The sequence below is a fragment of the Aethalodelphis obliquidens genome, unplaced genomic scaffold (genome assembly GCF_003676395.1).
Source record: "Aethalodelphis obliquidens isolate GAN/ISIS:26980383/991018 unplaced genomic scaffold, ASM367639v1 scaffold13, whole genome shotgun sequence".
Taxonomy (NCBI): domain Eukaryota; kingdom Metazoa; phylum Chordata; class Mammalia; order Artiodactyla; family Delphinidae; genus Aethalodelphis; species Aethalodelphis obliquidens.
In genome coordinates, this window is record NW_020837957.1 from 19,876,791 (window position 1) to 20,165,148 (window position 288,358).

Below are 288,358 nucleotides of genomic sequence, written 5' to 3' on the forward strand. Positions count from 1 at the left end.
AAATAGTGTTATGGGAGTATTATGGTACCATAGGTGGGATGAGGGAGTATGGAAGTCTAAGGGAAGGGAATGACAATTTTGGTCGAAGGCAGGTACAGTAGTTAAGCATAGTATAAACTATTAGGTAAAAATAATAATAATATCAGTAACTAATTCCTGAGCGCTTACTATATACCAAACAATGTTCTATGTATATGCTATAACTCAATTATGATAGTAATTATTATAGAGCTCACTATTAAAATAGTAATAAAGCATAATGAACAGTATATATAGTATGCCAGTCACTGAGATAAGTTTCAAAATGTGTTAATTCATTTAATCTTCAAAAAGCCACATTAGGTAGATACTAACATTTTATCTTCATTTTACAGATGAGGAAACTCTGGTCCAGAGAAGTTAAGTAACTTGCACAATGTCACAGAATTAATAAGTAGCAGAATCCAGATATGAATCCAGTCTCCGCAGGTCTAGACTCTATGCTCTTAATAATGGTTCTATAAGATCGTGAACTTTGGGGTCACACAGACTGGGGTTCAAAAGAAAAAATTTTATTAAGATATAATTGACATATAATATTATATTAGTTTCAGGTATACAACATAATGACTCAATGTATGTATATATTGCAAAAAGATCACCGCAGTAAGTCTAGTTAACATCTATCACCACACGTAGTTAAAGTTTTCTTTCTTGTAATGAGAACTTTTGAGATATATTCTCTTAACAACTTTTAAATGTACAGTACAGTACCATTAACTGTAGTCACCATGCCATACATTACATCCCCAGGACTTATTTATTTTATAACTGGAAGTTTGTACCTTTTGATTACTTTCACACATTTCACCTACTCCCCAACCTCCCATCTTGCAACCTGTGGGATCTTGAGTAAGTTTTTTTTTTTTCCACTAAGCCTCAGTTTTTCCATAAGCAAAAACAGAGATAACACTCATAATTTCCATGTAATGAAAACTATGAGAATGAAGGTCCATTACCTTTCTCTGTGCTTAGCAAAGAACTTCAACATAGAAAGTACTCAGATTGCATTTTATGAATGAATGAATAAATGAATAAATCACTTATTATCCATGCTTCACAATTAACATTTTTTGTGTACTACTTTATATTATTTAACTTTTCTGCATATGTACTTTTCTCATCAATCAAGCTAGATCGTATACATCTTGAGAGTAAACCACATGCTTTTTTCCTTCTATATTTACCCCAGTGCTCTGAACAATGATGTACACATAATAAGTGCTCAGTCATAATAACCTCCATGAATGAAGCCATCACTATGGGCCAGGCATTGCATTAAGTATTTAATCTTCATAGCATTTCTATATAGGAAGTACTGATATAAATTCCAGTTTGCAAAATAGGACTATACCTTATAGAGACAAACTGGTTCTTCCATGGTCACATAATTAACCCATGAAGAATCAGGAATTAACTCCAGTTTTATTTGTCCCCAAAACCCTGGAGCTTAACCACCATACTATACTGCCTCCCTAAAGTTCTAATGAATGAGTGATTTGACAGTGTATTGGGACCCATCATCACCTGCCTTTGGAGAGGAACTTCCTGCATCTGTGGTTCTGATCTGTTGGACAGACTTGGCTCAGTCAACCTCCAAGTTCATAGCTTTTCTGTAGGTACCTCCTCTTAGCAGCTCAGGTTCAGCCCACAGAACCAAGAGACAGAGAGAACACAAAAAGAGAATGTCTCCAGCACATGGAGACAGCAACACTCACGAGTTTCCTCTCTCTTCTCAATATATTAAGTCTTTGTCATTCTCTGTGCTTAATAACCTCTAGTTGATTCATTGTGCAAATTTAGTGCTCGATAGTTCTCAAAATCTCTGCTGTTGTACCTGCAGTGAAGTGACCTTGTGGCCAATCAAAGAAAGCACCTTTAAAGCTCACAGTAAAGAAGTCAGTGCTCCTAACCTTCTGCAGAATTGTTTTTAATACTTCCTGCAAGCTGTTATTGGTGTCTTTATTTAGGCTGTATTTCTTCATTTCAGCGTCTATGTTTAGCAGATATAAAGGCACAAATGGGTTTAATAGCCTAAAGTGGCAAAGCAATGATAAGTGGGCCTCCTCGGAGCAACAAAAGATCAAATGACCATGAAGGTGACTTCCTGTTTCCTGGTGACTAGGAGTTAAATTTCTTTTACCTGTCTATGAGTCAAGGGGAAATTCATGGCCAACCTGTATGCTTTGAGTTCTTCCTTTGGAAAGTCTCTTCTTACAAGTAGAATATGACAGAGTGTGGAGGTGAGGGAGGAAATCCTTAAAGGGCCTCTCTGCTGATTTAGTTTGTCTCATTTTGGAAGGTACAGACCCACATTCCCTTTAGGGGCAATGGAGGATCTTAAGTTAATTAAATAGTTATCCACTGTGTCTGGTCATCTACAAAATCTAGGAACTGTGTACCCAGCATCCCAAGGAATACTGTGGGTGCCAATAGATCCATCTTGGAATAATTACCTTCTTCTTTTACCAGACTTGCCATTTCTTACCCCTGACTCAGCACTCCCACCAGACAGGGTATGAGCCCGAGTCAGGCAGCTCTGGCTCTGATCCCAGGTTCATTCTCTTATTGACTATGTAATCTCAAGTAAAATATTTGACTTTCCAGGTTCTCTGTCTTCATCTGAAAATGGAGACATTGATAGTACCAACCTCATGGTTGTATTATGAAGAATAGAAGAACTAAGAATATAAAATTCTTTGAACAATTACTGTGCACATCTTAAGACCCCAATGAATGGGTACTGTTAGTACAAGTAGCAGAAGTATTTTTCCCCAGACTGATCATCTCTGCATTTCTGTTTGAAAGCAGCTTGATTAGACTCTCAGAAGCAATTTTTAGCTTATTCAAAGTAGAATTAAAATAATTAGGGGAAAGGAAAAAAATATTCATAAATTATTTATTCTGAGCTTCCCGTGTCCACCCCTAATCAGTTATGAGCACCAAAACCACTTTTCCTCATGTTCCTCCTTTTACCATCTATTAAATGGGAACAAAAGCTCAGTATTTCTCCAACAGATGTGTCAGATGATTCATCTTTTAAATTTGATTCTCTCCTCCTCTCTGCTTTTCCTTTCATAAATAGCACACCTCTCTAAGCATGGAGCAAAGTAACTTTCTTTTCATTCTGCCCCATAACATCCTGTGTATACTTCATTTGTATAGAAACTCATCTAAAGCCAACCAACAGATGAGGGTCCCACCAACTCTCATGGCCTGTCACCAGCCTTGACTGTCCTAAACTGTCCTGAGCCATGCTATCTTTGAGTCCTCTTCACTAGCGTGGTACAGTGACCTATGACCATTTGCCATAGTTCTACATTACTGAACGTGTGTGTGTGTGTGTGTGTGTGTGTGTGTGTGTGTGTGTGTGTGTATCCTGTCAATGATTACAGTTATTTTTGAGTATTTATTTTAATTTATAAAATTTCCCATTCTCACCTCTTCCCTATTTCTAAGCAGATCCCTTGTCATTAAAGAGAGGGGTTCAGGAAGAACCTAGTGATAAGGCAGGAATAAAGACGCAGACCTCCTAGAGAACGGACTTGAGGTTATGGGGAGGGGGAAGGGTGAGCTGTGACAGGGCGAGAGAGAGTCATGGACATATACACACTAACAAACGTAGTAAGGTAGATAGCTAGTTGGAAGCAGCCGCATGGCACAGGGATATTGGCTTGGTGCTTTGTCACAGCCTGGAGGGGTGGGATAGGGAGGGTGGGAGGGAGGGAGACGCAAGAGGGAAGACATATGGGAACATATGTATATGTATAACTGATTCACTTTGTTATAAAGCAGAAACTAACACACCATTGTAAAGCAATTATACCCCAATAAAGATGCTAAAAAAAAAAAAAAAAAGAGAGGGGTTCAGGAATGTTGTATATTCATGCGCATATCTATAACATTTTTTAATGTCCAAATAATCCAAAGTCTTTTGGATTCACAAATGCTTTAAATTATCATCCAGATTTCATATCGACCCTCGAGAAGGTACTTAGAAACATGAAAGGCCATTCTTTTCATTTTTACCATGACCATGGCAGGGTGCTACTGACATTTTTGGATAAAGACAAGGGATGTTAAATACCTTGCAATGAAAACATTAAAACACAATGAAAATTGCCTTCCCAACTTTCTTCCCTGCCCCAAAATATCCATACTGAAATCAGGTTGACTGCTCATCTTTTCTTACATCTGCTAGAAACTAATGAAGATACAAATATTTGGAGTTTGGGCTTCAATATAAATTCCTGTATGGAGTTGCTTGATAGAATGACTTTGTAAGGAAGCAAGTAACCTAAGTATTTTTGCAATATCTTGTCAACACTTCCTTTGTTAAGAAAACTGTGATTATTTGTTCCTTAATCAGCATTCTTCATTCAAACTCAAATTCGTCTTGACTACTGAACATATATAACTGTTAACGCTTTCTCATTCAATATCTTGTTTAATCTCCTGAAAGAGCCCTTGCAAGCTTCTTATTATGTTCCTTACTGATGGAGAAAAAGCAGATGATACAGACCCATATTCTGATACTGAGTCCATTACATTTTCACCACGTTATGCTGCTTCTATGACATTAATTTTATAGCATTATCAGAATTATTTAAAATTTTCAGGGTTAAGTCTCCCAAAGGAAAGAGGACAATGTGAGGGAAAATAGAGTAAGAAAAAAGTAAGTGAAAGACAATTTTTAAAAAAGCTGGAGTACCTCAGTTATATAACAGAGACTGGAAAATGTCTGGGTAAATTTATGTCTATGTTGACAGCACAAAATAACAACTTCCAATTCAAAACCCTTTCTTTCCATGTATTCTACTCAAATCTATTTTAATTAAGAGGCTTAATTTGAATAATAAACTTTTATTTCATCCTTATCTATTTAACCCTCTGGAATACTGCTGAGTAATATGACATTCACAAAATTACCATTGTGTCCACTTACATGATTTAAAATGTATTCTCAATAGCCGGATTATCTTCCTGACTCTTTGAAGCTCAGCCATCCTGTGTTTCAGAGAGGCTTTTACTCAGGCTTTCAAACCACTTTACAGACATCTCTTTATTCTCCTTTATTTTATAAATTGGGAAATAGATCAAATAGAAGTTAAGCGGCATATAGAGGTCAATAGCAGATTACTGGAAGGACCAGGGAAAGACATCACCCTGGCTTCACCTATAGTTATCACTCAGCTAATTTGACATTTCTTCAGAAGGTTGAAGATAGCCTATGAATGTAGGAGGTAGATTAAAGAGATTATTTTTTCATGAGACTTTCTCAAGCAGATTTACAATTAACTCTGATTGAGCTGGTACCTTCTTTCTCCCTGCCCCAAAATATCCATACTGAAATCAGGTTGACTGCTCATCTTTTCTTCCATCTGCTAGAAACTAATGAAGATACAAATATTTGGAGTTTGGGCTTCAATATAAATTCCTGTATGGAGTTGCTTGATAGAATGACTTTGTAAGGAAGCAAGTAACCTAAGTATTTTTGCAGTGTTTTTGATAAAATACTGCTCTTTACTAGTGCCCATTTTTTCACTGACCAAAAAATCTTAAGGAAATTACTCAGATTTTGAAATTCTTCTTTTTTTTTTTTTTTCTGTACGTGGGCCTCTCACTGTGTGGCCTCTCCCATTGAGGAGCACAGGCTCCGGACGCACAGGCTTAGCATCCATAGCTCACGGGCCCAGCCGCTCCGCGGCATGTGGGATCTTCCCGGACTGGGCTACGAACCCGCGTCCCCTGCATCAGCAGGCAAACTCTCAACCACTGTGCCACTAGGAAAGCCCTGAAATTATTCTTAAAAGCCCTAATGGCATTAAATATTACTGTTGATAAAAATTCACATAACCATTTGGCTGTTACAGTCCCAGCTTTGTGATTGGAATTTTCTACATCAGAGGACTGCAAACTATGGCCCTAGGATCAAAGGCAACTGCTGTCTGTTTTTGTAAATAAAGTTTTGCAATACAGCCTCCTTGCTATTTATTTGCATATTGTCTATGGCTGCTTTCATGCTACTAGGCTGGCCAAAAAGTTCGTTCAGGTTTTTGCGTAAGATGCTACAAAAAACCAGAACGAACTTTTTGGCCAACCCAATACAACAGCAGAGTTGAGCAGTTGGGACAAAGATTATATGAACTGCGAAGTCTAAAATATTTCCAGTGCAATTATTTACAGAAAAAGTTGCCAACAACTGTTATAGATTAAACAATGTATCGATCCTGGCAGGTGTGAAAGGTAACCTTGACTATCTCACAGCACTCATAAAGTTTAATGTCCAAAGTCCCAAGCAAAAGCTTTCCAAAGGTCCTGCTTGACACCACACACTTTGGAGTCAGACCTATCAAGTTCTGAATTCTTCTCTGAACAGGGTTACTTTGCAAATGTCAAACCAGTAAAGCAGATGATGACAAATTTGCTGAAAGACCACTCCACTTGTGTCAGGGGAAATAAGTTTGTGGGAACATATTTAAGGACTTCGGTTTTCCATACTTTGCTCTGTTTACTACAGTACTAAGGATGCACGTCTTTGATTTATAGTCTGCCAAGTCAAAATTTCTGAATTTCTTGGCATTATTTTGGTAGTACAGTATTACTTTGATTATAGCTTCTTATATCTGGCATAAATATATTCCCTTTGTGCATATTCTTTTTAGATGCAGTACAAAAAAGCATGACTCTTCTACTTTTTCCCTCTCTCTCTCTCTCACCTTTTTCTTTAGGAGAAGCAGCTGTGAAGTCATAATTATGTTCACTTCTCACTGGCAACTGGTAAGCCCTTTATTTTTGTGTATTTGGAATTTATCAAGAATAAATGAAGTCCATTCCCTCCTTGAGGGGCTATTCTGCCATTCCATCTAGGATTTTACAGTTTATCAATTCCTAAAACAACTATTGTAATAAATAACTTTGTGCCCTTAAAAAAAGGAGCCTTATAAAATGAAGTAAGGGAAAAATCTCAAAAGAACATGAAAACAATCAACATCATCTCCAAGATATAGCAACAAATTTGTTAGCATTTAAAAACTTATAATTATCATTGTTGGTTAATTGGTGCCATAGATTACCCAGTACTGACGTGTAATTTTCTAAAACAAAAAGCTTTTTATCATGTTACATTATGCTGTGGATTTAGGGACTTTTATTTTATTTTTACACATTGAAGAACAAAGGGCAAAAATCTTGAGACATGCAAGGATTTAGATAATGAATTGCATCCTAAATTTAGAAAATATATCAGACAATACAAAATGATTCATGGTAGGAATTTGTGATCCTGCAAATGCAAGTTATTGGGACTTTTGTTTGTAAATAAGTCAACTTCTCTTGGCTCAGATCTGGATGCAGGCCAGAAACATTAACGAATATTTCTTCTGCTTCACACAGACCTTCAATAAAGGTCAGAACCAGGGTTCATTATTTATGTTTTATGGGAAGATGTATTTAATGTTTGTAAATCCATTTGGATAATGACATTGATTTTAACGGGCTGATAGATGTATTTGTCTTTTAATGTCCATTACAATAGTAATTGCCTAGAGCCTATGACAAATTCAACATTCACTTGTTGATTAGTCGTTTTTTTCATTCATAGGTGCTATTATTTCTTAACCAAAATTTTTAAGAGCCACTATCCTCTCCTCAAATGATAACCTTGTTTGTCTGAGAATGCGAACAGACTGTATATTCAAGACTCTGGCTTCACACTTTGTCTTGAAAAAGCAGTCATGAATTTGGTATTTAACATCTTTTGACTGTCTGGCCTGTGAAGAAACACTTCTGAGGGGAGACAGATATTTGTCCAGGACTCTATTGTTTAAAGAGCTAAGCTCTTTCTATAACAGCTTATGAAGGTCAGAAATAAAGATTGGGAGCCCAAATGAAGGCATTAGTACTTTATAAACACAGACCTCATGCCCCGGTCTGAATTGGATTGATGGTTCTGCTGCAAAAAAAAAGGTAGCAAAGGAAACTTAGGAATGAACCTAAAAGAGCCAGGGTCTGAGTAAACTAAAAAAGAATGCAAAGGGAGACCTTTAAAGCTCTCTGCATCTAAGATGAGCTTCTCTTTTGAATTTTATTCCTTAAAGAAGAATAACACATACAACGATGAACTCATGGAATTTGCATTGAATAATTGACAACTTTTTGACATTCATTTCTAGTTTTCTTTTAGGGAAATGGCCCAACTGGTACTTTGGAATTACTTCATAATTAAGCAGACCTTTGAGTGTACCATATGCAACCACCAAATCTAAGGTCGTGTATCCTATAGCCTTTCAGACATTTTAAAATCTCAGGTTTTAGTGTAATTTAATATCTCAGAGAAAAAGACAATGAAATATAGGAAGGGTCCATTTGAGCATAAAAAATAGACTCTGATCTAGATGATGAGTATTCTGAACCAGGTGATGACCTGGAGAATGCTATCCCAGTGGCAGCTGCAACCAGCAGCCTCATGACAGCACCACAATCAGCATAATTGGCCATGCCACATTAGGCTTCACTTGAAGTCAGTGGATACAGCCAAAAGGCAGATAAGAAACCATAAATAAAGACAACAGTGAATAAAGTAAACAAAAGAAATAAATGTAGTTGTGAATAAAATAATTAAAATAAATTAATAAAAGTAGTGAAAGCAAATGACAATAAAGCATCAATTCTTCATCCAAATTACATTACCTCATTTGTGCTTTTATACTGGTTTACACTAAAATAGTAGCTATAGGGGATTGAATTGGAGCCAGGATCACTGGTTAAGATTTATGAATAGGAATATTGCATGGTAATCTACTGGATCATCTTGTTTTCCTATCTCTGAAGTTTCCTTTCATTCTTCCTTTCATTCATTTGTTTATTCAACAAGCCTCCATTAAGAGTTTGCTGTGATTCAGATTTTGAGTCCCACCCCACCTTAAGAATTGCAAATTATAATGGAATTATATGAAATCATGTGTGTGAAACTTTTGAAAATTGTAGAGCACTATCGAATTTAAAGAATCTTTCATTCAACTAAAAAAAGTTAAAAAATAATTGCAAATTATACATGTAAGAAATTAATTTGAAAACAATTCATCATAAGTGCATTTAATTTTTAAAAAAGTATTTCATTTCTATTAAGAAAAAAGATGTTTTTATTTTTAGAGATATATTGTACAAATATTGTACATTTTTAACTTTGACAAGGACATTCTGGAAAATTCCGTGGGGGGACAGAATTTATATTTGTGTTAACTTCAAGAGGTCAGGTATGTACCTCAATCCTCATTTGTTTCCATTACAAACATGTTAGGAATTCATAGACTTATATAAACTTTCAAATATTCTGAGGTTTGGTGAGCAAATCCACCACTACCCCGTTCATAAGCTTTATGATGTGCCAAACACCAATTGTTCTATCTTTACTTAAATTCCAAAAATGTAAGGGCCACTGTTGCCCACTGAAAAGCAAGGTCACAAGAGTTTCACAACAATTTGGAATCAATCTTGCTTAAACCTGATAAACTCTCATATTTTCTCTTTTTTTTTTATGTTTGCCATTATTTGTTAAAGAAAATGATCCTATTGGATTGTGCCTTCACTTAATGAATTGTCTGTTAACCTTAATGTTTCCTGCTTGGAAGAATATTGCTAAAAATCAAATTGAATTTTTCCTGAAAGAGGGCTGGACCTGGTAACTGCATGAGTGGAAGTGTGTTACAGCTGAAAGGCCCACATTTCAGTGTATAACTGAGTCAAGTTACGTGGGTATATGTATTCCTTGGCCACAAAAACAGTGTCATGGAAACAATATCTTTCTTTATTCTACAATAAAGTTAGTTCAGCTGTCACTTAAAAACAAACAAACAAACAAACGGAAGATCAGGAAAAAAAATCTAACAAGGTAAGAAGTCAAACCTTGGTCTGTAAGGGTAAAATGCTGCTGTAAAATACTAAGACACCTGGTTTGATCTCTGCCCAGAATAGTCCTTGAAGGACATTCAGCTGGGACAAGAGAAAGAGGAAAATAAGAATTACTCATGAAGCAAATATTGTGTGTCAGCTATATATAGTGTCCCCCCAAAATTCAGTACTAGAATCTCCATGAAGAGATCAGACTCCATGAGGAAGCAGGTTCAAAAAAGTTAAGAACCTTGTTTATTATCATCCATGCAATAAGAATACACCTATGACTGTTACAGCTAAGATTTCTTATTAAATGTCAGCTATTTGTTAGTCAAACTCTTAGAACAAATAAGACAACTGAGGTTAGAGAGACCCTGTCTCCTGCCCAAAGTCACTCCAGATCAGGTCATTTAATCTCTTTGTTATGCCATTCACCTCCCGGAAAAAGATTAGCTTTTCTCTGGTCTAACCCCTAGCAAAAATGTAAAGTCATCTGAATATAGTGTACTTGCTGCCAGCTTCCTTTTCTGTGCTCCTATCTCTCCTGCACTCCCAACTGATTTTCCACTTATAGATGGATATGACTCGGTGAAAATCAAGAAACATTGCATTCCCTATACCCAGTATTGTGGAATAAATTTAAATTTGCAACAGTTGTTTATTTTGTACCTATAATGGGTCAGAGACCTGGGGACTAAGGATTCAAAGTTGACAAATATAGTTCATGCTCCTGAGCAAATCTGCAATCTCAGGCATGGGAGAGACATGATCCAATAAGCTCAATGTGATGTGCTATAAGTTAGTCACAGATAACATATTCGTAGTGCAGAGGAAGGAATAATTCCAACAAATGTAGTCTTTGAACTGATCTGGAAGGGTGATTATAAAGGAGTTCAACTGACATGGAAAACAAAGGTGGAGGAAACTGCATGAGCCAATGCAGAAACATTCTTACATTCTTGGTTTCTTATACTCTCATAGAACATTATCCTTAGCAATGTAAAAATGATTAGACAAGGAGATAAACAATGATCAAGACAAAGTGCTCTAGGAATAAAGGTTCTGCCTTCAGTCACTAATAGTGTTGTCTGCACTAAGGGGATTAATTCTCTGTTTTGTGATATCACCAACTATGCAATAGTTGACTCAATACAGGGGTCTAATTTTTTTTAGTCATTATTATTCTTTCCATCAATAATAATTATTTCTCTCCAAAATCAAGAAGAGGGAATTTAAATATAAAATGATGTATCAAGCTAAATATATTTACCTTTAATGGTAGAATTTTTAACTCAGCTCCCTGAGCATCTTTCAAATCTCATGATATAATTGGCTACATAGTCCAAAGGCTTATCCTTGTTCAGTGGTGTTCCTGTTGCCACAGAGAAGGTTTGCTGGATACAGGACATTATGCTGATGTCTAGGACTTTCCATCTACATAAGATTTAAGTCATTATTCCCAGTGATGACAATATGGTTTTTTGTGTTACTAACTAAAGCATAGAACAAGGAGAGCAACACACACACACTATCTTGTTCACTAAATAAATAATCAGTATCCTTTAAAAGCTATGAAACCAAACTCTACCAGGTATTTTTTAAAGATGTGTTAATTCTTTCCACTCAAGTGCTAAATAAGGAGAGGAATCTCAGATGTCTTCAAGCAAATGCTGAGACCCGAGACCCTGTGGGATGCTATCGAGCCCCTTATCTGTTCTGTAGCTCATAGAGTGTGTCCAGCTGGAGGAATTTGGAGAAGGCATGCTAAGCCTGGCCACTCTGGTGGTCCTATCCACTGTTGTACAAGCTTCAGCAGCTAAGACTGGCTTCGGCTCCCAAGCATCCTGTCACCTTCTCACTATAACGCTCTCCCATCCAAACGTGATTCAAAGAGAATTCTATCATTTGCCCTGATATAAGCATCAGGCACCCACAGTCAGCACGCACATTCTCCTGCCTATGCACAGAAATTCTGGAGGCACCAGCATCTCTTCAACACTAGTAAATTATTACTCAATAATCAGGTCAATCTGTATTTTAGTTTGCACATACAGACTCTACTTGGATCCAATAATATTTATTCAATTAACAAATTGAAAAAAATTTGTACATCTTCAAACTATACCCAGGGAAATTACCACACCATTTTAGAACATTTATTTACAGTATACTGGAAATACAATCATGTCCTTGAGTTAGCGATTTTTAATTAAGGTAAGAAGTCATAGTTTCTCAAAGTTTATTTTGTTACAACCATATTTGTCATTTTAAAGGATGCCTCTGCTCAGAAAATGTGGAAGAAATAATCTATCTGGAGACCTTGGTGTTCTTGACTATTCTGAAATTCTTTGAATAAAATATTACACGGAAGCTGTGTTCTGCATGTTTCACTGTGGAGCCTTCAGAGCCAGAAAACAAGCTCAAAATAATTAGACTTGAACAAAATCACTTTACTTATTTTGTTTCTGATAATAAGGAAGTGATTATTTTAAGAAGGGCCATGAGTGCCCAGACAGCAGGTACAGATTTTTGATAAAACTAATTCGAAAACAAGTAATAACTTCTTAATCTCTTGCACTTAAATCTTCTCTCTCTCTCTCTCTCTCTCTCTCTCTCTCTCTCTATATATATATATATATATATATATATATTATATAATATATATTTGCAAGAAATAGAGTGGATGAAGGAAAATGAATGTAATCAATAGCAGTTTAATAATACATTTATCTGAGTTATCAGATTATTCACAAGTAGCTCATTGGAGGCAATAAAAAAACTCTATGGAGAATGATCTGAGTATGGGGATGTGTGAAAACCTGTGATATTTCAGGGGGAATTTTCCTGTTAATTACACATGAAAGATGCAGTCACTCATAATGGACAACTGTCTGGTGCTCCTACGAAGCATAGGGACAACCCTGGAGCACCTCAGTAAGTTTGCATTGGACCAAGGATAACAAATTCTTGAACAAAAATCAGATTTTCACTCTGGGGGAGAAGATAAAAGCTCTGAATAGTAGTGGTCATCACCAAGGAAGCTGGTTAAGTAACATTTTTAAAATAATATACCAAAACAGAGAACATGGCAATAAGTCAATCTAACCGGGAAATATGTTTTGTATTGAACGGAATTTTTATATATGTCAGCAAACTATCTGTTGTAAGGCCCTACTAGGGATGAACTGATCCATTCCCCAACTCTTCCATTAATGCACAAAAGTACTGACCAATGTATTCATTACGGTTTTTGTTTGTTTGTTTGTCTGTTTGTTTTTTACAAATACAGATACTTAGTGGGTTATGAAAACTCAACTGCTTGACATCCCTCATCTGTGAAAAACGAATAATGGGTCATACCCCTTGGTCTCTATATCATCTTTAAAAAAATTAGATAAGGTTCAGAGCAAAGTTGAAGAGATGGTACAGAGATTACCCATATACCCCCTGCCCTCACACATTTATAGCCTCTCTTGTTATCAACATCACTCACCAGTGTGGTACACTTATTACAATTGATGACTCTAGATGAACACATCATAATTACCCAGAGTCCATAGTTCACATTATGTTTCACTCTTAGTGTTCATCACATCTGATGTCTTTGGACAAATGTGTAATGACATGTGTCCATCACTATGACAGCACACAGAGTATTTCACTGCCCTAAAAATCCTCTGTGCTCCACCTATTCATCCATCCCCCTCCCCCAACCCCTGGCAACCACTGATCTTTTTACGGTCTCTATCATTTTGCCTTTTCCAGAATGCTCTGTAGTTAGAATCATACAATTGGTAGCCTTTTCAGATTGACTTCTTTCACTTAGTAATATGTACTTAAGTTTCCCCCATGTCTTTTCATGCCTTAATACCTCATTTCTTTTTAGGGTTCAATAACTTTCCATTGTCTGGATGCACCAGTTTATCTATTCACCTACTGAAAGACATTTGGTTGTTTCCAAGTTTTGGCAACTAAGAATAAAGCTGCTATAAGCGCCTGTATTCAGGTTTTTGTGTGGACATATGTTTTCAGCTCCCTTGGGTAAACACCAAGGCGTGTGATTGCTGGATCATATGTTAAAATTATGTTTTAGTAAGAAACTGTCAAGCTATCTTCCAAAGTGGCTGTACCATCTCTACCAACTTTATCACTCACTGGAGACAGGTAGCAGCTCATCCTAGACCAATGATATCAACCATGACCGTACTATGAACTGTAATCCAAAATATCTTTCTCTCAACATCTCATCTCCTCCCAATTAAGGGTGTTATGCATATACGTTCTGCTTTTTTCTCTGACTTTTATCACTTACAACTTTGTTGATTTCACCTGACGCAAACTCACAAATACATTTAACCATCTTTCCTATTTCCTTCTCTCTTTCAACTCTTCCCACTTAACTGATTAAAATTTCTGTTCCATTCCGTGTGTTTTTTTTTTTCCTGTAGCTTCCAGAAGTGTCCCTAATTTGAGCAGAAAATACAAGAATAATGCAAATAAAATGTTTTCAAAGGTAATTATGTACAATTAAAAAATCTTCTTACTCAAACATTTCTAACAATATCCCAAATTCTGTTTTAGAAGCTCTTTAAAATATCTCAGGACTTCCCTGGCGGTCCAGTGGTTAAGACTCTGCACTTCCACTCTAGGGGCTTTGGGTTCGATCTCTGGTCAGGGAACTAAGATCCTGCATCTCACACTGCATGGCCAAAACAAAATTCTATAAAATATCTCAACTATACCTTCCTTCTCCTTTAATTGAACAAGGTTTTTATTAAGCTATACATATTCGAAATAAATGAAACATTATTTTATCCAATTGTATTCATATTGTCATACTATTGCTTTTTTCCTCATTACATATAAACTTTTAAGCTCTATTATGTGTTAATTAGGCTTTAGAAGTTAGTCTAAAAATCAAACTAAAATGGTTAAGCAACTGATTTAGTAGGAAACTTCTATAAAATAGCTAATTTCCAAATTGGAGACATCATATAATTGTACTAAATCTCAAATCCAGTTTGTAACTGATTTCAGTATCAAGATACTTCATATTTTTGCTAGGCTACTTTCCAGGGTCAAGTTGTCTCTAACTTAACTATGTCAAAATAGAACACATCTGAAGGCACAAAAAAAAAAAAAAAATCAAACCCCAAACATGAAACAGAGAGCAAACAGAAAATACCTTAGAAATAAGTGCCAGCTTATAATTCTAAAGTAAATGTAGAAATAAAATTTCACGGAAATACTGTTTATGAAATTAAATCAATTGTAAAAAATAAGGGAACAATTTGAAACAACCATTAATGAAATTAATGGAAAAATTTCACTCTCACTTTATCTCTAGATACCATGTCCAGCATAATAAATTAGACTGAAGCTCATTGTTGTTGTTGTTTTTATTTCATTCTTGTCAATAGGACTGAAGGGAAATCTAAAAAGCAGAAGACCAAATGAAGTCCAAGTAAATTAAGTATGGCTCCTGGCATAACTCATAGTTAGTATAAGTTGAATGCCCTCTCAATGTAACAAAATTTTTCACTATAGAAATAGGCTCCAACTCACATTCATCATATGGAGCGCTTCCAGAACCCATCCCATTAATGAGACAATTGACCTCTCGTACCCAATTCATAATATCTACAGCAGGTTTGGCAAGCAGGTTTCAACTGTGGAGCAAAACCTACTGATTGGCTTTGGATGCCCAGAGTGCTGTGTTAAGGATTCTGAGGTCACTTCTGTGATGAATGGCAAAGAATTCTGTCAACAGACATAGTTAGTGGCTGACCCTGTACTACTCTGATATTAAAATCCATAATAGAAAATTAATGGCACTCAGGTTGCACCATCTCCTTCTCTTGTTATGGCAGGTAGCAGGTGTTATCCCTGCCACGGGCAGGGAAGATGATGTAACATGAGTACCATTTATCTGCTATCATTGACCCAGAAAATATTTGAAAATTTTTTTCTGTTACTCAGTAGTACAGAGTTCTGTCCTTATGAGTTGCCATGTTTATACTGCCTGCACTCCTTTATCTACTGCCCTGTGGAGATTCTGTTCCAATTTTACTGGGGAATGTGCTGCCACTACTGGCATATGAAAACATATTTTGTGCCTACAGTTAGGCTGAAAATCATTTTTCCATAGAAATAAAACTATGCATGACAATTATATATAAGTATAATTGCTCAACAAACACTCAGACAATACACTATAGTCAGAACTAATGTATATATAATGTATTTATATATTATATATTAAATTTTAGTAATAAGCTTTGAAGTGATTTCAGGTTTAATACTAAACTTTGCATAAAATTCTCCCATGGGATAATGTAGAAACACCACGGACTTTGATATGAAAGGAGTTCTAGCTCCACCATTTCCCAAGCATGCTGATATCTCACTTTCCCCCCTGAATCTACATGTTTTCAAAATATCAAAGGGTCTCAAACTTCAGAAAGCTGTATTGACAAATCAAATAAGATATTAAGAATGTTTTATAGACTGTAAAAATGCTATCAAATACAAGGTATTCCAACCTATATGTTTCCTTTCTCCCTCCTACTCATATTGCTTTCATATCCTCGAATGTGTTTAAAGCTGTCTAAAGAGTCCAAAGTGACTCCCCAGATGCCTGGCTTCCTGTCTGAAAGTTTCACATGAGGTTTTTGGGTATGCATCTTTTCTTCTGAGGACAGGCTCAGGGTAAAAGAGAAGGTGATTTAAGTGGACTTGTTGCCTGGGTGACACTTAGCTGGGTATTGCTTTCAGAGAGTCATATGCAGAAATAAAAAAGACCAGTAGTAAAAATCATTTTAGCTTGGCTGCTGGATGCAGCTGAGGGGATTCTGTTAAAAGAACTGTTGAGGAATAAGTTGAGTCAGAACCACTTAGAAAATTAAAATTTTAATAAAAGGCCACTTTTTAAATGAAGGTATGAACTTATCCTAAGCCATGCTTTATTCAAAAGAATAACACACGAAGTAAATGATCTTAAAACTGCAATTCTTTGTAGTTTGTAATTTGTAATTTGTAATCATTGCCCATAATTTCAATTAACAGGCCATGAGAGGGACAGACACAAATACCAGAAAAGGTATATACAACGACAATTCAAATCAAAGTGAGCACTGCTTTCAGGGATACAGGAAGTAAGTGCTGCAAATCACATGGAAAATAAATATATTTTATTTATTATTAAGAAATTGGAATGATTTTCATATCTATGCTAGGGATCAATAAAATAGACTTGCAGGCTGGCCCTATTTTTATAAATAAAGTTGTATTGGAACTCAGCCTTGCCCATTCATTTACTATCATGTATGGCTGCCTTTGCACTACAAGGATAGGGTTGAGGAGTTACGATAGATCACATGGCTTGCAAAACCTAAAATATTTACTATCTAGTCCTTTTAAAAAAGTTTTCCAACCACAATTTAGACTGTAACTCTTAGAGTGATAATAATTAAGAATTGGAAGTTAGAAGGATAATTTAGTAATTCCATGCAGTTTTCATGTGTATTGTCATTATTTCATTCAATCAGCAAATAACTGCCGGGATTTCCTATGTGCTAGACATCATGGGAGATGCAAAAGCATATTAGAGCAGGTGTCCTGCTCTAGTGGAGAGAGCTTGGTATTATGAAGACTGAACTTGAAACCCAATTTCATGAATTATGTAACTTTGGGAGAGTTACTTAGATTCTCTTTAAAAATCAATTTTGTGATCCCTCAAATGGGGATAATCATGATCATTCTCTACAGATCTATATACCCAAAATCTCCTTTCTTTCCTCAGGCCAATATGGAGATTGTCATAGTCAGGAAGAGGGGTGGGTACTATTTAGGGTCTGGATTTAGAATATCTAAAGAATTTATCAACATAAACAATGCTTTGCATGGTGGAACTTGATGTATCGTAAGCATGCAAAATCTCTTGTATTATTATTGTCTATTTATATTATTTATATATGTGTATATTTATATGATTTTCCAATCAATTTCATCTTTTGTAGTTTTAATCTTTAAAATGTGTTAGCTTTTATGACCTCAAAACAATTTAATCATTTACACAATAGGAACTAAGTGATATTTTCGGAGTTTTGCCATGGGAGCTGTGATACAAAATATTTCAACTATTTTCTGGGGCAAGGGAGGAAGTCACCAAATTAATTGAATTAATCATTTGCTTCTGCACCATGTAGACTCACCCACAGATAAGACAAACTGACTTTTATAAAAATCCCTGTAAACCAATCATTACAAACATTAACTGGGTCAATTTTGCTTGGAGGCAGGATTATTCTTTTCCACATTGCTTTTGTATTTCTCAGATTAACACAATTTTTTTTGCAAGTGTCATATTAACAACATATTCAAATGTCTAAGTATGCTTGTAAGCTGCTTTGAAAAACATTCAAAAGTAGAAACAAGGTTTTAGGGCTACAAGAGTAAGAAGCACCAATGAGGTTCATTAAGTGTAACATAAGACACTTGCTCTTGAGGCAAAAGGATTAACTCAACAGTGGCATCATCAACTACATTTGGGGAAGAGGTGGAGAAAACAGGAAATGCTGGAACCTGCACAAATGAGTAATCCATTTTTGGTTTAGACTCCATGCAGGAAGATACAACTGTTGTTTCTTGTACTTTGTTCCTTTCTCTGAAGCTTAAAAATTCATATTACCCAGGAGTGGGTGAATCTGGTGTGCTGTTTCTGTGCCTCTTCATGCAATTTGATTGGCATATAAAGATACTGCTACAGGTACTTCAGTTTCTATTTCTAAAATATGCTCCCAAAATTAGAAGACATGAGCTTAACATTTATAGTGGCTGAAGAAGAGTTTACAACCTCCAGAAACATAGCTCTATAATTCTGAATTAACTCAAAAACTATTTTAAAATTTCCCCTTTCCCAACCTCCCTTCTTCCAACACATAACATTTTCCCAAGGGAAGACTTTGTAAGAGCTTTTCAACAGAGAAAACTCTTAGGGGAGAAATGGAAAATTATAGCCATACCAATGAAACCTAGAAATCAGGCAAAATATATAAAATGGAAAGGGACTTTCGTCCTCCAGATTTATACATTCACATCTTAGATGAAAGATGCCCTCACAGAGGTCTACTCTGACCCTCTGACCTGTTGTAATTTCTTATCATATTCACCTGCTTTCTTATCTTTAAAATACATCATCACTATGTTGTTTTTACATTGTTACTGACTATTCTGCATCACCCATTTGAAAGAAGACTCTATGACATCAGGGCCCCTTCTCTATTTAGCTCAGTGTCTGGCACACAGTAGACATTGAATAATACATATTAAATGAATGAATGAATAAGATGCTCAGTGGCAGTGCTTATCCCCCACCTCTGGTTGACATTCAGTCTCAGCATCTATCAAGAAGCAAACATATATTCTCTAATCCTAGAACTTGGAGACTTCTCTCCTTGACTATTGCAACAAGTTTCCTATTAATGCATCTAGAAATTAATTTGAAAACTCTAATACACTAGACAAATATGTCTTTTAATGAAAACTTTTGATTACTGAATATTTTTATTTAATAACCAGACTAGTCCTTAGATATAGTCTAAACCATAGCCCTTTATATTTCAATGGAAAAATTAATTTTTTCCAAGGTCACAATAGCTTGAGGTCAGTATGAAATGCCATGTCTACCAACTCCTAGCCCATGCTCATTTGACTCCACCCAAGTAGGCAAAATCATTATTGAGAAAAGTAATGAACACTGATTGAGTACCTATCACATTATCATCAACTTTGTTAGATGTTTGTGGTAATGTGTGTTGCTGAACCAACATGTCTTCTTTCTTATAGGACCCCCAGTTTTTCAGGTATGCAGCCCATTATTAGCTCCAGAGTGGATTCTGTTTAGTCCAAAACCATTCATGCTTAGCAGAACTCCTAACAACAGTTATTGGTCTAGGACTGACCTTGTGAACTAATTTGGTCCAATCAAACTGAAGGGACAGACTGTGCCATTCTTAGAGGTCACGGTCCTCTCTCTCTCTCTCTCTCTCTCTCTCTCTCTCTCTCTCTCTCTCACCAACCCCCACAGCTCCCTCTCTTTTTCTCTTTCTGATAGCTGCTGGCAGCCATTTTTTCAGGCATGAAGAAATCCCTCCTTAGGATGAAATTACTGCTGAGGTCAGTAGTGTCACTGTTTAATGAAGGGTACACAAATTTTCTACAAAAGGCCAGAGAGTGAATAGCTTTGCCAACTTGATGGTCCACAGTTTCTGTGGCAAATGTTCAGCTCAGCCACTGTAGTGCAAAAGTCACCATTCTGGCACATCTATGGTTCAGTAAAATTTTATTTTCAGAAACAGCCATTGGCCTGTTTACATCATTGAGTCATTTTGATCATTGAGCCAAAGATTACATAATTCCTGGAGCTCATCCCATATATTACCTCCAATTATTTGAGATAATAAATTTTCTTATTATTTAAATCAGGTTTAGTAAACATATTTTTAATATTATTATCAAAACCAAGTCAAACTAATTGATTCATTACTTTATATGCATTATTATTTATAAAATTCACAAAACTCCTGTAAAGTTGATATTCTGAGACTCATTTTTAAGATGAAAAAATAGAGCCAAAGTTTCAGAGTTACTATCAAAACCAGGATTTGAACCCAAATATGCCTGACCTTCCACATTTAGAGGACCTAACTCTCAGTTATCTATTCCTTGGCATTTAAAAGTGGGAGAATAGCTGTTGCTCAGTCAGGTTCCAAAACCTCTGAGACTACATCAAGCAGAAAGTAACTTCAATCAGGGACTTGTGTGTTTACAAAATCTTTGGAAGACCTGGAGGAATAGACTGCTCTTGAACTTTCAGTTTTAAGGTCATACTACTGACTATATGTGAAACCTAAACAACAGGCAGCAGCTGATTCTCGTCACTGCAGCAACCATAGCCTCCTCACACCCAGGATACTGACAACTGTCCTCCAAGATGTCATGTTGAGACCCTAGGATCCCTCACCACTGTCAGAACTTACCTGTCAGCTGCTACAACTGCAAGAGAATGGCCCCTGCCTCACTTCTGGTTTCTGGATCTCATCCAGGTGTGTCTAATTGACAGAACCTAGCTGCAAATGAGTCTAGGAAGTATACTTTTTAACTTGCCAATCACTCCACACAGGAGGGTTAAATGGCAATTAAGAAAGACATCTCCTCAAAAGATTAAATGAGGTTTCTCCTCAGAATGGCTTGTGAGTACATCTCCAATACCTGTAGAAGAATGAGGGCTTTAAGAGAGTTTTTTGTTTGTTTTAAAAGCTTGAAAGAACTATTTCCTCATCCCCAGTTCCATCAGCTGAGCCAGAGTAATGACTTCATAGTAATTTTTCACTGTACATTTCAGAGAAAGTAATGTATTCATTATTAGAATAAAAGTGGTCCATGTGTATAAATCTTGTCCTTGGCAAAATAAATTATCAAAGCCCATGCCAATGGGAAAGATGGCGGGGCCATGATGCTAACAGCCAAATTCCATAAATCCATAAGGGAACCATCTTTCTTTTAACCAAAAGAATTTATGTTTCCTGGCTGAGTATTGGTGAGGTATTGATCTCTCAAATGAGACACTGTGGCTACTGTAAATAAGTTAGGTAAGTGTTTACTTGGCTTAAATATATATCCTCAGTTATTTAAAGCCTGGGGTACTTTATGCAGGAACACATCCCAGTGATGCTATGGCGAAGAACAGAACTGCCAGTACAAAGAACACTCTGGGAATTCATTCCTAGGCTCTTTACTTAGCATAGTACAGCTTTGGGGGTAAGTAATTCTGCTACTCCCTACTTCAATTTCCACATCCCTGAAATTTGGTGATAATAGCGTAGGAAGATAATGAGGAAATGTGTGTGAAATGATTTGAACTTCTTGAAGAGCACTATACTATATATGCAGGTATATTGTTATTTATGATGAGATGGTGTCAGATGCATAAAATTGGGTTTTTTGAATTATTGGCATTCAGGAAAACAGCGAATCTAGGTCAATGGAGACCTTTTTCTTAGACTGCCTCTACTATGAATAAAACACAAAAGACACTTTTCTAACTTTCTTGGAAAAAATTGTCAACTTCTACACTTATTTCAATAAATAATTTTCTTTCAAGAGGATACAATTCTAAGGTAGGTGCAATATCCTTTTAAAAAGAGGTTTGTAGTTCTCACTTTCTTACATTTCTAAGCTACCCTCTGAGAAAAAGAACTGTATATATGTTGTATTAAACAAGCCCCAGAACTGTGCACAGAATTCATTCCTGTGTATCTTATTTTAATCTGATTGCACCAAACTTCCCATAAACAGAAAGAAAGAAAGAAAAAAAAAAACTCATCCATAAATTTTAAATCCAATGTGATTTCCACTTTCCCTGGGAATTAGAGAACTGAACTGTTTTGTATGATATCCAACAGCAAAATAAAAGTCTTACTTCAGAATCATATTGAAAGCACTACGTCTCTGCAACCTGGATGATGGCCAAAACATAATTTTATTTAAATTTTAGTAGAAACACTTGAGTGCTATTACAAAGTAGCTATTAGTTTACTACACATGACCTGTTGATCTATACAATGAAACCATAATTTTAAAATATATTTTCAAAAAATGCTATTTCTGTATATTTGCTTATACCAAACATAGCTCTATAAAACTGTTTCAAGACACAGACCCCATTTGATAAAATATGGCTAATTTGAATTTTGGAAATCGCCCTGTTTGATATGTCAAGAGAGAATGATTTACTAGCAGGTTGATTTATAAAAGTGATGTGGGTTCTGGATCAATGGGTTTTGAGACACCATAAAATCAGCTTTAAAGTGTTACCTTCATTTCCAGGGTAGCTTAAGTAAAATAACGATTTTGCTCCATTTTGTAAGGGATCTGAGCACAGAAGGGTGAAGAATCTGGGCTGCCTCCTGGTATATTTTATTTTCAGAAATGCTTGTGTTCATAGTAGAAGAGATACAGTCACCATAAGCTGACCAGCCACCAGCTATGACATTTGCCAACATCACTTTAACAACCTAAGTGTAACAAGGTAAGGAATCAGAAGGGAGCAGAAACTCATGTGTTACCTGCTGTAGAACACTTGATCCATCCTGCCTACCCTTCCCTGAAAGTGTGGACTAAACATCATCCCCTTGACAATGGACACCAATGGTGGAGCGAGCACTCTGTAGAAGGATCTGTAAGTTTGGGTGGTGTGGGTAGGGGGATTCAAAGACATGTTAGTTACATGAAAATGCTTAGAATCTAGTTAGAGAGTCACCACTCTCTGAATAGCAATCCCCCAAAACATAACCAGAAAATGGTATTTCAGAAGGTGTCACTGGAAATGTGATCTGGGTATTGGTGATAAAAATGAAAGTCACAGGAGACCGAAAGAGGAACTGTGTCTGGCAGCAAAACCACAGAGGGAAGACATCTGAGAAAGGAGAGAAAAAGGAGAAAATGGTAACACTAAGAGCAAAACAGAGGATCTCTCCCATGCCTTATAACCTGGAAGGTTTGTGAACATGCATTTCAGATTTTGAAAGTGAGTGAATGAGGCCAATTAGCTGCTGAAGGCAACAGTCAAAGAGGAAGGAAGAGACCACATAACCCAGGACAGTAATGGAGCCTACTTCATTCTGGGAATCAGGAATGCCTGCCTTAATGGCAAGGAAGCCCAAGTGAGATTCCCCCCTATTTCAATCCATCTTGAGCAACTTGATAAACTCTCACAAAGCCAGTAATTTCCCAATGTGGGCATGATGGGCAGTGTAGTTTCTTATTAGCAAGCACTGAGTCATGTTAATTACCTATTTTTAAAAAGAATTAAGCATGTTAATATAATTTTGTGCCAGGAGTGCTTACAAAACATTTTTTTGTGTGGAAGAGACATTAAAGATTTCATTTGGTCCAATGAAAAAAATATTTCTAAATACAACACACTGTAACCAAAGAAGCATATTCATAAAATGTTAACCCAGAAACCTCATAACTGCCACAGTAGAAACAGACAGCTCACATGCTACTTTTTGGTAGAATATCACATTTTAGATCCATTCAATAAAGATTACAAGAGCTCAGAGCAGAGAGATTCCTGGGTTTGGAGAGGTAATGAAGACTTTGTGGAGAAGGCAAGAAATTAGCTGGTCTTTGGCAAAAACAGACTTCTAGATAGTGGAAGAGGAAATCTGAGAGAATGTGGTGGGAACAGAACCAATAAATCTTAAACTGAGGAAAGAGTTCAGGAAAAATCCCCAATGTTCTTCATATTGTTCAAGAGAATGCTTATCCATGATTTGCACATAAAATATTGAATTTGAAAAAGTCTTATATTGAATTCCCTTGCCATTTGTTGAATAGAGTATGGCACACTAACGTGACAGAGGGGACACAAAACAAACAAATAAGCAAACTCTACACAAATACCCAAGGGAGAAGATTAACAACCACACAGAATTTTAAAAAGAAAAAAAATATCTCTCTTGCAATGTATGCCAACATGTATTTTCTGAGCAAGGCCAGATTACAAGTAGGCAGAGTATAAGATTTGGGAAACAATGGAAACGGTTACATTCCCACCACCTACCTCACACCAACCAGCTCAACACCAGGCAAGCTGACAGAGCAACTCTACAACTATGTATTTAGTCTTCAGGCTTAAATGTTGTCTTCTCTTAAACAGCAAATAACCCCCCCAAAATATATGCAGCAAACCTTATGCTTTAAAGAGAATAAAATCATCATAGTCTTTCTTAAGATAGTTTTGATGGGTTGGAGAGAAGAGAGAATACAATGGTAGTTAGAAGAAGGCAGCATGGGTTAGGAAAGGCATTGAAGATAACGTGAAGAGAGATGCTTATAGTACTTTCATTCCTAATGATCAAGAAAACCTTTATAGGAGTCTGACTGTATCGTTAAGAGCCAGAAAGCCCTTTCCTTGATCAAAAATTTTGCCATCTGCCTTTTACAGTAGAAATTTACTTACCTTGTTTAAAGCATTTTTAGTTGTGTAATAATTTATTTAAATAGTATTCTTCTGATGGTTATTTAGTTTGCCTCTAATCATTTTCTATAACCAAAATACTACATGAAAATTATTGCACTCATATCCTTGTATACAATTATTTCTGATGGAAAAATACCAAGAAGTGTAATTGCTGAGTCAAAGAGTACTTGAAGGTATAATTTTAACAGATCTTGTCATATTGCTGGCTATAGAAGTTATTCCAGAGGAAACCTTCAAGATGGCGGAGGAGTAAGATGTGGAGATCACCTTCCTCCCCACAAATACATCAAAAATACATCTACATATGGAACGACTCCTACAGAACACATACTGAATGCTGGCAGAAGACCTCAGACTTCCCAAAGAGCAAGAAAATCCCCACATACCTGTTAGGCAAAAAAGAAAAAACAGACAAAAGAATAAGGATGGGACCTGTGCCTCTGAGAGGGACCTGTGAAGGAGGAAAAGTTTCCACACACTAGGAAGCCCCTTCACTGGTGGGGATGGGAAGCTTCAGAGCCACAGAGGAGAGCACAGCAACAGAGGTGCAGAGGACAAAGTGGAGAGATTCTTGCACAGAGGATCACTGCCAACCAGCACTCACCAGCCTGAGATGCTTGTCTGCTCACATACCAGGGCGGGTGGGGGCTGGAAGCTGAGGCTTGGACTTTGGAGGTCAGATCCCAGGGAGAGGACTGGGATTGGCTCTGTGATCACAGCCTGAAAGGGGCTAGTGCACCACAGCTAGCTAAGAGGTGTCCAGGAAAAAGTATGGAACTGCTGGAGAGGCAAGAGACCATTGTTTTGGGGTGCATGAGGAGAGGGGCTTCCTACTCCATGTACCCACAGATGGCAGAGCTCCGCCTAAGCAAGCTCCAGAGACAGGCACGAGCTGCAAGTATCATCTCAAACCCAAGAGTCAGGCATGGACCACTACCACTGCCACCGCTGCCAGCAAGAATCCTGTGTGCAAGCACAGGTCACTACCCACACCTCCCTGTGAGCATGTACAGCACACCACTGCCAGGGTCCCATGATCCAGGGTCAACTGCCCTGGGAGAACACACAGTGTGCTTCAGGCTGTTGCAAAGTCACACCAGCCTCTGCCTTCACAAGCATGACCTGCAGTCCAATTATGACTTCCGTACCTTACCCTCTCCCCAGCCTGAGTGATCAAGAGGGCCCTAACCAGCCACTGCTTTAACCCCTTCCTGTCTGGGTGGGGAACAGATGCCTGAGGGCACCCTACATGCAGATACAGGGCCAAAACCAAGGTAAACCCCAGGAGCTGTGTGAACAAAGGAGAGAAAGGGAAATTTTTCTATGCAACTCAGGAGTAGTGGATTAAATTGCGGCAACCAGCTTGATAAATCCTGCATCTGTGCAATACCTGAAAAGACAAAGAATGTTCCCAAAATTGAAGCAGTGGACTTTGGGAACAACTCTAGACTTGGGGTTTGCTTTCTGCATTTGAATTGTTTTTGGTTTTATGTTTATCTTAGTTTAGCTTATAGTGCTTCTTTTCTTTGTTGGGTTTGTTTATTGGTTTGGTTGCTCTCTTCTTTTTCCCTCTTTTTGTGACTGTGTGTGTATATGTTTCTTTGTGTGACATTTTCTCTTTATTTTTGTTTTTACCATTTGTATTGGGGTTCTGTCTGTTTTTGTTTTTTTCTTCCTTTTCTTCCATGCTGTGCAGCTGTCAGGGTATTTGTGCTCCAGCCAGGTGTTGGGCCTGAGCCTCTGAGGTGGGAGGGCAAAGTCTAAGACATTGGACCACCAGAGACCTCCTGGCCCCACGTAATATTAATCAGCCAGAGCTCACCCAGAAATCTCCATTTCAACCTGAAGACCCAGCTTCACCCAGCAGCCAGCAAGCTCCAGTGCTGGATGCCCCATGGCAAAAAACTAGCAAGACAGGAACACAACACCACCCATTAGCAGAGAGGCTGCCTAAAATCATAATAAGTTCACAGACACACTAAAACACACCACCAGATGCGGCCCTACTCAACAGAGGGACAAGATCCAGCCCACCCACCAGAACACAGGCACCAATCCCCCTCACCAGGAAACCTGCAAAACCCACTGAACCAACCTCACCTACTGGGGGCAGACACCAAAAATAAGACGAACTACAAACCTGCAGCCTTGAAAAGGAGAAACAAAACACAGTAAGTTAAGCAAAATGAGAAGAAAGAGAAATATGCAGAAGTTGAAGGAGCAAGGTAAAAACCCACCAGAAGAAACAACTGAAGAGGAAATAGGCAGTCTATCTGAAAAAGAATTCAAAGTAATTATAGTAAAGATGATCCAAGATCTTGGAAATAGAATGGAGAAAATAAAAGAAACATTTAACAAGGACCTAGAAGAACTAAAGAACAAACAAACACAGATGAACAACACAATAAATGAAATTAAAAATACTCTAGAAGGAGTCAATAGCAGAAAAACTGAGGCAGAAGAATGAATAAAGGACCTGAAAGATAGAATAGTGGAAATAACTGCTGCAGAGCAGAAAAAAGAAAAAAGAATGAAAATAATTGAGAACAGTCTCAAAGACCTCTGGGACAACATTAAACACACAAACATTCGAATTAGAGATGTTCCAGAGGAAGAGAAGAAGAAAGGGTCTGAGAAAATATTTGAGGAGATTATCATTGAAAACTTCCCTAACAAGGGAAAGGAAATAGTCAGTCAATTACAGGAAGTGCAGAGAGTCACATACAGGATAGATTCAAGGAGAAACACACACAAGACACATATTGATCAACAAATCAAAAATTAAATACAAAGAAAAAATATTAAAAGCAGCAAGGGAAAAGAAACAAATAAAATAAAAGGGAATCCACATAAGGTTAACAGCTGATTTTTCAGCAGAAACTCTGCAAGCCAGAAGGGAGAGGCAGGACATATTTAAAGTGATGAAAGGAAAAAATTTACAACCAAGATTACTCTACCCAGCAAGAATCTCATTCAGATTTGATGGAAAAATTAAAACCTTTACAGACAAGCAAAAGCTAAGAGAATTCAGCACCACCAAACCAGCTTTACAACAAATGCTAAAGGAACTTCTCTAGGCAGGAAACACAAGAGAAGGAAAAGACAATAACAAACCCAAAACAATTGAGAAAATGGTAATACGAACGAACATATCGATGATTACACTAAATGTAAATGGATTAAATGTTCCAACCAAAAGTCATAGACTGGCTGAATGGATATAAAAACAAGACCCATGTATATGCTGTCTATAAGAGACCCACTTCAGACCTAGGAACACATACAGACTGAAACTGAAGTGATGGAAAAATATATACCATGCAAATGGAAATCAAAAGAAAGCTGGAGTAGCAATTCTCATATCAGACAAAATAGACTTTAAAACAAAGACTATTGCAAGAGGCAAAGAAGGACACTACAAAATGATCAAAGGATCAATCCAAGAAAAAGATATAACAATTGTAAATATTTATGCACCCAAAATAAGAGCACCTCAATACATAAGGCAAATGCTAACAGCCATAAAAGGGGAAATCGACAGTAACACAATCATAGAAGGGCACTTTAACACCCCACTTTCACCAATGGAGAGATCATCCAAAAAGAAAATAAATAAAGAAACACAAGATTTAAATGACACATTAAACAAAATTGACTAATTGATATTTATCACGCATTCTATCCAAAAACAACAGAATACACTTTCTTCTCAAGTGCATGTGGAACATTCTCCAGGATAGATCATATCCTGGGTCTCAAATCAAGCCTCGGGAAATTTAAGAAAATTGAAATTGTATCAAATATCTTTTCCGACCACAATGCTATGAGGCTAGATATCAATTACAGGGGGAAAAAACTGTAAAAAGTACAAACACACGGAAGCTAAACCATATGTTACTAAATAGCCAACAGATCACTGAAGCAATCAAAGAAGAAATCAAAAAATACCTAGAAACAAATGACAATGAAATCACAATGACCCAAAATCTATGGGATGCAGCAACAGCAGTTCTAAGAGGGAAGTTTATAGCAATACAATCCTACCTCAAGAAACAAGAACCATCTTAAATAAACAACCTAAGCTTACATATAAAGCAATTAGAGAAAGAAAAACAAAATAACTCAAAGTTAGCAGAAGGAAAGAATACATAAAGATCAGATCAGAAATAAATGAAATAGAAATGAAGGAAACAAAGCAAAGATCAATAAAACTAAAAGCTGGTTCTTTGAGAAGATAAACAAAATTGATAAACCCCTAGCCAGACTCATCAAGAAAAAGAGGAGAAGACTCAAATCAGCAGAATTAGAAATGAAAAAGGGGAAGAAATAACTGACACTTCAGAGATACAGAGGATCATGAGAGGTTACCATAAGTAACTATATGTCAATAAAATGGAAAATCTGGGGCTTCCCTGGTGGCACAGTGGTTGAGAGTCCGTCTGCCGATGCAGGTGACATGGGTTCATGCCCCGGTCTGGGAAGATCCCACATGCTGTGGAGCAGCTATGCCCGTGAGCCATAGCCACTGAGCCTGCACGTCCGGAGCCTGTGCTCCACAACGGGAGAGGACACAACAGTGAGAGGCCTGTGTACTGCAAAAAAAAAAAAAAAAAAAAAAAAAGGAAAACCTGGAAGAAATGCACAAATTCTTAGAAAAGCACAACCTTCCACAACTGAACCAGGAAGAAATAAAAAATATAAACCGACCTATCACAAACACTGAAATTGAGACTGTGATTAAAAATTTCTCAATGAACTAAAGCCCAGGACCATCTAGATGCCTTCACAGGCACATTCTATCAAATATTTAGAAAAGAGCTAACACCTAACCTTCTCAAACTCTTCAAAAATATAGCAGAGGGAGGAATATTCCCAAACTCATTCTATGAGGCCACCATCACCCTGATACCAAAACTAGACAAAGATGTTACAAAAAAAGAAAACTACAGGCCAATATCACTGATGAATATAGATGCAAAAATCCTGAACAAAATACTAGCAGACAGAATCCAACAGCACATTAAAAGGATCATACACCATAATCAAGTGGAATTTATCCCAGGAATGCAAGGATTCTTCAATATACACAAATCAAACAATGTGATACACCATATTAACAAAATGAAGGATAAAAACCATATGATCATCTCAATAGATTCAGAAAAAGCTTTGGACAAAATTCAGTGCCAATTTTTGAAAACAACCCTCCAGAAAGTGGGCACAGAGGAAACCTACCTCAACATAATAAAGCCATATAAGACAAACCCACAGGAAATATCATTCTCAATGGTGAAAAACTGAAAACATTTCCTTTAATATCAGGAACAAGATATGGGTGCCCACTCTCACCACTATTATTCAACATAGTTTTGGAAGTTTTAGCCACAGCAATCAGAGAGGAAAAATAAAATAAAGGAATCTAAATTGGAAAAGAAGAAGTAAAACTGTCACTGTTTTCATATGACATGATACTACACATAGAGAATCCTAAAGATGCTACCAGAAAACTACTAGAGCTAATCAATGAATTTTGTAAAGTTGCAAGATACAAAGTCAATGCACAGAAATGTCTTGCATTCCTCTATATTTACAACAAAAAATCTGAAAGAGAAATTAAGAAAACACTCCCATTTACCATTGCAACATAAAGAAAAAAATACCTAGGAATAAACCTACCTAAGGAGGTAAAAGACCTGTACTTAGAAAACTATAAGACAGTGATGAAAGAAATCAAAGATGATACAAACAGATGGAAAGATATACCATGTTCTTGGATTGGAAGAATCAACATTGTGAAAATGATTATACCACCCAAAGCAATCTACAGATTCAATGCCATCCCTATCAAACTACCAAGGGCATTTTTCACAAAACTAGAACTAAAAATTTTAAAATTTGTATGGAAACACAAAAGACCCTGAATAGCCAAAGCAATCTTGAGAAAGAAACACGGAGCTGGAGGGATCACGCTCCCTAACTTCAGACTATACTACAAAACTACAATAATCAAGGCAGTATGGTACTGGCACAAAAACAGAAATATAGATCAATGGAACAGGATAGAAAGCCCAGAGATCAACCCATGCCCATATGGTCACCTTATCTTTGACAAAAGAGACAAGAATATACAATGGAGAAAGGGCAGCCTCTTCAATAAGTGGTGCTGGGAAAACTGGATAGCTACATATAAAAGAATGAAATTCAAGCACTCCCTAAACCATACACAAAAATAAAATCAAAATGGATTAAAGACCTAAATGTAAGACTGGACACTATGAAACTCTTAGAGGGAAACATAGGTAGAACACTCTATGACATAAATCACAGCAACATCTTTTTTGACCCACCTACTAGAGAAATGGAAATAAAGCCAAAAATAAACAAATGGGACCTAATGAAACTTAAAAGATTTTGTACATCAAAGGAAACCATAAACAAGACAAAAAGACAACCCTCAGGATGGGAGAAAATATTTACAAATGAAGCAACTGACAAAGGATTAATCTCCAAAATATACAAGCAGCTCTTGGAGCTCAATATCAAGAAAACAAACAACCCAATCCAAAAATGGACAGAAGACCTAAATAGACATTTCTCCAAAGAAGATATACAGATTGGCAACAAACACATGAAAGGATGCTCAACATCACTAAACATTAGATAAATGCAAATCAAAACTACAATGAGGTATCACCTCACACCAGTCAAAATGGCTATCACAAAAAATTTACAAACAATAAATGCTGGAGAGGGTGTGGAGGAAAGGGAACCCTCTTGCACTGTTGGTGGGAGTGTAAATTGATGCAGCCACTATGGAGAACAGTATGGAGGCTCCTTAAAAAACTAAAAATAGTACTACCATATGACCCCGCAATCCCACTACTGGACAAATACCCTGAAAAAACAGTAAATCAAAAATAGTCATGTACCACAATGTTCATGTAGCACTACTTACAATAGCCAGGTCATGGAAGCAACCTAAGTGTCCACTGACAGATGAATAGATAAAGAAGATGTGGCACATATATACAATGTAATATTACTCAGCCATAAAAAGAAATGAATTTGAGTTATTTGTAGTGAGGTGGATGGACCTAGAGACTGTCATACAGAGTGAAGTAAGTCAGAAAGAGAAAAACAAATACCGTATGCTAACACATATATATGGAATCTAAAAAAAAAAAAAAAAATGGTTGTGATGAACCTAGGGGCAGGCCAGAAATAAAGACTCAGCCATAGAGAATGGACTTGTGAACATGGGGATGGGGGAAGCGTAAGATGGGACGAAATGGGAGAGTAACATTGACATATATACACTACCAAATGTAAAATAGATAGCTAGTGGGAAGCAGCTGCATAGCAAAGGTAGTTCAGCTAAGTGCTTTGTGACCACCTAGAGGGATGGGATAGGGATGGTGGAAGGGAGGCACAAGAGGGAGGGGATATGGAGGTATATGTATACATATAGCTGATTCACTTTGTTATACAGCAGAAACTGACACAGCTTTGTAAAGCAATTATACTATAATAGAGATGTAAAAAAATAATAATAATACAATTTTAAAAAGTTATTCCTTTTGATCATCCCACCTGCTATGTATAAGAACCCCAGTGTTCTCACACTCTTGCTAACATCTAATATGTTTTTATACTTATTGAATTATGCCAATCTAGTAAGCAAGAGTGGTATAAGATTGTAATTTCCATTGCCTTTTATACTTGACTGTCAGTGTTACTTGACAGGGTGGAAACTTTATGGATCACATTCCCTTTTCATCTTTAGAGGTTATGGTCATGGCTTCAACCAACTTCACAGGGAATACAGCCATGGTTTTGTAATAACTTTAAATGGAGTATAATGTATAAAAATGTTGAATCACTGTTGTATACCTGAAACTAATACAATATTGTAAATTAACTATACTTTAATATAAATAAATAATGAAATCATGAACATTCTTTTCCCATGTCCCTCTCTACCTCTGTTTCATGTTTACTGATTTGGGCAGCCCTCTCTTATTTTGTTGCTCAGGAATTTAAGTGGTCTGCATGCTCCAACAAAATATTAAATTTACTTTTTTTTTTTTGCTGTACGCAGGCCTCTCACTGTTGTGTCCTTTCCCACTGCAGAGCACAGGCTCTGGACGCGCGGGCTCAGCGGCCATGGCTCACGGGCCCATCCCCTCTGCGGCGTGTGGGATCTTCCCTGACCGGGGCACAAACCCGTGTCCCCTGCATCGGCAGGCAGATTCGACCACTGCGTCACCAGGGAAGACCTAAATTTACATTTTTATTTCTTATTTTTCCGGTTACTTTTTCATATTTGATAGAATAAGTAGGAAATGAAGGCTTTAATCAGCCATGTGAAAACTGGAAACATTTTAGTGTCCTTTTAAGGAAATATTTTATACCATATTTTCTTTATTGTAATTGGTCTATCAAGACTACCTATTCTTCTTGGCTCAATTTTAATACTTTACATTTTTCTGGAAACTATTTCATCTAGATTCTAGATTTTTTTAATGTATGTGCTATTATACATCTATCTTTTTTTCAATGAAAAAAGTTTTCTCTTTATTTGTCATATTTACTTATCCTTTTTCCTTCAACTAACTTGCAAAGTAGGTTGGTATGGATCTTTTCAAGCTACCATATATATTTTTATATTTTAAATATTATTTAAGAATTTTTTTCTTTAAAAATTCTATTTTACTTGCATTTTGCTTATTCTGCTTCTAGATTTTGAATATAATACTTTATTTTAAACCACTTTTTTTTTTCAAATAATGCTTTGGAGCTTCTAAAATTAACTCTGATTATTGCTTTTGTTGTCTCTCATAGGAATTTCTGAATAGTATTCTCATCGATTTTAAAAGAATCATTTTTATTGAATATAGTTGATTTACAATATTATATTATTTTCAGGTGTACAACATAGTTATAGGAAAAGAGTTTCTAATATCAATTTTGATTCTCAAAATTTGTTTTAAAGGCTGATAAAGAATTGTAACAGTTATCTATTTTTTAAAATTTCTATGTAAATAGATTAAGTTGGCTATTATTTCATTATTCATTTCTTAATTTATTGCATTGTGATTTAAGGATATAGCCAGAATAAAATCCATTTTTTAATTTTTTGTTTGTTTATTTTTGTTTGTCAATTTATTGAGACACTGATTGATGCTTAATATATAGTAAACTCTCTGTAGGTATTTCAATAATTTTAGAAAATAATGAATATTTTTAATTTGTGTTATATACTTCTATGTTTAGTGAATAAATGTTGCTCATGTGTCTTTTAAATCTTCTATACTTTGTTAGTTAGTGTCCAAGAAAGAAGTATTAAAATGATATAGAATATTGAAGAGCGGTTCAAAGAATGAAGGAATCGTTAAGTGCCGACAAGAAAAATCCTCAAGATATAAGTGCTAAAACCAAGTTTTGGAACACCTCCTACAGGTCTTTGCTCATATCTGACTCTCTTAGGGGAGCTGCTTGAGCATCCTATTTAAAATTGCAACACTCTCCACTACACATACAAGAACTTCTCACACTCTTTGCTTTTCCACAGCATTTAAACATATTCTACAATATTAAATGATTTAATTGTATGTTATGTATATTGTTAATTGTCTGATTTTCTCCACTAGGATGTAAGCCCCACCAGTCCAGTGATTTCTGTCTTTCTTGGTCACTGATGTATCCCAGTGCCAGGTACATGATGGGTAAGTGTTTAATAGATATATATTGAAAAATGTGTATGTATGTTTTTGTAATTCATGTAAATACAAAATCCCAAACTATTTTGAAAACACATAATATGCAAATGCCTAGAAAAAGATCCATAAGTACACTCATGGAATTGTTAATTGTTTGATTCTAGGGTGGGATTGAAAAATCAAGGAAGCTTTTTACTTTTTACATGATATCCTTCCACATCTGATAATTTTTATAATAAAAAATGTGTAAGTTTTATGTATGTAATCACAAGGTTAAAAATTATATTAGGAGTAATAAACAGATCAGGATAAATAAAATGTTTTGATAAAGAGTTATAGATGAGGATTCTCCTTACCATATATGAAAATATAAGATGTCTTTGTAGAATGGAGCTGATAAAAGAATAGACCTACACATCATGGAACCAGGAGGATATCTGATATAAATTACTTAGCATAAATGAGAAAATACTATATAATAAAGGCATTTCAAATCAGGCAGGAATTGGAAAATGTGGGAATAATTATTGAGATCTTGGGGGTAGGGGTAAAACAATGTGAATTTTGATCTCACATCAAAAAGGAAAATATAAATAGGTTTGTGAATATAGAAACAACACAGAAAACATCGTAAGTAAAGTTAAAAGTCCAATACTACCTTGGAAAAACATTTTGAGCAAATATAGAAGATATTGGATAGAGATTTTTATTAAACCAAGCTCATGTACAACCAAAAGAAAAGCACTAACACTCTGGTAACTGAACAAAGCTCTTAGACATGCAGTACTGATTCATCCATAAACCACCAGTTTGGTTCTCTGCCTTAATGGACAAATAAGACATTTGCAGATGATTACTTTACACTGAGTGACCCTGAGTAGTCTGAAATCTACAAACAGTATACTTGCAAAATTTTTAAACCGCTTTAAGATCATAGGAGTACTGGTCTTTGTATAAGCCAAGACTTCCTACATTTATTTTTATTGTAGTTTAAACACAAATCAAGGATGCTGGTTCAATGACAGGCCTGTGCAAAGTAAACTGGGACAAGAAGTTTTTTTAATTGCTCAGAACAGGGAGAATCTCTCTCTCTCTATCATCCCTATCAGTAATAATTAGCCCTCTCTGAAAAGGCTGTTGCAGATACACAGTCAAAATGATTCTTAAAGAGAGGATATAATTTGGCTTACAGAAATCCATTACCAACAAATAACTGCTTGTGGAGGAAAAATACAACAAAGTACCACATTTGGAAGTGATAATCACAGTAAATAGCACCCCAAGCCTAGACTCGGTCTTATATAAGAAACTATCATATTGTCAATTAAGTAATATTTTCTCAGTGATAACACTTTGAAATGGAGAAATACAAAACTGGGAGGAGAAAAGGAGTCACTCTGTCACCTCTCTGTCCCCCTTCCCTGCCTCCACAACTCCCCAAACAAAACTACACAAGAGAAAATCCAACCTTACTGTAAAAATGATTTTTCTGGCTCACTTTCATAAGAGACCTGGAAATAATATAGCATCAGTTTATAAACCAGTCAGGGCCTGGCCCAGTGTGTCAACATAAAAAATCAATCCAGGAGTCCCAACCCTGCTTTGTGGCCTTTAGGGCTGCTTCAGAAATCAATCCTGGAGAAGAAGAAAAGGGCAGTGCCACAAGGCTCGGGAACACACACCTCAAATCAACAGCTGATACCTCCAGAGACTTTGCAATTTGAGTTCTAACTGTGGATTCAAGAGCAAGAATTGTCCTGGCCAAACATGCATGCTTTTTTGAAGTGATGCCATTTTTTTTTTCCAGACTGACATTTTTGAGGACTTCATGGGTTAGGTACTGAGTGAAAGCTTTACATGAATTACCTCATTTCATCTCCACAATAGCCCTTTGAGGTAGATGTTATTATAATTCCCCTTTATAGAAAGGAATAAAGATAATTAAAGTCAGTTGGCTAAGGTACTGATCTGGTAAGTGAAGTTAGCCCTTTTTATCTTAAGTGTTTAGAAAATAAAACCTTTTACTGGCATCTTTGTATTCATTTGTTTGGATAGCCAGAGCAAAGTACCACAGACTGGGTGGCTTAAACAACAACGGTTTACTGTCTCAAAGTTCTGGAAGCTGGAAATCCACGATCAAGGTGTTGGCAGGGTTGGTGTCTTCTGAGGCCTCTGTCCTTCGTTTATAAACAGCCATATAATCCCTGTGTTTTCATATGATCTTCCCTTCATGTGTCTCTGTCTCTTAATTTTCTCTTCTTCTAAGAACACCAGTCATATTGGATTATGACCCATCCTAATGACCTCATACAACCTAATTACCTCTTTCAAGGCCCTATATCTAAATATACTCACATTCTGAGGTATTAAGTTAGGACTTTTAACATGAATGTTAGTTGGGGGTGGGGGGACACATCTCAGCCCATAACAATCTTTATTGTTGTAATTTTTATAGACTTTCCATTTAATGTTTTAGAAGACAATGACCATAACCTGTAAGTCCAACTCTTTGCCTATCCCATAAAAAAAATTATCTGATTTTGGCTGGAGAAAAACCTACAACACACTAGCTGACTGGTCTCACTTTGCATTGTTCTTGACATTCAAGGTAGTTAGGGTGACTCAAAAATCGTACGGTACATACTCATCCAGTGGCTCTGAAATGTCAGTGTGCATCAGAATACCTGGAAGATTTTCGGGGTTCACCCTCAGAAGTAAGGTTTGAAGTGGGTCTGAAGCAAGTCCTTGAGAATTTGCATTTATAACAAGTTTTCAGGTCATGGGGATACTGCTGGTCTGAGGATCACCCTTTGAGAACCACAGTCCTAGTTCATTCCCAGTCCACTCTCTTAGGTGACTCTTCCACACCTACTGTTTTTAAAACCACCAACCTGCCCATCTTCACTCTCAGCTCATGATCTCTCTCTTTCACTGAGAAGTGAAGCAATCAGAAGAGAACTTGCTTAGACTCCCTCTACTGCCTTTCCTCACCCACCATTGACATACGTACTCACTCAGCCTTCCTGGCTGTTTTGAAAGATGAATTTTCTGTGTTCTTTTTAGAGCCAATCCCTTCACCTGTGTACTAGGTCCCAAGCCCTGTTGCACACTCTAAAGCATTAATCCATGTATTTTCCCTGTCTCTTACATTGTCAACCTTTTTCTCTTCTCTAACTCATCCCCATCAGAACATAAGCATTCTATTAATCTTCTCATCTTGAAAAGCAAAATCTAAACCAGAAAACACACCTTTTACTGGACTCGCTCGTCCCATCAGCTATCACACTATTTCTTCTAGTCTTTGTAACAAAGCACCTGGAAGAGGTGGTCTATACTCAGTCTATCCAGTTTCTCTCCTTCTAATCTCTCGTAAACCCATTGTAGCTAGACCTTCACTCCAAGGTCACAGAAAACCTCCACATTGCTAAATCTCATGACCCAACTTTAGGTCTCTGATATTTTACACCATTTGACAGATACGACATTCCTTATTAATACACTTCTTTTGGCTTCTAGAACATCACACTTAACTTGTAATGGGTTAATTATTTTCATTTAAAATATATTAGTGATGAAAATGTCAAAAAGTCCTCAGCTGTTTTGATAATATGGTAAATAAAATAGCTATCTATGATCCATATTAAAAAAAAAAAGTCTTTGGGGTCTTCCATGACTTTTTTTTTTTTTTTTTTTTTTTTTTGCCTCTCACTGCTGTGGCCTCTCCCGTTGCGGAGCAGCCACTCCGCGGCATGTGGGATCCTCCCAGACCGGGGCACGAACCCATGTCCCCTGCAACAGCAGGCGGACTCTCAACCACTGCGCCACGAGGGAAGCCCTCTTCCATAACTTTTTAAAACTAGAGATCCTGACACCAAAGGTTTGAGAAACACTGCAATCTCGAATGCCCCTGGTTTTTGAGATGTCCGTACTTCAGTGCCTTCCATATCACTCTACCTCTAGTGTTTATATTGAGTTTTATAAAAGGAGGGTTATGCATTGTGTAATGTGGATGATGAGGATGTGATTCTTAGAAAGGCACCACCATACCCAGAAAATACAAATATCCTTCATGTGGCTGAGGTTTAGATTTTTATCTTCATGAAGGAAGGAACAACATAGAGAAGGGACAAATCTTGCAGGGTCTCAAATCTTACAAGTTTCCCAGCTGCCAAGTCCCCATCAGGTTCTTTGAAAAGTGTTCCTTTGCCAGTGTAAACTGTTTGGGGACTTCATTATAGCCGTGCCTTCTCACCAAAGGCAAACAACCAGCAACATGTTGGAGGATTTGTTGAAAGTGTGGGTAAATTAGAGTTTTTGTTGCCATGTGAATGATTCCCCTGGCAGGCCTGAGCTTTAAGCCTAAAGATCTGTTATTCCAAATAGAAACTCTATAAATATTTATTGATTAATTTGGTTGGTTGATTGAAGAAATAAAAAATATAAATCAAGGAGAAATGATATATGTCAAATTGTCACAGCTGTGTAAATATCCTGAAAGAGATCATTTGGTTTCGAGTGAAGTTTAAGCAATATTAGTAATGTAATATTAGGAATGAATAATTTAAGACAAATTATAGTCACAGTAATTTTTTAAAAACCTATTCCCACAATGGTAAAAGCTATGAGATTATGTTATTCACATTGGCAAATATCTTATATCTCTTGAATTATTATAAACAGGGACACAAAAAGCTCAGGTTTTCAAAGATGAATGATTCAAAATAGTATTATTTTAATGACACAAATAAAGGTTCCCAAGAACTATACAGCAAATTGATAAAAATTGGTACTCTAACCTGGCAAGAACATATACTGCCTTCCTTTAGCAAGGAAATAAAGGGAAAAAAAATTACTGATAGTTAAATTATACTGAAATATTGCAAGAAAGAAACAAAGAAAGAAAGAGAGAGAGAGGGAGAGAGAGAGGGAGGGAGGGAGGGAGGGAGGGAGGAAGGAAGGAAGGAAGGAAGGAGGAAGGAAGGAAGGAAGGAAGGAAGAAAGAAAGAAGGAAGGAAGGAATAAAGAATTAGGTGATGCATAAAACATAGTTTTTAGTGTTTCTCCTTGAGTTTCAAAACACAATTCAGCCATTGTTTCTTTTCCAGGAAGCCAAAAAATATTACTATTTGCAAACTAGGCAAGTAACATCAAGAGAAGAAAATATATTTCTCTTTATTTTCTCTGCCATTGAAATTCAACTAACATTAGCAGAGAAGAATCCATTAATACATAACAAGTCACAGTGCTCTATGAGCTTTATTCTATATCAACCTAAACAGGGAAATTATAATTCTGACTCTTCACTCTTCTTTACCCCTTTTTAAAACTATGTTAATGTGAAGCTTTCAGAGATAAAATGTTGAAATCCATTCTTTCCAAATCCAAAGAACTATTTGCCTATGAAAAGAAATCCCACCAAATTAAAGACATTATCTTAGAGAAATAGAAAAATACTCTTTCTGCTGGATAAAGAAATCAACTCCCACAGTTTATTCTAGCACCTACATATAAATGGTCTTCTCAACCTGTATCACATTTACAACCTTTCCACCACACAGTGTAGCTGTGTAGGAACAGAGGCTGTGACTTCTTACTCCTAGGACCCAGAGACTGCCTGGTTCAAAGTAAGTTCAACAAATATTTGTTAAATCGAAAAATTAAAGGCTGCCATCTGAATCTTCAACAAGCACCACAAATTCACCATTTTTGTCTCCCATTGTTACCTATCTTCATTGATTGCTTTATCACCTATCATTTTCAAGGGCAAAAATGTTGGCTTCCATGACTGCACAACCTCCCACTCTGAACTTTATGTCCAATTAATTAACAAGCCCAACAGACTGCAAATTCTCTATTGGTACAGAAATTCAGGTTTCATTACTACTTACCAAAATATTACTTTAGACTCACTCACTTTTCCTAGTGTAATGCTTTCTCCAACTCATTTTATTATAAAGTTGGCAGTATTTGCTTTCTAAAAGGTGGAAAAATGAAATATAATTGATATGCTAAGAAAGGAGAAAAATAGAATCATAAAATGTTCAATTAAAACCACAAAAGGGAGAAGAAGAGTGGAAGACAAAAATAGAAACAAGGGCAATAAAGATAAAACAATAACAAATACAAATATGATAGATATTAATCCAACTATATCAATAATCACTTTGAACACCAATGGTCTAAATGCACCAGTTAAAAGACAGAGATTATCAGTGTAGATCACAAAACAAGACCCAACTATATTTTGCGTACAAGAAATCTACTTTAAATATAAAAACATGCATTGATTAAAAGCAAATGGACAAAGAAAAATATACCATTCTAATACTAATCAAAAGAAAGCAGTAGCTAGATTAATTTCAGACAGAGTAAAAAGTAAAAAAAGTTATCAGGGATAAAGAAGGATATTACATAATGGTAAAGAAGACAATTTCCCCCAAAAAATAACAATTCTTAACAACAGATCACACTTTCTTCTCAAGTGCACATGGAACATTCTCCAGGATAGATCATATCTTGGGTCACAAATCAAGCCTCCATATATTTAAGAAAATTGAAATCATATCAAGCATATTTTCCAACCACAATGTTATGAGATTAGAAATAAATGACAGGGAAAAGTAAAAAACAAAAACACATGGAGGCTAAACAATACATTACTAAATAACCAAGACATCACTAAAGCAATCAAAGAGGAAATCAAAAATTACCTAGAGACAAGTGACAACAAAAACATGACATTCCTAAACTTATGGGATGCAGCAAAAGCAGTTCTAAGAGGGACGTTTATAGCAATACAATCCTATTTCAAGAAACAAGAAAAATCTCAAATAAACAGTCTAACCTTACACCTAAAAGAACTAGATAAAGAAGAATAAACAAAACCTAAAGTAGAAGAAAAGAAATCATAAAGATCAAGTGGAAAAAAATGAAATAGAAGCAAAGAAAACAATAGCAAACATCAATAAAACTAAAAGCTCGTTCTTTGAGAAGATAAAAAGATTAATAAAACTTTAGCCAGACTCATCAAGAAAAGAAGGGAGAGGACTCAAATTAATAAAATTAGAAATGAAAAAGAAGTTACAATGGACACTGCAGAAATACAAAGCATTGTAAGAGACTACCACAAGAAACACTATGCAAATAAAATGGACAACCTGGGAGAAATGGACAAATTCTTAGAAAGGTATAACCTTCTAAGACTGAACCAGGAAGAAATAGAAAATATGAACAGACCAATCACAAGCACTGAAATTAAAACGGTGATTAAAAATCTTCCAAGAAACAAAAGTCCAGGACCAGATGGCTTCACAGGTGAATTCTACCAAACATTTAGAGAAGAGCTAACCCCCAGACTTCTCAAACACTTCCAAAAATCTGCAGAGGAAGGAACACTCCCAAACTCATTCTGTGAGTCCACCATCACCCTGATACCAAAACCAGACAAAGATACTAAAAAAAAAGAATATTACAGACCAGTACGACTGATGAATATAGATGCAAAAATCCTCAACAAAATACTAGCAAACAGAATCCAACAACACATTAAAAGGATCATGCACCATGATCAAGTGGGCTTTATCACAGGGATGTAAAGATTCTTCAATATATGCAAATAATTCAATGTGATACACCATATTAACAAATTGAAGGATAAAAAAATATGATAATCTCAATAGATGCAGAAAAAAGTTTTTGACAAAATTCAACACCCATTTATGATAAAAACCCTCTAGAAAGTGGGCACAGAGGGCACCTACCTCAACATAATAAAGGCCATATACGACAAACACAGAGCAAACATCATTCTCAATGGTGAAAAACTGAAAGCATTTCCTCTAAGATCAGGAAAAGACAAGAGTGCCCACTCTTGCCACTATTATTCAACATAGTTTCGGAAGTCCTAGACACAGCAATCGGAGAAGAAGAAGAAATAAAAGAATCCAAATTGGAAAAGAAGAAGTAAAACTGTCACTGTTGGCAGATGGCATGATGCTATACACAAAGAATCCTAAAGATGTCACCAGAAAAAATACTAGAGTTAATCAATGAATTTTGTAAAGTTGCAGGATACAAAATTAATGCATAGAAATCTCTTGCATTCCTATACACTAACAATGAAAAATCTGAAAGAGAAATTAAAGAAACAATCCCATACACCTTTGCAAGAAAAAGAATAAAATACCCAGGAATAAACCTACTTAAGGAGGTAAAAGACCTGTACTCAGAAAACTATAAGACACTTATGAAAGAAATCAAAGATGACACAAACAGATGGAGAGATATGCCATGTTCTTGGCTTGAAAGAATCAACATTGTGAAAATGACTATAATACCCAAAGCAATCTACAGATTCGGTGCAATCCCTATTAGACTACCAATGGCATCTATCTCAGAACTAGAACAAAAAATTTCACAGTTTGTATGGAATAGCCAAAGCAACCCTGAATAGCCAAAGCAATCTTGAGAAAGAAAAATGGAGAGCTGGAAGAATCAGGCTCCAGTACTTCAAACTATACTACAAAGCTACAGTAATCAAGAAAGCATGGTACTGGCACAATAACAGAAATATAGATCAATGGAACAGGATACAAAACCCAGAGATAAACCCATGCACATATGTTCACCTTATTTTTGATACAGGAGGAAAGAATATATAGTGGAGAAAAGACAGCCTCTTCAATAAGTGGTGCTGGGAAAACTGGACAGCTACACGTAAAAGAATGAAATTAGAACACTCCCTAACACCATATACAAAAATAAACTCAAAATGGATTAAAGACCTAAATGTAAGGCCAGAAACTATCAAACTCTTAGAGGAAAACATAGGCAGAACACTCTATGACATAAATCACAGCAAGATCCGTTTTGACCCACCTCCTAGAGAAATGGAAATAAAAACAAAACTAAACAAATGGGACATAATGAAACTTAAAAGCTTTTGCACAGCAAAGGGAACCATAAACAAGATGAAAAGACAACCCTCAGAATGGGAGAAAATATTTGCAAATGAATCAACGGACAAAGGATTAATCTCCAAAGTATATAAACAGCTCATGCAGCTCAAAATTAAAAAAAAAACAAACAACCCAATCAAAAAATGGGCAAAAGATGTAAATAGACATTTCACCAAAGAAGACATACAGATGGCCAAGAGGAACGTGAAAACTGCTCAACATCACCTAATTATTAGAGAAATTGCAAATCAAAACTACAATAAGATTTTACCTCACACTAGTTAGAATGGGCATCCTCAGAATATCTACAAACAACAAATGCTGGAAAGAGTGTGTGGAAAAGTGAACCCTCTTGTACTGTTTGTAGAAATGTAAATTGATACAGCCACTATGGAGAACAGTATGGAGGTTCCTTAAAACACTAAAAGTAGGACTACCATATGACTCAGCAATCCCACTACTGCACATATAACCAGAGAAAAACATAATTCAAAAAGACACATGAGCCCCAGTGTTCATTGCAGCACTATTTACAATAGCCAGATCATGGAAGCAACCTAAATGCCCATCAACAGACAAATGGATAAAGAAGATGTGGTACATATATACAATGAAATATTGCTCAGCCATAAAAAGGAACAAAATTGGGTCATTTGTAGAGACGTGGATGGATCTAGACTGTCATACAGAGTGAAGTAAGTCAGAAAGGAAAAACAAATATCATATATTAATGTATATATGTGGAATCTAGAAAAATAGTACAGATGAATTCTTTTGCAAGGCAGAAATAGAGACACACAGGTAGAGAACAAACATATGGACACCAATGGGGGAAAGTGGGGTGGGAGAGGGAGGTGGGTTGAATTGGGAGTTTGTGATTGACATATATACACTAATATGTATAAAATAAATAACTAATAAGAACCTGCTCTATAAAAAAAATAAATAATTAAAATAAAATAAACATTTTTTAAAGTTAAAAAAAAAATCAATAAGCCTCTTGCCAGGCTAACTAAGAAAAAGACAGAGGACACATATTACTAGTATCAGAAATGAGAGGGGACATCACTACAGATGCTACTGACATTAAAAGCATTATAAAGAAATACTGTGAACAACAAAATGCACACAAATTTGGTAACTTTTGGGTTACACACTGCAAGCCTGCATGTCTCAAGATCAAAGAAGGAGCCTGGAGTCAACGACAGAGACATCAATGGTTTAATAGATGGAAGATCTTACACTTCCAAAGCAAGAGGGTCCTGGAGTAATACTCCAACGTGGACAGCAGATGGCAGGCAGGACATGGCAGCAGTCTTCTTTACCCTGGAAAGAGTTAGGTTATCAGTTACAGGGAGAACTGACATCAGGTTGGTTCATTGGCTACCAGGGAAATCAGCAGAGGGGCAGACCCTTCACTGCTCCTTTGATAAACTATCGTAGTGGATACATTCTGATCTAAAGATTAGAAGAATCACTAGCTGAGGCAGGAAGCAAGTACATAGGCTTTTATTAATTAGGCTCTATGATTAAGATGGAAGGTCAGTTACATAAGTAGGGTGTAGGTGAACCAGGGGCTGGTTGAGCAGGGGATGTACAGAGAACAGCCATCTTGGGGGGCCTGATCATACAGTAATTTAGGTGAAATGGACTAATTCTTTGAAAGACACAATTTGCCAAAACTCACACAAGAAGAAATAGGAAACCTGATGAACCTGTATCTAGTAAAGAAATTGAATCAATGATGAATAGCTTTCCAAAACAGAAAACACCAGTCCCAGATAGATTCCCTGGTAACTTCTACCAAAAATTTAAGGAAGAAGTTATACTAACTGTTTACAATCTCTTTCAGAAGATTGAAACAGAGGAAATGTTTCCTAACTCATGCTATGAGGCCAACAGTGCCCTAATACCAAAACCACAGACATTATAAGAAAAGGAAACTACAGACCAATATTTCTCATGGACATAGATGGAAAAAATTCTCAATGATAGCAAATAAAATTCAAAAAAATATATATATATATAAAGAATTATACACCACAACCAAGTGGTATTTATCCCAGGTATGCAAAGCTGATTCAACATTTGAAAAGTAATAATGTAATCCATTCCAACAACAGATTAAAAAAGAAAAATTACATGATCATATCAATAAATGCAGAAAAACATTTAACAAAATCCAACACTCATTTATTATAATAACTCTCATTAAATTGGGGTTAGAGGGGAACTTTCTCAACTTGATAAAGACTACCTACAAAACTACAGCTAACATATATAATGGTGAGAAACTTAAATCTTTCTCACTAATATCATATAAAAGTCAAGGATATCCCTTCTTACCACTCCTTTTTAACATAATATTAAAAATCCTTGCTAATGCAACAAGACAAGAAAAGAAAAGAAAAGGTACACAGATTGGGAAGAAAGACCTAAAAATGTCTTTGTTCACAATTAACATGATCTTCTTTGTTGAACATATGAAACAATAATAATAATAAAAAACATTCCTGGAACTCATAAGCAATTGTAATAAGGTTGCATAATACAAAATTAATATAGGTCAATTTTCTTTAATTTTTGAATTTTATTTTATTTATTGGTTTATACAGCAGGTTCTTATTAGTTATCCATTTTATACATATTAGTGTATATATGTCAATCCCAACCTCCCAATTCATCACACCACCCACCCCCGCCACTTTCCCCCCTTGGTGTCCATATGTTTTTTCTCTACATCTGTGTCTCTATTTCTGCTCTGAAAACTAGTTCATCTGTAACATTTTTCTAGGTTCCACTATATGCATTAATATATGATATTTGTTTTTTCTCTTTCTGACTTACTTCATTCTGTATGACAGTCTCTAAGTCCATCCACATCTCTACAAATGACCCAATTTCATTCCATTTTGTGGCTGAGTAATATTCCATTGTGTATATGTACCACATATTCTTTATCCATTCATCTGTCAATGGGCATTTAGGTTGCTTCCATGACATGGTTATTGTAAATAGGGCTGCAATGAACATTGAGGTGCATGTGTCTGTTTGAATTATGGTTTTCTCTGGGTATATGCCTAGTAGTGGGATTGCTAGGTCATATGGTAATTCTATTTTTAGTGTTTTAAGGAACCTCCATACTGTTCTCCACAGTGGCTGTATCAATTCACATTCCCACCAACAGTGCAAGAGGGTTCCCTTTTCTCCACACCCCCTCCAGCATTTGTTGTTTGTAGATTTTCTGATGATGCCCATTCTAACTGGTGTGAGGTGATACCTCATTGTAGTTTTGATTTGCATTTCTATAATAATTAGTGATGTTGACCAGCTTCTCATGTGCTTCTTGGCTATCTGTATGTCTTCTTTGGAGAAATGTCTGTTTAGGTTTTCTGTCCAATTTTTGATTGGGTTGTTTGTTTTTTTTAATATTGAGCTGCTTACTTTTCTATATACCATTTGAAATTAAAAACACTATACCAATAGAAAAGAAAAACACAATACCATTTACATTAGCACCCAAAATGAATGAAATACATAGATATAAATCTAACAAAATATGTACATGATTAATATGAATAAAACCACAAAATTCTGATAACTGAACTCATAGAGGCACTAAGTAAAAGGAGAGATATTCCATGTTCATGGACAGGATGATTCAATATTGTTAAGATAAGAGTTCTTCCCAACTTGATCTATAGATTCAATGTAATCCCAACCAAAATCCCAGTAAGTTACCTTGAGGATATCAACAAAATGATTCTAATATTTATATGAAGAGGAAAAAAACACAGAATACCCAATATAGTATTGAAGGAAAAGAACAAATTTGGAGGACTAATCCTACTGTATTTTAAGGCTTACTATAAAGCTACAGTAATCAGGACAGTGGATATTGGAAAAAAAATGCTCAAATAAATCAGTGGAACACAATAAAGAGCCCAGAAATATGCTCCCACAAATATAGTCAACTGATCTTTGACAAAGGAGCAGAGGCAATACAATGGAGAAAAGATAGTCTCTTCAGCAAGTGGTACTGGAACAGCTGGATATCCACAACCAGTAATAGTAATAATAATAATATTAGTGATAAATCTAGATGTAGACTTTATGTCCTTCACAAAAATTAAATTAAATGGGTCACAGACATAAATTTAAAATGAAAACCTATTAAATTCCTAGAATATAATATAAGAGAAAATCAAGAATAGCCTTGGGTATGATATTTTTCAATACAACACCAAAGACGCAACTCATGAAAAAAATAACTGGTAAGCTGGAATTCATTAGGATTGAAAATATCTGCTCTGTGAAAGACAATGTCAAGAGAATGAGAAACCAGCCACAGAGTGGAAGAAAATATTTTCAAAAGACACATCTGGTAAAAAAAACTATTTTCCAAAGTATACAAAGAACTATTAAAACACAACAATAAGAAAAAAAACAAAACAAAAAACCTGACCAAAAAATAGTCCAAAGATGCTAACAGACATCTAACCAAAGAAGATATACATATGTCAAATAAGCATTAGAAAAGATGATCCATATTACATGTCAGCAGGGAAATGCAAATTAAAACAATAAGATACCACTAGATATCTATCAAAATAGCCAAAATCTAAAACAATGATGATACCAAATGTTAGTGAGGATGTGCAATAATAGAAACACTCAAAAATTGCTGATGAGGAATGGTACAGCCATTCTGGAACACAGTTTGACAACCTCTGATAAAACCAAACATACTCTTACAATCACACTTTTTGGTATTTACGCAAAGGAGTTGAAAACTTATGTCCACACAAAAACCTGCACACAGATGTTTATAGCAGCTCTGTTTATAATTGCCAAAACTTGGAAACAGCCAAGATGTCCTTCAGTAGGTGAAGGATAAATAAACTGGGGTGTATCCAGACAATGGAGTATTATTAAGCCCTAAGAAGAAATGAGTTATCAAGTCATGAAAAAACATAGGGGAACCTTATATGCATATTACTAAGTAAAAGAAGCCAGTCTGAAAAGGCTACATGCTGTGTATTCTAACTATAGAACATTCTGGAAAAGGCAAAACTATGGAGACAATTAAAAACTCAGTGGTTGCCAGTGGTTGACGTGGAGGGGTAAATAGGCAGAGCACAGAGGATTTTAGGGCATTTTTAGCACTCTGTATGATATGTAATGATGGATATATGTCATTTTACATTTGTCCAAACTCATAGAATATACAAGATCAAGAATGAACTCACATGTAATTTATGGATTTGGGGCGATTATGATGTGTCAATGTAGTTTCATTCTTGGTAATAAATATATCATTCTGATGAGTGACACTGACAACGGCAGAGGCTTTGCATGTGTGGTGGCAGAGGGTATATGGAAAATCTCTGTACATTCCTCTCAATTTTGTTGTGAATTAAAACTGCTCTAAAAATGTCTTTTAAAAAGTGGATATGAAATGTTGCTTCTGCTTTCTTCTCAGCTTCCCCTCTGCTTAGGCTTTCAAAGGCTTCTTATTTTCCATATTAGCCAAATACTTACCATGTTCTACTGGATTTCACTATATGTCTCCAAACAACAGTTTCCTCATTAGCTCCTTCCTACCCTTTCCATATGCCCTATATTTCAAATTAGTGTCTCTGTCTTAAGTTGATTTCCCAAGAAGCAGATCCAGAAACATGATTTGTGTGCAATTGCTTTATTATTTGGGAGATGTCCCCAGAAAGGACCATAAACATTCAGGAAAGGGAGACAGGGAAAAAAAGAGAACCAATAAGTTATGCATTATCAACCAGGTTTTGGAATAGGACAACTAAGCTTCAATCTCACTGGAGAATCCTGGGATACAGTGAGAAACACCCCTCCCTGTTATCCAATGCCCAACCCCACTTGCTTCCAAGGGGTATCTGCTCCTGGATGCATTCACTCTAGCATTTTTAGCCTGTCACATGCATGAATAGATAGAATGCCTTTGGCAGTTATAAGTGCTTCCAGTAGAATGCATGTTACTAGATTGGTGAATGCCAAGGACATATGGTTGAGCACTGGTCAGGACTATTTTAGTGGACATAGAATACAGTCTCACTTATATCTTTATTGCTGTGCTTAAACTGTTATTTGTGTTGGGACTGCCTCTTTTTGTTGTTGTTGTTGTGGTTGTGGTTGTGGTTGCCAGCGAAATTCTACTCAACCTTTAATCCCAAGGTCAATTGTCACTTACTCTAATTCCATCCCTGGGGAAGAATTAATGATCCCTCCTCTGTACTTCCATTATACTTCCTTGGATATCAAAATGTCAACCTGTACTCATTGCTCCCCTCTACATGACCATGCAGTGCTATCATCTCTATTTTACAAATAAGGAAACAGTCAGAAACGTCATGCCCAAGATTAACTGACTTCTAAAATTTGAAGCCCAGACTCTAACCTAGTAATCTTAACGCAGAATCTTCTTTCTACTTGGCACAAGAAACCAAACAACACCGAAATGAACTCAATTTATATCTGTTATATGAAATACTTGAAGACCAACTGACCCAAATAAATCCTCTGACATTCAGAGAATAAGTACTGCAGTGCGAAACATTTATCTGAAGACACTTTATATGGATTATTTCTATATGAATTGCTTCACAAAATCAGAGTGCAGATGAGAACATGTCTATATTTCCAATCAATAGCTCAAGCATTACCTGTCTTAAAAAAAGAAGCCCAGGTTCTTCCTCTTGGTGCTTCTCATCCCCCTGGTTTGTTCATAATCATGGCAGTTTAAACAAACTGAAAAGAAGATTTTACAGACTTTCACACCCAAGGGTACAATTCGGTGTCTCAAGTAACTATTTCCTTTGAATCCTACTGCAGCACAGTGGACGATTAAACCTGGCCCCACACAGTCCACTAGTCAATGCTGGTCTTATGCTGTGATTGTCTCGCTGGTCTAAACGCCATCCAGCTGACTTTCAAGGAATTGCACTGCTCTTGTATCCACAGGGCTACACTTAGCCTTCCAATACTGATTGAAGCAATGAGTGCACTATCCTTTCAGTCTCCTACACAACCAACTCATGGTGTTTGCTGGCCCCAGAGCACCAGGAGAGGATGGTTCAGGTACCTGCCACATAATATGGGTACCAATATTTTTTCCTTTCCTGTTTTCCCTTCTCAACCCTACTTCCTGTATCATCACTGCAATATTAAAGTTCTTGTTTTTTTTGATCCTATTAACAAGTGTGAAGCTCAGCCACAAGTTCAATTTGAGCAAGAAATAGACAGTCCCATGCATTATAAAACTCAACTTAATTTTTATTTCGAGACTCACCTTTACCATGGAGGTGGTGGGAAACTGAAGCTTAGTGCTCCTCATAATTTGCTGTCTCCTTTTGGGGTCTTGGAGAGTACCCTGGGATTCAGGAGTGGGACCTTTCTGATCTTCAGGCTTCATTCATATAGAAAGCCACTGAGACACCCTCAGCTCTAATGCACATGACCACTTCTAGACTGCTGGCTCACTCATGATTTCAGGTACATTGGGACATGGAACTCTCGTCTGAGCTTATGTGTGAATCCCACTTTCCCAAATACCCCACATAGCCATTCCTCTCAGAGATTTTGTCCCTGCTCACCATTCCTGTTGATGACTGAGGCCCCAATCCCTACTTCATATGGGCTTGTACATGCTATCTTGTTTTCTCCTTCCAGGCTAAGACACTTCTCTATAGTTTTAAGGGACTGAGTCCAGGTCTACCTGCTGCTTCTGGTTAAGACAGTTTTTCCAAGCTTCCATTTCTGTCTCTTCCATGGGGTGTTTGAAAATCAAACAGATAAACTAACAAGTAAAAAGTCCCAAAGATTAGCACACTATTTCTACTTTCTACATTTTCATACCTCTTCCCTGGGCTGGATGGAAGGAAGAGACAATAATTTAGGGAAAAAAATATTCCAGATTACTATTGTGAATTATTAACCTACATACATCTGGAAACATAAAGATATAATCACAACCCTTTCTACTGATTCTGTCCTTACTCTCCATAAAGCTAATATCCTAAGCTCTATTCACAAATATCCCCTTTCTATTCCATTTCTCTCCAAATAGGTCCTCTTTCTTTCCTACTCTTGTATAGATAAAAAAATTTCAATTCCAGAAGGTCCCGTCCAACCTTCCTTTTTTAAAGAATTGCTTCCTAAAAGTCCAGGGTGGTTTTCTCACTAAAAATTTATCCTCTAATAGGATATCCTAGAAAAAAAAATAAACATAATAAGAAAAAAGGTTAAATGTGTCAATTGATATAACTTGATAAACCTTAATATCAACATATTCACTCCCAAAGGATATGGGTGGAGGGGAGGGTGAGGATAATCAGTGACTGGGGAACTTAATTCTGGGTTAGAACCTGGTCTTCTGTTTCTAAAAATATCTCTTTGCTATAAAAGACTTAAATATTTCTAGATAAAGCAAACTTTTACTGTTGTCCAAACAGGGGAAAATAATTTTGTGAGTGTCTGTTCTTATCTTCTAAAAAGCGTCATCTTAGAGAACAAAAGGGAGGATCAGAAAATTGCTGAAAATCAAATCTGCTATTCAGATGTAAAGATCATAGTCATCCTTTTTATGAGATACTCTGAAGATGCCGTTTAGAGGCTGCTTAGGAGAAAACAAGAAAAATGCAACTGTTAGATCTCAATTAAATAACTGTGTTTATTGCAATTCAAGCTAATAGTTATTCATTATTCAGTCAACTATTTGGTACAAACAAATAAATATTCTCCCACTTGTTCATCCCTGGGGGCTTTCTTAATCCTATCTGGATTTACTTTCTGTGAATTTCGGAGTAATCAGAAGTTATAGGTTGGATACATCTTGTGCTAGGGACACCCTAGCACAAGCAGGTGTAACTGCTTCATTTTTTTCTTTCCATTTCAAAGGAAATGGTCCATCCAGAGTGAAAATTGTTGTGTTTTTTTGGTGGTAGAGTATATTTTCCTCTTCGTCGGTGTTGTTATTGTTGCTGTTGTTTTAATCAGATAGTTAGTTCAAACAGAAGCAATCAAGTTTCTTTTTTCGTTGTCACCTCCCTCCACCCTTCCCACTCAATCCATACTGATAAGAAAATACCCTTGTTAGTAGAGTGATTCATCTATTTTTTGTGCAGCTGAAGCAGCTGGAAAGATCATTGTAAAGGAATCTTTTTAGATGGTCTGTATAAGTTAAAATGTCATTGGAAATATGGCAATGCCGCAGGGTCACAGGTATTTTCTGAGGTCTAATGTGTCTTCCAGAGAAAGAAAAATTTCCACTCATCAGGATACAGAAGAGGACACTTAATTCCAAGGTCTACAATCTGAAAGTGGTCCATGTATCTCCATCTGTCCCTAAAACTGGAAGCCATAGTCAGCCTCTTTTCTTTTCATCCATGCATCAGCTGGAAACAAGGACTTTCTCTACAGACAAACAGAAAATGTACTTCTCTCTGTTTAAGTAGAACTTAAAATTCCTACTGTGAATGCCGTGACTCTGGGTTTTCAGATGGACAGCTTACATGTTTACATGCTTCCACCCGGTAACATGATTTGGTTTACAGATTGAATTTCATCACTCCACTGAGAGCAAAACTCTGAGGGAATGAGATATAAAACAGTAAAATATGACTGCAGGAAGGCTGAACCTAAAGAAAAAAACCTAAAGAAAGGCTTGCTACAGGAGAAGTCAGATTAAAAAAAAAAAACACAAAGGTAGAGTGAAGGGAGAACACAACCATCAAACTTATTCAAATCTGCACACAAAATGTTTTATCAAATGTTATTCAGAGTGTCTCCTTTCTATACAAAAAATGTATAGATTTTAAATATTGGTTGTTCCTTATGGTAGCTAAAACAACTTACTGAAAAACCAGCTGGTTTTTCCAATTTAGTATTGGATTAAATGAATCACAACCAGAAAAATTACAAAGAAAGATATTATTTCATGTTTTCTTAAATACAGTAAAAAGTTCTCTGTTTTTAATCAAAGTCAATGCAGTCAAAGGGACAATTATTAGATCTGATTTGTAGATATTTCTTCTTTGTCTTTCTTTGACCAAGTGGAAAAATAGCTCTAAGAAAAGGACTCCAAAAAGGAGATATTATGCTTCTTCCTCAGCATTTCTACTTTAGTTGAGGCAAATCAGAAAAGATATGATTATTGAAATATAGTCAAAATTATTATGGGTGATTTTAACCTGTTAAAAGTTGTAACTAGCATGTTCTATTCAAATTTTCTCCAGCCCACACATCCACAGTTTTTTATGAGAGTGTCAGCTAACTGGGCTCAAATTTCCTGAATGTAGTTACACTTGAGAAGTATAAACAATTTGATACTCAGAATGGACACTGTTGGGTAACCAGTGTGTGTGTGTGTGTGTGTGTGTGTGTGTGTGTGTGTGTTTGTAAGAGAGAGCATGAAAGAGAGTAGAAAAGAGACAACACAATAAGAGAGAAAAATAGAATGGATCTGTCCACAGTGCCCTTAAGTAGAAAAAGAAACTTCAGGGAAGTTCAGAAGCAGTATAGTATTCATCCACTCAGGTTTTTACCCTTCCATATCAGTATTTGAGTGCCTTTGATATGCCAGACACTAAGGACCAAGGGGCATAGTGACAAATGAGCCAGTTAGGAAGCAGTCCAGTGGCAGAAGAGGAAAGAGTTGAACCCAGTGTCAAGAGATCTGGTTCAACGGCAACGTCTTAGGCTTTGTAACCTTATAGCCTGTTCCACAGCCACCCTGTCCTACCAAACACCTAAACTACTTGAAAATTTTCATCTGTATGCCGTTTCACATGGTTGCCCCCCAACCCCATTCCCCCTTTACCTTGATTAAATAATGATCCTTTTCACTAACTCTATCTGCCTGACAAATGCCCACTCATCTTTCAGGACATAACACCAAAATGTCAGACTTCAGAAATTTTCTCCTGACTCTCTAGCAGGCGGGCGCTTCCTTCTCTGTGGTCTGTTTCACCACGCATGGAACATTCCTCTATTTGATGGTCTTTTCCCCAACTGAGCTAGAGACATCTCTAAGGCAGGGATTTTTATCTCCTTGTATTAGCATCCTCAGCACATAGTACAGCTTCTGGAACAAAGTAGACAGTATAAGGACTTTAGAGAATAAGTCAATGATAGTAAGAACAAACTCCAAGAAAAATAAGGAATGCCACCTTCCTTAACTCTGAGAGTTTTAAAACATGTGAAAATGCCTCAAATACATAAAATCCCACCCAATTATTAATAAACAAGTGCATATTGTGTGCCAACATAGACTAAGCATAAAATGTGTGGTGTTAGATACAGCCAAGGTTATGTGGTGCATGCTTCTTGTGACTTTATTAAAAGGCTTTCCATAGAATAAAATAATTCTGTCTCTTCATTTTAAATATATTTCCCAGTAGATTTCAAGTTCCCTGAAATTTCTATTAATAATTCCATTTATCCTAGTAATGTAATATGTGTCAAACATCACAACGTCTATGAGAGATTAATAAGTTTGTCAACACTCGAAGTGAAAAGACTGATGAAACAAAACTCTGGAAAGAGATTTTGAGGTCAAATGAAGATTTCAAGGTAAATTGATACAGAGCAACTTCAGAATAAGCATGTTGCCCTATGAAGTGCTTTTCAGGTGCTGCCTCCTACATACAGTGTGGTCTAGATTCACTTCATGTCCTGACCCCTCAGCACCTCAATTCTGACTTGGGCTCCTGTACTATCTCCTCACATGACAAGGTCTGTCTTGCTTCCAACTCTCTAGGCTTTTAAATATACTCTTCTTTTCCATTTCTGCTTATACTTCTAACAGTTGGGTTTTGAGTCATATCTTCTTTACAGCAGTTCTAATTTTGTTCAAACTAGTTTTCCTCAGGCTAGTTTAGGTAAATCCCCTGACTGGGACCCTCTACTCTCAGGATTTATCTTTTGCTCAGTTGGAACCTGGAAACTTATGAAATGTGATGTATGGTGTCATCATAGTGCCCACAGCTCCTAGCCCATTGCTGGCATGTTGAGGGCACTCAACAAATACATGCTAAATACATTAATTGTATATTCATTTCTTACATAACTACTGTCACACTAAGCCATAAACAATGAGAAAATCAATGGAGTGAGGTTTTAAGCCAGGATAAAAACACCAAAAAAAGAAAAAGCTAGAATGAAGTATAGGTGCAAATCACTGGTGAAGTGTGGAACAAGAAAGGAAAAAGGAACAACAGTAAATATAAGAAGCAGATTTGGGGGAAAGCTAATGAAAATTAAATCTCAGGGCTCTTCATGTGCATAGGCTCTCCCAAGGCCTGTACCTAATTTTACATTTATAACTTTATATTCTATTTCTTAAAGAGGGCACTAAACATTATATAACCTTAAAGTCCCACAAAAGTGAGACCTGCTCCAGTGAAGGAAAATTATAGTGATAATTATTGATGCTGTCACTCAGCAAACTGTTATTGAGAGTTAGGTCCTTTGCTAGTCACTGGAGACTCACTGTCAAATATGACCCAATGTCCAGCAAGTATGTTATTAACAATTTTATTTGTATCTCAAATTTGCATATTACTTTCAAGTATACAGATTATATATACCTCATCAGTTGATCCTCACTACAAGTCAGTAAGTGGACCTTCCCAACAATATAAGTGAGAGACATTAGTTCCATTGTACAGATGAAAAATTTGAAGCAGAGAGAGGCAAAAATCATTGTAATAGGCAGAACGATTTCCTCCCTTGACATTGGGCTGTAAGCCCCAAAACCTGTGAATTTACCTTATATGGCAAAAGGGATTCTGCAGATGTGATAAAGGTTACAGATTTTGAACTGGGAAAATTTTTCTGGATTTTCCAGGTGAGTCCAATCTAGTCATTTGAGCCCTTTAAAAGTGGAGAATCTTAAAAGTAGAGGGTTAGAGAGATGAAACAGAAAAGGAAACAGGAGAAATTAAAAGCATGGGAGGAATTAAACCCACAGTTGTTGGTATTAAAGATGGGTAAAAGGGGACCACAACTCAAGGAATGCAAGTAGCCTCTAAATGTGTGGGGTCATTCTCAGCTAACAGTCAGCAACAGAATGGGGTCTCCGTCCTACAACCATAAGGAACTGAATTCTGCCAACAACTTAAAAGAGTGTGGAGTTGGATCCTCCCCAAGAGCCTCCTGAAAGGAATGCAGCCCTGTTAACACCTTGATATTAGCTCAGTAAGAAGCCAGACTTCTGACATACAGAACTATAAAACAATAAATTTGTGTTGTTTTAAGCTGCTAAGTTTGTGGAAATTTATTACACCAGTAGTAGAAAACTAATACAATCATATCTAGACCTAAGACCATTATACTGAGCAGAGGTAAGACTAGAACTCTGAGCTCTTGACTATTAGTCCACCTTGGATGAAGGGGTAACTCAAAAGGGATAAGAAATCTAAAGCAAAGGAAGCCCTCAAACATGGAGGTTTTGATAAATCAAAGCTAGACAAGCAATTCAGAATAAAAGTTGAAGAAAAATCAGTGACTAAAGCAACAGAGAACCAGCAGCTAGAGTCAAAGCCTGTGCCAGACAAGTACACCCTTCTACCTGTGTTTCCTCCTGTAGCAAAAAACACAGGCAGACAGCCTAGAACATAACCAGCAGATAGCAAACATTAAAAGCAATGTTCAGTGGAGATTTATAGCATTGTTGTATTAAAAAATGAATAAAAATTAATGATTTAATGGTCTAATTTTAGAAGGAAGTTAGAGGAAAAAAGAATAAAATAAACCCTAAGAAAGTAGAATTAAAGATATAATAAACAGAGGAAAAAAAACTATTAAACTAAAACAGAAAATAAATATAGAGACAATCAACAAAAACCAAAACTGGTTGTTTGGAAAAAAAAAGTAATGAACTACAAAAGAAGATATACAGGTTGCAAATAAATTTATGAAAAGATAATCTACATCATATGTCATCAGGGAAATGTAAATTAAAACAACAATGAGACGCCTCTACATACCTGTTAGGATGGCCCAAATCTAGAACGCTGACAATATCAAATACTGAAGAGTATGTGGAGCAATAGGAACTCTCATACATTGCTGGTAGGAATGTAAATTGGTACAGCCATTTTGGAAGACAGTTTGGTGGTTCTTATAAAAATCAACATAGTCTTCCCATATAATCCAGCAGTAGTGCTCCTTGGTATTTACCCAAAGGAGTTAAAAACTTATGACCACAAAAACCTGCACAAAAATGTTTAAAGCAGTTCTATTCATAATTGCCAAAATTTGGAGGCAATCAAAATGTCTTTCAGTAGGTGAATGGATAAACTGTGGTACATCCAAACAATGGAATATTATTCAGTGCTAAAAAGAAATGAGCTATCAAGCCATGAAAAGACATAGAGGAAACTTATTTGCTAAGGGAAAGAAGCCAATCTGAATAGGCTACATACCGTATAACTCCAACTCTAGGACACTTTAGAAAAGTCAAAACGTTAGAGGCAATAAAAGGTCTGTTGCCAGGTGTCAGAGTCGGGAGACAGATGAACAGATGGAGTACAGAGGATTTTTAGGGAAGTGAAAACACTCTGTGTGATATTATAGTGATGGATACATGTCACTATAAATTTGCCCAAACCCATAGAATTTACACCACCAAGTGTGAACCCTAATGTAAACTACAGAGTTTGGGCAATTATGATTTGTCAATGAAGGTTCAATAATTGTAACAAATGTACTACTCTGGTGAGTGATGTTGATCATCGGGGAGGCTATGCATGTGTAGAGGCAGAGGGTATATGGAGAACCTCTGTATGTTTCTCTCAATTTTGCTGTGAACATAAATCAGGAAAACCTGGCATTCAATATTTAAGTAAAAGAGAAAGATAAAGAAGACACATATCAATTATATTATGAATAAGGAAGGAGCAACTGCAGTTTAGGAGATGTTGTTGGTGCTTTGCCCAAATACCCTACTGGCCACTGTTGTGAGCCTCACAATGGCAGTCTCCTCTGTGTTACATGAGCCATTGTTCTCAAGGTAAAGTTATGGGCAATTCAATAAACTAAGTGCCCTATCTTAGGACTGAGGGAGAGAAGGAGCGGGTTTGAGAATGAATATTTTGAGAATGAACTAGTATGGTAAATGGCAAGTTGGATTCACGAGGCCATAAAAAGTTCTTTTGCATAAGGTATAACAGATGTAGGCTGTGTCCAGGCTCTAGCCTATTATTTAGACATAAAGGTCATGCCACTTTCTCTAGGAAGATTCCCTTACTTACACCCAAGACTAATGCCCCCATTCCTGACGAGGTGTCTGCTTTCTCTGCTGGCAAAAAAACAAATTGTTTCTTCTCATGTCACTTATGACACTGTATTATAATTGCCTGTGTAGTTACCTGTAACCCCCACCAGACAATCATTTCCATTAAGTAGAGACTATGTCTTGTTCATCATTGTATCCTCAGCATTTATTACCTAGCATATAATAGGAACTACATAAATATTTGTTACATTATCGAAGTACCAGACCAAAAACCAGAGATAAGAATGAGCAAGACTTAGTTCCTACAGTAAAAGAGTATTGCAGAGTGTGGCCAAGGGAAGACATGAGAGTAGCAAAAATGTGTCAACAAATCCTTGCAGAGGCAAATCTGAATCTAAAGTTCCTTGCTGAGTGAAAGCCAACAAAAGGAAGACAAAAATGACAAAGCCAAGTGCAAGATGGGAACTTGGCAGTCTGAATCCATCCCTATAGGCCCAGTCACTTGGACTAAGGGTTGTTTTAGAGAAATAGACACCCTTCTGCCCAGCTGAAAAGTACAGTTCTATGAGCCTGCCACCTACAAGAGGCTGCATGATGGTTTTGATCTAAGACTATTTGGTAGAGGATGCCCTTTCACTAGCTGGCATACACACTTTGAAATATGTATTTTTTTCTTAACCCTAATGTTCTGGGCACAAAGACATTTCATGATGAAATAGACCAATGGGTATAATAAATCTCGAGAAAGCAAGCAATAGCTTCTTTTCACCGCTTTTCCTGCCACCTATCTGAGACAAGCATTGTATATAATTAGAGTATTTCTTTGTGTAAAAAGCTCCCCTATGTACATCATGTGTAAATCCAAATATTTTGAGCTATGCCCCAACATGAATACATAAATAGCATAATTTAAAAGGAATTTAATGTTCATGTAGCCAAGAATCATGGTATACACACTTATGTCATTAAAAAAAGGAGTATGTTCCAATCTTGGCAATAAGTAAAATAAACTAATTTCTCCTCATTTTCCCTGGGTGCCTCCCACAGTCTGTAAAAAATAGGCTTCATAGCCACAGACAGTGCCATATGCAAGGTTAATTTGCTTGGGGCTGTGGTGATATTTATGCAATGAAAAATGCTATTTGTATATCTGGGCAAGGTGGACTTGAATGAAGCAGTGCACAATAGGGTGTCTCTGAGTGACGTGGAGCAGTGCTTGGCTGACCTGTAAGAATGTTACATGAGCCCCTTATCCTTAGAGTGGCAGATTCCATGTCAAAGTTGAAAACTCCATGGACCTGTTTACATAGGATTACTGGATACTGAGGTTTGACTCTTCTGGTTGTTGAAAATAACAGCTTGAATGATAATTTTTTTGTTGTTTTTGCTTTCTATCCCTCTACTCTATTGATCTGTTTGACCCAAATATATAGGTTATATGGATGTCTTATAAACCCGCTTATACCATTTTCAAAACAGCAAAGGACTTGAGCCTGTTTAGCCTAGGTTCAGATGTAAAATAAGAGGGAGTAAATTTACCAGTTTACCAACTAATGCGAGACTTACCCCTCTCTCCTTGTGCAGACATATGTGATGCTGATAGAAAAAGTGGTTTCAGGAGGAATTATTTGGCTCAAATGGAAGGGACATCTAAGCAGTCAGAAGACCTACAGCCTCTCCTGGCTCTGATGCAGTAATGCCTCCTGCTGCTGGCCATAAAGTATAGTGTGTCTCTAAGAAAAGCAAGCCCCAGACACTTTTAAACTTTAAGTATCTGGATTAGAAAAGCTGTGATTTTGCATTTCTATTGGTGCCTTATGCTACTATATGTTTGCACTACAAAGATAAAAATAACATGTCACAGAGCCTCTGTAAATTGAACTGCAAGGTGGCAGAGAGGTGGCTACTGGAACACAGGAAGAATAAATTATCTTAGTTTATTTATTAAAAATATGTACAGCCATGTGGAAAACTTACTTTTCTCTCCACCCCAGTGTGCCTTTTCATCTCAGGTTCACTTGCTACATGAGAGAGGCACTTTCAACTTCATTTTTTACAAAATTTAGCTACTTCCCTCACATATTACCATTTTGAACATTGTTTTGAAACAATAGATGGTGTTGACTCCTAACAAGACAACAGCTTTTGGCTCCAAACTTGACATTTTTTCCCCCAATTTAAAGTTCTTCTTGTTACTGGTGACCTCCATTTCAAACATGCTCATTACCTTGACTATACTGAGGCATGTAGTACATCACAATACTGAGATTACCTTTCTTTGCTGTTAAAAACAAGGCCTTCAGAAACCAAAATGAGTCAATGATTTCATATTTTAGAGACTTGGAGTACACAAAGTGGTCCTGTCCCTGTGCCAGAATAAAAGCCTTGTAAAGCATTTAAGAAGTTTATTCTTCCCAAGACATAAAAACATAACCCAACTTAGCTTTCATTTGAGTTATGCACACACAGTGAATGGAAGGTAAACCTCTCCCAAGTGAATAAATCTCTTTGAAAGGGGGATATTGGCTTGCCTAAATGCATATACTGTACATAAAAATATAAAACATATATTTGTGGAGTTTAAGGCAGGTGAGAGGAGTTGAGTGGTGGCCAAGATTCTGAATAAGAGATGTACAACGTGTGAAGAACATGTGCTAATGTGTGAAAAATGTAAGCCTGTATATGGAAGCCCTGATCTATGTGTTTATGATGTGCTCAAAAGGTCATTTATTTCTATTTCAATAGTTTTTTAATCCATATCAAGGGGTCCCTTGTGACAAGGTTTTGCAAAAGGGAAACTCATTCTCATGAGTGAGTTCTATACTGAGTAAAACCAATCGAAGTTCTTCCTACTAGGTGGATATATTGAGGGCCACTAATGAATGTTGCTAATTTAGTATTAGTATTACAAAACAATTATCAATATGTAAGATCAAGAAGTTCATCTTTCAAGATTCAGACCCAGTTTATGTATTTGTGCCTATAGGTTAAGTTACAACTCATTTCAAACTATTAACCCACTGTCCACACACCCCATCCCATCTCTTCTGACCACATGAGGTTCTCATGTATATTATGTCAAACCTGAGTATGATCTCCTTAAAGAGAACCTCAGTTCATGCTTCTGAAAATCCATCAAGACAAGTTGTCTGCCATGTTGTATGGCTGGAAACCTACTTGTTGCTGTAATCTACACAGAGAGTGCAAGAGTGTTGTAAAGTGCTGAATCATTCATGCTAAACCTGTCCCAAGGAAAGAGGAGATGTGAAGCTGAAGTAAGGCCTAAAGAGAAGTGATTTGGACAAATCTAAAAGAGTCCTCCAAACCAGAACTCATCCAAGAAAATGCTACTTTTGTTCTCATAATCATAAAGGGATATTAATTCTACCTACTACAAATAAGGCTTCCAGAAACATTCACAAAATGTACAGGAGAGTCAGCCTCCCTGAACATAATTTTTTATGGTAACAAAAGGCAAAATATTTATAACAATATTATAAATTCATTTACTGAAGTGAGATTTCCAGGGAATACACACAGTGAAAAGAGAAGCTCTGGGCAAGAACCCCAAGAAATTTTAATGCAGCATTAAAGCAGACAGAGAAAAAGTGTCCCACAAGGGAGAATGAGAAAAGATGTCCACAGGAAAATCAGGAGAATGTATAGTTACAAAACTCTAGGCAAGAGAACTCTTTAAGAAGACAGGTCAAACGACACTGAGAAGTCAAGGAACCTAGGGACAGGGAAGAGTCCACTGGATTTAGCAATTAGGAGGTCAAAGGAGGGAGACCTTGGGGAAAGCAAAGTCATGGCCACAAGGAAGGAAGTGAAGACATGGAGACTGTGAGTAGAAAGTTTGGCTCTGGATGGAAGTAAAAAGATGTAGACGAGAGATCGGAGGTTTTGATTATCTACCTGTTCATTTGTTGTTTTAAGGTGAAAGATTCCTTGAGCATGTTTTAATGTTGATGTTTTCCAATCAAGTAGCAATTGGAGAGTATTAATGTTTGAAAAGAATAAAAATAGGAAAAGGAGAGTTGAGTGAGCTCAAGTTAGTTAGTTTGGTGGAAGAAAACTGAGACAGTTCCCTTTTATGACTTCTGTTTTCTGGGTACTGTTGAAGGCAAAGTCATTTCCCAAGAGTAGGGAAAGATGACAGGGTCAGAAGTCTGAACAGAGTAGAAAAGTTCTGAAGTCACTGCTGAGAATGGGAAAGAGATGAATGGGAGAAACTTAGAAGGAGTGTCACCAGGTGTGAACATCCACTGAGCCTGGACAGAAAGAGTTAATGTTTTCAAGTCTTCTAGTCTCATATTTGGCAGAGTGTGTGCCTGGTAAAGACGAGTTTTGTTGTCTCCTTTATCATTTGAGATCCTTGGACAAAAGGTGTTATCATCAATAGCATTATACACATTTTCAGACACAATAGCCCAGCACAGTTTTTTTTAAATCTCTGTTGAATTACTCCCAATGTAAGTTTAGAGTATGCCAGATTGAAGAAGAAAATGGTTTGTACAAAATTATTTCGGGGAGATAAATGGAAGAGAGGGTCTTCTATATTTACAGAAAACAATCACAATCATTTCCCAGCATTCTTATGGAATGTTAACAAATAGTCTGTTTCTGTTTCAAACTTGTGTGCCCTCAGCAGCCCTACTTCAGATTGTGTTTTCAGCCATCTGCCTCCTGTCTTTCTTCCATCACTACAGAAAAGGGCTTGAAAATTCCTGGGTGAGAAAATACTTACAAATCAAATTTGTTGGGGTAAACTTAATACAATTTGAGTATACCTAAAAACAATAATTGCATCTAACAGATGCTCTTTTTAAGGGCCAGTGTGTTAACTACCAAAACTGTGTAAGAGAACATGAAAGAAACATGCCTAAGTGGCCTTTAGGCAGCAATCAGCTTGTTTTAGATTATGTCTTGAAAGCGTAAGCACAAGAATGTTTTCTCATTAACCGTTAATTATGTTATCCTATTGCCTAGACTTATTGCAGTCTCTCTTGTTTACCTTTTTCTTTTAATCTCACCCCATCAGCATTGCCAAAGGCTGAGATGTTGTAGCAGAGGAGTTTGTAACAGCTATGAAGTATCTCTCTTAAGTTTAAGTGAAGTGACATGGCATTAAAACTGAAGAGGGGAAAAAGTTATGTTATTGGATCTTTTGCTTTGCCATTTAAGTGCCATGCAATGTTTTGAGCCTGAACTAAGTACTTGATGAGGATTTTGATTTTTACTTAGAGTAATGTAACAGCACTACTTCTGATAGAGTATAGCACAGTAGGCAAGTATGTTATCCAGAAAAGCAGTCAAAATGCATTGCAATAATCCAGGGAGGGAATAATGGCTGGACTGGGATGGTGGTGGTGGAGGTGATGATAAATGGGAAGTGATGATAAAATTCTGTATTTTGAAGGTAGAAACAATGGAATTTTTTGATAGATTAAATGAAGGTATGAGAAAAAATTGAGATTCAAGGATGAATGTTAAGTGATGAGCCTGAGAACCCAGAAGTGGGAGTTACAATTAACTTAATAGAAAACACAGTGAGAGAACCACTTTTGCAAGGAAGATCAGGAGTTCAGTTTAGGGTTTGTTTAGTTGTGATCACTATTAGACAATCAAATGGAAAAAGTTGAGTTGGCAGCTAGAGAGATAAGTCTGAAGTTCAAGGGAGAAGTCCAGGTCCAGAATATAAATGTGAGAATTGTGAGGGTATAAACAGTACTTAAAGTCATGAGGCCAGATGAGTTTACAATGAAATAAGTGCAACTAGAGAAGAGAAGAGTTCTGGCAGCTGTACCCTAGGGCATCCTAATCTTTAAATATTGGAATGATGAGAAGTAATTAACAAAGGGGATTGAAAACAAGTTAAAGGAATAGAAGGAAAACTAGAAGGCTGTGAGGAAATGGAAGCTGAGGGGAGAATGTTGATGTAGGAGTAGGGGAATAAGCTGCTGTTAATGCTCCTGCTGCCAATAGGTCAAGTTAGGGGAAGGCAAAATTCACTAGTGGGTTAAGCCACAGGGAGGTCCTAGGTATTCTTGAAAAGAGCAGTTCCAGTGGACAGTAGGGGTGAAAGTCTTATTGGATCAAATTCAAGAAAGGACAAAGGGAAATGAATTCAAGACAGTGAGTATAGATAATTCTTTTAAGGAATTTCTGTAAATAAAATAGAGAAATTGGGTGATAGCTAGAGTAGAATGTGGTATAAAAAGATGATATTTTAAGGATAGGATTTTTTTTTAACTTTTTATTTTATATTGGAGTATAGCCAATTAACAATGTTGGGATAGTTTCAGGTGCACAGAAGGATAGGAGATTTTAAAGCATTTTTATATAATCATAGGAATAATTTTAGTAATGAGAAAAAAAAAACCTATGATAAAAGCTGAATTACCCATCTTAGGGAGACTAGAGCCTTTGGCAAAGAGGAAATTCATGTGCCAATTGTTGAAGTGCAGGAATTATTTGAGTGTATCATGAACCCCATTTAACAAATTATTACTTTAGAATAGTAGACTGGACTGTACCAGAATTTTGCTGAAAACCACATTCTCTGGAATATAAAGGCCACAGGATGTTGGCAAATCATTTGAATACACCTACTGATGATATGATTGTTGGAAAGACACCAATGACGCAGTTAGAGGGTGTAAAGTTTCAAAAATAATAATAAGCACTTACTATGTGCCAGGAACTTTCCTAAGTGTTTTATGTATATTAATGCATTTAATCATCATCACAGCAACCTATGAAGATTGTTACTAATATCTCCATTTTACATGTAGTATACCCAAGGAATAGAGAATTTCAGTAACTTGCTAGTTAGTGTAGTATCTGGAAACCAAGCCTCACAGTCTGGATACAGTACAGAATAACCAGTAACCTATACACAAAGCAAGGGACAAATAGTTGGACTTCTGATGGAAGTAAGGACTTTGCAGATCCCCATCCCCATGGGGTGTCTACCTACTGATGGTGCCACACTCACAGGAGAGCATCCTCCAGTAGTGGGAAACATTTGGATTCATTTCAGCCTACTTTCTCCCAAAATTAGATTTACCCATTTAATCTCACAACATATATATCACTATTACCATCCCCACCAACAGCATCTTTCAGATATTTTTCTCCACTGTTTTTATTTCCTCCTCTTTGATTGAACACATATTAAGTCTTCTTCATTTAGTGGGAAGCAAAATTCTTTTTCTTGACCTTGTCATATTCTATTGCCAAACGCTCTTCTTACTTTTGTGGAAAAAAGTCTCAGAAAGAAAAAGAAAAAGAAAAAAGTTTCAAAGTTGTATGACCATACCTCAAATTCAGCTTTATTTTAACTCATTCTCTATTTAACCTCCTTCAATCTGTCCCCTCACCACTGTATTGAAAAAAACATGCTTTCAAAACGTACTGGTGGCTTTTGAATCACCATCACCTTCTTGACTCTCATTCATTTCTTTGCAGCCTTTGGCATAATCAAGAAAGAGAGGAGGCAAAAGCTACATGAGTTTCATGTATAACGGTTCAAAAAGAGAAAATCATAATCCAAACTTATTTTCTCTCCTCTAATATCTAGCACAGCACCTTGTATATAAAAAGCAAATATTTGATGAATGAGTGAATGAAGGAATGATATTACATACATGGCATGTGGCCCATTTTAGCTCCACTGAAGAGCTTTTGGGTTTATTTTGGTATTCCCAGAGTCTATCACAGAATGACTGCTTTCTAAAGCATCATATTTGGTATAATGACCTCTTATAATGTTGTATAAATTGGTGAGAAATTTCAGGTGAATAGTATGCTTAATTTTCATAGCATAGACCTAACAGGTTTAAGATCAGCTATAAATCATTAGTCTGAAATGATTAGTAGTTTTTTTTGTTTGTTTGTTTTTTTATGCTGAGCCATCATTGGAGACTACCCACTTTGCATTTGCAAAAGAAAAATTATTTTGTCTTTCACGTTTAGAAACTAACAACAGTTAGTGTATACACACCACAGACACACACTAGTTTAAGGTAACAGCTAAATTTATTTTTTTCTTATTTCTTTTTTCAAAACGAACTTTTAGAGCTAAGAATATGCCCAAGAGTTGAAAATGATTTGAAATAGCAAAGAGTATCTGAATATTCCTCTAAAAGTTTAATAATCTTACCTTATATTTCTGTTAATTCATTTCCTGGTAAAGAACATAGATGTGGGTGTATAATGGAGTTATTGGGTATTGGCATTGACTTTGCCATAAACTTTGTAAAACAAATCCTAAAGATGATACAGCACTACTCCTAAAGGAATAATGGATTATTTACCTTTCCAGATTGAGTAAAGAAAAATCCCTTGTAACAGCCACTGAAGAGCCTTTGACTTTTTTTTGTTTGTTTGTTTTTATTTTTAGTTTTGTGCTTTTAACCAAGACCTCAAGAGCTGGATTTCTTTCTAAAACATCCTATGGAACCCTTGCCTTGCCTCATGTTGTCTGGGAGAGAGGGGTGGGAACTTCCAACCTCTTGTTTTTCATTATTGTTCCACTGACTCATCCAAAGAGTCTCCTTTAAAGGCAAAACAACAACAACAAAAACCAACTGAAGTCATGCAAGGAGAAGAAAGGGGAAAAAAAAAAGTCTTCTATATTAATTTAAAAAAAACAAACATATTCTGTCCAAGTGCTAAGCACTGGAATAATAAAATAAGCATAATTCTATTTCTGGTTTGTTGCTTTTCCTCTTCTTAACTTGAACAAATCGTAAAGTTATTAAGGGGGTTAATATTTTAAGGGGGATAAATTTGCTTCTTAAGATATAACCTAGAGATCATTTTACATGAGAATGTTTACTGGACTCCATCAAGAGATTTGTTGAAATTCCTTTCAAAGTGGAGAAAAATAATCTAGATTTATAACAGTAAATGGAAATAAACTTTTAAATGCAAGGAAAAGGGGACAGCTTAATGTCTCCCAAGCCGTCACCCAATCAGCTAAGCATAAAGAAACTGGGAATTCAAACATTATGCTTTCAGAAAATAATGTTTAAATAAGCCGTATGAATATCCTCAAGGCACAAAAAAAAATGTTATCTTTTTAACAGCATGCCCCTGGAGATTTACATCTTGACTTTCTGTAGAAATAGAAATGTATATTCCATCTTTTAAAAGTCTATGAAATTATTTCATCATCATTACTACAAATGCCTGAAATGTTTATTCACTTATTCAGATAACAGTCATTTTTCTAGGGTGACTCTAAAAAGAATTCAGTTGGCTATTGTTTGATTAACATGTTGAATAACTCAGCAACACTTCATTCCTTTTGGTGTGTAAAAATTTTCTTATCAAATAAAATCGTCCATTCACCTATTTTCTATATGCTAGAATCCCCAATGCCCTTTCAATGAACATCCTTGAAGAAATCTTACAACAATTATATAATAAATTCTTTATCAGGTGATTCAACAGGAGATAATTTACAAGCCAGTGTGCAGAATACACTCAATAACCAGTGAGGTAGCACAGCTCATAGACCATGGATTTCTTGCTTACTAGAAGAACATTTACCACAGGAGTAACGTGGCTGAAGTTCTCTCATAGAGATCACCACATGGGGCTTATCCAGTCAAGGATTAATACTATTCAACCAACATGGGCTTGATGTTGGGCAACATTTCAAAATGGAGATCTATCAGTGAATGGAATAGTCTCCCAAGGGAACTAATGGGAGTATAATTGGCTTTCTCATTTAGAACTGAGCCAGACAATGCCTTTCTGGAAAGAGCCATGACATTATGCCAGGGTGATGGACTGCACAACTCATGAGGTCTCTTCCATCTCTAATTTTATGACATGAAAAATAAAGAAACACATTAAAATTCAGGCATTTTAGCACATATCCATCTATCACTCTAAAATAATTCATAGCTGAAAGGAACAAATAACAATTTCTAAAATCCATCACTAATCATAGGATAGCACTAGTCATTGGAAATACCCTTTTAAGAACAGCCACCACCTGTAGTGACTATAGTTAACAATACTGTACTATATACTTGAAATTTGGTAAGATAATGGATCTTAAGTATTCTTACCACACATACAAAAAAGGTAACTATGTGAGATGATGGAATATTAACTAGTTTGATTGTGGTGATCATTTTGTGATGTATAGGTATACCAAAACATCAAGTTGTGTTGTGTACCTTAAATATATATAATCTCTATTTGTCAATTATACCCTAATAAAGCTGAAAAAAAATAAAAACAACCACCACCCAACTTTTGGCACCTGTGGTTAGCAGTTGGGGAAACTGTCAGACAACAAATCCACAGCTGGTATGTCCTGCAAGATTCTATATCATAATGTAGTTAATGTTCTTTTAGAAGAAAAGAAATTTCAGCTTTTCACAAGGTCTCTGCTATTGTTGTTACTTCACTTTTTGTTATCCTACAATATTTCATACAAAACATGACTCAGATATTGTTGGATATAAAGTATGTTCAGTGGTTTTCTAAGTGTAGTCCAGCAACTCCTGAGAGTCCCAAGACCATTTCAGGGTGTCCCTGAGGTCAAAATTATTTTCATAAAGATACAAAGATATTATTTGCATTTTTTTACTCTCAGTCTCTAAGGATAGGGTACATCATATCCTCACAATAATCAGAAAAGCCTATTAAAATGTATATCTGTATGACATCTGACTTTCTTCATATGCTTAATCGAAACAACAAATCATGATAGATTGAATACAGAGGCAGATATGAAAATCCATCTTTTTTCTATTAAGCCAAACATTAAAGAGATTTGCAAAATTGCATAAAAACTTGACTTATTTCTTTTTGCTTTGAAAAATATAGTTATTTTTCATTAAAAATATGTTATTATGTTAACATGTGATAGCTTATTATTTGAGTAAATTAATAAATATGTTAAATAATTTCTACATTTTAATTTTTAACACAGTAAATATCAATCACTGTAATGTATTATATATTATATTTAAAAGCATTCTAGTATAGCACAGGGAACTCCACTTTTCTGTACAGTGGAAACTAATACAACATTATAAAACTACTATACCCCAATAAATAAATAAATTAGCATATCTATCAAAAAAATAAAAAACAGCATTCTAAAACCAGAAAGTTTAAGAACTACTGACCTAGAAGCTTCAAAAACTCTAGATTGATTCCATGTCCCTCAGTAGGTACTATACTATTTCTCCACTTTGCTTTTTTTAAGCAAAGTTTCTAGAATTCTGTCTATAATTGGTGGCTCCACCTCCTTACCTCCAAATCTTTCTTTAATTTACTCCAGTCAGGGATTTTTCCCTCAAAATTTCCCAAACCACTCTTACAAGCCTGCCAATGACCTTCATTTTACCCGTTTAGAGGTCAATTCTCACTACTAATTATAATCAGCCTGTCAGTACCATTTAAGAGTTGACCTCTCTTTTTTTTTTTACTTAGCTTCCAATTCACCACACTCCCTTGGTTTTCCTTCTGCCCCAGAGGCCATTTTACTGATCCCAGACCTTTGCACGGATTCTTAAAAATCATTCATATTCCAACTCATGTAACTTTAAAGAGGTCTTCTCTGACCACCCTACCAAAAATATCACCTATTACTTTATCCCCTTATCCTGCTTTATTTTCTTCATAATTCTTAACACTATCTGAAAGTGCACATTTATCTATTTCCTTATTTATTGTCTTTCTAAATCAAAAAAGGACAGACTTTGGTTTCTTCATCACTTTTTCCTTAGACCGGAACCTGAGCCTAATTCATAGAGTAAAGGGCATGCCATAAATCACAAAGATAATGATGATGATGATGGAACACATTTCCTTCAAAAAAATGTAAGCTTCTTCATGGCAAAACTGTGTCTTGCTCATATTTTTATAGGCAGCATTGAACACTATGCCTGGAATATAATATATATTAAATAAGAGATGAATAAAAGAAATAATAAATGTTAACATTGCAATGCTTAATGTTTACAAAATACTTTTAAATCCACTATCCTAGCTGATAATCACAATAACTCCAAACAATAGATAAAGTTACAGATAAATGCTCTAAAAATTAAAAAAATGAATAAATAATAAGCAAATTGAGCTGAAAATGTGTTTTTCTGTTAATTATCTAATCTTCTACATTCTGGAAAGATAAGAATTTTTTATACCAATTGACTATACCTCTAGGATTACTGAACAGTAAAAAAGAAATGGAGAAAAGTGCCAAAATTGAGAAACAAATAATTTTAAACTTTGCTAAGTTTATATTCATCACTCAGAGGGCTCACATGGTCTAGTTGAGAAAATTAATATTATTAAAATTATTAATTATCTTCCATGAGATGTGGATTGCTTAAAATCTAATTGAGTCATGAAGGGCTTCATAGAATCTGTGCAAAAGCAACCAGGCATTTTTCAAGTCTATGGAGAATCTGAAATATCTGAAAAGGCAGAATCTTAAAAGTCAATTTAGTTTCTCTTACAGACTACCTCTCTTACCGATAGTTTTGCCAATGATGGAATCAAGGCATCACCCCTTGGAGGGTGATGGCATTTGGTTTTGCTTGTATCAAAGGAGGCATATGTGGATGATCTAGCAGATATAGGAGGCTTCCTGCCAACTAAGCATCCAGGAAATCATGACCTGGGATTTAGCCTGAGACACAGCGTTACTATGCTAAGTGTATTGCTATGATTTTTGCATCTCTCTCTCTCTCTCTCTCTCTCTCTTTGTGACAACTTCCCAAAACCCAGATTTAGTTCCAGCATGTTCACTGTTTTGGAAATGGAGTTAAGATTAAATCTCTTGGGCCTGGCTTCATGCAACATGGAGAAACTTCTGGTTTGAGTTTTACTGTAGCATTTGTACTTTGAGCTAAGGAATCCTAAAGCATTTGGTGCACTTAAATCAAACAACAGTAAGTAATTGGGGTTCATCTTCCTGTTACTTAGATTCTTTAATAGGAAGCCTATGGTTTTTAAAGCAAAAGCATTAGTGTTCAAATTTAAGAGATGGTATGCATCTCCATAGTCTCAGAAATAGGATTTGGAAAGATTATGGAGATATTCATATGCTTTCCTTTATGTCTCAGGAGTGCCCAAGAAGAGAAACAGAAACAGGATATTCCCTTCCAAAGTGTAGAATAGATTACATTTTTATGTAATATTTTTATAAATTTTAATTTGAAAATGACCCACAAACACAGCTTACTTCTTATAACAAGTTTTCATAAGATACTTACAATTAGTAAGACACTGCTGCAAAACACCAAGCAGAATTGGAAAGACAGGAATCTCTGACTTCAAAGCTCTCCACTTCCCTTCCCCTAACCCTCAACTCCACACAAAAGCATGTCTCTTTTTAACCTCTGAAATTTCATGCAAGCCTGCACTCTGGCTCTGACTACAAGGCAGGAAACAGCCCATATGCAGCATCCAGAGAAGAAAGGCAAAAAGCAACAACAACAAAAAAATCACAAAAGTTTTTCTTTTTTTTTTTCAATCTGATACTTTTCAAAGTTTATTTAGAGGAAGGGTTGGATAGTGTTTTTGTTTGTTTTGTTTTAAAACTGTCTGTTCCCAAGTGAACAATGAGCCTTGAGTTGAGGTGAGGACACGTTGGCTTTCAGCCTGCAGGCTCTTCCTTGTTACACCCAAAGGGAGTTTTAGAAGGATTTGGAATTCTTCAGATCTTTAGTTTAGAGACCATGGGTGGAGCCCAGACACACAGCATTCAGCTGGTGGTTGATAAATAAATGCTTGCCGAGTGACCTCAACTGGCCAGACTATTTCACAGGGGAGGAAACAACACCTCATGAGATAAATGGGGGGAAAGAGGGATGTCTGGAAAAGCTTGCTGGAAACCAGAGATGCTAGCATGGAGCATATAACTCTGAAGGAGAGGAGGTTAGCCAACCTGGAAATCTGGGTCAAAGAAAGCATCCTTTAAGTCCACCCATAGTAAAGGGACAGAATTGAGAAGAATACTAAAATAGTTCTACTAAATTAATGAAGCACAGTCAAGCAAATAAAGTCAAACTATTGAGATTTTTACTTGGTAGTTAACAAAAATTTTCAGACTGATGAGTTTGATTTTATTTTCATTTAGATTGTAAATGTTAGTTCTAATCTCTCCATAGTTAGGGGAAACATAATCCCTGTTTAGCTGCCTCAGTTCCTATTTAAACTGGAGTAATTATTAATAATAGCACCCCCTTATGATCTCAAAACACTCACAATTTGGAAGATAAATTTTATATATATATAGTCACTCTGTGACGAGACTTGCAAGGCTTCAGATGATTGCTAGTAATATATTATAGTGTGATAATTAGGGAGTAGTCACTAGACAAGCTTAGTAAACTTAATTTTATCACAAACTTCTTAAAAGGACAACCAGAGTGAAAAGTCCAACAGTGCTTTGGCAATTAACCTTAGTTAAGTACAAATTCAAAACAAATTAACTCTGTCATGAGGCTGCCAAAACAAGTTAATAAGTTATTTTAAATTGCATAAATTGGAGCCTCATGTCCAGAACCAGGGAAGGTATTAGTATTTCTTTCTGTGCTTTCAGATTGCATCTCAAGAGTAGTATTTGTTCCTAAGCACACTTCTTGAGAAGGATTAATAAACTGAAGCACCTTCAGAAAACAGCAACCAGGATAGATACATTTTGAAATCTTTGACATAAGTGGTATGGTTAAAAGAACTAACAAAATGTACCTGAAGGGAAAGAAGGCTGTCAGTTCCTGCTAGACATCCTCAAATATGTTAACATATATCATATGGAGGAAAGAGTTGTCTTGTTCTGTAAATCTTTAGGTTGTATTGTAGGTTAAATTCAGCAGCAATAAAAATCTGTTCAGTGTGAGGGAAAACCTTCTAACTAACAAGATCTTCCCCAAACAGAATGAGATATCTTTGGAAATAATGAAAGTTGATTGAGGTATTCAAGGAAAAGCTAAATTATATATTCATAGGGATATAAGAGGGTAAATTAATGTACCACATGGAAGTTAGGACTAAAACATCCTAAACTCATTTAAACGTTATATACTATCATTCTAATGAAATAGTGGGTAGACAATTCAGGAAAATCCTCTACCACAGCATTAAACACTGTCACCCTGCCCATGTTTTGAAGGGTCTTTGAATCGGTCATACTGTCCTTTTTTATAGTCAGTATGACAGTTTGGTGCATTTATTCTTTCCCCGTGTACCAGGTATCAGTACCGTGGTCTAGATCTGGGGACATCATTAGAAATGAGCTGATCTGGCCAGCCTCCAAGTATACTTCACCAAAATCTCTTGGAAAATGCCTAGGAAGCTACAGGAAATATGTATTCTGGAATGATCTACCACCTGAATTTGTCACCCTACTAGCATTTACTACTCACTGAAAACCTTGGAAACATTCTTAAGTCATTTTTATCTTTGAAAGCTAGAAACAAATAACCCTGTCTCAAACACTATTATTATATTACTTGTTGGAAAATTGTATTAGGATACTTTAGAATGCATATGACAAAAAAATGTAACCAAAAAAGGAAAATTATTGGCTCAAAAAACTAGAAAGTTGAGAAGATGGTGCTGGATTCAAACATGATTCAGAAAGTTGGTCATCATCAGAGCCCTGTTTCTTATTCCTCTCCTCTAGTTGTTTCATTCTGCTTGACTCCTTTCCCCAAATGGCTCTATTTATGTAACAGCAAGATGGCTACCATATTCTTACAGCTCAAGTTCACTGAAAAAAAGCAAGCATTTTTTTTTTTTTACCAAAAGCTCAGAGAAGTCCCAGGGAGGATTCTGATTGACTGGCCCTGGGTCATGCACCCATACTTGGAGACACAGGGATGAGGGTGCCAGTCCCATTCTGAAGAAATATTATGGCAGGCTGACTGGGCAACCATGTATCCACTACAGAGGGTAATAAACTAAACTAAAGAATAGAAGGAATCCATAATAATATTCTATTTTATTCTCCAACAAGATGGCTATTTCATGATAATACTTGATAGCAAACATCCCCAACTATGGTGACATGCTATAAGTTTATAGTCTCTGCCAGAAACTATCACAATACATTAGGAAAATCCACACTTTGTGAATATAATCCACTAGGTTTCTATGGATTTGTATTATAGGAATGTGACTATACAGTATGTATGACTCATCACTGGATCATACTACCTATTACCTGAGCATGGAAAGTTCCTAGTAGGAGGGTCTCTTCATCCTGCACAATTCTGGGCTCTCCTCCAAGTGGCCTGTTAATGTGGTTGAATTGCTGATCTAGATTAAAATGTTTGTTCTATAAAAGACAACAAAAGGAGTCTATAGACAGTACAAATATTAACGTATGAATCACACATAATTGAGGTGAAAAGGACTTTTCTAACCCTTAAGGTTTGGGATTTAATTCCCTGGTAGAAAGCCAACAGAAGCTGAGTACAAAATTCTTTATTATAAAATCCTTAAAAACTAAGGTCAGATTCAATTCAAATGAAATTATCACTTCTTAGAAGTTCAGTAGATTTGATTTCATTCACTTTCTTGATTTTCACATAACTGATTAATTTCCTTTCAGTTGCCTTTCTGGTTTCCCATGCCTGCCACCTTTTTATAAACTCCTTTGATTGGTTCATTAAGTTAACAGCTAGTTCTTGCCCCGAACATCAGACTCTTAGGAGAACCCTGGTTACCTTTTCCCTCAACAACTTAATTGGAGACAAGGGAATTCTGAGCTACTCTGGTTTCAGGGACCTTTAAAAACCCCAATGGAAAGAGATTTTAATGGGCTTAACTACCTACTATCAAAGAGAAGTTAGATACCTCTGCCCCTCATAAGAGGAATATCACAAATATGTTTAAACTTCCACACATCCACTCCAAAGCAGAGTAGTTTGTCATTAACAAACTAGAGAACAAAAGGATGTCTTTATTCTGCAGAGGAATAAGGAAATGGAGAGAAAAAGAGGGAAGGAAGGAAATTGTCAAAGTGAAGTAATGAATATTTTCAAGATAAATGCTCAAAAATTGAATATTTGGCAATATGATGATAGTCAGCAAAAATAATTAGCAGGAGAATTTATACTGTTATATGTTGTATAATCAGAAAGTCTTCCATCAGGTTTTCATGGAATACCTTATCATAATCACCTAAATAGAAAGTAATAAATTATCTCACCATACAACTTAATAAAAGCTATGTAACCTTTTGATATCACTAATGGATTTGCCAAATAATTACTCTTCCTAGATAATTGATCTTGTTGGAAAATTTTGGAGCTGCCTGGGGAAACAGTTTCCCATGTATGTGGAATGTAATACTAATATCTTTTCCCTGCTTCCACCTGCAGTTCCCAAGGGATCAGGCTTCCAAAGAGAATTCTTTTATGCAGGTTGTGAATATTTTTTTTCTTTAATTTTTTTGGAAAGGGTCAAAGTCAAAGAGGGGTCTTTTTTCCCATTGATCCATTTCCTGTATTTAATTATTTGATACAGTTGACTCATGACTGTGTAATTATCTCTTGGAGTATTTAACATTAATGTAGAATGGTACTGTATTTCCAAGCCAAAGGGGATTTTTAGGAGGCCATGCAACCCTTCTTGGCTTTACTTTTTGTTTAATGGTCATGCTGTAGCAAACAGCAATGTGCAATATGAACAGTTAAACTATTCTCTTAATTATTGCATCTGGTTTACCATACCCTGCCCATCTAGTATGTTTTAACTGAAAGGCAGAAAAAATCTCTGGTTGATCATTGATGGTTTTAACTTGGCACATAATGATAATACTGAGTTCTGGAGGGAGTTCTTCCTGAATCTCAGCATATGTCTTTATGTTAAACAATTAAACCACATCTGGAAAGAGAAAGCAGATCAGTACATTCCTCAGTGGACTCTATGAGAAAACTGATTCAGTGGGCTGAATACTTGTTACCAAAAAAAAAAGAGAGACAGATAGAAAGATAACCTTGAATTAGAGAGAATTTGCTGATTTTTTTAAAAAAAGGAACAGGTGTTTGAAGGAAAATTCCCACAATTAAATAAACAGTTTTATATCGGCAAGGGCATTTAAGCAATAATGAGGAGATTTCATGCATTATATGCAAGGGCAACGGGGGAATTAGTAACAGAAGAATATAAAGATCTTATTTCAAGAAAATATATTATTATTAGGATTTGCGAAGTCTCTTGTACAAGGTAGCTGAACAAGGAGTTACTTAGCATTTAAAAGATAATTCAGAAGATGTTTAGAAAGGGTTAATATGCTGTTCACATTGCCTGAGGCAAATAAAACTAAAAGTTACACTTGGGCACACATTTCCAGGTGAGAGTTAAGAGGAATTTTCATGGACCCCTATCTCCTCCTTGGTAAACCAGGACTGATGGTGCCAATCGCCCAGTCTACCGTCTCTCACCTTGAATTCCTTCTCACACACTCCTCTGGGAGGCCAAAACAGAAGTCTTCCTCAAACAGGCTTTTATCACATTAATTTTCTGCTGAAAAGCCATCAATGCCTTCTCATCTTTTGCCTTTGAGAAGAAATCCAAATTAACGTACCTGACAGTCAAATTCTTCATACTCTGTCTCTACACTATTTTCCTCAGCTTATTTTTTGACAGCTCTCCGTAGGAATCCTCTATTCTAGCCTACCTGTTTACTCTTATTCCCCAAACATCTTTTGTACTTTTTGATTTTGGTGACAAAATTTCCCTTGCCTAGCACATCTTCTCTTAGCTCTTATCTAAAATCTCTTCTGATTTTGAGACCCAACTAAAGTAGACATCTCTCTAGCAAAAAAGTTCCAACCTTTCCAGTTTAAAGTAACATTCCCCACTTCCTGGCCATCCCCAGAATACCCACATTGGTGCTATTTATTCACCACTTCTTGATTTTGGGGTCTATTTTTTATGTGCAGATGGCTTAAGTACACAAATTGAGTGTAAACATCATGCATTCCAGAATCTTTTCTCGTATTTGGGAATACCCACTTTCCCAGAACTACTCCATATTCTTTCACATAATAGATGCATGTTTTAAGTAATTAACAATTCCAAAAACACCTGAAATTAAAGTCCAGTTCTGAGGTGAGCAATCAATGCAAGTTGTAGCCTATGTTAGTTAACTTGAGCGGCCATAACAAAATACCACATACTAGGTGACTTAAACAACAGAAATTAATTTTCTCACAGTTCTGGAAGCTGGAAGTCCAAGTGTTGATTTCTTCTGAGGTCTCTCTCCTTGGCTTGCTGATGACTGCCTCTTCCTTGTGTCCTCATATAATCTTTTCTTTATTCATGCACATCCTTGAAGTCTCTTTGTGTGTCACAATTTCCTCTTCTTATAAGGACACTAGCCCTTAGGGCCTAAGGGCCTCATTTTAACTTAACTACCTCTTTAAAGACTCTACCTCCAGGGACTTCCCTAGTGGCGCAGTGGTTAAGAATCCATCTGCTGATTCAGGAGACACGAGGTTCGAGCCCTGGTCCAGGAAGATCCCACATGTTGTGGAGAAACTAAGCCCATGCGCCACAACTACTGAGCCCATGCACCACAACTACTGAAGCCCGCCTGCCTAGAACCTGTGCTCCACAACAAGAGAAGCCACCGCAATGAGAAGGCCATGGACCGCAATGAAGAGTAGCCCCCGCATGCAGCAACGAAAACCCAAAGCAGCCAAAAATAAATAAATAATTAAGACTCTACCTCCAAATACAGTCATTCTCTGAGACAGGAAGGTTTAGAGCTTCAACCCATGAATTTGGGAGGACACAATTCAGCCTAAAATATACTTATATATTTTATACATATATATTTTATACATATATATATGCTATACAACACTCTTTATTTTTTATTGTCTCCTGCTACATTTCCAAATAGTTGCACTTGTCAGAAATTACAAGTAGAAAGATTAAATTTAATGAGTTCCAGCACAAAATTAAAAACCTTAGACTTTGAATTTTAAATCTAAATTTCTAGGGTTTTCATTCTCTCCTGCTTTCTCTTCACTGGATTTATTTCCATGTTTTCTCACACATTCATTGCCATGATGCTTTTTCCTTCAATTCCAGAGCATCAAATCTCACTTTCAGAAAAGACCCAATGAAAATTAGAATGTAAATAATCAATGTCAACTGAGAGTCCTTCAGATGCAATCAACAGTAATCCAAACTAAACTTTCTTCGATATCAGGAGAATTTTTGGATTCACATAATTTAAAAATAAAAGAGATAGTGGAACATTAGGTTTGGATCAATCCAGGAGTTCATATAGCACTAGGACCTGGTTTCTCTCTTTCCTCCTGCAACTTGCTTCCTCTGAGTTCATTCCATTCTCTGATATATCTCATCTTGTACTAAAACAACGTACTCCACAGGATTTGCGGGGAGATTCCAATGGATACGAAATGAAAGTGCTTGGCTCAGGGTCCGGCCCATAATGAATGCTCAGTGCAACAAGCTACCTAATGGTAGGCTGATTTATTGTGACTTGTTGCTTGTGTTGTTTGTCCTGGCATGAAAGAGGTTGGATGGCTGGGCCATCTCGCCACCAGAAGAAAAATGGTTCTAGTACCTTAGCATATGTCTTTTCAAGTTCAATTTTCTTTCCTCATAGCAGTTTCCAAGACTCAAGACTTTTTCTTACTGGGAGAGCTCAGGATGTGTCCAAAACCAGGACTTGCATCACATGTGCCACCCCTGGAGATGAGTATCGAGCATCTCTCCACTCCCACTGATGCACACAAATTAAGAGTGGGAAAAGGAGTAATTCTCCAAAAGGAAATTAGAGTTTTGTTTAAAAAAGGAAGGGGGATAGAAACAGGCAATCAAATTTAGCAAAATCTCACAGCAACATATAACTTCAATCTACCACCTCTTTTGATAGTGGGGGTAAGATAGTAGCAGAGAAATAAGGACTCATTAAACCATGAAGGCAATGAACATTTTAAAATTAAGTTCCTCCCTTATAGCCCTAAAGTTATACCACATATTACTCAGCCCTGTTTGACTGCCCCTGATTTGGCCCACTTATAGGAACAAATTTACTCTCTGGTGCCCCAGTTTTCTCAATATGTCTCTAAAAGCCAGAGTCAGGATTAGGTCTGGAATTTAAGTTATTGAGGATTGCCTAATAAAAGGACAAGGCAATTTGGAAATGGAAAGCCACATTCAAACTCTTATTAATAATTGTGTGTCTGCTGAGCACATGTAGAGACAGATAATTAGATTCACATAGAGTGCTCTGTAATTGGATCCAGATGTGAAGAAGTCTACAGACATCCACTAAAGGGAAACTGTACAAAATAACCAAGAAACAAATGGAATTGCAATGTGGAAGTTTATGAAGAACGTTCGGCTAAATGACTACAAAGGCTTTCAGGTGGCTTTTAGTCACACACTTGAAGAAATTTATTGTTGCACTGAGCATTATTATACAACAGCATTGTCAAAAACCAATGGTGCTCCCTGCAGAAAGAATACAATATGGGATGCAGAGTCCTCAGGAAGGACATTATAAAGATTTTAACTGTTCTAAAGATGCCACTCTTTTTATTCATCAGCTGTATTTAATATTAATTCCACATATTAGAAACTAAATGCCATCACTTTTGGATCTCCAGTTTATGCCTGTGCTAAGTGGGGAGACTCTGTAAACACTGCTAAAAAAGCTAACTTGTTTCCACTCAATAGAGGAAATCTAACTAGATGTTTGTCCCACTTGGGTCCAAATGGGTGTATTCAACCCACAAGTAACCATAACCAGGTGTTAGAAGGAGACAACAGTCGGCATCAAAACCACCCACATATGATATCAGGATCAATAAATGCAAATACATACACTCCTTCCTTTTGAGGTAAAAAGGAATTATGTAGGTCTTGTGGAACACTTAAAATCTGAAATCTATCTTCTCCATAGGCAGTTAATAGCCATTTTGTGAGTAGGAGAAAGAACACTCCAAACAGAGAGAACAGTATACTCAAAGTTCCTGAGCCAGGAAAGATTTTGTATGAGGAAGTGGGAATAAGCAAGGATGGTTGGATTATAAAGAGAAATGGGAGAGTGATGGACTGGGGACCAGACAGAGCCATAATTATAAAATTATGGATATGATTTTCTGGCTTGCCTAAGTGAAATATAGTATAATTTTCTAAGATAGAAATGACTGGGAAAGAGAGAAAGCATATATTTTATAGTTAAAGGGATTTAGAACATGTCAGGTTTGAGATGTCTGTGAACCACCCAACTAAAATGTTGAGTAGGATATGAAAGTCTGGAGATCAGAAGAAAAGTCCAGGCTAAAAACATATATTTAACAATCACTGTTATAAAGATGGCATTTAAATGCAGAGAAATTGATGCCATCTTTTGAGAGAGTGAATAAATAGAGAAGATCATTCAAGGTGAGGTAGAAATCACAAAAGCTGTGAAATGGAGTGGCCTGTGGGATGGAAGAAAGGGCTGAAGACTGTGACAACAGAAGCCAAAAGAAGAAGCAAAAAAAAAAAGTTGGGGGAGATGGAAAAATGCTATCTTTATGATGACAAAGATGAAACCAAAGAATTGTACCCTGGATTTAGCAACATGGGAGTCACTGACCAGAGTCATTATGATAGAGCAATAAGTCCACCACAGGGAGTCAAAGAGGAAAGTGGATATGAAGGACAGAGAAGAGTGATGCTGTGACGCACAAGCTCTGTGATGGCAGGGACTTTATATTTGGTGATTTGGGGTCTCCAATGTCTAAAATATTACCTGGCATAGATAAAATAGGGGCTGAATAAATAATTGTTCACTATTGAAAGAAAAGTTATAAATTTAAATGCAAAATGTTCCATTCAGTTGTGAAATTTTTCTAGAAAAGCTAAACTTCTCATATATTGGCTTTGAGGCAGCTGATGGATGAGTTCATCCAGTGTTGGAGTTTTTAGGAGAAGAATGAGAGGAAGAAGATGGGAAGTGCATAGAGAGTATTTTCTGTGAGCAATCATAGTGAAGGTATATGGAAACTGTGCAGAGCAAGAAGGAGACTGATGAGTAGAAAAAAATGTTGGGTGACTACAGATTGGACATCTCAATTTTGCTAAAGAATAGTGTCATTAGGAGAAGTTGAAATGTCATGGGGAAAATAAAACGTTTATCAGAGGCTGGGGTGTTTGAAATCATTTCAAAAGTGAAATACTTTCGATGTGGCCCTGGGTAGCTGGGGTGAGACGAGGTGTGAGCAGATCAAAGGACAGAGGTTATTAGGTAGATTATCTATATGGATGCTCAAGTCACCAAGAATAATCACAGAATCTGGAGAAGAGAAAAATATTTTGAGCCAGCAGCTAAGACTTTTGATAACTGAAGTGAATGGGGGTCAATAGATAAAAGCAATGAGTCTGGGAAGAATATGGTATAACTAAATGATATGCACCTCAGTGGAGCAATGTGTCTGTGTGTGTGTGTGTGTGTGTGTGTGTGAGAGAGAGAGAGAGAGAGAGAGAGAGAGAGAGAAAGACAGAGAGACAGAGAGAGACAGAGATATAGAGAGACAGAGACAGGCCATAGTGGTCTGAAAACGATGATGGGGAGTAAGTTAAACACTATTCTCACTTCCTGTCCCAGAGATATATGAGCATGAGCAATAATGCCTTGCCACCAGGAGGCTACAGGAAAGTAGGGGCCTCAAGAGCAAGAAAACTTCAGTTATAGCAAAGTGACAAAGCAAAGTTGTTCAAAGAAAAGTTGGAGGATAGAGAAGAATTGAACAAAAAAGCAAGGGTCCAAGAAAGCAGAGTAGTAGGGTTTGGAAAGGAAGAGAGAGCAAGGTGGTTGGATCAAAGCAGGACAGGGGTGTGATTCTACTAATGATGGGTGACCAGGGAAGACAGACACACAGCAGTGACTGAGAAATAAGGATGAACGGCAAAATCCCAATCATCTCTGAAAGGAAGTGTGAGTTGTGGTTCCATTTCTTTTTTTCTGCCTTTAATACAGGCCAAATGCCCCATGAGGGTTGCCAGGGGCTTCCGAGGCAGCTGGGTACAAGATGTGGCATTGCAGGGCAACAGTTTTCCTTTGGAGTAAAGTTTTGGTAACACTTCATGAAGTTGTGCTTTATGATTTCTGTAAGTAAGGAATCCAGGAGGGGTTCCATTGGGTGGTTCTGGTTCAGAGCATCTTCTGAGACTGAAAACAAGCTTCCAGTCAGGGCTGCTGTCATGTGACATCTAGACTGGAGGATGACCCGCTTCCAAGTTCATGTGTGGTTAATGGGAGGTATCAGTTCCTTGGTGTTTATTGGTCAGATGCTCAGTTCCTAATCATGTGGGCCTCTCTATAGCCTGCCTGAATGTCCTCCTGAACATCTCAGTGGAAGATTGTATCCCCCAGAGAGTCGTCCAAGAGACAAAATATAGACAGAAATCATAGTCTTTTATTACCTAATGTCGGAAGTGACACACCATCACTTATGCCATATTCTATTGGTCACACAGACCAACCCTGGTACTATGTGGGAGGGAACTATCCAAAAGCATGTGTACCTGGATGCAGGGAGTATTAGGGGTTTGGGGGGAAGCTGGCTACCCCTAGAATCATAGTCCACCCTCTGTTCCTCACTCATTCACATCCTTTCCACATGCAAAATATACTCGGTTACTCCCAAAGCCCCCAAAAGTCTTATCCCATTACAACATCAGGTCAAAGTCCAGAATTTCTCTATCTAAATCAGATACAGGGAATGATGAGGCTTGATAGCTTTGGTTCCTTAGTACAGCTCCTCAAGTATATTCCCCCTTATCTATATATATATTTTTTAATTTTAAAACAAAATTTTTTGTTTAAACAATAAAAAAGCTATCATACTATCATATAATAGTGGTACTGGAATAAGGTAACCACTATATTCAAAATGGGGAAAATAAGAAACACACAGGAGTCACTGATCCATAACAGTCCTGAATCAGAGGCAAGTCTTAGACATTTCTCCACCAGGACTCTGTACTACATCTTCCCAGGAATGATTCTCCATGGTCCTTGGTTCAGCAAGATGACTTCCTTCTGTTTCCTAGGTACAGTGGAGCTCACAGCCTAGTACATCACAAAAAGAAAAAAAAAAAAAAAAAAAAAAAAAAAAAAAAAAAACCTCCTGATGAGATTCCCTCTACTCCTTAGTCACCTCTCCTCAGTTTCTGTCCCTTCTTCCCCACTGACATGTTACTGGAGGTGGTTACCTTGTTGCACAGGAAGAAAAATGAAATGGATGGAGAGAGATTTAGAACTTTGTTTTAATTTCTGAGCTCATTAAATATTTGTAAAAATCTTGTCTTTGGGTGAGATTTATCCTGGGACATGGCCTGACTTCTATGATATGGAGAATGCCATAAAGACAAGAAAATCTCCTAAGAGTCACAACCAGTATTCCCTGTCCTAACTTAGCATAACCCAAGAGCTACAACTACAAGGTAGGAGAATGAGTTCATTTGTTAGCTATAAGAAAGAAAAAACAAATCCCAAATCGGACAGCCTGAGATGAAGCAGTTAGATGACAATTATATAGATTCACTTCCACTGACTCACATGGGCATTCTTTAGATACTGCTTACTCAACAGCCCATTTTCACACTTCCAGACCTTCCAAACAAGGTCTGGCTTTGGTTCTCCAACACTTCAGAGACCTTTCATACTCAAATCACTGTGATCCTCTTCCTAACTCTTAGCTCTTCTTTATACCTCAGGAAAATGTTTTCCATTTATATCCCCAGGTCCAAACTCTCCTCCAAGTTTTCATTATTTCATCCCACCCACTGATCTTTCTCAGTTTTCGCTGTTTGTCCCTTTCAATGGATTTTTTGTTTGTGTTTCTTTAATGCTAAATTTAATAAACTCATTTATCTAATTAATATAATTTTGAAGCTCATCCCTCTTTGGCATTTAAACAACAGTTACAAATTTATTAATAATTTATCTTGATTTTAACTGCTATTATATATGTGGTTAATTCTTTCGAATATTGCAAATGCTTGAAATAACAAATAAAATATATACAAATATAACAATTACAAAGCCAATTAATTATTTTAAGTGTCAACATCATGGGTCTATTTCATTATTATTTCTTTACTTTTATTTTTATACCTATCTAGAATAACCACTATATTTATTTTGATTTACTTCCAGGGTTGTAGACCCCAAAATTGAAAGAATACCATCTTTGACCAGTTGATTAAGGTACTTTGGTTACTGATGAATTGATTGTTGGGCAGGGCTGGATTTAGATTGCTATTTCTAAAGCAAATTAAACTCAGGCTACTGGTAATCAAATTAAATTGTTTTGATAAGTAAATTTTATTTGTTACGTCAATAAGACTTTTAAAGTCCTTACCCTTCACGTAGACTTTAGTTACTGCACGTAAAATATTACATTTTCAAGTCTTGTTTGGTGAACATTCATAGCCTATTTATTTTGTTTAAATGAAATACCTCTTCAGACCTATCATTATGAAATATTGACTTAATCTGTTAGAACTATTTTTAAAAATATGTTTGCCCTATTAGTATTTAATTGAAATGATCAGAGCCACATAGAAGTTTTATCTACAAGAAATGAGAGGTTGAATACACAAAGTTACATCTTCTCTTGAAGATATTTGATTAATGTATTTTCTGTCAACATATTATTGAGCCTCCTTCCCCTCCTTTATATGTTTTTCTTTTCAAATTAATTTTTAAAATTTATTTACAGTAAATTTTACTCCTTTTGGTTCTTAAAGTTATATTTCTCCAAAACTACCACAAATTGCCCCTTTGTAACTAACCCCTCCTCCCACTCCCAAGTCTCTGAAAATCACTGATCTATTTTCTGATCCAGAATGTCACATAAATGGATTCATGCAGTACATAGCTTTTGAGTTCTGACTCTTTTTAATGAAATGTAATACATTAAAGATCCATGTATTAGTAATGTGTTCCTTTTTATTGATCACATTAAAGATCCATGTATTAGTAATGTGTTCCTTTTTATTGATCACAGAATTCCAACCTATGGATGTACACAGCTTGCGTGTCCATTCACCAGTTGAAAAACATTTGGGTGGTTTCCATTTTTTGACAATTATGAATAAAGCCTTTATAATTTTATATAGGTTTTTGTGGGAATTTAAATTTCTGTTTCACTTGGGTAAATACCTAGGGTTGGGCTATGGGCCATATATCAAGTATATGTTTAACTTAAAAAAAAAATTGCTATGTCCTTTGTCAAAGTGACTGTACTCTCCTGCATTCTCACCAGCAATGTTTGAGAGTTCTAGTTGCTCCAGCACTTTTCATTTTCAGTGTTTTATTAGTAGTAGTAGCAGTCGTAGTATTTTAACCATTCTAGTAGGTATGTAGTGCTAGGTCATTATCATTTAATTTGCAATTCCTTAATGACTAAGGATATTTAGTAACTTTTCACGTGAGCCCATTGATTTTATGCTCCACTAGCACAGAGTTTGCATGTTAATGCTAACCATCAAATCCTCAGCCCTTAATGTTCAGCATATATTGATTTTCAGTAAGTGCTTGTTAAACAAAAGAATATGTTCAAAAGTTAGAGAACACAGTCTTTATTTCAGGTCTTGCTAGTTAAGCCTCCGTAAAAGTTGGAGAAAATAAAAAGACAAGAAATAAAAAGAATGCCTAAAGTATGTGCATGGTTTCCTTGCTTCAAGGTAGAGTCAGGACAAGAATGGAAGCTTGGAGGCAGTCCATGGTCACTGCTGCCACACCAGAATACACCAGTCTGAGCTGGAGATAAGCAGCAAGACTCAGCATCCCAAGCAAGAAGGTACACGTGACAACAAATCTCACTTTAGCAACAGCAATATAACTCTCTCAAAGACCAATCAAGTACAAAGCCCTCCTCCTCCTCCATTTCCTCCTTCTCTTTCTCATCATCATCACATTTATTGAGCAATTACAGTGTGCCAGCACTGTTCCCTAAGTACTTTGCATAGAGTATGTCATGAAGTCCTCACAGCTCTGAGAACACGTGCTATTATTATTCTAATTGTGCAAATAATGAATTAATTCTTACAGCCTGCCCAAGGTCAGAACTGACCTCCACAACTTGTTTCACAACTAAGCCTCAAAGTCTGCTCTGTCAAACACCAAACCACTGCTACTTAACTCTACACAGCCACCTGCTCAGTGAGATTTCTTTGATGGTCTCGTCTAACACATTGCATTCTACTGTAATCTATTTCTGGTTTGCCTGTTTCCTTGGACATGAAGACCTAAGGCCAGCCTACTGCATAGATCAATCAGGTAAGACAATTTCAGGGACCCTGGGAAGGCCCAGATGTCCTAAGTTCTCTCTGACACAAAGATTGATACATATTTCATTCTTTAACTTAAGATTTGGGATTGCATTGTTGCCAAAGAAAGGTAACATTTTAGTTGCTTTTAAAGTTAGTATGGGTGAAAAAAATACCAGAGAGAAAGTTTTGATGGTAGTAGGGAAAAAAGAAACATGAGAACAGTGGGTATAGAGAAGATAAAGGTATAGGAGAAAAGATACAAAATAGAAAGATGAGAGTCTCCAAAGATATAGTGTTTGATATGTATTTAGTGAATAAATGAATAAATAAAAGATAACCTTGAGCCACTTCTCAAGTTCAGCCCACTGGGAGCTCTGGCTTTTTTTTGCTCAACATTCTTCCTTGCAGAGTGACAGGCTAAGGAGCCTCCCTGACATCAGCACTGTCCTTCAACTTAATCAACTGGGAAACACTGATGAATGATGACTCTTAACCAGTATGAAAGCTAAGGAAATAATTGCCAGGTGATCCCCTACTTGCATCATCTCTGATTTCACTAAGTTGAACATCACACTGCTCAAAGAGATCATCAAATGATTTCTGAGTAGCTTGAGGTACAATAAAGTGCAACACATTTTTCCTCCAGCACTTTCCGCTTAGTTTTTGTGATCAACCATGACAAAGTAAAACTCATTTGTGGAACTTATTAAAACTGAGAGATGAAGACACAGAGCAGCTGGCTGGATCCAATTCCTCACCCACCACAGTTCTAAGGGTTTGAGGCTCTTCAGGGTCAAGCCCAGATACCAGCAGGCATGGACATAAAGTCTATAACGTGGAGACTGTGATAAGAGTGGGTCATGGATGTGATCAGGAATAAAAGCGGGGAAGCTTGGGAATGGATTAGAGACAAACTAGGAGCACCCACATCTCCTACTCCTAATTCCTTCTACACTAAAATTTAAAACCTACTCATCTAGACTCTTTTTCATGCAGGTTATTATGTCCACTTCTTGTATTTATAGGAACAGATAGTATAACCAGGAAGTGGTAATGCAATTAACCAAGAGTAGGAACTGAAGGGTGAAGGTTGGAGAAGAAAATGAGTTTTGCATATGTATGATATGAATTTCTGGTAGAGTAGTCACATGAAGATATCCACTGGAGACATAGTCTAGAAATTTTTAAAACGTACTTGGGGCTGGACATAGAGATTTGAGAGTTATCAGCATATAGCTTGTAATCAAAATCACTCTAGTATAGCTCTGACTCAGGGACCAGTCATCCTTGCTGAATTTGCCAGACATTGGACTTGATTATGCTTGAATTTCTGCATCTGGATCCCTACCCTATTCATGGTTCCTCAGTATTTCTTTGGGTCCCTTACCTCATTATTCTAAGACTATGATAGCCTCCCGTGCTCCTTCTACCCCTTCCCAAATGCCCCCTAACACAGCCCTATGTAAGATCAAAATTTATCCTCAAGACTGTGCCTGGTATCTCTGTCCATCACTACAGTCTGGGCCTTGCCTGCTGTTCCAGAGGAGAGTTTCACTGGTTGCCACACCTCATGCATAGTTCACATTGCCCATCTGGACATCATTGTTATAGACACTTGTGAGACCATCTTGAAGACCCATCCCTATAGCCGTCTGACCTCTAATTCTACGTTTGCCAAGCTGCCATATAAGGAACACATTGATTATCTTATAAAGACTTATCCCACAGTATCTCACACATCTATGATGATCATATAACCAAATAATGTGGTAATACAGTCTCAGCCCCTCTGATCCATCTCCTCCAGTTTTTAAAAAACTTTTTCTGCCTCTCTAAATGACACACCTTAGCATCCACACAAATGCATCGATTCTCATTGCCTTTTCTGCAAATCTGCCTCTCACGTCCTCTACAACCTTAAAGCTGCTTCTTTTCCTTGGGGCTTCTGATAAACCTCCTTAGGTCTTTTGTGTATGGCTACAACTTTAGGTTGGAATTCCCAGGAAACAGACTCTCAGCTGGAGATAGGCAGGCCTAGGAGGTTTATTGGGAGAACACTATAGAACAGCACTTGTAAGCAAATGAGGGGCATAGGATTGGCTGAGCAGAGGGAGAAAATGAACTGTGTTGCTTTTGCACCAGGGGCATCAGCTAATCCTACAGGAACCCTGAAGATGGATGGCACATCCAAGTTATCTTGAACTGGAGGAAAAGGACCAAGCCTTTAAGACCTTTCCATTAACAAGTCATTGGACAGAGACTACTTCCAGGAATGGGGAAACGCCTTGGGCAAAGCAGTTCCTTTCAGCTAAGAGCCATTGCAGGGAGAGGAACTCTCTATCGCCAGAAAGAGGTACTGGTACCTGGGGAATGGGTGGTCAGTCCCAGAGATGGATCTGGATGCGTGACTCCATCCACCACATCTGTCATTCATCTGATGAACCCATCCCCATTCCTCCTTTGTTTGAAACAAGTCCAGACTAACTTCATACTAAAAGTAAAAACCTTCCCTGCCTCTCCTTCCTCCTCAAGTACTGCCCTACTCAAATGTGCAGATGTTACCAGCTGTATGCGGTGGCCCTCATGACCATTGTGTGCAAAACAAGACCTACAGTACCAAGTGAATTCCATGTATATAAAATCAACAAACTATTAAACTGTTATGGCAACTTTATTCTAAACCATTTTAGTCCATTGGGAACTCCTTATGCTATTAACATAACAGGCTATCACAGATACATTGAATGCATTACATACATTTTTCTTACATGGTTAATGTACATTATTAAAAAGAAAAAAACTTTAGAGACCTTGAAGCTCTACTCGCTAAATACATTGATACCTGTGCATTAAATTTTTTAACTAACTTTTAAGATGTGGCATGCATATATATATATATATATATATATACACACATATATATAAATGGAATATCACTCAGCTATTAAAAAGAATGAAATAACACCATTTGCAGCAACATGGATAGACCTAGATATTATCAAACTAAGTGAAGTAAGGCAGACAGAGAAAGGCAAATACCATATTATATCACTTATATGTGGAATCTAAAATATGACACAAATGAACAGATGTACGAAACAAAACAGACTCACAGATATAGAGAACAGACTTGTAGTTGCCAAGGGGGAAGGGGGTTAGAGGAGAGATGAATTGGGAGTTTGGGATTAGCAGATGCAAATTATTATATATAGGATGGATAAACAACAAGGTCCTTCTGTATAGCACAGGTAACTATATTCAATATCTTGTGATAAACCATAATAGAAAAGAATATGAAAAATAATATATATACGTATAACTCAGTCACTTTACTGTACAGTAGAAGTTAACAGAACATTGTAAATCAACCATACTTCAATAAATTTTTTAAAAATTTAACTAACTTTTCAATATGAAAAAATGGTTATGTTCTCTATGAAACAGCTACTTTTCCACTTTTTTTTTTTTTTTTTTTCGTTACGCGGGCCTCTCAATGTTATGGCCTCTCCTGCTGCAGAGCACAGGCTCCGGATGCGCAGGCTCAGCGGCCATGGCTCACGGGCCCAGCCGCTCCACGGCATGTGGGATCTTCCCGGAACCGGGGCACGAACCCGTGTCCCCTGCATCGGCAGGCGGACTCTCAACCACTGCGCCATCAGGGAAGCCCTTATCCAACATTTTGAATAAGAAACAGTGTTCCTTAAATATGCACTATGGTTACCAGGAAAAAATGTACTAGATTTATCATCAGGAAACCTAGATTTGAGATCAAACTAAGCATACTTAGTAGTTGTGTGATCTTGTATAAGGTAAAACCCATTTTGAACCTAAATTTTTCTCATCTGTAAAATGGTAGACATAATAATAATGCAATCTACCTCATAAAGTTAACCAAATAATTGAATAGCATTAACAATAACAAAAACTAATATTGATTCATTACTTCTTGCTAATCATTCTGTTAATTACATTACATGTATTTTCATATTTTAAGCCTCAGTATAACTCTAAAAAATATGTACTGCTATTTTTTCTACTTTAAGGAATAATTGAATTGAAAACGGAAAAGATTAAATAGTTTCCCCAAGGCCACACAACTAGTAACCATCAGGGCTGTCCAACTCCAGAGACAATGATTTAATTCTCTTCTACATTTCCTCAGTAAAATATACCTGAAAGTATTTTAAAGCTGGTAAAGCCTCATTTTAAATGCTCCTTTGTGTTGTCCTTTGTCTTTGTTGAGCTTCTTTTGTCCCGGGGCGTGTCTCTGTGGTGAGAAGGTAGTTAGTCTAAGTTCCATGTGGTCCATCACCTTGTCTGGACAGTTCATCCGGAACTTTAGCCTGGTAACAGGCAAGAGGCGGTGACAGCATTCGCCGGCACCAAAAGGACATGAAAGTTGAATTCACACTTCCTGGCAATATCTGATGGCAAAGTCATTCCCAAAGCCCAATGAATCAACTGCAAACATAGCAATTCTTGCAAGACTGAGGACACATTGCATATTTTAAGTGATACTTCCCACAGATTTATTCCTACATTGGTGAACATCCAATGATATTAACATCTTACACTTTTTTATAAATTAGGCAAGCACCACTCTCTAAATATACTTTATTATTCCAGTGATGTAATGGGTAAGCTCAGCCTAGTTCCTTTTTTAATTACTCTATTTCACCATGCCAAAAAAAAAAAATCTGTTTCAAAATATATCAGAACTCAGTCCAAAATATAAGCTATTCACCTGTAAAAATAGGGTTGGGGGACTTTAGAAAAATGTAATTACATTTTTTTAAGACACAAAAATACTTTAATTGCTCACTTTATTTTTCCAAGGTCTCTGAAAACTCAAAAGAGGGTCTAAACAGATTCTAGACTTTATAAAAGAAATTAACTTCCCAGATTAATATACTGTTTGCCAAGTTTCAGTTTAGAGTGAATTTTTACAACCAAGTTATAAAACTCCTGAAAAGACCGTGGGGACTAAGAATGGAAAAGCTCAGAGAACTCCAATATATCTGATGATAATTTAAGAGCCAAAAACACATGGTGAGATTGCTATCCCAAATGGTAAAAAAGGGGCAGAGTCAGTTCATATGGTAAAATAAATGATATATTTTATGGCCTTCATATATTTTGAAAGGCATGCCATAGTGTATTCTGTGAAACTTTTATTTGGATCTGTGGGAGACTGAATGACTCATTGGCTGGTAATGGGATACTGAGCTCTCTGCTTCGGGGCCACTGATACAAATCTTCCCTGGGAAGAGAGCGATATAAAATTGTTACAATAGATCAACTTACGTTTAATCCCCACTCACCACCCACCCCTGCACTCCGCACTCTCCATGCCTTGCCCAGGCCTCCAATCTTGAAGCTGAAAGATCTCATTTATAATTGAAAGATACATACATGTTTAATAAAGTAAAAATTGATGATTCTCATTCATTTTATCTCTAAGTCAGTCAATAAATAATTTGTGGAAACTTTAACAAAGACATCAAGAAACTAATGTCACATAGCACAGCTTATTAGCAAATGTTCAATGGACCTCCTTGGTGCTTAAAAAAATCAGCACAAAATATAAGAAAGTATCTATCTAATGAAAATGTATGCAAAGAACTGAGAATTTAAAGAAGTAGAGGAACAGGAAACACATTCATTGGGCACTTCCTATGGCTTGAGCATCACTTATACTTCCACTTTTACAACATTTAATTCTCATGATCCTCTGAGATAGATATGTTTTATTTACATGTTGACAGATGAGGAAACTGAAGCTTAAAGAAAGTAATTTGCTCAAAATGACACAGCTTGGAAGAGATAGGACTTAGACTCAAACACAGATCACTATTATGCCAAAGCCTGTCTCTCGTTTTAGCCTTCAGCCTCTGGGAGTATGTTCAAGACATAAAACTCATTGTCCTCTGTCCCCAGCAAATTAAAACAACTGTGCTGCCAATGAAACTCCACTATTTAGTTTTCCAAACACAAGTAATCTATTCTTCTGGGGCATCTCTCCACCAAAAATCTTTAGCAACCTGATTCTAAATCTTCCATCGGAGCACACTTCATAATGACAAAAATGTATATCTCCATTCCATTAACAGAAATGCTTCACCTAGTGGCAACTCTAGCCTGTGACACTCAGAGCAAATCATTTTTAACACACTCTCCTCTCTATGACAAAATTATTATCAGAAATAATTAAGAAATGAAACAAATAATAATGAACAGAAAAGAATTGCAGGCAAAATTTTCTTTTATTGAAAATCATATATATATATATAAATTATGTAGGTAACTGCTCCTAATTACTACGTAGATTTTAATAAAACTGAAACATCTACAAAAAGTACAATTTAGCACCAATGTAACATTGTATTTTTTATTTGTTCTTTAGTTTTAAAATGATATAAAAAGACATTAAGTTGAATTTTAAAGCTATTATTCAATTGCAGTAAAATATTTCACATATGAACAATTTGCACTTCCAGTGAAGAAATTTGTAGTTCACATTTTATATTTCAAACACTGATTTAAAATCCAAATGGTCACATAGGATGATAGAATTGAAGTAACTCAAGTTCTAGTTCTCCTTTTTTACAAACGCTTTATGACCATTTATCTCAAATCTACTGGTTAAAACACAGGAACATGTAGTGCCCTAGGAATTTAAGACACAAATAGTCCCTGAACAGTCGAATCCTTAACTAACTTCTCAAAACAAACGCTTATAGCTGAGTCCATATGTGTTGGGGAACCAGCTGTATCACTGGGAGTTCTCCAAATTAACTTCACATAGAAAACTGTTTATTACAGGCCACACAACAGAGATGTGTTAATTTGAAGCTTACATATATATTATTCAAATTCATCATTGTAATTGTTTAGAACTTAAGCCAACAAACATTTTTTTTGAGAGAGAAGTATTTTGTTAATGACTATCTAGAATTTCCAGCATGTGGTTATAATAAAAACCAACCTACTTTCAGTGAGTCTTATTACTGTTAAATTCCCTCCTGTTCTGCACCCAGGGCAGATCAATCACTGCCACTCGCTGAGGTTCAACACTGACTTACCAAAGATGTCTGCAATGGGATGATATCTCCTGTAAGGTATGGGTTATTTAACTCTTCCACCATGAAGTACAATTAAACTCTTTGTGGGAATCTTTCTTCATGGGGGAAATATCATTCTTTCTGACACTATGTGGCACTTCCCTCAAGTGCCCACTTGAAACTGCATGCCCTTAATCACCACCCCCAATAACAAAAGATGGAAACACTTGGCTGCTTTGGGGTTTTGGGTCATCTTAGTGCTATGTCCAAATTGCAACCAAGAGAATATGGCTACTTAACAGCATGAATAGGGTAATAAATATCAGATGACGGGCTTAATTATGTGACATAAGAACAGCTCAGGCAATTGTCCATCAAGAAAAGGCTGATAGAAGTCCAAGTCCTTGTATTAACATTTCACCTTAAATAAAGCTTATACTTTAATGTGGACGTGTTTGTCAGCTATTCTGCAGGAAATCATGTCCAGCATAATTAAAAATAGATTGGGGGGATATACAAAGTCTGTCATTTAAATCAACAAATAAACAAAGATGAATTCCATCATCTGTAAAACATAGTTGATCACCAAGATCAACCCTGAAGATGGATAGAAGGTGGAAAGACACGACAGAGATGGTATAGAAAATTATAATATAAAGTGGAAACCAACGATTAGGAAACAGGAGATGGAAAATTAGCAAAAGTCAGTGAAAAACAAAATCCAACTAAATTTGTCCAAAAATGCATTTTTTACAAAGAGCTTTAAAACTCTACACATGAATTGACTTTTGCTCTAGTACATAAGAAAAGCACAACTTTGTGCCTAAACTTCTATATGAAATAATCCTATATAATACACTACATGCAAAACACACACACACAAAAGCAGCAACAGTAAAAATCACAACATGAGTTTAAAAAGTACTTGAGTCTGTCAAAACTTCTCTGCAATATAATCCTGTGATATTTGTGACAATAATTTGATTGTAAATTAAACTAAGTATTAGGAGGTTTTTTTTTTTTTAAGGATCTTTTTTTTTCTTTAGATGTTGGGGGTAGGAGTTTATTAATTAATTTATTTAGTTTTGCTGTGTTGGGTCTTCATTTCTGTGCGAGGGCTTTCTCTAGTTGTGGCAAGCGGGGGCCACTCTTCATCGCGGTGTGCGGGCCTCTCACTGTCACGGCCTCTCTTGTTGTGGAGCACAGGCTCCAGATGCGCAGGTTCAGTAGTTGTGGCTCATGGGCCCAGTCGCTCTGTGGCATGTGAGATCTTCCCAGACCAGGGCTCGAACCCGTGTCCCCTGCATTAGCAGGCAGACTCTCAACCACTGCGCCACCAGGGAAGCCCTGTTTGGGGTTTTTTTAAACATCTTTATTGGAGTATAATTGCTTTACAATGGTGTTTTAGTTGCTGCTGTATAACAAAGCGAATCAGCTATACATATACATATATCCCCATATCTCCTCCCTCTTGCATCTCCCTCCCATTCTCCCTATCTCACCCCTCTAGGTGGTCACAAAGCACCAAGCTGATCTCCCTGTGCTATGTAACTCCTTCCCACTAGCTATCTATTTTACATTTGGTAGTGTATATATGTCCTTGCCACTGTCTCACTTCATCCCAGCTTAACCTTCCCCTTCCCCGTGTCTTCAAGTCCATTCTCTATGTCTGCATCTTTATACCTGTCCTGCCCCTAGGTTCTTCAGAACCATTTTTTATTATTTTTTTTTTAGATTCCATATATATATGTTAGCATACGGTGTTTGTTTTTCTCTTTCTGACTTACTTCACTCTGTATGACAGTCTCTAGGTCCATCCACCTCACTACAAGTAACTCAATTTCGTTTCTTTTTATGGCTGAGTAATATTCCATTGTATATATGTGCCACATCTTCTTTATCCATTCATCTGTTGATGGACACTTAGGTTCCTTCCATGTCCTGGCTATTGTAAATAGAGCTGCAATGAACATTGTGGTACATGCCCCTTTTTGAATTATGGTTTTCTCAGGGTATATGCCCAGTAATGGGATTGCTGGGTCATATGGTAGTTCTATTTTTAGTTTTCTAAGTAACCTCCACACTGTTCTCCATAGTGGCTGTATCAATGTACATTCCCACCAGCAGTGCAAGAGGGTTCCCTTTTCTCCACACCCTCTCCAGCATTTATAGTTTGCAGATCTTTTGTTGATGGCCATTCTGACTGGTGTGAGGTGATTCCTCATTGTACTTTTGATTTGCAGTTCTCTAATGATTAGTGATGTTGAGCATCCTTTCATGTGTTTGTTGGCAATCTGTATATCTTCTTTGGAGAAATGTCTATTTAGGTCTTCTGCCCATTTTTGGATTGGGTTTTTTGTTTTTTTGATATTGAGCTGCATGACCTGCTTGTAAATTTTAGAGATTAATCCTTTGTCAGTTGCTTCATTTGCAAATATTTTCTCCCATTCTGAAGGTTGTCTTTTCTTCTTGTTTATTGTTTCCTTTGCTGTGCAAAAGCTTTTAAGTTTCATTAGGTCCCATTTATTCATTTTTGGTTTTATTTCCATTTCTCTAGGAGGTGGGTCAAAAAGGATCTTGCTGTGATTTATGTCATAGAGTGTTCTGCCTACATTTTCCTCTGAAAGTTGTATAGTGTCTGGCCTTACATTTAGGTCTTTAATTCATTTCGAGTTTATTTTTGTGTATGGTGTTAGAGAGTGTTCTAATTTCATTCTTTTACATGTAGCTGTCCAGTTTTCCCAGCACCACTTATTGAAGAGGCTGTCTTTTCTCCATTGTATATTCTTGCCTCCTTTATGAAAAATAAGGTGACCATATGTGCATGGGTTTATCTCTGGGCTTTCTATCCTGTTTCATTGATCTATATTTCTGTTTTGGTGCCAGTACCACACTGTCTTGATTACTGTAGCTTTGTAGTATAGTCTGAAGTCTGAGAGCCTGATTCCTCCAGCTCCATTTTTCTTTCTCAAGATTGCTTTGGCTATTCAGGGTCTTTTGTGTTTCCATACAAATTGGGAACTTTTTTGTTCCAGTTGTCAGGACTTTTTGAACCATTCTTAGCTAAATCCTTAATGATTCTTTATTCTGGACCTGGATTTTTTATTTAGTTTTCATACACTGCTATGTTATAAGAATAAATGCCTCTCCATAAACGCTTCTCTGAATGTTGCCTTCATCTTCACCTTCTTGCACTAACTGAAATCTGAAGCCCTGGAGGACATTGCTACCTTTGTGGTGCTTTTAAGGGTGACCCTTTTTCCTCCTCCACCCCACTTCCCACTAGGCCAGAAAATGGCATATATACTTAGTGCTCTTCATTTCTTTTCCCAGTCATTACTTCCTCCACATCCCTACAAGTGCCCTGCTCCTTTGAAGCACTTGGACTCTATTCCCCTGCCATGTTGCAGTCATCTACCATCCTTCTGGACCCAGTCTTATGGTCACTCTTTCTCCTTCAGTGAATATTTGATTACCAGTTTACTGCCCATCTCTCTACCACTGCTTTGTCATCTTTCTCTGAAAACCACTAACTCAATGGAAACTCACTTCCTAGAAATTCACTTCCTTGATGTCCTTATCTCCAATCATCTTGTCTTTTACTTATATCAGGTCCCTCACCCCATTTTCACAACACCAATAACTACGTCACCTCAAAAACATCAACTATATGGTCATGAAATTATTTTAACCCCCTCCCAAGGAGCTTAAAAAATTGACCAAATCACTTTTCATTGTATTATCCTGTCATATTCTTACTTCCTTCTTTATACAACTTGCATCCCATTCTATGGACCATCCTTATAACTACTCCTGTGTATATACCTGGGCTCCCCTACCTGTCTTTTATTCTGCTATAATTACTTAGCAAAACCATATTCCTGGTTAAAAAGGACTCTCCATCCACTCTCTGCTTTTATCCAGGCATCTGAATATGCAGACTGATATCACTAAATTTATGTCCACACACCTCAAAACGTCAGCACTGATTAACACTCCAACTGCAGTACCCTAATCATTTTACTTTCCTACTCTCTGAGACAACTATTTTACACCTTGTCTTTTATCATCAAAACACTGACATCCACTATCCTCCTTACTGCTCTCAGCTGTTGATCTTTTTTCCAGTTCAAGAAGCAACCAGAAAATCTCCTCCCACAACTGAATCTTTTGACTTACCTGCATCTACACTCATACACTCTTTTTTCCTTCATGTCCCATGGCTCAGTTATTGTCCCTACTCCTTTCAAACCCCATGTTTATACTGGATTTTATCCCCACCTGCCAACTCAAGGACTTTGTTCCTATAGTTTTTACTTCTTTCCCCTGTATCAGTTTCCCCCTATTTTCCAAATCATTTTTATCAGCATAAAATTATGCATATCTTCCAATTAAAAAATAAACAAGAACTGCTGTCTTAATCAGACGTCTCTTGTAGCTACTGTTCCATTTCTCTGATTCACTTTAAAGAAAATCCCTTAAAATGTGACTGTACTAGATGTTTCACAGTCTCCTATTTTCTCTTGAGAAAACATCAGTTGGGATTTTTATCCCCATTCTTCTATTGTCTTATATTGGTCACTAAAGACCCCATGCTGTTAATTCAATGGTCTGCACACCACTGTAAACTTACTTGACCTCTCAGGAGAATTTTGCACAGGTGAACACTCTTTTTTTTTCATGAAAACCTTTTTTTATTAGACCTCTTTACACCCCACTTTTGGATTTTCTCTTGCCTCACTGGACTCTCCTTTCAGTCTCCATTGCTGAACCCTCCTCCTCTTCATGATTTCCAAATGTTAGAGTGCTCCAGGAATCAGACTTCCATCCTTTTTTCTTCTCTATCTACACTTATTTTCTAAATAATCCTCTCTAGTCATATGTTTTTCAGTTTCACCTAATAGTATCTACCTTATATCTGTAGCTCAAACTCTCCACTGAGCATTCAACTTGCGCACATAACTGTGTATGTGACATTTTCACTTGAATATCAAATAATCATCTCAAACACAATATCTATATATGCTCTGCTCCCCCAATAGATTTCTCATCTCAGTAACTGGTATATTGTTCAGCCAATTAGTTGTTCACTTGTTCTTGGAGCCTCATTGATAAACCATCAGCAAAGTCAGTCTGTTGAACATCAGATGTACCTCAAGTCCAACCACTTCTCAACATCTTCATGACAATCACCTTATTTTGAACAATCATTATTCCTGCAGTGAATGCCACTGCAGTGACATTCTACCAGGTCTGGACTTCTGATACCTATAGCTCATTCTCCATAGAGAAGTCAGAGTTGTCCTTTAAAAATATGTCAGATGACATAACTTCCCCATTTAAAACTCTTCAATGACTTTTCACCACACTGAGAAGAAAATCCAATGTTCTTACCATGATCTGCAGTGTCCTACATGGCCTACCTCTGGTTACCATTTTAGTATCATGTCCTATCACTGACCTCCTACTCATTTAACTTCAACTCCATGGCATCCTTACACTTTCTCAAATAGGCTGACACTATTGTCTGCCTTAGGCCTTTGCCTTTGCTATCCCATCTACTTGGAATGTTCCTTCACTTGATCTTTGCATGGCTTGCCTCTGTGTCCAATTTAAGTCTCTGCCCAAATGTCACCTCATCAGTCAGACTTTTACTAATTATTCCATTTGAAATAGCATACCTTTATCCTGTTTTTCTCTTCTTACTGCACTTATCACCAATGCTATTTTAGTGTGCATTAAGTAGTGTGATACTGGGATAATCCTATGAAGATGGACATTTGAATCTAGAGCTCATGTGAGAGCTTATCCAATTACCCTTATCCAATTAGCTACAACCTAACAAAACAGACTGTAAGAGATGAAGAACTAGCATTAAACCCAAAACTCTAAAACTGGAAGAGGGAAATGTGGGGTATAGACCCAGTTGCTAATGCTGAAGTGTCCAATGCTGCAGTGACAATGGGGCATTGTGGTAGACAGGCAGCATTTGGGTAGCAAAGAGGTTATCAAGCAAGCATTCCAAAATGTCTAAACACCAAGGAATAACCAAAGTTGTTATGTATCTCCAATTATTAGATTGCTGTCCTAACTCTCATTAACTGCTTTGGATCTACTTATCTGTTTTATTTCCTATTTACTTCCTATTTGCAATACTACTCCTACTTTTTGGCTAGGATTTGATGTTTGTCTTTGGGCTTAACCCACCCAAAGCCAGAAGAGGACCTACATTAATAGATACAGTTTCTATGAATCACCACGTAAAGCCAAGTTAAGGAGTTATGAATTTTCCACTATCTTTCCAATTGTCTCTACCATCAGACTGGCATGGCCTTAAAAATATCTTTCATACCCTCATTTCATGAGTCATTTTATTGTCAATTTTTTGTGTTTCCATCTTCTCCATTAATTTATAAACTCAACATTAATAATCTCCAAAAACTTGCCACAGTGGCTGGCTTATTCATCTGACTTTTTTTTTTTTAATTGAATACTATTCTGGATATCCTGACTATGTGATTGCCAACTCTTACATGACATCCAGGTAGTTCTTTAGGGGAAAAAAAATATACATGTGATTAATGTCAGGTTTCGCCAACTGCATTAGAGAGATTTCAGTCAGATTTCACCATACCAATTATTTTAATAGAGAGATTTTGATGCAAATATTGTTCATCAGATATCAGAGAACTGAAAAGGCAAACTGGAACACCAAGGTATCACAGACATGTGAATTACAGGCAGCAACTAGCACTCCCAGGACTGGAAAACAAAGGGAAGAGATTGAAATTATTAAAACTTAGAAGCTTAGATGAAAGGGCAAACAGAGCTGGGACTCAGTACTCTGAGGAAAGACGTTGGTGCTAGGAGATGAGGCTTGTTCTGTGAATATTGGAAACGCCGCAAATCAGAGTCATGAGGCTACTGACTGCTGCCAACCTCAAGAAACCGGGCTCACCTTGACAAGAACAGGAACCAACAGAAAGGAACAAGTCCCTTCTCTTTACTCCAGCCTTCCAGTCTCCATCTAGGAATTCATTATATTTATGTAATTATTTGTTTATTATTTGTGTTCCTTTTAAGACTTTGAGTTGTATTACTCTTTGACCCACCATTAAATCTTTAAGTCTGGCAAACAATAAGAATGAATTTACAAATAAACGAATAAGACCCATTCATTTAACCAACCTTCCTGGGAATTGGAGAATTGGTTGGACAGTAAGAAAAGACTTCGCTGGAGAAGGTAAAAGTTTTAGGATAAACATCTCCGTGATTTTTCCAATGAAGCATTCATAGTTATGGGCAGTAAATATTGCAATAATTTTATCATGGTAGATGGATAGACTTCTTTTTAACCTAAAAGCAAGTTGTTTCCATATTTTCTCAATTTTGTTTGAAGTCCTCTGGTGAGCACAAAACTAAACTTTTTAAAAACTAAAATTCCATGAGACCAAAGCATATTTTTGTGTGCACAACATACTTTGAGTACTCTCCTTCTAAGATTTATAAATTCCGTGAGTGAGTTTGTTTTAGGGTAATCTTCCCCCATTGTTGATATCAGGCAGTCCAGGAGAACACAGGTTAGACCTCCTGGCTTATTTATAACACCCCCATGTTAAAATGTCATCAGAGACTTCTAATTCTGCCTCTCAAAGGAACTCTTTACTTTTTAACTCCTTATGGCACCTTCACATCTATATCTTACTAACATTCTGAAATCAGATGGGATCCAAAGAGAACAGCATTTCCTCCCTTCTTTCACTGAACATGATTTCATAGGAAAGGACATGTTGGTCCCAAAGACAGGACAAGGACAGAATCAAAGGATGCCAGTTAGTGAATCATTTCCACGGGAAGAAGTAGCCTAACATATGTGCACATTGTGTCTTATTATCTATCACCTTCTCCCTTTAAGCCTAATTATACAAAAGAAAAAGGAAATGTTTGAGGGCAAGTAACACAATGCAACTGGAAAAAGTCTTATTCAGAGATCATCTAAATATATAATCCAGGAGGATATTGATAAAATTAAAAATAATGGAAGGAAAAGATGATTTAAAACTACATGACGCACTTTTAAAAAACATAGTTGGTCAGATTTCCAAATGACCCACACTACTTCTACTTCTCTGTTTTTCCCAAAAGCCAGTTTCCTTGAAAAAATGAATTCCACGTGATAAGCTTTTAAAAAAGAGACCTGTGATATGTACAGAAGCATTAAACATAATTTGAAATTTAAATTGTGTTCCAAAGAAATTGCAGCACATTAGATTGTGTTCAATATTTACTGTTATTTAGTCCATTTACATATAGCAATAAAAGACAGTTAAACCATTAAATTACATGACTTTCTCAAAATTGCTCTTCAATTATGATAAAATTAAGCTTTTGTGTCCTATTTATAGACATGGATAAGTGGCCAGTACACTGCAGATACCATTGTACTATAACCAAGTTTAATGTTCAATAGTTTCCTCAGGGCTTTAGTCATTTACTGATATTGGCCAATAAATTTGTGTGTTGGTGTGCATGTCTGTAAGATTTGAGATTATCTTTAAAAAAGAGAGCAACCATAAAACTCCTTGAAAAATGCAAGGCATAGAATAGCACTAAACAGCTGTGCAAAATACAAATCAGTTTTGAGAAAAATCAAAATTTGAAATTAACCACAAGGAAAATGTAGAAGGGAATTCTCAGAAAACAGTACTGGTTTCCCCTAGATAAGGGTGGGTTTTTGTTTTGTTTTGTTTTGTTTTCTATTACAGAATTTATAACTTGTGAAAGATCTTAATTCTCAGTGATTTTTAAAGAATTTTTAGACCATCTTTAAACCTCAGAAAACCTGGAATCCTTGTTCCAGGATGATGTTGTATGATGAGAAGACAGTATTTTATGCAGTTGCTCCAAGAAGACTTCTTGGCTGGTACCTCTGCCTGGTTATGCTGTATGGATCCACTAGGATAAACAGTAACATCTCCACTCCATTCAGGCTATAATCTCATTGGAAGTAAGAAACTTCTCTTAACTCCAAATGTCTTTCTTGATCAATTTAAAAACCCAGAAAGAAAATAAGGATCAATAAAAATAAAATCAAATTGTAACTTGTAAAAGTTACTAAGATGGGTAAATACAAGAGAAAAACCTGCAACGCGAATCATGCAAAATGTGTAAAGTTACTTCTCTCACCCTTTTGATTTAGCTAGTTTACTTCCACATCTACACAGCACACAGTAGAGTGCTGGCAACATTCCGGTGAAATTGCAAAGAGCATATAGCCAATTGGGAGAACTCAGGCCAAAAAGAGTGCCTTGTGTTCAGTTAGGAATCCTGAGGTAATCCTGTCTAAAGCAAGTTTGTGGCTTAGAGTCAACAAAAAGATGATGGACTGGGGTCTGTGATTATTACCAGTGAGACAAAAGTGCATTTTAATTTATGGCTCTCATCTGTGGAATTTGAACCAAGAGCCCTGGCCCACGAGGAGACGTGCATCTGGTCCGTCCAACAAAGCCCCGTTCATTCCTCGCATGGAGAGGCTGTCAAAGGGGAGAGAAGCCCCTCCACCGAGGATTTGGACACTGCCATCAACACCTGTTTCCAGTTGAAACGTGCTGAACCAATTTCTGTTGGCAGAACTAATTGAGAAAGTAAAGAAGTTCTCCAGCAGATTAAGAAACAGAGCCTGCCTGTCCTGCCTGAGGGGAAGTCGGGTACTTTACCTTATGAAAGTGCCATTTAAAGGGAGGAACAGTCATCTGCCACGGTGGCAGCCAGACACTTGCAGCCAAAATTCCACCGTGCCCCAACTTGCAGTCTGTCCCCTGACCAGAAGGGGGATGAGATCTTGCTGATGGGATGGTCACCCTAGAGGTACTGTCCAGTATGGCACAAGGAAGCCAAGCTATGGCAAAATAAAGGAAACAGCAGCAATCTTAATGGGAGAGTAGAGCTGCTTCTAACTGATGGTGAAATAAAGGCACAGACTTTTAACAAAAGTGGTGACAAAAATGTCCAGACGGGCAGTTTGATCTCTGATCTCATCAGGCAGATCTCCATTCTCTTCTGGCTTTAGATACCAGATAAAGATCTTTGTTTCTCCCTCCTCCTTGTCTGATTTGGGGAAAGATTTCCCCACTGTTGGCCCTCCATTATTTTGACCGGCAATCCAAATTGTGTCTACATGCAAAATCAATTCTACTATAGTCTTTGGATGAACAAACGACGGCCCTTTTATCCAGCTAATGACAGTTGCTGTACTAACCATGATAAAAACCATCAGAGTAAGAGGTAATCTAGATTGTAGTTTTGAACCAACTAAGTTTTAATGCTTTCTAATAGATGGAATAACTAAATTTATCTTGTAGTTTGAGAGAGAGTACACCAAATGCAGTGGTTCCCAACTTCACTGCAGATTGGATTTACAGGAGATCTTTGAAAAATAACTGATGCCTGGCTCCATACTTGAACATTCAGATTTAATTGACATGGGCTGTGATCAGGACATTGGGATTTGTAAAAACTCCCTAAGCAATTTTAATATGCTGCTAAGTGTGGGAAGAACCATCGTAGTGACTAAGCGATGAACTCTACAGTTTCCCAGTTTCAAAACTCAGCTTCTCCATTTGTTAAGTGTGTGACTTTGGAAAGATTACATCACTAACTAATAGGAATGACCTCAGTTATTACGAGGTTTTAATACAAAAACAAAGAAAAGTGCCTAGTACATAGTAAGTGCTTGGGGCGAAGTGAGAGTATCAGTGGCATATATACACTACCAAATGTAAAATAGCTAGCTAGTGGGAAGCAGCAGCATAGCACAGGGAGATCAGCTCGGTGCTTTGTGACCACCTAGAGGGGTGGGATAAAGAGGGTGGGAGAGAGGCTTAAGAGGGAGGAGATGGGGATATATGTATGCATATGGCTGATTTACTTTGTTGTACAACAAAAACTAACACAGTACTGTGAAGCAATGATACTCCAATAACGAGCTATTAAAAAAAAAGAATCACTTATGAAAAGCATATTTAAGTCCCAGCCCCAGTAAAAGAAGCCTGTTTATGTGATTTCCTTATGAATTTCTTAGACTAATTTCATTCATTCAAAATGTATTTACTAAACAATTTGCATTTATTTTCTATGGCTGCCATAACAAATTACCACAAGCTTAGTGATTTTGGACAACACAATTTTATTATCTTAGAGTTTTATAGGTCAGAAGTCCAAAGCAGATCTCACTGGGCTAAAACCAAGGTGTTGGCAGGGCTATGTTTCTTTCTGGAGGCTCTAGGGGAGAATCTGTTTCCTTGCTTTTTTCAGTTTGTAGCGAGGCCTCTCACACTCCTTGGCTCCTGAACCCCCTCCTCAATCTTCAGAGCCAGCAATGTTGCGTCTCTCTGACACTTTTTCTATGGTCACATCTCCTGCCAACTAACCCCATCTGGAAATGGTTTTCTGATTTTAAAGACTGTTGTGATTAGATTGGGTCCACCTGGATAATATAGGCTAACCTCCCTGTCAAGGTCTGTAGCCTCAGTCACATCTCTTAAGTTCTTTTTGCCATGTGAGCTAACAGATTCCTAGGTTCCAGGAATTAGGGTGTGTACATCTTTGGGGAACTATCATTTTTACTACCACAGAATTACTGTGGCCTTGTATCATGTTCTTTTTAAGTGTTCTCTTCGATGAATAAAATTCCTTCTTCACTCCTTAAAATCTAGAGTAAAATTCTTGCTTTTCAAAGTACACTTCCTTTCAAGTCTTATAGGAATTATTATAGAATTTTAACCAATTATGTCCACCCATATCATCCAATAATTGATGACTATAGTAAACAGTTAACTAAATCAATCCCAGGAAAAGATAATAGTGATTCTGTACTAACTTTTAAAAATTTTCTATTGTTTTGTTTTAGGATTTAGATACAAATCTTTTACCCAATTTCCCTCAGAACTTTAGTAGGTTTTAAAAAAGTTGTTAGAGCCCCTTCCCTTCCTAATAGCACTTTACCTCTGCAGATTCCAAACACCACAACCAAGCCCCACGAAAACTTACTTGAGCAAAAATAAGTAATGAGATCCCACCAGAGCTGATCATGTTTCCTGACACTATTCACACTTCTCTGGATAATCTATCATTTCTCTGCAGTACCAATTGACCCTGAAAATCCTGGGCAAGTTCCCAGAAACCTGTGAGCTGGCCTCACACATTTTGTATCAGGGAGTGAGTGTTATGACCTAGAAAGGTTTGCCTAAGTGAATGTTCTCCTTCCAGCCAAAGCCTCACCTTGAAAATACACACACTGAGATTTCAACTTGGCACTGATGCCTGCCCATGTGACTCAGAAAGACTACCTTGACCACACCATCAAGTTCAAGGGAGCCACGTACTTACATCCATGGCCTTTCTTTATCTAATGCAGCTGTGACTCATCAGAACGGCTCACACTGTTCTTTCTCTCCCCCCAAGCCCCGTGCTTCTCTCCTTTTCCATCTGCAAAGTGATTGATAACCGTCCATCTTTCCCCCCACTCCTGGAGGTGAAGACTGGGGAGTCTTCAGGGCCCATATAGTCTTATCATGGTGGAGGGATTACTGGTAGATAAGGTGAGGTAGGTACAGCAGGGCCAGATGACAGAAGGTTCTGGATGCTGGGCTGAGGGATTTGGGCTTGATTCATTAAATGATAGGGAGGCATCATGGACTCCTGGTTAGACAAGTGATATAGAGATAGTGGTATTTTCGAAAGAACAATCTGACAGTGCCATGTGTGATGACTTAGAAGCAGGGAGAAAATAGAAAAGAAGCCAGTTAGGAGACTATCACACAAACCAAGTCCAAGTTGATAAGAGCCTGCAATAGAATGATGCATGAAGCAGAAGCCAGGATAAATCCAAGAGACTTCAAGAAGGGAGAATCTATTGGGCTTAGTGATTAATTTTATATGAGTGATCAATTTGAGAGAGACTTCCAAGATGGCTCTAAAATGTCAAGCTAAGGTTGTAGAAAAATGGTGGTGCTGCTGACACAGGTAAGGGGACTGGGAAGGAAATTTGGTTTGGAAGTATGGATTAAATTAATAGTCATAATGTGCTTATGTTACTCCTTGATTAAAATCCATCAATAGCTTCTCATTGCAGTTGGTTTAAATTTGGAAAGCTTAACGTCACCCACAAGACTCTACTTAAGTCTCTATAATTTTCTCTCACACTTCTTCTGATAGTAAATATCTTTCAGTACTTTGCAGGGATCAAATTAGAGTGGGACATATGTCTGGCCAAATTTAGAACTCCAATATTGTGATTATTCCAAGGAATGTGGAGTATCATATATGGATGCCAGGTTAAAAAAAAAAAAAAAAAGTGGGAGAAGCCTCTCCCATTTTCTTCGGTATAAGAGCAATAACAAAGATATAGCCTTATGATTCTAGTAACCAACTTGCCACCAAATGGAGGAAGTCTCTCTGAGAAGGAGGCCAAGCAGTGACAAGCAGAACTATAAATGGAGAGAGAGACAGGAACCTAAGGCCTCATATAAACCCCGGATCCAGCCAAGATACACTGCATCACATCTTAGACTTCCCAGTTATAGGTAGTAATCAATTTCCTTTTTTAGCTTAGGCTTAGGCTTCTGTCACTTTAAGTCCAGAGTGCTGACTATTCTATCACCCCAAGGCTGCTCATCTGCATGAAATGCTTTTCTCTATACTCTTTGTGGGACTAACTCCACTGGTCTTCAGAACTTGGTTTAAATATGTTCTCAGAGAGCCATGTCCTGAAGCACCAATCCAAATTTAGTCCCTCTTTACTGTTCTCTCAAATTATCTTATTTTTCTTTATAGTTTTTGTTATCATTTGTAGTGACATATTTACATGTGTTAATTTGTTGAAGATCTGTCTTCTTAATGTTACCCAACACATTACCCTCTGCACCCTCTGTAAGTCCAACTAGATGAAAATAATAGAGCTTTTTAAGACATAAATTCAATTTAAAGAAAATGCAAAAAACATTGACAGCTAGAAAGCAGATGAGTAGCAATTGACCTAGTGAACCCAAGAAAACTGAATCTGAAGGCTGGGAAAGGCTGAGATGCAGCCTTATCTACACCAGGGAAATACTAAAAGATTCAGAAATTCTTGGCATCAGCTTCCTGTGAATGTAGGAAGTAGACCTAAAACCAAATCCATTTAAGAATCAGATCATCAGAAATCCTCCCCCACCCAGTGCATGGTGTTTCTCCCTCACCCAACATTAGACTGGGAGTTCTCTGAGTAGAAATGAAAGTTCTCTGGGCTAGAAGATACCAGGCACAGTGGAGACCCGGGTGCAGGACTAAAGCCAGGTGATTAACTCCAAGTTTTCAAATTAAATGTTCAAATAGGCTTCCATCTGGAAAGAGAGATTATACTCTAAGGGCAAAAACTTCAGTCCTTCTTTGTGGAATCTGATCAGCCCAGAATAAAGACTTACAGATATTTTCCTCAGGACTTGTCTAACTTAATGGCCCAGCTAAAATGGGCCATTGGTGGCACCTTGGAAAAGTGCCACCTTCAGGCATAGACTTTCCAATCTGATTCTCAGTATCTCCATCTTAAATAAAAGTCAACATCTAAGGATCACCAGACCTTTAAAGAAAGCCTCCAAAATAAAAGATAGATGTCAAACGATACAGAAATTTTAAAAACTTGAAGAGAGCAGACAATACAGAGATAGGAAAACTTTTTAAATAATAATTATTAAAATCCTCAAAAAGAGACAGTGCATTCATGAAAGAAAAGCAAGGACTTCAGTGGGAAAAAAAAAAAATTAGGAAACCAAAAAAAAAAAAAAAAAAAATTAAAGAGTAAAATAAAAAAACTCAGTAGATAGATTGGGATAAAATGTGACCAGTTTTAGAGAGTTGGGCAAAAGGACAAAAAGATGAAAAGTAGGAGAGGAAAGGTATAAAACTTAGAGGACCATTCCACATGCACAGAATAGGAATTCCAATAAGAAACAGAGAAAATGGAGAAGAAATCATCAGAGAAATAATTCAAAAGAATTTCCTCAACTGAAAAATCTATCAAGTGCTCAGAATGATAGTTGGACACAGATTCAGGTGAAAGCACATCGTGATGAAATTCCTTAACACCCGGAATTATAGGAATGTTCTAAAAATTTCCAGAGAAGAAGAACTGGATATATACAAAATATCAAAATTATAACAGCATAGAACTCTTCAACAGCAGCAAGGGAGCTAAAGACAATAAACTCATGTCTTCGAAATTCTGAGAGCACATGATTCCAACCTAGAACTCCATAGCTAGTCATAAGTGTGAAGATAGAATAGAGACATTTTTAGAGATGCAGAATCTCAAAAAAAAAAAAAAATTACTTTCATCTTTTCTCAAGAAGATATATTCTTCTAAAATGAGATGAACCAAGTAAAAGGGGAACACAGAAGATCTAGAAAGCAGGTGATAAAACAAAAAAATAACAGGACTCCTCAGGACAATAGTGAAGAGAGAGATGAATACTGTCTTGGTCTGAAGACCACCCAGCATGAACTAGAGCAGATGCAAAGACTCTGGGAAAGACTTCATAAAAATGGGGTTAGTATCTCACCAAATATATTTGAATATAATTGAAAAGAGAGTTCCGGGGGAAAGATTAGGGATAAATTAGCCATAAGTACATGGAAAACTACACAAATAAAAATGGAAATTATTATTATGGTTGTTTTTAATAATCTCAGAAAAAATTAAATGTTGCACCAGGAAAGATATAAAAACAAACATTTCTAATGCTTCTTTAGTGTTTATACGACATGCATTGTTCTAAATTTTTTTATATTTATTAACTTATTAACTATTAATCATCACAATGACCCAGTGTTGTTGTAGGTACTGTGATTACCTCATTCTACAGTTGAAGAAACTGAGACACAGATGTTAAGGAACTTACTCAAGTTCACCCTAATGGTAAATACTGTTGTTGGGATTTGAATCCAGGCAGCTGGACTCTAGATGCTGTTCTCTTAAATTATGTTACCTCTCAAAATAACCATAGACCATTATGTTTCTCCACTGTAAGTAGCATTTTCATAGTCAAATATAAAGAGTGATTATTCATTTATCCCAAATTATAAGATGACCACTTTGGAAGACAAAGAAAAGTATATAGGTATGATGTGGTATAGTGGGAAAGGCTCAATCTTCAGCATCTATGTTGGAAGTCAAGAGAGAAAACCTTTAAAAAATAGAAAGAAATAGAAAAATAAGCAACATTTTTAGAGATTTAGAGATAAGTGCCCCCGCCCCCAGCAGCTAAAAGAATTGAATGTGGTTTCCACAAGCAGGAAATGGCAGAGTATGGGGGATTTCCTTCAGGGAACTAATTCTGTCAAGCATTGTAAAAATAGTTTACTCTTTAAACTACGTGCTTGTACAACTTTAGTATTTTTAAAGCCACTGTTAAGAGTTTAAGTATCACTAAATTGTATCTAAAGCTGTGAGTATGGGTGACCTCTCAGCATGAGCAGAGAGGAAAGGTCACAAGGACAGAATTCTTAAAGGCTTACATAGCCCACATCAGGATGCCAGAGGATCGAGCAGGAGTAGACACAAGGAAACACTAAAGGGAAAAGTCAAAGGCCTCAAAGGAGTCCAATGACCTAGAAAACAAAGGCAGAGAGACCATTGGGAAGCAGGGAGCCATCTACAGAAACAAAAAGAGGGGACAGACAGTGAGAAGAGCAACTGAGCCAAAACCATAATTCACTTGGAAAAATGGCTAGGAAGCAAAGAGGTTGGGGGGGATTATGGGAGGAGCTGTTGATAAGGCATCAGAGGAGTGAGTCCAGACCATAGTTATCAGTATAGCAGCGAATCCTAAAGAAGTCATTTCCTCTGGCATAAGAGCTCCCTACCTCAAGAGCTGCCCAGCTGATTTGATTTTTTTTCCTAAAGGATGCTGCCAGCAGAACACAGCCACCTCTTCAGAAACTGGGAAGGAATGACAGGAAATCATTGCTGGCAAGGAGCTTGTTGACATGAGGAAAATGACATGGTTATTTTCTGGTGGTGGCGGTGTGCCATTTTAGCAATGCCAAAGCAAAGAAATCATAAGATCTAAAAAAGAATATTTCCATGCTTGCCATATAAATTCTAGCCAGATGTTGCCCCGAGGAAAGTGAGCTTCTTTGGCTTTGATGACAAGTACAGAAGAGCAAAGGCTTCCTTCCCACTCTTGATGACTCCCTGACTGTTGGTTACATGAATCAGGAGATAAGCTTTGGGGCAGGATCACAGCTAGCCCAGTGTTAGACCTGAAGGTAAGTGAGAGGTCACCATTTAATTTCAAGAAAAGCACCAAGTACATGCTGAAGAAGAGAGAAACCACCTGGCAGTATTAAAGTGGAGCCTCCGGAATGTGATTGTGTTCCTGGGGCAGGCAGGTGAGAGCATGCTCAGTGCTCCGGCAAAGTAGGCGAGTGGCAAGGGGAGATGAAAGCACCCTGATCACCTCCTCCCACACCTACAGGAGGTTTCCTGCTCTTTTCAGCTGCCAATCATGTGACCTGTCAGTTATTGGCAGGGGGTTTCTGCAGATTATGCCACTCTGAAATAGTCATGTGTCAGAGTGCTGTTTTCTTCAAGTGGAGGATGTCAGGAAAGTGTACGTTGGCTTCTAGTTGTCCATTGATAAGTAAGATTCAATTACTTGTTGAAGCTGCAGTTTCCTTCCTTTTACTGAGGCACTGTTCCAGAGAATGATAGGTCTTTAAATACATATATTCTACATGCAGATAAGAGATTATCAAGGTTCATATGAAATTAGCACTGTTCCTGAGAACTACACTCAAGTGAAAAATATTTTGGATGAAACATGTATCTATTCTTTCCGTATTTTCATACCTCTCAGAGGCAAAGCCAACACAGACACACACACACACACACACACACACACACACACACACACACGAGACACTTACATGGGATTGAGGTTAACATAAAATCCACACATTCAGTTATTCAGTTCAATTCTCACCATCCTACACCCTCAGTACCTAGAGAGGGATAGTAAATAAGCAGAAGGAGGGAAGGGGTTGGTGTGGGGATATGGTCAGATTCCCAGTGATATCCTGGAGGAATGATCAAGGACCACTTGCTTGCTCACCTCCCACACCCCAGCCCTCCCTCCACACTGCTCCAGAGCAAAGAAAATAGGGGCCTGTCTATCTGCTCTAGCACATCCTAGACTGTAGATGACTCCAAGGGACCAGCATGCCGTGATCCAAAAAGAGATGCTAGACTAGCAAGTGGAAAACCCTGGGCCTCTGCTCACCAATATCCCACCCTACCTGCACCTCTGAAAAGAAAAAGCTATCGGTAAACAAGAGAATATCTGTCCTGTGGAAGTCTATGTCTGAGTGATGCCAACTCTAGGCTTGAGCTCACTCTTGATGAGGCAGGAAAGGCGCTGAAGCACGTGGGCAGGGGGCCAGCCTGTTTAGTCTAAATCCCAAGTGTCCGTTTACCAGCTATGTGATTTTAGGCAAATTATTTGACCTCTCTGTGCCTCTGTTTCCTCAATTCTAAATGGAGTGAATGATAGTTTTTATTTCATAAGGTTATTTTGTCAGAATTAAATAAGTTAATTCATTTAACACAAGCCCCATAAATGTTAGCTATTATTTTGTGTGTTAATAAGGTCCCTGGACTCCAAACAGCCTTTCCCATCAACTTGTTATGTACTTGCAATTCTACCTTTGGAAAGTTAATCTTTGGCTAGATAATTTAGGGTCTAGAAGAGTCTCTAGTCTTATTAAAAGGCAAAAACTTCCTATGATGCCAAAAAAATCACCTCTAAATATCAAATTTATGAGATAGTTGTCCTAATTTCTCCCATGGTCACACCCAAGAGCAAGGTCCCATTAAAAAACCTCCCTATGGGGCTTCCCTGGTGGCGCAGTGGTTGGGAATCCACCTGCCAAGGCAGGGGACACGGGTTCGAGCCCTGGTCCGGGAGGAATACCACATGCCGTGGAGCAACTAAGCCCACGCACACAACTACTGAGCTTGTGCTCTAGAGCCCGTGAGCTACAACTACTGAGCCTGCGTGCCTAGAGCCTGTGCTCCGCAACAAAGACAAGCCACAGAAATGAGAAGCCTGCACAACACAGGGAAGAGTGGTCCCCGCTTACCGCAACTAGAGAAAGCCCGTGTGCAGCAATGAAGACCCAACACAGACATAAATAAATAAACAAATTTATAAATAAATAAATAAGACACCAGGATATAATGTACAGCACAGGGAATACAGCCAATATTTTAAAAAAAACAAACCTCCCTGTGTTTTCTGCCTTTACCTTTATACTGCCTCCATCCACGGCTTGTTTTAAAGGATTCCTGATGTTCCCTGGTGACACGAGTTTCCTTCAGTCTCCCCAGTCTACCTTCCTACATTCAGGGTCAGGAGAAGCTGGCATTTTCTACAACTTGACTGGCACTTCTACAGTTTTTCTCATAACACTTGTCCAGTCTGTCTTAATTACTCTGATTCAGTTTCCCCCAGTACCGGCTGTATATCTGTCTACAAGAATCCCTCTGACATCTCAAATCCACCATGTCTAAAGCGTAGTTTCTCACACTGCACCCCTCCCACACAGAGCACCTCCTCCCATGGCAGTTCTTCACCCCTGCCAAAGATATTCACATTTCACAGATTAGCCACTTAGAATTAACTTTGGCTTATTCTTCTAATCTTGCTTGAATACATTCAGTCACTAAAGTGTTTGGGTTCTACGTCTAAAATACATCTCAACCACTCTCACTCCCTGCCCGTGCCCTGTATCATCAGCCCTAATATTTTCCACTTGGGCTTTTGCAATAAGCTCCTAACTGGTTTCCCCACAACCTATCTATTTCCCTTCCCATCTAATAAGCACACTGCCTCAGGCTTTGAGCAAACACTTTCTTATTCAAAATAATGTAGTGACGCCTCAAAGTCTGGTGAAATAAACTCAGTACTTCAGCTCTAAACTCCCTTTCCAGCCCCAAATCCTACTCTTTTCTACATCTATCCAACATTCCGGTTAAACTGAGTTACTCTGGGATACCATTACCCCCCATATAAGCCATTCTTACTCCATGTCTTCCCCTGTGCTCCATGTATCTGAGATGACCTTTTATCCTAACTCCACTGTCTGGTCCCATAGATGGTGTTGGTGCAAATCCTTTACCTTTTTTAAGCTCTGGGTGCTTGAACAAGATACTTAATCTCCCTGGACTCAGAAGTAACTCTGGAAATTGTAAAATGCACTATTGTAAGGTGCTGTTGGGAGATTTCAGAGAAATACTATAATATACAGAAGTTACCGCTCATCAAATGGCACCTATATTTAAGGTTTAGCTCAAATGGAATCCCCTATAGGAACTTGCCTTGACTCCCCCCAATAAAATAGTCCTTCTTTACTCCCTCCCTCCCTTCCTTCCTTCCCCGTTTCCTTCCCTCCTCCCTTCTTTCCTTCTTCCCTTCCTTCCTTCCTTCCCTCCTTCCTTCCCTCCCTCCTTCCTTCCTTCCTTCCTTCCTTCCTTCCTTCCTTCCTTCTTTCTTTTCCTCCTTTCAGGTCACAAGCATACATGGAGCAAATAAAATGCTCCATATCAGATGCCAGGCTGATCTTGAGCACCTACACAAGAGAGATGTGGTTGTGACCCTACAGCCTAGTGGGGAAAATGGCATGTATAGAAATGGGGGTACCTATGAGTGTTAAACACATACAAAGGTGGGAGGCTATAACTGCCCAATCAGCCCAGGAAGAGCTAGATAGTGATGGAAAATTGGGAACTGAGTTGGAAGTAATGAGAAGCAGCTTCCCAGGCCACTGAGTGGGAAGGGGTTTCCTGAGCAGAGGGCTACCAAGTACAATGGCTGAGAGGCACTGGGGAACAAGGTTCCTCTAGGGCAAGGGTTCTTACAGCAATGAAGTGTGAAAAACACTGAAGAAAAATCATTTCAGGTACCCTTACAAATTCAGAACCCCACTCCAAAATCCCTAAATGAAAATACCTGTGGTTAGGACCTAAGAAAATAAACTCCAGACAAGTGCCAAGGATGATTCTTCTATGTATTGTGTTGTGAGAATGATAATCCTTTTGGGTCACAGAGAACCACCATAAGGCATCAGACGTAGAAACTGGACAAAAACAGATGAGGTAATAAAGGCAATGGATGTGTAACAGTTCATTATTCTTGCATTTGGGAGTTTCAGAATTTATTTAAAGTAAATTAGAACACTAAGTAGCCATTAAAAGTAATGTTGTGGAGTATTTTTTATACTGAACTAGGTTCATGCAAGAAAAGAAAAAAAATGCATATTCAGATTGTAAAACTATATCTATAGAGAAAGATAGATAGAGCTAAATAAATAGATACAATCTCATTTTTGTAAGAAAAGTAAGTTTTTGTGTATACGTGCAGAGAAAAATGTCTTGAAGAATAAACTTCAAAATGTTAGTGATGGTTATCACTAGTCAGTGGGAGTTTGTGTAATTTTGGAGGAGATTTTCTGATTTCCCTATCCCTAAATGAATATGTATATTTATTTATTTATTTTATTTATTTATTTTTGGCCGCATTGGGTCTCCGTTGCTGCACGTGGGCTTCCTCTCTAGTTGCGGCGAGTGGGGGCTATTCTTTGTTGTGGTACGCAGGCTTCTCATTGTGGTGGCTTCTTCTGTTGCGAAGCACGGGCTCTAGGCTCACAGGCTTCAATACTTGTAGCACTCGGGCTCAGTAGTTGTGACACACAGGCTTAGTTGCTCTGCAGCATGTGGGATCTTCCCAGACCAGGGCTTGAACCCGTGTCGCCTGAATTGGCAGGTGGATTCTTAACCACTGCACCACCAGGGAAGCCCTGAATATGTATTTTATGTTTAATTTTTTAAAAGCAGTATAAGTTCCTTTTCTTTAAGGCAAAGAGCCAGAACCAAACTGGAATTCTAACTGAGTGACCTGAAGCCATGAGAACAAGGAAGGTGTGACCCCAGGGTGGGTGGTGCTGACACAGCACAGACTCTTCACAGGGTTTTGGACCTCAGCCTGGTCTGGGCTCACTTCTAGCAGTAGGGCCTGCAGGGAGAGAGAGAGCCTGATGCAAGGCCTGTCTAGCCCTGTTCAAAGACCATGCTGTGAGAATCTGGAACACAGAGGAGAGGAAATAAAGCCAAGGCTGGCAGCCCTCACCAGAAGTCTAGCACTGGCCAGATGGTTCTAGGTATTTTCACCATGAACTTCTTTGCCTTAAACGTCTTTGCCATAAGCATTTTTGCTGCAAATATTTTTGCCACATAACTAATTGGCTGTAAGGCAATTTTGTCGTAAAAGATAAGATAACAAAAAATTAAAGAGGGACATGAAAAAGGACATAATGAAACATGAGAAATGAATGACAAAATTTAAAGGGTTTTATTGTGAAATACAAAACATTTGAATACATTTAAAATGTGTGGAGATCCAATATTGCATAAGTAACTGATTTTACTTTGTGGGTTGTACTTAAATACTTGTCTCCCAAGTCTTTTGTTTATAGTGTTTTATACTTTTTTTTTCTGCTTGTTGAGTCCTCTCCTTGTTCACGTTTTCCTTTTTCACTATAATTTCTTCCTTCATTAAGAGAGGTATCAGTTTCCAAATACTAGGATGCATATTTGTAACTGAGCTTTGTATTGCATTGTGAAAGTCTCTACACTGTTGTTTGTTCGCGATAGACAGACATTCCAATGTTCTATGGAAAATGTGGGTGCAACTCTGCCACTTTCAGGCCCTCAGCCTCAGCTTCTTTCTCCCCCAATGTAGTGGGTTTCAAAATAAGAAACCAACTCTTGGGACATATTGTTGTCATCTATCATGACTTTTGTATGTCAGACTAAACAGTCAACTAGTCATTTCATCTTTTATGGCAAAATTGCCTTACAGCCAATTAGCTGTGCTGCGAAAATGTTTGTGGCAAAGATGTCTACAGCAGAGATGCTTATAACGAAAATACCAGACATGGGGCCAGATCCAGAGCATGCCCTGTGACCACCAGAATTTTGGCTGGATGCAATCATCCTCCCCTCATAGTGTGGAAGTTTCTAGAAATCAAAGCTGAGTAAGTCAGGGCTCCCCATAATCCAGGTGAAGACTCAGGGACCAGTGTTATGGAAAAGATTTTTAATGTATTAAACTACACTCAAAGGAGCCCAAATCAGTCCACAAACCTGAGATCCTTCAAATTTTTGTATCCTATTTGTGAAACAATGACATGCCATCTGATAACTGTAAAATTATATTTTTCTATGTCTTGTTTCTAAAGTTTACATAATTGAAGGAGTTGTCTCGGACCTAGTGTTTGGAATCTGCTCCATATTCTACACCCCAAACTACACTATCATCCTGTGCCATGCAGTTGTTTAGTGAACATCATTATGAATAAATAATGATATATGGGATACTACTTTTTATGTAAAATTACATGTATAATGCAGCTGATATGGGCATGGAAAAACTTTTCACTAGTCCTGTATCATAGCCTGTAAACCATGAACATTGAATTAACCCAATAAAAGTGACAATTCTGACGCTGGGCTATACCTATTACTCTAAGGGTACAGCTTTCAAGCCAACTCAGATTGTTCTCAGTGTGGTACTTTACTGAAATACTTATCATCTGGAAACCATATGTAGTGTATATTCTTAATAAATAATAACACATTTTATTTTGGTTTACTGAAAATTAACAGAGCATTTGGAAAATTGCTGTTATTGTGGGAGCCTGTTTCACATTTGCCTTGGCAATACAGTAGCTAAGTGGAAAAACAGGAGAGCCAGTGGCTGTTAAGGGTGGGTTTTTTCCCTCTGCTATTGGTATCCAGAGAAGACAGGCAGCTGGTAACATTAATGACATGCCATATACTCAGAAGAGATGAAAGAAGTCCAACAAAGTTGTAATGGGCTTAACCATATGAAATTGTCATTCTGAGTTGATTCGTTTTGCATTGACACGATAAATCCACTTCTTTGCAACTATATTCCAATCTGTAGTCCAAATGGTCTGCAAAGCTTCAAGGCTCTTTAAAGATTGTCTAAGACAGCTTTGTGAACAAGCTGAGTAGGAAGGCAAAAAGCAATGAGTCTAGGGGCTATTCCTATGACAAATTGCTGAGTTGTTGTGTACCATTCTCTGATCACCCCAATCCCTCTCCACCCCAAGTTTCAGAAGCATGTGCTATAAGTCTTTCCGGCCTCCTAACACAACAGTTAAAGGATCAGCCCCAAGATGACTAGTTTTAGTTGGAGAAAATACTCATGAGCAATTAGAGAGAGTACGATAAAATGGGATTCAAGGAAGGGAGAGCTGGGACTAAGGAGATCAACAAAAGCAGCATTTTTTCAATGGTCTCATTTGGCACTTTTTCTTCTTTCCCTTGCCAGTCCTACAAGGCAATAACTGTAGGCAAGTAGGGGCCATGCTGCAAGCAATCAATTATTTTGAGACAGGCTGGGACCTGGGACCCTTTGCTGCAGTGCTGCAGTGCTTGCACCTGGACAAACGTCTCCTTGAGCAACAAAATACAAAGAAACTATAAAGGAGTAAAAATAACTGCATGCATGCTCAGTTGGGGTAAATTATGGACAAGAAGATACAAAAAGACCAAAAAACCCAACTGACACTTCTGAAGAGCTGGGAGCAAAAGCAGGGTACTGCATGTGCCCCCTGCACTCACCATCAGCAAAGGGGTGGGCAAAACACCTAACCACCCCTCTGGCCCGATCCCTGGACACACTCCCCACCTTCAACCTATATAGGAAACCAGCTAGTCCCATCCCCTCACCCCCCCAGCTCCACCCCCCCCACCTCAGGAGCAAGCAAGGGAAGATGTTACTTGCTTTCGCTCCCCCCTGAGACTACAAGAGCCCCAGTAAAGCCTTGCCTAAATTTCTTGACTAGCTTATCAATTTCTATTGATTGGGGGAGGCCAAGAACCCTGGTTGGTATCGGTTTTACAGTCCCTTAGCCCCGCTTCAACATTGCCAGCCCTCCCTACCCCTGCTCATTTGCTGCATTGAAATGCTACAAACTGGATACTTTCATGGTAAGAGAGAAATATTTCCAAATAATTTTCTCTATTTCTGTTGGCCTTTGTTTTCCATTTTAATGTAAAATATACATTCTAGTTCATTTGTTCCTATCAACTCTGTGGGTGTTTGGGTGGGAGTTTGAACTGGTACACTCAGAAGTCACGTGATTATTCTTATCTAACGATGCATTTTATATTTCCCAGATTTAAAAGAATTTGCTTTTTCTTCCTTAATCCCCCCTTTTCCACATAGTTGATTCTCGAACATTAATGCTTCTACCATCTATTCAGACACCCAAGTTGGAAACCAAAGGGATCTTTACCTTTTTCTCCTGTTCCCCCTCCCCACACCCCACAATCATGCCTCCAAACCAACCCTCAAATGTGTTACCCACCATGATGTACCTGACCCTTATCATTTTTTTCCTGCATTATTATACCCTTGTAATCAATCTATCTGCCTTTAGTCTCTCCTCCTCCAAATCACCCTACGGTACCACAAAAAAAAAATCTTTTGAAAGTTCAAAAAAATCACATCTCCAGGTCTGCCTAAGATCAGTGAATAGTTTCCTATTTTTGCAGGATTGGATCCACATTTGCAAAGTAGCCAAGCAAGATGGTTAAACAAGGGCTCCAGAGTCCAGCTGTGTGGGTTCCAATCACAGCTGTGCCAATTACTAACTGGCTGACTTGAGATGCACCTCAGTTTCTCCCTCTATAAAATGGGATAAAGACAGTACCTATCTCACAGTGTTGTGAGGACTAAGTGAGTTAATACTAGTCAGTGGCATAGAATAGTGACACATAATGAGGATTATACACCTTCGTTACATAACTAAAATAATGCCCCACAGAGGCACTGAAGCCCTTCTCTGCTCACTTTTCTATTTTTCCACCTCACAGTCCCTCCCTCCTGACTACACTCTTCACGCCCTTCACCCATCGGGCCACATGCCACAGATTTTTGCACATGATCTTTCTTCTACTTCAACTATCCTTCTCACCTTCTCATCTGTTTCTTCATTTGGGAAAATTCTACTCAACCACTATTTTATCACTCATAATTTTATAATAGTGTGTATCCCATTGTTATATAATTGAGTGTCCTCAAGAAGCTTAAGAGTTTAAAATCTGTGAGTTTCAAGGACCCCTTTGCACTCACATCTGATAACTCCATATCTAGGATAGGGCATAACAGATATTTACTAAATACTCAGTGAATGGTTGCTGTTGGAAAGAAGGAAGGAAGGCAGGGAGTCAGAGAAAGAAAATAAGAGTTCTTAACAATTTTCTCTGTAGCAGACAAGGTGCTAACTAGTTTATATGGATAATTCAGTCCTAACAACAACCCTATGAAAGGATACTATTATATTATTATCCCCATTCTACAGACAAGGAAAAAGAAAAAAACCTGAGGCACAGAGGTTAAGTGTTCCAACATCAACCTGATCCTGGAATCTGTCCAAATAAACTTTTCACAATTCTGCCTCCCACTGGTCCCAAACATGACTCTCTGTCTCCCTCCCCCAAACTGTCAGCCTACACAGACCCAAGGAGAAGTCCTTTATGGTCATTTGTGTGGCAGGGAGGCAGGGTGGGAAGATCACAGGCTGCCAAGCATGAGCGTGAATCCCAACTCTAAGGCCCACTAAGACTTCCCTTGAGCAAGTCCCTTAACATCTCTGATGTTCAGTGTCCCTAACTACAAAATAGGCATAACAGTGCCCACCTCCCACCTTCTAGAGTTATTGTGAGGATAAAGGAGATAAAGTATGTAAAGCTACAGCTTCAGTGCTTTGCACACTGTAGGACATCAATATGCAGCACTGATAATAAAGATTAGCTAGCCCTACTAGCTTCTTGGCTGGGGAAAAAAGTTAGTTATAATGTCCATCCTTGGTGGTTTTAACGACAAGACAATACTCTTTCGTAATATACCAGTTCAAACCTTGCTTCAAAGAAAATGTTTTATGAGTGTTTGAAACAAAGACATTAAGGAATGTTGGGGGGAAGACGGGAATCTCCTGAAAGTATAAGGAGCAATGAAAATATAATCCACCATTAAGGTAAGAACGAAGTTCTGTCATTCATATTGCACGAATGAAACAAGGCTCCTGCCAGAATCAAAGCACCAACAACCCAGAGTTCTGGAGTTTCAGCTCAGGAATTGAGAAAAAGGCAACTTGAATAAACTCAACAATTTTTTTGTACACATAGGTGTAGAAAACCAAAAGGAAACCATGAAACCCAATAGAAAGGTTGGAAGAATTTCATGTTAATCTTAATTTAATTTTAAATACCTAATCAATTTGTAACCGAAGAAGCCAAGAACTCAGGAAAAATGAAACTTGGTAAAATTTAACCTTTGTTTGACAGGCTTTCATCTCGTCTATTTTTCTTGTGGTCTTTTGACATTTTTGTGGTACATGATCAAAGACCAGCCCAAGTCTTTTACCCATGAAATTTAGAAGCAGTTACAAGAAGCAACTTAATTTATGGCTGTAAAAACCAAGTACATTTTTCACATGACATAATTAAAACTAGGTTAGTGAGAGAAAGGAATGAGAGACTGGAGAGGTTGTCTAAATATTACACTGATAAATGACAAATCCACCTTGAAACAATTCTTCTGCCATTTCTCTTTTTATTTAGCCATGCTCTTCATTTTTGAATTTAAAGAATACTCAGTTTCCAACATACCAGGTTTTCCAGCCATCCCCTGTGTTAGTGTGCCAAATGTTGCAGATGGAGTTAAAAATGATCCACTGTAATTTACTATTCTCTGTAGTCAAAAGGCAGACTTGTCTCCTGCCTGTACAGTAGCCCTCTAGAACATGCTCTGCACTTATTCTCTGGGCAGAGTTCCCACTGATAACCAGGGACAGCCCACTCGTGGAATGCATGTACAGAAATCTCCATGCTACAGATCAGAGAGCAGAATACAATCCAAGCCCAGCTGGGCATTCCAGAGGGAGAAAAAGAAATAAGCGAACATAATATAAACAATTGGGGGAAATGCTATGACTCTGAAAGTTCAAATCTCACAGGAATTGTATAAAATATTCTTTGATGTGCTATGTGGTAGATGAAGCAAGGCAGAGTAGCAACTAAGGGAATAGGGTTCACAAAAAAAAGAAAAAGAAAAAGAAATCAAGGAAATTAAAGAAATGTCCAATTCAGTTCCAGAAAGTCACTCTTGTGAAACTCATAGGGCATTAAGTAGAATGTTTTTATGTGCTTTTGGATTGGCTTAGCTACATGAAAGGAATGAGGAACTAATTGCATAAACTCTATCAAGTGTCTGGCAGCCTGATGTGTTTTTTCTTTCCCCCTTGTCCGTCCCACACTCAACCCTGCCTATAGCCACAGTTCTAAATCCCAGCCTTTTCTCAACGTCCTTTGAGCTCCTTTCTAGAGTGGAGAACGACGTTCATGCTGAGTGTGACAACTTGGCAAAAACATCCAGGCTTCACCATAATTAGTCGTCTTCCCATCAACACTTTTGGTCATTGGTGAGATTTGTTCTGAGATGTGGGCCTGAATCCCTGTCAGAGGAGTGTAATTGCTAACACCTACTGGATGGATGTATACCTAACGAACCAGACTCTCTAGCAGATCACTTATCAGTTCCAACCATTTCTCATCTGACAAGTAAGGAAAGACGTTTCTAAGTGAATGATTCAGTTATACATGTCTCTCAACACATTGCATTTTGCATAGTCTATTTTGGTACGGTTGATGTGGCATCTGATGGTCTTAAAACCACAAACATATGAAGTATCTTCCTTTGAAATAACGTAGGTACTTTCTTCCTAGCAGGCTGCAGAAAGTACAATTATAAAACATGCCTAAGGGACAGATGTTTCTACGCATATACAAATGATTATTTTTCCACAAAAATCACTTCTTTCATGTACTCCATCCAGCCTTGGGAACCGGTGCTTTAGGCTATAATAATCACTGGAGTCTGAGGGCCTTATTCTTCCTGACTTGCTTACCCACCACTAGAGTTCTTCCATAATACTCTAATTTAATTTATTTTTCTTATTTATAATCCTTCCTGAGTTCTTCAAATCAAGTACACTTTTCTGAACATGGCCTCAGGAGTCTGTGTGAGATGACCTATGCCTATCTCTCTCCATCGCCAGCTAAGCTCTGCCATGCTGGCCTCATTCCAGGATCTCAAACTAGCCATGGTCTCTCCTGCCATTATGTCCTCACACAGACTGTTGCAACTGTCTAGACCAAACTCCCCAATCCCAAACTCCACCATCTTTGACTTTACAATTTCCTGATTTCTAAAATAAGTCATAGGGCTTCCCTGGTGGTGCAGTGGTCAAGAATCCGCCTGCCAATGCGGGGGACATGGGTTCGATCCCTGGTCCAGGAAGATCTCACATGCCGCAGAGCAACTAAGCCCATATGCCACAACTACTGAGCCTGCGCTCTAGAGCCCGCGAGCCACAACTACTGAAGCCCACACACCGCAACTACTGAAGCCCACAAGCCTAGAGCCCGTGCTCTACAACAAGAGAAGCCACCGCAATGAGAAGACCGCGCACCACAACAAAGAGTAGCCCCCGCTCGCCAAAACTAGGGAAAGCCCATGTGCAGCAAGGAAGACCCAATGAAGCCAAAAATAAATAAATAAAATAAATAAATTTTTTTCAAAGTTTTTTTTTGTATTTTTACATACTTTACATTTCCATATGAATTTTATAAACAGCTAGTTAGTTTCTTCAAAAAGCTGTTAGAATTTTTATTGAGATTGCCTGAAATCTATAGGCATCTTAACAATTTGGGGAGAATTGACATCTTAACAATATTGAGTCATGATATAATATCTGAGATAAAGTAGGCAATATATATGTATATATGCATATATATAATTATAAATATTAGAAATGCATCGTAAGTCATATGCCTTTGATGAATTCTCCACAGGTAGCTCTATTTCTACTCTCATAGCATTCATTATAGTTAACCTTCTTCCACAAGAAAGAAATCCCTTGAGGACAGGATCTATGCAAGTTGTGTTCAGTGTTGTACCCTTAGCACTCAACTCAGTGCCTGGCACATAATAAATAGGTCCTGTGTTAGTCTGCTTGGGCTGCTGTAACAAAATACCACAGGCTGGGTGACTTAAACAATAGAAATGTGCTTCTCACAGTTCTGGAGTCTAAAAGTCCAAGATCAAGGTGTTATCAGAGTTGCTTTCTGGTGAGGCCTCACTTCCTGGCTTGCAGACAGCTTGCCTTCCTCCTGTCCTCACATGGCCTGTTCTCTGTGCATGCTTGCTGTGAGAGAGAAACTTCTCTGGTGTCTCTTCCTCTTCTTATAAGGACACCTGCCCTAAGGGATTAATGGTTCCATTCTTACGATCATTTAACTTTACCTCCCTAAAGGCTCAGTCTCCAAATACAGTCATACTGGGGGTGAAAGCTTCAACATACGAATTTTGCAAGGGACATAATTCAGTCTATAAGAAACCCTCAATACATATTTGTTGAGTGAAGGGTTAATGAATGAATGGTTCCTCATTCCAAGTTCTTTTCTTACTGAAGAGATTGTTGGCTCACGAAGGTATGAACCATGTCTTTCTTTTCCCCAGCACTCATCATGGTATCTGGCACATAGCACACATTCAGTATATATTTGCTGGATTGAGTTTACATTCAACCTTCAAGGTAAAGGTGACCTGTGAGAATAGAGGCGTGTGTGAGTGTGCCTACGTTTTTGTGTGTGTGTGTGTGTTTATTAAAAACAAAATGTAACTTAATGACTTTCTATAATCATACAGGAGGCTAGTTTTTAACTTCTAGGCAGAAAGCGCACAAGTAATCTCCAGCTCAAAAATCAATTAAAGAACAGGAGCAAATGAGCAACTTGCCAACTCAGTGCTGCTGAATCCCTTTCCTCCTTATGGTGACAGCGCTTTGTCTGGGAAGCAATTTTCTTTGGATAAAAGGAGACCAGGTTCCCTGACCTCAGAAAGAAATGAATTAGTGATTTCTCTGCCTGAGAGTTGACAAACAGCCCTTACATTTTGCTCACCCGATTTCCAGCCATGAAGCAAATAGACTCTGGAAATAATTTTTTTTTTTTTAAGAGACTGGGGAACCACAGAATTACTGTAAAGTCAGACCTCTGGACAATTCTTCATTTTGTTTTTCTTCATGAGGACATCAGTGCCCTGTTGTCCATACAAATCTCATACCCACGGCCTCAAACACATGAGTCTCTTGGCCAGCAATGCCAGGCTCAGCGCAGAGTGAGCCCCTCACCTCCAGGGGCCCTCCCACCATGGCCCTCCCACCATGGCCCTCCCACCCTGGCCTGCTCCTCTGTCATCTGCAGCTGTCATCAACAGTCATGGTGCTTTCCAGGTCTATGAGAATTCTGCTCAAATTTACTGCCTCTGATTCAAGCCTAGTAGGTAGTGAGGCATCATGAGAAGGTATTTCCTTTTACCTAATCTGAATGCACTTATTTTTACATTCAGAAAGTGAGTGACAGATGAACCCAGGTGATTCTATCGAATCAGTCGAATCCAAAAATTCCATTAGGTTCTGTCCTCTCACCACCCCACCCCTTCCTTGAATACGTTCTTTAAATTAAATAGGTCTCATGGACGGCATTAAGCAAAACTCCTAGTGTGGGTGGTATCAGCCTCAGAATTTTTGGATTCTTTCTGGTGCCTATCTGTATGGTTTTGCCTTGCTTAGCTTGTTACTTATTTTTCTCCAGAAAATATGCATCAAAGAATCATAATTAGCATACATTTGTAAAGTATCTAACTGAATGAAAGGAATACATGAATAATAATATAAATTGTAATAACAATAAAAATAACACTTATTAAAGCATTAAAAAGTTATGTCATGTGACCATTTTTATACAGTAATTCCTAAGACAGAGTGTTTATGGAAGACATGTGGTATCTGAGATCCACATAATCTGTGTGACTCTTGCTGACAAGAATAGCAAGGGCCTAGTTTAGCTTTTGAAGTCTATGCACATTTATAGAAGGACCTTCATTCCACATACCCCACACTCCTGAAATATTAACCTTATCAGGAAACCAAAGACCTGGTATCAGAAGCCTATTATACTGTACTTCACCTCTCTGGCCTTACCTCCAATTTCCACTATAGCTGTGGTAGAGTTTTATGAGGATTTCTATGTTAGTGTGTCACCTGAAGTGTGTGCTGGGTGCCTTTAGCTTTCTGCCCTGGGAATCTCCAATTCTAAGTATTTTCCAGTGTCACTTTGTAGAACACTGGTGTAGCCCAGGTGTCTGCTTGCCTTGCACCCATGTGACACCACATAATATGAGACACTTAACATCCCCAACATTGGTAAGCCTCCATCAATGGGAAATGGAAACCAGTGAGGAAATATATTCCCTATAAATTCTCAGGTGGACAATTTCAAGGGGTTTTCTATCTGCAACTCTGAAGGATCTAGCAGGATCAAACTCTAGGTGCCCAAAGACATGACCAATTATATTGGCTTTTCCTCCTTCCCTGTTTCACTTCCCCCTGTGCCTCACTCCTGCTCCCAGGTCAGTATCTTTGTTTTTCCATTTATTAGGCATGTGGCCTTGGTCAAGCTACTTAACTTCCTTGTACTTCAGTTTCCTTATCTATAAGATGGGGATAATACTAGCCCTACAGCATGGAGTTTAATGAATTAATACGTATAAAGTGTTTATAAGTGCCAGCTATAATAATAAGTGCTCAAGAAATATTATCTAAAAGTAAAGGACATTCAAGTGAAAGCAAGGGACTGTGGGAAACCATAGCATGTGGAAACCTGTAGGTAGCTCACCATGGTCAGAGCTTAAAATCTAAATGGGGGAGCAGGTGTGGTTGGAAATGAAGCCAGGGGCTCAATCAGGAACAGATCATAGGTGGTCTTGCAGACCATGCTAAGGAATTCACTCCCTCTCTTGAAGGCAATGCAAAAACATTGAAATTTTTTAAACAAAAAAGTAGTGTGATCAGATTTCTGGTCTCAGAAGATCATTCTGGAAGGTGTGAGGTGAAATATATTATGATAAATAAAATAAAGCCAAGTTATATCCCTACACACTAGGCACTTCAGTAAGGATGTAAAGTTCAGTCCATTCCTATCAGCTCTGTTTCTCCTGCAGTCAGTGGACTACCTCTAAAGGAGAAGGCTGATGGAGGGTTTTTTTGTTTGTTTTTTTTTTTTTTCACTCTATTGTCTATTATCAAATGATGAAATGGTGGTCTTGGGATGTGTATTGATTTCCTATTGGTGCTGTAAGAAATTGTCACAATGTTAGTGGCTTAAGAACACACAGATTTATAGTTTGGGAGGTCAGAAGTCTGAAATAGGTTCCACTGGGCTAAAATCAAGATGTTGGCAGGTTCCTTCTGGAGGCTCTGGGGAAGAATCCCTTCCTCCTCTTTTCTAGCTTCTGTAGGCTGGAAAATCTTCAAATCTCTCTCTGAGTCTGACACCCACTCTGCCACTTATAAGGACTTTGGAGTTTGTTTGAGCCCACCCAGATAACCCGGGATAATCTCCCACCTCAAGATCTTTAATGTACCATATACACAATGCCCCTTTTGCCATGTAAGGTAGCAATATTCCCTGGTTCCGGGAATGAGGATGTGGACATCGTGGGAGATGAGAAGGCATCGTTCTTCCTACCACTGGACATGAATGGTAGACCCATGTTTTCAGGGTGTTCTTTCAAGTGCCTCTGTAGTGCATATTTGTCACAGGTCAAATCCACCCACACACACCCCCTTGTACCTAAGGCTTGTGCAAAGGGGAACAAGAGTCCCTGAGTCAGCTCAGTCTGTGAAGACAGAGGACTGGTCAGGGTGGGAAAGAAAGGATGAGGGAGACATAAACTTACATCATTATTCCTAAATCCTACTCCTCTAAGATTGTTGCTGTTTATACATTGCCCACAAAGCACCTGCAACATCCCTTTCCATTTCGCAGATGGAAAAAAATACTTCTGAGAGAACTCAAAGAGCTTAAAGAGCTTGGGTATGTTACAAATGGGGCCACTGAGGTCACAGTTCTTCAAGGTTAAGCAGGAAAATTAGTCCAGTGCATCAGTGGCCCCATTTGTAACATACCCAAAGCACATCTGCTCCTATCAGGGCTTAGTTCTTAAGTGTTTGAATTTATCCAGACCCTGTAGTGATGAATTCAGAATACAGTTCCACATCAGGAAAAAATGCGTTTCACTTTAATTAAAATGAGCTTACTGTAACCACCATAATTTTCCTCCTGCTATTTATGAGTCACTTAATAAAAACTTCCTAGACTCTCAGTAGTCTTTGCCTTGCTTCAGGCTTCTCACTCCCCCAGTTCATCATTTCATGACTGGGAAAGATCTTGAAACAGATCATTATAGTTGAAATATCTGGGGGGTTAAAAAAAAAACAACCCATTTTTGCATATATGTATTGTTGCCAGAATGTATATAAAATATGTGTTTCCTGAGACATTAGATGCAAACAGATTGTTTCCTCACTTTATTTCCTTATGCTAATTTTTTTCTCCTGCTCTCATTTCTAGCACAGAACGTGAAGTTTTCCTGACTATTATAAGCTAAGAGAGCTCCTGAATCTCTGTGCCCCTTCTTGTGGCATCCACAAATCCATTTTCATACACTGGGCACGCCCCTGCACCCGCGACCACTTCTTTGTTATCCGAGTAGAAGTTTTGCTGTGCAGCACAAGTCTCAGTATGAATTCCCCCCCGAGGGGCAGTCAGCATTCAGAAGAATGACAGCGGCCGTGGAAGGTGCCATTCTGGACATTTAGAGAGAAAGAATGTCAGCGTTACATCAGTTAGGCACTTTTTTCCATCTTGCAAAGAATCAAAAGATAGAGCAAATCAGCCAGCTTCTGAGAGTGTGTTGTTCTTCTGACAAGGCCATTCAAAAGTTGACCTTTTTTTGCCTTTCACTTTGTTATAATGTTTGTCCAACTGGAAGGTGAACTCTAAGAACTCAGCTGAGTTGAAACAAATAAAATGGCTTTTGTGGTCTTCTCCTGGTTCTCTGTGGGAAGCTGGGACAGTTACCAGGTGATCAAATGTACTGGGTGCCAGGGAAAGGATATGCTTAAGACTAAAAGGATTCTTTTGACAAAAGAGAAAAACATGTCAACCAATGTTTCTTTATAAAAAGAAGAGATAATTGATGTCTTCCCCACATCCCTTAGGGACCATAGAGAAACAGGACAAAAAAATGGCATGATAGGAGAAAAAAAAGAAAGACTACTTGAGTTTGCTGGAGGTCAGGGTCTGAGCATTATTCTTCTGTAACCCTGAGTGTCTAGAATGTTGCCAATGATCAGTAAATGTTAGTTTAATGGGATTGAACTGAATTGTATTGAATTATAGAAGTTGGAATGACAGGCAGTTCTACATGGCAATGACACTGTTAAGTTAGAATTTGTTTGAGGTTAGTCTTATGTATCTGGTTATTGATGTCGAACTCTAATGTTCAACTCCACCAGTGTTGAATTCCATGAGTTCATTGATCTTGAGAACCACAGATCCTAGCCAGAGCAACCAGAAATCACCAAGTCCAAGAAAAGAGAATGACTAGGACAACCACCACCATAATATGCCTGATACCTCTCTTGTCTGCACCCTGACGCTTCATCTCCCACCAGTCTTCATGGTACTTTCAAACAAATATGTTTTAAATGCTTCAAACTCTTAAAAATTCATAGAGATAGAGAGTAATACTTAAACACACATACACAACACCACCATCACCACCACCACCACCACCGCTGCCACCACTCTGTGCAAAGGTAGAAGAGCCAGAACTAAATTCTGTTTTCTTACAGGATCCAAGTTTTATGATGTGCCATTTTGACTGTATGACATTTCCCAGGCACAAGCTTTCCTTGGGTCAAATGAACTTAGGCAAATAAAATCAGATAGATCGACCACTTTTGATCTCCTCTATTTTTTTAGTCAGAATATCAAGTAATGGCAAATTCCTCAGGAAGATGACTAAAGATTTACTGAGTGCTAACTATGTGGGAGCACCATTCTTTGCACTATTGAGAAGTTATTAAAGAACCTGAGGAGAAATTCTCCTCCCTGCAGTACCCCTGGGTAGATAGAGCACTGGGCTTTGAGTTAGAGCATCTGGGTTGTCCAATAGATAATTTTTAATTAATATAATTTATTTGAAATTAATTTTTGCTTAACTAAGCTTACATATAAAATTTGTGAAAAAGATCAAATTACACAAGAAATAAAGTTTGTAAATACATTGTAAACTGTGAAGTAAATGTGAATGTCTATGTTTATTATTTTTTAAACTCAAGTAGGGAGAAAATCCAAATGCACCAGACTGAACATTTGAAGAGCAGGGATTGTGTCACATTCCCTGGTGTGTCTCCAGTGTGTAACACACTTTATTTCACATAGTAGTCACTTATCAGTATTTGATGAGAAAAATTGATGCATGAATGTTTTGATGAATGAATGGTATGAGGATAGTTACAAATGTATTGGCAAGTGAAGAATAATAGTACAAAAGGTGAATATGTGTCAAGAGTCATGAAGGCAAGATCTTGAAGATGGTTCCTGAAGGGGCAAAAAAGGAACAAGAAGTGGAAAAGAAGAGGATGATGGCAGGAAGAAAGAAGAAAGGGAAGTGCAGATGGGAAAAGGGAGCAAAAAGAGTTTGGAAGGAATAAAATGTCGGTGGAGAGGGGAGATGGACAGGCTTACCTAGAGCGAAGGGGCAGATTCCAGACTAATGAAAGATGAAGTTTTCAAAACTGTGGAAATAGGAGAAGGATAGTGGGGCATAGTTGATAGAGATCTGTAAATGCCCGAGTGAAGCGTCCTCCATCATTTTTTGGGCTGGATGTCCAGGGAGATCAACAGTGAATAATAAAATATTCTGTGGATCTCATGATCTAACAGAGACAACTGCTGAAGTGACTACCAGCCAGGAGGAGGTGGATACAAATTTTATGGGTGGGGAGGGCAATCGATGTTGAGTTAGTGACTCTGGGTGGGCTGTCATAAAGAAGGCGTCTCCTCAGCAAGAGTCGGAAGCATAAGGTCACAGGGAGCAGTCGACAGAGGGAGTGTGGATAATGTGGAGTCAGGGAAGGCATGGTGAGTTTGGCTGAAAAGAATAAGGCTTTTGAGGAAGACAATTGTACAACTTAACCTCTACTTCATTCACCAAATTCCTACAAATTTGGTCCACACTGAACTCTTTCTCTAGGTGCTCACATCACACAATAGTACAGTCAGTCGGTGCTGTCTGCTTTCTGTGCCTGCTGGTTTCCATTTGTTTTAGTCTTATCTGCTGCAAGCAGACAGTGATTTTTTAAGAGCCCTTACCTTGCACCTCCAAAGGCATGTCTGCCACAAAACCTGTGCTTGTTAAGCAAACGGGAAACACCCACACCCGTAACTCCCCAGCATCCCGTACAGTGAGTCTCTCACTCCCATCTGTTTGCAGCGATGTCCCTGGATCTATGCTCTCATTCTGAACCTGCTGTCACTTGGCTCCATCCCTGTCTGGTGCTACCCCTTAACTCTGTCTCGCCTCTCCATCTTTTTTCTTCCCCCTTGGATTTCACACTTACATGTGTACCCACTAGCTCCTGACTTTTGGCTTCTGCCCCAGGACTTTGGTTTAGATCCCTCCACATACTACCCTGGTATATGGCTGTCCTGGGTGGTTATCCACTCCCACCCGTGGATGGGAGGACAAGCCTCACATGGCCCATTCCCTAGCCCTGACATACCACCCATCTAATCCCAGAGAAAGAATAAATCAATCAGTACCACATATAGCACCAGGCCATGGAATAGCATCTTAATAAATATTTTAAATAATAAATGAATTAATTTTTTAAAGTTAGATATTTCTTTTCTTCTGGCAGCTAAGTTTCCATAGACTGGGGATCTAATGCATAACTACCAGCAGTCTTGAGCATAGACATCACATGCCCCCGTACTGAGACCCATCTCCAAATTTAAAGAACAATTCCTTTGACGTCTGCAGAGGTGCTTACTTTGAGGGGCCCACGCACCAAAGGCAGACTATAGATGCGTGATGCATCTTAAGTATAGGGAATGGTGAGAATTCTGTGTAACTTCCCTGTAAGTTAGACAAGTACTTACAATGAAAGGTTTGTGAGTCCAGAAAGCCCCGGGGTATTCGAAAAGACAGTTCAGCTTCCTGTCTGGGAAGACAATGACAGCTCTCCTCACTAGGATTAAGCTTCAGATATTCAAGAGGTAAAAAAAAAAAAAAACTTTTGAATAACGCATTGGACCCACTGCAGAAAACTTGGTGTCTCTTGAGCATTATCCTTGCGAAATCAGATGCCTAATGTATTGACAGTGCACAAAGATACTGGGAATCATTTCAGGAAAGAATAATGTCTTTCTCACTCCAAGAACCACCAAAGAGGCTGAACCTACACACTCTCATGGATGGATGACAGGATGGGCAATCCACTCACCTTCTCCAAACAAGAGTATTTCCTAAAGATTTTTCAAACGGGTCCCTTTCTTTGTAGGTCTACCACCTCTACTGGAGTCTCAGCTATCCTCACACCTCATTTAGAGAACTGCAGCCACTTTCCAAACTGTTTTCCCTGCCCTTGAACTCACTCTCCTCAAATGTGTTCTCTTCACACCCCAGAAAGTGAACTGAAACGTAAATCTATTTCCTCCTCTGCTAAAAATCTTTCCACAGTTCCCTGTTGTCTGTAGAATAAAAACCAAGCTCCCTAGCATGGCGTAGAAAGTTTGCTATGAGCTGGATTCTGCTCACCTCCAGAGCCATGTCTCCGAACCCATCCCCAGTCCAATTTCTGCCTTCTCCTTTTCACTCTAGTGATATTGAATTATTTGTAATTCCAACTACACCATCATATTTGAAACCACTGTTTTTCCTGCCTGCTACACTTTTCCATTCTTTCCTTACTTGGAGACCACTTTTTTCTTCAAGATATAGTGTAGATATCAGATCCTCCAGAAAAAGCTCACTGACCTTCAGCAGGCTTGTTTAGATATCCTGTCTCTCTGTGCCTCCCTGGAGCCCTCACTGTCTGAGCACCCCCCTGATTCCATGCTTGTTTTCACCACTTCATGGGTAATTTCTATGCCATCCTCTGTTTTTAATCCCTGAATAGAACCTCATGAGTGTACGCAGCCCTGAATAAGATCCTCTAACAGGATCTTGGAATGGATCCTTTTAGAGGATCCATTGGAAATCCATTATTTCCAAGGTATTAGGCATGATTGTAGCCCCTGAATAAACATTTCTTGACTAAATAAATGTGAGTACATGTACCAAACATTTTCAGGCAATGAATACAAAGACACAAAGCATAAACAAATGTTGGAGATTAGGTAAAATGGTGTTAATGGCTAATACAAACAGGAATATAAGGACAACTTGGATTCTACAATAAAACAAACCAAGAGAAAAACTCAAAAATACTTTGAAAGTGAGGAACTGATGCTTTCAAGAGTTAAAGAAGGACAATTTAAAACTTTTTGGAAAAATAGTATAATCTTTGGGTTTCTGAGAGATGTCTTTAACATCTTCTATAAACCTCCAGAATATTGATTTGTATTATTGACTAGTAAAGGGCACACTGACCCGGGGGAATGATTTAATGACAGACAGTCTCCAAGAAGTTACAAAAGTATCACTTGTCCATGAAAATGGGAGTTTGAAAGAGGAAAAAGAAACTGTGGTTATAAATTATGTAGTCTTTTTGGTGCTTTTGATATGTCTCACAAAAGGCTAAAGTAAAGTAAGAAAAGAACACAGAAGCTTTTTGATTAAATAACAAAGCTGGATTAATATTTAAGGGACAGTGTGTTTATGAGTGTGAATACCTAAAAGAGAGAGAAATGACTAGAAGAAAAATTTAAGGCTCAGCATTAACAATGATTTAGTTCCATTTGTTCTGTAAAGTCAGTGGCAAGAAATGTGCAATAAGGTAAATTAGACCAGCCTCTTCCTTCCCTTATTTAAGCCACTCCTGACTTGTAAATTGTCACTTATGAGATCTGCATTAATTATTCCAATAGACCCACTTATTAGAATCATCCCTTTATGAGAGGGAATAGCACCATAATGCATTGAAAGGGGAATGAATAGATATGTAATTTACAGTTTAGAAGGGGCTTTGTCATCAGAAGAAACCAGTTTGGCGAAACAGATAGACAAGGCAGATACAAGAGAGTGATGAGAATGTTCAGGACTTGGGTGAGGCTGAACATGAGAGGAGCTGGGCAGGTGGCACTCACTCTATGACTGTCTACACTGCAGCACTCCTGACAGTGCCAACAAAGCACAGGCAAAAGTGCAGGCCAATGGAAGCAAAAATCCATTTTCCAGTATACATCTTCCCTTCAAATTATACTTGGTCTGATGGAAGAAAACTTCCAGACACCAACCAGTTTGTCAGCTCAGAAGCATTCATGAAAAGTCAAAGATTGCTCCATGATGACAGAGCTGGCTTTAGTCCCTGGTAAAACTGCCAATGAAAAGAGGTAATGCAATGCAAGGAGTCCTATTTAGTAAGAGAGTCCATTATTTCTACTCTTGTTCAAAGTTGCTACAAAGAGTTTATAAACTTGTACTTATCACTGCTTTTAATTCAGGAGATTCCTTTTCTAACTCAATAACTTGGGAACAGAGTTACATATCCTGCGGTCATCGTGGAGCTTTAACATCCTGGTTAGTTCTGTCCAAGAGTGAGCACAAAAGAAAACAGGGAAGAGAGCCTGAGGCATGGGGCCCACCAGCGGAGCTCTAGAACTTAGAGCAAGTTTGTAGATCATCACTAAGGTCATTTAACAGCATGCGTCTTTACTTATAACCTTGGATATTTCATCAGCAAAATCAGTGCTAATTACTGTCACATTATTCCTCCCCACACTGAAATTCTGTCAGTGTGTAAGAAGCTGCCCCAAAAAGAAAGTAAACAAAATGAATTAAGATATTCTTTACACTTTCTGGGTATGAACAAACTCAGTATATCTTCAGCATGGAATCAAATAATTGCCTGAGAATACAATTTGGGTGTAATTTATATGAGTTTCAGACAAATTCATCATCGAAAGCATCCCTGAAATGGAAAATCTGGTAGCAGTTTCCAATATTTGCTGTGGTGATGCTCAACTTGATCAGCCAAGATAAATTCCTTAGGTACACATACCAGGCTTCACTGGGAACTGCAGGAAAACAAAGTGGTTCCAAGATTAAGTGGCTTCATAGAAGAAATGTATTAGGCAAATCTCAAAGCCAAGCAACATGACTGAAAAGATGAACCCATGCCTTCATTTCATGAACACGTATGTATCAGGCATCTATGGGGTATCATGTACAAAGTGTTCCGAGACCATAGATGAAGAGAGAATAACTATTGGAGAGGGAGTCCAGGAAAACTTCACAGGGGAGATAATCTTTAGAATGAGACTTGAAGGATGAATGGATGTTTGATAGGCAGACAAGCAAGGCAAGACATTCCAGGTAATCAACATCATACAAATGCAAAGAAACAAGGAAAAGCAAGATAAATTTTGGAAACACAAAAAGTTTAATATAGCTGGACAGAGATGACAGTGTAGAAAAAAACATGTGATGTGATCAGATAGTAATTGTATGAAATTGGGCAATTCATATCCCTGAACCATACTTTTCAAGAGCAATGGTAACATGATACTTACTTTACAGGGTTGCTGTGAGGATTAAAAAAAGAAGAAAAAAAAAAAAACAGGAAACTACAGTATATGAAAGTGGACAGTGCAGAGTAGGCCTTCAATTAGGTTATTTTGTTATTATTAGTACAAATAACTGACGTAATTTCAAAGCAAAATGAAACATTACTGTTGTCAATAATATAGCTACAGTATAATCTTGTCTTTCATTATTAATCATGTAAAGGATGCTGTGTTGCCTGACTCAGATCTTCCCTTCAGAATTGAAGCATTCATTACCCCGGCTGCTAGGTGTGTTGGCTGTCGATGGTTAACTTCTGCATCCCAATCCAAGAATTACTCTATGCCAAAGGGAGAGAGTCCAAGTTTATACTCTTTCTCCAAGAGCAGCCTGTATCCAACGACTGGCTGATGGGAAGGTACAAAGTTCCCACGATCATGCCTCAATTTGGAACAACTCTGTAGGACCACCCTCCAAATCCAGGTCTCCCCAGGGGATGGGCTAAGGCTTTGTTACAACTGTATCTCAGCTCAACGTCTCCCTCTACCCATTCCTACTCCTCGCACTTTCCATTTGGTGCTGTGCCTGAGAGTGCTACTCAATAAACCTCTTGGATACAAATCTCCACCTCAGTGTCTGTTTCCAAGGAACCCAACCTAAGAGTCATACACTGTTAATTCACTGCAACACTAAGAACCTCAATGGAGTTCAGATCTACGAGACTGATTCATTTATAATAACACCTTAAAACTTATTGACTAGGGCCTAAGGCACAACTGCCTTGCCCTGGGCTGAATTCCACCCTTGAGTAGAGCTGTCAGTGGCCTCCCTGTACTCTTAGTAGTATTTCTTCTAAAGAGCTGACATAGAGTGCAGACTCCAAGCCCTAAAGACCCAAACAAGAAACAACATTTGACCATTCCATGCCCTCGAAATCTACTATATGCCATAAAACAAAGGCAGAAGAAAACAAATTTCATAACACAAAAAAACTATGTATTCTCTACCCCTTCAGCACTGTGAGGAAAGTTTGCTATTCCTCAATCATTTCTGGGTTAGCATAAATGCACACCCCAAGATGGCTTAACACAGCAGTAAACCTAAATCAAAGCACTAATGTCAATTGCACGGAGTGTTCTTTTATGGGGATTGGGAAGCACAATAGGAATATTTGGTCCTCTAGACAAAATGTATTAGAAACAAGAAATGAAAAAGCCTAGAGAAGCATCTATTCCCTTCCAGGTGAGAGGCAAGAGAAGTCTTGAGCAAGATAGATGCCAGGAATCCAGGCTGGCATCTTCAGGGCCCTTATTCTCAGTCTATCAGATGGTCAAGTCTTCTCTTTGCTCAGAAGGGCTGAAGGCTCTTCTGAAGGTACCCTGCTTTGCCCCAGCCCATCTGCTAAACAGAATCCAGACATCCTGCTTGAATCTCACACACCCAAAGCAGATTTGTATTGACAAAATAGCCAAAGCTGTACTTGGCAATGTTTCTTGATTCTGTAAACAGATAGAGACAAATTCACAGGAATGAGAATAACTCTCTCACACACTTTACCCATACTTTACACTTTGTTGAGAAGTCAGCCGAGAACTTCACACTTCATTGAAAATCCATTAAAACAATTACCAGGTCATTAGCATGGACTTTTAAGCGCTAGCTTTCAAACTCCCGCTAACTAAAGAAAACTCTGATAGACTGTCAGCTCCCCAGCAAGCACAGTCCTAGGGAGCTTTAGTAGACATCCAAAGCAGACAAAGCCACATTAAAAAGAAAACTGTATTCTCTGCCAAAAAAGTATATCATGCACAAATCACTTACGTAAAAACAGTATATGTTACACAATACAGCCTCAGGCATCACTATCTCATCAATTGTATTGAGCTGATTATAATAAGTGGTTGGTAAATGTTGGATGATTCAGGAATGAGGTTCCCAAGTCAATCACAAATGTCCTTTGAGTGCTTTCCAAGGCTTTAGGTATTATTTGTGTGTCAGTGACTCTCACATTTATCTCCAGCCCAGACCTCTCCCTTGAACTCTAGACTTGTATTTTCTACTGCCCATTTGGTATCTCACTTGGATGTCTAATAAACTCTTAAATATAACATGTCCAAGACTGAACTCTTGATCCTTCCCCCAGAGCCAATCTACCCACAGGCATCTCATCACAGTCAAAGGCAATTCCATTCCTCTAATAACTTAAGCTAAAGTTTTGGCTTTTTAATTTTTTTTCATTTTTTTTTTATTGAGGTATAAGCGACATATGATAAACTGCACAAATTTAATGTGCACAATTTGATAAGTTTTGACATATGTATATACACATATGAAACCATTATCACAATCAAGATAGTGAACATAGTCATCATCTACAAATACTTCCTTTAGTCCTTTTGTAATCCCTCCTTCCTCACCCTCACCACTTTCTCCCGCTCCCCTTGCTAGGTCACCAGCCATCTGCTTTCCATCATTATAGTGCTTTCTGTCACTGAAGATTGCATTTTCTTTTATGTATTGTATATAAATACCATCGTGCAATACATACTCTTCCTTCTCTGGCTTCTTTAAATCAGCACAATTAATTTGAAATTCTTCCATGTCTTTACATGTATCACTAATTCATAATATTTTGCTGAGTAATATTTGATAGTATGAATGTACATAAATTTGTCCCTTCACTATTAATGGACATTTGGGTTGTTTCCTGTTTTTGCCTGGAAAAAATAAAGCTGCTATAAATTTCTACAGGCTATTAGGTAGGTGTATGTATAAATTCCTAAGAGACTACCAAACTGTTTTCCAAAGTGATTATGCCTTTTTACATTCCCACCAGGAATATATGAGAGTTTCAGTAGCTCCACGTTCTCCATAACACTTGGTATAATCTTTTTTTTTTAATTTTTATGTATTTATTTATTTTTGGCTGCATTGGATCTTTGTTGCTGCACGCAGGCTTTCTTTAGTTGTGGCGAGCAGCGGCTACTCTTCCTTGCGGCGTGCCAGCTTCTCATTGCAGTGGCTTCTCTTGTTGCAGAGCATAGGCTTTAGGTACGTGGGTTTCAGTAGTGTGGCACGCAGGCTTCAGTAGTTGTGGCTCGCGGGCTCTAGAGCACAGGCTCAGTAGTTGTGACTTACGGGCTTAGCTGCTCCGCGGCATGTGGGATCTTCCTGGACCAGGGCTCGAACCCGTGTCCCCCGCATTGGCAGGTGGATTCTTAACCACTGTGCCATCAGGGAAGTCCAGTATAATCATTTTTTTTTTAATTTTGGTCATCCTAATGAGTGTGTAGTGGTGTCTCATTGTGGATTTAATTTACATTTCCCTGATGAACAGTAATGTTGAACATCTTTTCATATGCTTATTTGCCATTCATATGTCTTTTGTTAGTGGAGTGTCTATTCAAATATTTTGCCCATTGTTTAATTCAGTTGTTTGATTTTTTTCATTATTGAATTTTGGGATTTCTTTACATATTCTGGATATAAGCCTTTCATCAGATATATGACTTGCAAACATTTTCTTCCAGTATGTGTCTTGCCTTTCCATTTTCTTAATAATGTCTTTCAAAGAGCAGAAGTTTTTAGTATTAATGAAGTCCATTTTATCAATTTGTTCTTTTGTGAATCATGCCTTTGGTGTTTTATCTAGGAACTCTGCCTAATCTAAGGTTGCAGAGATTTTTCTCCTGTTTTACATTTAGGTTTACATGTAGGTTTACATTTAGGTTTTACATTTAGGTCCATGACCCATTACCCATTTTGATTTAATATCTGTATATAGTACAAGGTTTTCAAGATACGGATCAAAGTTTGTTTTTTGTTTTGCTTTTTTTGTGTGGCAGATCTGTGGCAACAGATCCAGTTGTTCCCACAGCATTTGTTGAACAAACTTTTCTCCAAAATTAAATTGAATTAATTTTGTATCTGTGTCAAAAATCAGTTGTACATATATATGCAAGTCTATCTGGACTCTCCAGACTCTCCAGATCTATTTCTTTATGTGTATGCTAATACCATACTGTCTTGATTGTTGCAGCTTCATAATAAATTTTGAGATCAGTTAGTGTTAGTCTTCCAACTTTGTTCTTGTTTTGGCTGTTCTAGATCCTTTGTATTTCCATATGAATTTTAAAAATCAGCTTGTTAATTTTTATAAAACAGGCTTACTGAAATTTTTATTTGAATTGCATTTAATTTATAGATCAAATCTTTGACAACTAACATCTGAACAATATTGAGTCTTCCAACATATAGCTCCATTTACTTAGATCTTTAAAATTCTCTCAGCACTGGTTTACAGTTTTCAGTGTACAGGTTTTGTGTATTTTTGTCTGATTTACCCCTAAACGTTTCATGTTTTTGATGCTATTATAAATGGTACTTTAAAATTAATTTCTGATTGTTTGTTGCTACTGTATAGAAACAAAATTAATTTTGTATATTGAGCTCATATCATGACACCTTGCTAAATTTGGTTTTCAATTCAAATAAGCTTTTTGTAGATTTCATACAATATTCTACATAGATGATTATGCTGTCTTCTAAGTCAGTTTTCCTTCATCTTTCAATATGGCTGTCTTTTGTTTCTCATCCTTTCCTTAAATCACTGGGTAGAACCTCTGGCACAATATTAAATGGAAGTAGTGATTGCAACCATCCTTGCCTTATTTTTGATTTTAAAGGAAAACGTTCAGTCTTTCACCATTTAGTATGATGTAACCTATAAGTTTTTGGTAAATTCCCCTTAATCCAGTTATGGAATCATTTTCATTCTTAGTTTGTTGAGAGTTTTAACCAGGAATTGATGTTAGATTTTTGTCAAATGCTTTTCAACACCTAGTTATATGATTGTACAACTTTGCTCTTTTAGTTTGTTGATAAAATGAATTGCATTCATCCATTTTCTATTGATTTTCTACTGTTAAATCACTGTTGCATGTCTCAGGTAAATCATACTTAGTCATGATGCCCTTTACATGCTTTTGGACTCAATTTACTAAAATCTTGTTCAGAATTTTAGTATCTGTGTTCATGAGGGATATTGGTCTGTAGTTTTCCTTTTTGTAATGTCTTTGTCTGGTTTAGTATCAGGATAATGTTGGCTTCATAGAATGAATTGAGAAGTAATCTCTTCCATTTTCTGAAAGAGTTTGAGTAGAATTGCTATTATTTCTTCCTTAAAAAATTTGTAAAATTTATTAGAAGCCATATCTCTTTGGACTTTAAGAAACACCTTTGGTTTCAGTGAATGTTTTTCTGTTTTATATTTCTTTAGTTTCTGCTCTGATAATTTTCTTTCTTCTGCTTAATTTGAGTTTAATTTTTTTTTTCTTTTTCTAGTTCTTAAGGTAAGAATTGAGATAATTGATTTGAGATCATTCTTATTTTCCAATGGAGTTATTTAGCGCTATCAGTTTCTCTCGTCAACTAATCTTTTAGTTGCATCCCACAGATTCTGAAATGTTGGATTTTCATTTTTATTTAGTTCAAATATTTTCTAATTTCTCTTTTGATTTCTTCTCTTTTTGACCACGAGGAGTTCTGTTTGTTGGCGTAAAGTTTTAGTTATGCAAGAAGAATAAATTCTAGACATATGCTATGCAACTTGTGCCTATAGTCAACAATACCATAGTGTACACTTAGCAATTTAATAGGGTAGATCTTGTGCTAGTGTTCTTACCACAATACAATTAATTAATTGAAAAGAAATATGTGTATGAGTTCTAAAAATAAGAAACATTTAAAATTAAACATGGAAATTACAATTACAACACAGAAAATTATGCATAAAAATACTACTGAAAGAAAAAAGGTCAAAATATTCTGATATCACGTATTAACATGTTAGGAATATTTGTATTATATCAGTGATGAAATGATGGGTGACATTCCTTCTGCTTTTTCTCTTTTTTTTAATTTTCTTGAAATTTATGAACTGCTTATAGAATAAAAATCATATGGCATGTTATATGATATACTTGAAAAAATTATAATTTAGCTCTTGCTAAATTTACTATAATTAAAATAGTGCTTTTCTTTAGAAAAAATCAATTATCTTTTTTTTTAACATCTTTATTGGAGTATAATTGTTTTTCAGTGGTGTGTTAGTTTCTTCTTCATAACAAAGTGAACCAGCTATACACATACATATATCCTCATATCTCCTCCCTCTTGCATCTCCCTCCCACCCTCCTTATCCCACCCCTCTAGGTGGTCACAAAGCACTGAGCTGATCTCCCTGTGCTATGCAGCTGCTTCCCACTACCCATCTATTTTACATTTGGTAATGTATATATGTCAATGCTACTCTCTCACTTCATCCCAGCTTACCCTTCCCCCTCCCCGTGTCCTCAAGTCCATTCTCTACATCTACATCTTTATTCCTGTCCTACCCTTAGGTTCTTCAGAACCTTTTTTTCTTTTTTTTTTTTAGATTCTGTATGTATGTGTTAGCATACAGTATTTGTTTTTCTCTTTCTGATTTACTTCACTCTGTATGACAGTCTCTAGGTCCATCCACCTCACTTCAAATAACTCAATTTCATTTCTTTTTATGGCTGAGTAATATTCCAATGTATATATGTGCCACATCTTCTTTATCCATTCATCTGATGATGGACACTTAGGCTGCTTCCATGTCCTGACTATTGTAAATAGAGCTGCAATGAACATTGTGGTACATGACTCTTTTTGAATTATAGTTATCTCAGGGTATATGCCCAGTAGTGAGATTCCTGGGTCGTATGGTAGTTCTATTTTTAGTTTTTTAAAGAACCTCCATTCTGTTCTCCATAGTGGCTGTATCAATGTACATTCCCACCAACAGTGCAAGAGGGTTTCCTTTTCTCCACACCCTCTCCAGCATTTATTATTTGTAGATTTTTTGATGTTGGCCATTCTGACTGGTGTGTGGTGACATCTCATTGTAGTTTTGATTTGCATTTCTCTAATGATTAGTGATGTTGAGCGATTTTTCATGTGTTTGTTGGCAGTCTGTATATCTTTTTTGGAGAAATGTCTATTTAGGTCTTCTGCCCATTTTTGGATTGGGTTTTTTGTTTTCTTGATATTGAGCTGCATGAGCTGCTTGTAAATTTTGGAGATTAATCATTTGTCAGTTGCTTCACTTGCAGATAAATCCTCCCATTCTGAGGGCTGTCTTTTCATCTTGTTTATGGTTACTTTTGCTGTGCAAAAGCTTTTAAGTTTCATTAGGTCCCATTTGTTTATTTTTGGTTTTATTTCCATTTCTTTAGGAGGTGGGTCAGAAAGGATCTTGCTGTGGTTTATGTCATAGTGTGTTCTGCCTATGTTTTCCTCTAAGAGTTTTATAGTGTCCAGTCTTACATTTAGGTCTTTAATCCATTTTGAGTTTATTTTTGTGTATGGTGTTAGGGAGTGTTCTAATTTCATTCTTTTACATGTAGCTGTCCAGTTTTCCCAGCACCACTTATTGAAGAGGCTGTCTTTTCTCCATTGTATATTCTTGCCTCCTTTGTCAAAGATAAGGTGACCATATGTATGTGGGTTTATCTCTGGGCTTTCTATCCTGTTCCATTCATCTATATTTCTGTTTTTGTGTCAGTACCATACTGTCTTGATTACTTTGTAGTATAGTCTGAAGTCCAGGAGCCTGATTCCTCCAGCTCCAATTTAGAAAAAAATCAATTATCTTTTAAAGAAACTTAGATAATGAAAAAAACATTATATATTTACCCATGTAGTTACCATTTCAGATACACTTTATTTTTTTGTGTCAATCTGTATTTCCAACTAGTGTCATTCTTCCTTCTGCTTGAAGAAGTTCCTTAACATTTCTTTGAGGGCTAATTATTCCCTACGTCTTAGGCAAGACTCTTGGGTTTTACCCAATGCCCCAACAATCATGAAGTTTTCCAGATTGGCTACTCTTAGTCTTTTGTGAATACTGGGTCCTGCTACCTCTAATCCCTTTGGAAGCTTCTTCTTACAGCCTCAGGTAATTTTTTTCACCTGCATGCTCTGATCGATATTGTCCTGAGTAATCAAAGGGCACCCTCTGCAGTTCTCCAGGACTCTCTCTCTGTAAAGTTCTCTTCTCTGCATTACTCCCTCCTCAAAGCTCTAGCCACCTTGGTCTCCCCAGAATCTCAGCTCCATCTCAAATGAATAAGTTTTCTGGGATCCTCCTGTGTTCTCCCTCTCTGCCTCACAGCCTGGGAAGTAAGGCATGTGTTCTGCCAATAATGGAGCTCACTTCATTTATTTCATTTCTGTCAGAGATCACTGTCCTTCATTGTCTGATATATCCAGTATCTTAAAAACTATTGTTTCAAATACTTCACATTTTTTCCTTAATTATTTCACACTTGAATGTAAATCTGGTCTGTTATTCTATCTTGTTTGGAAGTGGAAGTTCACAAACCAAAATATTAGCATAATATTTTTCTTTCACTCCTACATCCAATCTATCAGGATTTTCTATAGAGTTTACCATTGAAATGTATCTAGAATATAACCATTGTTCACCATCTCTATGGCTATCAAATCATGACTGATCCAAACCACCATGATCTCTCATAAAGATTATTTCAATAGTCTTGTAACTGACCCTCCTTCCTCCACCTTCGATCTGTTTTTCTGCCATTTTAATATAGCAGGTAGAGTGATCCTGTTAAAATGCAAGCCAGATCATATCACTACAGTGCTCAAATCCTACAGTGCCTTCCTATTTTTAACAAAGCTAAACTGTTTAAAATAACCTACAAGGTTCTAAGTGATATACCCCAATTAGAATTCTGCTCCTACTATTCTCTCCTTAATTCTCTCCATTCCGTTCACCTTGACTCTGCTACTCCTAGAGTGTGTCAAGTGTATATGTACCACTCTCCTTTGCATTTGCTGTTCCCTCTGCCCAGAAGTCTTTCCTGTATAGGCATATAAAGGAATTCAATGTAACAAGCTCTGTACTAAGTACTCAAGATATAATATATTTATTTATCCATCCATTCACTTATTAAACACATATTATTTACTACAGTTGTGAATTAAATGCACCTAGTAACTTCCCTCATAAAGTCTACAGACCTGATAGTAAGAGAGACAGTTGATCATTTATTCATCAGTTAATTCAACAAATATTTGTTAAGCATCTAATATATGCCAAGCATTTGTACTGGATTATGGGAGAACAATAATGAAGAAAACCTTTTAAAAATCTGCCCTTATAAAGTTTCCATTCCAGTGGAGGAAGAGAGGGAATAAATAAATAAACAAGTACATATATATCATATGGAGATAAATGCTTTTGGAGGAAAAAATAAAGCATGGTAGGAGAATGGATAGCGCCAGAGGGAGGATCAGGGTAGGTCTGACTCTTTTTCACAGGGTCATTGGGAAACAATTCCCTGGTACAATGGTATTTAGCAGTGATCTGAAGAAAGCACAGGAGGAAGCCCTGTGGCTAAGTAAGCAAACTGTGTCGGGGCAGAGGGAATAGCAAGTGCTAATGCCTCAAGGCGGAGTAACTTTGAGTATTTAAAGAAGAGCAAGAAGCCAGCATGACCAATTCCTCCTGTGAAAGGTGGGAAATAATTCACGGGTGAGGTAATTTTCTAGCGGAGTCCATCAGAAGGTTGAGAAATGAGGTATTATGGAGGGAAGGAGCCATCTGTCAAATGCTCAGAACTGTGCCAGAGGCTGCAATTCAGTATGAGTGGAGCTTAAATTGTGAGAACTCCAACTAGAGATAAGTTTGGCAAGTTTAACACCACCAAGATCATTATAAAAAGTTTTTATTATATATTCTGGGATATAGGAAGATAATAGCAAGTTTTAGTCAGGACACTATGATGCACATATCTGAATGGACAAATATTACAAAACAATGACATGAGATTACAGAATGTGGGCCAGGTGGATGAGATCTAAGTACTACTCGAATCTCTGAATAGTCCTAGGGAGTTATTGGGACCCATAGAAGGGAGACAAGAGAGTATGTGGATAGCCCTACAGGGAATCATGGAAAAAGAATATATTTAAGCAGTATTTTTTAGGAAGTGTTTTGTTTTGTTTTGTTTTGTTGTAATATAAAATGTAATATTCTTCAGTGTTTCTAACTGATCTTCAGTGAAATAGCCAGATTATTTTTTAATGCATCTGGAGTTGGATTTGTGGTTTGTCCTGTGATGTCAGAATTTGCTGAGATAGGCACTGAGGCGAGAGCAAGAGGCTTAAAAATCCAGTTACATTCAGGAACAAGTAGTCAATAGTAGTGCTAGAACCCCAGGCATTGGTTGATCTCAGTATGTGTTGGGTAGGTGGGCACTTGTTATTAGAAAATTGCTCTGTTGTGCTATTATTATATGCCTCATATACTCTGGATTTTTGTACCCCTTTTTAGACTGGACCATGGGAACTCTTCACAGGGTTCCAAAGAATAAGAATATGGTGTCCTACTCACTCATTCAAAAAGAATTTTTGTTTTTTTTGAATGCCTACTCTGAGCCTCCCAGTGTTTTCCATGATCCCTCCTAGAGCTTATCTTCTCAAGGGGAGAGGCAGACAGTAAACGAAAGAAGTACGTAAACAAAGGATAACTTATTGTCAATCTCACGAAAAACTTCAGTCAGGCAAAGGAGATACAGGCAGTTATGGGAGGAATGCAATTTTAAATAGAGTAGCAACAAAAGACCTCATTAAGAGAGTGACTTTTGAGTAAAGAGCTGAAAGAGGTGAGAGAGAGAGCCTTACAAAGGAAAAGACTTTTGATGGACAGCAAGGAGACCAAAGTGACTAGGTAGAAACTGGTAGGAGATGGAAGAGAGAACAGGGTAGGTGTAGGAACCAGCTCACGTAAGACCTTTGAAACCGTGGTAAGATTTAGCTTTTACTCTGAGTGGTATGGAAAGCTCTTGGATGGTTTTGAGCAAAAGCATAACCTTATGTTTTGATAAAACATATCTGGGTTAGAAAGAGCCTGAGGGGAATCAGAATTAGAATCAGGGAGCCCAGACAGGAAGTGATAGTAAGAGGTTCCAGTGGCTCAGACCAAAAAGATAGCAGTGGGGTGGTGAGAAGTGGTCTAATTCTGGATTTACTCTGCAGGTTGAGCTAACAATATTTGCTGATGAATTTGATGCTGGTGATTTGCATGTTCAATACAGAGTTTCACCTTGAGAGACATTAAAATCCACCGTGCATATGAACTGCATGGCTGTGCTTAACAGGAAGAGCTATGAGCAAATTCTAACTTACAAACACACCTTTCTCGGAAAAATAAAAAATTTAAATCACTCTTTTAAACATGTGGTTATATATTCTTTTCTAACAGCTAAAGAGATAGGGAGTCTGAGATTTAACAACAATCCTTACAGGCTTCCTTTAAAAGGATTCAAATTTAATCTCAATAATAAAGTATCACTTCACCTAAAGCATAATATGGTCATTGAAATGCTGAAGAAAATGTTTTTAGTTTGGAGGTGGGGATGATTAAGGAAAAAAGATATCAAGATGTGGCTTACCCACTACACACTCCTTCCTTCATTCTTTTTAACGACACCAGGCAAAGCTCCGATTTTAAAGAATCCTTGCTTCTTCTGGAGAAAGTGTCCCTTGGTTCCTCATACCAGCCTTGACATACAATCAAGTCCATGTGTGGGAGGTCCACATTCCACACAGCAGCCCTGTCTGGGTCCCGGAGATGAAGGAGCAGTGCAGCCCTTTCACTGGTACTTCAGTTCACTCTGAATTTCTTTCAACTGCTCCATTTGTAGGCAGTTTGGAAACCAAATATGCCTCAGCTAGGAGTGGGGAGTGAGATTCCTGCCTTTTTCCTTCCTGAATACTCACCTTATCTTTGTCTCCATTTTGAGAAAATCAAATATCATTTGGTTTCCAAAAATATTTATCTTGGAGCATTGGGAGAATTCCTTGGTGGTGAGAAAGCACTATTTCAAAGAAGGCAGGGAATAAATCTGATGATACTGACGTCCCAGGCAATTGCATGACTCCAGTTGCCAAAGGCAGACCCAGACCTTCTGTGGCCTCCTTGTTTAGTTGGGGTCCTTCAGGAAAAGATCTTACTTGGCAGTATTCCAAGAGGAAGCCGATTAAAGTCCAGTGGGAGCTACAATGCTTTAATTTCAATTACCAATGAAATCAACACTCAGTGGCCATGCCAGAAGGGCTGAAGAAGTGGCAAATTAATATTCACTCCCATCAAATATATAAAGATGCCCTCACTCTTGAAAGAACATTTGAAACCTGGTGATCAATAGACAAATATGAGAGTCCAGACTTTTAGGTTAACTCCCCTACCCCTACCCCCACCTGATGCTTGTGGCTACCCAGAGAACAAGTAATTCTCAGGAAGCTGAGACCAGAAAGATCCAAATTCCAGGCCTCCAGCTCCTTGGCTGAAGATAGCAAATGGGATTTCTCAGACCTGGAAATGCGTTGGCATATATTTTTCTCTTTTCTTCTCCTTTGTCTGTTCATATTGCATTAAGCTTTGCTCCTGAATTTGCTGTTATGAGAAAGTTATTGTTCTTCCCACCTACCACAGATTTTGGAAGCAAAATCTACAGGCCACCTGTAACTCTAACTCTAGTTGCTACAACCTGAACCTGAGCAATGTGAATTGTAAGTACTGGAGCTCCAAGTGTTTAGTTATGGTTCATTTATAACTAAACACACTAGTATTTAGTGGAACAAAAAAGGTTATTAGTGTCTTACTAGGAAGCAATTAAATTAACAGCTCAAAGCCATTCATCAAATCACAAAACAGATGCTAAACTTTTCTGTAGGAAATGAGATTCTGTAATGAAGGAAAAGAACTAAATTCAAAACACAGCAAAACACACCCACCTCCCTCAGCTGCTCTCAAAACAAAAAATCCACCTCTTTCATCTGCAGCCAGAGTCCCAGAGCTCTTTACATTTCAGAGAGAGGCCCAGAAAAACACTGAAAATGTCAGCCAGAACAACTCCCCAGGCTGACTCTTTCCCCTACCGCCCACCAACAGCATTTCCTCAACTGTGTGCTCTTCTTGGGCAGTCAATGAGGAGTATGATTATTATCCTATAATAAAACAAGATGTTCAAATTGTGTGCTGTGAAATGTGATACTGATTAAGTAGTATATGCTCCCTAAAAATAACCTTTAAGTTTAGATTATATTTGATAGACATTTAAAACACATATATTGAGTATATGCTGTATACTTGGAATGAAATGGGACTAAATACTAAGATTAATAAACCATGGTCCTGACCTTGAGGAATATGCCCTAAGGAATGCAATAGAAGCACATCAACAGAAAGACCATGGGCTCTAGTGGCAGAAAAACAGAATTCTGGTCCTGTCATTGACTAGTCAATTCACTTCAGGAAATTAGCTTAACTGCCTAAGCTTCAGTAGCATCATATGTTAAATGGAAATAATACTTAGTTCATGGACTTGTTGTAAAGATCAAATGGGAAAATGATGAATCAGCAAGAATTAGAGGGCACATTCAGATTAGGATAATTTGAGAAGAGATGAACAAAGGTACCCTTTTAAAAAGTGTGAGCTTGATATTAGAAGACCACAAGAGACAATGCAGTACTCCATGGCTGGTTTAGCGGATGATGGCCAAGGAAGTGAAGGCAGTTGACAGAATGCTGAAGTGTAGAGGGCAGTGTAGAGAGGGCAGCCTGACAGAATTAGGGCTCCTGGTGGCCTTCACAGCGAGCTGACATGGTTCTTTCCTTCCTTTCCCCAGTTCTTTGCCAGGGCTCCCCCATTGGCTTAACTCAAGGTTGTCAACTGAGGTGGCACATACGGCTCATTCTCCAAATATACAGAACAGGGTGGAGGCTGGAGAAAGAATCTTCTAGAAAGGCCAACATATAATACCCAGCCCAAATGATTTGTAAAATCTAGGTTACATAATAGTATGAATGATCCTAATACTATTGAGTTCTTTCTCTATATGGACTGTGCTAAATGCCATGTATGCACTTCATCTTCTAATTCTGTAAGAAAGGTACAATCATTATCTTCAGACTCTATATGAAGAATCTGAGGGAAAGCAATGGTAAATAACTTTAAAAAGCTAAGTGAAGTAGGAATTCACACCCAAATCTGACTCCAGAGTTTACACCTGCTATGATATACCATCTCCCACACAATGGATAAGTACTGATTAATTGATGCAGTTAAGGTTTTCCACAGCATTTAATCTTTACTCTTAACTTCAAAAAGCCTCTAGTTTCTCTTGCAATACAATCCAAGTTCCTCACCTTCAGGTCTGGGCAGCCCCACATTCTCCTGGATAAGCACTTAAGGAGGCCATTAACTCAAATCACTCATATACTGTGAGTGCTCTTTTGAAAAGCAGTGTGAGAAGATAAGACTGAAGTTATTGTTACAGGCATACTACCACATCAAGACTGTCACATTCCCCACTCTGCTATTAACCCAATATGACTGTGGACAAAGCTGTTCCTTCCCTCAGCTTGTTTCCTCACCAGTAAATTGGTAAAGCCAAGGAAAAAGGGCAAGTTCAGTGAGGTGATCTTAAGGCTCCCCACTCTAAGATTCTGTACAGTTATTACGTTTTACAAGGTATTAAATACTCATGAAGTATCTATATTCTTTTAATGGTTTGTTGTAATGGGCTTCTTCTGTTGATGGGTTCAGAATAGAGTTTAGCATTGATGAGATTATGGCTGATTTTTTTCTGATGCATCCCTTTACCAATATCCATGATACATCATCAGAAATAAAGCAGAAAACTTATATGTAACCCAAAGATGAAAAGAAATATGTGGAATGGGAATAAACAGTTAATGTTTATTAAGTATTGTACTGTGTGCTATACAGGTTTTATGCAATTTCATAAAGCAATGATTATTAAGAGTTAGGACAGGGCTTCCCTGGTGGCGCAGTGGTTGAGAGTCTGCCTGCCAATGCAGGGGATGTGGGTTCGTGCCCCGGTCCGGGAAGATCCCACATGACATGGAGCGGCTGGGCCCGTGAGCCATGGCCGCTGAGCCTGTGCGTCCGGAGCCTGTGCTCTGCAACGGGAGAGGCCACAACAGTGAGAGGCCTGCGTACAAAAACAAACAAACAAAAAAAGAGTTAGGACATAGCACCAATTGTTTTTTACTAACTGGCTGATGTTGAGAGACAACTCTCCATAGATCTCTAGCATTTCTTCATGTTTTGTGAGAGTGGTATTTTTCAAGGATGTTGTACAACACAGAATGACAGAGATAGTGACTCTTCTGGATCAGAGGTTAGGTTTGCTTACTGCTAATTATAAAAGATTCAAATCCTTAAGCTTAGGGCTCCTCAGGTGTGACACAGAGCCACAGTGTGAACATAGAGCACCCAGCTGGGCAAGCTCCACATCACTCCAATGAGGCTGGTAAGTAGGGGCAGAGGACAAGGAGAAATGGGGCAAATATGATGTTCATGAAGATTGCTGTGCCATGAGAATACAGTTCTTTGTTTCTGACTCAGGAGTCTTATGTCTCTGCCAGCATCCATGAAACTACGGAAGGATAACTTGCTAGCTTGCCAGTAGGGTAAAACCTCAGACCCACCCCCAAGATTCTTGACAGCCATGTGACCTTGAACTATTCATTTTTTCTCTCTGAGCTTCCTTTTTACCTATAAGATGGCCTCTCATATCCTATGCCCCCTGGTTCTTTGTTTTTAAATATTTAGAAATATTTCAAGCGGACTTTTTTAAAATTTCAAAGTGTCTATGCATAAGCACTAAATTAAAAACAAACAAACAGAGTGTGTTTGTAACTAAAGTGTGACAAGGGGTTTCAATAGGAATAGCGAACATGTACTTGGCATCCACTCTGTACAGGCACTGCTCTGGCGGTGGGGGAAGGCAACAAACAAGCTAACAATTAACAAATGAACATGAATATAAACTGAGGTAGTGATAAATATCAAGAAGAAAAAATAAACAGAGGCAAGATTAGAGTGGCAGGTGTTGCTACTTTTGATAGGATGGTCACAAAGGACTCTCTGAAGAGAAAGAATTTCAGCAGAGATCTGAATGAAGCAAGGGCAGTCCATGTGGCCATCTGACATAAGCTTATTCCAGGCCAGGGGAGGGGAGTGAGTGCTAACATCTGACCTGGGGACAAGCTCAGTGTTGATGTATTATCATCATCTGGAGGGTTCTTAATTCTCCTGAAACTCCCAAATATGACCTTCTACTACACACAAATATCCCGAACCTCCTAATATTTTGGGTTTTTTTTTCCTCTGCGCCTGCAATAAAATCCAGAGAAGAGACAGGTATTAAACTCCCTGTAATTCCTTGATTACCATACCATGTTTAATTTTTGACAATTCCATCTGTGGCAGAAATTTAATTATTAGCCTTGATCTTCCTTCTTACTTTTCTTGACAATTAAGCCAAATGATAATTCTCTACAAAGCAATGGAAAGTGAAAAGCTGGAAGAAAAGGTCTTGCCTTGAGCTTATTATTTGTACCTTGGAAACTGATTTTTGTCCCAACTTCCAGAAGCCTAAGTGAGAATGTGATTTTTACTGTTCAGTCATTTTGGCAGACTTCAGGATGTAGGTTTGGAAAGCCTGGAATATACATGAAAGTCATTGATCTAAATTTATTTACTCTTGGAGAGAATAATAACAGCAGTTTTTAATGTAATAGAAAAATCTTTAGCACGCTGAAAGAGCCAACCAAGCCATTTGGAAATAAATTTTTTACCTATATAAAATACTTTTGATTGATTGGGGACAAATGCTTAAAGTTTGTGCCAATTAATGAGCTTCAAAAAAAAAACATATGGGCTAAAGAGTGAAGGAAGCAAAATCCTGGTAAAGCATATAAAAAATAGAAAAATCTCTGGAGACATTTGGCGAACGCCATATGTGGCTGGATTCAACCTTCCATGTGCAATGTTAGGGTTCTTGATAATATAATAAATTATATTTTGTCAGTATTTAAATCAAAATAGCAAACATAATGATACATGTAGCTAAGATATACCTTTTAGAGGGTAGGTCAGAAGCCATGCTAAGAAAGCTCAGCCTTTGTCATTAAAAAATGCCTGTGTATTTAAGGAAACACATCAAACTTGAATAGACACTTCTCCAGAGAAGACATTCACATGGCCAACAGGTGTAGGGAAAGATGCTCAATGTCACTAATCATGCAAAACAAGTCCACGATGAGATACCACCTCACATCTGTTAGGATGGCTACTATCAAAAAACAAAAGAAAAAAGATGTTGGCAAGGATGCGGAAAATTAGAATGCTTGCAGAGTGCTGGTAGGAATGAAAAACAGTGCAGCCACTATGAAAAACAGGACAGAGATTCCTCAAAAATTAAAAATAGAACTAGCGTATATTCCAGCAATTCTATTGCTAGGTTGTATCCAAAATAATTGAAATCAGGATAGGAAAAAGAGGTCTGCACTCCCATGTTATTGAAGCATAATTCATAATAGCCCGAATGTAGAAACAACCTAAATTTCCATCAACAGATGGATGGATCAAGAAAATGTGGTATATACATGCAATGGGATATTACTCAGCCTTAAAAAGAAGGAAATCTACCATTTCAACATGGATGGACCTAGAGGGCATTATGCTGAGTGAAATAAGCCAGTCACAGAAAGACAAATACTACATGATTCCACTTACAGGAAGTATCTAAAATAGTCAAGCTCACAGAAGCAGAGAATAGAACGGTAAGTTACTTAAGGGGGGACACAGAAAGGGGGATTGCTGTTCAGACTACAAAGTTTCAGTTACGCTAGATGAATAAGCAGATCTGCCGTAGAACGTAATACCTATAGTTAACAACACTGTAATGTGTACATAAAAGTTTACTGAGAGGGTAAATGTCATGTTAAGAATTCTTACCAAAATAAAGAAGAAACAAAGAACATAGCCTTTGTCACCAACCCTGTAACCAAAAATGAACTCAAGCAAACTATATTAAAATACAGTGGAAAGGGCTTCCCTGGTGGCACAGTGGTTGAGAGTCCGCCTGCCGATGCAGGGGACGCGGGTTCTTGCCCCGGTCCAGGAAGATCCCACATGCCGCGGAGCGGCTGGGCCCGTGAGCCATGGCCGCTGAGTCTGCGCGTCCGGAGCCTGTGCTCCGCAACGGGAGAGGCCACAACAGTGAGAGGCCCGCATACCGCAAAAAAAAAAAAAAAGAAAAAAAGGAAAAAGAAATACAGTGGAAAGAAAAGAAATAATAATAATAAAAAGAAACACATCATTCTGTTGAATGGCTGGTTTGAAATGACCTGACCATCAACACTACTCAGATTTTTTTCCTATTAAATTGTGGGTGTTAAAACTCCTTGGCTTCAGCTTTCTGCAGGGAACAGAGCACAGACTCTGTCAAGCACCAGTTACAGCTTCCTAGTAATTCTGAGAAGAAACCTTGCCAGGCACAAATGTTCCAAACTCTGCTGAGAACTTGGCCACTGGAATGTCACCTAGGAACGTGGTCATTGATCCCAGCCCAGCAGCTTTGGAACAATTGCTGACAGCATCCAAGATATTCTTTTTTGCCACTCCCTAAACTTCTCAAGAGCTCAGACCATATTTCTCAGTATAAGAAGCCAATCTTCCTAATCATATTAAAAGCCCAATATTCAAGTCCCAGTGTTAGATGCTGTGGTTTCCATCTATGTTTCTGTTGATTTATAAGCAAAGTAGAGAAGCAGTAGAATGTAGTGATTAAGGAAGACTCTGGAGACAGAGAGCTTAAATCCTGCCTTACTTGGCAAGTTGTTGTTTAGCTTCTGTTCACCTTAATTTCCTCATCTAAAAAGCAGGGTTGATAACTGAAACAACATGAAGGGTTGTTTTGAGAATTAAATGAATTAATATATGTAAAGGCTTAGTTGAATGTCTTGTAGGTGGAAAGCCTTCTGTGACTGCTATTCCTATTTGTAGTAGGCTGAAAAATGTCCCCCAAAGATATCAGGCTTTAACCCCTGGAACCTTGAATATTACTTTACATGTACGTGATATGATTAAGTTAAGAATCTTGAGATGCAGAGATTCTCTTGGATTATCCAGATGGGCCCTAAATACAATCCCATGTATCCTTAAAGAGAAGGGCAAAGGGAAATTTAAAGTTGACATAAGAGGAGACAGATAGAAGGGGAGAAGGCCGTGTGACCATGGAGGCACAGACTGGCATGATGCAGCCGGGACTCAAGGAATGCCGGCAGCCACCAGAAGCGGGGCCGGACATGGAACAGATTCTCCCCCAGAGCCTGCAGAGGTAGCGTGAGCTGCAACATCCTGATATGGGCTCCGTGATACTGATTTCAGATTTCTGGCTTCCAGAACTGCGAGAAAATACATTTTTGTTGTTTTAAACCACCAAGTTTGTGGTAATTTGTTAAAGCAGCCATAAAAAAAAACCTAATACACCATCATAAATGTGATAGATTAAATTATTGGCCCAACTTTTCACCTCTTCCTGTATCCATGATCTTTGCATGTGACTTGGCAGTTTTTCCCACCAGGGGTAGAATATACTTCCCCACACCACTGATGCAATTCTTTTTGCCAATAAAATGTGGGTAGAGAAGATAGTATGCCATCTCCAAGCCTAGGCTTTCAGAGACATCCTGTGTTTCCACTTTCCTCCCTTGCTTGTCTTCTATGAGATGGTCATTTCTCAGAGAGTCAAGTAGCAGAAGTATGTAGAAACACAGAAGAGATACAAAGTAAACTCAAGACCTACAGCCAACTTTAAGCAAGTTTAGACACACATAGTGAAAATAAGTGATTTTGCAATTATTTGATATATAGAAATAACTGACTGCTGCAAGTATTAATGTGATATTGATGTGATATATTAAAGGTACAAATTAAGGGGTTTTTGCTAATATCTGCCATTGCCCTAGACAGCTTAGTGGGTTAGGGTGGGATTATATCACTCAACTAAAAATTTTACCCATAACTAAGCCATCACACAAACAAAATGGGATAAATAAGGGTAAATTCATTGCTACTACTTGGCGAGTGGCACAAATAGTTTAGCAATTACCTACTCCGTTGATTAAAGCCAGTCCTAGACACAACTGTGAAAGAAGCATTGTGTGTTTTCTTGGTATTCCATTCATCTTCATTCCAGGCTCCAGTAAAACCAGACTTTCACTGCGTTCCTTCTTAGGTGAAAAGCACAATGAAATTTCATAAGAAAGAAAAATGACAACTTTAAGTTTTCTGGCCTGAAAGATAATAGCATAGTACTTATGTTGGTTAATTTTATGTGTCAACTTAACCAGGCTGTAGTACCCGGTTATTTAATCAAACACTAATTTCAGTGTTTCTGGCAAAGTATTTTGTAAATGTGTTTAACATCTACAATCCCTTGACTTTAAGTTAAGGGGATCACCGTTGATGATATGTGTGGGCCTCACTCCATCAGTTGAAGGCCTTAGGAGCTAAAACTGAGGTTGCCCAGAGAAGAAATTCTGCTTCAAGACTGCAGCATCAGTGCCTGCCAGCTTTCAGACCTACACATTTCAGACTTGCCAACCCCCAGAACCACATGAGCCAAATCCTTAAAGAAATCTCATAGACACACCCATGTGCCTGTGTGTGTGTATCTTGTGTGTGTATATATATATATATATATATATACACACATATATATATACATATATATGTATATATATCTGTGTACAGATATATGTATACAGATATACACAGATGTATATTTCTTGATATCTTGATTTGATATATCACGAATACCTTCTTGATTCTGTTTCTCTGGAGAACCCTAATATAATCTGTGGCAATGGACAGAGAGCTGCTCTGAGGAAGGAAGAAGACAATTTCCAGTTTGGAGCCAATGCAAGAAGATCATACCCCTCCAGGTCTCTACCGCTGGTTCCCACCGCTCAGCACGCCTAAGTCTCACAAGTTCCCTCTGCTCCTTTCCCCACTGTCAGTACTTAACTTCCCTATGTTTTTGTCCTTTAGACCTAATTTTCTGTTAGTCAACAGCCACCTCACCACTGAGGTTTCACTCACTGAAACACCACAACAGGTGAGCATTAATGCTCGAAACCAAGGCCCTCTATTGCTGTTGTCATAAATTATTTGGGACCATAGAACTTTTGGGAATCTGATGAAGGCAGGAGATACTATCCCAGAAAAATGCATATTTTGACACATTTACAACCTTATTTCTTCTAGAGGAAGTGGCTCACCCAGGTCTATTGAAACAGTGTCTGGTTCCACATTTTCTACATAATATACCATCTATATTTGTCAGAATATATAATTGTCAGGAATCATGTTAATTGTACATATACTCCCAGAGTCAGAATGGATCTTAAGTTTCCCCTGTCCATCTTCCCATATCTCTCTCCCCCCTCTTCCAGAATAGTATTAATCCATGTTTACCCAGCATCTCCTTGAATGACAAGTAACAAGAAACTCATTATCTTAATGCAGGCCCTTCTGAGCCCAGGTCAGTTATGATTTTAAATTCCAAGATGCCATGTTATAATTTTCATCCTTTTTCTAGTTCCATCCAGTGGTATTCAACAGAGCAAGCTAAATCACTCTTTTCACATGGACATCATTGCAATATTTACCTTGCCAAACCCTCCTATTTCCCCATCACTTACGTCTTCCCTTCTCCAGGTTCCAGATCTCCAATTTATTTAAGTTATTATCTATTTACTTCATACACATATTTCTTCTTCTCAATAACATTGTTTTCTCCTTGAAGAATGGCCCAAATTTTGGTCATGTCCCTCATAACAAATGTCCAGCCTGGGTGAGAGAATAAACTTTTATTACTTACATGCTCATTAATTAAGGCGCTATGACAAGTCAGAAAAAAGTTGCTAAGGAGAAAACGTTGGGGTTAGGGTAATTGGGGCAAAGGAGAGCTTAGTGTCATGTTTAAACCCTATGCAGATATTTGGTGTTTTCTCAGCCTGCATGAAGGCAAGCCACAGGACATGGTAGACAGCTATCTGAGCCTACTAAAAATCATCCTAGAACTTCACTTACTATTCAAATGAATCAAACTAAAATCACACTCCTCTGAAAAATAAGTTACCATATTTCTTTTGTCCTCAGACTTGCAGATATTTATCTTATTTGACCAGAATTATGAAAGGTCAGTAAGGCAAAAGCATCTTGAAAGCTATCCTTCTGTAATCGTCAACCAAGGCAGAGCAAAACACTCCCATAATTACATAATATTTGAAGTTCTTTCAGAGACTACACAATAATCCCCCAATCTCTGAAAGGTGATGTTCTATTTTATTTTTGAAAGATTTTTCCAGAATATGGACTCAAATCCCTTTCAAGGGAATTTAGAAATGCAGGTAAATATACTTCTGCTAAGAATTTCTTTTTCAAATTAAACTCCAAATATTTTCAGACTCATGAACATTAGTATATAATGAAGCCTATACTGACTGCAGCCTAACTAAACTGGATCCTCAATTCACTAGAACGTTTCTGAATTCCTCTTCTATTAGAAAGGAGCAACAGGAGAATGGTAAAATAAACTCATATTTCCATATGATAGAATTGTGTAGCCATTAATTATGATGTGTATGGATTCTGGTTCAAAATGGTACCAAGCTCTCTTAGTCTTATCTAAAATGTCCAAAAAGATTCAGGAAAAAGAGGAAAGATGGTCAAAAACCCAAGTGCTCTAAATTAGTAATTCCATTGCCAAAATCTAGAATAAATTTACTAACCATGAAAAAAAAAAAGAGAACTAGATTAAAAATAACAATCACGGACTACTTATGTTTTGATGCTGGTTAGCTTGCCTACCTAAGAGTAAGTAAAAATATCCTGCACCTCTATTCCCATATACACACACAAGCACACTCACACTTTTGATTGAGTAAGTAATTGATTGAAGCACGTTTGCTGGGAAAGATGGCATGTTTACTGTTAGAGAAGTTGAGTTTCATATGCTCAGTTGAAGTGTCCAGGAGACAAATGCATATAATCAGATTCTTTCAGACTAGCGATGAACTTGAGATGTTTTTAGCATATGAATGGTAATTGAAATAATGATGAATTTGCCCAGAGATAGCAGGAAGGTTGCAAGAACCTAGAGCAGAAACAGGAAGCAGAGGAAGAAAGGCTCACAAAAGAGTGACAAACAATGGCCAGAGAGGCAGAAGAAGAGCCAGGTAGAGGGGAAGATGTTCAAAGAAAGAAAAAACATCAGCAAGTCAAGTGCTCTGAGAGGTCAAGGAAGATGCAAACTACAAGTATCCACTGGATTTATTGATAAGAAGAGGTTTTAGACAGACATATTCAGTGGGTTTATGGGGACTGAAGCCATATAATAATGGCTTGAAAAGTGAGTGGGAGGTGTGAATAAGGACAATTCTTTCCAGAATTTACAATGCGTCATGCAATGAATAATCCTTATTCATCAATCTCTTTCACAGCTTAAAATGTCATTAGAAAAAATCCTCAGAATTTCTAGGTCAAAGGATAGAAATATTTTAAAAACTTCTGATAGAGAATGCCAAATTGTCCTCCCTGCTGTTAAGTTCTAAAGGAACTTTCAAGTTTATCCTGCAATTATTGATTTAACCCAGTCTCTTCCAGTTGTTACATCTATAGCAAAACCTCATCTCTGTACAACGTCCAAAGAGGTTGACGCTCAGGCATTGCAAGAGCATAAATCACTAAAAGAAGTTGAGATACTTCATTCATTCATTCAGCAAATATTTATTGAGAGCCTAATAGGTTCCAGAGGGTGAGAAGATATTTTGGTAAACACAAAGAACTAGCGGATAAGAAAAATATTTATCCCACAACTACACATCTAACCATATTACAACTGTGATGTAATACGCTTGTAGCAGATAAGAAAAATATTTATCCCACAACTACACATCTAACCATATTACAATTGTGATGTAATACGCTTGTAGCAGATAAGAAAAATATTTATCCCACAACTACACATCTAACCATATTACAATTATGATGTTATTAAGAAAAATGCTATGACAGAGGACCATAACCTTGCCTAGGGTTTAGGAAACAGTCGTTGAAAATGAAGGCTGTGTAGAAGTTGGCCAGGGTGCTGGATCGTCTGTAGTCAATTCAATCTAACATCCAGTCTTCTACTATAGTCCCGCTGCAGGTTAGAAGAACTGAGAAGGACATTTCCCAGAATCCTCTTTGCTTGATCCTGTTTAGTGTTTGACAATGAACAGAAAGCAGAAAAGAAGAGAAGGAGCAGAAGGTATCGTTCTCAAGCGGCAATTGCAAAGATGCATAATCAGACAGCAGAGAGGAGGTTGGCAGTGGATTTAGGGTGAGCTCCTGCCAATCATTTGCATCAGTGCTACAGGCAGCTGCAAGGGTTAGTGACAACTTTCTAGAGGTTAGTTCTCCAGGCTGAGCTTGGTGAGACTGAGACCCAGCCCTCCCATGGTTGTGCGAGCCCCCGATACCCTGCAGGGAAGGAAATGTGTGTCAGGAAGAAAGATCATATTAGAATGTCCTAAAGTGGGAAGACACTTGGCATTTTTAGACGAACACTGCGAATGGAGCACAGGAAGAGGGAGGGGTGTGAGAGGAAACTGGGCAGTGGAGTCAGATTATTCAGGGGATGATGGAAGCCCTTAGGGCTTTATCGAGCAGGTAGGGTAGTAACTTGAACAAACACAACTTCAAAAGACTTGTGAAAACCTTTTAACGATTTAAGATAGCTTTTCTTTAACCAGAAAATTGTATCAACCAGAAAATCCCATCATCCAAACATTGGATTTGTAATGGATTCTTTACTACAATTCATAGTTGTTTTTTTTTACCACATAATAATGTTGAGATTTTGAAGATCACATGGAGGGGGTCCTAAAAACATTTAAGAACTCCTTAAAGATACTTTACTACCTGCTTTAGTTCCTGTTTGGCCTTCCTCTCTCTAATCCAACCATTAACAAATATTTATTGAGAAGCTTCTTTGTGCAAAGCATGAGTTAAACACTGTGGGATGAGGGAAAATATCATTAAATAGTTGAAAACCAACATAGCAGTGTTCAGTTCATAAACTTTACTTTAAAGAATGCTTCTTTCAATAATTTACATGTCCATTAAATTTGTATGAACAAAGTGAGCAAGTATAGAGTGATTTCACATGCTAGGTCCTCAGCCTGGAGTGTTCTGCTCCCCCTTTGTAGAACTCCTAAGCTTTCTTCAAGATGTTGTTACAACATAACTGTTGTCACTCCTGGAATCTTCCCCGACTTGTCCAGGCTCTTGTATCTCCCTCCTCTATACTCACAAAGCCATTTGTACTTACCTCTACTGCAGTACTCAGCATACTTTCTTACAATTATATGTGTACCCTATACATTTCTATCCAATAGGAGCAGAGTAATATTCCTCATTTTGTCTTCAGTGCCTATGGTTGCCTAACAGACACTTAATAAATGTTTTCATTAATGAATTAATTTGATGAGAAAATTCCAGACTCACTTGGCAAGAATATAGTCCCTTACAAACATAATATGTCTTTCAGGGGTGCTACAGACTTTCCTTCCCAGAAAGGCTTAACTGATTTTTTTTAATTTTTTTCTCTTGAGGATTTTGGCATTTTCTGTTTTAGTCAGATCTCCTGAATTATTTTGTTGTCTTCATGGGAGCTCAGTCCTTTTGCTTATTGACTGCCATCTTTTATTTCTGGCCCATGATTGACAGAGCAACTAGAATCTATGAGCAGAAAATCAATAAGGCAAGCCCTTCAGACAGGCCACAGATGCTCTTGAAGAAACTGGTTTCCTGGTCTCAGTGGCAGTCACTGATCAGAAAATGTAAAACCAGAGAGCCACGAATAAAAACAATGTAAAGTCAGCTGCACTGTTTCTTTGCCTGAGAGGGTTTTTATATTGGTTTCCTGTGTTTAAATTCTGTAATGTTTCGCAAAGCCTGGAGGGGGAAGAAAAAAACTGGTGGATGGTAAAGAAAGGGAGAGGGAAGGGCCAAACTGAGTGAAAACTGTGAAGTGTGCAGATTTGTATTCATCTGTTTTCTCATTGCCACGCTAACCTTCACCAGTCCTTAAGCTTTAGGGATCCTAAATGTAAATTTGTTCTTTAACATAACATTTTCCTTGTTCAAGTGTAAGTGACACTCGAGTAGACATGAAAGATTTCAGGCTTATTACTTGCAAGTTAGCATTTTACTGCTAATGTAGCCTTCCACCATTTACCTCCTAGTTTTATGGTTGTCTAATTATAGCCCGCAGGCCTAAGGTGGTCCTTTGCTACTTCAACTGGAATGTAGCTTCCAGTGAATTCTCCCCATTAGGACCTCCCACTGAGTTATTGATTATTAAGGTAATGCACTTTTAGTGTTGTATCTTTAACATGGAAATGTAAAAATGAATGGCTTGCTGTTGGAGGATTACAAAAAGAAGAAAGAAGGAAGAAACTTCCCTAACGCAGAGTCCTCTGTGCCATTTAGGTTACTGTTAATTTCAAACATTGTCAGAAAAACACAGTTTACCTGTCAAGTGATTATATGCATGGCATTTTATTACCGTATATTTTAATTTCTAAAGGAAGACAACTTGACATAGAAAAGCTGGCAATTTCTGTCTAAGAAAGAAAGAAGGAGAGGAAGGGAGAGGGAAAGAGCGAGGGAGGAGGGAAGGAAACCTGCTTAAATTCAACAGACTATTTTTTAAGTAAAATAATACGTACAAAGATGGTCCCTATCTGGACAAAAAACAGATGGCAACCTCCATATCAGTGAAACATTCTGAATATGGACATCTTATCTAGGCAGTAGGAAACAAAAGAGAAAGGGAGCTGAAGCCTCTTCATTATTTAAATGGAAAAAATATGACTGGGTTATAACAGAACAATCCTTTATGAGGAGCCTCCCTGGGAGCCTCCACACACAATGAATACCGGCAAATGGCACACAGGAAATGGAGTTTGTTAGGTAAATTGTCTGTAGGTGAGCCTTCGGTGATAGAGGTTCCTCTTTCCTCCGCCCGCAGAAGACACTTTCATTTGTAAAGCTGCTCTTCTGGGCCGATGCCCACCATTAAAGCTACAGGAGCAGCACTGGAGGAAGGACTGGTAGGTGAGTAATAAAGAAAAGAAGATGAATTGGGTGGGTGCCCCTCGAATCCGAGCTTCATTGCCTAGACCAGCACCTTATTTTAGGTGAACGCAGGAATCAGAAGATGATAAATTCACTTGACTCTTAGAGAGGAAACTGAATCATCGATCACTTTTTTACCTGCAAAATCTATTGAAAATAGACCCAACTGTCAGTCTCAGAAGTGTTCATGATCAGTTTTTGAGAATTCAGGAATTCTGCTGTCTCCGCATGCCTGCAAAAGATAAAATGCTGTTTGCTTGCGAGTTACATAATGTATTATCTGAAAGCATGCTGAAAATACAAAATGCTATCCAAATATCAGTAGTAGCACTGCATCGTCATATTTTCTTTCTTGATGAAAGTAGTGCCAGTTTGCAAATTTAAGTGCAAAAGCCAAATCTAAACTTCAGGGGTTGGCTGCCTTTCGTGTAATGACTTGGGTAGAGGCACTTGAATCCTAAATGGTCCAAAAAGGGCCAATTATCATTCAGTGACTATCATAAGCATTGAGATTATTCATCAGCCAGGTTCATCTGTAGATCTTAAAAACTTTTGCCAAATAAGTACCATTATCCAGGCCCCTCTGGATGAGGTCTCAAGAGGAGATCTCAAGACACAAAGAGACTCAGCTTCAGATGTAGAATAAGTTGAGGGTCAGGGGTGTGCATCAAAAAAAGCCACTGACCTACCAACTAGAATCTGCTTTGTCTCAGAAGCTTGGTACCCAAGAGACCCTTGAAAGCAAATAAAGTGTTAACAGCCATTAATTAACTTAAGGGTGGGTCCTAGTTTAATAGGAAGGTGCTGACTTTTTTATTAGCAGAAGGAATGTTTTTAATAGTATTTGTTAATAACACCCTCTGAGCCATATATACACTGGAACAGTTCTTAGACTGTAAATTTAAACTTCCAGACTTTTGCGAGAGAGAAAGGACAATAATACTCTTTTCCTTCAAGGGAAAGGCTAGGCTGAAATAAAAGGGAATACTGGAGACACAAGCATTGGAGGAGGTAGGAGTTTAGCAGGGACCTACGGTTGGGGATAATTTGCTTGGAGGCCAAGTGGAGTCACAGCCAGCACCCTCCCATCCCCCCACACAAGGGTCAGACTCACACTTGATGAGTTGCAAATGTTGTATAAAGCTTTTTTCTTTTAAGATGAGTATCCTGTCTCATTAAAAAAAAAAAAAAAATCCCCACAAACTTTTAGCTCTCTTAAGCAAACTCTGTCTGCATGCTGTAATTAAGTTTCATTTTTTTTGCATTGACTCTGCCGGATGGAGGGTGCCATAAATCATATGAACAAATGTTCAAGCTAAAATCCTCTCTGTGAGCACCATAATTTCAGTGAATTCATTCTCAGTTCATCTCTTGGAGACATGATCTCATAGCATCTGTTCTGGACAAAGATAGCTGTCCTCATTACCTGGGAAAACAGCAGTGAGTTAATCCCAGGTTACTCTGGATGGGCCTTTTCCTCATTCATTCATTCACTCAAATATTTAGTGTTTCCATTTTTGCAAAAGAAATACGTATGTTTGTGTGTGCATATGTGTGTATGCCATAAGAGAATTTTTTTTTTTTTTTAAAGCAACAGTGTGGGTCAGTTATTACTGGTTTGCTGAGAAATCACCCCTTTGTTCATTATCTGGACGCTACCTAGTCAGTGATACGTAAACAGATTGCTCTGCCCTTTCTCTGGGCTGCATTTACCACCAGCAGTCCAGGAAGGAGTTTGAGCTATGGCTCAAGGGAGTGTTCTTTCTTGCAATCTCCTTGTCGTTGCTGGGCAGAATTTCATGGGGGCAAGAGCAAGGTATGTGTCCTCCTGCGAAAGGAGATTTGTTTGATGATCTTGTTGTGTCCTATTTTGATCAGCTTGTATCTTGAGCACTATCTTAAGATGAAAAATAGACTGTACTTTGTTGCAGCTTGATCTGTCCAGAGCCTCAGGAGCTGTTTAGTCTTAGATAATGTGGTTTAAACATAAGTGCAGAGTGACACCTTAGCAACAGAGCTGCTTCTACCCACCACTTGACAAGGCTTACTTGGTGCCGTTGGTTAGCACTCTGTTCTTGCTGTTCATATTCTTTTTCTTTTTTTTTTTTTTTTGGAGTAAAATTGCTTTACAATGTTGTGTTAGTTTCTGCTGTACTAACAGCAGAATGAAGTGAATCAGCTATATGTATACCTATATCCCCTCCCTCTTGGACCTCCCTCCCAACCCCCAATCCCACCCCTCTAGGTCGTCACAGAGCACCGAGCTGAGCTCCCTGTGCTATACAGCAGGTTCCCACTAGCTATCTGTTTTACACATGGTAGTGTATTTATGTCAAACCTAATCTCCCTCATCATAACAAAGGCCATATATGACAAACTCATAGCAAACATCATACTCAATGGTGAAAAACTGAAAACATTTCCACTAAGATCAGGAACAAGACAAGGATATCCACTCTCGCCACTCTTATTCATATTCTTTCTTTTTTTTTTTTTTAAAGAAGATGTTGGGGGTAGGAGTTTATTAATTAATTTATTTATTTTTGCTGTGTTGGGTGTTCATTTCTGTGCGAGGGCTTTCTCTAGTTGTGGCAAGCGGGGGCCACTCTTCATCGCGGTGTACGGGCCTCTCACTGTCACGGCCTCTCTTGTTGTGGAGCACAGGCTCCAGACGCGCAGGCTCAGTAGTTTTGGCTCATGGGCCTACTTGCTCTGTGGCATATGGGATTCTCCCAGAACAGGGCTCAAACCCGTGTCCCCTGCATTAGCAGGCAGATTCTTAACCACTGTGCCACCAGGGAAGTCCTATTCATATTTTTAATTAATGTGAACTTAAACAACTGAACACACTCTGTGGTTGACCACAAGCCCCACCACTCCCTAGTACCTATCTCTTCACTCTTGTAGGTGATGAGCTTTCAGCACCTATTAACCTAGACAGAGGCAAATCTCTTCAGGTTAGAATACAGGGCTGTGACAGCAAAATTTTACAAAGTGCAAAATTAGTATGTAGACCAACTCTTCAGCTGAGAGGACTAGTTAGAGTGAAATACTGAATCGGGATCATCAGAAACTTTGAGAGGCCGGAATGTTGGGATTACTAACAAGATGGATTTTTAACATGGGATAAATGTGAAGTCCTTCACTTATGCTCAGTAGACCAGCTGCATAAATACAGGATGAAGGAGAAATGGTTTCAAAATAATCATGCCTGTCTTTAGGCTTTTTCGTTGATAGCAGGCTCAACAGAAGTCAATCACAGAATGTGACTGCAAAAAAGTTTCTTAAGAATTGTGGTGACAACTCTAGAAATGTGGGATCCAGATCAAGGGAAGGATGTGCTGCACAGCTTATACTTCAGAAAGACATTAAGCAACTGGATGTCATTTGAGAAGTAAGTTGAATGGAGGAAATTTAAAGCCATTTCCTGTAAGTAACAGCTGAAGAAACATGAAATGTTACCCTAATGAGGAAGGGACTTGAAGAATCTATGACTGCTTTTTTCTCAAATATTTCAAAGGCTCCCATTTAGAAGAACTATCCTGTTCTATACTGACCAAGGAAAGGAATCATAGTCTATAGAATCCTTGCAGAAGTTTATAACTAGTTTTGCATTTGTACTTATTTAACTAACAAATCAGTATGGAAATCCATGATCATTTGTTTCATCTAAAGACAGTCTTTTCACTGCTCAATTCAAGAAATATGAGAACTTTATTATCTTGCTTTCTGCTGGCAGGGCAGGAATAAAGAGTGGGGCATTACTGATCTAAAGTACTACATGCGTAAGGATGCTGTGAGAGAAAGCTGCAGAGGCAGGTAAGAGTCCAAATGCAGACAGACTGAAATGCAACACTCTCAGGTTGAATATTATTTTGCAGGTAATGCAAACAACTAAGGAGAAACAGGAGACATATCACAATAGCCCAGAAGCAGAGAGGACTTATTAAATCATATGGATGGAGAATATCAGCTTAGGACACCCAAGAACTGATGTGGGTGGCATTTCTAAGTCAAATCAACCAGGAATTCAGTCTAGGTATTTCTCAGTTTCCAACTAATCTACTATTAGTTGGGCACATGACTAGGAACCAGAGAAGCAGTCCACAATGTGGTCTGGCTAGGTCTCCACAGCCCCCCAATTTATTTAATTTAGTTAACTATTTATTGAGCATGGATTGAAATATCTGCTTGCAACTTGTTATTTGGGTGTCATGTAGCCATAAAATGAGCCATGGGGATGGAACTGACACTCTTTCCAAAACTCCAGCTTTCCCTTGACCTTGGGCATACATTTAAAATATGTTTACTTAGCATATTTCCTCCCTCTATTGAGGTGAGAAGAATTCACATGTCTACCAGTAGTTCCTCAGCACCAGTATGAAACTCCATAGGTAAGAGAGGGGCTGAGTCATGGCAGCCCTTTTGCTCTTCTATGCCTTCCAGACTTGACGAATGAGGAGCGCCTTCTTATCCATCCATGTTTTTCAATAATCAGCACTCTGTTTCTTTTTTTTTTAAATAAATTTATTTATTTATATATTTATTTTTGGCTGCATTGAGTCTTCGTTGCTACACCTGGGCTTTCTCTAGTTATGGCGAGCGGGGGCTACTCTTCGTTGTGGTGCACAGGCTTCTCACTACAGTAGCTTCTCTTCTTGCAGACCACGGGCTCTAGGCACGTGGGCTTCAGTAGTTGCAGCACACGGGCTCAGCAGTTGTGGCTTGCAGGCTCTAGAGCGCAGGCTCAGTAGTTGCGGCACATGGGCTTAGTTGCTCCACGGCATGTGGGATCTTCCTGGACCAGGGATTGAACCTGTGTCCCCTGCGTTGGCAGGCGGACTCTTAACCACTGCACCACCAGGGGAATCCAGCACTCTGTTTCTTATGCTGGGCTTCACCCTGAAGCTGCTCTGGGTGGTGCTGGTGGTGAAAATTTAAGACATATTTATAACAGATACTTACCCAGCATAGGTTATTATGACTACAATTGCCACTATTTTTATGATTCCTGATCCTATGGTAATCCAGGGGGCACTTAATAACTCCCTTGGTGAAAACTGTTTACCCACAAATACTTTCATGAAGGCTGAGGAGCAATTAAGATAATGGTCCTGGTGTAGGTAAAGGTAAATGACCTCGTAAAGGCCTCGGCTGAAATGGTACCCTGGTGAACTGAGAATGTTAGTAAGCAGCAGTTTACTCACATTGACTATTTTATTCACCATATTTCAAGCCCTCTATCATTATTGTTGTTTGTTTACTATCCTTTACAGCATGACAGGGGGATGCTGGGTTTGGGTTGAGATCGTGTGTGGGCATGCATGTGTGCCCAGAAGATCTGAACCGCTGGCTAGAAGCCCGCACATCTTGAACTGCAAGTTCACTTCTGTGGGTGACAGTCATCTCCTTCATTCTCAGGGATTAGTGGCATTAATCTTGGCTTAACCACACTCAACTCCTGTAATCACTCATCCACTGATTTGTTTCAGCCAATGTCATAAATCCATCTAAATCCTTTACCGATGGAGAGAGAGAGCAAACCCTGAAAAGAATTATTCACTTGACCAGCCTGCTGGTGCTATCATAAAACGCTACTTAATTATTACTAACACTACAACATTGAATGGATCTCTATTATGGGACTGCTAATCCTTTACTCTCTGTGTGTGGTGGGCTCTTTGAAGAGAACATGGCGTCATCTAAGATGCCCAAGGTTGTAATCATTCCTTTCCAACAAAGTGGCCACTGCCACACAGGGCCCTGCCTGTAAGGCCTTAGGGTTTCAGGTTGCTGAGCACAGCCAGAGCCAAGTCTGAGCCAGGACTTACTTACTGAAGTACACAGTCAATCTTGATCCTTTAAAGAGCTGAATGGGCCATTCCTATAGCCCTACCCCAATCAAGAAAGAGGGAGAATGAGAAGATTGAAGGTCTACCATGTTGATCACATAAATATTCCTATAAATGTCAAAGGGCCAAGATGTATTAAAAGAATTTTCAACAATAGAACAAGGGTTCACCAGAAATTAATAACTAAATAAACCATAGTCTATGTGATGATACAACCCACTGAGCCTGAAACATAAGCAAGTTTTTAATACCACCTCTGCTACTTCTAGGTGAAAGACCATGAGTTATAGATTTCATCATTCCACACAGGGGAGTGATTAGCCTGGCAGGGGGTTGGTGGGTGGGAAGGGACTCCGGGTTGAGCTCATCTGGTCAGAGGGAAGACAGCAATTCTGTCCATAGGTTCTAGCAGGTGTAGGCACAATGGCATGGACCATAGTGTGTGTGTCCATGTGCACATGTGTATGCACACGTGCATTTCATCAGTCTTCCCAGAGCAAAGGGTTGTGTGTGTCAAAGGGCTGGCTGAGTATAGTCCTGGCTCTTATGAAAGTCATGGTGATGGCTGGCTGTGTGGGCTGGAGCATATGTCTGAGCAGCCCACCCACTCTCCCAGTCTTTCACGGAAACCACTGCCACTCTTAAAATGCAAACATAGCATGTGCTCTCCCATCAGACTCCAACACTGTAACAAATAGTTCCATCTTCCTTCTGACCTAGGACTTGAAGGCTTCCACTAATTTAGGAAACAATCTGGCGACCAAAGGGAATTTTCTCCGGGACTTCGCCCCAGCAACATTTTGCCATGCCGTAATTCTTCAAAGAGCCAACAAGTTTAAATGAGAAAAGCATACATTTTCAATTAAGATTCAGATTATGTTTAATATCACCCTTTAGGCATCAAAATAGGAATAGCTAACCAAAACCACGTCAAAATCAGAAGAAAGAAGAAAGAAACAACACAAATTCCAGCAGCCGTTGTGTCTGGTCCAGATGGCGTACTCCGAGTCTGAAAATGTATTAACAGATCGACAGGGCTGTTTTTTGTGTTTTATCTCATATTTAATACTTCATACAGGTGGCTTGATTTGTCTGTCCATAAAGGGAACAAGGGGCTTTGTCAGGAAAGGACTCAGCCTTCAATGCATTGCCCATCCCACCTGCCTGGCAGCTTCTCGAACTAGAGACCAGCATGTCAGAGGTTCAGGGAAATCTGAGATTTGCAGGGGCCCTGGCACAAGGGATACAGCACTCCTGTTCCCTCCTATAGCCCTTAATACTGCTAGCTGGATTGGGCACTCCCAGCACAGGGAGGCCCAACTGGTTTTTCCTATTTTCTATGATACTGTTGTTTGCTTAATCCTCCCCTTGGGAGTAGCTAATCCTCACTTAACCACTAGTTAAGGACATCACTCCCACCTGGAAGGCAGAGGCAAGCAAAGCACAGAGCACTGGATACAGTGTAAGGCAGCCAGAGGCTGATCTAGGAAGACTACCTTTAGAGCAGAAAAAAGTCCACATATGGAAAAGGATGGCCGAATAAACTAACATCTATACCATGTATATACATATTTATGTGTATATATTTTCTGTGGAAAACTTAGAAAGCAGGAAGACATTTTTTACTTTGGAAGTCAAGAAGAAAAAAGTGCCCAGCAGGGCAGCCTGGCCAGGATGAATGGTGCCATTGTGGAAAGTCTTAGCGAAGGTGTTTCCTGAATGGCTCACTTCACAGGACCAGGGACACTCAGGTAGCAGCTGATGCCCTGACATCAAGCGCTGGAGCCAGAACATGGCAGGAAGCAGATGGTGTCATATTTCCTGGGTCTCACCGTCCCGTTGAGTTCAGCGTCTGCCAAGTACGAAATGAAACGTCTCTCCTTTCACAGAGCATCGCACACATGGCAGGCTGAGGCGGTGTCAGCTGTGGCCCCAGCCAGTTCAGGAGAAAGCAGAAGACTCCCAGGCCCAGGTGCTTTCCCACTGAAGACCGGGAGGGCACCGGGCAGAGCTGGCAGCAGGAGGTCACTCTCTCTTTTCATCCATTTAACAGACGGAGCAGAGTGGTTTGCAAGTCAGATGCTGAGAGAGGCAGTGGAAATTCAGTCACAGCAAAAAAAAAGGGAAACAGCCAGGCGAACTCTGGAGTGGCCAGATGGACAGTCGGGTCACAGGTCATCAAATCAGTCACACAGCACCACATAAAGCAGCAGGCTGGCGCTAACAGGGAAGACCCACCTGGTAGGCTGGCAGACAGGCATGCAGGGTAGAGCATAGCCACCTAGGAAGAGGCTGAGAGGAGAGAGGCAAGGAAACAGGCCTCCCCTCCAAACCTTATTGTCCTGACCGGCATTAGCATCCCTCCTTTGGGTTAAGTAAATGTCTGCAAAAAGAAAATATGTAGCCCTCCTGAGTTACATCGTGACCATTTCCTGAGCAGCAGTTCTCTGTATATTATGTGTGTCTTTGCTCATCAGAACGCTACACACAGATAGTTAGTCAGCCATTCCCAGCCGTGAGCAAGGTCCTGGGGCCCTATTTAAGACTCAGACATGTTGATGGGTGTAGGAAAAGGGAAAGGAATAAAGCTTGCAGAGCTGCAGGCAGCAACGTGGAAAGGAAACCTAAGGCTGAAGAGGACAAAAAGACCCTTAAAGGGAGGTCAGGGGGAACTCGGGGATAAACCTCCCCAGCGGGGATAGGGGGCTACATGGCAGAGAGGAAAACATCTGAAGTTCAGTCAGAGCAGGTTTGCAGCTTGACCAGGTTTGTGGTCTTGGGCAAGAGACTCCACTTTTCTAGACCTGGGTGTTCCCACTTGTAAAATGAGAAGAAGGGTCTCCACTGTGAGAGCTGTGAGTATGACCTGGACTCACGGTGGGGAGATGCCCAGATAATGACAGCTATTATTTATTGAAATTTAGCTTAAAGTGAACCCTAAGCTGCAGAACCAGAACTAGGCAGTTTAGGACACTTGATGTTGCAAATACCAGAAGGTCAATTGAAATGGTTTAAGCAGAACAGAGAGTATGGGTTGACTCATTTACTAGGGCGTCTAGGGACACAGACAACTTTAGGTACAGAGTCTCACTGATATCACCAGGGCTGTTCCCCTTTCTTCTTTTCTGGGCTCTGCTTCTCTTTAGGTATCTGTCCCCAAACTATTGCCTTCCTTCATACGACCAAGGAAAATGGTGACAAGAAGCCATGGCTTTCACTAGCCAGTGAAGACATCTTCACCCTGCAGACCACCTTGCTGCTGTAGCCCCAGGGACTGGTCTGGGCACGTGGTCTTTCTCTACCCATCCCCTTGCTGACTTTCTCTTTAAGTCATGCTCTGGATGGCATCAAACTGCTGATTCTAAAGTTCTGCCCCGAACTTGTACCTTGTAGCACAAGCCCAGACACCTTGCCTGACTCGTGTCAGCCCTACCCCGGACTATGTTTCAGAGGAACTGTGCCATGGATCATTGGTCCCCCCAGACGTGGCTCCACAGCTTCCTATTCCAGAACATAGCATCTCTGTTCTGCTAGTTCTCTGCCTCTCTCTCTACATACTGCTCCTTTCCTTCTCTTGCCCAGGTTCCCAGATTCTGGGAACCTAGAATCTGTCCCCACTGTTCCTTTTCTCTGTCCCATACTTCCTTTACCAAATCCTCAGGAGAGGATCCTTTCTTTTCCCACAGCATCGTCATCCCATCAGTAGATACCTATAGCCTCATGGGCAAATGTCTACTGTCTTGAGAACTTTAGCATCCAAGACATCTGGGGTTCACCCTCTCCAGTGAGAGCATGAGACCGCCAGGTTACTTTTGTGCAAAAGACCATCCATTCATGATTTTTTTTTAAATTAGAGGAAACAGCCCCACTATTTAGAAGTCCTCCTGTTCTATGAGCCCCCAGGAAAATTAAGGAGATACCAAAGAAATATTTAGACCCACAGAGGAAAAGCAGAGCTGCCAGCAAGCACTGGATAACTTGTTCAAACTCTAGTTTGCTATCTCCCCCAACCCCTTATGCTTGTGCAAGGCAGACCAGAAGCATAAGAGAAATTAATGTTTAACAAGTTGAATAACTGATTGCCTACTAATGAGTCCCCCCTTAGGCTCTTACTGAAGTGGGTGTCATCTGTAAATGCAGTATTTTGTGGAGACTTGAAGTTCTCTAATGACACTTCATAAATATTCTTTGAAAAATTGAAAGACATGGCAGTACTGATCTTTTTTTGGCTTCTTGAGGACTCATCAGTCTCTACGTTCCCAAGACTTACAGGGTCATCCTGAATAATAGCTAGACCCCAAACTTCAGACCATCTGCAGAGTCTACATTCTGTTCAGGAAGGGAACACGCACTTCAGCTTTAGTCCCAGATACACACCACCTGTGAGCACAAGTACGGGAAGAACTCACCGTACATGATGTAACAGAAAGGACCCCAGATTGTCAGAGAGAATACAGTCTTACTAAGTCTTAGTTTCTATTCAGCCAGCAATAAAGTTCAGAACACATGGGCAAATCACACATCCTCCCTCATGCACAGATTTCCCATCAACATAATTAGGTGGTTGGAACAAATCATGGCCTTGATTGGTAATTGTGTAGTTGTGGAAACAGACAAGTGTACCAGCATGAGAGTACAATAGAAGTTTACACAGTGTGCTGGGTCAGTCCAAAATGTAGACTAAAATGACAATAAGCTACAGGGACAAAAGACCCTGTCATCATTATGTCTAGTCTCAAAACGCACAACCTGGCACATAGCATATACTTGTAAATAAAAATTGGATGGATGGATGGATGGATGGATGGATGTGTGGATGAATGTATAGATGGACATGTAGATGGATGCATGGATAGATGCGTGAATGGAGAATGTGAAAGGCAGGTGGTGGGATAGATGGATATATGTGTATACAAGCCTAGCCTAGGAAGATGAAGTCTGGGTGAATAGATGTGAATGACTACAGAAAAATATTCAGATAATTGATTACTATTATATAATATGGTAGCCAGAGAGAAACTGAGGATAAGGCTTACATTGTCTCAAGGATCATGTCTAACCCACATAGGACTTTGAGGCACTTCTGAAGCTCCTGCTAAAACCAACAGGAGTGAATTTTGTGCATCAGTAGTAAAATTTTATCCATGGTAAATTGACAGGTATGACAAACCTTACAATGAAAGGTTTCATGTAAACATATCCATGTTACATTAAGTCTAGAAACAGGTTCATATTTCTTCTTCTGCCTTAAGGCCACGTTCTTCTCTAAAATCTGGGGTTTCTTTATTTTATTTATTTTATTTTATTATCGAAATATAGTTGATTTCTCTCTAAAATTTTTGAAAGCATGAGATGAGTACATTCAAAGTCACCCTATCAAATACAATGTGATTTTGAATGGAGTTCCCTTAAATAGCCTCTCTTTATACAATTCATTTTAAAACAATTCATTTTAAAACAATTTATCAGGCAGGCCCTGAAAAGAGCACCGGGCTTTAAGTCAATGTGCCCAGCCCACACTTCTTTCATTTATTCACTCATGTATTCATTTTTTCAACAAATAAGAATTAAGGCCCTAATGTGTTCTGGGCATTGCCTTAGAAAATGTTTCAGGGAGGGGAAAATACAATGGCAGGCACAACGCACTCACCCTGCGCCCATGGCCCTTCCTCCGCTCCTAGTTCACAGTGCATTTTATCCCCCCATCTTTGCTTTCCCTGGCTTTTCCTAGAGAGATGGAGAGGAGAGAAAAATGTGATTACCCACCTCAATTCTCTTTCCTTACTTCTGAGAGGCATTTTTTCACCTGTGCCTTTGAAAGACACTAACGCACCCACACAGATAAGACTTTTTCCAGATCTGTTCCGCTCCCCTTTACCTTTCCTCCCCTACCATAGTTAGGAGAGTGCTTGTGCCTTAATTATGTAGCCCCCTGGCAGACACTAGTTCAGCACCATGCTGAGCAAGTTAATGTTCCTGGGCATTGCTACCCTCCCACTTCTTGCCCAATGACTTTTCTTCCAGGTGAACTGAACGGATTGGCTCTTAATGTGCAGTTTCCCTGAAATCTCACATCACGGTGGGTCCCTATAGTGTCACACCATAATGACGGCAGTAACTAGCTTGAAACACAAGTTTCATGGATCCTGAGCCTACTGATGAGCCAGGCTATATGATCCTTTGGAACTTACCAGAGACTTTGCTGTAACAAAAATAGAGCAGAAGTTAAGAATATCTTAATATCCAAAAGCTCAGAGGATTTCTTCTAAAGCTGTGCTGTTTACCCGCTTAATAGCGTTGGCAATTCAAAATCAATGTAATACAAGCATTTAGTACAAACATACCAAATGCCCAACAGGATATAAGTCTGGTCTGTGACACCTTCACTAATAAGGGATGACAGTGAACAAGCAATAAAACAGGCTTTAGGACTTTTAGACACTCTCGCCCCTAATGTGCGTGGCATTCGCTGCTGGGAGAGGGTGCTGCATTATTAGCATGGGAGAACCACAGGACAATAAAGATCTTTCCAAGGCATTCTTCCAGATGAGTAACCTAGAATAACACTGCTCAGCTGAGAATTAAAACGAGGAGTTGGCAAGGTCTTCCAGGGATGTTTCGCCCAGGATTTTAATCACCAAAAACCGCCAGCTAGATTAGCTTTAGGAATAGGGGCAAGTAGTCCTCGGTGTGGAGTCCAAAATATCTACTCATTTGCTTGTTACCCTCTCTGACTTTCCTTCTCTCTTTGAATTAGCAAGAATACACCTTCAAAACCTGACACATTAGGTCTCCGGGCATTTACACTGGCCATTCCCTCAGCCCAGAAGGCTTTTCCTCCAAAAACCCCCCGGCTAGCCTCTTCAAGTCTCTTCTCCTGGAGGTTTTCTCTGTGTACTTCCTGTAAGAATAGCTTCTGTCACCCTTATCCTGTTGCACTTGTCTTTATACTCTTAGAGAGTAGTTTATTATGTCTCCCCAACTAGGAGGTATGTTTCAATAAGGCAGGTACATTTTCTATATTGTTCAGCACTGTTTCCAGAGACCAGACAGTGGCTGGTACACAGGGGTGTTCAATAACTATTGTTGAATGAATGAATAGCCTTTTTATCATGAATTAGCCCATTCCCTTTGCTCTGCCAAAGACCACCAAAGTAAATGTCGGGAGAAGACGAATGTAAGATCAACTCTGCCATTAACTAGCTTCATGATCCTGGCAAAGTGGGTAAAATTTTCTTGGTCTCAGTTTTCTTCTCTGTGTAAATAAAAGCCAGTGACAGGGGAGAACCCTGCCTTTTCCATGCATCAGGCTTCTACGAGTAGGGGTCTTTCCTCGAATGCTCCAGATCTCCTGCAGCACCCCTCTCGGTGGTGGTGTGCCTTGGTGATGGATGAGGTAGGCAGAAAAACCAGGCATGGCCAGCTCAACCCCTTCCCCTCACTGTGTTTAGGAACTGGCCAACCTGTGGAAAGTATATCTTATCTACTCTGGGTCACGCAGTAACCTTCATGATTAGATACGTGCCCCACTTGTGGGAGAGGGAGGGTTGTGGCAGTCCTGCGTGGCCTGGGGCTGAAGGCCGAGTCAGTTTAATTCTGGGCTCAGCGTTAGTATACCTGTTGTGACTCCTGTCTATACTGCACTCTCCAACCCATGCTTTATCAGAAATAAAATGGTACTCTGATCTCCATCTGCCTATCTGTTTGTTGATTTCAACTGGTTCAGAACTCTAGTGGGGAAAAGAGGGTATTATATACTGACCCATTTACAAAATATATATAGATATATATTTATAAGTAAATAAATGTATGTGGACATGGACATTATGTTTTCTCTATAAAATATGTATATTAATAAAGTATGGGTATATGCTTTTCACTGTGGGCATATTATGAGTGCTCTCTTTTTTCCAAGAAATATAAAGTGTATAAAGTATATATTCATCAAATATATACATATAGAAGTATGTATATAAGTACATATGTTTGTCTTACAAACACACACATAGAGAGAGAAAGGAGGAAGATATAAAGTGTATGTGTGTGTACATTTCTCTCAATATAAACAGAGAAGGATGATTATAAAATTTGAGAGTACATCTTTAGAAAAATAGGGATTAAGCTAAAAGAGGAAGGACTGATTAGCATGGGTGATCATCCAAAATAACTGGATAATAAGAACGTGTTGTAAGAAATGGGTCAGTTAAAATTTCAAGAAAACGCTATATGCAAACTCTGCTCCTACTTCCACCACCACCCTAAGTGACTCTACTCACTACGGCAAGATGATTCGGAAGCACAGTGAGGAGAAAAGAGAACTAAGGTCGGTAACAAGGGAGCTGTGATGAGGGGTACGTGGGGGCAATGCCCGAGATGGGCTAGAGGTGGGAAAAAAGAAGGACAGAAGGCAGAGGGGTTGTATCCGGTACATCGGATAAAGGCCAGACACTCCCTCCCCTGCATTTGGTGTCATGTCCATCTTGACCTGCTTACAAAAGGTCCAAGGAAGAACTCTCAAAGAGAAAAAAATGAAATAAATATTTCTTTCATTCCAAGTTGCACATTTTTCCACACTTTAACATTTCTGAAGTTGGGATGCATCTTAGAAATGATGGTGCATCCTAATTTCATTGGCAGCATTTTTTCTTTCTCAGTGGTATGTAAAGTAATGGTGCATCGTATAATTGATGGAGTCTTTGATTTGGGGAGTACAGTGGTTCTTGCTCAGTTTTCAGTAATGAATTATAGAGAAAGGAGCCAGAAATGTGGTTTGGAGTAAGGTGTGCCTTCTCAGCAAAGATAATTTGAAATGTGCTTTGGTATGCCACCATCAAATATAAGTATGAACAATCTTACTCCATTGCAATCTGGGAGTATGTACTACGGGTCCATAAAGTTTGGATCCTTCCTGCAGGAGTTCCATTTTACAAAATATATCTTTAATGAAAAATGAGAAACCCATACAAAGTTTGTGTATAAAGAGGTATTTTACATTTTATTTATACTAAATCAAAAATACCACAAAATATTTAAAAATAAGAATTGAATAAATTATGGGGCATACACACAGTGGGATATTATATAGCCATTAAAAGTGAAATTTTAGCTAATACTTATTGATGTGGAAAATACTAATAAAATAATGTTAAGTACAAAACAGGATATTCAACTGCATTTTGGATATTTTTCTAATTTTGTAAAATATTCTACATGCATCAAAAAACCAAGTTATCAACTGCAGCAAAGTGCTGACAACTATTATCTCTCTTGCTGGTGGATATACAGCTGATTTTACTTCTATATACCTCCTCTCATTTCCCCAGTTCTTCACAATGAGTATGAATTACATTTTGGCTAGAAACAACTCTTCTCTCTTCCAAAGGCAGTTTGTTTTCTCCTCTCACTTCCTCTTTCTCCTGATCAGTCAGACCTAATCTGTTTTTGGCCACAAGTTAGCACCTCCTGTAAGTTAGAGCCATCCTCTCAGAACAGAGATCCAAGGGCCATAAAAATGCCCTTTATCCTAGATGACAAATCATGTCACTCAAAGAAAGGCTCTCAGATTTCCAGGGCATCCAAGTCCAGAAATAAATTGCTGGCTACTCACTTTCTGAGGCTTTATATCCTGAGGAGACCCTGTCCTTTATAGGGAAATGGCCCCTGGATTTCTTGTAAGAGAAGATAATCACCAATGCCAGAACTGGGGCTTATAAAACTCTCATTTATTACCTCTACACTCCACCTTGGCCCATTCCTAGGCCCAGAGTAAATTTCATGGTTCCATATAACCCTGTGAAGAAAACAGACCAGGTGCTCTTTTTTTTCTTATTTGTATTTGTTTATTTTATTTTATATTTTGGGGGGGTAAATTGTATTTCCCATTAGAGATGGGTAACTGAGGCTCAGAGATGCCTAGTGACTTGCCCAAGGTCACACAGCTAGAAAGCAACAGAGTGCTTTTAGGCTCTGAAGCCCACGCCTTTACAGTCATGTGCATGCCTTGGAAAATGCCCTTTTCATGGCCCAGTTCACCATCCTGATGAAGCCCAGTGCCTCCTCTTTTACTGGCCCTCTTTCCATGACTCTCTCTGTAATCAAGGCTAGTAGTTGACAATTTTTTTAGCCTTTGCTGGCATATCTCAATACAAATGAGCACTGATATGTGGAGAAAGTGAAAATCGATGCCACAGATTAAGAAACTGTCCTCTAATTTGCCTGTCTGACACTCAGCTTTAAAAGATGCATGAGAGGAAAATCCATATCTGGCTTGATTGCTTTGGAAGAAAATCCCTTTAAATGTGGACATTTCTTTGAAACTGTCAAGATGATAATGGCAATATTTACTATACTTTTACTCTGCTAAGCATGCAAATTCTCTTAATCCTCACAATAACTCTACATGAGATATAGGTACTGTTCTTATACCTGTTTTACAGGTAAGGAAATAATGGCACAGAGCGGTTAGGTATTTTACCCTAAGTCATATTAGTTCCTAATATTTGTTACTGTCTCAAGGAGAGTGCTAACTAGCTATGCCACCTTCATCTCTTTCGCAAAAGTATCTTATAAACCAGTGCTTATCAAACCTCTCCAAACTCCCAACAAAAGGAAAAGTCCATTCCTATCAGAATACAAGAGCATTTTTTCCATAACTTTGGAAATTGGCGAAAGTTTACCAGTTGTACTGGTTGAGAACCTTCTCTGATCTCACTCAAGACTTTGGTGATCCTCACACTTGTGAAAGCCCTGTTATTACACTGTGGCCCACTTCCCAGCCATCAATTCTCATACTGTAATCGTTGGCATATCTCTCCAAATTACTGCAAACTTCTTGAGGGAGTGTCGTGCCTTTTCATCTTTTCACTCCAATGCCTCTCATTGTGCCCATACAAAGACAGGGAAGAATTAAATTCCAGATCAAAAGATAGATATAGAACCTAGATAATGCACTAAGTTTAAGTTTTGAAACTAATTCTATAATCAAATTCCATTAATGACAAGACAGTCTAATACAGGAAAAATATACCCATATAGTCATTAAATAAATTTGGGTTGGAGAACTTGATAATTCATTAGGGGCAACTGACAAACAGGAAAATAATTAAGGGTTATTTTTAAAATTCTGCTAATAATTTCAACTTTTTGATAATCATCTAGAGAGGAAATAAAGAAAATCATGGACTTCTCAAGTAATCAACTCTTTAAGTAGTTTTTTTTCAATGTAATTCAAATTTAGTCTCTTATTCCTCAGGTTGTCCTTTGGAAAAAAAAAAGCAAATAGTATAGGAATGTATAAAAAATTTAATCGCTCTTTAAATTAAGAGCCAAGGACATACCTTTATAGTCAATAAACTAAATAAAATAATATGCATAATGGGAGAAGAAGGAGGAAAGAAAAAAAGCTAGGAAGGTGAAAAAAAAAAAGAATTGAGGAAAAACTAGAAAATAGGAAAAAAATAAGCGGTGCGGAGGGGTTACGTAGAAGTCAGCTCCAGAGCAAAGGATGGTACAAATGAGAGAAAGTTCCACATTTCCTAACCCCCTTAATCATCCCCACTCTCAGCAGCTCCCTCCATAGAATTCAAAATTCAGAGCCATACAAAATTTCATCTACTATCTCGCTTGATAGATGAGCATTTTCCCTCTCATTATATAAGAATATATCCTATTCTTTCCAGTTTTCTGAGCTCTTCAACCTCTGACCCCAGGAATTTGAAACTTATTTGTAACTCTCTCTCTCTCCCTTTCTCTCTCTCTCTCTCTCTCTCTCTCTCTCTCTCTCTCTCTCTCATCTATCTCCCCTTTTATCTCTCTCTCTCTCTCATTCTCTTTCAGGAGGACATCTTTATAGGAGATCATTTTCCTGTAAAACAGGAACCTGAGTTGTACAGTAAGAGTTGTTTGCTGTTTTTTTATTTTAATAGCTATATAACTCTCTTTTCTTTTAAGAAAGAAAATATGACAGAAGTCTATGTATTTTAGAAAAATCTTTTCACCTTCAGATAAAATTTAGTCAAAGACTAGATCCGGTCTCTTTGATAGAGGTCTACACTTCTGAAGTAAATGAAAGGAACAAGAATGTGAACCTCTGTGTGCTGCAGTGAGTTTGGTTAGAAAGCCAAGACCAGCTACATAATTTGTGGGGCTGGAGACAAAATGAAAATGCAAGGCCCCTTTTTCAAAAATTAACAAGACTTTCAAGTTGGTAACAGCAGGAGCATTCAGCTAAGTATGGGGCCTTTCTTAATACTATAACCTGTACAACTACGCAGGTGACAGGCCCATGAAGAAGCTCTGTAGAGAGCTTTATCCAGCTGGCAGTCACAGTGGGGAAAATGCAGGAGTAGCCAGTGTGGTCTGGTGATAAGTGACTGTCTCAAGGTGTAGACAAGTCAAAAGCTGCTGGTAGTGACTGAGTTTGTTATTAGAGATGGAAGAGTGTAGACAAGAAAGATGAAGAGAAGAAAGAAGATTAACAATGTGACTTTACACTCTGCCAGCCAACATTCAGCCAGGAGTCATACCCAGAGACCACAGAGCATCAATTCTTATTTAGAAACATCTCTTTCTTTTAATCAAAACTGATGATGGCCACAGTTGCTGAACTATTCTCAGCAACAAGAACTTTCCTAAATATTAGTAAGTATGCTGCATGAATGACAGTATGAAAGAGCCTTAGGGATTAGAAGACAAAATAAAATATCATGGATAGTAAAAGATTTCTTTGGCTTTCAACTAAGCATAATTCTCTTCTAATTTAGCCTACCTATTGAGAAGGAGAAAAGGAAACAATATGCCTTATATATCTGCCTATCTTCCCTTAGAAGCCATTGTGAGGATCACGTACAATAAGACCTGTACTAGGACCTAATAAACTGCAACCTCCACTGCAACTAGAGGCTGCTGTTCAGGAGAGAAAGTTCTGGAGCCAGAATGCAAAGATTAGCATATACTACCAACTCCACAACTTACTATCTATGACCTTGAAGCAACTTGGATCCCCTCTGAGCCTCAGTTTCCTCACCTATAAAATAGAATAACACCTTTCTATTTAACTCCAAATAGGATAAGGTGTGTTGAGATTTCATTGAACTGTAAAGTATTGCACAAATTTAAGGCGTTATCATAAAAAGAACTTGGCCCTGTCAAGGTCACCTCTGAAGCTAAAGAATTAAAGCTCAGAGTCATAAAATTCCAATCTCTCAGAGATTAGCAACAGAAGATGAAGCTGTATTTCAACCCTAAGCTGTATTTCAACCCTAAGGAAAGACCTATGCCCATAATTAGAGGTAAATGACAACAAAAATAAAGCATTTCCTTGAGTGCTTTTGTTTATCCCCCTGTGTTTGATCCAGATCGTCATCTACACTTTATCAGCAGGAGTACACGCAAAAGGTAAAGGAAACCTTATGTGGGAAAGACAGCCAACCCGTGTTTTCTCTCATGATGCCTCACACAGGCAAGACCTTGTCAAACACAATAAGCATATTTTTTTTTTCCTGCTCCCTGGGAAATAAGCTGAGCGGCAATCTCCAGAAGTCTTTTTAGATTCAATATTTATCCTTAAGGTAATTTTAAGACCTCTCTCCACCTCTCCACCTTCTCACCACCCACACCCCCTTCAACGTATCTCTTATCAACCCACCCTCTGCCCCTGTACTCAGCCTTTATCAATGAACAACAGCTATGATGTAGGCTGAGAACAAAACGGACTGCTGTGTTAGGGGCTGGAAATTTAATGGGAAGAATGAAAAAGCTGCAAATACATAGGAGTAATATGACAAGGTATGTATGGAACTAATTCCTGTTTTCCAAGAAGGGCCCACAATAAAGGAAGGTTAGGGTGATCTGTTTATTTCTGCTTTCAGTCTTAGATAAGAAAGCAAAGAATTATTAACAGTCACCCAGTTCATGGGGTAAGAAACCAAGCCAAACTTTGGTGACAATGTCCTTGCTATAAATCCATGTGTACATTTTGTCCAAAGTGGCATCTGGATGTGCATCTCCCTTAAGGACATGGTTATATTTGTGGATTTGAATCTTGACTGTCACCCTTTAAAGAAATAAGACTAATAGTCACTGATAGGATGCTGATACTAGCAAAAAGATCATTTCAGGTGTAAGTTCTAGACCATTTAAGTAACAAAATGATACCTGTTACCACATCTGTGCCTGTTGCCTTTAGAATTCCACGTGCAGTGTCTGTGCTGGTCTTACACAGAGAGGGTGGAGCTGAAATATCAGAGCTGCTGAAGAGGAAGTCCTGAAATTCCTTTAACAATGAACAAGCCTGTCATTTGACAGCTGCCAGAGAAAATGCATGCTTACATTTGAAAATCTGTTATCAATAAGAGAGACCTGGATTGGCAGCAATCAAATCTCTGCTTAGTACTGCTTCCTCGACAATGGCACCCAGAGTCAATCACTGCACCCTCTCACTCCAGCACCTTCTACACAGGCTTATCACTGTGTGTTCACTCCACATTGTAATTGTTTATTTACACGACTTGATCTCAATTGTAGGCTCTTCACCGACAAGGACTGGGTCTTGTTCATTATTGTCTCTCCAGTGCCATGCTTGATGCCTAACAGATCTAAAAAAGGTTAAGGGAAAGAAGCCCGGGGTGTTCAGGAGACCTCATTAAGGGAAGCATAGATACCAAATTATAGGTCACTTGTGGCCCCTCTGTCAATTAGGGAAACTTGGAGTGTCGTGTTCAGTCTTGGATACCATATTTTAGAGCATGGGGAAATTAGAATTTGTTCACTGCTGGTGATCAAGATGGGCGGTGGAGAGGGGAAATGTTTGGCAGAATCTGGAAACCATGTCAAATAAGGAACAAATGAAAGACCTGGGAATGATTAACTTGACTAAAAGAAGGCAAAGGGAAGACATGGTTACTCTCCTCATATATTTGAAAAGCTGTCAAGTGGAACAGGTAGTTCAATTCAGTCTGTATTACTCCTAGAGGGCATATTAAGGTCAATGATTAAAAAGTAGAGAGAAGCAGATTTTACCCACCAAAAAAAATTAGAACTCAGCAGCAATGGCGGGAAAAGCGTGAACTTTCTGACATCGAAGTAACAAAAGCAAGATGGCATGATCAGACTGCTAGGATCTCTTCCAAAGTAGAGTTTCTAATTCTCTACATAATAAATGGAAATACCCTTGGAATCCTGAATATGGAATCACACTAGGGAATAACTGATGTTAGCTGCTTTCCTAGGCACCGGCTTCCATAGTTGGAAGAACACAGGACACAGCACAGAGTTCCTGAAGATGGGGGTGGAAGGGAGGCAAGAAAGTCTTCAAGAGGCAAGAGAAGACTGGTAGTTCTGAAGACAAATTTTCATAGTATCATTTTGACTACTGCCTCTCCTAGTCACAGAAAGCAGCTAACTGGAATGAGGAGGGTAACTAAAAAAAAAAAAATTATTTGGAATCTGGGGGAGAGGCACATCTTTTTGAAAGTTAATTCTCAAAAGAGCTGTAATCACGCATCTGTTTTCTTGTTTGGTTTACAATTGAATGGGAACAGTGAATTCCGTGAAATTGAATAACACTTCACACTGATAAGCATTTCTGAAACAATATGGTAGCAATTTGAGGAACACATTATACTCTCAAGCTGCATAAAGAAAGAGCAAAGAATATACTCTTTAATGCTTAATTTTTTTTTTTTTTTTTTCCGGTACGCGGGCCTCTCACCGTTGTGGCCTCTCCCGTTGCGGAGCACAGGCTCCGGACGCGCAGGCTCAGCGGCCATGGCTCACGGGCCCAGCCGCTCCGCGGCATATGGGATCTTCCCGGACTGGGGCACGCACCCGTGTCCCCTGCATTGGCAGGCGGACTCTCAACCACTGCGCCAACAGGGAAGCCCTTTAATGCTTAATTTTAATAGTGATCTTACTTGTTACAAATACAGCATTTCACAATGAAAACCTAAATGTGTTTCAGTCCAGTAATATGAGAAGACACAGCTTGTAAAAATGAGAATTGAGTTTAACTATGTTCTTGTGTTTTATTTTCCATTTATCATGTGAATTGCTTCTAAATAAGATTATCTGACTTCATTAATTTCCATAATTACTGAACTATAGCATGGGATTACAAATGACAAACTCCCGATAATATCATTTCAGATTTACTGTGACATTATTTTCAAAATGACAAAAATTGATACACAATTAAGTTAAAAGTAAAAGTATATAAACTAATTATGTTGCCTTTGAGGCTTCAAAATATACAGAGGTTATTTGGGGCAGAACAATGAATTTTTGTATTCAGATGCTGAACAGCTTGAAAACCAAAGGACAAATGGTAAGTACGGTAACATTTTAGAGTTACAGTAAGTCTGGTTTTGACCAAGTAGGAGCCAGGTCGAGTATTGCTTTGTATTGTTTTTCTTTTTTATAATTGAATCAAGACCCTTAAATAAAGATGAGAAACGTCTTCAATCAAGATCTAAAAATATCTGTTCAGATGTATTTCGAGTTTTCTAATAGTACCCTAGCAAATTAGCTTGACAGGGTCTGGTCCCAGTCAGAAAATCCTGTTGCCTTGTTTGAGTTCAGACCTTCAGCAAATGCAAACATTTCACTCAGCCCAATCTCCAAAATGTGGGTGAGATCGAAAATGTGGATACGAATAAAAAGCTGCAAGTGATTAGTTAGCTATCAGACATCGTTCCAAGAGCCAAGAAGTAAAAACTCCTCTTTGGAACAGAGGCTGCTGAAAGCCGACAAGCCTCCCTGACAGGATACATCCCATGGTCTGTCAGGGGCCAGCTGATCAACAGGGCCCCAACTGATTAAGTGTCTTTCCTAACATCACAGAGATGACAGCAGAACAATAGCAAAGACAAAAAAAGAGATCTCTTCTTCCTGCCTCCTCTTATTAGTCATTTTAAACTGAAAGCGTGGTAACAGCAGTCCTGCCTAAAATATTGCTTGTTTCCCAAAGAGGACACCCTTGCAGCTGAAAGTGACACATTACCATTCTGCCGTCCTTTCCTCTCAGTCGTGATTTGAGTAAATCTGTGACTTTCATGAGAAAGGAGCATGATGACTGAGGGATAAAACAGAAAATACAGAGGTTTATATTTTATGTAGGATCTCGGTGGAATCATTTTTTTTCTAGTAATGAACCAGCTGACATTGATTCTGTGAAGAAGGAAGATCTCAGTATTTTTTCACACACCCAGGCCCCAGGTCCCCAACCAGATGAAGAGTCTTATTTGTCTGTTTTGGGGTCAAAACACGTTCCCTCCAGCTGCTGGGAATCTGATCGCCTGGCTAAAATCACAGGGCCTACTTCACAGGAGCTATGAATATGGGCTGTAAGTGAGTTGTGAGGGACAAGGCCAACAGCTGGATGGAGATGGCAAGTTCTGGACCAACTGGAACTCTCTGCTTTCAAGTTTTGCATGTTGTGCACACACACATAAACACATACACAAGCACACACGTGTGCACACACACACACAACCAGCTTGGGAATGTTGAACAGCTCCAGATTTATGTATTTATTTATTTATTTATTTTTAATTTTTTTTTTTTTTTTTTTTTTTTTTTTTTTGGTACCCGGGCCTCTCACTGTCGTGGCCTCTCCCGTTGCGGAGCACAGGCTCCGGATGCACAGGCTCAGCGGCCATGGCTCCCGGGCCCAGCCGCTCCGCAGCATGTGGGATCGTCCCGGACTGGGGCACGAACCTGTGTCCCCTGCATCGGCAGGCGGACGCCCAACCACTGCACCGCCAGGGAAGCCCCAGATTTATTTTTTAATGTGAACCGAAGTGTCTAGTGTGGCCTAGAGGTCTGGCAGAAGTAGGCAGGCCCATTCCTCCCCACCATGGCCTGGAGGCATCCCACCTCCTGAAAACTGCTGGCGTTCCACAGACATGAAGGGCTTGGGAAGGCATTGCCCGGCTCCTCGGCCAGGTGACTAGGAAAGAAAGAGAAAAAAGGAAGCAACTCGGGCCATCCTAGCCTCTGAGTCATTACCTCGTCAAATCCCCACTTGTTAAGAAAGAAAACTGCAGCCCAAAGCACACAGTGAATCAAAGACAGAACCAGGGTCAGGACCTACATTTCCAAACGAGGACCAGATAAAGGTCTTCAGAGATTCTAGTAACCTCTAAAAAGATTATGGTAACAGCCCCATAAGTCATTCAGTATAAAAATATTAAGCAAAGTATAATGAGGTACTCTGATGTTCTGATTTTTCCCAGGATGATTCATTTTAAATGCCTTTTTAGAAATATTTCCTATCAAATGCCTTCAGAAATATTTTTTCCTATCATTAGATTTCCCCTGCCTTCCGGTGCTCTGAGCCTAAGCTTATCCTGCCTATTGGGAATTCAGCTCTGCTCTGACCCCAGGCCTGTGCACTCCCTCACCACAGTTATCCTACTCATCCAACACCCGTGAGTCATAGGCCACCTGGGCTGGCAGGCCCCTTCCTCCAACCTGCATCCATGGGGGTTCCCAGCGTCTACTTGAAAGATTTAGTGAGGACAACACATTATCTCCTATAATAGTTTGTTCCATTTCTGGACAATGGCTCTGATTATTAGAAAGTTCTTTCTTGTGTTAATTTGGAATTTGTCTTGCTACAGCCTCCATCTAAGAATATTGAGCCTTGAGACTGATGTACAGATCTTTGCATTCATCTTAATGAATGTTGTTTATTATTAAAACCACAAAGATAGTTGTAGATCTTATTTCCCATATTTACCATCCCTCCCAACTTTGATTCAGCCACCAATATAACCATCTCTACATTATCATGTTAATTATTGATAACAAAATGTAGGTAAAGATAAAACAGGGAAACATCTCAGTTCATGTCACTTTAAATATATCTTTAGGTAAACACTGATCTATTCATCACCAGCCCTTGAGTAAAGTTTTCCATTAGTCATGAAGATGGCTATTATATACCTATTTATAGGCTTTTCAGGTGTGACTGTCCCACAAGAACTGAAATCTCTTCAAGGTTAAGATCAGTTACCTTTGTAGAGTGCCTGGCCCATAGAATGGGTTCCATAAATGACTGTGAACCAGTGAATATTTTGGCGTGGGAGTGGGGAGATCCTGTACTGGTTACTAGTGATCACTGTTTCTTTATCTCTAAGGACATGAAATCTAATACCTCAACAATCTAGCCTAAAAGCTTCCTGTAACACTCAGTAATACAGAGTCTGGGACCATTTACCTTTTCCTCCTTTAAAAATGACAGCCCTATTTGCCTCCATTTGCTTCTTCTTATTGTATGTGGTGTCTTAACATTGTAAAGATTTTCTAAAGTTAACAAGATGTAATTTACCAAGCCAAACTCACTCAGAACAGTTGGTTCGCTTTAGCAAACATGTTTAAAACTTATTCTGTGTTAGGGTCTCTACTGATACTAGGAGTATAAAAACGAGTACAACAGAGTCCTTGTCTCCAAGAAGCCTGTAGTCCATGGAGGAGAGGCAGACGGTTTCTATACAATGTATAAGGGATATCAGGAGAGGGCAATGGAGGCACAGGGGAGGGGCACGTAGCCTGGGCTGGGGTGACAGCCACATACTCTTAGAGGAGATAGTATGTGGGCCTAAGCAGAGGGATGAACAGAAGTTCACTACACAAAAGTACAATGCAAGTTTACCTTAAAAGAGGGTGGCTAATCTAAAACTATAACTCCCCCCGTTTCTAACCATTCAAAAATGTAAGTGGTAAGGGTAATATTACAGGGATAACTACTTTGATTTTCTCTACTTTAAAAAAATGTAAATTATTTCCAAATGTCAGTGCTATAATTATTATTAGTAACAATTTACTTGCAATATACCTTTCAACCATGTCACAGCTCCAAGGCCAGGAAGAATTGACATAGAATATATTTGGCCTAGCATGGGCAGCTTTGAAAAGGCACTCCATCAACAGAGAGAGAATTCTGTGTGTTTTAAAAGCAATAAGATGTAAACAAGAGAGGGCAACTTGCTCCCCCATTTCTGCTGTTTCGTCAATAGATATTGAACTACTGTCTGTGTAAAGAACCACTGTGTTTAGCTCAAGGATAGAAGGGAAAATGATGGGGGAAACTCTATCAAGTAGTTCACTGTTAGAGAACCAAAAAACATATAGTAAAAATAGGAAGTTAGAATAAAACCAAAATCATATTAATCTGACTTGAATTCATTCATGTGTGTACACAGGAGGAAGGGCTGGTGGGATTTGGGAGGAGATTTTGACACTAGATGAAGGCAGGTGAGAGCCACCTGGGGTTAAAGGCCAAGGATTTTAGAGGAGAATCGTTTTAAAGTAGTGTTCTGGAGTGATAGAAAGACATACATTTAAAGAGGAAAGCAAATGGCATTTGGAGCAATGCCATTCTTGATCAAGGGTGAAAAGGTGAAAATGAGAATCAGGAAGCAGCAGTCTGGGAGAAAGATAACTAAATGGAGGGTTAGAAATTTCTTTTTAAGGTTTACTCTTTTAGTAACTTTCAGATATACAATTCAGTATTATTAACTGTAGTCACCATTCTGTATATTATACTCCCATGACTGATTTATTTTATAACTGGAAGTCTGTACACTTTGACCATCTTCACCCATTTCACCCTCTTGCAAACCCCATCCTCTGGCAACCACCAATCTATGCTCTGTACCTGAGTTCATTTTGTTGTTGCTGTTGTCTGTTTGTTTTTAGGTTCCATATATGTGAATTTGTATGGCATTTGTCTTTCTTTGCCTTACTTGTTTCCGTTAGCATAATACCCTCAAGGTCCATCCACGTTGTTGCAAACGGCAAGATTTCCTTCTTTTCTATGGCGGAATAATACTGGATTGTATCCTTTTCTTTATCCATTCATCCATCGATGGACACTCGGGTTGCTTCCATGTTCATGATATTATCTTAATTGTCACATTAAACCTCATTTCTTACCCCATTTCACCTATGATGAAGATCAAGATATGCTTCCCAAGATTTGAGACAAATATCTGAGCTACAGTATTAAGTCAAGGATATGGGATGAGGAGATTAAAGAGGTTTAAAGAAGGACTTAAAGAATGCAGTTGAGCAAGGTTTGCTCTAGTAGACAAGATGTTTGTAAAATTTCTTTCAAAAGAAATCTCCTCCAGCCTCTCAAAGCTCATATTCAAACTGTTTATTAAAAGAAAATATACATTGCTCTAGTTCCAGGGTGCCTATGTGTTTTCCCCATGAATATAGAGCTCAGATTAGTGTTATTTGCAGATTAAAAATAGCTTCAAAGCTGCTCAGATCTAGTGGGATTTTTCTGGACCGGAGATCGAAACTGACAACAGTTATTTGTGAAATCAATGTGGCTACTCAGATTTGTCTCCAGCCTAAACTGCATTGATAACTTGGAGAACAAGGAGGAAGTGGTGGTTGTTGTCAAAGGAATTGAGGAGAATGAAGGACAAGTTTCATCATCCATAATTTCTCTCCAAAAAAGAGGGTCAGATTTTTTTCACTTCCCTGAGCCCCAGATCAGTCCTTCAAATGAGCCATTTGAAAAGCCAGAGCTGGAGCTAACACTCTTCTCAAGATAACTGAATATGCTCTGTCTACCCAACACATTCCTTTTCCGCCTATCCAAAAACTTGGTTTTGGAATAAGAATGGGTGGGTTTATCTTTCTTTTTTCCTCCATGAGGTTTTTTTGGTGAAGTCATACTTCTGGCCTCTACAGTTTTTGTTTGTTTGTTTGTGTATTTTTTTGTTTTTGTTTGTTTTAGAGAGCAATGAGTTTTAGAAGAATGTCCCTTTAAAAACCATCCTTTAGATAAAACTTAGAACCATGACCAGAGGAAGAAGAGCCTTCTGGAATGCAAAACAGGTTGGTTCCCATGGAGTGTTAGGGATGAGAGCTTGACTGGAAAAGCTTCAAGAGAAAACAGGAGGTGAGGAAGTTTTCCCATAAAAGGGAAGAGGAAAAGTGGGTCAGAACCAAGAAGGGGGAGAGATTAGTTTCTAGGATCAGAGATGAGATCTATACACACAGGGATTATAGAGCGATTGAGAGGTTGTTTGGGTTTCAAGCTGTGGCATTTCAGTCTCAAACCTACCCTATTCTATACTCTGCTTTTTTAATTTGGGAACTAAGACTTTGAAAACTATATCTTTCCATTTCTGATGGCTCTTTGTTGTGTTCTGCCATTAGCAGACTCTAGATGGAGACTGGAAGACTGGAGGAGGGGAAAAGACCCAGACACCTTCCAGGTTCCTGCTGTTCCCATCTGTACCAGCCCAGCAATGCTTCTCACCCTAGCAGTAGTTGGTCCCCAAAGCAGCAATTAGTTCTACTGTCTGTTTTTTTCCTCCACTCCTAAAACCACCCACTTACCAATATCAGAACCATACAGGTGGCCTTCCCTCCTCTATGGCCTGAGTCCCTGTTTTCAGGGCACCAGCTTACAGTTTCCTCCTCTGAAGTCTGGAAGGGCCCCTCCTTCAAGCTTCTAAGCTCTAAAATCCCAGCCACTTCCTTTTGTTCCCCAGCCCAAGGGCCTGTAGCTGCTTCCTGCAGCTTTGGGTTTCTTCACTGTTCCTTTTACTCTTTTCCATCTTTCCATATATTTAACAGCTTCTATAAAGTAATTTGTCTTGTCAGAATAACTTGCCGGGGGCTTCCCTGGTGGCCCAGTGGTTGAGAGTCCGCCTGCCGATGCAGGGGACACGGGTTCGTGCCCCGGTTCGGGAAGATCCCACATGCTGTGGAGCGGCTGGGCCCGTGAGCCATGGCCGCTGAGCCTACGCGTCCGGAGCCTGTGCTCCGCAACGGGAGGAGGCCACAACAGTGAGAGGCCCGCGTAGAGCAAAAAAAAAAAAAAGTCTTAACAAAACCATAAGTAATGGCTTACTCTGCATAAAATGTAAGAAAGAGCCTTTCTGATACATCTACTAACAAGACTCCAACCCCTTTTCTTCCCTCTGTGTTTCACCAACCTCTTCATTCCCACACTCCATCTTTCCTCATGTCCCAGTCTTCTACAATATTATAATGTCATCACCTCCTAGTGCTTGCTTTCCCAGAGCACACTTCTCTTTCTCTTCCCATTGTTCTTTGTAATTCAGGTTCCTGACTCTATACCCTATGTTCTATGATTGACCTGAGGATAGAGATGGTTCCGACCACTTTTGGAAACACATGCCCTGTTCTGAAATTCACATTCTTGCAAAGAGCACTGAATTGAATGTTGGAAGCTTATAATTTAGAGTCCCTACTTAGCAGTAAACTCAATCACATGTAGAATTAATACCATCTCTCTGGCCTCAGTTTCCTCTGCGGCAGAGTGAGGAGGTCATAAGAGATGATCTCTCAGACCCTTCAGGCATCAGCATGTTGCCAGGCCAAAACCCTCAGGTATATGAGGCTTCCAGAACTTGCCCTGTGTTTTAGCTTTCTTCTTGATCCTGGGCTTTGCGGCTGATGGACTGTTACTAAATTTCCTAGAATTATGTAAAATTCTGTTGAATTGGCAACAGTGCTTTGATTTACCCTAAAGCTTTTGTCAGCCCTTAGAAACCTTGCAATCTAATCTCTCCCATTCCCACCTTGGCTCCTTCCTGAAAAGTCTTTAAATTGTATCTTTAGCTCACTGAACTCTAATTACTTTCCTCCTTTTCTTCATCGTTGCTTAACCTTCTTTATCTTTGGTTTCTCTTTTTAACTCATCCAATGCCCTCCTTTAGAGAACCACTTTTTTTCTTCCTTGATTTCTTAAGTACACAGGTTTCCTCGAAGTCCTAGAGAATGTGGTTGTTAACTCACGTAATGCTACTGGCCTGCCTCTTGAGAAAGGCTGCCTAACAACGGCTTCTGTGAATGCACGTGAGGCAGCTGCAAAATACCTGAACCAAAAGCCGGGGGAGTAAAATCAAATCCCAGCTTCTTCACTTATAAGATGACTTCAAGGACTTGGAAAAAGGACTCAATGTCCTTCTTATCTCGATACAGTAATATATACCTACCACAGTCATCTATTCAACCAACATTTGTGAAATAATGGTATATGAAAGGGTATTAGTTAAAACTTTTATCCCCTCCTCAATACAGTCCTTTGCATGTGCTCTTGTTTGCCCATCTCTGGCTTCCAGGTCTTTGCAATTATGCTCCCTTGTATTCTACTCCACCCCCGACTTTGTGTCATCTCTCCCTCCTCCCCTTCTTCCATAATTTTCCATTCAATACTTATTCAATTCTCTTCCTTAAGAGTCAACTCAGTGTATCTCTGGAAATGTACCCCCTTTGTTCTCCCGCCCTCCAACCAGGCTAAGTAGTCCTTGTCTCATACTTTCACAGCCCTTTAGGGATGCCCATCCTTTCTGTCTGTGTGTCTGTTTCTTTACTCAGTAGTCTTCTTCACTCAACTCATTTCCTTGTGTACATAGACTGATTTATCTTTACACCCTCAAAATCTAGGATAGCACAGAGTAGGCCATCAATAAATGCTAACGGAAGAAAATAATATTTCTCCAGAGTGCACAGTTTTAGCCTCAGTATTTTCTTCCCTTCTTCTTTAAAGATTCCTGTTTGGCACTCTGGACCCAAACTGCAGGACCATTGCAGGTACAAAAATCACATTCAGGCAGAAAAGAAACAGTGAGGAAGAATATGTATCACTGTATCTCATTAAGTGTAAAATATCCTAAGGGGAATATAGAAGAGAAAGAACTGCATTATGAAGGCAGAGAGGAGTCCCCAAAAGAATCTTTTGTTATTATTGTTATTATAATTAATGAAAAGGAATTTGGCAGGATCCACCAGTTTTAAAGGACAAGGGAATACCATGGGACCATGCTACTAGTGTAGCAGTAGATCGTCACCTCCATTTCCAACATAAGGTTCAGCCAGCCAGTAAAAGTACATCAAGTATACATAGGCACCATGGGGATTCAGAAACCAACTTGTGGTTAATGAATTCTGCAGAAAAATCTGGAAGCTAGTTTAAAAGGGCAATAGATTAATCTTGAAATCAAGAGAGGAACAGTAGACCTTTCTTCTCCTCATTTCTATAGAAAATACAGCAGTCCCAAATTTCGGAATTTCAGTTATTCTTTGGTGATTAAAAACGACACAGAGTTCTCATGAGATTTCAAGCCGGGAGGCAGCAGTGGCTCCGATTCAGGTGCTGGATGCGCTCGGAGGAGGAGGGGGCCCGGGGACCGGAAAACAAAGCCGGAAAACAATCCCAAAAAACAATGGCTTTATTCAGAAGGAATTTTTAACTATGTGCACACACAGAAGTACCATGTTCTCTCAGAATCACGGTGTAACTTGAGGCCTCCATGCTGAGCAGGGGTTATGGCTTTGCTGCAGGCTAGAAACAGAAAATCGGGTACCGGAGTGTGAGTTGATCCATACACATCACAGAACTCTGTCATGTGGTCAGCAGACCTGTTGGCTGCCCTGGGAAGTTCTGCAGCATGGGAAAGCGATTCACATGCCAGGTGAAGGATGCCAAGTCTAGCCTACTAAAACCAAGGTGTGCAAAATAGACCCAGTGAAAAGGAAAGTGACATTAAAACCTACCTGAGGGTATGGACTGAAATGTGTGAATCTCAACAGTCCAGAAGTTATTTGACTTGAGGTAAGTTTCCTGGCCCCTCAGTGACCTCCTCTCACCGCCCCCCCCCCCCCACCAGGTTCCAGCCACCACAAACTTCTCAGCATTCTTCTCTGGATACACTTGACCCCTCCCAGATCCTATTTCCCTTGCCTGGTTTGTCTTTTCCTCCTTTCCTCTTCTAGCTCAAACATCAGTCTCTGCTGACTCCCTCAGGCTCCCATAGAATAATCAGCACAATTGCAGTGTTTACCATATTTATTGAAATTGTACGTTTATGAGCAAGCCTCACCCACTAGGCACAGAGATCCTAGAACAGTGATGTGTTGTTTCATTTCTTCATCCTGGCATTTAGCACTATATCTGAAACATGGGCCCTCATTCAATGTTTGCTGAATAAATGAATTTCACTTAATTCTGCCTCTGTTTCTTCAAAAGCAAAATATAGATGTGAGATTACCCTGTTTCCGGGGCTTCTCCCAGCCTTGATATGCAATGATTGTATGAAGCTGCCTCAAAAATCATGGAGACAAAGAACCTAGGGTTTATAGACCAAAACAGACACAAATGCTTACAAGCTGTTTAACTGATAAAAGCAGGCTACTGTCCGCCACTGATCCACACAATTCTGCTTCCTGTGACATTCCCATGAGGGAATTTTCCCTGGGAATTTCTGGCTTTGCTCAGGACCACATCTCTCTCACACACTATCCTGAATAAAGGACTATCCTGCATCTGGCTGCCAGCGCCAGCCAGCAGCAAACTCCTTAAAAAATAGCAGAGACAAGTGGGTTGTGTCCTGTGACATTTGGCTTGGTTGGCATGTGGCCGTGATACGCCACAGATCCCTGTGCCACGCCAGCATCATGGTATCTCAGTGGTATGGATGAGCAGTATGGTGGGAATCAAGGGAGCAGAAGGTCAAGGAAAGACTTTGGAGCCAAACAGGTGAATAATATTTTGGGCACCACTTGCTTACAGGGTAGCTTTGGTTAAACTGCTCAATCTCCCTAAACCTCCTTAAGACAATGGGCATAATGATACCACTCTCATCATGTTGTTTGTGAGGGGGGCATGAAATAATGTAGGCCAAGTTCTTAGTCCAGCATAGAGATTCTTAGCACATTGTGGGTACTCCATACATGATATCTATATTTTGGCCCAATCCCTTTGTCTTCAGCATGAGGAATCTGAGAAGCAGAAAGTCACAGAAACTTGCCCAAGCTCACACAACTCATTAATGGCACAGCTGGATCCAGATTTCCATGCCAGGCTTTTTACTGGTCCTTAGGGTGCCAAGAAAGTCCTATACAGGCTAAGATTTCCATCAACAAGATAGCCCCAAGGGTCACTTTTTGTGCTGTGCTTTTGTGCACTCCATCCAATGGTGCACAGAAAGGCAAAGAGATGGACCACGTGCCATTTGTCCTCTGGGCTCTCTAAAGGAAACAACACAGCTTAAAAGGATTTGCTCAGTATTTCTAGTCCCTTGTCTGCCACTGGACAGGCTTATGACATATCTTAAATTCTCTTAATTTCAACTTCCTGGACTGTGAAATGAAGATGACAATGCATGTCTGCTCTCACCACCCTCCAAAGATTTACTGAAAGTTGTGGTGAGCTGATAATGTCCCCAAAGATAACAGGTCCTGATTCCTAGAACCTATAAATATTACTTATTTGGAGAAATGTTTTTTTGCAGATGGGATTAAGTTAAGGATCTTGGGATAGGGAGATTCTCCTGGATTATCCAGGTGGGCCCCCAATGCAGTCACATAGATCTTTATAAGAGTAAGACAGAGGGAGATTAGACGCACATACAAAACAGTGGATGATATGAAGACAGACGACAGAGAAATTTGAAGATGCTGGTCTTACAGATTAGAGTGATGTGGCCACAAGCCAAGGAATGCTAGTAATCATCAGAAGCTGGAAGAAGCAAGGAACAGATTCTCCCCTACACCCTTTAGAAGGAGTGTAACCCTGCTAACACCTTGATTTCAGCTCAGTGATACTAATGTCAGACTTTTGTCCTCCAGAACTGTGAGAGAACACATTTCTATTTTTTTAAGCCAGAAAGTTTATGGTAATTTCTTCTGGCACCACAGGGAACTAATGCAAATATCAAGTGCCAAAGTACAGTATCTGAGAGTTCTTTGTAAATTATAAACAGATGGGAGAAGAAGGAGACACCTGGGGCGAATAGATATGATTCTGACACGTGTATGTACTATTAGATACCACATTTGGCCTCTGCAATGACAAATTCAGAATCACATCTGAGGCCTGCTGGACACTAAATGGCAGTATACTGGATACTAAACACTAAGTATGGTTCAGTTACACAGCAGGTTTAGCAGCATTGAAGGGATGTTCCTCACATCCTTAGCTCTTTGGCACTACAAGTGTGGGGAACTCTGTTAGGTCTCCCATGGTGACTCAATAGTCCTTCCATTGGCCAGATCAGACCTGTGACCCCACCCAACCACAAGGTGGACAGAAAGTTCATCCTGGTCTATGTCAAAAAGAGGAAGAACAAGGAAAGAGGAGCAGCACAAATGACTACCAAGGTGAAGTCAAGTGCACTTAGGGAATATGCAATCAACAAAAGTAGGAAAATTATAGGGGGTACTTTTGAGGTAGACAGGCTTTGAGAGTGTGGCTCTGGTGAGTTAGAAAGGCAGAGTAAGATGGCAGAATAAGTTCTCACTCGGAGAGGGTGATATTTATTTGCAAGGTGACAATGTGTTCTGGTTTGCAAGGGCAGTCCTGGTACTCACTTGTACTCTTAGCATAATTATTAATAGCACTTCTTTACACTCTCCAAAGTTTGGATGAAAAATATTATGGTCACCCCTTCATATCTAATATGCAAATAACTGAAGCTCTTATCTTTTTGAATGGCCCTAATGCATGAATGTACGTAAGAATCATCCAGGGATCTTGCTCAAAGGACAGATCCCTGGGTCACATCCCCAAGAGATTTTGCTTCAGTAGCTGGAATGGGGCACCTAGAATTGGCACACAAAGTTATTCTGGATACAGTTGGTACACAGATCACACTTTAAAGAACTCTTCAAAATCTCCCTTCACATTCAGGCAAAGCTAATCAGATTTTTGCTCATGGGCACTTCTATAAATGGGACATTTAGCAGGAAGGTAGATCATAACTTTTATGATGGTAAACACACCAACACATGATCCTTGATTGTCCCATTCTCATTGTATTAATTATTTGAAATAGTAGAGTTTGGTTGCATTCTCAGGTTCATGACCTGCAACTTTTGAGTGTTTACTTTTCCTGTTAAATTTACTTAGGCACTCATGTCAAGTAATTCCTCAGACTAATAAGTAAGTAACTAATTACTTACTAAGCAATTCCTCAGGTTTAGTCTCAGACTAACTGCAAAGACCAGGATGAGGAGGTTTGGGAGATAGAGGGTAAGGGATTTCTGGAAATAGTCTAGAGACATTAGAATCTTTGCAAACTCAAATTTTAAAGAAACTTCACTTCTTATAATAAGATTTGTTTGGGCCGGCACCTCTCTTTGAAAAGGCAAAGGAATCTTTGTGTTTGAGGCCTCATTCATACCTTTATGTGAATTTACCAGCTATTTTGTCATACTTAAAGAATGGCAGCTTGGATTAGAACAGGTTGGAGGAGTAGAAATTCCAGCAGCCTAAAGAGCAGTCCTTGAAAGGGATCAAGACTTCAATGTCTAAGGCTCTGAAGGAAAGAGGGAGAGGGCAAGAAAAGGGCACCTATATCAATGAATAGAGAATCAAGAATGAATGTTCCTACTTCACAATTGTGCCTAGGATCCTAGAGGCTGCCTGGGAGCCACTGACCATCGCTGCCTTTAGGGATCCTCTCTGAATTGACATCAGTGGCAAAAAAGTTCATCCTTCCTTGTGCGAGGCCTGGAGGCAGACAGATGAATAAAAAGCAGTCACTGCATACACAGATGTTTACAGCAGCATTATTTATAATAGCCAAAGGCTGGAAACAACCCAAATGTCTATCAACAGACAAAGGGATAAACAAAATGTATCCATACGACAGAATATTATTCAGCCATAAAAAAGGAACGAAGTACTGATACATGCTACAACATGGATGAACCTTGAAAGCATCATGCTAAGTGAAAGAAGCCCATCACAAAAGACTATATAGCATATCATTTCAGTCGTATGAATTCCGGAATAGGGAAATCCATAGAGACAGAAAATAGATTAGTGGTTTCTTAGGGCTGGAGGGGAGTGGGGTTAAGGCTGTGATAGCTAAGGAATAAAGGATTTCTTCTTGAGGTAATGAAAATGCTTTAAAATTGACTATAGTAATTATTATCCATCTCTGTAAGTATAGTAAAACCCATTGAATTGTATACTTTAAATGTGTGAATCATATAGTATGTTAACTAAACCTTAACAAAGCTATTTTAAAAAATGAAACCTATATTTACTGTCATCAGGAAGCTCCCACAGCCTCCTCTATGCTAGAGAGCGAGTCACAATCACCTGAATGCAGCTCCAGGTCTTTCCCAACCAAGCCCTGATTGATCTTCCCTAGAAAAGAAGAAAATGATGGGGAGCTGGGGTTGGGAGGGTGTTTGTGAAGGAGATGCCTTTGCCCATCACTGCCATCCCCAGCTTGTCTATTTTTCTAATTCTTAGCCACATAGATTATCACAGGGACCATCCAAATGTATTCTCCATGAATGCTGAGGGCCCACATATGTATCTGTTGTCAGTAAAGGAGTACCATCAGAAGAAAGTCAGCTTGTTATGACTGTTGAATGCCATTGCATCCACATAGACACTTGGGTGAGCTTGTCTATCTCAGTTACTTCACAGGCACAGTACAGCTCACTCTTTGTAAAACACTAGAAAATGAAGATTGATTTCCTAGTACGTCTAACCCAACACAACCAGAAATGAACTCATCATCTCTTGCAGACCAGTTCCTCATCCTGTAACCATTACCTGCCACTGGCTCAGTCAGTTGCCCAAGCCAGAAACTAGGTATCATCCTGGATTCTATCCTCTCTCTCACCACTCTCATCCAAACAATCATAGTGTCCTGTCAATTATCAAACCCGTCCATCTCTGTCCATTATCTTTGCAGTTGCCTGTCCTCCAGGTGAGGCCACCATCTCTCTCACCTGGGTTTCTGAGAAACCTCCCAACTGGTCTTGTTTCCTCCCATCCATTCTCCCACGGTAGCCGATGGCCCTTCTAAAACACAAGCCGAACCATCTCCCTTTCTCCCTCACTTGCCTTCAATTGTCCTCAGAGTCAAGTCCAGTCATCTGAACGCGGCTTCCACAACTCTTCCTGATTTCTCTAGCCTCAGCCTTCACTTACCATTCTAAGGTTAGCTCTCTACATTTCTCATCATCCTCACTCCCACCTTTCTGTCTGTCCTTGAGTTTGCCAAATACCCCATGCCCTTTCTAGCCTCTAGGCCTTCCCAGATACCATTCACTTCTTCTGGAACACTCATGCCTCCCCCAATCCTACCCCTCCTAATACCCACCCTCTAGTCCGACTAACTCCAAGTTACCCTTCTCTCAGATTAACGTCACTTTCTCTTAAAAGTCTTCTCAGGACCCTCTCCTCACCCCTGCCCCAGGCTATATTTGATGGCTTTGTTATATGCTTAGGAAAGTGTCCAAACACTTATTACACAGTATTACAATTGATTGTTCATTGGTCTGTCTTCACCTGCGATATTTAATCCAAGACAAGGAAGCAAATCGTCTTATTCTTCATTGTTTCCCCACAGCCTAGCAAGTACCTAGCATATCGTAGGCACTCCATAAACACATGGTGTTATCAAGAATCTTGATTAAGGTAGGCTGGTGCCTGTCCATACAAACTATGAAATGCAGAGGGTCTATTACCATTGACTGTGTTCACAATCACCACTAATACAATGACTTGATAACAGAGACAAAATATTTCATATAGAGAGAACTGTCTATTTTAATTTATTTTTTTTATTGAGGTATAATTGACATACAACATTATATTAGTTTCAGGTATAAAACATAACAATTCAATATTTGTATATATTGCAAAATGACCACCACAATAAGTCTAGTTAACATCTGTCACCCTACATAGTTACAGAATTTTTTTTTTATTTGTGATAGGAAGTTTTAAGATATTCTCTCTTAACAACTTTCAAATATACAATACAGTATTATTCATTATAGTCACCATGCTGTAATTATATCTCCATGACTTATTTATTTTATAACTGGAAGTTCATACATTTTGATCGCCTTCACCCCATTTTGTCCGCACCCCTACACCCCACCTCAGGCAACCACCAATCTGTTCTCTGTGTCTATGAACTTTGTTTGTTTCAGAGTCCACATTTAAGTGAGATCATATGGTGTTTTTCTTTCTCTGTCTGACTTATTTCACTTAGCAGAATACCCTCGAGGTCCATCCATGTTGCTGCAAATGACAAGATTTCATTCTTTTTTATTCCTTTAATTTTTAATTATATGTATGTGATTATAAGCCTCTCACAAAAGTGCATGTTCTGAATGTACTCAATTTAATCTCAATTTTACAACAAAAGCGTCCAGGGTTGTTAAATAGTCCCATAGAGATTTTACCTTGATAATATCATCAAGACTGTGTAGCAAACTTCAAGGAAGAAAAAAATCCTCTCATTGATTTGTTTTATGTGTATATTTTAAGATGAAGTACTGACTGACACCAAGGGGCAGTGCATTAACATTTTTTAGTGAACAATAAGGGATCTTTCACAGACACAGTGCTGAATTACTTATTACTGTATTGAGTTTCCAAGCACATTGCTCCTTGGTGATCTCTGGCTCTTAATGTATTGACTTTCTGCTTGAGGCAGAGCTTTTAGAACTCCACTTCACCTAGCACCATACCAGGTTACTCTATTTTATACAACTCTACGTTCTATAATACTTCCAATGAGGGGACAACCTGGCCAGTGTACACCTTCTTGACAGACACTATCTCCTAGACAGTGTGTTCTCTGAAAAGAAAAATAGCATATGGTGACATCCAGTCAGTATAAAATCTATACCAAATGACCGACACAGCACATTTTCTGAAAACTGAGCTATGTTGTTTATTGCTCCCTTTTTGGACATGGTCTACAGGCAGGTGACATAGAGGAAAAAGCTGGCCTCTGAGTTGCACAGATGTGTGGATTCAGATTCTGGCTCTGTTCCTTGTTAGCTCTTTGAACTTGTACAGATTATGCTCTGAGTCTCAGTTTCCTTGTTTCCAAAATAACTATAATGATATTTACCAAATATGGTTCTCCACTAATTTTAAAACTTAGCCTAGGTGAAAATATCTAACAAGAGTGGGAGTCTAGTGATATTTATAAAATGTTATCCATGTGCATCCCCCATCCCCCCGACCACTCAAACATGGGGAAATTAAAAGGATGTGCAACACGCATGGAACTTAAATGTACTGGATGGCTTTTCTGCCTTTCACTCTCTTTCCTCACCTGCCAACTATGCACTATTAGAGTGAACAAGTCAAGTTTCCTAACACCACAATGTGACCATCAGTGCCTTATGTGGTAATAAACAGCGACCTAATGTGCTGTCCCATGTCTGATAAATTGTGGGTGGCAAGAGGAGTATTTAGATAAGGTTGGGCTCAATTTTAGCAAAAGGTGACACACACATCTCATAAACAGCCGCCATCCATATTCAACGGAAAATGTACAAGATGAGGAAAATGAAACTTGGGAAGTCACTCTAAATTATTAAATGTCTATGAGGTACAATTATGGAAATCACACGGAAAGGCAAAAAGTGAATGATATATATCATACATAATACTTAAAAGTATGCATTTCAGCCCTCAAATTTTTTAAAGCCAAAATAAAATGTACCTTCATATTAGAGTCATCCAGACATAAACTCTTTGTATAGACATAGACACAGGAAAAGCAGTAAAGATAGTTTTATATTCATTTTTCTAATTTAATACCTTGGATTCAAGTTACCCATTAGACATTTTGAATTGTTAATTTTTTAAATTGTGGCTGCTTTTCTCGGCAATTTGCCTTAGTATGATTGTTCAGGTTTTACTCCTGGCAGTGGACATCTTATTTCCTTTTTTTTTTTCTTTGCTTTATTTGTGGAGTGAAATGTTCATCTATTAGAATTTCCCTTCAAGTCCTGGTAAGTCAAACCATTGTTTTAAGAAACTATCAATGCTGTTGAATTTCCCTCTCAGTGTGGCAATTTTGAATATGCTTCCATCTTTTACAAATACTTAACCATTTATTTTATGTTAAAATGTCTAGTTTTGTCAAAAAGCCATTGGAATCAACCAAAAGTCTCCCACTGACCAAAGAACGAATGATAGAAAATAAGCATTTTGCATTTTGCAACCTCTAATAAAAAATTAAAAAAAAAAAGATCTAAGCAATGGTCCTCCATAACTAAATGGGGAATTCAACAATAATGGACCAGTCTAACAACATCTAAACCCACTGATCAATCTTTTTTTTATTTTATTTTAACATCTTTATTGCTTTACAATGGTGTGTTAGTTTCTGCTTTATAACAAAGTGAAACAGCTATACATATACATATATCCCCATATATCCTCCCTCTTGCATCTCCCTCCCACCTTCCTTATCCCACCCCTCTAGGTGGTCACAAAGCACCGAGCTGATCTCCCTGTGCTATATGGTTGCTTCCCACTAGCTACCTATTTTACATTTGGTAGTATATATAAATCCAAGCCATTCTCACTTCGTCCCAGCTTACCATTCCCCTCCCCGTGTCCTCAAGTCCATTCTCTACATCTGTGTCCTTATTCCTGTCCTGCCCCTAGTTTCTTCATAACCATTTTTGTTTTTTTTTTACATTGCATATATATGTGTTAACATATGGTATTTGTTTTTCTCTTTCTGACTTACTTCACTCTTTATGACAGATTCTAGGTCCATCCACCTCCCTACAAATAACTGTTTCACTTCTTTTTATGGCTGAGTAATATTCCATTGTATATATGTGCCACATCTTCTTTTTCCATCCATCTGATGATGGACACTTAGGCTGCTTCCATGTCCTGACTATTGTAAATAGAGCTGCAATGAACACTGTGGTACATGACTCTTTTTGAATTATGGTGTTCTCAGGGTATATGCCCAGTAGTGGGATTGCTAGGTTGTATGGTAGTTCTATTTTTAGTTTTTAAGGAACCTCCATACTGTTCTCCATAGTGACTGTATCAGTTTACATTCCCACCAACAGTGCAAGAGGATTCCCTTTTCTCCACACCCTCTCCAGAATTTATTGTTTGTAGATCTTTTGATGATGGCCATTCTGGCTGGTGTGAGGTGATATTTCATTGTAGTTTTGACTTTTTAGCATTTCTCTAATGATTAGTGATGTTGAGCATTCTTTCATGTATTTGTGGGAAATCTTTATATCTTCTTTGGAGAAATGTCTATTTAGGACTTCTGCCCATTTTTGGATTGGGTTGTTTTGTGTTTTTTTTTTTTTTTTTTTTGATATTGAGCTGCATTAGCTGCTTGTAAACTTTGGAGATTAATCCTTTATCAGTTGTTTCATTTCCAAATATTTTCTCCCATTCTGAGGGTTGTCTTTTCATCTTGTTTATGGTTTCCTGTGCTATGCAAAAGCTTTTAAGTTTCATTAGGTCTCATTTGTCCATTTTTGTTTTTATTTCCATTTCTCTAGGAGGTTGGGTTATAAAGGATCTTGCTGTGATTTATGTCATAGAGTGTTCTGCCTGTGTTTTCCTCTAAGAGTTTGATAGTGTCTGGCCTTACATTTAGGTCTTTAATCCATTTTGAGTTTATTTTTGTGAATGGTGTTAGGGAGTGTTCTAATTTCATCCTTTTACATGTAGCTGTCCAGTATTCCAATCACCACTTATTGAAGAGGCTGTCTTTTCTCCATTCTATATTCTTGCCTCCTTTATCAAAGATATGGTAACCATATGTGCGTGGGTTTATCTCTGGGTTTTCCATCTTGTTCCACTGATCTATATTTCTGTTTTTGTGCCAGCACCATACTGTCTTGATTACTGTAGCTTTGTAGTATAATCTGATATCAGGGAGCCTGATTCCTCCAGCTCCGTTTTGCATTCTCAAGATTGTTTTGGCTCTTCGGGGTCTTTTGTGTCTCCATACAAATGGTGAAATTTTTTGTTCTAGTTCTGTGAAAAATGCCAGTGGTAGTTTGATAGGAATTGTACTGAATCTGTAGATTGCTTTGGGTACTATAGTCATTTTCCCAATGTTGATTCTTCCAATCCAAGAACATGGTATATATCTCTCCATCTGTTTTTATCACCTTTAATTACTTTCAACAGTGTCTTATATTTTTCTGCATACAGGTCTTTTGTCTCCTCAGGTAGGTTTATTCCTAGGTATTTTATTCTTTTTGTTGCAGTGGTAAATGGGAGTGTTTCCTTAATTTCTCTTTCAGATATTTCATCATTAGTGTATAGGAATGCAAGAGATTTCTGTACATTAATTTTGTATCCTGCTACTTTACCAAATTCATTGATTAGCTCTAGTAATTTTCTGGTAGTGTCTTTAGGATTCTCTATTTATAGAATCATGTCATCTGCAAACAATGACAACTTTACTTCTTATTTTCCGATTTGGATTTCTTTTATTTCTTTTTCTTCACTGATTGCTGTGGCTAAAACTTCCAAAACTATGTTGAATAATAGTAGTGAGAGTGAGCAACCTTGTCTTGTTCCTGATCTTAGTGGAAATGGTTTCAGTTTTTCACCATTGAGAATGATGTTGGCTGTGGGTTTGTCATATATGGCCTTTATTATGTTGAGGTAAGTTCCCTCTATGCCTACTTTCTGGAGGTTTTTTATCATAAATGGGTGCTGAATTTTGTTGAAAGCTTTTTTTGCATCTATTGAGATGATCATATGGATTTTCTCCTTCAATTTGTTAATATGGTGTGTCACATTGATTGATTTGTGTATATTGAAGAAATCTTGCATTACTGTGATAAACCCCACTTGATCATGTTGTATGACCCTTTGAATGTGCTGTTGGATTCTGTTTGCTAGTATTTTGTTGAGTATTTTTGCATCTATGTTCATCAGTGATGTTGGCCTGTAGCTTTCCTTCTTTGTGACATCTTTGTCTGTTTTTGGTATCAGAGTGATGGTGGCCTCATTAGAATGAGTTTGGGAGTGTTCCTCCAGCTGTTATTTTTGGAAGAGTTTGAGAAAATAGATGTTAGCTCTTCTCTAAATGTTTGATAGAATTCGCCTGTGAAGCCATCTGGTCCTGGGCTTTTGTTTGTTGGAAGATTTTTAATCATAGTCTCAATTTCAATGCTTGTGATTGGTCTGTTTATATTTTCTATTTCTTCTTGTGCTTTTCTAAGAATTTGCCCATTTCTTCCAGGTTGTCCATTTTATTGGCATATAGTTGCTTGTAGTAATCTCTCATGATACTTTGTATTTCTGCAGTGTCAGTAGTTACTTCTCCTTTTTCATTTCTAATTCTACTGATTTGAGTCTTCTCCCTTTTTTTCTTGATGAATTTGGCTAATGCTTTATCAATTTTACCTTCTCAAAGAACTAGCTTTTAGTTTTATTGATCTTTGTTATTGTTTCCTTCATTTCTTTTTCAATTATTTCTAATCTGATCTTTATGATTTTTTTCCTTCTGCTAACTTTGGGGTTTTTGTTCTTCTTTCTCTAATTGCTTTAGGTGTAAGGTTAGGTTGTTTATTTGAGATGTTTCTTGTTTCTTGAGGTAGGATTGTATTGCTATAATCTTCCCTCTTAGAACTGCTTTTGCTGGATCCCATAGGTTTTGCTTCATCATGTTTTCATTGTCCTTTGTTTCTAGGTATTTTTTGTTTTCCTCTTTGATTTCTTCCATAATTTCTTGGTTATTTAGTACTGTATTGTTTAGCCTCTATGTGTTTGTAGTTTTTACAGATATTTTCCGTGTAATTGATATCTAGTCTCATAGCGTGGTCAGAAAAGATACTTGATATGATTTCAATTTTCTTAAATTTACCAAGGCTTGATTTGTGACCCAAGATATGCTCTATCCTGAAGAATGTTCCCTGAGCACTTGAGAAGAAAGTGTATTCTGTTGTTTTTGGATGGAATGTCCTATAATTATCAATTAAGTCCATCTTGTTTAATGTGTCATTTAAAGCTTGTGTTTCCTATTCATTTTCATTTTGGATGATCTGTCCATTGGTGAAAGTGGGGTGTTAAAGTCCCCTAGTATGATTGTGCTACTGTCAATTTCCCCTTTTATGGCTGTTAGCATTTGCCTTACGTATTGAGGTGCTCCTATGTTGGGTTCATAAATATTTACCATTGTTGTATCTTCTTCTTGGATTGATCCCTTGATCATTATGTAGTGTCCTTCTTTGTCTCTTCTAATAGTCTTTATTTTCAAGTCTATTTTGTCAGATGTGAGAATTGCTACCCCAGCTTTGTTTTGATTTCCATTTTCATGGAATATCTTTTCCATCCCCTCACTTTCAGTCGGTATGTGTCCCTAGGTCTGAAGTGGGTCTCTTGTAGACAGCATATATATGGCTCTTGTTTTTATATCCATTCAGCCAGTCTATGTCTTTTGGTTGGAGCATTTAATCCATTTACATTTAAGGTAATTATCGATATGTATGTCCCTATTACCATTTTCTTAATCGTTTTGGGTTTGTTATTGTAGGTCTTTTCCTTCTTTTGTGTTTCCTGCCTAGAGATGTTCCTTTAGCATTTGTTGTAAAATTGGTTTGGCAGTGCTGAAATCTCTTAGATTTTGCTTGTCTATAAAGCTTTTAATTTCTCCATCAAATCTGAATGAGATCCTTGCTGGGTAGAGTAATCTTGGTTGAAGGTTTTCCCTTTCATCACTTTAAATATGTCCTGCCACTCCCTTCTGGCTTACAGAGTTTCTCCTAAAAGATCAGCTGTCAATGTTATGGGCATTCCCTTGTATGTTAATTGTTGTTTTCCCCTTGCTGCTTTTAATACTTTTTCTTTTTTCTTTTTTCTTTTTTTTTTTTTTTTTTGCGGTACGCAGGCCTCTCACTGTTGTGGCCTCTCCTGTTGCAGAGCACAGGTTCCAGATGCGCAGGCTCAGTGGCCATGGCTCACAGGCCCAGCCGCTCTGCGGCATGTGGAATCTTCCCGTACTGGGGCACGAACCCATTTCCCCTGAATCGGCAGGCAGACCCTCAACCACTGCGCCACCAGGGAAGCCCCTGTATTTAATTTTTGATAGCTTGATTAATATGTCCCTTAGTGTATTTCTCCTTGGATTTACCCTGTGTGGGACTCTGTGCTTCCTGGACTTGATTAACTGTTTCCTTTCCTACATTTGGGAAATTTTAAACTATAATCTCTTCAAATATTTTCTCAGTCCCTTTATTTTTCTCTTTTTCTTCTGGCACCCCTATAGTTCGAATGTTGATGTGTTTAACATTGTCCCAGAGGTCTCTGAGACTTTTCTCAATTCTTTTCATTCTTTTTTGTTTATTCTGCTCTGCTCTTTCTTTATTCTGTTTTATCTTCCGTGTCACTTATCTGTTCCTCTGCCTCAGTTATTCTGCTATTGATTCCTTCTAGAGAATTTTTAATTTCTTTTATTGTGTTGTTCATCATTGTTCGTTTGCTCTTTAGTTCTTCTAGGTCCTTGTTAAACATTTCTTGTATTTTCTCCAATCTTTTTCCAAGATTTTGGATCATCTTTACTATCAGTATTCTGAATTCTTTTTCAGGTAGACTGCCTATTTCCTCTTCATTTGTTTGGTCTAGTGAGTTTTTACGTTGCTCCTTCATCTGCTGTGTGTTTCTCTGTCTTCTCATTTTGCTTAACTTACTGTGTTTGGATTCTCCTTTTTTCAGGCTGCAGGTTCGTAGTTCCCGTTGTTTTTGTTGTTTGCCCCCAGTGGCTAAGGTTGGTTTAGTGGGTTGTGTAGGTTTCCTGGTGGAGCGGACTAGTGCCTGTGTTCTGGTGGATGAGGCTGGAACTTGTCTTTCTGGTGGGCAGGACCACATACTATGGTGTGTTTGGGGGTGTCTGTGACCTTATTATGATTGTAGGCAGCCTCTCTGCTAATGGGTGGTGTTGTGTTCCTGTGTTACTTGTTGTTTGGCATGGGGTGTCCAGCACTGTAGCTTGCTGGTCGTTGAGTGGAGCTGGGTCTTAGTGTTGAGATGGAGATCTCTGGGAGAACTTTTGCCGTTTGATATTACGTGGAGCCAGGAGGTCTCTGATGGACCAATGTCCTGAACTCGGCTCTTCCACCTTAGAGGCACAGGCCTGACACCCGGCCGGAGCACCAAGACACTGTCAGCCACAGAGCTCAGAATAAAAGGGAGAAAAAAAGAAAGAAGGGAAAAAATAAAATAATGTTATTATAATAAAAAAAATTACTAAAAATAAAAACTTAAAAAGTAATAAAAAAAGAAAAAAAAAAACAAGAAAGAAGAGAGCAACCAAACCAAAAAACAAATCCACAAATGATAACAAGTGCTAAAAACTATACTAAAAAAATTTTTTTTTTAATTATAAAAACGGACAGACAGAACGCTAGGACAAATCGTAGAAGCAAAGCTATACAGACAAAATCACACAAAGAAGCATACACGTACACACTCACAGAAAGAGAAATCGTTTCTCCCAAAGTCCACCACCTAAATTTTGGGATGATTCGTTGTCTATTCAGGTATTCCATAGAAGCAGGTTCATCAAGTTGATTGTGGAGATTTAATCCGCTGCTCCTGAGGCTGCTGGGAGAGATTTCCCTTTCTCTTCTTTGTTCGCACGGCTCCCCGGGCTCAGCTTTGGATTTAGCCCCGCCTCTGCGTGTAGTTTGCCTGAGGGCGTCTGTTCTTCGCTCAGACAGGACGGGGTTAAAGGAGCCGCTGATTCGGGGGCTTTGGCGCACTCAGGCCGGGGGGGAGGGAGGGGCACAGGGTGCGGGGCGAGCCTGCGGCGGCAGAGGCCGGCGTGACGTTGCACCAGCCTGAGGCGCGCCCTGCGTTCTCCCGGGGAAGTTGTCCCTGGATCCTGGGACCCTGGCAGTGACGGGCTGCACAGGCTCCCGGGAGGAGGTGTGGATAGTGACCTGTGATCGCACACAGGCTTCTTGGTGGCGGCAGCAGCAGCCATAGCGTCCCATGCCCATCTCTGGTGTCCGCGCTGATAGCCGCGGCTCGCGCCCATCTCTGCAGCTCCTTTAAGCAGCGCTGTTAATCTCCTACCCTCGCGTACCAGGAAACAAGGAGGCAAGAAAAGGTCTCTTGCCTCTTTGGCAGCTCCAGACTTTTTCCCGGACTCCCTCCCAGCTAGCTGTGGCGCACTAGCCCCCTTCAGGCTGTGTTCTCGCAGCCAGTCCTCTCCCCGCGATCCGACCTCAGAAGCCCGAGCCTCAGATCCCAGTCCCACCCGCCCCGGCGGGTGAGCGGACAAGCCTCTCGGGCTGGTTAGTGCTGGTCGGCACTGATCCTCTGTGCGGAAATCTCTCTGCTTTTCCCTCCCCACCCCTGTTGCTGTGCTCTCCTCCGCGGCTCCGAAGCTTCCCCGCCTCTGCCACCCGCAGTCTCCGCCCGCAAAGGGGCTTCTAGTGTGTGGAAACATTTCCTTCTTCACAGCTCCCTCCCACTGGTGCAGGTCCCGTCCCTATTCTTTTGTCTTTGTTTTTTTTTTTTTTTTTTTTTTCTTTTGCCCTACCCAGGTACGTGGGGAGTTTCTTGCCCTTTGGGAGGTCTGAGGTCTTCTGCCAGCGTTCAGTAGGTGTTCTGTAGGAGTTGTTCCACGTGTAGATGTATTTCTGAGGTATTTGTGAAGAAGTTTATCTCCGCGTCTTACTCTTCTGCCATCTTCCACTGATCAATCTTAACATCACCCAGAGAGGCAAGGGTACAGTATGTGTCTCGTGACATGATGCAGTAGAACATTCCCCTGTGAAGCGTTCCTGCCAAAAATGTCTAACCCAAATCTGAACAAGCCTCTAGATTTATAAGAATATAGGTTGGGGGTATGGGGTGGGCGGAAAGACAGAGAAACATGTTATATGACATTATAGGATTCAATCAGCACATCAAGAATATGCGTAGCTCTGCAGGACAAATGACCCAGTTCTTTCAACATGTAAATTGAAAGGTTAAAAAAGTAAGGGGTTAGATTTAAAGGTACTTAAGAAATATCAACTATATGTACTGTCTGGACCTAGTTTGGATATTCTGATTCAAACAAGTGATATAATCGAGTAAATTTGAGTATTGACTAGATAGTTAATAATATTAAGAAATTGTGTTTTAGGTGTGATGATGGTATTACACTTATGTTATCAGAAGAGTACTTACCTTTTAGGGATACATAGATTGAGGTATTTTCAGGTGAAATGATGTATCTAGAATTTGATTCAAAATAATCCAAAGAGGTCTGCGGGAAGGAGGTAGAGATGATACAAGTTTGTCACTTTGTTGATGATTGTTGAAGCCAGATGACAGGCACATGAGGTGCATGATACTCTTCTCTCTACTTTCCTACATGTTTGAAATTTCCATAAGAAAAATAAGGAACAGAATAAAAAGAGGCCAGTACCTAGGAATCTAAGCAATGGTTTTCCTCTTACTGTCCCTCCCCAAGGTATACCAGATCTCCAGATCCAAACACCCACATAATTATACCATATTCTTTGGCTAAAATCACTAAGACAGACCTAAGATGAAACTGGAGTCCTGTCACTTGTAGAAATATTTCCTACTCTAGTGCTCTCCTCCAACACCTCCCCATATTCCATAAGGAGATAAATGGGTGATACACAAGATGTCAAAAGAAATTGCCTTCCTTCGCAATCACTTCCAACTTCCACTCAGAACAAAAATCCAAGTGAGTGCTAAAAAGGAAATGTCTTGTGACAAGGTCAAACAAGACAGATGAGAAATATGGCTTGTGATGAAAAACGAACAGGTGCATGTTTTACTGGCATGATAAATGTGGAAAAACCAGATGTGGAATTCATATAACATTATACTAAACGTTTTAAAGTATATCTTTCCCCAGAGAAACTTCTTTTTTTTTTTTTTAGCTCCTAAAAACTGATTTCTTGTCATTCTGATTGCAACTTCTGCAAGTCTCTTGGCGACCAGGACAAAAGAATTTGTGGAGATTCTATTTTTTCAGGAAATGTATAGAATCCTGCATCATGACACTTGTTCAAGTGAGGAAGCCTGTCTGTGTGTTGGGAGTGGAGAGGCAAAGGTGGGATGGACACCACCCTAGGCTTCTCTGTAGGACTCATGAGTTTGTGACCAACTGACTAAGAGCAGAGCAAAGCTGGCTCCACCATCACTGCAAATTCGGAAATATACCGGGAACAACATAAACAAGGTTGAAGAATTTGGTTTGCTTGGGTATTTTTGCCATGCATACTTGTCCTCACTTCCAGGAAAGCCTTGAGTGACATGAAGAATGGACTAAAATGTATGAAGTGGCTCCCAGTCTTGTCTACAAAGCTGTAGTGCAGTGATGAATAGACTGGAAGACCATCTCAGGTAAACAGTGTGTTCCATCAATCTTTGTATCTCCAGTTCCTAGCAGTGTACCTGGCACATTGTTACCCAATAAATGATAGAATGAGTGAACTAAGGAGGAAGGGAGTAGGGATGCTAGACCACCTCTATGGATAAATTGCCAGGACCACGTCCATGTCAGGGATCCATGCTCCAGATGTTCAGACTGTGCATCCAATTGCTCAGCGAGTCCACCCAGTCAAATTCTGCTGTAATTCTTCTTCTCCCACTTGGCAGATAAAATTTCATTGGCTTCTGTGGTGGTTAATCTTTTGTGTCAACGTGGCTAGGCTATGGTACCCAGTTGTTTGATTGAACACCAGCCTGGGTGTTTCAGTGAAGGTAATTTTTAGATGAGATTAACATTTTTATCAGTATGCTTTGATGAATAGATTAACCTCCATAATATGGGTGGACCTCATCAAATCAGTTGAAGGTCTTAAGAAATAAAAGACTGAGGTCTCCCAAAAAGGAGGAATTCTGCCTCCAGACTGCATTTGGATTTAACTCTTCTCTGAGTCTCCAGCTTGCTGGCCTTCCCTACACACACACACACACACACACACACACACACACACACACACACACACACCCTCTTACAGCCCTTAATTGACCTCCTCCCTCCAGGCCCCTCCTTATTCTTCCTTTCCACTCCATCATTCCCACAATCCAGAGTGATCTCTAAAATCCAATCCGATAGCACTGTTGCCCCAGGAAATACCTGTCAGTGGCCCTCTATCCCCTCCACAGGTTACACCACCCTTCCCCGTGTAAACTAAATGTCATTTCTTTTTCTGAAGCCCCAAAACAGGCCCTACATGAGTCAAGTTCAGCACTCATCACTCAGGATTGTAATATTGTAGCTGTTGACTTGAACACCCCTCTCCTTGCCACATCTCCATCTGGTACAGATGGTCTCTGCCAACCAAAGCTCACAGGAAAGACTAAGAGAGACTGTGTAAATATATGCTTAGATTGTTCATCAGCAAATGAGTATAACATGAATGCCCTCAGTGTTTGAGAATATTAGATTGTTATCTTTAAGGAAAAAAAGAAAATTAAGCTGACTGAAGTAATATTGAGGAAATCTTGCAATATTAAATTTTAAAAAGATCCTGCTAGTATCCATCTTCATCAAGACCAATCAGAAATGTGTTCAAGCTTGTGTACTTGTCATGTTTGTCAGTACTGATAGATTTAAAATCGATCAGCTAGTAAATTAGCCTGGATGCTTAGAGCAGCTCTTCCAGACACTGAGACTTGATGCTGTCTTGGCATTTATAGACAAAGTCCATGGCATGGCCATATTTCAGGCAGAGACAGGTTTGCTCTGGTTCACTGCCCAGGAATGGATACACTCAAAGGGTGGAGACCAGAGACACAGCCTTTCACTGGAGCCAGGCAAGGCTCAACAGAGAGAGCAGGCCCCAAATGGTCCCAACTGTGGATAAAGGGAAGAAAGAAACATTTAGGAGCTAACCAGCACAGTATTGTCTCTACTCTCCAATAAAATAGAATTCAAAACCTCCAGAATCTTCTTACTCTAATCCTTTCTTCAAACTGTCATGGAGAAATTGCTTATTAGACAAGCTACTTACCTACTCACATACTTTTAACATGTTACTGTTAATTACACAATAAAGCTCCATAGTTCTCAATCTGATATTTCAGACCGCACACTTTTTCTCTTCTCACCAGATTTATCCAATTTTATTTCCTCACCCCTGGGTATATCTCTTCTTCGAGATCTACCACTGCAACGTGAAGCTCTATTCCAGCCAGTGCTGCTATGCCTTGCCTCTGAAAATGCTGCATTCCTTTTACAATGGCATGTAAATACACACTGCCTGGCAGTGTTTAACAGATTAGTGTGTGCACACATGCCTTAAATAACATCTCAATCTTAAACTCCTTCAGGGCAACAGCCTTAAGTAAAAAGAAGACCACCTTATTCATCAATCTCTTCCACCTCTGCCACTTACTGATGTTGTAACCTTGGGCAATTTATTTATCCACTATGAAACCAATTTTAATCATGTGGAAATATCATGCATATTCTGAACATCTTTCAAAGTTACTGAAGATCAGATTCCTTTTTTTAAAAAGTGCTAAAATATTTTATTAGTCAAAAAAAATCATGCACTTCTGTGAGATATTAGCATTAGCAAGATATACATACATATATGTATTTGTGTATACACTTATATATACATATATTTATACACAGTGTATTAGTATTACTATTTAGTAAACTACCTGGAAGCTAATATTAGACTTAGCCAAATATTGTTTTATTTTTTTCAGCTTTCTAGCTTGGAACATCATTAGCTAAAAGGTAAGAGAAAGTCAGAGGCTCACACTTGACCTGACAGAAAAGGTTCTTGCTATATGTTTGATGAACGAAGGAATCCAAGTGAAAAAGAGTTTAGTTTATTACAGTTATCTATAATGTTCTGAAACCATAAATACCACAGACAAACTGGTAAATTCTAAACCACTTTGCAGACTTTGCAAAGTATTCTGGTCTAATTATCGAAGAAACTAACAACATCATGTACCACTTAGCACTAAAGAAACCCAGTATCACTGTTAGAAGTAGAGAAGTGAAATTACTACAGCTCTCCCTTCCTTGAGAGAACAATGACAGATTATGTGTTAGATTCAAAGTGGAAAATTATATCAATAGGCCAGGATGTCCTTTGGGAGAAAAGCATAACGTCAACGTGGCTTTCACCTCCAGACTCAGATTAAAGGTCAATTACATAGAAGTTGTGTTCAATGTGGTCTATGGCAATGGGACTGGATGCTGCCACACATGACAAATATAGCTTCTTCAACATCTCATCAGAATCCCCCCTTGTGCCATAATTCACATCAAATATAAAGTTGAAAATGGCAGCAACATGGCCCTAGAGTCACACAGTCTGATATCATTTAAGTCACTGTAACTAGAAATGAGATCCATTGTCCTAGACATATGCAGAAAGATGGATGAGCACAGGAGGACTTCAAACAGTTCCAAAGAGCAAGCTGAGGGAAGGCAGAAGTCCTGATGTCTCCCAGATAAAAACTCCCAGTGAAAACAATATTCGCTGAGTGCCTACTGTTTGACAGGCAATGAGCTAAACACTGGGAATGAAAATAATTCAGATATAGTCATGCCCTTGAGAAGATCTCAGCCTAGAAAGAAAGACATAAATGTTAGCCAAATAATTTTGATTTAAAAAGCTAAATATTAGATAGAGAGAGAAGTTCCCAGCAATACAGAAGGCTGAGTTAGGACACTTAGCAGTGGTAATGCCAGGGGTGCTATCTCAGACTGGCCAAGGGCAAAAGAGCAGCAGGAACTTGAATCCTTCCAGAGAATGGCAGCTTCTTAGATCTCCATGAGCCTCCCGAGTGGGACACCACAATCAGAAAGCCACAGAGTTTATAACCACCTGGTTACACATAGACTTTACATTTGAATTTAGTGAGCACCTACTGAATGCCAAGTGCTACGCTGGCCATGCCTGTTAATACTCGTCTACCTTTTCTAGCTCACAGACTCAACTGCCAAGGTTATAGATCAGTCAAAGAAACCAACTGTGAATAAATAACTAGGTACAATAAATTATTATGGTAAAATATAATGGATTTAATACTCATACCAAGACTCGGGGAATGGGAATTATTAACTCCATTCTAGAGATGAGAAAATTGTAGCCCATTGGGTGAAGTGATTGCCTAAAGTCACTCCAGTTAGTAGCAGAGCCAGAACTTTGCTCAGCAGGTCTCTTGGCTCAAGTTCAATGCTTTAAGTGTACCCTGACGCTCTTGTGTTTTTCTCTGGAACTTTGTGCTAATTATTGGTGTATTTGTCACCTCTGCTTTAACAAAATATCATAGACTGTGTGGCTTAAACAACAGAAATTTATTTTTTTATGGTACTGGAGGCTGAGAAATCCAAAATCAAGGTGCCAGCCTGCTCAGTCCCTGGTGAGAGCTCTCTTCCTGGCTTGCAGATGGAGTATCCTCACAAGATGGAATGAGAGACAGAGATCTTTCTCTCTTCTTCTTATAAGGTCACAGTCCTATCTGATTGGAGCCCTACTGATATGACCTAATTTAACCTTAATTACTTCCTAAAGGCCCTATCTCCAGATACAATCACATTGAGGATTAGGGCTTCAACGTACAATTTGGGGTAGGGGGGACACAGTTCAGTTCTTAGCAGTTGGCCCCTTGAGAACCATGAAGCCCTTTTAACACCAGCTTGCTCTTCTCAGGGACAGTCTTTCTTCAGATCCGACTTTCTATCTTCTTTCCATAAAAGCTCCTCTCCCAGGATGATTCCATCATGTTTCTATACTCATAAAGTCCACCCTTGGAATCCCATCTTCTAAAAATATTTGTGAGAATGTGATGGCAAGCTGAGCAGATATATTTTGTCCTACAGTTCCTGAAATCCCATAACACTTATGGTCAAGGAAAAAAATAACAAAAGTGGGAGCCCATAAGAAGATGAGAAATTTTTCAAATGTATTGGAAGCTAGAAACTTTGAAACAGAGTGGAGGAAGCCGCAACTCCTTTGATGTGAAGGTACAACAAAGAGGCCACCAAAGTGCCTAGCAGAATCCTTCTGAGGCTTGACGTGCAGAGGTTACCATTACAGTGGAGGGCAAGAGTGAGGAGGGGGCAGAGAATGGGGATTACTTTGGAATGGAACCATCCTGAACTCACTTCCCACCCAAGTATGCAAAATGATTCAAAGCCTTAATAATAAAACTGGACAGACATTCTCTAAATAAATTAAACAAATAATTTGAAAAGCCTTAGGGTGGCTGACATGAGCTTCAGTGTCCCAGATAAAATTCTTGGTCATCCTGGCACTCAGGTCTCCTCTCTAGAATGACCGGCCTGTTGACAATCTCTGACCACACACACAGAGCCCCCAGGCAGGCTCTCTGTAGCCTTATTCTTAAATATGAATGGAAAGCCAAGGCATTTGAGAAAAGCCAGAAATATGACAGAGAAATACCAAGGTAAGAAAAATAGAAAAAAAAAAGAGCAAGAAGAGACAGTTTGGGAATCAAAAAGAGGATTCATTATACCTTAGTTTTTATCCTCAGAGATTTGCCATCATGATATTCAAGAATACATTACATTCATAAAACAGAAATATTTAGGTATCTTTGAAAAAAGTATGAGAAGGCTAAACTGATTATCAAAATAAAACATTCTATAAAGTAATGGATAAAGTATAGGAAATCTCACAGTTGATAAAACAAAAATCACATGCCCGCAAACACTGTGCTTTATTTTCTCTATATAGTGACATTTTCCTGAAATCAGATTATTTATATGTTTACTTCTCTATTTTCTATGTCCCTCACTAAAACGTGAAGTGCCCAGAGAGTACTTCTGGAGTTAAAATAAATGAAAAACCAAGGAAACAATATGATAAAAGATAAGAGATGTAAGAGTCATGGTATATTTAATAAGTGATTAATAAGAATTCCAGAAAAAGATGTAAGAGAAAGTGGAGGGCAAGAAATTTTCAATGAAAAAAGTAAAAAGAATTTCCCAGAGTTAAAGAGGGATGTGAATCTTCCAATTCAAAGGACTTAGTGATAATGACCCGTGTGAATGACAAAGAGACACTACTTGGACAATTAATTTTGAAATTTCAGAATACTAACAATAAAGAGAATATTCTAAGCAACCATAGGATAGGAGTGGAGATTGGAGGAGAAGAGTACATTGTAAAGAAGCAGTAACCAGACTGGCATCTGACTTTTGATCAGCAATATTGGATTCAGAGGAAAAGCGAAGAGTGAAGACATCTTAGCCATTGAGCAATAGCCCAGAAAGGTAACATAATGAACACTGACTCTGGAACCAACTGCTGTGATCACACTTGACTACTATTAATAACTGCATGGCCCTGGGCAAGACTTAGCCTTTCTGTGCCTCAGTTTTCTTCTCTGTAAAAAGATCGTAATAGTCCCTAGTTTAGTGTTGCTATTAAGACTAAAGTAATGAACCACAGGACACTGCTGACTTATTTAGCAGGGAATAAACACATAGACATAATAGCACAAACGCTACCAATTGATCTTCAACATTCAGAGTCATCCTATAGATTAAACATGGGATTAATTTTGGTTATAGGACGGAATGTAGTTGTTATCCACTTAGACAATGTTAAAGTAAAGGTGCAGGATTTGGATGAAAAGGAAAAGGCAGGTAAAAAAGATGTGGAGACGCTAATATCTACTTTATAAACTAGAAAGTAAAGGGAAATTATCTATAATTAATGGAACAAGAAATAGAGTTACAGAGGTAATCAGCAGAGGAACTAAAGAGCAATGTACTTATTCAAAGGAAGTGAGGAAAAGAGATGGGGCTATATGTGAGCTACATACTTAATCATGATAGCAGGAAGTCAATGGGAAATGTCTAAAGTAGATACAGTATCAAGAAATAAGGACACAACCATAAATTTTAAGACATGGCGCTTACTGCTAGAAAACAAACACGAAAAGCATTAGAAGTGGCAACCTCTAGGTAGGTACAGTGACCATGAAATTTGGCATTCAAATCAAGATACTTTGGAGTGAAATAATAATAATAATTTATACAGGAGATAAGATATAAATCAGGGCTGTCTAGGATGTGTAGCCACCCTAGTTACAGGGAAATAGTTTCAACAGCCTTTTATTTAGTAGAATCAATAGGACTGTCTTAGGAAAACTCATGGCAGAGAATGGCTAGGGACTTTCTTAGTATTTAATATTTTTAATGATATGTAGACAATATTTTGATATATACAAAAATTATTTTAGAAAATAAAAGCAGAGTTAGGCTAAGCTGTTAAGGGCGTTCTATTGCATCTCCTCCAGAAACTTAAGGTTTTATAAGGATATGCAGTTAGACACGGTATCCTAAACAGAAGCCATGCCAGCTCCAAGTCAAGCTTTGGCCTGTCAGGGACACACTGATCACAAAATAAACATGACACAGATGTTGAGCCAAAATTTTTACTCAAAAATAGCAGAAAAGTACATTATTTTCATAATAAAGCAAATGTAGCTAGATTATATATGAAAAACTTTGTAAGAATTTTTGAAATGAAATACTAGGTTTTGGAAAAAAATTCTTACCTGAGGCAGCCGCTGAGGGTCCCTCATTCTCCTGTACATTTGGGTGCATGCTCATGGGAAAATTTGGAAAGCTCAGAGTGTGGCAAGATGTTACAGACAAACTTTAAGATGGGAGAGGAGGGCAGGTAAACATTCTATGCCCCTAGATCCCACCATGAAGTTTGCTGCTCTGCCTGTTCCTCAGCTCACAGAATGACCCTGCCTGTCCGAGTGTGAGCACAAATGGAGGTAATCCTTTCTGGAATGTTCTACGCCCTGAGTGTCCCAAACACTGCTGGACTCCGTGAATGGAAAAGCTCCGCCAGGCTGCAACGCTCCAGGTTACTAACAAAGCAACAGGACTTCCTTTGGCAAGTACAGTAGGGAACCTGAATCAAAAGGAAAATCTTCAGTTGTGAAAGTGATGTAAAAATCAAGACCCAAGAGTGTGCTGTGAAAAAGACTCAGCGGCCTGGGGAGAAGACGCCAGAGAAGTGGTGTGATGTCAGAAACTGGGGACGGCACTCAGAAGAACCAAGAGCCACCAGAGCACAGCGGCCAATTCTGCCAGGACCTTTCCTCTCCATCTGGCCAGTCACCCCCAATGGAGTAGCGCTCTCAGCTTCTTACTCACCCGCTGCCTGGACCTCTCTCACCCTCCATCCATCTCCAACCATCTCTCACCTCTGCTCTCCTATATGTGCAGCTTACTGTGCACAGACTTTCTCCATGTGGTAGAGAATATAGTTGGAAGCAAGCATGGAATTATAATCTTTCATTGTCACAACCTTAGCCAAGAGTGCTGTTTAAAAATTCTTGGAGGGCTTCCCTGGTGGTGCAGTGATTGAGAGTCTACCTGCTGATGCAGAGGACGCGGGTTCGTGACCCGGTCCGGGAAGATCCCACATGCCGCGGAGCGGCTGGGCCCGTGAGCCATGGCCGCTGAGCCTGCGCATCCGGAGCCTGTGCTCCGCAACGGGAGAGCCACAACAGTGAGAGGCCCGCGTACCGCAAAAAAAAAATTATTGGGAAAAGATTGCTCAACCTAGGCAATATACCCACTTCTTGGACTGATCACTAAGGTCAGGGGGGTTAAATTACTATGATCCCAATGTTTAAGGTAAAGGTGCTTATTACCAGAAAAAGTAGTTAACACTGACTCTATTGGGAACTGGCAGCCACACTGATTTGAGCATATGATAAGGTGCTACCATGCTTACATTTAGTTTAAGTTCTGCGTTTCATGACATCCATGCTCCTGTGGACTGGTTCAAATAGAAATCATTTTGAGCTAGCTGGATTTAAAAAGTGAGAATTTATTACAGGAATACTCAGCCTGTAAGGTAACTGGAAGAAAGCACCCACAGCTATCCAAATTCATAAATTTCACAGAGATTCACTCACTCTCAATATGAATTTTGAATCTCTGGGGGAGATAGCCAATCTCAGTCCCATCACCTATGTGTAGGAGGCCATGACCTGAGGGAGGCAGCAAGTAAGTGAAGCCAGAATGGCTAACGGTCATCCATCCTCTCTCAAGTGTTTCCAGTGACCGATAGGAAGCTCTTGAATTCACAAAGGGGTCCAACCAATTAGTTGACAATCCTCTGTTTAGAAATTTCTAGCTTAGCGGTCGGGATTGAGGGCTTTGGAGATAATTCTCAACTCGTGTCCTGAATTATCTGAAGAGCTTGAATTAAACATTTTTTTTTTCTCTCTTTTTCACTACACCTGATTCCACCATTACAGCCACAAGTGTGGTTTCTATGATATTTGACAAGTTCTTTAATTTCTCTGAGACTCAGTTTGCTGACCTAAAAATAGGGTTAATAATAGTACCTCTGTCACCAAGGGGCTGTTATGACAATGAAATGAGATCAGCTAATTTAAGCACTCACATTTCAGTGCTGACCACAAAGCATTCAAGAAATAGCTATCACTAATATTTTAATTAATGTTAATTATAATATATTAAGGTGAAATGTGCATCTCTTGAACTTCTACTTACTGGACCATATTCTACTCTCTGTAGCAACACAGACTAAGTCTGCTTCCTTTTCATGACAGCCCCTCAAAGATTTGAATCCAGATTCCTTCTCTATTTAAAATACCTGCCAGATATAAGATAATATGGTCGTCAAGAGAGCAGCCTGGATCTATGGGCTTGAGGTCTGATCTTCAATAAGCCATTCACTAGTTATAGGCCCTCAGATAAGAGCTCACTTTCTCTGAAATTCAGATTTCTCATCTGAGTACCAAAAATAATTATACACACCTCATGAGGTGATAGTAAGAGTAGATAATACTAGCAGTGCTTCAGTATTGGAGTAGACCCTTAATAAGTAACACATATTTTTCTATTTTTGCCAGGAGAGAAAGAGCCATGACTCAGTGTTTGATTGTGATAGACAGTGATTGCTGGATGTCTTATGAATCTGATGAAAACAGGAGCAGAGAGCATTAGAATTCTCTTATTATCTGTGACGTTTACCCATCCTTTGTCCCATTCTGTTCTCTTCTGAGAACATTCTCATGATGGTGAATTTGATATGTTATCACTCCAATTAACATTATTGCATTTTAATCAGGATGTATAATGGTAGCTATTGCCAGGACTGCAGCAGGATATTGGGGAAGCTAGGGGACAGAACCTTGGGGCAAAAAGAACCAAATTCATTATGTGTAAGTCTGTGGTTTGCAAACTTTCTTGTGCGTCAGGATCACCTGATTCAGTATGTACAAGTAGAGTCTTCCTCAGTGATTATGAAGGAAACCAACATTTGAAAATCAACATTATAGGTCAGTGAATCTCAAATGTAATTGTCCATTGGAGTCATCTGTGAAGTTTAAAGTACTTAAGCCCAGGCCTTACCTGCAGAGATTAATTCCTGTTGGTTGGGTTGAGACCTGGGCATAGATTTTTTTTTTTAAGTTCCCCAGGAGATTCTAAGATTCAGCCAAAGTTGAAATTCACTGATGGGTGCTTTTCTGCACCCAACTAGGCTGGGATGAATGATAGGTGAAGACGAAGAAATACAATCCTCCCAAACAGCTGGACCCACCTGTCAAAGCCAAACTCCCTTTTGAAAGAACATTCCACCTCTCTGTTGTAAGTGGCATATTTATGGCCATTTCCTCTGTTCATTGCCAGGCCTGAGACATTGCACAGTGTTATGGAATAGCTGTTATGCTTCTCTCCAGGTGGGTAAAATGATTCTGAAATATAATTTTCAGAGTACAATAAGGCAGAATGCATTATATAGGTATAAATTAGTACTAGTCATAATAATAATGAGGCTTCAGAAAGCACTTACTAAAAATGGTCTGACTTTCAAAAAGGCCAAAATAGTTTAATTTAAGGCTGTATTTCCACTCTCGTGTCGAGATCTGCTCGTGTGGTTTCTATTGTTGATGATGATAGTTGTGAGCTCTTATTCAGTAGGTGTGGTAATCAAATACTACATTTAAAGGGCGACTTATATAGTGGCCCACATATCAGTTGGGCAACATTCTGTTTCCAAAGGTTATTCACCTGCATTTCAATGCTAAAAAACTAAAATCAAGTCATTTCAGACTTTCCTAAATCCAAGTCAAGGATGTTTGCCCTTGTTCTTCTTCCTACTTCTGAAATTTCCAAGAGAGCAAAGGCAGAAGAATGATGGTCTAAATTTTTTTCTTAAGGTGAATGTACTCTATAACCTGGACTCATTGGGACACAAGAAACAAATGCTCAAGGTAGTTTAAGTACCGTGGGTGAGGTGGGGACAGAACCTCAGGTATTTTTGTGATAACAGAGCAAGAATCTCAGTTGGGCATTCAGGTCTCAAAAGAAACAAAAACAAACAAAACACAGAAAGCTGAACAAGCAGGTGGTCAGAAGAGAAGCCATAGTGGATCTGGCCTTGCTGAGCCAAGCAAGTTTGGGGACTGGATGGTTACTCAGGAACCAGTGCCACTCTGCAAATCCGGTCATGTCTTCAGGTCGCATTCAGGCTGTGGTCATGTGTTTGGAAACCTCCTTGGAAGAAGAGGCTCCTTTTTCCACCTTCAGCAAAGGGGCTCAAAAGGCACTGTCTATCCTAGAGCTATATGTGGACTGGGAGGAAAACGCCAGCCCAAAGTGAGACCACCTAGGAATCAGCTTCACACACTCACCCTCTTTCCCGTGAATCTCTGCCTTTCCTTCATGTCTATTCTATGCCCTCATTACTGACTTGCCAACCCAACCCAAAATAAACTGGTCTGATTGATTTGGCTAGTATTACTACCAGTTACTGGGCTGAGACGTTCACACCAATGTTCCCATGAATTACCTGCTAGCCTGCAGATGGGCTCCTTGGTCCAATTTTGTGGCTGTCTTTGAACAAAGAATGGACAAACTCTGCTTCCTGAAGCTGGAAACTGTGGATGAGGTAGAATCATCTAAAAGGGGAAGTTGGGAATAGCAGGCACCATCTTGACATACCCTTAAAACCATTAACATTCTTTTACCAATCCTGCTACTATTAACCAAGATCACTGTATGCTGTATATGCTTTCAGTTTCTCATTACACATGAACTTACTGTCTGCCTTCTTTTTCTGTAAGTCTTTCATACTTTCTTCCCTGTCTGTCAACTGACTTTTTTCATATTTGCAGTTGAAACTCTTGATAAAGAGGATCTAGTCGGTCGAGTATGTAATTATTGGTCCTGTTTGGCAAAGGTCTCATTTAAGCCCACTTCTTAGGCTACTAGTCAACCAATCAATTTGCCCCTTTGGGTCAGGTACCCTCCCCTGATCCAGTAAGTGGTGTCCAAGGCAGGATGGTTTGTCACATGATCACCTGTGTGTACCTTACGGTTTCTTCATTTAGCTGGAACCACATAGAAGGAACACTCATAAGGGAATTATAGTAATTAGTGTTCTTATTTGTGCTCAACAAGATCCACCTGATTTAAGGTTAAAAAAAGTTTTAGTAAAAGGTATTAGATAGCTTACAAAATCTCAGGTAGAACGAGAAAACCAGGCTTAGATGATTCACACTCAGGAACAGAGCAGCCTGGAAAAATATCCAATCACTGAGGACTGTTCTAGAGAAAGACCACTGCTGACAACTGCTCAGCACCTAAGCCATTTGGTACTAAGTCCAGAAGTTCTACCCCAGCTTCCCTAAAGGACCAGATAGATGCCTCTGTCACTGGGCTTACCTGGTGATCAGGTCTCATCTCTGGTGTCTGCTGCCTTGTAGAGTCCATCTCCACTTCCAAGTCTCACAAGAGGGCACCTATCTGGCAGAAGTTAGATGATGAGTAAAACCTTAGCTACAAAGGATTTGGGGTATTGTTAAGCTTTAGTTTCCCAAGCCTCTGTGATTTAAGAATCAAGCTAGGCCACAGTTCAGAATGGGTGCTGAAAGGGCCAAAATACAGAGTCCTCCACAATGGAATCCTGAGATTTCAGCATTCCAGTGTCTGTCATTAAGTCTGTTGAGATCACTATAAAGGATACCTTATTGGGTAAATAGTTGTCCTTATTTGGGTAATACTCATGGAAGTACTCTCTTTCTGATCTCCTTCTAAAAAATGTGGGCTTTCTTCATCAACCAAGCTAAACTTTCTTCTTCACTGTTTCCTTTCTTCATGTGTTTGCTGAAATCTTTCCTCCATCCTCGGGAAACTCTCCTATACCTCACCACAGGCATGTGTGCAACCCCAAATTTCAAGAGCCAGCATATACCTCACTTCCCTAAGTAATACTATCATATTGTGATCGCTCCTTCAACCCCAAACCCCTCAATCTTCCCCTTCAGTGAGTGATATTGAATTTACAAGAATTTACTCTTCCTTTCAGGTACATAGTACATTGTTCTTGCAACCCTACTCTCACAATGGAGTGACATGTAGAACTCATACAGTAGATACTTATCAAATAAATACTGATGATTTCAAACACACATAAGTAAGAAGAAGAAACTTCCTTTTAGAGTTAACAGGAAATTAGAATGTTTCAATTGGCCTGAAATCAAATTTATTCAATCCACATTAAAATCTTTCAAATGTCTTAGAAACTTTGGAAAACACATAAACAACGTACAAATTCAAAACAATTGACAAATACACAGTAAAGTGGCCTGCCTTTTCAGAGATTCCTGACAACACCCAGGAACTTGTTTGTGAAAGGAAAGGGGCCTGAATGGGGATGAGAATAGGGTGTGGGGAAGGGGGCAAGATAGCAATATTCATGAGCCTGGGTAGATTTGGGAGGTGGTCCCATTCATGACAATACAACTGAGTCCATGAACATGACCATACAACTGAGGAATGTCAGTATGTTCAATCCTTTTGTCAACCTCTTTCCCGGACTCCTTATTGCAGAAGAAAAGACATATACATATATGGAGGAACAAAGTGGGTCAATTCAACTAAAGTAAGGACAATGAGGATATTGAGAAGAGCATCTATTAATATATTCTACCCACAGCACCTAGCATCGAGGCATATAGTAGGGGATTAGTGCATATTGATTAGGTCATATACATAAAATGTATTCTTTTCATTCAGAAAGTGGAAAATGTTCTCCATAAACTAGTCTGAACAGTAGAAAGTCATCCAGTATGATCCTGTTCATGCCTCCCTCATGCATATGCATCCTCACTAAACTCTTCCTGCTGTCACTGCTAAACCAGGCCCCCACTCCCACTCCACCTTCTCCAGGCCAGGTGCACCTGCTACCCGGGGCACTTACTGCTGCTGCCGCATCTTGCTGTGTAATGCCATTGTCAACCTCTCCGCCTGGTGTGCGTACCATTCTCCTTCACTGGAAGAAGGAATGTTTAATTATTTTTAATCAGCGGACATGGCATCTTGCTAGACAGTGACACTTGGGGGATCCAACACCATCTGCCTTCCACCAGACGCCAGCTGCCCTGGTGGATATCGGCAGAACACCTTAGGACATGGCCTTCCGCTGCCAGGCGCCTGTGAGCGGCTGCCACTCGGCATAGTCTTCACCGCAAGGCTGCCACTTGGGCTCATTCCCTGTCATGGCTCACCTGTCACCCCTGCCATCCTCCCAGGGAGGTGCTCCACAGCCCCAGTTCCCAAAACATTTCCCAAGCAACCCGGGGGCCTGCCAGTAATAATAGGGTGTCCAAATATAAATGTCACCTTAACCCAATGGCCACCGAGCCTCCCATCACCATTAGTCAACCTAATGCATCTGCTGACTCCGGTCCCACCAAGAACGGCTACTGACTTCGCAGCATGCCAACCCCTGGAGAGCAGAGTGTTGAAAACAGTGGGAAGGAAGAAGGGAGAGAAGTGCTTCTCCTCATACCTCGCGGAGCTGTCCAGGGTGAGCCGTGCCCTCGCGAGTGTGCTCAGGATCGTCTGCGCTCTTCAAGGTCCTGTCACAGACCTGTCCCTTCCACATCCTCCCCTTAAGGCAGTTCCTGCAGCTCTCACAGCTGCGCCAGCGCTTTCACTCCTGTGAAACACGTTTCGTTTGCTGCAGACGCTGTAGCGGCCCAGCGCGGCCCCTGTCGGGAGAATTGGCCACCTCCTACTCAAAGAGCCGGCTCCACTCAAGGCCCAACTGCTTCACTGCGAAGCGCGCCCCCAGGTCCTTTTCACCCCAACCCCTGCCCCCGACTAGGTGAAAAGCCAATGTCCCAGCTCCAACCTCAGCCTTATTTTCATGCAAAGTGAAAGAGCGCAGCCGCCGGGTACTTACTGAAGGGGAGATAAAAGCCCCAGCTGTGCCCTCCCGGGAGTCAGTTTCACCTCCAGCGGGAAAGCAAACTGTTCTGGTGCCTGAGGGAAATTACGGAGCCTCACACTTTCATCCAGAGAGGGGCAAAGGGGAGGTCAGGTGTTGCATCTGCCAGAGCTGGGGACGTGTGAAATATGATTAACCCAGGAAGGGGCCAGACAGAGCCCGGCTGGGACCTCTCCTGTCCCTGTGTGTTTCCCAGGGTCAGGAGCAGAAGGAAGAGTAAACAAAAGCATCAAATAAATATTTTTCCATTTAACCCATGCGTTAATACGGATATTCACAACCTCGACAGCACTGACTGAATCGATAGCGCAGCCTTAGCTGAAATAATGAAGGAAGTGGTGTACATCTGTTGAATTCTCTGCATTTGTGAAAAGACAGGCTTGGCTTGTGGGAGCCAGGTTGGGGATGGGGGTGTGAAGGGGAAGAGGTTCCAGAAAGAGCATGTAGTCACACTGTACCCCGGTCCATCCCAAGCACGGTGAAACCTTCCGGGGTCCATCAGATAAACTCGCTTAATGTCATTTCTCAGGCTAAATACAAACCACTGGTTCCTGTAGAATTAAAGTCATCAATAGCTGAGCTCTCCTGCATTTACAGGAAGACACAAATAAAATCCCTACTGATAACGCCCGTCAGAGTAGGAAGTTTTCTGTCCCTTTGCAGACAGACTCTCTGTAAGAGCTCTGTGTGGTAAATGAAGCTACAAGAACATTTGTGTCTTTGTCTAAGTAAGTAAAGCCAAATTCATTTTTAGACAGTGTGTTTGGGTTGCATTCATTACTGTGTTACGGTTTTGTTTCCACCAAACCAACCTGTCCTAGACCCCCTGCTTGGACAACTTGTCTCTGGTTAGAGGATAGATGCTGAAAACAGACACTGTTTGAAATTGACTGGAGATGTATTAAATAATCACAAAAAAATTCCAGTAAAAAGAGAGTGAATTATCAAAAGATTAGCACTTTCCTTTGTTCTGTTTGAAAAAAAAAAAGCAAGGAGGGGAAGCAATTTTCAAGATGCTTTGAAAGGATTCTTCATAGGTGAATTATTCAATCTTTTGTGACTAAGGGAATCTTTGTGTGCACTGCGGGAGGGGGGAGCGAAAAGGAAAAATGGGCAATATTGAGAAATAAAAATACAATATGTGGTTCATCAAAGCTCAGCATTAGACCAAACAGGATTTCCATGGCACACATCTCCAAGACCCTTTCTGCTCACCTGTCCTCTACAGTGAGAACAGAGACCAGAACAGCACCAGCCAACAGAGCTCACATGAGCTCTTAGCTACAGAAGGGGCAATGTGGGCCAGCATTTATTGTTTCTAGATTTTTTGATAATGGCCATTCTGACCGGCGTGAGGTGATACCTCATTGTAGTTTTTGATTTGCATTTCTCTAATAATTAGTGATGTTGAGCAGCTTTTCATGGGCCTCTTGGCCATCTGTATGTCTTCCTTGGTGACATGTCTGTTTAGGTCTTCCACCCATTTTTTAACTGGATGGTTTGTTTTTTTTATATTGAGCTCCATGAGCTGTTTGTACATTTTGGAGATTAATTTTTATCTGTTGTTTCATTTGCAAATATTTTCTCCCATTCTGAGGGTTGTCTTTTTGTCTTGTTTATGGTTTCCTTTGCTGTGCAAAAGCTTTTAAGTTTAATTAAGTCCCATTTAATCTCAAACTGTATCTAGGTAGAATTTTTTTTAATGTTCAATTACCTTTTATTCTACTAAATATACCAGTTTTAACAACAACAAAAAAATATACAATATGTGGCTCACTGAGAACATGTAAGTTAGAAAGGCCTGTCGTGTCGTTGATACCTGAATCAAATCTTGATTACTCTCCTATAGGAAGAATCTGAAGATGTTTTCTCGAATATCCCTCAAGGATTAACATAATCAGCTATCAAGTGCCACTGCAGCTACTTCAGGAAAAGGCAGTTAAGGCGGCACTTATCTGGCAGTGGGAAACTCAGCTCTGCGAGAAGGCACTTCATGTATTAAGGCTTTAAATAGTTTTTTAGGGCCCTCTTGACTAAGCAAGAGCTGCTCTGGAGGTTGGAAGGGGTCTGGTATCTGCCCATGATGTTCAGGTGGGCGGTGGCAGTGGAGGAGGGTCTCCACGTGTCTGAGCAGGACGGGAGTTGAGCGCTGGGGAGCAGTTCACGTCCAAGTAAGTTCCCTGGAGGGAGGGGTGGTTGACATGCACAGAGCCAGGCTTCCAGAAAAGTCAGCTCAAACAGGATTACCTTAGTTAGCGGACAGCTAAGAGAGTGGTTAATACTGACCTTCAAAATCAAGTGCCTGTGTCCTCCGGGAAACTTCCCCATGCAAGCTAAGCCCGATTGCTCTTGATCAATACCCTCTCTTTCTGTATGACTCCACTCCAGCCACAGAGACTCTGAGTCCTTTGCACTAGGCAGAGCTCCCTCAAGCAGGAGAATCAATTGATTTGCCTTAGTAGTGCGGGCTGAAAGGGCCAATTCACACAAGAAGCGTCTCTCAGATGGGCTGATGGTCCGCAGGTGGGGCAGAAAAAGGACAATCAGAGGGTCTTGGCTGAGCTGGGTCGGTTTGGAGTAGAGAGAAGCATGCCCTTGGGAGCAGAGATGTACACATGAACTAGCTTTCAAAGTTTGCCTGCTTTCACTCTTCTTCCTTCTACTCATTTTATGAGCAATATATATTCTGAGTGATCGTCATACATATTCTGTAATTTTTCACTGAGAAAAATAGCTTTTGCATTTCATACAGCTTCTAATTCCAAAATTAGTTCAACATCTAGCCGTGAATGTAGAAATATATACCCCTTTCAGAGACATACTTAGGGCTGGTATTGATTTATGCTATATCATGATTTTAGTCTTATGGGATAATCACCTTGTCAAGGCTATATTTATTGTTGTGCCTATTAAATCACATTAATTCCTCGGCAATTACACAGAAGTAAAGCATCCACAAACTGCAGCAGTGACAGAATTCAGTTTTCCTCCCTAAATAAACTCAGTACAAAGATAGCCATGTCCTACTTTTTCAACGGCATTCCAACTTTTTTTTTTTTTCTTTTTACATATCTTACAGGAGCATTGGATTTGGAGTGCAGCCAGAGCTCTGCCATGGATTTGAACTCTAGTGGAAAAGCCCCTTGAGGGATAAGCAACACGTTGGAGGCAAGTGCTAATGGCAGCATAGCACAGAAGTAAATTGCCCATCAAATGGGACAACTTAGTGTCACAGAGCATTTGCAGGGAAAATTAAAAGGGAGAAAGCAGAAATCATCTAATACTGGCTGCCCTTGATTTAGGTTGCTTTCAGTGGATGCATGTGGGAATGTGGGTTCTCTCTGGTGCTCAGGGAGTTTGTCATAACACTGTCCAGACCCAATTTGCCTTAAAATTCCCATGGGTCTTAGCACTAGGAAAGTGAGAAAATGAGGAGTGGACAGTGAAGGGGTTTCTTACACTGGGATATGAGTTGATAGGATCCTTTGGAAGATATGCACGAAGCCCATATGACATTCACACTGGATGCGAAAGTTGATCTCACAGCCTGGGGGACCCCAAGGTGAGCAGGTGACCCTGCAGACCCTGCACATGGCTGGTGCCTGGATCAGGCACCTCTGAGGGAGAAGGTGCTGCCCCGCTTCCATTCAGGGCCCGCTCTATCATATTTACAAAGGCAGAATTTATCTAGTACCTAAGAATTCTGCCTCCAACAAGAAATATCTGGGTTGAAGGTTGATCTGTCTCTCTCAGATCTCCTGAAAGGATTCTTCTTACTTTGTACTTTTAATAAAGTTTTCAGATAGGATTTCATCCAAACTGGCTCATCCTTCTTCTGCCTTGCATATTGATTTTGGTCATTAATTTGGGGCAGGATTTAGCTTGATTGAAGTCCAGGTAACCAAGAGATTTGTTTATATGCCTCTGATGTTCTTCATTTTTGTGAATGTCAAACAGCTTTCACCTACAACCCATACCTTAGCTGAAGTCCACGAGCTAATGAGGAAAGAGAGAATCATGGGGAACAGGCATGGCACACAAGAGCTGCTCTGGACTCTAATTATTGGTTCATTTTAGTCCAGTGACCTGCATCATGCTTAATGATACACTAAGCTTTGACTTCAGTAGAAATGATAATAAGTTAAGTTTTAAAATGTAGATGCCTCCACTGTAACAACATATTAAAATAGTCCCAGAAATGGGAATAAAAAAATAAAAAAACAACCCTTATTGGACCACTATGGGTTTTGTTAAAGAGGAAATGAATAGCTGGTACCTCATGAAGCCAGCTCCTAATTTAATTGGATCCTGTTTGGTGGTTTGTTTGTTTTTTATTTTCTTTTGAAAAGAAGCGTGCAATATCTGAACTGTAGGATACATGCTTTTGTTCTGCCTTCTATAACAAGGAAGTCGCAGAACTATTTTTACTTGAAGGGGGTTGTATTTCCCTAAGTGCATCTATCTTGATAGTAAAGCACTTTTCCCTCAATACCACCTGACATACCCACACCACATTGCCCTGCTAATCTGCTCTGCCCAGATGTTTCTCCCAGGTCACCTTTCCTCCTCTACTTCTACCTCTTTGGGCTTTTGATACACATGTTTTCAGGGTGCCCTAACTCCAAGGGCTTTTCTTACCTCCTTAATGTTATAATAGATGTATTACTGAACTGTCTTAATAGAAAGACCCTAAAACAGACCTCCCCACCAATACACCTCATAGAGTCAATGTAGCTTTTTATATTTATTGATATTATTCTCACCTATGTAATCGTGGTAGAAAAACAGCTTAGAGCCAATGTCCCCAGGTGTCATACTGCTGCTTCATCTGCACCCAAACCTCTTTTAAATCGTTGAATTTAGAGACGGTGAATGATGTTTGTTAAGTTCCCTTCCTTCCCGGCCTCCTCAATCCCCCTTCTGTCTCTGAAATCTGACCTTCGCTGCTTTTTTCCCTAACCTCTCTTTTTCCTGGTCTCTTGGGGGTGATATAGTCTTCCTCTACTTAATAATTTTTCCCCACTTCGGCTGAAAGCAGATTGTAACGCACTGTTCTGGCACGCTATCTCACTTACTCTTTCTCTCACATAGTTTTACATTTTCCCCACCTGTTTTTCTTGGTATTCAAGTTTTCCAGGAATTCCATGAAACTTTTACTCAAGCTGTTGGAGCGTGTATTCCTTCAGCCTGCCAAAAGACCCTCTCTAGGTGGGTTTTCCCCAAATCCCCACGTACTTTTGCTAACGAAACTGCTGAACAGGAGCTAATTTATCACTCTGTTATCACTATATTAGGGCAGGAGAGAGCCATACCTACAATGAATTATGGATCCTGCCAGTGTCCCATGCTTCCTGTACGTCAAGGTAAGCAAATGCTGCCTTGTGTTAACTGTCAGCCTCCAAAATAGCTGACATTTGTTATTTTAATTAATAGTTTACTTTGCTGAAATAAGCTTCTGTGAGAAGCTATGACTTTTTAACAAATCTTCACTGCAGTATTGTTTTCCCCAGATTGGGAGACAAAAGCTAATTTTCAAAACTGCTTTATCCTGCAAGGTCACAGCCAACAGCTTGTGTGCACATGTCAGGGAAACATCTGCTTCTGTGCCACAGATATAAGTAAAATTTGCTTTATTTTAAAATTTAAATTTACTTTTACTTGGAGGAAAGTGATGAGTCAGTCATTAAAGATCTATTAAGTGATGTTGATTAGGAAAGACTTTTTTAACCAGTCATTTTGTCTCACAACTGATGCTGAAATTTCTCCGACCTCAGCATTCTGGTTAGACGTTGCAGGGAACTGTGGTCACTGGCACATCTGGATCTGGACCAACTTGTCTTTTCATTAATGCAAATCATTATTATGTAATTACTCAGCCTGCAATGTAGAGATCATTGATTTCTTTTGCCCTGTAGCAGTATTTTTAAGTCACTGATGACACAGAGAACTTTCAGGACAATCCAAACTATACAAATTAGCTCCAGTTCAAGAAAGGCAAACTGATTTAAAAGGTTCCAATACTAAATTTATTTCTGAGATTTTCTCTTTGCTTGGAATAAATTAACCAAGGGAGGTTGATTCCTTCATGTTGTTTTAAATGCTTTTGATAATGCATTTTGTTCATCAAATTTCTAAGACAAGAACACTTGAGTGCTCTCTCCCCAAATGGGCTTGTGTTCTGCCCTACAATCCCTAGATCACCCAGAAGCAATAATAATGACCTTGGGAGAAGGAGTCCCAGGCCCTAGACGGATAGCTGTTGTTTACTCCCTGTGGGATTCTAAGGTCTAGGGTTACTCAGAGCCTTTTTCAGAGTCTAGCACTTACCTCAGGTTTTCTTTACTTTTCTTCTAGTTTCAAATTCTTTGAAAAGAAAGAAAGGAAGGAAGGAAGAAAGAAAGATAGGAAGGAAGGAAGAAAGAAAAGAAAGAAAGAAAGAGAAAGAGAGAGAAAGGAAAAGAAAAGAAGAGAAAGAAAGAAAGAAAGAAAGGAAAAGAAAAGAAGAGAAAGAAAGAAAGAAAGAAAGAAAGAAAGAAAAGAAAGAAAGAAAGAAAAGAAGGAAGGAAGGAAGAGAGAGAGAGAAAAATGAAGGAAGGAAGAGAGAGAAAGAAGGGAGGGAGGGAGGAAGGGAAGGAGGGAGGGAGGAAGAATAAGAGAAATAAAGGGTCATCTTTCTCCTTCAGATGAGGCAGCTCCAGGAAGCAGCAAACAAGTTGGACCAGCACAGATATTGGCCCATATCCTTCCCTCATTCTGTCTCTGCCCCTGTATTTAACCCCAAAGGGCCTGCCAGTCTTCCTCCAAGTGGCCTCTTCCTGACTCCCATGGAAGTCATCCCTGAAGTCCTGACATCATACCCATCCTGGGGGCTTTAGCGGATGGCTCTCTCCCATCCACTGACCCACTGCTGGGCTGCTGGGCCAGATCCTGACACCTTGCTTTGCTGGCCCATTTTCCTGACTGTGACCCTAGGAACTCTTCCTCTTCCGTCACCCCTGGCTGCATGAAGAACTACAGTTAAGGGACGAATGCTTCCATTTCCATACTTGCTTCTCAGAGCCAGGCCTCCAATGGGGGAAGGGAGGATAGAAACGGGTAGGTGTCCCCCACAGTCATACATGTCGCACGATTCACAGGTACACAGACCCCACTTGGGGCCTGGGAGGCTGATTTGCCCCCTCACTCCCAACAGCAGGTTTCCTGGCTGTCCTTTCCAACGTCAGCCCCTCTTCTGCCAGTTACCAAGCTCCAAATCCCATCTTTGTTTAACTCTGCTTTTGTGATGGTGGGGCTGGGACTCTGAAAACTACATTGATTTGTCAGTGGGCACCCTGCAAGTTTCACCAACAGGGAGTTTCTAAAGGGAGACCATTCTGGGCCACACTGTATCTCCCCACGGGGCCCCAAATTTGGATATTGATGCCTGAATGCCCAGTACCTCAGAATGTGACAGTGTTTGGAGGTAACAAAGTGAAAATGAGGCCTGTACACTGGACCCTAATCCAATCTGAGTGGTACCCCAATAAAAGGAGGAAATCTGGACACACAGAAGAGACACCAGCAGTGTGCCCAGAAGAAAGGCCCCATGAGGACCCAGAGAGAAGGCAGCCGTCTGCAAGCCAAGGAGAGAGGCTTCCGGAGAAGCCAAATCTGCCGACACCTTGATCCTCTCCTCCCAGCCTCCAGAACTGTGAGAAAATAAACGTCTGTTGTGTAAGCCACCCAGCCTGTGGTATTTCTTATGGCAGCCCGAGCAGACTAATATAGAGACTGGCAGATGAGAGGTGGAGAAGGACTTGCTTCTTCCCTTGCTTGCTCCTCCCATCAGCATCACCCCAGCAGGGCCTGGCCGCCCCACAGCAGCCGTTCTCCCAGGCTCCAGACCTTTCACCGGAGTTCTCAGGACCAGCCTCATCATGTCTTAGTGAAGGAACAGCTCCCCTTCCTCCAAGGTCTGAGTCCCAGCCTCCCGAGGCCCCTCTTCTGAGCTTCTAGTTCCTGGTAACTCCAACCCCTTCCCTGTGTGCTACCAGCCCCAGGAGTAGTAGCTCTTTCCTGCAGTTACTATCTTTGTTTGCTTCAACCATCCTTCATCCCTCAGCAGGCCTGCCAGCTCCCACCCCTCGCCCCCAGCATTTACTTAATCAGCACTGGTCTGGCTATATGGTCAAAAGCTAGAGTTTCTGAAACAAACACCCTGAGTGGAGAGGATATTTGCTATGAGAAGGTCTGCATGAGTTTTCTGCTGCTGCTGTAACACCACCTATTTAATGTATTTCAAAACAGTACAAATGACTTATCTTACAGCCCCGTAGGATGGAAATCTGACCCAGGTCTCTGGGCTAAAATCAATGTGTGAGCAGGCTCTGTCCTTTCTGGAGGTTCTAGAGGAAGATTTCGTTCCTTGCCTTTACCATTTTCTAGAAGCTGACCCCTTCTTTCCTCTTCAAAGCCAGCAAAGTCAAACCTCTCTCACACGTTGCCCTTTCTCTGGTCTGTGCAGTCTGAAAAGGTTCTGTTTATAAGGATTTACATGATCAGATTGAGCCCACCTGTGTAATGCAGGATGACCTCATCTCAAGATACTTAACCTTAATCATATTTGCAAAGCCCTTTGCCACATAAGGTAACATATTCACAGGTTCCCAAGATTAGGGTGTGCACATCTTTGCAGGCAGCTCTTCTGGCTTCCTAGGGTCTTTCTAGCTTCTATCTAATCTTCCTTCTTTCTTATTCAACATAACTCCCCACCTTATCCACAATGGAAAGTTTTGCTCAGACACTTGGAAGCCTCTCTATGTGCTGTGTGGGGTCAATGTGAAACACACAGTTCCTGTGATCCGGTTCCTGGTTGTGAAAATAATGCTGTGGTGACTTTATACCAGTTGATGTACTTCCATTGGGTCTCAATTTTCTTACTTATAAAATGGAAAGGTTGATCCTAAAGATACAACCTGGCTCGAAAATATTAGGATTTCAAGGAAAGGGTATGAGAGATGCCCTCGTTACCCTAAGAAAAGAGAGTCAGAAAGCAAAGCAGGCTGGTAATTAGTGGGCACTGTCATGGGGGCTGTGGATGTCAGTAAATCTCTTGGTCCCCCTCACCTGAGGCACAGACCAAGGGTTTTCCACTCAAGTTTTCTCTCCTGCTCTGATTGGCCTCTGAGTAGAGGTGAAACCACCCTTCACCTGGTTCCTGCAGTGGAGGGAGAGAAGCCCCTTCTCTTGCAAGGCTGTGTCTGCAGTTGTCAATAGCTATGGGAAGTCTTCGAAGACTGAAATCCTGTTCTTGGGCTCATGAGTTAAATTGAAGTGCCTCCTCAGAGGCCACTCTTACAGGGCAAGGACTCAGAGAACAGCAAATAGAGTGGAGGGTAGGGGATTTTGCTAGTCAGCCAGGTTTTCTCCACTTTTTTTTTTTTGAGAAATAGCAATGAAAACATAACTAATTCCATGCAAGATTTTTGGACTCATTCCAAAACTCAATACAACTCTTTCTCTACTTATGAGACTAGGTGATTTCTCTAAATGTTATACCAAGTATACTTTTATCTCTGGGTCTTTTGAAGAAATGTTTGGCCATGAAATTTGGTGAGGGCATTTCAAAGTCCATATTGTTGTATTTCCTGTGGGAAGACAAGGCCTTGCTGCTCGAGAGCTGTTCACACCAGGGCTTTTTCGTCGCCAAAATGTACCTCGGAGCAAGGATCTTTGCAGTGTATGTCTCTATATCCCTCAAGTGTGGGTGGATAGGGAGGAAAAGAAAAACGTGCTTTTTCTCCCTAATCTATGATAGGTTTTGCACATATTTCCTATTTTTTTTAGGGATTTGTATTTTTTAATGTAAGGCTTCATTTCAGAAGGCATTGGGGTTGGCTCTGTGATGATTTATTTGTGTGGAAGACGGAGGTTATTGGTTTTTCTCATTGATATGTAGGCCCCCTCACAGAGAAATATTTTTAGAAACATTTTTATTTCTCTTCATATTTTTTCCAGTTATGGTGCATTTGCTTGCTTTGGGGGTCGGCTGCCTGTATCCCTTTGGTGTGCAAAGTGAGAAAAGAGATATTTAAACAATAGAAAGCTTTCCTGGCCCCTGTCACAACATCATGTTTGTAGGGGTCATCTGATTAGTCCTGGAGGGGTCCTGGGCTTCTTTGTGACGTGGTATGGCTTTTGTGGACAGTGAGGTTGCCCCATGATGCTGAGAGGCTGCATTCCTTCCACACTCTTCTACCGGTATACGTTCATGGAGGAACCTCAGTGTTGACAGGTCTGATTTTCTTTCTGCCACAGTCAGCTCTATTAACCTGCCTCCAGCTTGAACCTGCAGTAGCTGAATCTTGTATTTGCTCTGCCTGAGGCCTTAACCTGCTGCTCTTCCCTTCATCCTTTACTTGTTCCTTCCTTGTGCCACCTGTTTGTCTCATCTGGCACTCTAAGAAGGCATTCCTCCACCTCCTTATTCCACCCCTAGTATTAAAAAAAGATCCCAGGTGGCTTTCTCTCACCTCGTGTGTGCTTGAATCTTCCCCAGCAGCTGTCAAGACGAGTTTTCTTCAGACACATGAATTCCAAAGCCGATTTCCATTTGTTCTAAGAGAACAGACCTGGCTACAAGATGTCAAAAGGCACATGAGTACTCTGTACACACTTAAAAGAAAAATTAACAAACAGAAATGGTGATGTGTCCAACACCAATGACACTGAAAGCCAAAGGCCCTGGTAAAAATTTCTTTTTAAGTAGAGACTCAAAGCACAGCTCGTACCGAGGCCAACAGATGTCATCCTGCTGTCCAGAGTACTTTCTCAAAGTATAGCCCCTCACCTCTTGTTCTAGAGTTGTATCATACAGTCTTAGCCACTTGCCATATGAGGCTACGAAGCACTGGAAATGTAGCCAGTCCAAGTTGAGATGTGCTGTAATTATACAACACACACCAGATTGTGAAGTCTTCGTATGGAAAAGATGGATGTGAACTCTCTCATTGATTTTTTTTTTACATCGATTACATGTGAAATGAAAACATTTTGGTTCTATTGGGTTAAATAGAATGTGTTCCTTAAAATTAATTACATTTTTCAAAGCAGCAAATAGAGACTTTAAAATTACATGGTTCCTATTCTCTTTCTATTGGGTATTGCTCTTCTAGAACTTGGTTGAGGAATGACACTTGAGATTTTTGTTTCTCTAACAGGCTGGAAAGAAATTTTAAAACACTGAAATTGAGGTGTATCTTGATTCTTTAGTTTCTTTTCAATACATGACATGAGGTCACTGGAAACAGTTTTTGTAAAATTTAGACACGTATTATTTTTAACGAACTTAGTTAACCTCTTAACCTCTTTAAATAAGGCTGCTTTCCATTTTTACATACTGGCTTTTTCTTAAATATGGTCTCTTTCCTTTATACACTTCCTGTTTGTTCAACAAGCTCAATCTGTTTTGGAATGAGTTTAACGTTTATAAGGTGCTCCCCATGTGTATAAGAACTTATAAAATAGTGTCCTCCCAGCCGTTGGGGAGAATATACTCCTAATGAACAGAAACTGGCAAAGTCGAACTTCCATTTACAGAATTTTTTTTTTTTTTTTTTTTTTTTTTTCGGTACGCGGGCCTCTCACTGCTGTGGCCTCTCCCGTTGCAGAGCACAGGCTCCGGACGCGCAGGCTCAGCGGCCATGGCTCACGGGCCCAGCCGCTCCGCAGCATGTGGGATCTTCCCGGACTGGGACACGAACCCATGTCCCCTGCATCGGCAGGCGGACTCTCAACCACTGCGCCACCAGGGAAGCCCCATTTATAGAATTTTAATAGACCAAGTTTTAAGTGTTAAAAGGAAACAAGGGGTGTGGTATAGATTATATTTTCATCATATTTTATATGTTTTTTGAGAGTGATTTTTGTAACAAACTTTAACCGAAAGGAACACTATTGCTTCACTGCTGGGGATGAAACCCCATTGGCACAAACCACAGATTTGTGAGGTCCCATAAGATATTTTCCAGGATTTGAAAAATATTAATAGTGGGCATTTATACAGCATTTACTAGAGTCTGGTAAATGCTTTGCATATGAGATCTCACATAAATGCTTTGCATATGAGATCTCACATAATATTCACAAGAATCCTTTGAGGCAGAGACAAAATTTATTCTCATGTTGCAGGTGCAGAAACTGAGACATAGAGAGGTGAAATATTCCAAGAGCACACAGCTAATGAACATGAAGGGAGGAGTAACAATCACAAGCATTCTGGCTGCTAGGCTGGCTTTGAAGCCTATACTGCATTCTTCCATGGCCGTGATATAGACGATTCACGATGATAACTGCATCCTGGTTTTGTCTGTTACACTTCAAAGGCCCGCTGAAACTTGACAGACTGTCTCTGTAAATTTTGCTTTCACCTTGATTTGATCCCCCTACACCTTTTACCAAATATCAATATGTGACAAAACTCTCTGCCTTCATTTCACCCTGTTTTTCTTTGCACCAATACTAACTGAACCTGAAATAACCCTAAAACACAAGACACACGGGGTACAAAGATGTGACCTAGATAATCCATCAAGTATCTAGAACTTTCTAAAAGAAAGTACTCTGTTTGCAGCTCTTCATGAACACAGGGCAAATCTTACCCTTGTTCATGGATTTCTATAGAAAACCCATTTGCATATCTGAAGAAGGAATGTGGCTTTTAAAGATTTTAATGGAAACTAGAAATATATCATTTTCCTGATAAGTTGTCATTTTGGATGTTCATCCTCCTGGCACCAGAATACAAGCATGTAAATTTACGAACTGCCGCCTGTCATTAACGAAACTGATGTGACATTCCCAGCTTTTTCAGCCTGTTCCCACACCTGATTTTTGTACTACATGCTGGTTTGAGTTCATTTTTTCCTCTCTGGATTTTTGCTCTTAAAAGCTAATTTTCAATGTCAGTCTGTAATAATTCATGTAACTCTCAACACAAAAGCACATTATTTACAGATTACACTCCCTAGCTGATCCAGGGATTCTTTCCAAACAAGCTTTTGAACTACCTTGTGAAATCTTCAGCAATATTCCTGGAACCTTCTGACATTATGCTTAATTAAGGTTTACATGTTAATATTGAACAATAAAATGAGGACAGCATAATAACCCAGAAAAAAATGGAGCCGAAGTAATTAGCAGCGATGATACATGTTCATTGAATTGTATCATTGCACATGTGTGTCCTTGCCAATTTATAATTTTTTCAAATTATTAATTATAGTTCCTGAAGCAGTATCTTTAAAATACCTCAGGAACCATCTCCTAAACATCCCTAGATTTAATGAAAAGCTAGTGATTATTGCCTTAAATAGCAGCGGAGATGCCTCCCAACCTTTGAGAAATCAGTTAATCTCTAATTTCTCTTGTTTGTGAACAGCAACTATTATTTCTCACATTTTTCCTGAAGTTCATTACCAACAATATAACTTTGTTTACATATTCCTTACAGCTCAGATGGGATTTTTCCTTGTCTCCAGATTGCTTTTTTTTGGGGAGGCGGGGGGGATGATGAAAACAATACCAATATTTTTCATGGTTTAAAACTATTAGGACAGCACCTAACTGAGATATTAAAAATTGGCAAGTTGTTTAAAAATGTGCTAGCAAAGTGGGGGAAAAAAAATCCAGGGTGTGTGAGAGACATAAAAATTACTTTACACATGTCCTTCAAAAAAGTTTAATACATAGTTAGGTCACATTACTGCACATCAAATTCTCTAGGTCTCTGGCTGCCAGTAGCAATTATCTGTAAAAGAACATGTTTTCCCCGGTGACTCGCTATCGGGAATTTTTGAGTATACCTAAGCATAGCCTTGAGCAAAACTCCTACGGGGCATATTTGGAATACAGGATTTCATTTGGATGCAATATCAAGGTTTCAGTGCAATATGTCTAACTATATATTTTTACATCTGTTTTAACATATTGATGTGTTTATCTGTTGGCTTTAATTACATGATATAAGTATACATAAATGTAAATAGTACTCCTGAGCTTCCACTCAACTTTTGTCATAAGGTAGACAAATATATTTCCCTTGATGCCTGGATGATTTTATATTATAATGATGTCTCCTGCATTTTCATGATTACTTTGCTAAAAAGGTGTTGAATATTTGCAGATTGCTGAAGCATCGGGTCTCATTCTTTCTGACCAGGTCGCATCTCACTCGTTTCCAGTGATCAGTGGGGTCTCAGCTAGTAAAATCTTTTGTGTCCATTCCAATCCTGTTCCAATTAATGATACTGTCACCTTTTAAAGGCAGTTAAAGTATGAGCCCCAATTTTTCCAAACATTGCTGGGCCATTTTGCAGGACCAACAAGAACTGAGAAAATAAATGCTTTCAATTGATAACCATTAAGGATTCATAAAACAATTCTAAATTCTCCACGGTTTAAGTAAAATACTGCTGTCCTAGGAGTTTGAGGCATTAATTGTGCACGCTGTGGTTTGGACCAGGATGCTCCCCTAGTGAGATGGTAGTTCCCAGAAATATGATTTCCTAACACATGGAAGTCAAATATTGCGGTGCCTACTGGCTTAGGATTTAGAAAGGAGCAAAAAGGTATCACTGGCTCTGAAGAGGCAGGCAAAAACAGGGTTCCCTCTAAAAATTAACTTCAATAATCAGCCTAATTTTAGCAAGCTTTTATTTTTTTGAGTAGTGTGTGGCAAGCCTTTTTCTACATTTGAGGAATTGAGCTAACCAAAATGAAATAATCTATTTTAACAATGAGAATATGTGTCCTTCCTCTGAGTCCCTGCCAGCTCACTCAAGGTGGCCTCAAGAGACCACAGTCCCACAAGAGCGGTGATAAATATGTTGTCAGGTTAGTAAGGCACTTCATTTGTTAATGGACCACTGATGTATCCCTGACGTTGGTGAGTGTGAACCTGGCTCAGGTGAGCAGGCAGGGTGGGCAGGGCTGCTTTAATTTTGCAATTAGGCCACATGTCCATCCAACTTAGTTGATGGGAAATCTAAAAAGGATCTGACTTATCAACCCTTCAACATGGGGACTTTCCCAGGAGATTTATGAAGGGTGAGAATCTGACAGGTATGTTTATGGGTAGCCTAGGATTTATCGAGCATATGTCATCTCAGAGCTTCAGGTGATCCTTTCCTAAAAAAAATAGTTTCGAGATTGACTGCTTCCTGCAAGTCCACATTAGTTAGGGAAAGCTGGAGACATCAGTTTTTACCCTAATACTTTAGGTTTAATGTTTGCAAAGGCCATGAAAACCATTCGGGATTCTTATAGAGCTATATGCACTTCTATTACTGCAAAAGACAACACTGTTACAGTCATGATAAATAAAATTACTTGCAGGACTTTGCAGCTCGGGCAACCCAGCAGTACTGCATTTTAACTTCTGTGGCCACAGAATGTAAATGAAGTTGAAACAGCAGAAATTTTCATCTTTTCTGCTTGTAGTAATTCTCTCAGAATCATGAATGCCTTTCTTCCTCATTCCTGGATCTCTCCAAATAGATCCCATTTATCTGATTGGATTTCTGTCCCATCTTTCTACATATTACAGCTAATTAGTACCCCCTGATGAGAAACAGCCCACTGATGGAAAAAGCAGTTAGATAAGATCTGCATTAACAAATGTAGTTCATTTAATATCATTTGTGCTGCTGCATTATTAATAATATATAATTACCCTGCACAGGCTGGAATGGGAGAATAAAACTGTTCTTTAATTTCTTGGCCTTTGCAGAGAAACAGTATATTAGAGAGAATAAAACAGTATTAGACAATCAGTCGCCATGCGTCATAGAGGTTTATGTGTCACACAATTTTATTAACGTTGGGTCTAGCTAGAATTTCTATGTTTCAACACAACTGCAGGCTACTCAGAGAAAACCATTCTGAGGAACTCTGAAAGGCCAACTTCTTGTTTCAGAATGTTAAATTGGAAGACCCAACCAATGGCTAGCAGAACGTTGAGATTTTCGTTGAGAGTATTTCACTGCAGTAGATAATGTATGTCATTGTGGTCAATAACTAACACTCACAAAATTGGATTTAACACAATGGAAGAAATGGACTTCATTCTCCCCATTCTCCAGAATCAGGGTGTGCTGGTTAGAAAGGGATTCTGGCAGAAAGCCTGTGGTAAAATAATAAAACAAGTGGTAGTGACGGCATCAGAAGAAGAATGGCCACATTGATCAAATGTCTGCTGTATGCCAAGTTTTATGTTAAACCTTTTACGTTCCCATAACCGTCCCATGCTGGGGTTACTCATTTTATGGCAGAGGTCATCCAAATCTTCCAAGACCTCATGCACCGTGTTGAAATAAAAGTCTCCAGAAAGGAGGCCACACTCCCTGCATTTTTCTTTGCTGTTGTATCCTACCTAGTGAAGTCAAGCCTCTTGGAACATGGTTTGCCAGACAGGGCAGTGTAAACACATGAAGAGCCCCTGTAAGTGTGTCTGTTTGTGCAGGTGAGGCAGGCCAGGGATGCAGGCCTACCAGCTGGCTCAGGAAACCTTGGATCCTCCCATCCCAGGGGTGGTACCCCAAACAAGGAGGGAGTAGAGAAAGGGTGGATACAGAGCTGAACATTTGAGATATGCTTATTTTCTCCAATTACATCCACAGGTAAACCATTCTATTTCATCCATCAGTCCGTTCATTTGCTCATCAAACATTTTCTGAGCTCCTACAACACCAGACACTTGAAAGGGGAATAATCCCTTAAAAGAGGCATTCAAAATATTAAATGGGGAATAAGAATACTTCTGTTGTCACCAGAGTGCTCACATTGTGGAAACAGGCACACAAAATAATTATGGCAATTTGATGTGTTCCAGGAAAAATGTGCTCCCAAAGGAGGGAATGATCAACTTAGAGGGAATGATCAATGCCAGGGAAGGTTTGACAAGGAGGCAATAAGCTGATTCTTGACGAATGAAAGCTCTTTTCCAGGTAAAACTGGTAGAAACTTGTTTCCTCTCTCTTAATGGTGGTATTATTATCATTTTGAACAATAAACTACAAATACTGTGACACCTAATAGCAGAGTGAACGGAAATTCTGTTGCTTATTAGAACAAGGCATTTTTCTTCTGAGGTTCATGGTTATCCATCATTTCAATCCCTTTGAAATGCTTTTAAACAGAGGCATGGGGAAAAGGTCAGTGTGTATGTTAATAATCCTGATAAAGAGAGAAGAGAGGTGGGTGGGATGTGGATTGGTAATCGGACTTATCACATAACTAGCGGAATATTATAATAGTATAGGAACTTTATTCACAGTGGATTTTTTCCCCAGCAGATTCACAGATGTATCACAATTCTGAAATACAAAAGATTGTGTTTTTCCCCTCCAGAGATTTTAATGTCTACAAGGTGCAGGACAGAAGAAAAGCCCCCCCCCCCGAAACTTAAGATAACATCTATACTGGCATAGCAATTAGTTCAGATTTTAGTGCATCAGAAGTCATGCTATCCATCTGTGATTTCCTGTGTCATCCACTTCCTCTGCTAAAATGTGGGTACCCAGCTCTCCATTTCAGACTGAAGGCACTGCTATAATCTCCCTTGGGTCTTGCAAAGAGACAGCCATAGTCTGGTAAAGACTGCCACGTATTCATCCACACTCTCTTGCTCCTGGGCAGAGAGGTGAACTGTATGTTCACTCTTCCCTGGATTTAGATGGAACATGTGACTGAATTCCAGGCAAAAGAGAAGTGAGCAGTAGAGATGTACACTGCTCCAAGGCTCAGCCCATGAAACCTCCTGCAGGTCACGCTCCATTCTCTTTCTCTGTCTTCTGCCTAGGAGTAAAATGGAGACGTCTGAGGAAAGCAGAGGCTCAGCATGGAAGGAGCCTGGGCCCAGGTCGCTGCCAAGAGGAGAGCAATTCAGGAGGGCACCACACCAGGAACACCTAGCTCACCTAGTTTTGATTGATGCATAAACAGGAAATCAGCTTCTGCATTGTGAAATGTTAGCTTGCTTGCTTTGGCAGTTGGCCTACCCTAAGGCGCATGAGCTCTTCACTTAGATGACCAAAATAAGTAGCATATGAGGGTGTGTAGGGCGGATGCTATCTGAGGACTTTGCATGGAGCTCTGCTGCCGTTATGCAGGAGGGAAGGGGGAGGGGGTTGGCATTAATTCCCACTATCATACGTGGCGGGGGGAGGGTGGCATCAGTCACCACTCTCGTGTGGGCTGTGAGGGGGCCCTGAACACCACCGTCACGCTGGGTGAGTGTAGATTTCTCCATTTAAATGTCCCTTTCTCTTGCAAGCCTTCCCTAATCCCACTGTCCAAATTGGGGTCTCCTCTTATATGCTGACTTAGAATACTGTCCTTTTCCTCCGTGGCACTTTACACATGTAATTAAATAACTGATTCTGTTGTTGAATGACCCATCTCTTTCCCCATACTAGAAACCTTCCTGAGAAACGGGACTACTTCACTCATCACTGCATCCCCTGGTCAAGAACTGTGTCCCATGTTGAGGGGGTGCTTATCAAATATCTGTTCACCGGCCAGCCCTCACCTCGGGGTTATTTATTCCACCTTAGTCTTTCACTCTCCCAACAGACAAGAGATTTCTATTTTGTATGTTCCATCCAATGACCTGTAAAGCCATCTCCAATCATAAGAGGTTATGATTTTAAGCTCTCGTTCCTAATAAATACCACTCATGCTCTCGCAGAAAACAAACACGCATACATAAACTGGCACCACCAGAGGTGGACACATGTATCCTAGAAAAAAGTCTCCCAGACACCCCCCAAGAGCTATCCCCCTACCACCTAGACACAACAGACCTGCATCCAAAGACACACACAAAACAGCCATAGACACCCGAGACGTGAACACACCTCCAAAGACACACCCCTCCACTGCTGAAAGGTGCTCAGACAAATACACACAGTAAAAGCATTTAACACCTGTCATTTTGATGACATTTATTCTATGCTTTCCTACTTCATCCAATAAAAGAGAAATGCACCGATCCAAAATTAAAATAACATTCTCACCTCTATTATCTTTTCTGTTTTGGGAGCTGCTTTCCTTAAATCTGTGTCCTCTGTGGGAAGAAGTACACCGGGCTCAGAAGGGAACAAATGTCTCTCCCAAAGCCTTCCATTATTCTATCATTTACATTGCAAATGTCATCAAAAATGCAAATATATGTGACATGTCTAATTGTTTCCAGATCTTCTGCTAGGATAAACATTAGCTTGGTTAAATCCTATGTCTAAGAATAAAAGAGATGGTTTTGTTGTGGTGGTTCTCTATATTTAGAAGGGCTTAAAGAACACTACAATAATATTGTTTTTAAAAGTTACTCCTCCAGACTAATACATTCAGCACTCAAGTGAGATAACATTTCGGATTCAATAATATGATGGACAATGTCACAAGTCAATTGGGGATATATGGGGATTATCCACAAACATTTAGTCCTATTCTGGGAAGCAAGGAATAGGAAAATATAAAGAATAATAATAAACTCACTACAAGGTAGTGAAGACCTCAGGATATGCAATCAGTTCTGGTCTTCTCTTTCCATCTGGAAGCTTCCAGACATGGCCTCTCCACCTCAAAGTAGACATTATTGTTCCTCCACTTCCCTGATTAGCTCATGATGTCCAGTCCACAGGAAGAATAATTATTTAGGAGAGTATGGTCCATCATTTTCAGATGCTGAGTAGGCAGCTCTTGGCAACCATCAGCCAATTGTGCCTGGTCTTTTGCCTCAGATACAGCCTCTTTCTTTTTTCCAATAAGTCTCATCCATGCATATCATAAAGTTGCTAGGATGTAGGTCAGAGGCAGCCTGAATAGGACGGGAAGCAAATCACACTGTTATTCTTTTCACCATTGCTGCAAATCAACACACACATCCACACATTTTGTATGTAGGGAGAGCAGGCTATACTGAGCATCGAAGCAGGTGGCTTCTGGAAGACAGGTGGCAGTCCCACCCTCTGGTGGTTAGAGTATGACTATGTAAAAGGCTCAGTAATTTATTTTAGGATTAAATTCTAAAACCCCTTTCTCCCCACCTTCTGTGTTTCTTCATGACCTCCCAGCATCCTCACCTACTTAGAACTTTGGCCTCCAGTGGGCCTGAGAAAATACAGATTTAGAGCAATGGTAATGCCAAAATGAAGTTATCTGCAAATACTCAAGGAAAACCAGCTCTGCACTGACAGGGCTTCCTGAGAATCTGATGAAAGTTATAGAGTCTCCCTCCAGAAAAAAAAAGAAAACACACGTACCAAATTTAAGCATAATTTTGCATCAAATTTCAGTGTTCTTTTTATTCTTTGTCAATCCTTCCATACATTCCAGAACACGAGTCCCTGGAGTCTCTGCCAACCTGCTGCAATCATCAAGCTCAGTGCTGCACCTCGTGGAAAGAGCATGGGCCTCAGAGCTAGACTGACTCCTGGAAATGAACTAAGTTACTTACCTTTTCTGACACTTTTATTCCTTCATTCTATAAATAAAGATAATCGTGATACCACCACATAGAGCTATTGTTAGTTCCATGAGAATATGTCTTTTTCACCACCACATCCGTAGTATCTTATAAACCATGTGGAACATACAGGAGGCCCAGTGAATCATCTTGACTGACTCTATATATGTAAGCCTCCAGGTATAGTGCCTGACACCGAATTGGTACTCACTTAATATTATTTTCCATTTCTTTATTGCAGGAGCAGGAAACAAATCCTGATTCCCAGATGCCCTGTGATTGTAAAATTCATTCTTCTCCTTGGTCAGCCACTCTAGGAAACATTTCCCAAGTAGTGATCCTGCAGCAGCTAGAAAGAAGGTGTCAGAGGGATCCTTAAATGACATCTTTGTCAGTCATACTGGGATATTTTAAAAAACACTTTCATATATATTTTTATCTCCCATACATCCCCTTGTCTGGTGAATTCCCCCAGTTGAATTAGTGGTATTTTATTTATCCATTTGAGGGTCATTATTTCAAGGTTGATTTCTGTTTGGAGTCGACAGACTGGAAATAGACTTGAGAATCAAATTTATATGGAGAGAAAAAGGAATCCTAATTGTATGACGTTTCCATTAGCTAACAAACAGAGTTAGACATGAGTGGCTTGATAATAGAGTTTTACATAAGGGAGGTGCCTTCCAGAAAGACCGTGAAGAGGAGAGCTTGTCCCATGTGGTTGGTGTAGGAGGGAGATGGGAGGCACAGGGTGGAAGCTGTCCATGGAAAGGCGTGCCTGCAGGTGCCGTCTGGCAAGGGAGTGACACGACGGCAGGTTGAGGGGAAAGCGGAATGCAGACAGAAAAGGGACTTTTTTCCCATTCCTAAGGAGTGTCCCTACCAGGCACCTGGACAGCTGCAGCCTTGGCAGGAAGTGAATCTGAGTAGGCACTCCTGGCTTCCCTGGGCTCTCCTGTGACCTGGGGACAACAAAGCAATAAAAACAATGATAAGGGCTTATTTTGTGCCAAACTATGTTCTAATTCCTTTACCCATTCAGTAATTTTATTTGCACAAGAAATCTATGAGGGGGCTATTATTATGCTCTTTGTTTTACATATGGGAATACTTAGGCATAGAGAGGTTAATAACTTACCGCATCCAATTTTCTACTTTTTTACTGGCTAATACTGACCAAGCATGTACTCTGGGCTCACCAAGCACAATTCAAAGTGCTTTCCATGTATTAACTCATGTAACCCTCACAAGGACCCTACCTAGAAGGTAGGTGTTATTCTTAACCCCTTTTTACAGGTGAGCCAGTGGAGGCACAGTTATGCTAAGTAGCTTTCTGAGCTTACTTGGCTGGTAAGTGGCAGCGTTGGGTATCAGACCCAGGCACTTTGGCCCCGGAGCCCATGCTCTTCATCAGAAGTTTCTTCAACTCCCCTGAGAGGGAATCTAGAGTTTAATTGAATATCTGGCTGGGGATTGAACAACAGGGACATAGTGACCCTGTGGCCAAGGGGTACAGACTGGACCTCCAAAGTTAGGGAGGCAGAGCCAGACCTTAGGAGGTTCACAAAGCCGGGTGGGAGTGAGTGTGTCCGCATTGGCAAGGCAGCTCTCTAGGAGTCCTAAGTCTGCAGGAGAGCCGACACTGGGTTGCATCAGCCATAAACTTCAGCGTGGGCAACAACAGAGGGTGGAGCCAGAACTACCACACCTGCGCAGATGGCCACCGGGCACACTTACTGAACGAGGCACCCCCAGCTGTCGCCCCGGCAGAGACCTTTCTAAGCACCAGCCTAAGGTCAGCAAGATGCAGGCCCTTCAACCCAATTCCACAAGCTCACAGAACCTAGCCAGTGCCATATGGAAGAAGAGCAGGGGAGGAAAGCAAATCTGAAGGGCTGAGCACTCACCCCTCTAGCCTGAGTCAGAACAAAACCACTGAAACTCACAAAAAATGAGATATTTTGCACTGGAAAGTTTAAAATAAAGCTATTTTTACCTGCAGCACACTGAGGTGGGAGGCTCTTGAGGAAGATTAGATCAGTTATTGGAAATAAAGAACCTACATTTTCTTGGAACATCTGAGCGTAGTGTGAATACAAGTGAGCTTACAACTCCAAAGGACTCCAAGAGCCTCGGTAATGAAACACCTGCAGTATATTTATTAACAATTAGGATGAGGAAATGGACAGCATACTGATCAAATTTGTGGTTGATGCAAAGCCGAGAGTTACAGTGAATACATCAGATGGCAGAATTAAGATCTGAAAACCTAGCCACTGGCTGGCCCAGTAAGCCACGTCCAGCCAGAGCAGGTTTAATCTGAGTAAAATCAACTAAACTAAGGCTCAAAAGACCAATTGTACAAGAACAGTGGCTGTATAAGTGTGTCCACATATTTGAAAGTTCACTCTAGGGAAGATGGATTAGATCATGCCATCTGGGGAAAGAAGAATAATAACCATTTCTTGAGCCCTTACTATGTGCCAGGCATACATACCATCTCATTTAATCCTGTAAAGTGTGTAGTATTATTTCTGTCCAATTATGTAAGGAAGTTGGGGTTCAAAGCTCAAGGCCACACAGCAAGTAAGTGACAGTACCACTATTCAAATTGACTTCAAAGCCCAGGTTCTTCACACTGTGCTAAACTGCCTCCCCAAAACATGGCAATCACCTTGAAGGAAAATGATTCTAATAGTCAGAACCATCCTCTGAAATTTAGCTCATCTCCCGTTACTGGAGACAGAGTGTGACCACCTCCAGGCTGGGATGGGGGAGATACAGGAAATCCGAGGCTATCAATCAGTAAGACTTCTTCCTAATTCTGAGGTTTATGACTCCATCTCTGAAAATTTGCAGAAGCTGTGGTCCTTGTGTTAGATTCAGGACTGTTACCACAGGAAAATACAACCCCAAATCTCAGTGTCTTACAACAGGAGACTTGTATTTCTCAGTCGCGGGTCTGAGGGCCAGCTGTGGCTAGACTCCAGATCAGGGTCTGGCGGGCCTCACCTTGCTTCTCATTCTGGGATGCGAGTTCAGGGAGCAGCTACTAGCTGGGTGTGCTGTTCACACAAGGGCAGAAGCTCAAATGCACATGTAAAGCCTCTGTTCCAATGTGAGCCTCATCGTATTTGCTCACTCTGTTCTCGGCCACAGCAGAATCTGTACCTATTCAATAGCCTGCGTTTGAACCGTAGAAGAGTTCAACCATTCCCTTGTTAGAGCAGAAAATCAGTTCTTAAGAATTCTCCATAGCCCTGTGGATGGTACTACTCCACTGAGATTTTGTCTCCTTTTATTTTTCTTGCTCATTTTGTTTTGCTTTTGCTTTACCTTCAAAAGAAACTAACAGAGGCAATGGCAACCCCAAACCAATCTGAAATGAAGGTATGAGTGAGGTGAATAGAAATGTTCCAAATCTCCCTACAGCTTCCATGCTACGATGAAAGGGTAGAGACAGTTATCATGATTGCATCTTTAGCTAGGGATGGTTATCATCTGTTTCTTTAAACTTTGGATACATCCCTCACACGTGCTCAGGGCACATTTACAAGCACTGCTGGAGAAAGAAAAAAAAAGATTGAGAAAGCTGTGTTATCTATTTATCTCAGGGGAGATTTATTTCATTTATTTATTTGTTTATTCATTTATTTATTTCATTTATACAGCTGGGTCCAGCACAAGCCCCTGGGCACACTCACATCAGTTAAAACCACAGACAGAAGCAGAATGCTGAATACAAACAAAATCAACAATTAATGGACTATCCCGAACTGTGAAGTTCTTTGTCAGAACCTTCAAATCATTTCTCCCCACTAACCCCCTTGGGCAGAAGGCTGGGTTAACAGATGGTTAAACAATGTTAAGAGAAGACAAGACAACATTAGTACCAGATGGAGACTGGAAGAAAGACAGTGCAAAATCCACTGAATAATTCATTGATAGCACTATAGATTGAATTCATGGACATGGGGCTGGAGTTGGATGTAGCAGTAACCTGGTGGAGGTGAGGAGACCCCCAGTTCTAAAGATGGAAGGAGAAGAGGCTGAGGATGGTGAAGTAAGAGTCCGACACTAAGTAAAATTATGTGCACTGTAACACGCCATCCTCTGGACTTACTGGGAATCTGGACAATGTGAATAATCCCATCTGAATCGTTATTTCACTATAGGTACAATCAGGTTTTTGACTAAGCCCCACGTTGACTTTTCTTAACCACATGTTACTGCACCTGAGTATATATAGCTGCTATATACAGGCATGGTATCTCTAAATGGGGATCAAGAGAAGGCAGGCAATTTTGATCTTTGGTATTGTGTATGAGTGAAAATTTGTACTATGAGATTAAGCAAAACCTTACAGTTTTTGTTATTTTTGTTGAGGTATGAGGTATTTACAGTAAATACAAAAAGCCTAAATAATAGGTCAATAAATTTTAACTTAGACATCATGTAATCACCACCAAGATGAGAATATAGAACATTTCCCGCATCACCAAAGCCTCCCTCATGCCCCTTCCTGGTCAATATTCCACCCCTAGAGATACATCGCTATTCTGATTTCTGTCACCAGAAGTTAGTTTTGCCTATTCTTGAACTTCATATAAATTATACACAATATGCATTCTTTTGTGTCTGGGTTCTTTCACTCAGCATCTTATCTGTGTTACGTATCCATGTTGTTGCAGGTACTAAAAAAGCATATTTTTATTACTATGCAGTGTTCTATTATATGAATACGTTACAACTTATTTGTCCATTTAATTGTTGATGGCCATTAGGGTTGTTTTCTGTTTTGATGATGATGATGATGATGATGATTTACAGAGCTGCAATGAAAAGCGTAGAATATTACTTATAGTACTGGTACTATACTACAGTATAGTCTTTGGGCATTTAACTAGGAATAGAATTGTTGAGTCATACACAGCCTCAATATAGATTGTCAAACAATTTTCCTAAGTGGTTGTACCAATTTACACCCCTGTTAAAATATAAATGTTCCAGAAACTCTCTGGCTGTCCAGTGGTTAGGACTCCACTCTCTCACTGCCCAGGGCCCAGGTTAGATCCCTGGTCAGGGAACTAAAATGCCACAAGCTGTGCAGTTCGGCCATAAATAAATGCATAAGTAAATAAATGTTCCAGCTGCCAGTCTGTTTAGCTATAGCAATTGTGATATGTAGTGGCATCTCATTGTGGTTTTGATTTGCATTTTCCAGATGATATCATCTGATTTTTCTATAACCGCATTGGCCTTTCTGATATTCTCATTTGTGAAGTGCCTATTGGAGTCTTTTTGCCCAGCTCTTAAGTTGCTTGTACCATGATTTTAATTGAATATGTAGGAATTTATAATATATCACGAATACAAATTCTAGTTGAGTATATGTATTGTCAATCTCTTCTCCTTGTGACTTGCATTTTGTTAATGTCTTAATGATGTTTTTGATTAAATGAAGTTTTAAACTTTATTCAAGTCCAATTTATCAATCTTTCATTTATATGGTTAGTGCATTTTGTGTCCCCTTTAAGATATCACTGCCTATCTCAATATTGTAAGATCTTCTGTGTTTTCTTCTAGAAACTTTACTGCTTTGCCTTTCACATTTAGGTCTATCCATCTCAAAAAATTATTTTTCCATATAGATATCCCATTGCACCCTTTACTGAAAAGACCATCCTTCCACTCCTGAATTGCAGTGGTGCATTTGCTGTGGATTAGGTGGCCATAGACGTGTGGGTATGTTTCCGGATTTTTTTTACTCAGTTCCATTTTTCTGTTTGTCCACCCTTGCACGAACACCCACACTCAAGTCTTGATACTGTTAGCGTAACTTACAATCCCCTAATTTTAATATCTATATATGACTTATGAGGCGCTAGAGAACACCTTGCTTCCCCAAGTAAGATCTCTAGGAAAGATAGGAAAGGAGCTCCAGCTCAGAAATATTGCTTAGGAGCACATGGGTCAAAGGTCAAGGTCTCCATTATGAGGTCCCTGGAAACAGCTTTGCCTTGCAGGACCTTTTCTTTGAACAAGCTGAGCCAGCTCTCTGCTAAGCTACCTAAAGGAAGAAGGAAATGTGCCTTCAGACCATCTAGATTTCTCTGTCATCATTCCCCACTCCTGACATTTATTTGTTTATTAAATTATGTTACTGTACCAACATTTCTTGAATGCCTACTACACAATTTATCCTCCACCAAGCCTTCCAGATATAAAGTTACACAGTGTTGTCACTGTCACGAAGGAGTTCACATTCTCATCCACAAGCACAGGATAGAGAGATCTGAGTGTGATGATGGGCAGGCCTCTCCTATCTTTCAAAAGATATCTCTCAAAACTCCATTCTTCTAAGAGTTCAGATGTATTTCTGGCTTATAAATTTGTAAAAATAATGAGTGAGTCTTTTTTTTTTTTTTTTTGGCGTTACACGGGCCTCTCACTGTTGTGGCCTCTCCCGTTGCGGAGCACAGGCTCCGGAGGCGCAGGCTCAGTGGCCATGGCTCACGGGCCTAGCCACTCCGCAGCATGTGGAATATTCCCAGACCGGGGCACAAACCCATGTCCCCTGCATTGGCAGGCGGACTCTCAACCACTGCGCCACCAGGAAAGCCCTATTTTTAAATTACTTGTTGCATTTCTTGTTTCTGCTCATTTTCAAAGCAGATGTATCTATCATTGCAAAATTTAGAAACATTCTAAATATCCAGTAGGAAAGGAATAGTTAAATAAATTATAGTAAATTAATGAGATGGAATATTAATGTAACCTTAAAAGCGATCATTAAAAAGACCAAGTAGCAAAACGGAAAAGGGATTCAAATTGTGTACATGCAAAAATACTACTATCTATGGACAAAACTTGGTGAAAATGTAAAACATGTTGCCGTGGGACTTCCCTGGTGGCACAGGGGTTAAGAATCCGCCTGCCGGTGAAGCGGACACGGGTTCGAGCCCTGGTCCTGGAAGATGCCACGTGCCGCGGAGCAACTAAGCCTGCGTGCCACAACTACTGAACCTGAACTCTAGAGCGTGTGTGCCACAACTACTGAAGCCCACACACCTAGAGCCCGTGCTCTGCAACAAGGGAAGCCACTGCAATGAAAAGCCCGTGCACCACAACGAAGAGTAGCCCCCGCTCGCCACAACTAGAGAAAGCCCACGCGCAGCAACAAAGACCCAACACAGCCAAAACATACATACATACATACATACACACATAAAATTTATTAAAAAAAAAATGTTGCCATGATAAAGTTTTGGCAAAACACAGTTGTTTTCTCTCAAAATGTCCTTTACTATTACTGTTTTCATAATAAATGTAAACCTAGGAGAAAAAACAGAAGTCAATTTTTCTGATTTCTTTCCTTTTCCCATATATATTTCCACTGTATATTGATATATACATAAAAGAAGCATTTTTCTTGACTTGTGTGAATGTGTATGTCAGTTCTCCAGTGAAAATAGTTTCCATCAAAATGAACACAGGAGTGGGCTTCTCTGGTGGCGCAGTGGTTGAGAGTCCGCCTGCCGATGCAGGGGGACACGGGTTCGTGCCCCGGTCGGGGAAGATCCCACATGCCGCGGAGCGGCTGGGCCCGTGAGCCATGGCCGCTGAGCCTGCGCATCCGGAGCCTGTGCTCTGCAATGGGAGAGGCCACAACAGTGAGAGGCCCGCGTACCGCAGAAAAACAAACAAACAAACAAACACAGGAGCAGTTCTACTAAGAACGAGGTGCAAAGGACTACATCCTGGAGCCTTGAACTTAGGCACTGAAAATTCTCTTTGTTCCTGTGCTTTCCATTCCTAAGAATGCTGTAGGTAATTCCAGCATTTCTTTTGAACACACCTACAACGGACGGAGCTACCCCGTAGTGAGGGCCTCCCAATCAAGCCAGCACTCTGACCTCTCCTGCCCGTGAAACTAGAAGCTGGGCTCTGTGGTGGTGACATGGGAGAAGAGGAGCGGGGAGCTTCTGCCCCGCCTGTGGTCCTGGCACATGAGGGAGCGCTCCTAGGGTAGCTGTCCCGGCCTCTTTCCGCGGCCTCCCTCTTCTCCATAATGAGCACTGCAAGATCTGGAAGGGGGAAGGGAGGTGCCGGATCTGGGCATGCAGGCATAGCCCTGCCCCCTCCTCCCCTCTCGTTGCCCCGCCCCCGGCGTATTTATAGGAATAGGCTTTGTCTCTGTGGGGTCAGTCTTCCCCAGCCTAGTATTGGTAGGGGGATAAATGGGTCTAAATCTGTTATTCAGGATGAAGCAGCCTAGCATGTTTGCATGCCACACTTTCCAATATCAATTTTATCAGTAATAACTGATATTTTGGTTTCCAGTCTCTTACGCTTTTGTCTTATTTTGGGTGGTGCTCAGAATCATGCAGAGGAGAAGGATGCTGTTTATTGGGCTCCCTTGAACTCTGTTTCCAGTCAGTGACGCAGGGAAGCTGACTCCGAGACAGAGACCAGTGTACAAGAAGTTGATTAGGGAATGCTGTTAGGCTATCACCTGTGGTAGAAGAAAAGGAAGCAGGGTTGGGCAGAGCAAGAATCTAGGCAGCCAACCAACTTTATCAGGCATAAACACCTCAGCCAGCTATGTGAGGCGCTCTGGCCCTCAGATGGTCCCTTTGCAGTTGTCCTGAGTTATGACAAGGAGCTGGGCCTCTAAACCCTGGCTTCCCCCCATGGACCAGTTATTGGAATCTAAGGAAGTGGAGTAAGCTTGATTGAGACAGCTCTTTTCAGCCACGGACACTTCACGGAGCGGGCTGTTGCCCGGGGCCTTCAATCGGCAGACCTCCTGGAAGCTGGGGGATAGTCCTTCAGTCGTGAAATGAGGATCTGGGTGAAGCAGAGGGTCCTCCACAAACCCAAACAGTTTCCATGGGCTGTAGGTTCTTTCAACTAGCCTAGTGTTGGGCAAACAGCTTTTTTTTGAGGGGGTTCAAGAATATTTTCAAGATCACGTGGCAGATGTGTATGTGTATTCAAGTTCTTTCGGAATATGCATGTATACACGTGTACACGTACACACACATTTTATTCCCATGTTATAGAACCTTTGAACTCTTAAGGTGAGTTGGAAGAAATTAAATTCTAATGAGGTCCTCAAACTGCCACTGTCAGTGTACATTTGGTCATTCATTTGTTCCATGTGCTTTTATCAAGTGACGACTAGGTACTATGAATGGAGATGCATGGGGGTATACACAGCTCTTGCCTCCATCAAGGGTTTAGTCTCTCAGCTTAAATATTTGGTCCTAAATGAGGTCTTCTTAAAACCCCAAACTACGTTACTCCTTTGATGTATGTTCCTGTATGTGATGTACTTCTTCATACTAACTTCACTGTCAATACTTTTTTTTTTTTTTTTTTTTTTTTTTTTTTTTGCGGTATGCGGGCCTCTCACTGCCGCGGCCTCTCCCGCCGCGGAGCACAGGCTCCGGACGCGCAGGCTCAGCGGCCATGGCTTACGGGCCCAGCCGCTCCGCGGCATGTGGGATCCTCCCAAACTGGGGCACGAACCCGCATCCCCCGCACCGGCAGGCGGACTCTCAACCACTGCGCCACCAGGGAAGCCCTGTCAATACTTTTAAAATCATCTATCCCTTCAATAATCATTGCTGTTGGAGGCCATATCTGCCTTATTTGCCACTCTAACCCCAGTGCCTTAGAATGGTTGGCACACATTAGGTGATTAATAAAACTTGTTGAAGCAATAAATGAATAAACAAGCCAAAGAAATGTGTCCATCATTATGACAGATTAAAATGTGAATGGTTTTACAACAAAGGAAACCATCAACAAAATGAAAAGACAGCCTATGGCCTGGGAGAAAATTATGGGTTGGCCAAAAGTTTCCTTCAGTTTTTAGGTAAAAATAAAAGACATTTTTCACTTTCACCAAAAACTTTATTAAATAATGTACTCACCCTTTTGTTCCACTACCTTCTGCCATTTTTCAGGCAACTTCATAATTCCATCTTCCCAAAACTTTTTATCTTTCTGAGCAAAGAACTGTTCCAGGTGCCTTTGACAGTCTTCCAGGGAATTGAACTTTTTTCCATTAAGAGAATTTTGTAAAGACCGAAATAAATGGAAGTCTGAAGGTACAATGTCTGGTGAACACAGCGGATGAATCAGAACTTCCCAGCCAAGCTGAAACAGTTTTTGCCTGGTCATCAAAGAACCATGTGGTCTTGCGTTATCCCTGATGGAAGATTATGCGTTTTCTGTTGACTAATTCTGGATGCTTTTCGTCGAGTGCTGCTGTCAGTTGGTCTAACTGAGAGCAGTAGTTGTTGGAATTAATTGTTTGGTTTTCCTGAAGGAGCTCATAATAGAAGACTCCCTTCCAATCTCACCATATACACAGCATCACCCTCTCTGTATGCAGACCAGCCTTTGGTGAGGTTGGTGGTGGTTTATTTAGCTTGCCCCATGATTTCTTCTGTTCCACATTACTGTACAGTATCCACTTTTCATTGTCCATAGCAATTTGTTTTAAAAATGGAACGTCTTTGTTATGTTTAAGTAGCGAATCGCATGCAGAAACATGGTCAAGGTTTTTTTCCCTTAACTTATGTGAAATCCAAACATCAAAGGGATTAACATAACCAAACTGGTGCAAATGATTTTCAGTGCTTGATTTGGATATTTTGAGTTGTTGGCTATCTCCCATGTGGTATAATGTTTATTTTTCTCAATTGATATCTCAATTTGATTGTTATCAACTTCAACTGGTCTACCCAACCATGCAGCATCATCCAACGAGAAATCTCCAGCATGAAACTTTGCAAACCACTTTTGACATGTTCGATTAGTCACAGCACTTTCTCCATACACTGCACAAATCTTTTTTGTGTGCTTCAGTTGCATTTCTGCCTTTCTTAAAATTATAAAGTATAATATGCTGAAAATGTTCCTTTTTTCTTCCATCTTCAATTATTAAAATGGCTACACTAAAATTCACCAATTTTGACAAGTTGTTTTTAAATGCACGCTGATATGACAGCTGTCACATACAATCTAACAAAATTTTTTCCAATGAAGTTAAAGACAACTAAACGCTATTAGAGCCATCTTACAGAAAAAAACGAACAAACTTTTTTGCCAATCCAATATTTGCCAATGATGCGGACTGACAAGAGCTTAATTTCCAAAATAGACAAACAGTTCGTACAACTCAACAACAACAAAAAACAACCCAATCAAAAGCTGGGTAGAAGACCTGAATAGACATTTCCCCAAAGAAGACACATGGATGGCCAAGAGGCACATGAAAAGATGCTCAACATCACTAATTATTTGGGAAATGCAAATCAAAACTGTAATGAGGTATCACCTCACACTGGTCAGAATAGCCATCGTTAAAAAATCCACAGATAACAAATGCTGGCGAGGGTGTGGAGAAAAGGGAACCCTCCTACAATGTTGGTGAGAATGTAAATTGGTGCAGCCACTATGGAAACCAGTATGGAGGTTCCTTCAAAAACTAAAAATAGAGTTGTCATATGATCCAGCAATCCCACTCCTGGGCATATATCCAGACAAAACTATAATTCAAAAAGATACATGCACCCGCTATGTTCATAGCAGCACTATTCACAATAGCCAATACACGGAAACAACCTAAATGTGGTACCTATATACAATGGAATACTACTCAGTCATTAAAAAGAATGAAATAATGCCATTTACAGCAACATGGATAGACTTAGAGATTATCATACTAAGTGAAGTAAATCAGAAATAGAAACACAGATACCATATGATATCACTTATATGTGGAATCTCAAATATGACACAAATGAGCACATGTATGAAACAAAACAGACTCACACACATAGAGAACAGATTTGTTGCCAAGGGGGTGGGGGTATTGGGGAGGGATGGACTGGGAGTTTGGGATTAGCAGATTCAAACTATTATACATAGAATGGATAAGCAACAAGGTCCTACTGTATAGCATAGGAAACTATATTCAATATTCTGTGCTAAACCATAATGGAAAAGAATATGAAAAAGAATATATATATATTTTTTAATTTATTTAAAATTTTTTAAAAACAATTATTTAATGTGAATGTCCAAGGGACACAGCAAGGCTTCCCAAAGGGAAAGAAGTTGGAACAGGCTCTTGGCAGCCATATAGGAGTCTGTCTAATGGGCAGGGTGCAGGGTACTTGAAGGAGGGGGCAAGTACTCAAGGCTGCACAATTATATCAAGGCCTAGTAGGTTTAGTGATCAGTTTTAGATTCAGTGTGGCCAGTGCATTGAGCGATGAGGCTGCAGATATAGGTTAGCATCATGAGCTGCATGAATTAAACATTTCAGGGGAGACAACTGGGAGTCAAATGAAAGAGACCATGGGCAGAGTCAGAGCCAGGGGAGTGAAATACACAAAAGCAGGAAAAGCACAGGGTACATCCGTTGATGCTGAAGCCCTCATTTCGTGCAAGGCAAAGCTCTAAATATACTAGGCACCAGTTCAGAACAAAGGGCAGAAGGACAATCTCTGAAAAACCAAAATGGAATGGCCTGGGTCTGATGCCCTGTAGCAGCACCCACGCACCTTTCCTTGCCAAGGCAGGAATCTAACCATCATCTCCATGAAGATTCCTCTTGCGTATACCAGAGAAAACTTCTTTTTTTCTTTACTTGAACCTAAATTATTTCCTAAATAAACAAGTTCAAGAGGTGCTGAGTAAGAAGTTTGCTGGTGGCAGCCAGGTAACACAAGGACTTGGCATGATCCAACCTCTGCACAAGCAGATTCAGAAGAAAGTAAGAAGCTGGCAGGTCACAGAGTGCCCTGGGAGAGCTCTCTGCATCAGGAACCAAAGAAAAATCAAACATGCCATGGCTCACCATAAACAAGGCACAGCAGCCCCACATCCGAGGGGCCGTCGTTAACTCTTAGCCATGCACACAAGGTGAAGGACTGGGGAAAGCAGAGGAAGGCAAAGGAGAGAACTTGGAACCCCTCAGGGAATGGGCCAAACCTCATAATTTTTCCAGCCATGGATAATGAAAGTTGAATCTTATTTTTTCAAAAGTGTTTGGCTAAATGATAATTGATTAAGTTTAGGGTAAATCATGGTTAAGTATTTAAAAAATATTTTTAGTTTAACATTATAATTAGCTACTTGTATATATGATAGAGGTCCAGAGAGAATCAACTCCAGTTATCAGAACTGAGTCAGAATAAAACAAAACAAAATTTAGCAACACTGTGGTCCTTGAGCATCATCCTCCAAATATGACTTTTAAAAGTACATTTTTCATGCCATTTTTAGAAACGCCAATCAATTCCTAGCTCTAGGCTTCTGGGGGTCCTCTCTCCTCTTAGCTTATATGCCCTAGCTTTTTTTTAGCATAATACTTGTATTTAATTTTTTAAAATATGTATTTATTGGAGCCTCCATCCGAATCATTTTTGTTTTTACTCACACAGTATCTGATTCAATATTTTTTATTTTTGGAATTATAGCCAATGAAATGGCATAGGGGGTGCCGGTTTTGGAACCTTAGCAGAACTCCCTGTAATGATTAAAGAATACACGGTCACCATATTTATAAAACAGAAAGTAGAGTAAATTCCTTGGTTGAAAGTGGGACTTGGGGTGAGGAGAAGTGGGATGAACCAGGAGCCCCACTCACTCAGGGTCCCTTCTCACTCCAGAAAGTCTTTTGGATCCCTCAGAATCCTCAGATCATTGTCTAGAAAACACTGATGTGGCAGCGAGAGGCCTGAACTAAGAATCAGAAAAATCTGGTTGCAGCTGTGATTGTGATTGTGTCACTCACCTTAACCAGACTTTCAGCACCTCTGAGCCTGTCTTCCCCATATGAAATAACCGAAGTAGAATAAGTAACTCGAAAGTTTGAGTCTAATGAAACAAATCTTAGTATCCTGAGAACCAAAGTTCATTAATTTGGATAAATGATGCCTCTTTTACTAAAAGCTTATACATGAAAATCAGGGCTTGTCAGAATGTTTCTGATCTCTGATTTATCCTTAGTTTCATTAATAAAATCTCCGCTTTTTTTGCACTTTAAGATTATTTGAAACTGAATAGTTTATATTCACAATAGCCAAAGCATGGAAACAACCTAAGTACCCATCAGCTGATGAATGGATAAAGAAAATGTGATAGATGATAGATAAGTAGATAGATAGGTAACAGAATATTATTTAGTCATGACCAAGAAGAAAATCCTGTTCATTTAGGACAACATGGATGAACCCAGAGGGCATTATGCTAAGTGAAATAAACCAGAGAAAGGAAGACAAATAGGCATGGTATCACTTATATGTGGAATCAAAAAAACAAAAACAAAACAAAAACTCAAAGAAACAGAGAGTAGAAAAGTAGTTGCCTGGGACTGGGGGTGGGGGAAATAGGGAGAGGTTGGTAAAAGGGTGCAAATTTTCAGTTATAAGGTGAATAAGGTCTGAGTATCCATGATATATCATGATGACTGTTGTTGATAATCCTGTTTGTATAATTTGCCAAGAGAGTAAAACCTAAATGTTCTCATCTCCCAAAAAAGGTAAATAGGTGAGGTGATGGATATGTTAATTAACTCAATGAGGGAAATCTTTCACAATGAATACAACATTGTACACTTTAAACATATTACAATTTTGTCAATGGTACCTCAATAAAGCTGGTGGGAGAAAATCAGTAACTACACAGTTAGAATCCTATTCTTGAATGTTTTCCTGTTCTCTTAAACTCTCTTCCCTTTCAAAACATTGCTGTAGAATTCTGCCTATCTGCTCTCTCCTTTAAAACGCCAGTCCTCCTGAAATCCAGGCCCAACCTCTTCCCTCTCGGTTATCGCGTTAGGGTGACTTGGCATGGACACTTCTTTCCCTTAGTTTTTATCATTTCCACTTCACCAACCAATTTCCCCTTGTCGTGCAGAATTAGGACCAGAGTAATAGCTTTCCCTTTGGCTTTCTCTCCCCTCTAGCGGAAGAAATTATCAGAACTGTGGCTTCCTTTAGTCATGTGGGTAGCGAAGCCCAAACCCATAATCTCCTGGGGTTTAGAGAGTTTCACTGACCACCCCTTATCAGTTGAATGGGAATGAAAATTGGCCAATTTCTAACTCTTGAATTCTCATCAGGACAAACCCATTAGAAGCATTAGCATATAGAGTGGGGCTTGCAGGAGTCACTCAGCTGCTGTCCCCTTGCCCTCATGGATGTACTATCGTTTTGTCATGCGATGGTCCGCTAGCCCACCTTCACTTGGTACCTCTTGTGCAACCTCTGTGATGTCTAGCACATTTTTTTTCTCTTAAACACAGGTGAATGGGGGCAGATAAATCTGTGACATTTAAGAGAGATCCTCAAGTATGAAAGATGATGATGATTTTTCACCATGTCTTATTTCTCATCAGCTCCTCGTGGTTCCAAATGGAATCAACACCTGGGTGTCCCAAATCACTTCAAATATCTCATGTACAAAATCAGTACTAGCTCCCTATCAAAACAGTTTACTTTCCCAAACTCCCATTTATGTAACTCCTGTTCTCCCAGCCTTCCTGGCTAGAAAATGTGGAGTCACCTAAGCCTTTTCTCTCTTCTGTGATCTTTTAGTTAAAACTCATCTATTTAGGAATTGATAATAGGTCATGGGGAAAATCCACCACTTAAAATCATTCTTTAATCATGATTTTAAAATGTTAAAAGATGCAAAGTGAAGTGAAAGCTGGGGAAGGTTTGAGGCACTAGTGTGCATTTTGAGTGCTTATTTAGCTTCTCATGAGTTCCAACACTATCTGAGGGTTAAAGAAAGGTAATTACAGAGGTTGCATGATAAAATGGCTTCTCGGAAACATTTTTGAGTGCCCGTTTGTTAACTGTTGTTTTCTTTCTGTGCCAAATGCATTAAGAGTTTGTCATAGTTTAAATGTAATTAGGTGTACATTCAAGAGAAAAGTAAACGTTTTGGAAGGTTTTTTGTTTTTTTTTGTTTGTTTTTTGCGGTACGCGGGCCTCTCACTGTTGTGGCCTCTCCCGTTGTAGAGCACAGGCTCCGGATGCACAGGCTCAGCGACCACGGATCACGGGCCCAGCTGCTCCGCGGCATGTGGGATCTTCCCGGACCGGGGCACGAACCCATGTCCCCTGCATCGGCAGGCGGACTCTCAACCACGGCGCCACCAGGGAAGCCCCGTTTTGGAAGTTTTGACCCCGGTTTTCTTAGAAATTATTATTACTAATTATTTTCTCCAAATTTATATTCGTAACATGCTGTGCAAAGCCACAGGGACTGCCTGGCATCTGGTCTGATTGGGGGACTTATAAAGGAAATAGCACAGGAGCCGGGATCCCAGCTAAGCTTCATGGTGCTCAAGTAAATCTGTGAGAACCTCCCGCTATATCTTTCCAATGGAATGCTGAATTATTCTAAATCTCACGCTGTGACAGGTTTACAGAATAAAGAAGATAAAAAACCAACCCAGGAGCAGCAGGTAAAGATGGCTATAGAGAAAGAAACCACATAATGGGTCCAGGCGTTTTTCTTGCTGCTTGGCGTCCCCGGGCGAAGCTTCAGGAAAAGCGAACCCTCCTTTGATTACTAAGCCCAAATTCAGATGCAGAGTCATGCGCTCCATGGGAGACAATGCAGATTTACTGAAGTAAACTGAGGTGCCCAGGGCTGGAGTAAAAAGTGGACTTTCTTTTGCGAGAACGATGGAAGTGAGAACAGGGGCCATTTGAAATAGCAGAGACCTGATGGAATCCTAATTGCGGGGCTCAGACTAAGATTGGAACGAGCAAAATTACTTTCAAGGCCCTAAGGGAGGGTGTCTTTAGGATCCATCACACACAGCCAGACCCCACACTGCTGGGCAGATTGTGTGTTAATTCCAGAGCTGTGCCACTGCACCCAACAGACATTTTTGTGCCAGATGAGATCTTTAAGAAATAGCTCCATTTATATGGGCCTTAGTTTATTTATTTATTTATTTATTTATTTATTTATTTATTTATTTATTTATTTATTTATTATGTTATCTGTAAGGCAAAAAGTCTTTTTCGAGGGGGTGAGGAGGATTAATTTTTGGACTTGGTTCTTTCCTCTGCCATTGTGGCTATCTGGAGGCAAAATCGGAAACTGTAGTATCTGTTCTTCAAAACCTTGGAACTGATTTCCTATGTGATGATCTATGGTATGTTTTTCTCAGCAGTGATTGCATTCCTCTAAGAGACAAGCCATGCCTTTAGAAGTGATTAATCTGTTTGTACATTAAATCTATTTTTATTAGAATCAATATGGACATTATGTTAGGTAAAGCTCTGTGGGAGGAACTTGAGAAAATTTATGATCCAACAGAAGAAGCCAGATTTTAGAGGACAGAGATCAGTTCTTTGGTTCTATTATCTGGGTTTTCTGTCTTGTTTTGTTTTCTTGGGTTGTTTTGTTTATTGGTTGGTTGGTTCTTTCTGTTTTGTCCCCCAAGTGACAGTGGTAATCGCTGCTGCTCACACTCTGCCCAGATTCCCTTTACTGAGTCGGTCCACCCATCACAAGATGCTGTGATTTTTGTCTCCCAGTGATTGACAGCTGCCTCCACCCCCTTTCCAGGGATTGTCTTTAACAGAAAAGAGCCCCCTCACCAAGGACATTATACTCACTGCCCCCCACCCTCGGGAAGCCCACAGGCAAAGACTTGCTTTGCAAAGGCTTGTCCTGCCCCTTACTGGACAATTCTGTGGAGTAACTGATGCACCAGAACCCCCTTCCCTCCAGTAGATCAGGTGGCCAAGGCTAGACTTGCTCTTTCCCCTTTCCTGTCTTCATTCTGTCACAGAGTTTTTCTAAGAAGCAGACTCAATAAATCAAGGGCACAAGATCTATGTCACAGACTGCTCCTTGGAAACCCAAACGAAGACAGGTGCTATTTTCTTCTCTGTCCTGTTGTAGATTTATTAATCTCTATAAAGTAAGCAGATCGTTTCATGAGGATGATTGTTAACTCTTTAAAGGCTTCCTGATATGTCAAATCACTGCTTTAGGTCTTGTGGGAAATCACTGTAAGAGGCAGTTCCGGACCACAGGGCAATAACATTTGATTAGGAAACTATACCAAGATACAAACAAATCAAACGGTAAAATTTAAATAGCTGAAGATGACACAAGCTATGTCAAGACAGTCCATGATTAATCACCAAAGATATTGGGGAGACAGTTGACACAGAAATTGTTGCCTCCATAAGTCAGACGAATTTGGTTCCATTTTCTTCCATTCTTACTGGCTGTGGAAAAGGACACAAGCTGATTAATCCCTCTGGGCCTCAGTTTTATCAGTAAAATAAAGGTTAAGGACTAGATAATTCCAAGATGCTGAGGTGGCTGTTTTGAGAAAAGGACAGAGTGCATTCGAGGCAGAGTGAGAACACGTACAGAAGAGTAGAAACAGGGAAGTGAATCCACGGGGATGGCTGGCATTGGGGTATTTTGTTAGAGCATTCGTGGGAGATGGTATTCTAAGGAGCTATATGGGAAAGTGTTTAATGCCAAGGTTAAGAAATGCAGAAACCCTACCCTATCAAATAAAATGCAGTGTCATTGGCATGGCAAGGATGGCACCTAGGCCCTTCCTTTCGCTATTGTGAACCCTGTCTGCCTTTTCCATAATCCCCAGGATACTTGCATGTACTCTACATAGCCATAATGAACTCTCTGCCGTTTCTGGAAAATACCAAGGCCTATTACACTCTAAGGCCTTTGCACATGCCGTCCATTTGCCAAGAACATAGTCCCCCTCAGTACCCCCATATTAATCCATCTCGTTTCTCAAAGCCCAGTGTAACTGTCATGTGCTATGACATGCCACACCCCCCAGGCAGAGCTGGTCACAGCCTCCTCCATCCTTTCCTTGTATCTTGTCTGTATCGACAATATCACTTACTGCATTGTATTACAAAGATCGGTTTGCGTACTTTCTTCGCTCATTAGGAGTTTATGTGTTCCTTGATGACAAAGCTGAGTTTTCTTCATTTTCTCCAATCCACCATGTTACCCCACTTTCCCCACCACATACATATCCACTCTAGAGAAGGAATAACAAACAGCAGGGAGCTCATTTAATCCCATTAGAAGGAGTGAGTCTGAAAAGCATTACACGTTGCATGGGCCCTGGGCACTTTTGCCTTCATGGGTCACTTTGTCCATTAAAAAAGTTTTTTAAAATTATATTTTATAACTGCATTGGTATAAAAATGAGTATATTAATATTCTATACTGAAACTTTTTTTTTGACCTAAAAGTTCATTTTTTTCTTCTGATTTTAAAATAAAACGTTTTGTCTGCCCCTGAAAGTACTGTAGACCCCATACCCTACGCCTACCAAGACTAATAGATAATCCAGCCCTGGAATGAATGGACAAATGTATTCATTAATGAAGCTCTTTTTACAGATACTTATCTTTACTTACATAAGGTGATTTAGGTTTATTTCATCTGTTTTGAGTAAGATATAAAATAGTTTATTATATATTTATTTGGCTTTATTTTTTTTCTACGACAGTGGTTATTTTTTAATGACAAGTAACATCATGGGAAATTTAATAGAAATGTTCATGTGAAACACTACTCAGACTGTTTTGAATAGCAATTTAAAATGACTAGTCAAAATTATCATTAGGAGGGCACCCTACTGTTCTTTGAATAGAACAAGAGAAATGTATTAAAAATCAAAAGGAAAAATTAATTTCCTAGTATAACATAAGGAACGATTTCAAACAGACTGTGCATTATTAGTTTATAACTACTATCTACAAAATGTCATAAAAATTAGATTTCCGATGGTAGGTAAGGTTTGTCTCCCTGAAAAAAAAGGGTTTTAATAAATATTAAGCACAGAAGTATTGGGGGATGATAAAGATTCACTAATTAAGCATTGAACATGCAGTGATCCATTTGACACCAAAGAATTAAAGACACAAAAAATTGCTTAGCTAAACGCAACTGCCGAGAGAGTTGAACTCGCTCTTTTTGTGCTCAAAAGAATGACAATTCATCTAGTAGAAAATCTTTCTTCACCATTTATGAGTCGTTAGAAATACAGCATATAAGGGTGAAACAGGATTTTCAAGACACGGATTCTTAGAAATGAGGCAGGTCCTCAGTGATCCGTTTTCTTTTCTGTAAAGAAATAACGTCTCCAGCATCCCTGGAAAATGTTAAATAACGATGGCTATGATATTCTCAGAGATGGGAAACTCACTCACAAAGCAGTCTGTTTTGCTGTTGTATAATTCTAATTTTTAAAGTATATCCTGTTCATGCCAAGCAAAAAATATACCCCGCTCCTTGCCAAAAAGTACACAAAGATTAACATTTCACTAGTACTTAGGGGAAACGACAGGTAGAACAGAATTGATTTGGTTTCCAAATTAGCAAACTATGGTCTTGGGCACTAAAACACTTTTTTTTTTTAAACCTTAAGCAGGTTTGACAGGCATCTTTCAGACTGTGTAGAATAGTGGACAGAGTGGAGGTTTTCAATTAGAAAAATCTGAATTTGAATTTTGGATCATTTATTAACACCTGTATAACCCTAGGGAGGTGGCTTAAATTCTACAAGTTTCGTTTTTCTGTCTCCAAAACCTTGTGTGCTGAGAGGATTAGAGATAATGTATGTAAAGCATCTACTTGGTTCTTGCTACAAAGTAAATATTCAAAATATGCCCCCTACAATTAGTTTGTCTCCTTAAAGGTGCTGATCTTATTTTGACATTTTACTGATTTGGGGGGATGATAATAATCAGCATTAATTATTGTGGAGCACTTTGAAACAGGTCACAATGTTTGTCATCACTTTAAAGGTGTCCAAAAGCTACTCTCTCTGGTTCCATGGTTGCTTTTTAATTTTTTCTTTATCCCTCCTTGCTGTCAGTTTGTTGGCCTCTCACTACCGTTTCTCAGTCTCTCCTGTTAGTCTGCTCTTGTCTTGGGAACAAAGGAACAAAACCAAACCTATTAGCTTGTGTTTAAAATAAGTGTCCATAGGGTCTGCATATTAAGTCTGAGAAACGCTTAAAAAGTTAAGTATTACCATTCAGAGCCGAGATTTTAGCGCGTATGTCTGGCAGGTATTATAGCCAATTCTGAGAACCTTTAGCCTTACCTCCAGCCTCATGACTGTCTTCTAGAGGGTTGTGACTGTCAGCTAGCTGACATTTAGATAAGCACAGAAGATAGATGGATGGGTGGGTGGATGGATGCATAGATGGATGGATGGATGGATGGATAGATAGATAGATAGATAGATAGATAGATAGATAGATACTTGTTTTGTGAGGTATGAACTAAAATTTCCAAATTACTGCAGTGAAAAATGGTTTAGTCAATCTGCATTCCCAAGGTTATAGAGCCAAATCTCTGTTTTTCATCTGTAAGATGAGGCAAAAATCATTTAGGCTGACCTGTTTCACAACTGAACTGTGAAACAGGATAGAACAGATATGAAAGGCATAAAGAACAGACATGCAAGTGCCCTATAAATACAACTTGTCAATGCCATTGTGAACTTTGAACGCTATCTTTTCAAAAGTGGATGATGTATCTATTTGCATTTTTATCTAGCAGAGGAAAAATTAAATATGTTTCTGTTCAGTTGTACAGCTCTTTCCTTTCTTGAGATCCCGTTATTCTGCTTTCTTCCAACACCCTTTTAAGCAGCCAGAGTTTTGTGCATAGATCACATTTGTGAGCCTTGATCCTAAGTTGTGTTGTTATTTATTACTGTGGTACTCAAAGTGTTTTCCAGCAATGCTAAGCCATGCCTGATTTTTTTCACCAGTAGGCAAAATAAAATATTTGTGCTTATTTTTTATTATATTAAGTCTAACAATATTTCACCCAATGATTATATTAAGAAAAAATAGAGAGAGAGTCGTCTTCTGATTAGAATTCCTCTTCTTTTTTTAAAATGGTATATATGTGATACATAAGTGCAAAGTCTCTCGTAAAAGATAAAATGCAGATTTCCATATAAAATATTTAAGTTGAATGAAATGCAAGTATTTCTGTACTTAGACAAACAGACACATGTTCCAATTTGGGTGAAGTACTTATTTACTGCTGTATGTCAAATGACCCCCCAAACTTAGCAGCTTAAAACAACAAACATTATCTTGGGGTTTCCATGGGTCGGGAATTTGGGTGCGACTTAAAAGAACTCCTCTAGCCCAAGATGCAGTCAAGCTGTTGGCTGGGGTTGCAGTCAGGTTGAGATTCAACTGGCTCTGGAGAATCTGCCTCCAAGCTTGCTCCCTTGGCAAGATTTAGAAAATCTGCTTCCATGTCATGTGGTTTTTCAGTGTATGAGCCTGTCCATAGGCTGCCTGGGTCCTCCCAACATGGTATCTGGTGATGAGAAAAAGGGACAGAGAAACAGAAAGAAAGAGGGTGATGGGGGTAGAGGACAGGGAGAAATGGCCCAGAGAGGAGTTAAAACAAAAGCCACTCTCCTGGATTATCTGTGTGCACGTATGCCTCTATCTGAGGGAGCATAGCTCTGAGAGCTCCCTCAGGGCAGTGATGGAAAAGGGAGCTAACATTTTTGAGCTCCTACAAAGAGACAGGCCCTGTACTAGACATGTTCACATGGATTATTTTTAATCTTCACTCAAACCTCCCAGGAAGGCCCTTTCATCTGCAATTTATAGAAGAAAAATACTGAAGTAACAAGTCTATGACCACACATGTGGAAAAAGGCAATGGAATCAGGATTAAAACCAAGGTTATAGGGGTCTAAAGTCTGTGTCATGTCCACTGATATATCACATTGTACCTATGCCTATGTCATTGTGCCAGGGCCTTAGTTTGTCCCAGGAAATGTTTAATGGACAATACTACATTTTGGAAATTCAAAGGAGGAGATTGGATGTACCATGTATCTCTAAGAGGCCTATAAACAAATAAATTAATTATATGCACATATATGTATATACATATATGTGTATAAATGTTATGGGTTGAATTGGGTTCCCTCAAAATTCATATGTTGAAGTTCTAACCTCTCAGAAATTGATCATATTTGGAAATAAGACCTTTAAACTGTTGATTAAGTGAAAATGAGGCTATTAGTTTGGCCCTAATCCAATCTGACAGGTTTCCTTATAGGAGAGAAAATTTAGACACACAAAGAGATGCAAGGTGCGCACACACAGAGGAAAGACTATGTGACGACCCAGAGAGAATGCAGCTGTCTGCCAGCCAAAGAGAGAGGCCTCAGTAGAAATTAAACCTGCTGACGTCTTAGACTTAAACTCCTGGTCTCCAGAACTATGACAAAATAAATGTCTGTTGTGTAAGCCACCCAGTCTGTGATATTTTGTTATGGCAGGCTTAGCAAACTAGTATAATAATACACACACACACAAACACACTCATATATATGTGCAAATATATAGTAACATAAAATATATATGTATATATCAGGAACCCTTAAAATAAAGTAAAAATTTATATTAAATACTAAATAATACTTTCTGTACTGAGAGTTTATACTAGGTTAGCTAACTGGTATTATGCTTGATTCTTTCACCTGTCATTTTTTTTTTCATCAAATGAGACATAATTCATTTCACAAAGCTTTGTGGTGCATACATATGATGCCTTGACGGCTTCACCTGTCATTTTCCAAGAACTTCTGAGGCTCTCTGGTGGGTGGGAGGGAAGTAGTTAAGGTATAGAGCAAAGAGAATTAGACTCATACTCAGAGAAACTGGCTTTAAGTTTTGACTCTGTCATTCATTTTCATCTATATGACCTTGGGCTAAATGCTCAGGCTTTCTTAGCCTGTGTTTCCTTATTTTTTCACTTCAGCTATCATTTCTTGAGTATCTACTACAGGCCGCACCGTGCACTGATCGTTTTTGCATAAATCATCTCAATTTGTAAAATGTGATAACAATGCCACCTAGCAGGGTTGCTGTGATGATCAAGTGGGATGATACATATGCAAGGGTTTTGTAAACTGCACAGGCGTGTACAAATATTAGGGTGTGTCGTTTTTCAGTTTTCCACATCAGTGCTTCCAAATGATAAAAATGTAATTTTGACCTTAGAAACAACTACTCATCTAGTTTTATTTTCTAGCTAAGTGATCCAGAGATAATCTAAGAGTTATATTAATCTTCCCCGAGCTCAGCTTTAAACCTATCACTCTCCTGCTGAATAAACAAATAAACTTCAAAAACCTGGATAATATCCAAAACATTTGCATGATGTATGAATTTAAGGGCTTCCACAATCCGGCCTCAACCAACCTTGCCAACTTTATTTCCTATTATGTACTCTGCATCAGCTTTTCAACAAAGCAAAATAACTAGCCAGCCTCATTTTCAAACCCTGGACTTTGCTTCCTTATGTCCTGTACTGGGAATTCCTTTCTTTCCCTTTTGCAATTGATGATATATGTAAAACATTTAGCCTACAACCTGAAATGTAGTACATTCTCAATAAATGGTAGCGACTATTATATTTACTACTACTGTTACCATCACCACAAGTCCTCTGTAGTCTTATTGAAATGTTCCCTCCACTACAAATCTTATAAGCTACTGATAATTTCACCCTCCTCTACATGTCTGTAGCTTTATATCCTAAACTTTGGGGCATATTTTAGTGATTTTTCTGTGGTATACTGAAGTTATATACCTATTCATTCAAAAAGATACCTAAGCACCTACTTTGTGACAAAATTTGTGTTAGAAGGGATACCTTGGACAGGATGTGCCTTCCCTAAGGACATTGGCAGTCTAACAGTGGAGCCAGACATCTAATCAGGCATCAGCACATCTCGCCTACATTATAAAGAAACCTCTGAGCTAGTCTCCATGCTTCTAGTACCTCTAGGGTCTTTCCTCAGCACGGCAGCTAAAATGAGCCTTCTAAAATGTTCATCAGATCACATCACTTCTCAGCTAAAAGTCATGCTATGGATCCCCATCTTACTCAGAGTTTTCATCTGCTGCAGCCTAAGAGACCCTGTTTGATCCTGCAAAACTCTCTTGACTTCACCTCCTACTGTTCGCCTCCATTGTTCTGTCTCCTGTCCCTCAACATGCCAGGCTTGCTCTCACCCTTTGCACTAACCATTCCCTTTGCCTGGAATGCTCCCCCCTCAGATAAATGCTTGGTTAACTCCCCCACCTCTCTAAAGTCTTAGCTCAAGTATCACCTTCTCGATGCAGCCTACTCTGATGGCACTTTTTAACTTGCCACCCAGGCACTCTCAATTACCCTGATCTGGTTTTTCTTTCTCTGTTGCATTTACCCCCTTCTGGCCACTATGTAATTCACTCATCATATTAATTGCTAATTGTTGGACTCTCCCCTCTTGCTTTATGAGGGTGAGGATCAGGGACCTATTTTGTTGGTCTCTGATGAACCCTATGGACCTAGAAGATTGTGTGAAACAAAGTAGAGGCTCAACTTTGGCTTCCTAATTTTTGTGCCCTCAGCGTACCTAATACAGCACTGTACAGCCAGGAGGTACTGAATAAATACTTGTTATTAAATCACCTTCAGTCTCTTTAAATCATATATCTAATATTTTCAAGGTGCTTCACTGATCTATGATCCACCTTTATTTTTTCACATTTCTGGTGGAGCATATTTCAAACAGATTGTGTGTAGGGGTGTATGCCTCAAGATTTCAGGTATTATTTTATGAACATATAAGTTTTAAGGACAAGTTTTACTTTTAGGTTTTATAAAAGTCATCACAGTACACACTAGCTTCATATTTTTCAGGCCTCTTTTTTTTTTTGCACTTAAGGCATTGACATACATAGTGGGCATTTGTCATTGGTAAAGCAAGATATCTAAAAACATTAGAGAGGCAAAATCAATTCACCTCAGCAAGTAATTAATGAACTTCTACGATGTGAAATATTTTACAGGTTTTGCAAAAATGGAAAAAAACACTTCTGCTCTCAAATTGCTTATAACCTCCTGGGTAAAAGAAACATATGGACAACTTACTATAAAATAAAACAAATATAAGAACCAAAAGACAGATACAGAGTAGTGTGGGATGAATCGTTAAACCGTGCACATCTGAAAGGAGGCATTCATTCTTCTGTGCTCTTCAGCCAAACCCTTGCCCTAGATAAGCTCTGTCCATAAATAGGTTAACATTCAATTAACCAGAAATTGCATTACTCAGAATGCCTGGATCCTCAAACTTGTCCAGTAACAAAGGATTTGGTGTTCTTTAATTTTTTGTGCGTCTCTGCTGCGTTTGAGTAGTATGAAAGGCAATGTAAGTAATAACCCTGAAGCTAGGCTTTAAAGCTGATCACAGTTATTTGGTAACGTGACACCCCCCTCCCCCATCTCCCCCTCCACCTTGATGGATTTAGACAGGGGCTGCTCTGAGTTCCTTTGTGAGAACTTATGCTCAGGATGACTGACTGACAAGTGGAGCTTTTTCCTTTTCTGGGGAAAAAAAAATTCCAGGGTCATGCTCCTTGTATTTGCAAAGAGCTCTAAAAGCTCCAGAGAGTGAAAAGAGTCAAAATTAGCTTCTTGTTGATGATCACAAACTTCATGACAAGGGAGAGGGGAAAAAAAGGGCGACTGAGGCTGTGATGCTGAATGTCAAGATAACTAACAAGGAGGATGATTTCAAAACAAGCCTCCAGATAAATAGGAAGTTAGATACTCAAATAGAAACTACAGGCATTAAATAGAGGGTGCAAAGCCTGAAGAACTTCAACCCCAATCACAATGAGGTCTGTGACAACAGCCCACTGAGAGAGAAGGGTGACACTCTCCCATGAGGATGGCTTTCTTTTAGAAAGACACAAAAATGGGCAGAAGACCTAAACAGACATTTCTCCAAAGAAGACATACAGATGGCCAAGAAGCACATGAAAAGCTGCTCAACATCACTAATTATTAGAGAAATGCAAAGCAAAACTACAATGAGGTATCACCTCACACCAGTTAGAATGGGCATCATCAAAAATCTAGAAACAATAAATGCTGGAGAGGGTGTGGAGAAAAGGGAACCCTCTTGCACTGTTGGTGGGAATGTGAATTGGCACAGCCACTATGGAGAACAGTATGGAGGTTCCTTTAAACACTAAAAATAGAATTACCATATGACCCAGCAATCCCACTACTGGGCATATACCCAGAGAAAACCATAATTCAAAAAGTCACATGCACCTCAATGTTCATTGCAGCACTATTTACAATAGCCAGGTCATGGAAGCAACCTAAGTGTCCATCGACAGATGAATGGATAAAGAAGATGTGGTACATATATACAATGGAATATTACTCAGCCATAAAAAGGAGCGATATTGGGTCATTTGTTGATATGTGGATGGATCTAGAGACTGTCATACAGAGTGAAGTAAGTCAGAAAGAGAAAAACAAATATCATATATTAACGCATATATATGGAACCTAGAAAAATGGTACAGATGAACGAGTTTGCAGGGCAGAAATTGAGACACAGATGTAGAGAACAAACGTATAGACACCAAGGGGGGAAAGCGGCGGCGGGGGGTGGTGGTGGTGGGATGAATTGGGAGATTGGGATTGACATGTATACCCTGATGTGTATGAAATGGATGACTAATAAGAACCTGCTGTATGAAAAAATGCATTAAATAAAATTCAAAATTAAAAAAAAATAAGACACAATGCTCATCAGAGTTTCTGTGGACTCGCTATTCCTTCAGTATTATACTATGTTTGTCTTGGTACATGTTTTAGTTGATCCAGGGAAAATATTATATTTCTATTATCCATATTCATATGCCTATAAACTATGTCTGTATTCTAATACTTATCTTGATTTATTCATAAGGGCCTGCAAAATTCATGCTTTAGTGAGGAAATGTTTGCGCTCTTCATATCTCTTTTGTGGTCATTTTCAAAACTGAATGACTAAAAGGTGGGAGTTTCAAGCTTCATTCACTTCTGGAGCAAAAGAAAAAAAAAAAAGAGTTCTATATACTTTCGATCTTCATTTCTAACAACGAAGTCCTGGATTTTGAAGAGGGATATTTTTATCCCCAGGAAATAATCTTCTTTAGAAAAAATAGCTGAAAAAACTAGTTATATTGGTATGTGTTTAAGCCTTTATATTGAGAAGGGAGATTATTAGCATAGTGGTTTGAGAAAATAAGTAGGATTCCTGTTTAATGAAACCCATTTTCATCACTGCCTGGCTTCGTGACTAGATAGCCAAAGGCAGGAAGGATACAGAAGTTAGTGGAGAATGGAGCTGCTTTAAAGGCTGCGAGAAATGAGCCGATTACTCCATAGTCACAGGAGACGAAGTGAGAAACTGGTGGGGTTATGTAGAAGGACGCGAGGAACTAGAAAATTGTGAAGAGAAACTCTGAGAAGACGACATGAAAAAGGGATCACCGCCAACATGTGTCAACCACACGTTGGACCTCTGGAAAGCTTTTCGCATTCAAGCTGCTGATTATGATTCAGACACATTGCCCTTTCCATAATTTCCTCACTAATAAATATGACTTGTTCAGCAGTAAAATGAAAATCATTAGATTTCATGCTATAAAATTACTAAGAATTCATTCACCTTGGAAAATCTCTAGTTTTACAATAAAAGCTCAGACACACAAAAAAACTATGTATTGTTTAGCTTTGCACAAAGAAAATGCATAGGAACATTTCACAGGAATCATGAATTGTTCATGAGAATGTATAGAGGTGTAGGGGTAGAAAACGCTTCCCTTCTCCACTTCTAGGTTCTTTGGCCTACCTAAATAATTAAATTGGCATAAGACAGATGAACAGGAAAAAAAAATTAATTTCATACTCAGGATCTCATAGGAATATAAGACTCAAAGAAGTGACCAAAACAGGCAATTTTTGTACCTTTTAAACAACAACAAACCAATTATTTGTGAAGAAATGACAAAGGGTTTTAGGCTTGGAGTAGCAAATTAATTAAGAAGTAACAAAGTTTGTTTACATAGCTTTGGCCCTGAATTCCCCATCTCTGGCATTAAGGATGCCTTCTACCCTCCAGGTACAGGGAGACCACCTACACGTGGGGACTTTATTTCCTGCCTTCAGAGGGACAATGTGGGCTCAGAGAGTCCTTCTGGCAACTGCTATGTCTTAAGTAACTTCAATTCTAAATAATCAATATGCCAAAGTGGCATATTTGGAGGCAGCCTGCCCTAACCCCATCAGAGTCATAAAAAAGGACGTTTTATTTATGAGTGTTCCATTTAGGGAATAGCTTTTAACCATATCTATGTAACCATATCTATGCAAGATCTGGCTCATCCCTAAGAAAAGCAGTTCAAATCATCACAGCCTTATCACCCAACTATAAAATGAAGAGTAAATACACACTTCCCGTTTTAGAGAGGAATATTAAAAGGTTTAATTCAATAATTGATGGAAAGGGCACTGAGTTATTCGAATAAATGAGATTATATAAACGGGAAGTATCATACACTTTCACATCCATGTATCATTTATGATTCCCCAATCGTCAAGCAAGATCTGTACAGAAGTATTTTCCCCATAAATCATTTTCTGAACATAAAGTTAAAAACCCCTGTGCCCTGGAAAACTAGTTGAGAATGGAGAAATTCGTTGAGAAAAATTAGTTGAGAATGGAGTTGAACTAGTCACTCCTCCAGTGCCAACACTGAAAATATTCAATCAAGTCATCCTATTGTTTACAAATCACATGCAAACCCACATACTGCAAGGTTAGCCCGTTCTTCAAATAGCTACACTTGTGGCATAATTTCACAGCAAACTAGAAATACAGAGATTCAAGAGCTTTCCCTGTTGTTGCTAATCTTTCCACTCCAAATTATGCTGCTGCTTCTGTATTTTCTGCTACATGTGCTCTTTTTTAGGTGGAGTTGACAATTCTGAGGTCACGCTGGGTCATCGGTGGCAAGCTGACAGTAGGACATGGCTGTTTGAGCTAAGTTACTAATAAGTGAACCCATGGAGTGCCATTTCATTAACGAATGTATCATTAAAAGCATTACCCCTATGACTTACTCATTGTTCTCTGCCCAGCCTGGCCCCTGCCTTGAAGCCTTAAAAATAAAGAAACCATGCTAGCCTAGTGAAGGGCTGAGACCAGCTAATTAGTGGCCCCCTCCTGCATAATCTCTTCTCTCTATGGCAAGGAGAAAGAGCACCTCTCTCTCCACTCACAGCTACAGTTACGAATGTATTTGTTTCAGGGAAAAAGAAGGAGGAGGATAGGAGATAATGAACCAAACAAGGGAAATGGCAAATATCTTGGTAGATAGCCGCTTTGGTCTAGGACTCAGTGGCTGTACTGATGACTTTTTTTTTGGCTGATATTACAAGTTGATATTGGAGTCAAGCAGTCCTGGATAAAAATCCCATCTCCCCCTCTTACTAGCTCTGTGAACTTAGGCAAGTTACTTGATGTTTCTGAGCTTGACTGTCCACATTTATAAAATAGGGATAATCAGAATATTTGTCTAAAGTGAGATAACACATGTAAAACACTTAATGCAAATGCCTAACTATTACTGTTAGCTTCAGAATTTGGCATTTCTAAAATGGCTCAAGCATTTCTTCTGCAGGAAGTCCACTGGGACATCTACACTCCCCATCCTCTAATGGCATCATTGTCAGTCTGAGTTCAGTTCCCAAACTTTGCACTCACCAAACACTTCTTTCTCACAGCACTTATTAATCTGTGTTATCTACTGCTAAGGATCATAAATGCTTGAGGATAGACACAGCTGGAAACAAAGTCACATATTTTCAAGATGGCTCACTAACAACATTATCTATGGGGCAAGGCAGTTGGGCATGATATGAAATATAGAGAAACTTGCCCTTCAACACACTCTTATTTAAAAACTTACTCTATGCCCTGTGCTAGAGTGGAGTGGTGAACAAGACATAGATATATTACAGTTGTGATAAATGCTAGTAGTGAGTCATAGTTTTGAGGCCATGGGAAGTTTCCCTTAGGGAATTACGTATTAGGAAGCTATGGCTGCAATTAATGCTGAATGATAAACTACTCTAAAACTTAGTGTTTTCAATAATAAAGACTGCTTATTCTCACCCACAGGTCTGCCGGTTGTCTGGGGCACTTCTGCTTCAGATCTGGGTTGGCTAGGGTTGACTACAAGCTTCCGGTCAGGGACATATCTGCACTGTGTTCCTTATTCTGGGGCCCAGGGCAAAGGACCAACAGCTACTTAGAACTTGCTCTTCTCATGACAAGTGGAGGAGCCCAAGTGGTCAAGAACAACCTCACAAGCATATTTAAAGCCTTTGCTAATCTCATATCCCCTAATATTCCAATAGCTTAAAGCAAGGCCTATAACCAAACCTACAATCGATGGGATGGGAAATAAACCCCACTGACTCTAGTTCTCTTGACAAAGTGTCTCTCCTTGACCAAACTCTAGTCAGACTCCTCTGAACTCTCTTTTCAACTAGCCCTGACTTTCAGGCTTTTGTATTCATCTCTGCATTATTTAATTATAGTAAGAATCCTACCAAGTCAGTGTATTTATTTATTTGTTTGTTTGTTTGTTTGTTTAGGTCATGCTGCAGCAGCATGTGGGATCTTAGTTTCCTGACCAGGGATCAAACCTGTGCTCCCTGCATTGGAAGTGCGGAGTCTTAACCACTGGACCGCCAGGGAAGTCCCAACTACTAAGTCAGTTTAGCCAGGATCCCCCATCCTTAATATCTGATCTCCCTCAATGTTTAATCCAGTTCCTTATCCTCCAGTACCCCCAGTGGTATCTAACATTGCCTTCAGCAAGAACTGTTAGGTCGTTTTAGCCAGAGTATCCCCTTACCCCTGACATTTCCTTTTAGTAACTTTCCACACACTCACCCTGCTCCTTGGCTGTAAATTCCCACTTTTCCTTGTTATAATATATTTGGAATTGAGCCCAATCTCTCTCCCCTACTACAAAATCCCATCCTATCACAATAGTCCCCTTGAATCAAGTCTGCCTTACCATTCTTTAACAAGAGTCATGAGTTTTCTTTAACACTCTTCAAAGTCACAGGGCAAAGGGAATAATTGAAAAACAGAGAAGAGTGATCCAATAATACTACCTCAAGTGACAATCATGCTAAAACTTGAAGGATACACCAGCACTAGCCAGGCAGAGGAGAATTCAGTAGGACTCACATGAATCAGTTTTTCCCTTGATTTAGATTAGTGGTTATTCCCAGACACCACTTTCTATGTTACATGTCTAAGAAACAAATAACAACCAGCTTTCTTCTTCTCTACCCCCACTGCCATATTCTTTGAAGGGATGGGCAATACACCCCAACAGTGGTATGGGAAAGCTGGGGAACTTTTTTCTATTCCTTAAAGAGAATTCTTTAAGCCCTAAAGAGCTATATAAGACAATATGGGTACATGTTACAAATGGTAGCATTTTTTCTCTGTAATTGAAATGTATGAGAACTGTGGAACAAGGGTAGAAGTAGGATTTGTCTATCTATCATTGTGACAAATGGACAGTTTATTGCTTTGCATTTGCTCGGCACTGCAGGAAAAGAGTGTAAGTTCAGAAAAATCTATTTCCCACAGAGCAATTATCAATTTTAATATTAAATTTTAAAATGATTTTTAATTTATCAACTGGTCCCTGAATTCAGGGTTGGAACTGTCAGATCTCTGCCTTGGATATTAGGCTGATGATGGTTCATACCCAAAGTCCATAGATAATGAACATTTTGTAAATCGGTAATGTAGTCCTTTTTTTCTCATTGTAAATTAATTGATCTTTTTGCCATTAGGGAGACATCAACTGCCCTGCTTTTCTCTCTGTCTCCTTCACTTCTTTTTGGTTCAAATGCAAGGCAAAACATTCCAAAACAAAACCCAATTCTAATTAAAGCTACCCTAGCCCCTGGAAAAGCAGTATTCTCCTTTACTGAGGCTTTAAAGTTCCCTGCTTTGATGCAGTGTCGAAAAAGCAATAAAACAGAGGTGAGCAGCTTTAAAGTGAGAGGTCAAAAAAGTATTGATCTCCTTTTGCCCTTCACTCTCCTGGCAGCGAAACTTTCCTCTGGTCTGGAGGTCAGAGTTCAAGAGAAAATTTGCATTCAGTAAAACCACAGACCAAACTCAACCCATGCTCACCAAATCTCACACATGGAAAGCCAAGGCTACCACCAAGACCAGAGCACACTGCTTGGTCCTAACTTGATGCACAGAATTCAAAACTCTTTGAGGAGGTCAGACACTGGGATTTATAATTGTACATTTTAGTACCAAAACTTAACTTTTCCCCAAAGTTTAAAAATCATCAAGATCCTATCCAGGTCCAAGATGGCACTCTCCTATATAGATATAAGAGAACACACATAATGAAATGATTGAAATTCTTTTCACTAATCAAGTGAACTGACTGAGAAATCAATATACTATATTAATTTGTAGTCTTCCACATAACTTCTGAAAGTCTGAATATATTGTGACTCCTTTTCTTCACTTTTCAGAATTCTCTAATATTTCTAAAAGTCCATTACACAGTGAGAGAACTGAACAAAGTAATTAGTGTATTATCTTCGAGATTAGTGGATCCAAAGGGTAAGCTCCTATTGCAGTAATCTTCTTCTTTGGTGAAAATGTTCTTACCATTTTATATGAAAATGAGAACAAACAACTACACAGTGAATAGTGGGTACAATTTTCTCCCCGACTTAATGGAAACTGACAGACCTAAATCCCCATGAAGGTAAGGACAGCACCAGTTATAGTCACAGCCTCATCTCAGGCACCTTAAACTATGCCTGGCACATGAGTGGCACCAAAATATTCCATGAATGAATAGATAAATATTTAAGTGTATAAATATATAAATGACTGTTACACCAGCATAAGGCTGTTTAATAACACAAAATAACCCAAATCAGAAGAAAGGAGAGAAAGTCTGGTTATCTTGTAAAAGGTATGATATTTTTCCCCAAAGGAAAAATTTCAAGGCCACTTTTTTTCCCCTCAGGGAAAGGAAAGATCAATGCCAGTAGCCCAGCAGTCACCAGAGTCCCACGGTGTATGCAAACCTGATGGAGGAGAGAAAATTGAGGTGAGGAAATAGATTTCACTTTTGAGCTTTAAAGTAGTTATTATAAGCAATAGGGAAGAAATAATTATTCTTTAAGTGATAAGCACTACCTGGACGATGTGACAATCTTCTATTTAAATGTAACTTTGTGAAATGTGGCTATTTGGTGGGTACATGGTTTTACCACTCTAGATGCTGTAATTCTGTCAATGTGAAGAATAATTCTGAGTCAAATCACATCAAGCAATAAGTTGTTGGTTGCTGCTGTCATTTTCCTAAAGAGCATAATACAAGGAATTCTTTGCTTTCTTCAGATGACAATAACATCAACAATTTTTTTAAAAGGATTCTGATTCACTTTATGCAAAATTGACGAGTAGAGCCTTTTCTACATCATAACTTTTGGTGGCATGTTTCTGTTTGTGATTTTGAAATCGAGTCCCTCTAAAACTGAGCTCCCCTGTCAAGTTTATGATTACCCTCTCTATCTAAAACTTTATTCCCTTTCTTATCCTGTCCCTGTTCCCCTCAGGATTGAGGTGTACCAAAGAAAACAGTGGAGTTCCAAAGACCAAATTCAAGCAGGGAAGTAGGGGAATGAAGAAGCAAAGGAAAAGCAATCAAGAAACAATAGTTCAGCAATAAAACAAAGTTCTAGTTCCTTCTCAAGGGATATACATAACAATCTGAAACACAACTTCGAGTTGTTCGACAGAAACTAAGACCCCTCCCCACCCAGGTAGAAGATGGTGATTACTTGCTGACCACAAGCACGTACACCCCAGACTGGTTGGAACCAGAAGGTTGATGCTTACAATTCCCAAAACATCACCCTGTTACCTCACCAACAACCAATCAGAAGAAAGTCCATGAGCTGCAACCCTCACCCCAAATGTTGCCTTTAAAAACCCTTCCTTGAAAGCCATCAGAGAGTTAGGTCTTTTGACCATTAGCTGCCCTTTCACCTTGCTTGATGCCCTACAATAAACACTGTACTTTCCTTCACCACAACCCTGTGTCAGTAGATTGGCTTTGCTCTGCAATGGGTGAGCAGACCTAAGTTCAGTTCGTAACATTTTTTTTTCTTTTTGACAACTTACAACCTCTTCAATCACAGAAAGAGAAATAACCAAGAGACAGCACCACAAACAGGACTCTAGCAGCCCTGAAAATGAGAAATGGTCTCTTCCTGAGCATAAAATTCAGATCTCTAGAAAAATCCCACACCCTGCCTTTTAACTAATTCATTCCCATCTTCGCATCATCACTGCAATATCTCCCCAGCCATGGTTTCTTTTCATCACCTAGTTCACAGAACTCTTAAGGGATAAGGAAAGAGTGTCTCTTTCTATGCATCTTTCCATCTCTCCACCCCTTTTGCACCAATTAGAACAAACTGCTGCAGCAGTCTCTCTGTCCAGCCACTCCAAAGCAATCAGAGAGGAGTCCCAATGAAAGAAGGGAGATAAAATGGACCATTTTCCCTTGAAATCTACTGAGGCCTTGTTTACCAGAGTCTTAGTCTCCAATAGAGTTGACTTGTAGGCTTTGGAAAGCATGATGAACCTTAAGCACCAAACAACTGGGGCTATTTAACATGGAAGGAGGATTGCCTCTAAGAAGCCACCTGGGGAGTGCAATGATATTTACCATCCACATCAGAGCCAAAGATCTGGAAATGAGCATTCATTCTAGACAGGGGCTCTGATGATTGGGTGGAAGCGGCCCTGAAAGTAAATACTAACTCTTGAATTTAAAAAAAAATCCAATCCAATTAAAGATCTACAGGAGAAACAAGGGCCAATAGGAGCCTCCACGTGGCATAGGGCCTAGGTACCCTGATAAATAAGAGTAGAAGCTCTTATGCATTTCTTGAAATAATTCACTAATACGTAAATATATAAACCTATAGATATATATAATATATATTCATTCTCAATTCCTAAAACTTATCATTTTTAAGGAGCTAGCATAAAGACCAAGTTTGTTTCCTTTGCCTTCATCTGCTTCATGTCAGCTCATAAATGTACAAATCAGTCAAATATCCAAGCTAACAGCATTTCATCAGTCTTACTTTGCCCTTAATAATTCATCCCCCTTATGTTTACTCTAATACTTGTGCAGCATAAATATGCATAATATGCAGCTGTGTACATTCAAGCACTTTCCTGGATAGACTAACAGTGGGAGACTTTTGACCTTGGTCTGAAGAGGAAAAAGTTACTGCAATAACTAATGACAGAAATGACAGTCTCATACTTTAAATTAAAGGGGGAAAGGGAGAAAAACATTCCCAAGAGAGAGTTCCTTAACAGCAATTTATATTTCAGCCCAAGAGGTGCTTTCTGTAAATAACATTTGAAAAGAGTTGCTTTTCCTGCAGCAGGTTTAACAAGGATAATACCTATCCTCTTGCTGAAAACCTTATAAAGATGTTGTGAGAAATAATAAAAGAATGTCTGTGAAGCCTCTGAGCTACTTGCAATAAATATGCTAATAAATACAAAGCCTTCTTATTAACTCTAGTAAATATCCTGCCAGGAAAAAAAAAAAAGCCACAATAAAAGTGAGATTTGGGTAAAATCTACTAACTCCTAATCCAATTATTCTAGATGCTTTGATTATTTTCTTTCTGAGTCTTTTAAATTTGTAAAGAGTGTATTAGGCATTTAACATTTCCTTGCTCACGGTTTTGAGGATTTTCAATATCTTGGCAAATAATACCAGGTATTAACAAGGGCCAGTTTGAGGTACATAGGTTGCTGGTGACTTGGTTTCTCCACAACGATAAAGAAACTGTAAATGCATAAAGACTGAGACTTCTTGCTGCCTTTGTTGTGTATCACATGCTTTCAGCCTCAAAAGGATTTTTCCAGATGTTTCAACCAGTCTTCTTGGTGTGTTTGAAAACTCTGTTCTGTCTTCTGAGTCCATTTCCCCTAAAATATACAAACTCAAATACACAGGCTGAATTGAACTCAATTATTCTTCTTTACCATTTTTCAATGAAGCATTCCATTCTGTCATCAGGTGAAAGGGACAACAATACCTTCAAGATCTCATTTGCAGATATAATATTATGAGAAACCTGACACAGATTTATGTACCTGCTTGATCCACATTTAGGATCTTTATCTGCATGGATAAACATAGACCAAAAGGCATTTTTCATTTTCTGAACAAGCACCAACCAAACTGGGAGGCTTTTGTTAAAGAAGCAAGACATCAGGTTACATTGAGAAGTTTTACTTAATGATGCTTTTCCTGGTCCAGAGAATGACCTGGAAAAAGACATTTGTCCTATCAGGGATTCCAAAATCTTGCTGTAGGTATTACTTAAGTCGGGAGGGTCACAATGAACCTATCAGATGTGCAAAGAAAAAGGAATTTCTTTATTTTCTACAAGTGATAGAATCCTTCTCAAAAACTCCCACTCTGCTAGATAGCTGATGGGGGTGGAGGGTAGGGATCAATAGGCTTCAACTTTAAATTTGCCTATTTATGATGTTTCAGCACCACTGAGTTACATGGTCTCTTTGGGATAAGTTTTCAGTCGATTCAAAGTTTACTCCCTAATGGAACCGCTCCTCCCTTTCCCCTCTTCTTTCCTCAACTGATGCTTGGATATAGGGGATATAGCTCAGGATGTGGGGCTGGAGAGGTTCTTGGTCTCATGCTGGTATCCAGGCAGGTGTCCATGACAGGCTGTTTGATCTAGTCTTGAGTGTGCCCAGGCTGGACATCCTATTGTGTTCATCTTTGAAATGAACAACTGTAATTAGAAAAGTTCTTGGAGAACAAGGCCATGTCCCTTATGACTGACTCCAAAATTGGGTCTTATTAAACAAACATAAAGCTACGTTGAGGTCTATGACCCACATTTACTGACCTCCTAGATCTAGATCAGTGCTCAGAACAGGTTTTATTGTTTATTTCCTTACTTCCACCTTTTCCATCTACCACCTCATGAGATAGAAGGTAGAATATTTCTATTTTCTCATCTTCCTTAACCAGGACATTCCCTTCATCTTTGTATTAGTCAGCTCAGGCTGCTGTAACAAATTACTGTAGACTGGGGGGCTGAGTCAACAAACATTTATACCACACAGTTCTAGAGGCTAGAAAGTCCAAGATCAAGGTGCCTATCATTTTCATTCCTGGTGAGAGGCTTTTTCCTGGTTGTAGACAACTATCTTCTCAATGTATCCTTATGTGGCAGAAAGAGGAAGCAAGCTCTATTATGTCTCCTCTTATAAGGGCACTAATCCCATCATGAAGGCTCCACCCTTATGACTTAATTACATCCTAAGGGTCCCTTCTCCAAATACTATCACTCTGAGGATTAGGGTTTCAACATATGAATTTGTGGGGTGGGGACACAAATATTCAGTTCTTAGCAATCATAGTTTTGATTTCTTTGTTCTGGATGGTAGATACCCTAACCCACACCTTCCCAGGGAACATATGATTCATGCTTAGCCTTGAATGTGGAAGGCTTCAAAGGAACAAAATTTAAGGGGCAATAAAATACATAGCCTAATATTTTCAAAATATTATTTTCCTTGGTACAAAGCACCACAATTTAAAGACTTTGTGAAGGTGCAAAGTTTAGAAACTAACAGTGTCTATGGGTGTGTGAGAGCCTGTGTGAGTGTGCATATGTGTGCACATAAGCACGCACGTGTGGGTGTGAATAGTTCTCTATGTTTGTGTGACTGTGGGTACACAGGAGATAGGGGTCTGTAAAGATTCATAGGGAATGTAGCCATCTCAGCCTAGGAAGGCAAGACCCTTTTGAATTATTCCTGCTTTCACCAGTCAAAACTTACAGAGTATTTCATCACCTGCCATAGGTAATGGTTCCTTGAAAACAGACCTGAGCTGTCAGCCCAGAGCACACTCCCCTCTAGCAACATGAGTATTTCCTCCAGGAGGTAACAGGGAAATGTCAAATCATTGGAGACTGCCTTTCCAACCCCAGCTGGCCTTGACCTGGGATAAAATGCATGCTTCCTGAAAACACCTCATAATTTAGACTCTACGACACAGGCGCTTTCTGGATTTTCCACACGCTATTTATTCTGCTCTCCCAGACTTCGTCATGGAGAATAGATAGACCTAGCGGCTCCACTCCATGTTATGGATTAAGCTGATGTTTAGACAGTCTTTTGTTTTCCCTCTGGAATCAAGTAAGTCTATGTTTCACTCCCAAGTGGTATCCCAGAAGTTATTTTTAAGCAGACTTAACTTTATGAAAAAGTAAGATAAGTGAAGAAGAAGGGAAGTAAATGAAATCTCTTAGAGAAAATTCCATCTGGTAAATGATTATTTGCCATAAGCTCTGGAGGAGTAAGTTGACCTAACAGGGTAATCATCTCACCTCACTTATAACCAGCCTCTTTTCAAGGCTGAGAGCATAGTTTGATGGCAACTTTCAGCTATTCACATATTATTTATGAGTTTTATCCACATAAAATTTGCAGGTAATCTGCTTTCTCCATAACTTTTCTGTTGCTGATAATTGAGAGATGAGTGTAATTGAATTTGCTTTTTTGTCAAGGAATATACAATTCTAAAGAAACTAATTTAGTCTAACTTTGCTTGAAAAATCCTAGGATTGAAGTTGTTCCTTTAAGTAGGTTGTGCAAAATGCCACAATTTGGGAAGTTAGAACCAGGTTCAAATCCTGGCTCACTATGAGTTTTCTCTTTTAGGGAAAGTTGCTTTCAGTCTTATTTGATCATCTATAAAATGGAAATAATAATACCCATAGGATAATTAGGAGATGTAAGTGAAATTAAGCCTGTAGGGACCGACTGAAGCTGTTCTTATCACGCTGAGAATATTCTTCCTCTCCAACACTGGAAACCAAGTCTAACAACAGCAGTTTAACATGTCTGTGTATAAGAAGGAGAGAAGCCATGGTCAGATAACGAAATCGTCATACACTTTCACACTGCATGATTATGTTTCTTCTGAGCTTTGGACTCTGGTTGAGGCATCTACATAATAAACATAAGTAACAGAGCATGACAATCAACATCAAGGGGATGGTCGATGATCAAACAAAGACAGTAGCTGGCCCCAGAGGATGAGGATCCCAGACCACAGGTTCCATGCACAGTCAACCCTGTGACGTTCTCAACAGACTTGTCCCATTGCTCAGTATGCCTTGTGAAGAGAGCAGGTATAGTGCACTGAGACAGATAAGATGGATATGGCAATAAACAAGAGAGTCCTTGCACTCAAATGCTTACTGTCTCATTAGGGAATCTGCAATTCCCGTTTGGTGTAGTAACTGCTGGCCAAGGGGTAAGTACTGGGAGCCAAGGAGGGTTTCTCAGAGGAAGTGGTACCCAAGCTGTTATCTGAAGAACAGGGATGTTTCTAAAGCTACCATTGCCTGTTCACACATGAGGAAATCACCCACTTTGTTTTCTGTATAATTGATTTAAAATTTCTGCTCTTGTCATGTTCTCTCTCTCTTAGATAATTCTGTATTAAGTATAATTTCATTTTTAATCCTGAACCACACTTTGTTTACTTTCCCAGTTCTTCTCAGTTGCTTTATAAAGTTATTAATTAGTTGAATTCACCTAAATGTAGGG